The 288,358-nt window shown below is 40.4% G+C and overlaps 3 protein-coding genes and 1 non-coding gene across 5 annotated transcripts; 1 reads left to right on the top strand and 3 right to left on the bottom strand.

The window, feature by feature from the left end:
- Window positions 1–2,747: 2,747 nt before the first annotated feature.
- Window positions 2,748–47,156, bottom strand: CLGN (calmegin). 2 transcript variants are annotated; one of them, XM_065877171.1, is made up of 16 exons: window positions 46,985–47,156; window positions 43,975–44,086; window positions 34,099–34,251; window positions 31,285–31,358; window positions 30,556–30,614; window positions 27,006–27,147; window positions 23,377–23,458; window positions 21,749–21,941; window positions 18,617–18,806; window positions 10,778–10,891; window positions 10,503–10,653; window positions 8,777–8,992; window positions 7,509–7,634; window positions 7,128–7,287; window positions 5,745–5,845; window positions 2,748–3,931 (listed from the first exon to the last, which is right to left on the bottom strand). In XM_065877171.1, exons 3-16 carry the CDS (start codon window positions 34,240–34,242, stop codon window positions 3,851–3,853), a joined length of 1,833 nt encoding a protein of 610 aa, XP_065733243.1. In that variant the 5' UTR covers window positions 34,243–34,251; window positions 43,975–44,086; window positions 46,985–47,156; the 3' UTR covers window positions 2,748–3,850. The 2 variants fall into 2 exon arrangements, with proteins under 2 accessions (XP_065733243.1, XP_065733244.1); XM_065877172.1 differs by lacking the exon at window positions 43,975–44,086 and having other exon boundaries at window positions 3,396–3,931; window positions 47,035–47,144.
- An 18,491-nt stretch (window positions 47,157–65,647) lies between these two features.
- ELMOD2 (ELMO domain containing 2) lies at window positions 65,648–94,630 on the top strand. Its single transcript, XM_065877895.1, has 9 exons — window positions 65,648–65,736; window positions 66,868–67,015; window positions 68,920–68,948; window positions 78,145–78,242; window positions 79,837–79,966; window positions 82,379–82,512; window positions 85,753–85,821; window positions 86,571–86,704; window positions 91,073–94,630. The coding sequence occupies exons 2-9, from the start codon at window positions 66,874–66,876 to the stop codon at window positions 91,216–91,218; spliced, it is 882 nt and encodes a 293-aa protein (XP_065733967.1). The 5' UTR covers window positions 65,648–65,736; window positions 66,868–66,873; the 3' UTR covers window positions 91,219–94,630.
- An 18,463-nt stretch (window positions 94,631–113,093) lies between these two features.
- Window positions 113,094–226,100, bottom strand: TBC1D9 (TBC1 domain family member 9). Its single transcript, XM_065877183.1, has 21 exons — window positions 225,968–226,100; window positions 177,873–177,983; window positions 166,127–166,245; window positions 158,709–158,937; window positions 158,008–158,269; window positions 156,043–156,250; window positions 150,179–150,385; window positions 149,111–149,281; window positions 148,341–148,491; window positions 144,617–144,831; window positions 142,421–142,538; window positions 141,013–141,298; window positions 140,386–140,515; window positions 129,123–129,221; window positions 128,881–128,949; window positions 124,900–125,140; window positions 119,774–119,839; window positions 118,810–118,896; window positions 115,123–115,197; window positions 114,925–115,028; window positions 113,094–113,819 (listed from the first exon to the last, which is right to left on the bottom strand). The coding sequence occupies exons 1-21, from the start codon at window positions 226,098–226,100 to the stop codon at window positions 113,094–113,096; spliced, it is 3,807 nt and encodes a 1,268-aa protein (XP_065733255.1).
- A 22,875-nt stretch (window positions 226,101–248,975) lies between these two features.
- Window positions 248,976–249,106, bottom strand: LOC136123972 (small nucleolar RNA SNORA17). Its single transcript, XR_010655927.1, has one exon. It is a non-coding gene; the product is annotated as a small nucleolar RNA SNORA17 (small nucleolar RNA).
- Between the last annotated feature and the right edge of the window lie 39,252 nt (window positions 249,107–288,358).

Below are 288,358 nucleotides of genomic sequence, written 5' to 3' on the forward strand. Positions count from 1 at the left end.
CATTAATATTTTTGTAGCGAAATATATGAATTTAATACTAAGTTATGTAAGTAAAGACTACAGATAGCCTGTCAGGGAGGTCAGGTTTGGCTGCCAAATGAGTTTTGATGTCAAACATGAAAAACTTCAGATTTACAGAGATTTTTGGAATTGGGAATTGTACGTGTAACAATAAAACAATTTGTGGAGAAATAACCAAAATCATCCAAGCATGCAGTTCCAACCAGTTTATGATGTCACATTTATATTCCTGATCAAGTCCTTTCTCCAAACGAGAAGTGAAAGGCGAATTATATATTCTAGAATTACTTTTATGGTCCGAAACAAAGCAAAACTGATCTTAATTCTTTAGAATGCAGTCTTTCTTTACTTTCCCCAATAATTTTGTTTTTCCCTATCTTGAGTTAACACCCTCTAGTGGTTGTCATCAGATATTTCTTCAATGCTGATATTATCAAAATTGCCAGCAAAGACCAGATATTACTTAGTTGGTGAGACCACTTGTACATCATGAAAGAACAGAGAATGTGACTAACTGAAAGGTTAATAATTGGAAGAATGACTTAATTGCCTCTAGCTACTCCATCCTAAAAACAAGCTACAGTCTATTTCACTTAAATCATAGAGATTAATGGTATTTGAAGATATTTACTATAACACGGACTTTATGTTGGCTTTAGGACCTAATTTACCATATAATGGAAGGGGTATTGAGGAGTGATGACAGAAGCTAAAGTAATACATTGTAATCAATTGTATAATGTATTTGCCTTGTTTTAAATTTTCTATTATTATCTATAGATGGCTTATCAAATGTTTAGTCTAAGTAATTAAAACTTGAAATTACTCCAAAATTTTACAAAAGACGTAAAACTCTATTCATTTAAGAAACACAAAATATGTGGTAAGATACTATGTTAGGTGTTAAAAGATCATTTAAAAAAAATTATCCTGTTGCCCATTTTCTCTAAAATTACCATTGCTTTTCCATGTATTTGGATCTCTACAAACTTCAAATGCATTCAAAAATACATTTTCTCTCCCATCAACCTGCTTCATCTGACCTGTCGGATTAGGGATAATTTTATTTCCTTAACTCCTCACAGCTGTCATACTATGGAAATGAGAGCTATAATTTGGAAAGAGATTATTAGAATTTATGTAGAAAATGCTACTATTATGTTTAAATAAATCCTTTACATGAGATTTAAGTAGTTATCCAATATTAACCATATGATATTTCATCTTTAAATCCTGCTGAAGTTAAAAACAGAACCACAATTGAAAAGAGAACAAAAAAGCTTCATAGGTACCTAGAGTGTAATATATTTATGTTTTAACTATTCTAAATAGTTTTCACTGAAAACTATTAGTTTTCTAAATTAGTACTCTAAATTTCCAAGGTACATTATATTCACTGCTAGTGGTTAATTTTAACACGTAAACAGGTTTATCCTCTGTGTTTTGCAAATGTAGACTGACACTTTAAAAAGGCTCCTAGTTCTAGCAGTATGTATTTTCCTAGAGGAATGACCAATGGAAGCAAGGTTACCTTAAAAAAATGTTCAAGGAAAAGGAAGTTACTTTAGCCTGGTCAAGTTAAAAAGCCTCTAAAAAGGCCAACTGAAACAAAGGGCAAAATACATTTATTTTTCTCCTTTATTAGAGGAAAGGATAAAACTTAAATCGTTTTAAACAATAAAGTCACATTACGGTGGTAAAAGGAAAAAGCCATTTCGTTATTAAAGAAGACTCTATGCTTTGTCTACTGCATGGATCTAATACACAAATTTAAACCTATCAGGCATGGTACATCCACAGGAAGGAGCAGTGAACTGGCAAAAACTGGTTGCTCAGATTTTACCACTACAAGCTCATGGAGTTTAACCAAATGTGAAAGTTAAAATTAATCTGCAACCAAGAAAGTAAAAAAAGCTTTAATAATCTTTAGAAAAAAATGATCATATATAAGACAGTTGTCGGCAAGAAGTTTTCCATAAAGTTAAGAAAGGATTTATCTCATGAAGTAGTAGTTTACTTTCAGAAACAATCTCATCTAGAATCATTCAGTATATCTAGTTCACTTGGACATTCCAAATACAAAGCAAGAAAGGGAGTCCTTGCAAGATGCATTAAGTTTAGTCAGTATTAAATAAATACAAAGTATGGTTAACTACATATTAAGATTGTCCACCACCAATTTATGGAAAGTTCAGAACACAGCAATGGAATAAAGCACTTATTTTCATTTTCAGTTCACTCCCTGAAATAAGGAGTGAATAGTGGCTATACTGGCTGTGTTTGGCTTCCTTTATGTCAGAGGAGAAGCTAGAGGCTCCTTTTCCTTATACATAAGCTTTAAATGTACTACTGGGGAGGGGGATGTACAAGAGGCGGGCTTACCCAAGGACGGGATGTATATGTCCATGAGGGAATCCAAAATATTACCCAACTAGTATAGCGTTCTCTAGATAGTTGGTATTAAAGTAGTTCCATGGTCTCAAAGATTTAGATCACCTTCCAAAGGGTCTGTCACCCAAACATGAAAAATTCTTAAATATGTTAAATGGAATAATACAGCTCTACTATAATGTACTTCTGTGACTTTTGGTACCTACAGTCGTTCCTTGGTATCCATGGGGGATTGGTTCCAGGACGCGTGGCAGATACCAAAATCCACAGATGCTCAAGTCCCATAGTTGACCATCCTTATCTGCAGATTCTGCATCAGAGGATTCAACATACCATGTAGTTCTATAGAATTAATTGAAAACAAAATCTGTGTATAAGTGGACCCACGCAGTTCAAACCTCTGTTGTTAAAGGGTCAATTGTGTTTTAAAAAGAGGAGCAATAGTCTACCATAGAGGCAGCTTTGAAGCTAGATGAGACAATAGATTTGAATTTGTCAGAAGATAGATTCGACTTTGTCGGAAAAAAGATAAAAATACAAAGCATGATGATTGATATCTATTAGCCACTACAATCTCTTAATGATCAGATAAAAGAAAGACTCCCCCATAATAATTTACCTATTAAAGATGGTATCATTTAAAGAAGAAAAAATATTTAAATGTTATTTTCAAGAGCAATGTAGGCATAAGCAATCTTGTAAACAGAGTAAGCCATTCTGGCATAAAACAACGGTAACAGCTTCCAAAAAATCTGTGCACCATTTTGTTTTGATAAACCTCTTATCTCTGTATTCAAATATAAGTATGCTGCAATAGACTATTGACCAGTGATTCTATGAATGACACATAGACATTTCAGTTTTGTTGATTTGTCTGTCAACAAAGCACCTCTTTAAAGGACTCTATAATTTACGTGAACAATGGACCATAACTATAATTTGACACAAAGGAGGTAAATGTGGGTCACATACAACACTTTCAGTTGTTGATAGAAACAAACAACCATGCAGAAACTTTATTGCATTTAGCTCTGTACAACAGAACTCACTCTTATTTATACTATGGAACTACCAGTTATACTGTAGTATAGCCGTTTAAGGGGAAATTCCAATAACTGATTCTTCCAATAGCAGTGAAGTTGCTGCATATTATTTTGCTCTGTAGAAACCAAAACTTTCTCCAAACTATTAAAACTGTGTAACTTCTAATGCTATTAATCTCTTAAAATTTGACATGTAATGTGCCACTTTTCTTTTATTCTAATTTCAAAGACCAGGTTAACTTCAAAGTTTTTTTTTTTTTCTGAAAAATAAGATTAAAATACATGTCTGAAAGAATATCATTGCCAGATAGTAGAAACAGGATGTGCAGATTGAGTCTAGTTCACTTGAGAATGCCAACTCTCTCTCTTAGGAATTAAAAATACTTGAATACAGGTTATTCCTTTCGTACTCTTCTTTTGCGTACTGACTTTACTGGCCCATCTCCAGATCCTGTGCTCTCATCTGCTTCCCTCATCTAGGGAAAAATATATGAAAACGTTTATTTTCATACAGTGGACAACTAGGAGAGAGTAGTAAATAATGTATTTCTTATTCTCTAAAATACATGTTTCTAACAAAACATCTTTATGTTTATATACATACATATCTTTATTTTTATGTTCCTTTACTTAATAACTGATCAAAAACGTGTATATAAATTGATGTTTCAATTTGTTCATCTTTTGCCATGATTACATTTTTAGAATAACTGTTTGTCAAATATGCATCTGACAAGGAATAATGCTAATAACTCAATTCATGATTTTATTTCATGATTTACAACTTAATCTAACGTCACGGTTAATTAAAGGTTACATGATATTTTCATTGTGGGATATTCAGCATTAACTATACATCACAATGTTTCTGTAAGTAATGAATTGCTGAGCTGGTTTTACAGAGACTTTTTCAGAACTTCTGGTACCTAACACTTTGAGAAAAATTAACAGAGAGGAAAGGGAAACATTAAACTTATGGTTTGGGCTTTTTCTCTCCTTTAATTCTATCCTTCCAGAATAATCGTTTATATATAAATTAAACTTGTATAACAATAAAATAATGCAGGTATTATACATAATAGTTATAATTATTTCTAAAGGTTATATTATATAAAAATTGATTTATTTTAGCTCACTGACAAACATATAAGAAGATGAAAAGATGGAATTTAGATACTTTTAAAAGTACACAAAATATTTTACAAAGCAAAATATAACTAGAATACACATTCAGTGAATGATTCCAAATATTACTATTAAAAGAGTGACGGCAGGAAACAAGGACTGCTTAAAACTCTGTTCTGAAAGAAATTATCTTCACCCAGCTCCCTCTAAATAAAGATATTCATACTAGATAATGAGCCCCAAAGCCCATTTAAAAAAAACTCACTAGGCAGTTAAGACCAGTAACCAGGTATATGTACTGAATAAGCTTTAGAAAACAATTAAAATACTAACAACAGAAGTTTATCTGGGAGATTTCTTCAAATAAACAAAACAGCAAGTTTATCTCATCACATGCAACAGTCCAGGCATAACGGACCTTTACCCTACCTAACTCTAAGCTATGAGAGTGCTGGGGACGGTGACCGGCAGGTGGGGTTATGCAGCTCTTAGAGGGCTAGAGAAGCAGAGGAAACAGGCTTGGGGGGTATATAATAGGTGAAAGAAGAAAGCTAGGGTTCTGAATTATACCTGGATGGTTTCTGATTCCATAATAACTGACTATAAAAAAAGGCACTGTGGAAAGTTCTATCATACATCAGGATGGAAAAGGGGGCAGACATATCAAGTTAATGAAAAACTAGTTTATTAAAGATTTGAGAAAAACACCATTACCAGGCACAGTACTCAACTACCCAATGAATGCAATCTTTCAAAATGTTACAGTAAATAACTGTGACAGTGAGAACGTTTTCACAATGGCTAAAAGAAAACTGTCTGGTAATAAACAGACTTACTTTTAAAATATTCAGATGGTCTGCTTATTACACCTTTCAACAAAACACTTTAATGAAGTCATTTTTTAAAGACGTAGTTCTCTCTTTATATTTTGTAAACCAAAGGCTTACTTTATACAGTTTCATTAGGCATTAAGAGGACATAAATTACATTATTTTCATGCTTTCCTTAAGGATACATTTTAAAACAATATGTATGCTCTTAAGAAAGATGGGAGAAATATGGCAAAAAATTCTTCAAAAACCAGATTGTTTTTATTAAATATTTTTTTATGGATTAACAGTCATACATAGAAACTAGTTTATTTTCTGTTAAAGAGTTGCTTACCTCATCCTCTGATCCAGACTTATTTGATTTATTACCTTCTTCTTGTCCGTCTATGATTTCAATTTCTTCTTCACTCTTTTCCTCACGTTCACCTTCCTCTTCTAGAATTTTTTATTAAATAGATTTTATTAAAGGCAAAAACTTGAATTAGAATTTTGCTACTTAAAGTATTAAATAAAAGTGGAGGGATGTATTTAAATTCCAATATTTATAAGCAATTTCTTCCATTAGACATTTTAAAAAATTTAAATAGAAATATTTATTTTATCACATTTTATAAATAAATCATCATATTTGAGGAAAGGGGCAGGTTTAAAGAATTTTAAAGCACTCAGTCTGTATGTAAAATGAAAACCAAAGAATGTGTGTGTGTGTGTGTGTGTACACACATATATGTAAATATACATGTGTGCATGTGTGTTTTGAGGGAGTATGTTTTTTAAGTCAACTGTTGCATCAACTATTAAGTTAAAAACAGTGCTCAAGATATAATTTAGGTTATAAAGGGCTCATTCTGGAGCCTGGCTTGGGATGCCTGACAAATATCAATAGTTTTATTGCTACCTCAATGTGCATAAGGAAGTCACATTGGAGAGGCACCAAAAAGCCTCAGCTGTCTTCAGTTCTAACATCTTCTGGAGTTTAGTAGAGGGTGGCAAGGGGACGTATGATTTAGTAATCCTTTCAAGAGATTAAACTGTTCGTTCCACATGATAAATTATCTGATAAACAACAGCCCTTGGGAGACTTGGTGTGGATTTTGTTGCTGCAATCACCTGCCTTAAACCGATTACTCTTCTACAGAAGCCATGGTCTGTACCTCCCATCTCATCCTTGGAGGGGAGAAAAATCTTTGCAAAAAGCTATGGCAGGGCTTCCCTGGTGGCGCAGTGGTTGAGAGTCCGCCTGCCGATGCAGGGGACACGGGTTCGTGCCCCAGTCCGGGAAGATCCCACATGCCATGGATCGGCTGCGCCCGTGAGCCACGGCCACTGAGCCTGCGCGTCCGGAGCCTGTTGCTCCGCAACGGGAGAGGCCACAACAGTGAGAGGCCCGCGTACCGCAAAAAAAAAACCCAACCAAACAACAACAACAAAAACAAGCTATGGCTTACGGGATTCATAGTTGCTAGGTTCTGAAGCAACTGAACAATTTTTACACCTCTTTCTTCCTAGAAAACAAAAGTCATACATTGGGTGTCTGCTCAGGTACAACCCAGGCAAGGATGTTACTCCTCTTCGCCAGGCACGCCTTCTTGGGGATTCAAATGGTATAAATCTGACAATAAACAAGTGCAACAGCCCGTGTTTACCACTTAATCTACTATTTTAAGTCAGCTTTGCCCAGCTTTGTCCCCATTATAAATCACCGTCATCGTCCTACCTTTTTCAAGAATTTCACCATCACTTTGCTGTTTTTCCTCTTCCAAGTCTACTGGTTTCTCCAGGGCTGCTTTCTCTCCCTTTACTTCTTGCTCTAGTGCTCCCTTTGTTTGTGGTTTACATATGTCCAGTTTTTTGAACTCCGCATCTTCATATCTTTTCTGTCGCAGTTTAACACAAGCTATTTTTACTAAAAGCAAAGCACTATTTACAAAAAGATTTTTTGCAATAAGTGATATCATAGTGAACTATCAGTAGAAACTCACAGGCAATCTAGTTTATTACTTTTAAGAGCCACTTGCTCCAATATAGAACTCCTAAACACTAAGAGATTTTTTTTTTTTTTTTTTTTTTACTGTTGACAAAAATTCATTTTCTTTACCTTTACTTTTCTTGGCCAACAAAATGAAGTAATTAATGCTATTGGAAGCACTGCTGTCACAAGATAAATGAACCAAAGCCATGGGCGCTCTTCAGTAGCTGCCATCAACTGTTTGAATATACTAGGCTAGAGAAGAAATAAGCATAAAAAGGCAATTAAGATTTTATAAACCTTCATTCAGAGATACAGCCTACAAAAACAAAAAACTTATTTCACCTAGGTGGTTTTATATTAAGGAATCGTGAATTTGTAAGATAAAAAATATTTTATTTTCTCATTTTATACTTCATAAAGTTTAAACAATTATTCGCATGCATTGCTGTTTGACACTTTGTAGTAGAAGGTACATTATACTATATAGGTGAATATTGCTAACCTACCAGCAAGAATTAGGACAGTTTTCTTTTTTGGTAAGTTTCAGGATAGAACTACTCTTTATGGATGTATTATCTGGTTCATTTAGAAGTACACTCTCTGATAACTCAACCTGTACATTTAAAAAACTTACTAAAAAAAAAAAAAAAATCAACCTGATAATCATTGTGTTTTCTTTTTCTTGTTTATTAACAAATTTTACACACAACCTTCAGGAAGGAAATTGTTTCTCTTACTAAAATAAAATCTAAAATCATCAAATGTTTTAGTTAAAAGAGTTTCCAAATGAGAATCCCTTTACCTTTACTTACTCTTCTGATGGTTTTTGCTAATATCCAAAGAGACCTAATGTGAGGTACACATTTTTCTTTACAGTAATTCGTTTTAAAGATAGATTCTCCAAGATGCATTGTGTTGAAATACTTAGCTTATTCTTTTCTAAGTAGTGTTAAGATTTGGGGAAAAAAACTGAAACATAATAATTTTAAAAGTTTCTATACTCCTCTAAGTGAAAAGTAGTTAAAATGAATAAAGAATATTTAGATTACTGTTCCCACTTAGGCCTTAAATTGATAGGTGACAAAGATATTAAGTCTCATTTCTAGTAGTAGTAGTGGTCTCATTTCTATAACCATCAAAAGGCACTCAATCCCATTATGCTATCATAATTTAATAAATGAAATGAAGACTTACATATATATAATTCATTATTAGTTTATAATGAAGCTGTATCATATTTGGTAAAGCTAAATACTCTGTCTACATAAATTTATTTAAATATGCTTCTTTAGCATTTAGTAATTATCGCACATTTATTTACCTTTTTTAAAGGCCATTTGTACAACCTATAACCAGGACCACATCCTATTATTACCGTATGGTAAATACTGTACCTCATTATCATTTTCTATCATTATTTTCACTCCCCAACCATCTGCAGCCCAGCGATCTGCTACTTCCTTTTCCGAACAAATAATAAAATTATCAAAGTAGATATCAGAGGTCATGGACCAAAGCTCTAAACCAAGAGCACAGAAGGAAGTCAGAAGAAATGGGTGATTGTCTTCAAAATAATCTGGATTAGGAATTTTTCGAGGACTCCAGATACCCTGTGAGAAAAAATAATTTAAAGACATTTTCAAATAAAATAATTTCATTATAAATGTTACTCAAGAAGTAGTTGGTGTTGAATGAAATTAGCAATACTAAATGGAAAAAAGAAAACTTTAACTTATAATTAATTCATTAGTAATTCACTAGAAATAAAATCTTGTTTCTTCTTATCCGGAACACGATGTTCCCTATGAACAATGACTTTAAACTCTGCAAAAGGGGACTTCCCTGGTTGTCCAGTGCTTAAGACTCTGTGCTCCCAATGCAGGGGCCCTGGGTTCAATCCCTGGCTGGTGAACTAAGATCCCACATACCACAACTAAGCCCACGCAGTGCAACTACTGAGCCCGTGTGCTCTAGAGCCAGCACGCTGCAACTAGAGAAGCCTGAGCGCCACAATGAAGACCCAGTGCAGCCAAAATAAGTAAAATAAATAAGTAAACTGCCAAAAAAAAAAAGAGGCAGAGTGAAAATCCAATACAGAAACTTGAGTAATTAAATTTCACAACTGACACTATATTAGACAAGTTGGGTTTTTTTACATTTAGTAAAGATATTCAAGACAAGATATCATTAAAATTGTTCAAATCAGAGATCACTGTATGGCAAAAACGGAACCGCACCTTTCAACATATACTCGTGATAGGCATCAATAATCAACCACGGTTGAATCTCAGAACAATTATTCAACACAGAAGTTCCATTAGATCTTGAATGATTAAACTCAACCAAATCAAATAAATTGGACAATATGATCACTCACTGACTTATTCCACCATCACATATGTCTATTCTGTGCCAGGCACTATGCCAGATGCTAGGATACAGTGGTAATCAAGGCAGACATGGTCCCTGCATTATGGTGTTTAAAATCTAATGAAGGAGATAGACGTTAAAAAAATTACCAAAACAGACATTTTGTGATAAATACTATGAAGAAAAACTACAGTGAGCAAAAAGAATATATAACTGTATATATAAAATAAATGTTAGAAAATGTCAATGAATAATTAGATAAAACTAGAGGGTTAAATGGATAACATAAGGACTTCTACCTCCAAAACTAGGTATACTCAAAAAATATCTGATTCATATTAGGGAAAAAAATTCAATTTTAATAATACCAGAGAGTAAGGAGCATGTTAATTAAGCACAGACTTTAATTACTAAAATGTGCAACCTGAGTCTTCTTGATCAGAAGTCACTTCTTATATTTAATTCTAAAATAAAATTTTATTCCAAAGTGATCATCAGTATAAGGAAAAATATAGTATAAAGTAACTTATCTTTAGTTCTTAATTTTATTCCCCCAGAAAATTAAATAAGGAATGTTTCACTTTTTAAACATAAATTAGTTGGAGTACTATGTTCTTTGACTTCTTAAGATAGCTAAGGCACACTATTATACAAATCAAATTTCCTGAAGTTAACATAACATTATCAATAACTAGATAAATAGCACAACATTTTAAAGTTTACTATGGGACTGGAACAAGTGGTTATTACCTGGTAGTTAGGGTTATCTATCATTGGAGGTGTCCATACTCCTTTGTATTTTGGGTTACCTATCATGGGAGGGCTCCACTCGCCACACCCAATCTGACATGCCGGATTAGAAATCTGAGGTGCCTCCCATTCTCCATCCATGTCTTCATTCCTTAGGATATTAGAACAAAGCAAATGGAGTAACCTCAAGTCTCTCCTGTCAGTCATATAAACTAGTAACAAAAAAGCAAGTAAGAAACATATGAAATTGACATTTGAAGATGAAGAATGCTTACCAGTCAATGGGTTTTTCAGCATTAGGATCTGGAATAAATTTCGGTTCATTATCAAGCCAGCCATCAGGTTTAACAACACTTGAATCTTCTATTTGGGCAGGTTCACTTTCATCCCTGTAAATACAGTATTTTATGCTAATTATTAACTATTCAAGCAGTTTAAAAATGCACGCTACAAAATTCATAGGGTACCAAAAGGCATTTCCTACCCTGTCTTTGTACCTACTACCTCCCCTCTCTCTCATCCACCTAAATCTTCTACTATACACTTTTTTATATATATTACTTGTTATGTTCTATACATACATGCACATATGTATGTGTGTGTATATGTGTGTGTGTATATATATATATATATATACACACACACACACATACTTTTTTTACACAAATGATAGCACTCTATACAGAGTATGTTAGACCTTGCTTTTGTTCACTTAAAAACTCATTCATCAACAAACATATATGGGATGACTACTACATGTCAAGACTGTTCTAGGAGCTCTGTTTTATATAAATATATATCTGCTTCATTCTTCTTAACAGTTGCATAGTTTTATACTTTGTGAATATATCATAATTTATTTAATCTATTGTTGAGAATAGTGTTTTCAAAAACTTACTATGATGAATAATGCTATAATTAATATCCTGGAATATATTAGAAATTAATAAGAAATCAGTTGTCAGCTATATGAAGTAATTTTTTTTTCCAGTTTCTCGTGCATTTTTTAATGTAGCTCATGGTGAGGTTTTGTTTTTTGGTTTTTTTTTTGCCATGTAAAACATTTATTTTCATGTAGTTGAAATTTATTAACATTTTCCTTTATGATTCTTCAATTTTATGTCATATTTGGAAAGGTCTTCCCTACTCCAATATTATTTTTTTAAAACTCTCCATATTTAATTCTAGTAATTTTTAAATTTTCATTAAAAAATAACACTTAGAAAGTAAATTCTAAAGTATATAAACATAGTCACAGTAAGTAGTGAATAGAATTACTAACATAATTTTCGTCTTTACAGAAAAGTAAAAATTTTAAATAAGAAGCTACATTATGATTTTCCAAACAAAACTTGAATACAAACTGAAATAATCAACAATATATATGTAAAGACTGAGTAACAAACTGAAATAATCAAATCTATTTATGTAAAGACTTGTACTTGCCTGTTATTAATGTTATCTTAGGGTCTCTGAGGGCTCAGAGTAACCAGGGTTTAAAATTTAAGGGTGCATCTCTTTTAGCACTTTATAAAAAAAATTCTCACACATTTCACCAATCAGAATGAGGTTGGTATATACAGTTTCTCTCATTGTACAGTTTCTCTCATGTCCCAACCCTACTCTTTATGGGCAAACAACTGTGAAGCAATGTTAGAAAGCCCACATGGAGGGATGCAGTCCTACCTTTCCTGATAGCATGAATTCATGGAAGTGATACACTAATAAGTGACTTATTAATTTTTTTAAAAAAGTACTATTCTTCCTACCTTGCACAAGTTACTTCCCTATACTATTTCCCTTAAGGCAAAGACATTTTCACTGCTAACCAGTACCCCTATTTATCTAAAAGACAGTCAACAAGTTAATACTTTTGGTTTTCCAGGAGCAACATTCTATCTGAATAGGTGGTAAACCCCAATGTTTACAAACAACAAGAACTTGAAGAAATAGTAATAGACACTTTCCAAAATGAAGTACACAGAGAAAAACTGGTTTTAAAAAATGAATAGATTCTCAGCGACTTGTGTAACAAACGTAAAGCAGTCTAACACACATTTAAGTGGTATCCCAAAAAAGAGATGGGGAGCCATATATAAATATTTAAGGAAATAATGGCCAAATGTTACCCAAATGTGATACAAACTATAAACCCACATTTCAAAAAGCTCAAAGAATCCAAAGCAAGGCAAATACACACACACACACACACACACAAACAAATGACATCAAGGCACAACAAAAAATCAAACTATTGAAAACCAGTAACAGTGAAAATAAATCTTAAAGCCAAATAGAAAAAAATGACATATTAGGTAAAGGAGAACAAGGTTGAGAATAACAACTGACTTCTCATCAGAATCAGTGTGAGCCTCACGATAAGGAATGGCTGTTGCAAAATAACTATCAACCTATAACCCCACAGTGAAAAATCCTTCAAAAATGAAGGCAGAATAAAGAGATTTTCAGACAAATAATTTAGGAGAATGCAATGACAACAGGTATGTACTACAATGTATTAAGACAAGTTTATCATGCAGAAGGAAAACAATAACAGACAGGAATTTCTATCTACACAAAAGAAGGAGAGTACCAGAAATGGTAAATATGTGGGTAAATAAAAGAACTTTTCCCCTCATAACTGTCCGATAAAAAGAGACTGATTGAAGAATAAATATGCATGGCCTTCACAGTATATAAAGAAGAAAATGTACGCTAATAGCATGAAGGATGTACGGGAGAAAATATAAGACTCTCATATGATTAACTTAGACATGAAGTGGCATAACACTATTTGAGAGTAGACTGAAATAGGTTTAAGATGCATATTGCAAACCCTAGAGCAACCGGCAAAACAACCAACTACAGATGAAAAGCCAAAAAGCCAACAGAGAAGAAAAAATAGAAGACTCAAATAAAATATAACTCAATCCGAAAAAAGCCAGGAAAAACATTTTATAAAAAGCCACAGAATATATGGGACAAAGAAAAAACAAGTAGTGAGATGGTAGGTTTACACCCAACCACAGCAATAAGTGCATTAAATGTAGATGGTTTAAAACACTCAAATTAAAAGGCAAGACCCAAATGTAGTTGCCTACAAGAAAATCACCTGAAAAATAAAGGCATATACAGGTTACAGGTAAATAATGGAAAATAATATTCAATGGAAACATGACTTAAAAGAAAATTGGAGTGCTGATTTAATATCAGACCAAGTAGACTTCAAGTCAGAGAGTATTATAAGAGTTTATAAAGAAGGACATTTTATAATAATAAAAAGGTCAGTTCCTCAAGAGGTCATGAAATACTGTGAATTGATCTAGTAACAGATCTTCAAAATACTTGAAGCAAAAACTAAAAGAACTCAAAGGAGATAAAGACAAATCCACAATCATAGTTGAAGATTTTAGTTCTCTTCTCTCAGTAAGAGAACAGACTGAAAACCATTAAGAATATAAAAGCTTTTGAACAATGCTGATGTAATTGATGTTTGTGAATGTTTTCTGACCACAACAGAATTAACTTGGGAGTTAAAATGAAAACCATATCTGGAAAATCCATAAATAATTGACAACAAAGCAACACATTTAAAAATACATGATTCAAAGAAAAAATCACTAGGGAAATTATATAACAGTATGAACTGAATATATATTTGTGGAACTTAGTTAAAACAGTGCTTAGAGAAATTTTACAGCTGCTTCTATCGAAAATTATTTTCGACCTTAATAAGGTAGAAAAGAGAAGCAAATTAAGTCCAAAGTAAGAAGAGGAAGGCAATAATGAAATACAAAGAAGGCCAATGGAAGGGAAAAAACTAAAACAAAAGCTGGTCCTCCAAAAAGCTCAATAAAATTGATAAACCCTCAGCTAGACACATCAAGAAAAAACACTAACTGCCATATCAGAAAAGAAAGAGGGGACATCAGTACAGCTCATTACAGACATTAAATGGATGATAAGAGATGCTGGAACCATTAGACACCCACATTTTTGAAAATTAATCTTGATTTATACCTCATACTACATAGAACAATTAACTCGGAACAGAGTTTTAGTCAAAACTATTTGTCTAGAAAACAAAAGAAATTCTTTGTCACATTTAGGCAAAGACATCTTATCTTAGTAAGATGTAAAAAGCATGAATCATCAAAGACAAATATTGACAAACCGGACTTCATAAAAATTTAAAAATTCTGCTCTCTGTTACGAAAATTAAGACAAGCCCCAGAGTGAAAGGAAATATTGCATACTGCATATCTATATTAATTGACTATTGCTACATAACAAATTACCCCAAAACTTAGGGGCTTAAAGTAACATTTATTACTGCGGTGTCTGTACTGCGAAATCTGGGTGCCACCCAACCGGGTCCTCACCTCAGGGACTCTGGCACTGGCAATCTCAGACTGAGGTAGGCAGCTTCTGAAATTGTTTTCCAATGATCCTGCCTCCTGGTATTCATGTCCATGTGAAGTCCCCTCTCCTTGAGTGTGGGTGGGACCTAATAACGTGCTATTAATGAACAGAAATTAGTAATGGTATGCTACTTCCAAGATTAAGTTATAAAAGACTGTATGTTAGTTTTCCTAGGCTGCTGTGACAAAACACCACAATCTGGGTGGCTTAAAGTGACAGAAATGTATTATCTCACAATTCTGGAGACTAGAAATTTGAAATCAAAGTTTTGGGCAGGACCATGCTCTCTCTGGAGGCTCCAGGACAGGATATTTCCTTGTTTCTTCCTTGCTTCTGGTGGCCACTGATGACCCTTGGCATTCTCTGTCTTGTAGATGCATCACTGCAATTTCTGCCTCAGTTGTCACATCGTGTTCTCCCTGTGTGTCTGTGTCCAAATTTCCCTCTTCTTACAAGGACACCGGTAGTACTAGATTTAGGGCCCACCCTAATCCAGTATTACTTCATCTTAACTTGATTACAGATGCAAAGGTCCTAATTCCAAATAAAGTCACAATTACAGGTTCTGGGTAGACATGGAATTTTGGAGGACAGTGTTAACCCAGTACAGACTGTAACCTCCATCTTCTTCGCACTGTCTTCTCCCCTCCCTTCCCCTCTCCCTTGCTTCCGTTGAAGACAGCTACCATGTTGTGAGATACTCTGTGGTGAGGCCTAGATTGCAAGGAACCAAGGGATGACTCTGGCCAACACCCAGCCAGGAACCGAGCCCCTCAGTCCAACAACAATTCAGTCCCTTGAGAGACCGAATCCTGCCAATGCCCACTTGAGTGAAACTGAAACTGGATTAGCTCCTCCTTGAGCCTTTAGATGACTATAGCGCCAGCTGACATCTTAATTGCAACTGAAAGACCCAGGGCCAAAGGACCCACTAAGCTGCAGTCAGAATCCTGAATCACAAGAAACTGAGAGATAACAAATGTTGTTTTAAGCCACTTAATTTTGGGGTAATTTGTTATACAGAACTAGAACACTGACACAACACCTGTATCCAGAATATAAAGAACTCTCATAACTGAATATAAAAAAATAACACAAATAAAGCAGGGGAAAAAATTGAAAAGATACTTCTCCAAAGAAACTGATATGAATGGCAAGTAAATGAAAATTGGGGAGATTAAGGATTAGTCACTAGGGAAATGTAAATCAAAACTACAATTAGATACCACTACAAACCTTTTAGAATATTCAAAGAAAAACAGAAAAACAAAAACAGATAATACCAAAAGGTCAAAAGGTACAAACTTCCAGTTATAAGATAAATAAGTCCTGGGGATGTAAGGTACGCGTGGTGACTACAATTCACCACATTATATCATACATTTGAAAGTTAAGAAGAGTGAATCTTAAAAGTTCTCAAAACAAGAAGAAAGCTGTTAACTATGTGAAGCGATGGATGTTAACTAAACTTACTGTAGTGATCATTTTGCAATATATACATATATCAAATCATTATGTTGTACACGTAAACTATTACAATATTATATGTCAATTATATCTCAGTTAAAAAAACAGGTAACACCAAATGCTGTTAATGTATAACATCTGGAACTCTTACATAATGGTGGGAATGCAAAATGGTATAGCCCTTTGGAAAAGTTTGGCAGTTTCTTACAAATTTAAACACACACTTATCGTACAATCACACTCCTAGGCATTTACCGAAGAAAAAGGAAAAAATTATGTCTATACAAAGCCCTGACCACAAATGTTTGTAACAGCTCTATTCATAATTGCCCCAAACTGGAAACAACCAAAACTTCCATCAATATGTGAATAGACAAACAAATTATGATACATCCCTACAATGGTACACTACTCAGCAATAAAACAAAACAAATTACTGATACAAGAAAAAATACAGATAAATCTCAGAAAGCATCATTCGGAGTGAAAGAAATCAGAAACAGAAGTTATATACTGTATAATTCCATCTTAGATATTCTGGAAAAGGCAAAGCTATAAGGGACAGAAATCACATCAGTAGTTTCCAGAGGTTAAAGGTGGAAGGAGGGAATTGATTACAAAAGGATATACAGGCCTTTGGGGAATGACGGAAATATTCTACATCACGACTGCGGTAGTGGTTACATCACTGTATATATTTTTCCAAATTCATAGAACTGTATATCTAAAATAAATGGATTTAACTGTATGAAAATTATACTTCAATAAATCTGACAGAAAAAAAACCATGCAATCAGAATCCAGCAAACATCAAAAGGACAATACTTGTTGACCAAGGAGATTGCAAGGTTAGTCAACATTAGAAAATCAATCAATATAATTCACCACACTAAGAAAATAAAGGAGAAAAACCACGTGGTCATCTCAATAGATGCACAAAATGTGTTTTACAAAATACAACACCCAATCATGGAGAAAAAAAACTCTTAGTAAACTAAGAATAAAACTTTTTTTACTCATACTTAGTACATCTACCTTTATGTAGTCCCCTCCCACCTGTACTAGGGTTGGTCTGTGTGACAAACAGAACGCAGCTGAAGTGATGGCATGTCACTTTTGAGACTAGGTCATAAAAGGCACTGCAATTTCTGTGGTTGTGCTCTCTCCCTCTTGGATCACTCCCTCCAGGGGAGCCACCTGCCATGTCATGAGCTGACCTAAGGAGAGGCCTAGGTGGCAGGGAACTGAAACTTCCTGACAAAGGCTACAAGAAGCCAGTGGGAAGTGGATCCTCCAGCTGCCCAAGTCAAGCCTTCAGATGCAGGCAGCTCTTACTGGCAGCTCGACTGCAACCTCAGCAGAGTCTGAGCCAGAACCAGGGAGCTAGCCACTCCCAGATTCCTGCCTCTCAGGAACTGGGTGAGTTCATGTTTGTTGTCTTCAGTTTTTTGGTAATTTGTTACACAGCAATAGATAACCAATAGGGTAGGTTAAATACATAAAGACAGATAATTTACTTAGCAAAACCATAATTAAGAGTTAACTGTCAGCAGGAAAAAAAAAACGTTCTTAGGAATAAAGGTAACAAGATTTTAGGGAGAAATTACAAAACATATTTGAAGGACAAAGAATATCTCAGTTAAATGTGGAGATATAAAACTATCCCTCACCATCTGAATTCAGGCTATAGGTAATCTGGAACTGAATACATTTCTTTTAAGGAAAATATTCATAATCCTGTAGAATGGAAAACACACAAATACTCAGCTAGTGAACATTTTATGGGTAAGCAAACTGGTATGAGTAAATCCTATATAAGATGCTGAGAATATGGCTTTTTAAGCCAACTAATCATTAACTGAAAACACCGCAACTATGTAAAGTATGCACACACATACATGATAAAGATCAAACTGGGAATTGAAATTAAAGTGTTGGGGTTTTAGATTCATGGAATTTTTTCCCCCACAGCATTGAAAACATACAAATACTATATTGAAAAGGGCAACAAAATTAAAATATTAATTAAAATGAAAATTAAGAGGCAGGGGACTGCAAAATCCGTTTTAGAGAAGTATTTCACCCAAAATAGTCAAAATAAGTAGTACTGATGTTTAAAAGAATAAGCTTCATTGGTTGTAAACTTCACTTAAACACACGTTACTTCACATAAACACACGCTACTTTATGCCAAAGAACGCTTTGCTACTGAATTCTTTGCTTACCAGTCTTCTGGTTTGACAGCAGAAGGATCAGGGATTTTTGCTCTTTCATCCCAATCATCAGGTTTTTTATCACTGGGATCTTCAATTTCCTTGGGAGGATTGATGGGAGGAACCACATCCTCTAGTAGGTTTCCTTTGTTTACAACTATCTGATCAATTAATACTTCAAATGTGTCATCTGGATTCAACACTAAAGACCAATTTAAACATATTACACGTATCATATTGACAGACAGGACATGTTAAAGATAATCTTCTACCCTGAACTTCAATGGGTAAAATTTTCTCTCAACCACAATAGAGGAATTACCAACATATTAAATCAAAATACACTGAAATCACTAGACATAATGCTTTCTAAAACCAAAGATAAAATTTTAAGTAATAATTTAATAAAACACTCCATTACTTCTCAAATAAAAAATACCCAATAGCTAACTCAGCTTAGGACTCTCATGACCAGTCAGCTTCACTCTTTCATAGTTACAGAATACAACCCAATCTTCACTATTTTAAAATAATTTTTGAAACGACCTCAAACTTTAAAAGTTGCAAGTATGCTATAAAGAACTTTATTTTTTCTTGAATTACTTGAGAGTAAATTACTGACCTCATCCGTATCATCCCTGAATCTTTTAATGTATATTTCCTATAAACAAGGACATTCTCCTATATAACCCAAATCTAGGCACCAAAATCAGGAATTTAACACTGATACATTCTTATGATTTCCTAGAAATCTATAAAGCTCATTGGCATTTCAAATTTATTGATTCATGCACTATAGTGAAAAATGTCTTAAGGATGATTGAAAATATTCAACCTCACACTTTAGTACGTTTGTTTTGAGGTAAATTCTAGCTCTTTAAAAGTCCCTAAGCCAAAAGTTTCATAAAGGACTCCCTTATCATTGTAATGACAAAATAAAAGCTCTTTCTCCCTTCTGTAAACATGGGGTGGGGAGTCACTGAGTATAATTTATATCTTTGGAAAGAACTGTAGACGAAAGTAGCTGCTTAACATTTGCTTTTAGTAAGTTAAGGAAGTAGGAGCTGTCAATAAATGTCACGATGATCCTGACTTAACTAGGTAAATGGGCTACCACTTTCTGTAAAAGCAATGCTGAAGTAATAATCTCCAAAGGTTTCAGTCACAACAATGCCAAATTATTTATATCAAAATCAAACATTGCAATTTATATACAAACTCAAATAATGTAAATGAACACTCAGTATTTTCTCCCTTCTCTTTTTCTCCACCATTTCGTCTTCTATTACAGCTGAGATTATAAAACTATACTACTACACAAAGGAAAAAAGTCAAGATTGAAGCAGAACTGAGAATAAGATCTTAAATGCAAAAACGTGCTAGACCCTTTCTAATAAAAAAAAAAGACATTTCTCAAGAAAAATCCTGAAAAGACTATTTTCTGAATAAATTTTGCATCTGAAATGTTTTAAAATTATAGTAAATCAGAAAAGCACATGACAATTACACATATGTGAAAAGACATCTTTGCCCAAAATCTTTAGCCAGAAAACCTTTCCATTTAGAAAACTGTATTCAATGTTCTAAATGAGTCTAAAACAAAAGACATTGGATTATAAAGTCTTTTAAGGGACCCTGTAAGGTTCTTAGAACAACTACAAGATAATGTTATAAAAATATAGTAGCATTACAGAAAGTTTTTTTTAAAAAGAAAATAGCCACTCAATAATCCTAGCACAACAAAGTTTTTGTGTACAGTAGTAAGAAAAGCAAATGTTTTAAGAGTCAGACTTGAGTTTTAATTCCAGTCTTAACCAATTACTTTTGTTTCCTAGGGCAAGTTACTTAACCTTAATTAAGGCAAAATAGAGAGAAACTGCTCACCTCACAGGACGGTTGTAAACAAAGTGTCTAGCATAGAGCATGGTACCATCAGGTGATTAATAAAAATTAGTTTTTTCTAGACTTTTTCTTTTTGTTTGCATAATATGTCTAGTGGCCATCAGGATGTGCCTCCAGTTTGAATCTCGTTTTCTTTCCCAATTTTAATATTATAAACGTCTCTTCCTTGTTGCTAAATATTTTCAGTTATCATTTTGTATTGTATAGAAAGAAAACCACTACTGTAACATTTGGGTTGCTTCCAATTTACAGTATATTTTTACGCATAGGTCATTTTCTTTCTTCTGGATTATTTTCTTTGGATAAATTCCTGAAAGTGGAATTGTGGCCTTTGATTACACTACCAAAGTGCTTTTGACCAGGTTTATACAAAGTCTAATTAAAATTCATTTTTTCTAGTTATAATTTCTCATTATCTCTAGATTTCTACAGTTTACTTTATGCTCCCCAAAATGTCTAGTACTATTTTCCAATTTCAGAAAAAGGTCTTTGATATCAATACTGATATTAAAAATAAAATTGTTCCCTGTGTTGGCAGACAAAATGAATGTTTCTGTAACTGCAGTTTTTGGAAAGAAAACTGAAATACCTTAGTCTTGGATGGAGTTGTCCTGTTAGGTTCTGACATGCTGTGATTTTAAGTAATCATGGGCAGAACAAACCTCTATAATTGTATGTTCTTGGGAAGAGGAGAAAGAATCCCATGTAGTGTTCCTCCTAGTCAATATATACGCAAACTCCTAGTTACAAAAGTAAAGCTAAGTATGTTAATAGATGGTCGCTCAATGCTTTCCCTTTTAAAGTTTTCCCACAACTACCACAAGGCAGGACCCAACAATGACAAATGCCTGTAGAATAAAGTCTAATAATAAGGGCTTCCTCCTCTTTAACCTTTTTCTCCAGTTTTCTATTCTTTCAGCACCATAATGTCAGGGTGCCTAAAATATCCCTTTCCTCTCCTATCTTCCACATTATATCTACACTTCAAGACTAAATCAAATATAACCGCCTTCACTAGGTTTTCTCCAAGTTTCCAAACTGAAAGTAATATTGTTTTTGAGCTCTTAATTGTACCTCATACGACACTTTACTTTCTACCTGTGCTATAAGTATGTGTGTCTTATTCTCCTAAAAAGATAAGCCCTTAACAGAAGGACCTGTGTTTCTCCCGAAGCACTTGCCATGAAAACATTGGTAGTCAGCAAATATCTTTGAATTAATGAATGAATTAAAAGGACATACCAAGGGTATAAAGATGAGTCTTCCTGTCTGTAAAGAACTTTTTAAGGTCTACATCTGGAGGTTTGGCATGCTTCTCTTCAAAAACTCCAGTTTGGGGATGTTTATGTCTGAAGATAAAATGAAGTTTATAATCTTCTCCACATTTATCTGGTCCAAACATAATGGTATAGGATGTTTTATCATAAAAGTTTTCCTTCAAAGAGAGATGAGTATTGGGATTAGTCCAGAATTAGAGTATTTAATGGATTTCTCTATTCTACCCCACTGGGTAGAGTTCACAAAAATGTATCAAATGCTAATTCACCAAAGAATTAGTTGACATAATTGACAATAAAGGATGTGGAAAACACAACAAATTTTATTTCAAAATAGTTTTTTAAGTGCACACATTACTTCCATCCTCAAGATGTAGGAGAGAAGCTGGAACCACCCTAGCAATATCATAATGTTTTAGTTACTCTATATAGATCTGTATTATTAATATTTTATTAAGAAAATTAAGCACAGAGAAAAGCATTCTGTGACTTAAGACTACAGTGCCTACTTAGCCATTACTACTATTCAGTAAGACACCAGAAAATGGCACCCCTTAGCACAATGTGAAGAAGAGATTCAGACTCTTGATTTGACAGACTGTGTCTGTCAAAAGCAGACACTGCAACATGCTCCCCATTTCATTATTGGTCATTTCTCTTCATTTGGCATGGACACTGGTTAAGAGCATGGGATCTGGAGTTCAAATCCTACTGTTGCCTTTAAACCAGCTGTGTGTGGCCCTGAGCAAATTTCTTAATCTCCCTGTGGTTCTATTTCATTACCTCTGATGAAGATACAATAGTACGTACCTTATAAGGTTTCTCTGAGGATTAACTGAATTAATTAGATAAAGTGCTTAGACAAATACTTGGTATTTGACTTTATTATTGCCATTGTACCTTCAGGTGATCATCACCTCACAATACCTAAGTGTTTCACCATCTACTACAAATGGCTTCCCCTTTACCCAATCCTAATAACAGTAAATGAATCCTTTAATCTGTTTCATAGTCACGCATTCTGACAAATATCTCATTAATGTCTCATTTATCTTATTTTTGTTATATGCAGAAATCCTGACATAGCCTCCTGTATGAGGATGCTATAAGAAATGTCTCCAAACCTCAAATGGTCCTAACGTAACCTGCTTCACTATGAAAACATTTTTAACTTAGTAAATTTTTGCAGACTGCCAATTCCTGAACTGGCCCACCTTTTTAATTTGGTTCTTTGGCCATTGTGTTTTACTGCTTTGCTCTGTTATCTTACTTCTCCTGTGATTATTATTTTGTAAAGAAAATAACTGTAAGCTGATCTTTTAGTGACATTTATAAGCACCAGGTTATTTTTTATTTATAGACACAGCAAACATTTTTATGTGGCTAATGATTACAAAACTGATGCCATCAAGTAACAAAGCTGTGTATGAAACTTGAAGGCGCACTGTAAAAGCTATATAAACTCGTGGTGGGTAAAAATTTTCAAAGTTATTTTCGATTTCAGTTGAAAATGAAACTTTCAGTTGTGTCAATTGTTCCTTAAAAATACTTATTAACTTTAATAAGGTTTTCTTAAACATTAAAATATCATACCAGATTCAAACCATCAGTGTCTGCTAGGAGTTTAATGTATGCACCTCCACAATCAATACCATCTTGAAAATTTACTTCATATCTAAATGAAGGGAAAAAGAATCATACTGCTGATAAATAAAAATTACTAACTGTTCTTCAAAATCTAACGTATTACTCTCAATTCATTTAGACACAAACATTTTACATTACCAGAAAGCTCATACAAAGTATATCCACAACCTATAGGGAACAAGCAGAAATGACTTTTCTGTGCACATCCTTAAAATATTAAAAATAGAATGATTATAATCAACTATACAAAAGCCAACCAATTTGTTGAAATAATTTGTTTATCAAAACTGTTGAATTAAGAATAAAATACTTTGACTAAAACTTTTAACAGGAAACTTCAAATTAAAATAAGGTACGTACTATATATAGTCTTTATAAACTAAAAACAAAGACTTTGGGGGTCATGGCTACAGCATAAATTTCTAAGAAATTGCTAATGATCCTAGATATCCAGTCTGCTGCTAATTTGTCTTTTAGTTCAGCTACACTGAAACCATGTTAAATAAGTTGTACATTTAATTAAATACCACCAGCAAAGAGATTTCATAATCTCAGTCAATAACCTGGAATATTCCAGATCTTAACAGCCAGGAGATAGGGGAAACACAGTGTAACAACTAAAAGAGTGAACTGACATGGCAGTCTCTTCACAGATTTACAAGACTCTAATTCTCAGCAATAGTTCTGTTGTTGTTTTGTCTTATTTAGGTAATGACAGTCTTACTGAACATTATTTAGAAGAGATTTTTAGTAAATTGATGAATTACATGTAACAAACCGGTTATCAAACTGAAAAACAGTGAAAACCAAAAAAGTTATGATTTGGTTTAATGAATTAAAGCAAAAAGAGATGAAAACTAGAGGAGTAACAGGACACAGTGATAATTTTAATGAAGGACTATAGTTTAAAGTGTTTCTGAAGAAAGTTTAGAGACAAAGTAAAAAAAAAAAAAAGCATACAAAACTTTGACAGTTTGAACCCAATTAGTATATGTATTTTGTATAGAAAAGCAATAGAGAAAATACAGTAAACTTTTAAGTGATCATCTCTGAGTTGCTGGAGATTATGGTGATTTCCCCTCCCTACTTTCTACTCTGCTTTATTTCTCAAGATATCTGCAACAGTGGTTACAAGCAAGTACTTCTGAGTCAGGAAGACCTGAGATTTTTTCTGGATTCTGGTAATACCTTGGCTAAAGGCACATTACTGAAACTCTAGTCTCTATTTGCTCATCTGTAACGTGGGAATATTGCCCATACCTACACCTCAAAGGACTGTTATGATGATTAGAAGTTGTCATGCACAGTAATGGGCCAATAAATGCTCAAAAATGTTAGCTTCTGTTATGATCAGAAGAAAAGTTTTGTTTTGTTCTTTTTCAGTTTTTAAATACTTTGTTTCCTCAAAGCCTTATCAATACTTTTAAGCAGTAGCTGATAAACTTTTTTTTCATGAAACATGTCTTTGAAGAGTACAAAGTAAAAGAAATGGTGCATAATGTGAACTAAAGGTAAATATTTGCTACTCTAAGTAAAATAAAATAAAAAGAGATATAGTTTTAGCATAGGTGATCCAAGGAAAAAGGGTTCTGTGAAAAGAACTAGAGAGAACAATTGTGTAAATTGTCTCTATAAATGTTAAGACAGCTCTGCTGTCTTAGTATGCCTAGACTCGATCACTATGTCTATTTCATATGCTGCAAACTTCCAGATTTTTCAAATCATTAACTTGTGCCTAGTATAAATAGTTCACAATGGATTTGAGGATCAGTGAAATGTATGTCATAGAGCTTCACTGCTGCTAATCTTATTAGATCATAGGAAAAATGAGGACAAATGCAGAATATATGTTAACCCTATTTTCTTTAGAGTAGCATTTTCTAAACTGTCCCATGAAATAGTAATTATTGCTAAGGGGGTAAAAAACTTCTGTGGTCAATTATGTTTGGGAAACACAATATTCAAGTTAAAAACAGGTTTTCGTACAGAGAACTTCTCAAAGTCTTTAATGGGCAAATATGCTTCCTTATCTTTAAGGTTCAGATATTCTTAGTTTCTAAAACTTATATGACCACATAATGCATATTAGTATGTACACAATTTGGAAAAAGCAGCTTTAGAGTAAAGTTATGTCATAAATCTATAGTATTTATAGTAGTTAATATAAAATTTTTTATTTATCTCATTTCATCAAAATTAAGAATAACAAATATTCACTATACTTCTTTGAACTGTTTTCAAGCATATCAAACACTGCTATTCCATTCTTCTTGATTCTCCTTTTCTTTTTTCAGAATAATAATTTCACAACTGCTTTAATAATGTTTTTAGACTTATTATCTTTGCTTCTAATCTTGCAAGCTATCTTTCACTTGCTTGCCTAGCAGTGATTTATACTTCCTGAAAATACCAAATTTGATTCATTTTACTCTGGAGAAGTTAAACTTTATATTATTTTCCGTTACCCTTTCAGTTAAGCCACAAAGGATTAAAATAGAGAATGATATTATATTCACCTAACTTCAACAGAATAAAAAGATTACTTTCAAATTTTCAAGAAAAAAGAAACTCCAAACTCTGAATAATGACACATATATCAAGCTCAAATATTAATCCCAATAAGTACTTATAACAATATTTTTCATTTGTTTAAATGGTTGTATACTCTTTGACATTATTTGATATTTTAAATTTATTGAAATAACAGTGCAACTAAGCCAAAGCATCACAGCTGAAAAATTAGCCCAATTATACCAAATGCCATATTGTTTTAAATTTCTAAAATACAAAATGGCATTTTAGTTACACCACATAGGAATATATTTAACATGTTAACAAAAAACTGAAGTGGTTCTGGAGTGTTATGTTTAGAGTTAATGGTATTTCCTTACACTGTAATTAACTTTGGACAGCCCAATATTCTAAGGTAGAAAGTAACATTTCTACATTTCCTTTTCTTTGTTTTTAATATCATTGGTTTTGTAATTGTATTTGTACACACCTATTTTGGTTTTACACCAGTATAGGTGAAACAGCTTGAGGAATTTACACTGGATTTTACGACAGTTACACATGCAAACAACATGACAATAAAACTAGTTTATGTCATATTGCAGGGGAGGGAAGGGGTGACTGTCTGTGAGATCATGTGCCCTTTAAAAGGGCACTTCCTCTTTAAAATGAATTTGCTGCCTTTGGATCTTATCACTGGTTTACCAGCAATATTTATGGTTCTATTCTGAATATACTGAGGTTAATATATCTTAATAGCAAGTCATTTTAAGTAAAGAGTTAAAATAAAAATGGTGATTTTAGTATGCACTATATAGTTTATGGTGGTGGAATGTTGCATATTACAGCATATAGTATATAATTTTTCAACTAACCTGCTTTTCTCTCGAAACCTCAGGGTGTCTGTGTGTATACATGCATTGTGTATTTAAGCAAATGAAATGGAAAAGGAAAATCTGGTTTTTTATGCCCATTTTATACCCATTATACCTATATTCAGAAGCCAAATTATATAAAACTAATATAAATGTCAGAAAAAGTATTAAAAACATAATAAAACTTACTGTACTATCAGAGGTTTATCAGCAAAGATGAAAGGTTTTGCTAATACAGCAGATATTGCATGATGCTTTGCTCTAGATTTCAACACCAGTCCTCGGTCACCAGGTACTCGATATTCTTTCAATTCTTCTATTTCCCATCTTCCTAAAATACAAAACAAAGCAAGTTAAACTAAAACCAAAAACACTGACTTAAGAATTATTTATCAGAAGTGGTGACCAATAAGATTCTTCCATGAAGGCTACTTCGGAAAAAATAAAATCACATTTTAAATCAGAAAATAATATCTGTACCTGTATGTATGTATGTTCTCTTTTTCTCTTAAAACTGTGGAAACTAATAAATAACAGACCCTACAGTATTTAATTAAAGCACCTCTAAAGCTGGCTTAGTTTGGATTTCTCTGAAAGACTGTAATCAATGAAATCACAAAATGTGGTTTGTCTCATACGGTCTATCAACATTGTACTTTTAAAATGAGGTATTTTTAAATTACACAGGAGACAAAGTACATCCTTAACACAAAATGAGTTTGCCTCAGTCAATTTTTTTGAAATTTATGGTATCATCAGCTACTTTTCTTACTTTGCAGAAGTTATTGTAGAGATTTAAATTTTAATTTAAAAATTGTTACGCCCAAAGAACACAAACTAAAGTTAACACTTCCTAAGCTAAGCCAATCAGTTCTCAGAACTTTTGGCCAAGGAAGTCATACATACTAGATAAGCACTAGGCTGTAGCACAGCAAAGCTGAGTTAGGTCCTCTCTGGGCTGGAATTTCCCATGTTTAAGATCAGGAAGCTCCTGCAATTAGATCACAGGCAGCATATAATGCAAAGCTAGACGGGTTAGCTGCAGCCCCAAAGTTGTGGATTGGACTTTCCTCCTTTACTCTTTTTAAAACAGAAAATAACTAATTTATATTAATTTGTATAAAATGTTCTAGCTTTGAAAATTAGAGATATCACCTATTCCAAGAAAACTCAATTTAGCGAAAACTGGCTATTTTCCGGTATTGTGCCAACTTGAAATATTAATGGGCACTTTTGAATTACTAATGTACTTTATACACGTTTTTTTCTTTCTAAAAAAACAACAGTGCAAGAACCTGACAGTCTCATGAACCAGAGAAGGGTATATTTTGGTCTATCATTGTGCACACAGTATTGGGTTTTTTTTTTTTTTTTTTTTGCGGTACACAGGCCTCTCACCGCTGTGGCTTCGCCCGTTGCGGAGCACAGGCTCCGGACGCACAGGCTCAGCGGCCATGGCTCACGGGCCCAGCCACTCCGAGGCACGTGGGATCTTCCCGTACCGGGGCACGAACCCGTGTCCCCTGCATCGGCAGGCGGACTCTCAACCACTGCGCCACCAGGGAAGCCCCAGTATTGGGTTTTTAAGAATTCATTTTTTAAAGTTTTCAAGTTTCTTTTCCTTTTTGTCCCCTAATTTGGCTATAGTGTACTTTTCTAAAAAAAGTGAATTCATTTGGTTTTTCCTCTCTCACACTGATGAGCAACTGTATTATCACTGCCAACCTGTGGCTTGACCAAATCACAAAGGTCTTCTTTTAAGAAGTAACAACTTTATCTTTAGGGGTTTTAGGATCCTGATAGTAAAGGCTTTTTAAAACTATGTTCCTTCTTTTGTAATTACACGCATACATTTATCCACTATGAAAAGGTACTATCTAAAAGTACTACTTTAATTTTAGAAAACCTGTGACAAGGTGATTATTCTTCAAGGACAAGAGGTTTTTCCCAACTTCAAATCAATAATAACTTTTCATTAACCAATCATTTACTCAAATTCTATACAGTGCCAGGTAATATGAACTCTGATGTAACTATAATTTCATAAAGAATTCACAAAATTTTATAAGATATCCTGAAAGTTGGTCACTTAAAGAATTGGTGATTTTTAAAACAGCTATACTTTTATTAATAACTTAATTTGAAAAATTTAAATAAGTCTCCTCCAAATGCAAACCCTGTTACCCAGCACATAATGTTTCACACAGATTTGCTTACTCCTGAAAATACAGGAATTAGTTTTACTCAAGTGGCACTTGACAGAAGCTGTGATTAACGACTAGAAATACTAAATATTCCTGCAAAGAAACTGATATTGGTCTCAACTAACCACTATATAAACATTGCTAATATTTATATACAAAATGCCATTTTCAGGACCTGGAACTTTAAGAGATTCTGTATTTTTCAAAGTTGCTTTCAAGAAATTGAAAAAAGTCAACCAAACATACCAAATCTAATATGCTAAAAAATTATTTTCGTGGATAATTTTGTTTAATAAGACTACAGACCAAACTTAGGTGTTAAGAAGCTTGTTTTCTGCTTGCTTGAGCTCTAATTTTAAGCTGGGGGGGAAAAAACTCATTTAAACACTAAGTCATTTTTGTCCAGCAAGAAAGAGAGACAAACTTACTCCTAAAATATACCATATCCTAATTTTAGGAAAACTCCATCAACAGATACTTACACAAACATAAAGCAAATATCTACCCAATGCTGTTCTAAAAAAACTGTAAAGTAAGCTAAACATAGATGTTTTAAGTCAAGCATTCTGTTCAATGGCAGGTATTTCTGTGGGTATTATTTTAGGTAGTGTTCTATCTCTGCAGACTTGCTGCTTCTTTGAGGGAAATTATTCTTTTCTCTAAATGGATTTAGACTGAATGCAGTATTGCTTGCTCTGGGCATATGGTAGAGTTCTTTTTGGAGTACATAAGCATATACACTGGGATCGAGAACACTACAAAGGAAGACATGCAGGCATGATCTTTATCTCACACTAAAACAGACACTATGAAACGGAAGTAGACAGCTGCCAGCCTATATATGCTGTTAGTTGTTCTGTTGTTATTCTCATGTAACGCCTGTTGGAGTCTCAGTGTGAGGTCACATCCTTATGGGTCTGAGGTCCTCTGAGAGAGAGGAAATTCCCACTATCTGTCACCTTGACTGAGGCTGATCCTGCTTTAGGAGGTAACAACTGAGGAGGCTGGTTTTAGACTAAGAGGAGGAAGAAAGTCTTCCATCACACTCCAGGAGAGTCCTGTTGGGGAAGAAAAGATGACCCTTGCATATAGGACTTTTCCTTCACAGTGAAGCGTGAAGATAACCTATCAGAGATGCAGTGATAATGGCTGTGGGCTAGGAGCCACATGTCCCACAGCTCTCACAAATGTCCTCTAGGAGGACCCTGCCGAAAGTTATAACTTGATCTAGGCGGCCCATGCTCGAGAGAAAACAGTAGAGAACAGCAGTAGCCTGGGAAATCCTGCAAGAGACTAATTGCAGTGGAGTGAAAATTTAACTGTTCAGAGTTAGAAAACTGGATGGTGGCTTAAGTATGGATTACCTGGACTTCCAGAAATATTGGAAAGGAGACAAAAGACTCTATTTGTCTTTTGACAAGATTCTGTTGTGAAGCAGGATGGGGCCTCAGGTATATTTAATAAAAATATAATCTCAAAAGCTAGTGAACTCTGGATCATACTGGTTATGTTGAATATTTAAATAAATATTTTACCATCATATATAGAAATCTCCGCATCTGTATCATCTTTTTTTGCTTTTGATAAGACCCACCTATAAATAAAGTTGAAAGAAATGTATATCATTAAAAATAAAACTAACAATTTATAGATACAATGCATATCAGAAATACAACAGAAGATTACCCAATAGTCGCTTTTCCTTCTAAGATAAATGAATACTTAGAGGCTAAACAAGGATGTCTACACATAATCCTGTAAAGCTAGAGTTAAATTAAATTTAGAATCTGCAATTTACTAGCTGTGTGAGCATAGCTAAGGTACACTAAGCCTCAGTTTCCTCACTGGTAAAAGGCAGATAAAGATAGTTCTTACCCACCTACTTAGGACAGTGTTTGGCATATCATGATCAATAAATAATAACTTTTATTGTTTTTTTACCATTATTTAGGATAAAACATTAACTTGAATTTGTCATCTGAAATTACGTTATTAATATCTGTCCTAAGGAATGAAGAAATGTAAGTTTTCACTTTACATTCATGATTCATTTGTATATTTTCTTTGTATAAATGATAACAATTCAAATTAAACACTTCTATCAATAATACAAATGTGTTAAGGTATTGGTTTACACCGTGAAATAAAGTATGTTAACCCTTTTTTAAGGTACTGTGGTAGAGGCAATTTTCATAGGCTAGCAACCAATAACTTCAAAAAAGCTAATCAAATCAAGGAAAAAATTCTCCTGAATGAATACTCACCCAGCCAACCTTCCACTATCAAAAGTTTCCGTAAAATATACTTCTCCTATAGGTTGAGGTGTCTTATATTTAATCTAGAAAATAGATTTTAAAAAGCTAAAGTTATTCACCTTCACAAATATTTTAATTAAATAATCTCACTAAATAAGAACCTAGTATGGAATGCACATACAGGTAATATAGATAGATGGTAGGTGACATGGTCTCTGGCCTCAAAACTTTGTATTCTACTGGTAAGAAAATACAGAAGAATATAAGAGACACACGATGGAAAAAAACTCTATGTGCAAACAGAATACACTGACTCCTTCTAACACAGGAGGGATGGGAGGAAGTAATTAGCCAAGGCCTCATGATGCAGTGGATGTGGCTTTGAAAGGATTCTAACAGGTGACAATGTTTGAGGATAAAAAATCATTAGAAGCAAAAGATGTAAGATGAAAAACATATAAGATGAAAAACTTAGTAAGCACATGTGTTAGTTTAAAATTAACTCTTAAATTTCACTGTTATGTAACTAGAGGATGATGACAACATTCTGAGAAATTAGAAACCCAGAGGAAAAATAAGATTCAAAAGAGAAAGGACTGCAAAGCAATTATCTCAAAGCATTGTTTCAAGTGCCATGTAAGTGTTAGCTGCTATGATGATAATGATGATGGGGGGGTGTGATTTGATGGCTCTTTTAATCCTCATGATATTTCTATGCAGGAAGTACTTTATTGTTCCCATTTTACATATGATGAAACTGTGGGAGACAGGCAAAATAATTTGCCCACTGTCATACAGTTAGACACTCGCAGGACTTAAAAGATATGAGCCTAGGTTCTAAAGGTTATACACTTAACCATTACACTATACCGAATGCACCAATAAAATAATTTAAATTAAATTTATTGACAAATTGTCAAAAGATTTTTTTTTTTTTTTTTTTTTTGCGGTATGCGGGCCTCTCAGTGTTGTGGCGTCTCCGGTTGCGGAGCACAGGCTCCGACGCGCAGGCTCAGTGGCCATGGCTCACGGGCCCAGCCGCTCCACAGCATGTGGGATCTTCCCAGACCGGGGCACGAACCTGCATCCCCTGCATCGGCAGGTGGACTCTCAACCACTGCGCCACCAGGGAAGCCCTCAAAAGATCATTTGAACTGATGATGAATAAATAAAATTTTGCTTACAGTAATACATAAATCTTGGTCCTTTCTTAATCAGCCTTTATGATTTTACCTATATGATTAATTATGAAATTTCTTCTCTCAGCCTTAAGAGAAAAGGATGCAGAAGTACTTCTACTATTTTCACTGTCCCTATCCTTCCCTAATAGTACATTTCCTGTCTAAGGCAGGAAAATCAGTAATTAAACAAAATCCCACACACTTACTAACAGGTCAATATTCTGCTACCCAAATTGCCAATCGCCCATGAAGTTTTCTGAATTAGAACTTACAACTTTACTGTTCTCTATATTTTTATGGATTGGCAAAAATGGGCAATGGTGTTACAAGAGGCTTCCTTCTGTTAGACGACCCTTTAAATCACCAGCAATTTATTTTGCGCTTTATTTATACTTCACTTGTACTTTACCATATCTAGATTACTCAAGCTATAAAATTAGAAGCATCAAAAATTGTTCCTCCCATTTCTTATCATCTTCTCAAATTATCATCAAATATAGTTAAGAGTCGTAGGTATCTGAAATTTCTTTGAAGTATTAACCTCCAAAACCCTCGCAGTAGCTGTATCTAAGTCAGCCATAAGCACTTTGATTACTACTTAGTTTCTGTGGATCACAGAACCAGGTTTTAAAAGAAATGTCCTTGTGGAGCTTAAAACTTAAAAGGAGAAAGAATATTCACCTTAAGCAGCTAAACAACACTTGCATTTGTAAATTAAAAACTCTAAAAAGAAGTCTGTGACTACTATATATTATTCTCCTTGGCCCTTTAACAGCGGCTAGCACAATATAATTGATATTTCCTCACCAAATATATTTCTGAAAAAATTTTCTGATTGTCTCAATATTAGATATGAATATTCTCAATGTGAAAGCTCTTATGGATTGTCAAAGTGTACAAAAACCTCCAGACTCCTGTTTTCCAGACTCCTATCAGTCACCACCTCAAGACACACAACTTAATGCTGAGACAGAAACACTGTGAGCCTTACTAAATGCCTACCTCATCATCACTCCCCTTTCTAATCATCCTATTTAGCATTTTCTTCCCTCAGAGAAATAAACACTACTTTCTCTACTTCTAGGAAAAAATTATACTACCTTTTCTTTTATCTGAAAAGGGCTTGCAGTGTCAAAAATAAGACTAAAAACCTTTCCCTTAGCTAAAGTATTTAGTCCTCTTTAGCCAGTGATGAACTCCTAGTTTGATAGTAAAGATCTTCCCCATATTTATTTGGTAATAAAACTGTGCTAGGTGCCATGCACAAATTAAAAACACAGCAACAAATAGTTGGAAAAAGGCAATGTTTTTCCTATTTATATTGAAACTAAAGACTATTTGAATAGAAATGAATCTTAAGAAATTAGTCACCCCTATGTTCATGTAAAAGAATATTTTATTACTTTTTTTAAAGATTTTTTTGATGTGGACATAATTTTTAAGTTTTTATTGAATTTGTTACAATATTGCTGCTGTTTTATGTTTTGGTTTTTTGGCCGCGAGGCATGTGGGATCTTAGTAGCTCCTCGCCAACCAGGGATGGAACCCGCACCCCCTGCATTGGAAGGCAAAGTCTTAACCACTGGACCACCAGGGAAGTCCCTAAAAGAATAAATTATAGCTTGTTTCTCAATAACCTTACCTCTGAGGAGAATTCATTTTCATTAGCATCAATCTCTTCTGAATTTTCATCAAAGTCTTCCATCTCAACATTATCATCCATAAATTCTGCATTAATTGAGATGAAAAGAAGACCCAAACATAGCCGAAAGCCTTGGAAACGCATATTAATTATCTGTGAAATTGACAGTAATCAGTAAAAACAAAACAAAGTTGTGAAAAATATGTGTAAGTATATTTACAAAGAAATAATTTCTCCTTAATACCTCTTTTTTTCTCGGATGGCTTTTAAAACAAATCATTACCAAACTTACTTAAATTATGCTTTGAACAAGTGATAACACAAACTTCAAAATCTCACAGGAGTCTACAGCTGAAGCCCTGCCTCTAAAAGCAAAGAGCCAAAGGCACGAACCTAAAGATACAGATAACAGTGACCAATGAACTCATAATATGTGGACTCCTCTAAAAAAAAGAAAAAAGGATCGTGATTCCTAAATGTTCACTCAAGTTACTTTTTTATTATAATGTTGTTTAAGTGTATATAACCATACAATTGGAAATTTTACAATCATAAAAACAAAATAAATTTATATGTAAACACCAAAAAAAGAAAAATAATTTTATCACAATTGAATGTGATAGTATTTTACTGAAATCAAATCACAGCTGGAAATTCAAACAAATATAGGATTTATTGCAACCAGGTTGAGTGCTATGCATAAAGTTCTTTTGCATTTATCATCCCCACAATACTGTGATGAGTCAATTGTATAACCATTTCTCTATTCAAATACTGCAAAACCTCTGTTCCTTATAGCATTAATTGAGATGAGTAGAAGCCAAATATTATTTGGCTGCCTCTTGGCAGAAATACATAATTTATATAATTACAGCCCCCTCTATTCCCATTAGCATGTTAAAAATGAAAGTTTTATTTCTTGGTGCCAGTGGACTTTTAAACAAGTAAATATGAATACTGAAATAGTGTGGCAGTCTTGGTTATTAGGTGGTCAGTCATTCAGATGCTCCAGAGTATAGTTATATTACCATCAACATGAAAATTTTTTTAAAAAAAGTATATTCTTAGAACTCTTAGATTCTGCAGAACATATCTACAGACCTATATGGGTCTGCCTAAGAAACACTGAATTTATGAGATAGCACTCTACACCCACCAGAATGGCTATAATCAAAGAGAGATAATAATAACAAGTTTTGGGAGGCTGTGGAGAAACTGGAATCCTCATACATTGCTGGCAAGAATACAAAATGAGCTTTGGAAAACAGTGTGGCAGTTTTTCAAAACGTCAAAAATAGAATTACCTTATGATTCAGCAATTCCACTCCTAAGTATCTACCCAAGAGAAATGAAAACAGATGTCCAAACAAAAACTTGGAATGTGAATGTTTAAAAAAAATTGTTAATAATAGCCAAAAAAGTGTGAACAACCCAAATGTTCATCAACTGATGAATGGATAAACAAAATGTGGAATATTCATACACTGGAATATTATTTAGCAATAAACTAGAATGGAGTACTAATGTGTTACAAGACAGATGAATCTCAAAAACATTTTGCTGAGTGAAAGAAGTCAGTCATAAAAAGCCCACATATTGTATGACCCCATTTAAATAGGCAAATCCATAGAATCGGAAAATAGATAAGTGATTGCCTAAGGAAAGGAAAGAAATGGGAAGAAAGGGTTAATGTGCACAGGGTTTCTTTTGAGGGTAATGAAAATATTCTAAAATGGGAATATGGTAATGGTTGCATAACTCTGTAAATATGTTAAATATGTTAAAACCCACTGAACTACCCTCATTAAACAGGTCAACTTGTAGGCATGCAAATAATATATCAATTAAGCTGTTTTCAAAAAAGAAGCATCAGACTATAAAAAGCATTTTTCCATTTGGTTAGCTCAACTAACCCTTTTAAATGAGATCAAAACTCTACATGAATGTATGGGCCAGTTAGCTTTAATTTCTTCTAAAGGCCACTGGGTACAACTTTAAAGTTTACTTTGAAAATGCAGGTTTAAAAAAATCAACACCATTCTACCATAATATGAACATTCTATATTAAAAGGTGTGTTAATACCACCATTTTTACAGACAAAGGCAACACAAAAAATGATGCATACTAATCATAATTAGAAGAGTTTAATCTCTCTTGAGTCATAAAAAAGAGGTTAACTGGGATAGAAAGTAAATATAAAGGGATCACTTTGACTTAATAACAGTAAGGTAGGGGTTTTTAAAATTTTCACTTATTGGCACAGATATGAATATATTTACACATTGCTTATTAACTGTTAACAACCCTAAAAGCTTCATTGTTCTAAAAGTTTAAGAGCCTTCCATGACTTATATAACAAAGCAAAAGGTGTTTTTCTTGACTTGCTATCAATAACATTTCAGTAAAATAGAAATGCATAAAATAATAGCAGTAATAATGAACATTAATATCACTTTAGCCCCACATCTTCTCCTTCAAAATGAATGCACAGTTTAATTTCTTAATAATTAAATTTGTTGAAAAAACATGTTCTAAGTGCTTTGTTTGAGCTCTGGTGGATTGGGCTGCCAGAGAAGAATTAAGGGGAAACCAAGCAGGCAGTGTCCTCTCCGGAACCCTACTCTTACTTCAGCCAATTTTATTCGTTTTCTTTCTTTCTTTTTTTTTTTTTGCTTTATATAATTTTTTATTTTTAAAATTTTATTTTATATTGGAGTACGGTTTATTAACAATGTTGTATTCGTTTCAGGTGTACAGCAAAGTTATTCAGTTATACATATACATGTATCTATTCTTTTTAAAATTCTTTTCCCATTTAGGTTATTACAGAGTATTGAGCAGAGTTTCCTGTGTTATACAGTAGGTTCTTGTTGGTTATCTATTTCAAATACAGCAGTGTATATTATTTGTTTTCTACATTAGGTTCTTCCTAACTTTCTTTCAGAAACAGTTGCCAAAGCTTCAGAAAAAAGTTTAGAAAACCCTTTATCTGGAAAGTTTGTTTCTTCTCTAAAGTTCTATGACTATAATCATTCATTTGCATAAAGGAACTAGCTACTTTAATCTTTGCAACCTAGGACATCACGAGGATAGCCATCATTACTCCCAATCTACAAACTGAAAGCAGAAGGATTCAAAAACCTGATCAAATTCTCATGACTGGAAATGTGAGACAAGATGAGAATTCAAAACTTTACATCAATATACCATTCTACTTCTTATTTTAATATTACCCCACTGATTATATGTTTATAACATAACACATTTCAAACCTCCTGGAAATTTCCAAAATTTAGATGATTATTAGTATTAAGCTATGAAGATATTCACCCAGAAATGATCATATGAACATTACTATACAAGTGGAATATTTAAAAATAAACTAAGTGGTCATTAACCATTCTGCAGACAATGCAGTTCTACAGGATAATAGTCTCCATTAAGAAAATGATATAGTCCAAGGTTGTTTTTGCTATTTATTCCTTTCTTTAAAAATCAGAAATACAGACCTAACAGTTTCTGCTTAATTCTGCAGTATTCTATCATTATTCAGTGATGCACCAACTGACAATTGAGAATTACATCATGAAGTTTGCAGTATTACTTGGACGTCTACCATGCTATGGTGCCAACATGTCATCAAGCTCCAAACGAAACTGTGAGGTTTGTCACACATCATTTCTTAAGAAGAGAGGTAAGATACTGCTAGGCCTGCACTGGAGCTTTGAGAGGCCTGACAATGGGGTAATTTACAAAACACTGAAGTAACTACCTTGTGCAGTTAAAAATTTTTTAATTGTGGTAGAATACACATAAAGGTTATCATTTAAACCAATTTTAACTGTTCAGTTCAGTAGTGTTAAGAACATTCACACTGCTGTACATCTTATCTCCACACCTGTTTTTCCATCTTACAACACTAGAATCCTATACCCCTGAAACAACAACTCCTCCATATCTCCTTCTCCCAAGCCCCAGGCAACCACCATTCTTTTGTTAGTTCTAACAATTTTTTTGGTGGAATTTTTAGGTTTTCTATATATAAGATAATGTTGTCTGTGAACAGAGATAATTTTACTTCTTCCTTTTCATTTTGGATGTCTTCTTCTTGCCTAACTGCTCTGCCTAGGGCTTCCAGTACTATGTTGAATAGAAGTGACAAAAGCAGGCATCCTTGTCTTGTTCCAGATCTTAGAGGAAAAGCTTTCAGTCTTTCACCATTGAGTATGGTGTTAGCTGTTGATTTTTCAAATATGGCCTTTATTACATTGATGAAGTTTCTTTCTATTCATATTTTGTTGAGTGTTTATCATAAAAGGGTGTTGGAACTCGTCGGATGCTGTTTATGCATCAGTTGAGATGATCATATGGTTTCTTTCCCCTCCGTTGACAATGTCATGCATTACACCAATTGTTTTTCATACGTTGAACCATCTTTACATTCCAGGAATAAATCCCACTTGGTCATGGTGTATAAATCTTTTCTTCTTATTTTTTTTAATTTTTTTTATTTTTTGGCCACACCACATGGCATGTGGGATCTTACTTCCCCGACCAGGGATCAAACTCACACCCCCTGCAGTTGGAGCGGAGTCTTAACCACTGGACTGTCAGGGAAGTCCCAATCTTTGAATGTGCTTTTGATTTTTGTTTGCTAATATTTTGGTAAGGATTTTTGCAACATTATTCATCAGGGATATTGGTTTGCAGTTTTCTTGTTGTTTCTTTGTCTGGTTTTGGTATCAGGGTAATACTGCCCTCATAGAATGAGTTTGGAAGGGTTCCCTTCTCTTCAGTGCTTTGGATGAGCTGGAGGAAAGCTGGTATTTTTCTTTCAGTGTTTGGTAGAACTCACCAGTTAAGCCATCTACTCCTGGGCTTTCATTTGTTGAGAGGTTTTTGATTACTGATTCAATTCCCTTACTAGTTACAGGTCTGTTCAGATTTCCTACAACATCATGATTTAGTCTGAATAGGTTGTATGTTTCTAAGAATTTGTCCATTTCATCTAGGTTATCCATTTTGTTGGCATATGATTGTTTATAGCATTCCCTTATAATATTTTTATAACTATAGAATCAGTTGTAATGTCCCCTCATTCATTTCTGATTTTAATTATTTGAGTCATCTTTTTTTAATTCAATCTAGTTAAAGGTTTATCAATTTTGTCGATCTTTTCAAAGAACCAACGCTTGGTTTCACTGACATTTTCTGTTGTTTATCTATTCTCTATTTCATCTCTTATCTAATCTTTATTATTTCCTTCCTTCTTCTAGCTTTGGGTTTTTCTATTTCCTTAAGTTGTAAAGTTAGGTTGTTAATTTAAGATCTTTCTTTTTTACTGTAAGTGTTTACAGCCATAAATTTCCCTCTTAGCACTGCTTTCACTCTATACCATAAGTTTTGGTCTCTTGTGGGATTCTTTTTTTCATTTATCTCAAGATATTTTCTAATTTCCTTGTGATTTCTTTTTTGACCCATTTGGTTGTTTTTTAATTTCCACATATTTGTGGATTTTCCTGCTTTCCTTCCGCTACTGTTTTCTAGTGTCATTACACTGTAACTGGAAAAGATACTTAGAATGATTTCAACTTTTAAAAATTTGTTAAGACTTGTTTTGTAGCCTAACATATGGTCTATCCTAGAGAATATTCCATGTGCACTTAAGAAAAATATGTATTTTCATCAATATTCAACAGGGACATTGGTCTGTAGTTTTCTTACAGTGTCTTTGTCTGACTTTGGTATCAGGGTAATGCTGCCCTCATAGACTGAGTGTGTAAGTATTCCCTCCTCTTCAACTTGTTGGAAGAGTTTGAGGAAGACTGGCATTAATTTTTCTTTCCACTATTGTTAGGTGAAGTGTTCTGTGTATGTGTATTAAGTCCAATTGCTTTATAGTGTTGTTCAAGTCTTCTAATTCCTTATTGAGCTATATGGTTGTCCTAAGTTATACAGTTTTAGTGCAGCAAGAATTTGTTTATATGGTATAATACAGAACTCTTAGTGCTGACACCACCTCCTTGCCGCCTTACAAATGTATAAAAGATAGCAAGCCCATGGTTCTAAGCGTCCTGTGTATTCCTCACTCCATACAGGTTGCTGAAATCACAAAATATCTGTGCCTTCATGAAGAAGAAAGGAGGCACTGGAGAAGCCCATCCATTTGCATATATCTTTGATCTCCTGTATGTTCTCTGCACTGCCTCTGGGCTGGTTCAATAACAAATTGAAATATAAGTAACTTTGGCCAAGTATGAGATACTTGGGAGAGATTGCTGGCTGATCACCAAGCTATCTTCTCTTTTTTCAGGAGACATGACTATACTATATTTTTCTTGGAGTTAAGCATGACTCAGGTGAATGGAGTTAAATGAGACCCAGGAAAGCCAATGATGTAGTGCTAGTCTGAGTTTAAAGGCCTGGAAGCCAGGAGACCCAATGCTATAAGCTCTAGTCTGAAAGCCAGCAGGCTCAAGACCCAAGAAGAGCCAATGTTTCAGTTCGAATCCAAGGGCAGGAAAAAAACTGAAGTCCCAGCTCAGCCAGTCAGGTAGGAAGAGTTCCCTCTTCCTCACTGGAGTATCAGCTTTATTGTTCTATTCAGGCCTCCAACTGTTTGGATGAAGGCCACCCACCTAGGGGAGGGCAATCTGCTTTACTCAGCCTACCATTCAAATGTTAATCTCATCCAAAAACACCCTCACAGACACACCCAAGATAATGTTTGACCAAATATCTGGGCACCCTGTGGTTCCATCAGGTAGACAGATACAATTAACCATCACAGTCATCTACTCCTCAGGACACCAGCAACCAGAAATTATGTTAGGCATCTGGGATTTTAAAATTTTCTATATGAGCATTATCTTATCTAATATATACTGTTAACTAAAACTGAGTATTTTTTTTCTAAATCAGAAGGACTTAGAAACAATGAAAATATCTCAAGAAATACAGTAAAAAGTGGGGAAAGAAGCATAACAGCAGAAATAATAGTTGAAAATACAACTTTCTGGTTATTTAGGCAAAGACCTACAAAGTGTTGCAAAGATTCTGGATCTGATCCTATAAAATTCAGAAACTACTGAAGGTCTGAGATTAGTGAATTGATCGGAGCTGAAATCCAGGATATGGGGATAGTATTTGGTCACAGTACTTATAGAAAGAATGAACTAACTCTGCACTGGATTTTAAAAACATAGCTACACACTGAAGTTAAAATGGACTAAATAGCATCATTTTCAAAATAATGGTTATATAAACATTATAATGATACATTTATTTATTTAGGATTTATACTACTTCTACGTAGTTCCAAAAGAACTGCTTGAGGAAACTTGCAGCAGAAAACAGACAAAAATATAAGCCCACCGAGAGCCAGAATTCTTACTTCTGTATTCACAGTGCTAGCCAAAGAGTGCTCATACATGATAAACAGAGAAAGATATATATTCACAGAATGAATGAATGCATAAATGACAAGAAAAAAAGGTTATGGGTGGAGAGAAATAGATGTTACTAAGCAACAAACTAGAATGACTATTGTTGTAGCAGCACTGCAACGATAAATTTGGCAAAAGGGTTTCCAGGCAATCAGGGGAAGGCCAGAAATAAAATGAAGGAGTTTTCACTGTCTATAAAACTCTACAAGATCCTTGGAGGAAAAAATCCTTTTTTAGAATTTAACTCCTAGAAAAATTTATGGACTGAATCCTTATATAATAGATGTCTTTAACTATGGTTTTATGACAGAGAAATGGGTATGTCAATGCTTCCAACAATGGCCCTCTAAAGTTTTTTAGAACATTGTTAAAACTTAACATAGTTAAAGCTTTCCTATAGATAAGGAGATAATAATCTAGAAAGTTTGTAGTTTTATGCTCTAATTTAATATGGGGGAATTACACATATTTTTCATTTTTACTCTACATCTATGAAGAAACATCTCATTGTGAGTTATTTCAGAATCTTGCTGTAGACATGCTGCATTTTAACAACTCAATTCATAATTTACTAGAAAAGACAGTAAACAAAAAAATTGGATGAAAAAATTGTGTTACCACATCAGAAAAATAAAATTAAAGGGTATTCTTGGAATTATCTGGCTATGTAGGCTATGTAGCACATAGAAAGTTCACTTTGAAGGATCACAAATACGGTGGAGAGGTAGGTAATAGTGGCGTCTTAAAGAGGCAGCCTTCTTCCAAAGACTCCATTCGAAATGCAGGTACTTTCTCACAGAAGAAATGAGCATCCTTCAGAATAAGCTACACCAGGGATTTATTAACTTTGTGGTGGCTGATGTTTCCAGAAATTCAAGAGAGGTTAGCCAGTAGATAATAAAATTCATCATTCACAAATTCATTTGACAAATGCCTATGGTTGTCAATTATGTGCCAGGCATGATGTTAGACACTGAATTTACAGTAATTAGTAAAACACACATGGCCCCTGATTGCAAAGAGCTTATAGTCTGGGATGGAAATCAGACATTAAACAAATAACCCAGGTATATCACGTAAACTGTAACAAGTGACAGACTAGTAAAGAAGTTGTAAGAGTTGGTAATTGGGGAACTGAATTTATAGGGTGGGGGAAGGGGCAGAGAAAGCCTCCTTGAGAAAGTTACATTCAAAGTGAGGTGCAAAGGATGCAAAGGACTGATTCCCCTAGGCCAAGGGCAAAAGAAGCTGCACTTGAGAAAGGAACTGAAAAGGGAGGAATGGAACAAGGAGAACAGGAAGTGCTGTTTCAAGTATTTACTGTGTTTCAAACATGTTAATTCCAATCCTTACAGCTACTCTGCGGCGAAGGTATTAGTACCCCGTTATACATAAGAAAAGCAAGGCTCAGGGAGGTAAGTAACTTACTCAAGAATACAGAATGCTAATAAACAACAAAGGCAAGACTCAAAGTTAGGTCTATTCAAACTCTACATTCCTTTCATTAAGGCTGTAAGGTTAGAAGGTTTAACAATTTAACTCACTAAAATGGCAGTGAGGTTCTAGGCCTATAAAATACAAGGTTAAATATTTTGTTAGTATGTTCCATCCTTTAGACATCCATTCCAGTTTCTGTGGGCTTTATATTTTAAAAGCCATATTTTGATGTGTATCCAAATTATATTTTATGCACATATATCTAGTTAGCTGGTTAAATGGCATTTAAAATCTTTCCAGCAAAGATTTTAAAGCAGCTTAAGGCTACATAAAAATATAAAAACTAACAACTTCATTGTATTACCTTATACTCCTATGAGACTTTAAAATTTTATAGTGTTCACAGAAATTTCAGAGTATTTAAGAAGATACTTGCATTTCTTAGTTACAAAACTCAAGGATAAACAGTAAGGCTTACTATTGACTATAATTATCACATGCTACATAATGTAAATGTTTCTAGGTATCACCTTTTCTTAACAAAAGCATCTAGAAAGAATGTATCCATGAACTGTTAGTACTTTTAACTTCCTATGGTAGCCACAACAATGACCCCCCAAAGATGTCAACACCCTATTCACTGGGTCCTGTGAGCGTGACCTCACATAGCAAAGGGGGCTTTTTAGATGGAATTAAGGTTGTTAATTAGCTGACCCTAAAATAGGGACAGTATTCCGTATTATGCAAGTGGGCCCAACATAATCACATGGGCCCTTAAAAGTGGAAGAGGAAGTCAGTGAAAGAGGGCAGAAGAGATTTGAAGAGTGAGGGGGACTCCGCCCACCATAGAGATCTTGAAGATAGAGGAAGCGGGGGCGTGAGCCAAGGAATGTAGGTGGTCTCTAGAAACTGAAAACAACTCTCAGCTGACAGTCAACAAGGAAACAGGAACCTCAGTCCTACAACCAAAAGGAAGTAAATTCTGCAACCAACCTGAATGAGCAAGGAAGCAGAATCTCTCCAGAGCTTCTAGTAAGGAATGATGTCTTGCCAACACCTTGATGTTAGCTCAGTGAGACCTGTGTCAGACTTCTGACCTATAGAACTGTGAGAAAATAAGTTTGTGCTGCATTTAGCTGCTAAGTTTGGTATGGCAGCAATGAAAAACTAATACTTTTATCATTCTTGTACTTGATTCTAGCTTTGAAACAGTTCTACCAACCACGTCTCAGCTGGTAAACGCAATAGCATTTTTCAGTCCCATTGCCTACTGCTCCCTCTTGACCTTGCTACTGCCTCCTTGAAGCCCTCTCCTCCCGTGGCTTTTATGATGCTATTCCTGATTCTTGATTCTCTTCATTTGCTCTGCCACCTTCACGGGCTCTTTCTCTAATCTCCTGTAAATGTTGCTGTTCGTTAGGGTTCTGTCCCCAGACTTTCTCCTTACATTTCATATACTCTTGACTTCTACCTATAAAAGCTACCTACAAACTCCCAAATGTTATCTCCACAGCACAGAGGCCACTCTTTAGTTTCAAATCACTATCCATCTTCAAGGATGTACCAAAGCCTCCATTAATTTGAGGCTGGTCTTTCCTCCCAAACCTGTTCTCTATCTCCTCAATTCCCTTCTCCCATTACCTTCACCTCCAGTCAACCAAATTAGCCAAGTTGCTTTGCCACTATCTTAAGACTATTCTTTCTCAGTGATATCCTGTATCATTGGTAACTAAGTGCATTTGGATATTTCTTGAATGTATCTTTCTACATCCATGCCACAGCCTTAATTTGGGAATCCATGGTTTCCGAAAAGGATCAGCAAACTTTGACTTTGCTTCTTCACTTCCAGCCTTCCCAATCAATCAATCTATCTGCCACCTTCTCTCCAGCATGAATTTTCTAAAAAAGAACAAGTCTTACTTTATTACCTATTTATAAAAATGTTCAATAGTTGTCTGTAGTTCTCAGTATAAATTCTGCCCTTTTAAGACTCATTTCTTACTCTTAACACTCACCTATTAACACATTCATGCTTTCTATATACTATTTCTTATAACTGAAATGCCTTTCTGCTATTCGGTTTTAATGGCTGACTGAGGACTCACCAACACCACTATGGCTCAAAAGTAGTGTTTGAAAAATCACTATTTAAAGTTTTAGTTGTCATGCAGCTTCAGGAGCTCAACTACAAAATAATATAATAGAAAGTACACTGAGCTTGGCACCATAGCACCAAGTTTACTGTTCTGTTATTAAAAAGGGAAGGGCTTCAAACTGTTCTAAACCTTTTTTTTCATTTGTCAAGTTTAAGGATGTTCTAAACTTTTTTTTCATTTGTCAAGGTTAAGGATGTTCTAAACCTTTTTTTTCATTTGTCAAGTTTAAGGATTCATCCAAGTTTAACCTGGATGATCTAAAGTTCCATTGTAGCTTTGTAGTTAAGAGCACTAAAACTTATTAGGTACTGAAAACAAGCAATCAGGTCAATTTATAGCACTGTTCAGCTTCTACGGATCCATTAACATGCATCATTCACACTCAATAATTAACTTTATTAACTAGATAAAGACTATCTTCAGAAGGATTTAGAGATAAGGTCTAAACATGACTGGAAGATCAAACCAATTAGATATAAAGACAAAACTGTAAACTGAAAAGAAGTCAAACAACTACCAAAAGGAGGGCTACCGAGAGTGATTAAAAGACCTAGAGTGACGTAAAAATTTTAAAGCAAGCAAATTCAGAAGGCTAGATCAGGGTTTTGATGGCTTTTATGCATCAAAAACTTCAGTATAAAATAACTCTCTTCTAATTAGAGAGGTCTTCCCATGGCCACTCGATTTACTTTCTCCCTTCTGAGCTTTGTTGCCATTTGCTTTTTTTTTTAATTCTACAGTGATTTTTTTTTAACATTTTTATTGGAGTACAATTGCTTTACAATGGTGTTAATTTCTGCTTTATAACAAAGTGAATCAGTTATACATATACATATATCCTCATATCTCTTCCCTCTTGCGTCTCCCTCCCAATCCCACCCCTCTAGGTGGTCACAAAGCACTGAGCTGATCTCCCTGTGCTATGCGGCTGCTTCCCACGAGCTATCTGTTTTACGTTTGGTAGTGTATATATGTCCATGCCACTTCGTCCCAGTTTACCCTTCCCTCTCCCCGTGTCCTCAGGTCCATTCTCTAGTAGGTCTGCATCTTTACTCCCGTCTTGCCCCTAGGTTCTTCATGACCTTTTTTTTTTTTTAGATTCCATCCTATTTGTTTCTCAGGCAGATGCTATAAATAAAATCAGCTCAAGTATCTGATCATCGTAAACAGGCTTTCGGGGATAATGAGTCTCGAGTCCTCAGGGCTTCGTGGGATTCAACACAACCCTCTAGGGCCCTCCCTATCCGCGCGCACCTGGCTCCAGGCATCGCCTCGAGGGAGCGGCCGCGAGTCACAGCACACACCTCTGTGAGGGTTAGGTCCCTTCGCCTTTACAGAGGCAGGGCGGGGGGCGTAAGCTGAGCCTATTTTGGTTTGGTTCGCGTTTTTGTGAGAAGTAGCCGGCGGAGTGAGCGGCGCCGAGAGGCTACCGCGCCCCTTCTCCATCCCTCGGGAGCGCGCAGCGGGGATCGAGCGTGGAACGGGGCTGAAATGGCAACCTCTGGAATAACGGACTCGGCTCCCTGGGGCCTCTTAACCGACGGGGACAGGCCAGGCTGAGGGGGACACTTGGCCTTCCCCGCGCCAGCCCCCGCTGCGGACACAGCAGTTCCGGAGGACCCAACGGACGCGGAGGTGGCCTCAACGCCCGCCGCCCGGGCCGGCTTTCCCACTCCCGAGGCCGGGAGAGCCCGCCCAAAAACCTCGCTGGCTGCATCCCCACCCCCGAACTCAACACCCACCCCCTCACTGGCCCCTACCGGTTCCTTCTGGCGGCTCGCCAAAGAAAGGGGTGCGGCCCAGGAACCCCCGGCCCGAGGGAAGAAGCCAGGACTCGGATTCCTCACCCCAGCCCGTGGGCAAAGGGACGCGGGAAAGTGGCTTACTGCCCACGCACCTGCCTTGCGGGCCCGTTTTCGGCAGTGGCAGCTCAGATGTCCGAGTCGCTGCCACTTGGTCCCCGCGTCTCCCTAGAGCAATCCCGCCGGCGGCCGCCCAGCAGCGACTGGTAACTGCGCATGCGCGTGCGGCCGTGGGCGGGGAAAAGCCGGCGGCCCGAGGCGAGTGCCGCGCGCACCTGCACCGAGGGGCTTAACGGCCGCAGAGGGGCGCCGCTGGGCGAGGCAGGCGCAGTCGGGCGCACCCTCTCGACCACTCGCCGCGTCGCCGCAGCCGGCCAATCGTTCCGTGGATCCGGCTCCGGAGCTGGCCTGGAATTCCTCCTTATCCTTATCCATCCGAAGACTTTTCCCTCCCGCACAGCGCCTGCCCTCTGCAAACTGTGAGGTTCTGCTTCCTAATGCACATAATTAGGTCCTGAATTTTGAGTAAATCACATTTGAGCATTGTCCAGTTAGTACCCCAGGCCTTTCATAGAGTTGTAGATGTTCTGATGAGACGTCATTGTGATGGGCAGGGAGGCTTACTATTTCGTGACAGTGTATGATATAGATATGTTAAATGTTAACGTAATAAATGTACTATATGGTTTCTTTTAAATGCAGTCTCACCAAAACAACAAAATTTTGCTTAATGGAGAAATATTTTGCACTGTTTCCGTTTTTAAATTTAAATTACTTAAAATAAAATATTCAGTTCCTCAGTTGCACTAACTACATTTCAAGTGCTTGACAGCCACCTGGCTAAAGGCTACCATATTGGACAGCATGGGTCTACAGCACCAGCTATGAGCTTATTAGAAACGCAGGGTCCCAGGACTCACCCGAGACCTACTGAGTCAGAATCTGTACTTTAATAAGATTCACAGGTGATTGGTGTGCATGTTAAAATTTGAGAAGCACCATCATAGACCCTTTTAATTGTTTTATCTTTCTCAGCACTGACTTTACTGTAGTTCAAGTCTTTATTGCCTCTAGATGCACTGTTATAATTGTCTCTTAAATAGTCCCTCACCTCCAATCTATGTTTAATCTTCTGGAAACACTGCTCAGAGACTTCAAATGATTCCCAGGATGCTCACCGAATAAAATCTAAACGCTTGCCTTAATATAGGAGATCCGATACAATATGGCCGCGACCTGACTTTTCCACCTTATTTCATTCACTAAACACCTCTGGCAATGATAAGCAAGCTGAGATAGTCATACTTTCTTACATTTAATACTTAGCATGTGTCACTCACTGTGCTGTGTGATAGGTAAACAAACACAGATAAAGCCAGATTCCTGCTCTAAATAACTGACAATCAGGATGCAAGGTATAGGGGAAAGGAGCATATATTTAAACAACTAGGGGTTTCCCTGGTGGCGCAGTGGTTAAGAATCCGCCTGCCATTGCAGGGGACATGGGTTCCAGCCCTGGTCTGGGGAGATCCCACATGCTGCGGAGCAACTAAGCCCATGCGCCGCAGCTATTGAGCCTGTGCTCTAGAGCCCGCGTGCCACAACTACTGAGCCCACACGCCCAGAGCCCATGCTCCACAACAGGAGAAGCCACCGCAATGATAAGCCTGCGCACCCCAACAAAGAGCAGCCCCCGCTCGCCACAACTAGAGAAAGCCCGCGTACAGCAACAAAGGCCCAACGCAGCCAAAAATAAATAAATTAATGTTAAAAACTCAGTTTAAAAAAACAATTATTAAATAATTGTTAAAATGGAATTATCCTCAAGTGCCACAGGCAAAGGGAGGCAGGAATGATTTTTTTTTTGAATGATTAATTCTTAAGGAAGATTGAAGTGTCGGGGAGGGAAGTGGGAAAGGTTTCAGAGAAGAGGGAATATTTGAAAACTTGAAGAAGGTATAGAATTTTGCATACAGCAGAGAGCAGGGAAGGGTATTCCTGACTAAGAAAACTACAACATAAATGCATAAGTATAAACTAGTATGGCGTAGTGATGGGAAAGCAAGTGATTCACTCGGGGGTAGAAAGAAGGGGAAAAAGCATTGCGTTTAAGTACTGGCCCACTTTAAACTTATTATTCACTTATTTTTATACACAGTGTGGTTCCAAAGAAAGAATATTTGAAGCAGTTGGTAGGAGATGAAGCTAAAAAGGTAAGTACATTTCAGATTACACCCCTCCATGTATGCTTTGCAAGAATCAAATTACACTATGTACCATGCCCTTTAAACTCCCTATGAGTGGTTCCTCTACTCCTTAGTGTTATGGTGAAATATTTCAACATTACAAAGAGTATTGATGACCTAAAACAAATAGACTGTCAGTTATTTCTCCACAAAAAAAATGAGTTTATTTGATATCAGCAGAGAACTGTAATTCGGAGTCCATAACCATGGCAAGTCACTGCAAGTCACTACACATCAAAGGAAGGAGCTCTCTTTTACAGAGGGGAAAAGGAAGTTGGGAGGGCTAAACAAAGAGTCCATGGCTTTTCATTGGCTGAGTCCTTGACATTAAAGAAGAGGAGTCTTTCTTTTTCCTGTTGGGCTCTGCCAGCATCTCAGGGCATGAGAGCTCCCCCTTCTGGTCACTTCTGTTTGATTGAGGTTTCTGTTTATTAATTTTTTTTAAGTATGTAAAAGTTTGAAAGACAATAATAAAAACGAACATCCATGAACCCACTACTACCTTAGCCTTAGATATGCTGTTTCCTTCCAAGATCAAATTCCCCTTCCTCCTGTTTTGAGTTTTGTATTAATTGTTGCTTTTCTTTAAGGTTTTACCACTTTTGCAAGCTGATGCACATTTGGTGTTTAGACATTAATAAATAATATATGTATTTTCCTGTACTTGCTTCTTTTGCTCAATTTATGTTTTTAAATTCATCCATATCAGTAAGTCAAGCTCTAGTTCATTCATTATTATTACTGTAAAATGTCCCACTCTTCTGAATATACAACAACATTTTTATCTCTTCTACTGTTGAAAAGTTATTTTTAAATGCTATCAAGAATATATTCTGGTACATGTTCCCTAGTAAACATGTTCAAAAGTTTCCCTAGGATATAGATGGTGGTAGGGATGTTATTTTAAATATTTAACAAGCTATAAGGCATGGGTATTCATCAGTGAGAAGAGAAGCTGGCCATAAGCCATTGATAAGGCTGCACGCCAGTTTCAGCCCTGACTAGTAGGAGAGTTGCTAGGACGTAGGAAAGGCATAGCTTTCATCATGAAAGTGATTGAATGTGTACTTCACATCCCCCCAGAGGGAAGTGTGTGTTCATTCCTACAGCTCCACATCCTCACCAAATGTCTGATTTCATAAGTTAAAGTATCTGAATGGTATGAAACGGTATCTTGAGTTTTTAACTTGCACTTCCTTGATTGCTCATGAAGTGTTTCTACTCTTGTTCAACACATGCTGTGCTTGGCCTTAGAGTCTACCTGGCTGATATTTATATAGCTGCACCAACTTTCTTTTGGTTTGGGTTGCTGGTATATATTTTTCCATCCTTTTCCTTCTAACATTTCTATGTCTTTAAAAAATTTTAAGTGTGTCTCTTGTAAACGTCATCAAACAGGGTTTTGTTTTTATATCCAGTCAGGAAATAATTTAATTTCTTTTTTGGAGCATTTACTATAATTAGTGATAGCATTATGCATTATTTGACTATTATTTTAGTAGTTAGACTAGAGATTTCAACATGAATCCTTGACTTGTTACAGCTTAATACAAATTCTTACAACCTCACTTCTCAATGGTGCTACAAGTTGAGTACACTTAACTCCATTTATCCCCTCTCCTACCTTATCTTGTAAGTGTTGTCATGCATTTTGTTCTACACATTTTATTTTTTATAAATTTATTTATTTGTTTATTTATTTTTGGCTGTGTTGGGTCTTCGTTTCAGTGCGAGGGCTTTCTCTAGTTGCGGCGAGCAGGGGCCACTCTTCATCGCGGTGCGCAGGGCCTCTCACTATCGCGGCCTCTCTTGTTGCGGAGCACAGGCTCCAGACGCGCAGGCTCAGTAATTGTGGCTCACGGGCCTAGTTGCTCCGCGGCATGTGGGATCCTCCCAGACCAGGGCTCGAACCCGTGTCCCCTGCATTGGCAGGCAGATTCTCAACCACTGCGCCACCAGGGAAGCCCCCTGTTCTACATAGTTTAAATTCCACAAGACATTTCAATTATTGTCTTGAACAGCCCACACTTGGATCCTGGACACTGCTGACTTAGAGGCTCCATGCTCTTTTGCAGGCATACTCCCACGAGACTTTCTATGAATATATGCACACATATACTCTCTCACTCGGTTGGGGATAAGGGTGCATCCTTCCAACAAGATTAGAAAGACAGACCCCAAGAAATCCACTCATAAAATCTGGGTGCTCCACAATGATCCCTCTCTCTACTAAGTCAATGGCTGGGGAGCATCTCTACCTGAAAATTGCTGAAGTGCTGGACCAACAAAATGTCTGTAAAAGATTACACATCTTTTTTTGGAAATAAATTACACATCTTTTTATAAATAGCTTGACAATTTTAAATTTCATATTTGGAAAGGGAATAGTTAAGTTGAAGTTAATGGAAGTATCAAAAGTACCAAATAGGGGCTTCCCTGGTGGCACAGTGGCTGAGAGTCCGTCCACCAATGCAGGGGACACGGGTTCGTGCCCTGGTCCGGGAGGATCCCACTGAGCCTGCGCGTCCGGAGCCTGTGCTCCGCAACGGGAAAGGCCACAACAGTGAGACGCCCGCGTAACGCAAAAAAAAAAAGTACCAAATAATGTTGGCTCAGTCATTTTTATATACTCTCATAGGTTATTATTTTGTAAGATGATGCATTTATTGTAGACTTTTATGAACTTACAATTAAAATAACTTATGCAGCTAAAAAAAAATATCGTGCAAGAGGAAAAGGGGCAGGAGAGAGGGAGAGAAATTGCTAAGCGAAGAGGGAACATCTGTGAAGTAGCCCGAAGGCACACAGCTAGAAGTGGCAAAGACACCTGAGTCTGCTGTGGCTGGAGTGAACACTGAAGGTCACCTGAAGAGGGTCACCTGCAAGGCAAGAGAATCCTAGCAACAAGAGGCTGTGTTGAGGGCAGAGGCGGGGTGGAGGAGAGGCTCAGGTAGCAGGGAATGGGAAGTAGGGAGATCCCAATAGACCCTCAGAAGCAGCCATGAAAGACCCAGCCTTGGATGTCTGCCACATCCAAGCATCTTCCAGAGAAACTGAAACCATCATGCTGCCATCACACAAGGAAACCTCTGCCTCTCCAACTCCTTCTCATCCCAGTACCATAGGGGTATAGACCAAGGACCGAGGAGGGATGCAGCAGATTTTCCAAAGATGACTAACAGCATCTCCCATAGCAAATGCTCTTCTACAACACCACCCTGCTAGTCCCTCGTCAGGAGGGAAAGTCAATTTCTCCACTCCCCGGTGTCTGGGTGAGCCCTGTGACTGCTGTGAGCAGTAGGCTACAGCAGAAGTAATGCAGTAGCAGTTTGGGCTGGAGTCTTAAGTGGCCTGGCAGCTTCCACTTTCTGCCTTTCGAAAGGTAGTTGCCTTGTAAAAAAAGCACACCTTTGCTAAGATCACCATGCTGTGAGAAGCCCAAACCACCTGGAGAGGCCTCAGAGGATGAGCCACCGCGTGGGAGATGAGAGAGATGCCCGGGTAAGGGGGACCTCTTGGGAGCTCCTCCAGCCCCGAGCACCCCCGCTGACACCACGCAGACCACAAACTGCCCAGCAGAGCCCTGTCTGAATTTGATTACTAACCTGAGAGTTAAAGTGATTTTTTAAGCCACTAAGGTTGAGGAAGTTTTACACCAAACAAGGGGAAAAATGTCTGAAAACAGACCATTTTCTTCTCCTGCCTTTGCATTTCCTAGAACCACAGGTCTAGTCTGTCCCTGTCCAGTAGGGAAATGACGAGAAACCTTTTAATTAACTATGAGATTAAATTTTTTTAGAAGAACAGAATAGGTATTTAAAAACTGGAATAAGACTTGGTGAATAACCAAAAGTGACCAAAAGATACTTAGAGTAAGTCTTCAATATTACTATTAACGTCTACAGTTATCAGAAAAGGGTTCCGATAGGACACGTATGGGCAATCATTGGAAAAATAAAAAGTTGTTCATATTTACAGCCCAGCAAGTTGAACTGCTTCAATAAATCAGTTACACATATGTATAAAAAGGTATTCGTCTTTAAAACTTTTTTGAAAAAGGAATTGATCGTTTCTATATTCTCAACTGAATTGAGTACTGTATGCTTCCTACCATTTCAGTTTTCTTACTTTTGTATTCCCACTGTACAAACTCTTTCCATTTTTAAAAATGTTATACATACAAAAGAAAAACATGTAGTACATAGGCAAGCTCTGCAACATAATGTGAAATGCATACAATGGAGAAATGGAGCTGCCACGTCCTGGAAGGGTGATGAGGAGAGGGGCAGGTTAGGGGGTGGGGAATCAATATTTCTGTTAAGAGTAATATTGACATCCCAGTGAAAGTGTTGAATAGGCGGTTGACTATATCATTCTGGGTCAGAACTAGAGAGATAAATTTGAGAGGGGTCAGAATTTAGTATTTAAAGCCAGGTGATTGGATGGGATCACGTTGGGAGTGGGTGTAGACAGTGAAAAGTTCCAAGAAGTGAGCCCTGGGGAATTCCAATATTTCAAACTCAAGAAAAAACTAGGAAACCGAGACAGCTAAGCTAAGAGCATGTTTCAAGAAGGAGAGTGTAACAGTGACAAAAAAGGCAGATAGATAAAGCTCTTCAGCGTAGTAATAAAACCCATCGCACCCATAATCCTTAAAGTCATCATTCACACATTATTGGTGAAAGCAGCAGCCACTTGATCTCCAGGGCCTTGATTCCAGTAGGTACTTCATCCCAGTCAACAACAGGTGATAACTGAGAGAACTTCTGCCAATGTCTATCAGCTGAAGACTTCCAGTATTCCCCCCCCACCCGCCCCCGCAGAAGGTATCCCACTGGCAGTGTGGTAGGTTATCACTGTGTTTAACCCCAAGTAGGGCAAATAAGCAATTCCAGATTCTCTTCCCCGAGAATGTTTCCTGGGTGATGCAGCCACCCCAGGGGCTCCTAGCCATCTGCTAGCTACCTCCCACACCTGCCACCACTGACAATACCGGACCTGCTGCTGCTGCCTGAACACCTGACACTCCAGCGAGGGCTAGTAGTTTGGTGGAAGAACCACCGAAAGCAGCATAACACTACCTTTTTGCACCTCTAATCTGGCACAATTGCCTCCCACTGGCAAAACGTAATGAGAGCACAGCCAGCCAGGGCACCTGGGACAAGTAACAGTCTTCTGGTTTTGATCATGACAAAGAGAATTTAGAAGGGCATATAAAGACTGTCAGCAGCATTCTGGAAAGTCCAGGAACAAGGCAAACTAAGCAGCGTATTATAAGGGACATATATAAATTGATAAAAACTGTATTCTAATAAGCACATAATTCAGGAATTGATGTTTTTATCAATTTATGCAAAGGCATTGAGTAACATTCTAGTTTTTCTTTCCTTCAGATAAGTACTCAGAAGTAGAATTACTGCAACACATGGTAGTTCTGTTTTCAATATTTTGAAGACCCTCCATACCGTTTTCCATAGTGGCTGCACCAACTTACATTCCCAATAGTGCACAAGGGTTGCCTTTTCTCCACACCCTCAACAACACTTGCTTAGATGGCTTCCTATCTTACTCAGAATAAAAGTCATAACTCTTACTATGGTCTCCATGATCTCATCCTCCTACAACTCCCTTCCTGTTTGTGTTGTCCTCCTGGCTTTTTCTCAAACATATCAAGATGATCCCATCACAGGGCCTTTGCACTTGCTTTTCTTGTTGCCTGAAAAACTCTTCCTGCAGCTATCCATATAAAATGCTTCCTCACTTCATTCAGGAATCTACCCGAATATGCCTTTCTCAGAGAATCCTTCTCTGACAACCCTATCTAAAATAACACTTTCTCTCTCCTGCCCCTGCCAACACCTGACATCATACAGCAATTACATCACTCATGTTTGTTGTTTATTTCCCCTAACCAGAATGTAAGCCCCATGAAAGCAAGGGTTTAAAAAAAATTTATTTGCGTAGTTCCTACAACATGAATAGGTACTTTTTAAATTCATTCACTCAACAAATATTTAGCATACGTATTATATGTCAGACATTTTTCAAGATCCTGAGGACACAGTAGTGAATCAAACAGGCAAAAACAGGAAAAAAAATTCCTCACCTCATGAAGCTTACATATTTGTTGAACAAATTATTAATACTACTGAGCTTACAAAAAGAAATTAAAAGATTAAAAATTATTTATCTACACATAAAAATTAATTTTAAAGTAGGGAAAGAATAAAGCACTAGGTGGTGGCTATCTTTCTAATAAACATTCCCAAATTTTCATTGATAAGAATTATAACTAAAGATCAAATTTTTAAAACATTGGGATTATTTTGGTGTTTTATAAAAATCACTACTTCATAAGTCAGAAAGAGAAAAACAAATATCATAGGCTAATACATATATATGGAATCTAAAAAGAAAAATGGTTCTGAAGAACGTAGGGGCAGGACGGGAATAAAGACGCAGACGTAGAGAATGGACCTGAGGACACGGGAAGGGGGAAGGGTAAGCTGGGATGAAGTGAAAGTGGCATGGACATATATACACTACCAAATGAAAAATAGATAGCTAGTGGGAAGCAGCCGCATAGCACAGGGAGATCAGCTCAGTGCTTTGTGACCACCTAGAGGGGTGGGATAGGGAGGGTGGGAGGGAGACGCAAGAGGGAGGAGATATGGGAATATATGTATATGTATAGCTGATTCACTTTGTTATACAGCAGAAACTAACACACCATTGTAAAGCAACTGTACTCCAATAAAGATGTTAAAAAATTTTTTTAAATCACTACTTTAGAAACTAAATGAAATTTGTGTTTTGTTGATGTAAGAACATCTCATTACAGTACTAGAATTGATTTCCTAATTATTTTAGAACTAGTTTCTATAGAAACACATACATAGAAAATGAAAAACCTGTTTTATCTGCTCTTTTAAGAGTAGTGTATTCTAAGGAACAATATCTCATTTTCTGAACTTGAACATACAAATGATGGGAATATAAACACTGGGGAGAACCAAACTTCTTTATCCTGGTCATAACTGAAAAACACATCAAAATGACTGTATGTATCGCAAAGTCTACCGTTTCATTATAAGAATACAAACTATTAAAATGCCTTCTGAGGTTACCAATCTAAATTGCCTTCCAAAATTACTGTAAGAAGAAGTTACCATTTTGCTTTCTAATTACGAGTAACGGTTTATTTTTTGTTATAAGAGTGCACGTTGTTAATTGTTCTAAAATAAATAAAAACACATTTGGATAATATTCTTTATAGAAAATGACGAATAAAAGTGTATAAATGATTGAAGATTAGTCGTATAAATCAGATAAATTAATATACATTTCTGATCTTTCAAACAAATGGGGTAAAATGTTGATATTGTGGGTACATGACAAAATTTAGTAGTAAGGGACTAAAACAATTTTAACATTAATGAGAGGGATGATATAAACATTAGAGGATTAAAGCCACTTCTAAACTTGACAGTCCATGCTACTACCAAGATTACTCTGTGTGCACCCTGAGTTATACATAAATATGTTTAATAAGAAGAATGAAAATTTAACCGAAAGCAACCTAAGAATAATCTTGGAAGGCTGAGTTAATATATTTGCAGGGTTCCTACGTCTTAAATTCAAAATTCAACCATATGAACGCTAAAATATTCACTACGGACTAGAGTTGAAAGAGAAAAATACAGGAAACCTAGTTAACTTTGAATTTCAGATAAACAATAATGTTTTCAGTATAAATATATCCCATGCGGTTTTTATACTTCAAACTTATGCACTGTTCATCTGAAATTCAAATGTAACTGGTCAACCAGTTGTGGCCACTGTTGTGGCCTCTCCCGTTGCGGAGCACAGGCTCCGGACGCGCAGGCTCAGCGGCCACGGCTCACGGGCCCAGCCGCTCCGCGACATGTGGGATCCTCCCGGACCGGGGCACGAACCCGTGTCCCTTGCATCGGCAGGCGGACTCTCAACCACTGCGCCACCAGGGAAACCCTCAACCTCTATTTTTATTTGCTAAATTGGCAACCCTACAGAGAGCAATAAACTAAAAACCTTGGTGCGTTTCAAAGTGGTAACGCACACGGTCCATTTGAGAAAGTTCAGGTGCTAAACCAGCGCTCTAAATTGTTGATCACGTCTCCGTCATCTCATCCCTTTTCAGCTTCGCAAAACAAATACTTTAGGGAGCCTTCCAGTGTGGCTCAAAACTATAACGTAGGACACGAAAAAGGAGAGATTTGCTGGCTGTGTAAGAGGAGTTCTTTAAGTCAGACCTTCACATTTCCCTGAAAACGCTGGGGAAGGAAACGACGAAGTGTGGGGAAAGGTGGGCACAGAAGGGGCCCCTGAACCTCTGAGAGAAAAGGAGCCTGCAGACGCAAGAGAGGACCGGGCAGCCGCGCACACCAACCATTGGTTGGCGCGCGCGCCCGGCGGAGGTCACAGCCACCCGGTGGACCAGGGACACCCGTTACAGTTTAACTGCCGGCGGACAAGGGCGTGGTGTGTGTGGGGGGGAGGGTGCCCTACATCTGAAAGCTCCTAGTACGTCTCTCCCCTTCTCTCCGACCCGGCCTCCCCAGTCATCCCGGAGCCCCGAAGCCCGGGGGGCGAGAAGCAAGCGAGAGAAGCCAGCCGCCGCTTACTGTTGTGAGTCATCCTGGAGATGCAGAAGCAGGAGAAACTGAAGAGCAAGACGGCGACGAGCGCGGCCAGCAAGTTCACATGCCTGGTCCTCATGGAGCTGACTCGACGGGCTGCAACCGACAGCACGACGCGAAGAGCAGAGCTGCAGCGCTCACGCTGCCTGCCGAGGATGGACACGCACGGCGCCTGCGCCCCGCTCTCCGGCGTCGCGGGGTTGCGGACCCCCTCCCTCCCCCCTCCCTCCGGCCACCCTGCACACCAGCCCTCTGGGAGCTCGCTTCACCGAACTGCACCCTTTGCCTCCTACCCTACGGCTCGGCACTTCCGAGTCCTGAACCGCTTGCCAGGGCTGCTGGTTATTAAAAGGGAGAAACTATGGGAAAGCTCCCCACTGCCGGGCTCGAGGTGAGTGCTCAATAACTTTATTGTCCTATAGTAGGAAGTGACATTTGTGCCAGACTCTGGGCTAAACAGTTTGCATATATGATCTCGTTAAGTCCTCACAACATCTCAGTCTTTTTTTAAAGGTGTGAAATGAAGATACCAATAACATCTACCTAATATGCTATGATTATCTTCATTTTATACTTAAAAAAAAAAATGGGGCTTCCCTGGTGGCACAGTGGTTGAGCGTCCGCCTGCTGATGCAGAGGACACGGGTTCGTGTCCCGGCCAGGGAAGATCCCACATGCCGCGGAGCAGCTGGCCCGTGAGCCATGGTAGCTGAGCCTGCACGTCCGGAGCCTGTGCTCCACAACGGGAGAGGCCACAACAGTGAGAGGCCCACGTACTGCAAAATAAAAATAAAAATAATAATAAAGCTTGTGTTTCCATATTAATTTTCTGTTTAGATCATCTGTCCATTGGTGTAAGTGAGGTGTTAAAGTCCCCCACTATTATTGTGTTACTGTTGATTTCCTCTTTTATAGCTGTTAGCAGTTGCCTTATGTATTGAGGTGCTTCTATGTTGGATGCATATGTTTATAATTGTTATATCTTCTTCTTGGATTGATCCCTTGATCATTATGTAGTGTCCTTCTTTGTCTCTTGTAACATTCTTTATTCTAAAGTCTATTTTATCTGATATGAGTATTGCTACTCCAGCTTTCTTTTGATTTCCATTTGCCTGGAATATCTTTTTCCATCCCCTCACTTTCAGTCTGTATGTGTCCCTAGGCCTGAAGTGGGTCTCTACATTGTAGACAGCATATATATGGGTCTTGTTTCTTTGTCTATTCAGCCAGTCTGTGTCTTTTGGTTGGGGCATTTAATCCATTTACATTCAAGGTTATTATTGATACGTATGTTCCTATTACCATTTTCTTAATTGTTTTGGGTTTGTTTTGTGGGTCTTTTTCTTCTCTTCTGTTTCCCGCTTAGAGAAGTTTCTTTAGCATTTGTTGTAAAGCTGGTTTGGTGGTGCTGAATTCCCTTAGCTTTTGCTTGTCTGAAAAGCTTTTGACTTCTCCATCGAATGAGATCCTTGCTGGGAAGAGTAATCTTGGTTGTAGGTTTATCTGTTTCATCACTTTAAGTGTATCCTGCCACTCCCTCTGGCCTGCAGAGTTTCCACTGCAAAATCAGCTGATAACCTTATGGGTATTCCTTTGTATGTTATTTTTTGTTTTTCCCTTCCTGATTTTAATATTTTTTCTTTAAATTTAATTTTTGTTAGTTTGATTAATATGTGTCTTGGTGTGTTTTTCCTAGGGTTTATCCTGTATGGGACTCTGTGCTTCCTAGACTTGGGTGACTATTTCCTTTCCCATTTTAGGCAAGTTTTCAACTATAATCTCTTCAAATATTTTCTCAGACCCTTTCTTTTTCTCTTCTTCTTCTGGGACCCCTATAATTCGAATGTTGGTGCGTTTAGTGTTGTCCCAGTGGTCTCTGAGATTGTCTTCAATTCTTTTCATTTTATTCTGCTCCTCAGTTATTTCCACCATTTTGTTTTCCAGCTCACTTATTTGTTCTTCTGCCTCAGTTATTCTGCTATTGATTCCTTCTAGTGTACTTTTTATTTCATTTATTGTGTTGTTCATCTGTTTATTCTTTTGTTCTTCTAGATCTTTGTTAAACATTTCTTGTATTTTCTCAATCCATGCCTCCACTTTATTTCCGAGATTCTAGATCATCTTTACTATCGTTACTCTGAATTCTTTTTCAGGTAGATTACCTATTTCTTCTTCATTTATTTGGTCTTGTAGGTTTTAACCTTGCTCCTTCATCTGTGACATATTTTTTGCCATCTCATTTTTTTTTTTTTTTTAATGAGTGGGATTGTGTTCCTGTCTTACCAGTTGTTTGGCCTGAGGCTTCCAACACTGGGGTTTGTAGGCTATTGGGTAGAGCTGGCTTTTGGTGCTGAGATGAGGAACTCCGTGAGACCTCACTCCGATGAATATTCCCTGGGGTCTGAGGTTCTCTGTTAATCCAGTGGTTTGGACTCAGAGCTCCCACTGCAGGAGCTTCGGCCTGACCCTGGGCTCGTGAACCAAGATCCCGCAAGCCGCCGGTTCACTTTGGGGTTCCTCCCCTCTTCTTGGGCTTCAGAGTCTCCCACCAGCGGCCATCAGGCGCCCTAGTTGTGGGGAGATGCTAACTCCGTGTCTTTCCACACAGCCATCTTGACTCTGCCTCTCATCAGGAACTTTTTGAGTCCCAAAATCCCAGTGGTCGCCACGAGGTGGCAGTATTATATTTCATTCAAAGCCTCCAATTTGCATGTATTGTGGTGTCAGAAACATTTAAAATTATGTATGAATGTGTGAGAATCGTAGGGTCTCAGCAGAATCCTTGGGCCACTACCCATTACATATTTTTCATAGCTTGCCAAATATTCCTGTAAGGTGTTGTGTCTCCTTTTTATTGACAGAGTCCTGGAGGGGGAGTAATTTATTGTTTACCATTTATAAAACACCTCTGGTGGCCCAGTTATTTTTAGAAATTTCACTGATTTCACTAAGCTCTAAATCTTTTTAATTTAATCTACCGTCTTTATTTTCCAAGCATTGTTTTGCTTACCAATGTGTACGTGTCCTATTTTTTTATTAATTTTTTTGGGGGTATAATTGCTTTACAATGTTGTGTTAGTTTGTGCTGTACAGCAAAGTGAATCAGTTATACGTATACAGATATCCCTTCATATATACACTTCTATGTATAAAATAGGTAACTAATGAGAACCTACTGTATAGCACAGGGAACTCTACTCAGTGCTCTGTGGTGACCTAAATGGGAAGGAAATCTGAAAAATAGGCTTTAAATCTTAACTAGATTGATTCATCTAGTCATACATGCCATGATAGCTCTCAAATCTCCTGAGTTTCTCCTTCCAAGGTGGGGAATGATCATAATGTAATCAGTATAATGAATGAATTTTGATGGTGATCGTATCTAAGTCCACTCTCACCAAATTGTAGCAGTGAGCTGGAGAGGCCAGATGTCCTTGAAGAAGGACCATAAATATATTACACATTCCTTCTCATGCACAAGCAAACCGATCTCATTCTGAGAGTGAGATCAAGAAGATAGCATAGCTGAAAAGGGAACCCTCCCACACTGTTGGTGGAAATGTTAATTGGTGCAGCCACTATGCAAAACAGTCTGGAGGTTCCTTAAAAAACTAAAAATAGAACTACCATAGGATCCAGCAATTCTACTCCTGGGCATATATCCAGAAAAGTCGGAAAAAAAAAGTTACATGCACCCCAATGTTCATAGCAGCACTATTTACAATAGCCAAGACATGGAAGTAACCTAATGTCCAACGACAGACGAATGGATAAAGAAGATGTGGCACATACAGACAATGGAATATGACTCAGCCATAAAAAAGAATGAACTAATGCCATCTGCAGCAACATGGATGGACCTAGAGATGATCACACTAAGTGAAGTAAGTCAGCCAGAGAAAGACAAATATCATATGATATCACTTATATGTGGAATCTAAAAAAAAAAACAAATCAACTTAGTTGCAAAACAGAAACAGACTCACAGACATAGAAGACAAATTTATGTTTACCAAAGAAGAAAGGGGAGGGGGAATAAATTAGGAGTCTGGGATTAATAGATACATACCACTATATATAAAATAGATAAACAACAAGGATTTACTGTATAGCCCATGGAACCATATTGAACAATAACCTATAATGGAAACGACTCTGAAGCTGTACACCTGAAACTAACACCATATTGTAAATCAACTATAGTTAAGTAAATTTAAAATAAAGAAGGTAGCATAGGTGAATCTATCACAAAAGCAGCTTGTTTAGCTTGTTGAACGTTAGCTTGTTCAACGTCTTAGGCAGTTTCTACAGTGCTTGGCAGAACAGACACTAATTTAAGTCATGGTAACTACCTTGTTCAAATCATGATGGCTAACAGTTATTCCCATGGGTCTTTTCTCCTGGGCCACAGAGGATTAATAGAAAGCATTAGTGGAGATTCTGCTCCCATTGTTTCCTAATGAGAGATGAGATTTACTGTGTCCTTCCCCAATCTGACACTGCCTGATATTTACTCCAAAGGAAGGTCTGAGCAATTTTCAGGGCTCCCATTTTGGGCGTCTAATTAAAAATCCATAAAGGGCAGACTTCTCTGTCTCTTAAAAGACATTTGGCTTTAAGCTGGTAGTGACAAGGAACTTCATCACATCTACTGTAATTACAGATTCAGATACAAGGAGGCACTGGGTAGTTCCTACTTTCTTATTTCTCCAGCTTCAGCTTCATCATGATTCTGGTGCTGCCTACCATAACATTTTCATTTGCTCCAAACTTCAATTTTCATACCTTAGTATTGCCCTTCCATTCCCCTGATGATATTATGGTACATTTTGCATCATCGTTCGATAATCCCCCAGAGGTTTTCCACTGTCCTCCGCCGCTCAACATAAACTGTATCATACAATCTTGGACCTCCTAACAGGGGTCAATTGTCCCTGTGCTAAATCCACCTTATTTCCCTATTTCAGCATCCTTAGCCCTAAACTCATCCAGGCTGCGATAATTGGAACAGATCTGATAGATTAACTTAGGTGAGGCCAACACAGGAGCCTGAATAGTTTTCCCTGCTCCCAACTATTGTTAATGTGCCACCAAACCCTCTGTAGGGAATCTGTCAAAATTCTTGCTTCTTTACTCTCCCTCACCCTTTTTCTTTTAAAAAAAAACAATCATACAAATAGTTCTACCTGATTCAATGGTTATTTCCTTTGTTCTGGTTAATATCTTCACCCCAGCCGATTAGCTTAATTTTGCATAGCTTAAATTTTCATTGGTAAACCCCGTTACTAGTAGCTGTGAGAACAAATTTGCCTTGGCATTCTGTGTATTTCCTTGTCCTTCCATTAAAAAAAATTATATGGGGAATCCATACACGAGGGGTTCCCCCTAAGCACAGTGTCTAACTTAGTTTCAGGAAAATGCAACACAAATCATCATAAAACCAGTCAGGGTTGCCACTGTCCATAACATTTTTAATGCTTCTGCATAAGTAATCCATTTCACTGTTAGTGAAAGGAGTATACAGTTTTCCTTCTCAGTATAAAGTCGCTGCGTTCCAGACTTCACACACTCCACAAGAGGGCTTGATATTTTACTTGGGTCCTCCATGGATCAAACCCCAAACACTGTAACAAATTGTTGATTAACAGTCATACAAACAACTCTTTCCATTAAGCAGTTTCTAAAATCAACAGTGCCTTTGTTGTTTAGTCTGAGCATCCAAGAAAAGCAGAGATTCCTCAGTACTACACAAAAATATAACCAAACTCCATTACACCATAGCTTCTTTCTTCCATGTAGGTGTATCTGATAAGGCCTGGTAGAAGCACACAATTTAGTTCAGAGACCTAAGTAGGTCCCACTTTCTCCTTGAAGCCAGAATTCTAATCTTAGGATCTAACCACCATTTAGCCAGCCACAAAGAAGAAAGACAATAAAATGAGAAAGATAGAAGGCCAATAGGCACAGGACTGGTTTATTGTATCTGCTAGTTATATGCAAATGAATTCATGGAAGAGAGAAGAGGAAATCCATACGCACATGGCATTTTAATAGACAGTGATCCTGCTTCCAATAAATGCAGTTCAACCAACTTCTCAGGTTCTGACCAAACAGGTGAGCATTCTCCTCTCTTGGAGAAAAACATGGATAGAAGTGGGCCAACAGGTAGCATGGAGACCAGCAGAAGGGTTCCTCTCTGCACCACCACCCCCAACTCTCAGTGTAGCATATTGAAAAGGTAAAAGGATTTTATAATTGTACTACAGAATTATCTCACTTTCTATTCTATGAAGGTTTTGTGTAATAATAGAGAGACACCTGAAATATAGGTTTGTTTCTAGTTCTTAATTTGACAATTTCGCTGTGTACTTTGCCTTTTTGAATCTTTTTATGTACAATAAAAAATATTCATTGAGATGATCTTTAAGTTCCTTTCAAGATCCGAGTCTGTTTTATTATTATAATATATGTCCAGATTTCATTACCAAGTTAGTTGCTTCTATGGGGCAGGGATGATGGCTTATGCACCCTTCACATGTCTAGCGTTTTACAATTAGCACCTTTTAAAAAAATGTTGGTTGAGGTGTGGAAAAGTGTGCACTGCTGCTTCAGTTTGTGCTAACAAGGGGATGGAGGGGGTGTATATATATATTCGCATAGAATGTCCCTGAAGGTACAAACAAGCAACTAATACTGGTTGCTTTCGAGAAAGGAGGATGAGGGACCAGGAGTTGTGCATGGGTGGGTGGAAGTTATTTTTCAGTGTAAAGTGTCCTTTGTACTTGTATTTTACTCTCCCCTTGTTCTTTCAACTCCAGGCATACTGCCCTTCTTGCTATTCCTCCACCTTATGAAGTATGTCTTTGCACTTGCCTTTCTAGTGTCTGGAATACTCTTCCTCCAGATACTCTCACTCCCTTACTTCATTCTGAACACTGGTCAAATGTCACCTTAACACGGAGACTCCCCTGTCTACACTGTATGTAGAAACTCTCCCTCCCTTCCCTAATACCCCTTTAGTACCACTTGACATACTAAATATTTGCATTTATTTAATGTATGACTCCCTCTTAGAACACTGCCTGATGCATCAACGGCCAATTAACAGATACTTGAATTAATGAATGTACTGTTTGAGGTTGGATTTTTTTAAAAAGTCATGTGTATAAGTTACTTTTTCAAGAAAAAAACAGCTAAGGAATAAATGTTCCATGTACTATTAGATGTTTATCATTACAGGACAAAGTCTAAACTTCTTTACTCAACGTACAGGGCTCTCCGTATCTGCCACGTAGTAGCCATGGGCAAGTCATTCAACGTAAATTCTGTTTCCTCATCCATAAAGTGGGACTGTTACTAATTACTTCACAGAATTAAGATTAAATGCAGGTGAAAGCACTTTTGTTACCTTGGCGGTATGAAAGTTACGCAAAGCACATCGCTTCTCCCGTGCTTGGAATCTAGGAGTAGTACACCGTTTCAGCTTGCGCAAAAGACCCGAAATTTAAGGCGAGAAAAATCTACGGAGCCGCTCTGCCGAAGACCGATCTTTGGCGCGGGGCGTGCCTCAAGGTAGTGGTTGCCAGGGAAACCGTCGGGCGTCCCTAGAATCCGAGCACGCGCGGCGGGGCAGCCCAGCTCGACATGCTTTCAGAGATAGCGATTGGTGGAGCTCGGGCCAATCGGCGAGGGCGGCGGGGCGGGGCCGGGCCGTGTGCCGGGGAAGGCGTTCCCGCCGCTTCGCTCCCCGACTTCCGGGTCGCGGTGCTTGCAGGGAGCGTACCGCGAGTAGCGTCGTTTCCGTTGCCGGCAGTTTGCAGTCGGGGAAACCGAGGCAGCTCCAGCTCCTCCTAGTTCTTCCCGTTCCCGTGAGGTGGCTGCTGTTTCTTTTCCTCTCGCCCGGTGCAGCTTGGGTGCGGCTGCGCTGAAGGCGCGCGAGCCCCACGGTGTCCTACGGAAAGTCCCGCGGGGCTGCCGGGCCGGCGGGGCTTTGTGCGAGCGGTTCCCTCCCACTCGCGGGCAGGGCACGAGCTGGGCTCGGCCAAGCTCCGGGAGGGGGGCTCGGCGGCGCAGCGGCTCCCAGAGGGCTGGGGAGCTCAGGCGCCGTGAGGCAGGCGTTCCCTCCGCTTTGCAGTTCGGCTTCTTTTGTCCTGATGAGCGTGGACCAGATGGATTCATTTTAAAATCACAGTTGAGCAAGTCTCTGTGCACTGATTCTGCACTAACCTGCGGGGATCTCGAATTTGACAGTCCCTCGGGAGATGGTCTGTCTGCGGGAATGTTTAAGGCAGGAAAGAGATGAGCATTTTTGTTTTTAAGTAACTCCTGACTTTCATTTCCCTGACCCCGCTTCATTTAGGAGCCGAAGATTTTTCTTATGGCATAAAGATTCAGTTTTATCGAGGATGTAGTCTATTACCCTTCTTAGTATTTCTGCCGTTCACCTGTTGAATGGAAAATCAACAATTAGCCAGGGTGTGATCTATTCCGTGTTCAGTTTGTGTACTTCATTTGTAAGCCATATGTAGTGTTTTTATTTGCTGCCATCGCCTGACTGTGGGACAGCTGTAACTGGGATTATCCACAGGGGTTAAGAAGACTTATTCTTTACACAAACAATTCTGATATATGGTATATTTGATTTAATTGTTGCTTTAGGTGGGGTCCTTTGGTTGTTGAACTGTTGAGCCCTGTTCTCAAAGAATAAGAAATAAAATAGTGAACTGAGGGCTTGAATCTAAGTAAGTAGTTTGATTTTTACAGTTAATTGTTTAAAATGATAAATTAACCATTTGGCCAGCATCATTTAATTAATCTAAATGGTATTTATTACACCTGGCATTGTTTTCTTAGATGCCCAAACACTACTACAAAATAGACACAATGGAACAACATTATATCTATTAATATAATTTGGGATTTGATGAGTTGGATACACTAATTTTTTCTCTTTTTCTAAATCCAATTTAAGGTCGTTAAACCTGTCATATATTTCCTTCTCCAGGAAAAAATGTTTATTTCTTTGTGGGAGTTCTTCTATGGGCACTTCTTTCGATTTTGGATGAAATGGCTCTTACGACAGATGACTGGAAAATGTGAATTGCAGCGAATTTTTGATACCTATGTAGGTGCACAAAGGACACACAGGATAGGTAATGTTTTTCGAAAAAGGATAATTAAAAACGAATAAAAATTTAACTCTGAATGAATATTTTTCTCAGTACTGATAGTGACAATAGCGCTTGTGTATCACGATCAAGTCACTTAATCTCAGTTTCATGATCTTTGAAATCTCACTTTGAATCCTTCCAGCACTAAAACTGATTCTATAGAAAAAGAAACTATTATTTAATTCTGCATCTGTGCAAAGAATTATCTTCTCTGGCTCCTGAAGTTCATCAGTTTTCCTTAGATTATGGTTGCAACCTACTTTCTAGAGAAAAATCTCTATACTTCTGTAAGCCCTTTGAAATTTTCACTTCAGTGAAGGAGATCCATTTTTATATTCAGCATCCTTCAATCTTTTAATCTCTTATGCAGTTCATGAAAGAATAATAACAGGTATCTAGTGATCCCTAGGAAAGATTAGTAGACTAAAAATCTGCACTGTCCCATACTGTAGCCAATAGCCACATGTGGCTATTGGACACTTGAAATATGATTAGTCTGAATTAAATGTGCAGAACTAGAAAATATACTCTGGATTTCAAAGGCTTTATGTGAATGTAAAGGTATCTCATTCATAATTGTTTACATTCATTGTATGTTGAAATGATAATATTTTGGATCTATTGGGTTAAAATATATTAACATTACTTTTATCTGTTTCTTTTACTCTAATATGGCTACTAGAAAACGTTAAGGTACACATGTGGTTCGCATTTGGGCTTGCATTATATTTCTGTTGAACAGTGCTGCTCTAGTACCTTCTAAAATTGATCAGCTTTCAATACTTACTTGAAAATATGGCTTTAAATTAGAACACAGATGAGTGAGAAATATGATCGAGGTCATTTCTCTTTGGCCAGAGTGAGGCAGACCAGGGATGGGCTGCAGTTCATGTTCACTGTGTCAGATGGAAAATCATGACTTAACCACAGCCTCTTTTGTGTTGAACAAGTGTGCTTCAACTAAGAAATCCACCGCTGTAAGATTTGAGGAGTGCGTGTTAGTAGCCAAGATAACAGGGGAAGAATGGCAGAGTAAGGAGAGAGTGAGCCTCAGGGCTGCTAGATGATTGAAGTTTAATTACCTCCCTAGATTTTTCACAACTTTGTAGCTGACTTAAATTATTGCCTGCTCTTTTGATTTGCCCTTTTGACTGCTCTGAGAAGAGCAAAGTACCTCTTGATAAGAACTCTTCGTAGTATTGATTGGTTTTTTATATTATGGCAGAAGAACATTTTAAGACTTTATTTTGCAGCAAGAACATTTTTCTTGAATTTTTCAAATTGCTGAGAAAAGGAGACTGTTTACTATTTGCCAGAAAAATTTGTAAACAGACCAGTAAAAAACGTTCTTGTGATTCTTGAAGCAGAAAGCAAGAACGAAAAAGCTGTTTTGCTTTTTGTCTGGTTAGAGAATGGTTGTCCAGATAATCTAAAGTCTTCCTTTTTGCCCCTTTGTTGTATGTTTTGTTTGCTAGCTCTTCAAATGTAAACGCTTACTTCGTAAGGCTAACACATGAAAAGGTAGGATAGAGCACTCTCACTGTATTCTTAAGATGAGTTTCTGGAACCCAAGCTATTCTGAGGTAGCCGTGGATGAATTTGCAGCAGTTAGTAGACACTTGGGGGCCCGCACAGAAACAGATGATTCTGGGGAAATTAGGTTGGTCTTACCTGTTTGGCTCTGGTATGTGTGTTGGGTTGAGAATTTTGGAATCATACTGTAAGGATAAATTTTTTTAATGTTTGCTATGTTATTCATGTAGAAATTATATCTTCTGGAACTATTAAAGTAATTTATTACTGGCTTGATGTTTATACTATTTGTTTGCAGAGTAATTCACAAACAGCATTTAAGTAATAATATTCTTTTTTTTTTTTCATTTCAGAAAATTCCTTGACATACTCCAAGAATAAGGTAGGATCATATCAAGGTGATTATTCTAGACAACTTAACTTGGAGATACTTTTTCTTTAAAAGAATGTCTCAATTTTAGAGTGAATTATTTTTAATGTCCTACTAGAAGAGTCTTTGCTGTAAAGAGTATTGAGTGAAATTTTCCCATCTTAGAAGAAATATTCTATTTTTTAAAACCTTTTTTTTCTGTGTGTGTATGTGTTTGTGTGCACTACTCATGCACAAAGAAGGTATTTGAATAATTTTTTCTGTTCTGAGGTTTTGCTTGTTTATTTTACCTCAAAACTTGTTAGATTTTGGGAAAGCAGGGTCTTAGGGGGAAAACTTTCTAATAGACTGTGTCCTTAAGATAGGTTTGGATAGTTATAGAAAATCCTGGGTCATGTACCTTTTGATCCAAAATAAGTCATACCTCATACTGTTTATTAGTCAGTTGCTGCTGTGTAACAAACTTATAAAATCTCAGGGCATAGGTTTATTATATAATTGCATTATAAATAAATGCATTATTTATTTCTTGCTAATGTGTCTGTGGGTCAACTGGGGAAGCGCTTCTTCAAGCTGGTGCCAAGTTCAGGTCTGTTGTAGTTGTCTCATTGTGGGACCTAGGTTGAAAAGGTACCTGGGAAATATTCTTCTCACAGTTAATCGTTGAACGTCCAGCCACAGAGGCATATTTTAAGTTTTCTTGTGTCATGTCCATTAATATCCCTAAAGTAAGTTACATGGCCAAGCCCAAGTCAAGGGGTGGAAAAATACATTATGCCCACCATGAGGCCATGTTAGGCATGTGGGTATATAATTCAATTACACAGGAGTGAAAAACAGGGACCAATAATTCAGTCTACCACATGCTTCCCTATAGTGTTTCGCAATATTTTTTCTCTGTATATAGATTATTTGGTGTGGCAAAGTTAGAGTATGGAACATGTAGACCATTGTTTGAAATCCCATAGTAGATCACAGCCAGCATTAAACAACAACAAAAGGAATGGAATAGAAAATAATTAGAAAACAGCGGTCATAGTAAGGTTAAATATGGTTTCATGAAAATTTAATTTTAGTTATCTGTGTGTGCATCTAATTCTGTTTTAGATATCCGTATATATGTTTGTATTTGGTCATGATGTACAATGTGGATCGAGAATATAGGGTCAAAAATTGTTGATTTGCTACTGTCTAGTGATATTAATATGAGTTACTGATTCATGCTGGAAAGAAAATGGACACTGCTGAATATTGCAAGCATATCTGTTAAGTTTTGGAGAGTGACCTATAAAATAGGTGCTTTACTGATTTAGTTAGTCTTTTATTTATGAGTGGTCAATTTGGGAATAACTCATATACATGAGTCTAGAGTCCTACCCCTTTGTTTAGAATCCTATAAAGTGATTAATATTCTTTTTTTTAAAAGTGAGACTGTAGGGATCTAGAAAGTTAACAAGTTGCTCATTCTAAAAATTTGTTTATACCTATCCACCCGTGTAGTTCCATTAATTGAAACTTCGGATGCAATTTCACACAGTATCATAAATTGTAGATGAAACTCTGGAGGGTTTCTGGAACTGGGAACTCACTTTCACATCTGTCTGTGTAACCATCATTACCAAAATTGATTGTAATGACATTTTTGGTCGTAAAATTTACTTATGGGATTTTATATGTGGTAAAATTACCCCAAACTTAAGTGAGACTGCACACAAGATGATATTTTTAAGAACTCTAGTGCCTTGATCAAATCCTTGAGCGAAGATTTGAATGATTGCCGTATGTTCAACATTCCACCAGGGTCTTTGGTATATAAAAAAAAAAAAAAAGACTGAAATCTAATGTAATTAAAATCAGGCATTTAGAGACGGAAGAGGTAAGTGTGGGCTGAAGTGTTTGGAGGCTTTAAGGTAGTGGTTACAAGTTAAAGAAAATAAAATGTTCATTATCTTTTATCTCATTTACTGGCAATTAAAGTTCACTTGAAAAGTAAACATTAAAATTGTATTCTTGGGCTTCCCTGGTGGCACAGTGGTTGAGAGTCCGCCTGCCGATGCAGGGGAGGCGGGTTCGTGCCCCTGGCTGGGAGGATCTCACATGCCGTGGAGCTGCTGGGCCCGTGAGCCATGGCCGCTGGGCCTGTGCGTCCGGAGCCTGTGCTCCACAACGGGAGAGGCCACGGCAGTGAGAGGCCAGCGTACGGCAAAAAAAAAAAAAAAAAAAATGTATTCTTATGAATTTATTATCTAAAAATATAAATTGCTAATTGTGTTTTGGAGGGCATACTAAAAAGGAATAGTCAACAAATGGGTAGTTAAATACTTACGGAATTAAATCACAGGAGCTTTGCTTTCTTGCTGTTTTAAATCTAAGGTAAACTTGTCAATAAGCTAATGGAGGAAGTCACATCGGTTTAAATATACAATTTATGGTGTGTATTGTGTCTCATTTGTATATTTCATTTACTTTGTAGAGTAAAATTGAATTCTGATTTTGTGATATTTCTATTAACCCGCTCTACTTTTATATTCCTATGAAAAAAATCTGAGTTCAGATTCTGATTGTACCACTTTCTAGTTGTTTGTGCAAGTTACTCATTTTCTCATTGTCAAAGGAGGTATTAATATCCACATGGTTGTTTCAGGATTAGAAATATTATTATAATGAAAGCAGCCTAAGAGAATACCCAGTACCTGATAGGTATCACTAATATTATGTTAGTGATGATGGGATTAAACCAACATACACTACAAAATTTTTAGAAGTTTAAAATATGCATGAAAACTTAGTTATTTAAATACTTAACATTAACCAATGATTGCTGTGAATAAAAGTGATTTTAATCTATTAAGGCCAGTTCCCTGAAGCAGTGATAGTGTGGTCCTATTGGGTTGTGAATTGTTCTGTAGTGGAAATTCTTTCCTTGATTGTTAAAAATTGAGTCTTGTTTGCTTGTATTTTACATTAGGACCAACCACTTATCAATTATATATTAAGGATTACTAAAACTTTGGGATTTATAAATGAAAATGAAAACCTTTTTAGAACTTGAGGAGTCTAGTTCAGTATTCTGCTAAGAGGTCTGGCTGCTATTCAATGTATGGTAATGTTGCAGAGCTCCACTGTACTTATGCATATATGGGTATTTGAAAATTTTGAAATTTAGGGAAAGAACACTTTGTCAGTCTAGTCATGTTTTTGATTGGCTGTTGTTTGGTTAGAGCTGCTGTCTTAGCTCTTAAATAGTAATGATAACATTCTAGCTATTGAATGATAAATTAGTTTTATAGCATCAGTTTACTTGTCTGTGCATTGATGGTATAGTAATGCACATTTGCATATTTTTTGGTCTCTAATTTTCCAAAATTAGACTTTAAGTATATAACCACATAGGCATTGTGGTTCAAAAATGAAACATTCACACTCTGTGGTTACACTAACACAAATGTATATATAATTTCCCCAGATTTACTTGCATGGTGAAACTCATTGTTGATGTTTGTTGGCTATAAATATAATTTGGCTAGTCATATAATTTATAACTTACCATCAAGGTAGGTATAATAAAAAAAGACTAGATTACTTTTATGTTTATTGAATGTTATTTTGTAATAAAATCATATGCATAAGCATATATTATTTTCTTACAAAACATATAAGTGATTTGTATATGTTGCTTTCTTGTTGTTTATTATCACCTACTTTTTCTTTAGCTCTAAAGTAAACATCATGGGGAAAAGGGTCTTTGTATACTTATGTAGTTTTAGGTTAAAAGAGAAAGTTTTAGAATTGCTGACCTAAGAAATTCTTTAAGTCCTGTATATTCCAGTATTGAATATACCTTCATGAGCTCCATGAGAACTTAGACAATGTTGGGATACATGAGAACTTAGAAAATGTAATGGGTTATATTTCTCCTCTATCCAGCTGTTATTTTGTTTTTGATTAGGAACCAAAGATCTACCAAAAGTTTAGAGAATAAGACAGAGATTGACAGATGGATAAAAAAGCAAGACCCAACTAACTGAATGTTATTTCAAGAAGCATACTCGAAACATAAAGTCACAAACAAATAGAAAGTAAAAGCGTATACCGTGCAAACAATAAGCATAAAAAAGCTTTTGTGGCTTTCTTTTAGAAAATATAAACCTGGAATATTATTGGAGACTAAATCTTTTTTTTTTTTTTGGTAATGATAAAATGGCTAATTTATCAAGAAAACATAACAGTATTAAATGTGTATACACTTATTAACAAAGCTGCCAAATACTTGAAGCCAAAATAGACACAGCTAGACGGAGAAATATATGAACCCACAATTGCAGCTGGAAACTTTACTGCATTCTCTCAATAAACGATAGTACAACAAGAAAAAAAAAATCGGAAGGCTCTATACAATTTGAACAATACGATTAACCATCTTGACCTAATTGACATTTATAGAGTGCTACACCCAACAAATGCAAAATACATATTCCCAAGTACACATGGAACAGTCATATAGATATATACTGGGTCTTTTAAGTCTCAGTAAGTTTCAGAGGGCTGAATGCATACAGAGTATGTTTTCTGTCTCCAACAGCATTAAGTTAGAAATAAGAGGACTTCCCTGGTGGTGCAGTGGTTAAGAATCCAACTGCCAAAGCAGGGGACACAGGTTCAGTCTCTGGTCTGGGAAGATCTCACATGCCACGGAGCAGCTAAGCCCGTGTGCCACAATTACTGAGCCTGTGCTCTAGAGCCCGCTAGCCACAACTACTGTGCCCACTTGCCACAACTACTGGAGCCCACGTGCCACAACTACTGGAGCCCACGGGCCTAGAGTCTGTGCTCTGCAACAAGAGAAGCCACTGCAATGAGAAGCCCATGCACCACAACGAAGAGTAGCCCCCACGTGCCACAACTAGAGAAAGCCCGCGCGCAGCAACGAAGACCCAAAGCAGCCAAAAAAATAAATTAATAAAATAAATTAATTTTTTAAAAAAAGAAATAAGAAAAATATAACATCTAGAAAATCCCCAAATATCTGGAAATTAAGAATCTGAGTAACCCATGGATCACAGAAGTACTCACAAGGGAAATTTAGAAAGAGAATTGAAGTGAATGGTAATGAAAACACAACATATCAATTTGTGGAGTACACCCAAAGCAGTTTTTAAAGGCCTGAAATCAGTGAGCTATGCTTATACCTTAAGAAACTAGAAGAGAGAAAATTAAACCCAAAATAAATAAAAGAAAGGATATAATGAAAATAAGAAACAATTAACAAAATAGTAAACAGATAAAAATAGGAAATACCACCAAGCTCAAAAGTTGATTCTTTGAAAAAATTAGTAATGTTAATAGCCCTCTAGGAACACTGATCAAGAAAGAGAGAAAGCCCAAATTGCCCATATCAGGAATGATAGAGGGGGCATCACCACAGCCTGTAGTCACTAAAGTATAAGGAGGTGCTATGGACAACTTGATGCGAATGAAGTCTATAGCTTAGATGAAAGAGACAAAGTGCTTGAAAAACACAGTTTAGCAAAACTAACACAAAGAAATAAAACAATTGAAATAGCCGTATACCTAATAAATGGAATCTGTAATTTAAACATTTTGCACCAAAAAATCTTCCAATATTAGCTTCACTAGTGAACTCTTATCAAACGTTTAAGAAGAAAAAATAATACTGCTATTACATAAGCTCCTAGAAAATCGAGTAGAAAGAAACATTTTATGAGGCCAGTATAATCCTGATATTAAAACCAGACAAGGACACTGTATAAATGAAAATTACAAACCAATATCCTTCCTTAATATAGATAGAAAAATTCTTCATTAGCAAATTGATCCCAGTAATATATAAAAAGAATAATATGTCATGACTACATTTTCAAAATCAATGAATGTAACTTACCACATTAACAAAGTAAATTAGAAAAAGAAGATCATTTGAGTAGATACTGTAAAACTGTTTTGGCAGAGCTCAATACCCATTCATGGTCAGAAACACTCAACTAACTAGGAGTAAAAGGAACTTCCTCCTCCTATTAAAGGCCATCTATGAAAACCCTGCAGCTAGCATGATAGGTATACAACACTGAATTATTGAATGCTCTCCACACTCAGTTGGGAACAAGGCAAGGATGTTTACTCTCCTTTTATTTGGCATTGTGCTAAAGGTCCTAGGCAGTGTAGTAAGGGAAGGAAAAGAAATCTAAGACATAATGATTGAAAAGAAACTGTCTTTATTAACAGATGACATAGTTTGTGAGTATAGAAAATCCTAAGAAATCTATAAAATTAACCAGCATTATTGATAAATGAATTTAGCAATGTCGTAGGACACAGTATGTCCCCATATGTTAAGAGCAAACTTTTAGAAAACAAAAAACTGAAAACAAAAAAACAGTTCCACTTACAGTAGCATCCAGAAACGTAAAATACTCAGGGATAAATATAACGAAAGCTATGCAAGATGTCCGCGTTACGACTCCTTTTCCTGAGAAAACTTAAAATGGAAAGATATACTGTGTTCATCAATTGGAAGAGTCAGTATTCTTAAGATGCTGATCCCCAAACCGACCTATGGATTCAATGCAATTCCAATCAAAATCCCAGCAAGCTTTTTTTTTTTTTTTTTTTTTTTGTGGTATGTGGGCCTCTCACTGTTGTGGCCTCTTCCGTTGCGGAGCACAGGCTCCAGACGGGCAGGCTCAGCGGCCATGGCTCACAGGCCCAGCCGCTCCGCGGCACGTGGGATCTTCCCAGACCGGGCACGAACCCGCGTCCCCTGCATCAGCAGGCGGACTCCCAACCACTGCGCCACCAGGGAAGCCCTCAGCAAGCTTTTTGTGAAGGGAGTGGCAAGCTCATTTAAAGTTTATACAGAATTTTAAGGAAACTAGTATGGCCCAGATAATCTTCTAAAAGAACCAAGTTAGAAGATTTATACTGACTTAAAGACTTTCTAGGCAAATAGATAAATATAACAGATGAGAGAACAGAAATAGACCATACATAATTTTTTAACAAGGATGCTAAAGCAATTCAGTGAGGACAGGAAAGTATTGGAAAACCAATAAATAGTGCTGGAACAACTGGATATCCAAATTGGGGGAGGGGAGGCTCCTATCTCCCTCTACATGTGAAAATTAATTTGATATGGACTTTAGAGCTATGTTTAAACCAAAACGTTAAGGCTTCTCAAAGAAAGCATAGGAGAGGGCTTCCCTGGTGGCGCAGTGGTTGAGAGTCCGCCTGCCGATGCAGGGGGACACGGGTTCATGCTCCGGTCTGGGAAGATCCCACATGCCGCGGAGTGGCTAGGCCGCTGAGCCTGCGCTTCCGGAGCCTGTGCTCCGCACCGGGAGAGGCCACAACAGTGAGAGGCCCGCGTACCGGGATAAAAAAAAAAAAAAGAAAGAAAGCATAGGAGAATATACATCTTCTACCATGGGTTAAGCAAAAATGTCTTTTAGAGAGGACACAGCGTTACCATTTAAATAGAAAAATTAGACTGCATCAAAATAAAAACTACTTATCAGAGACACCTTTAAGAAATGAATTGACAAGACAAAATATTTGCAGCACATATATTTGATTAGGGACTTATATCTCGTAAAGAACTTTTAGAGCTCAGTAATAAAAAGACAACACAATTTTTAAAAGGACAAGAGCCTCTAATAGTCACTTCACAAAGATAAAAAATATTATTCATAGTAGTCTAAAATTGGAAGCAATGCAAATACCCATCACCGGGAGAATGAGTAAACAATTGAGGTGTATTCATACAATGGAATACTGCTCAACAATTGGAAGGAACAAGTTACTGACGGAAGCAAGAACGTGGATGAATTCTAGAGACGTTACTGAGCAAAAGAAGGCAGACAGAAGAGTACATACTTTATGATTCCATTTATGTGCACACCACAAAGTTATGGTGATAGAAAGCAGAACAGTGGGTGCTTGTTGGGGGAGGGATTGATTGGGAAGGGGCATGAGGGCACTTTCTGCAGTGATGGAAATATTCTATATTTTGGTAGGGATGTGGATTATTTGGGTATATGCATTTGTCAAAACTGGTCAAACTGAATATGTAACATCCATTCCTTTCATTGTATTTAAATTAACCTCAATTTAAAGAATAGTAATGGATAGCTGTACATGACTTTTACTGAAACAGTTGCCTTTCTTAAGGTTTTCATCTGTCAAATATCTCCGTTCGATAATTATATGTCTGTTATCTCTTCTATACAGGATATGAAAAAATGAGTTAGATACAGTCTCTGTCCTCAGAGAATTTTCCACTTAATATATAAAAATAACTATACTATAGAAAGTGATAAGAGTCATAGAAAGGTTACAGGTACATTATTATGCGGATTCCAAGAGAGGAGAGGTTACTTCCACTTGAATAGAATCAGGGAAGGCTTCCTGGATCGGTATGTGAGCTAGCTTAGCAATGGGAAGAATTGATATGTCTAGAGATTGGGAAAAAGGATCAATCCAGAAGAAAGGCCCAGGATATGCAGAAGCATAACTCCAAGTATGATTAGATTATTTTGTCTGGAGTATAAGGAGTATCAGATGGAATTTTGATAGTAGGATGCTAAAGCAATTAAAGAGGGATAAGAGTTAAAGAAACCTTCTAAGGATAAAGAAGGCCCGAACTTGCTTATTTCTTGAGAGGAAGGATCCAGTGGACATTTATAAGACATATTATTTAAGAAATCTGTTTTATATGCATAGAAAAAAGACTGGAAGGATATCTGCTCATCTGTTACCAGTGGCTATCTCTGGTGGTAGGATTGACAAGATTATTTGACTTTTCTTCTTTTTGCTCGTCTGCATTTAAAATTTAAACTTTTTTCCTTCTGCATTAAAATTTTTGTACATATATTTTTATTATGTAATTTTAGAATTTTATAAAAAGTATTTGCTTCATAAGCATACTATGGTGGGAGCTTATTTGCTAAGAACTCATTGGCTTAGAATCTCTTGATTCTCAGTTAAGGAAGACGTCATCTAATACATCATGCTGCTTTTCTTCTATTTTATGTATGTATGATTTTAGCCCTACTGAAAATTTGAAACAAATTCGGTTTCATTTGGTTTTGCATCTTAATACACGCATTATGAAGCTGACTAAATACCTCAAAACATACTGTTCTTTTTCAGCCATAGGGGATTTTTCTCATTCAGCTTTGTTTCACACAAATAGGTCTTACAGAAAGCGACACTTGTTGTTCAGAGTGAAGTGGACAGATGTGTAGTAGACATAATGAAGGAAAAGAATATTAACCCCGAGAAGGATGCCAGGTATGTGTTTTTACGGTGTTCTCATTTATCGTATGCTTACATGCTGTGAGGCTGGAGATCTCACACAGTTGTGAAACGTTAGAGCTGAAGGGTTTGTGGAGATCATCTAATTCAACCCTTTCACTTCACTAGATGAGGAAGTGAGGTCCAGAGAGGTGAGTGATGGAAGCAGGACTAAAACCTATATCTCTGGGTTCCCAGTCCAGTACTATTGCCAGTTTATCATCTGCCTTCTCTAAGGTAACTTACCATTACTTTCCCAAATTTAAATAATGACTCCTGTGTCCTTCTTGTCCTTCAAAATTCAGTTCTTCTGTCCTCCTCCAGGAAGGTCCTCTATCATACATTTAACCCATTGTACTGTAGTCATTGGTTTGCTCTTGTTCTTCCCCAAATAAATTCTGAGTTCCATAAGAGGACTTGACTTATACATTTCTGTCTTCCCAGCACAAGTATATTGAGATAGTAAATATTTAGCAAGCTTTTCTTCATTTGGTATTTTCTTTGTAAATATTGAGGAAGGAGTAATTTATTTGGGATGAAGCAGGGGAGGGTACAGGAGAGAACTGTGACGATAAGTCCACAGAAGAGGTAACGTTTGAGCTGGACCTTGTTGAATGGGTAGGGGAGGACATTCCGTGCAGAGGAAGGTGCCAACAAGACACAGAGTCCTTGAGTATCTGGGAATGACAGGCAGTCCTCTGTAGCTGGAGCGTTGAATAGGCGCAGAGCAGAGGTTGGAGAAGTGAGTGGAGTGTAAGATCAGAGATATATTGCAAGGAGGCTCGCATGCCACACTGAGAGATTTAGATATTGTCCTCTGATTTTTTTTTTTTTAAGCAAACAAGCTACATTATCAGATACGTATTTTAGGAAGATGAAGGGTAAACTTGAAGAAGTGGGAGGCTGGTAGAAGGAATAAAGACAGAACAGTCAGGAAACTGAGTCATTCAGGCAAGAGATGATGACGCCATAAATACACCGGGGTAAATGGATATATATGATGAGGGCTTTGAGGGACATTTCAGAGCTAGAAAGGATAAGGGCTCAGGGACCTTTTGATGTATTATTGATGGAGAGGAAGGTCAGAACTTGGAGCGTTCTAGCTTGGGGAACTAGTGCTTAGTGATTCCACTAATGGATTTAGAGTTGAGAAAGAGCATACTTCTTCAGGGAGGATGAGCTGTTGTGTTTGGAAGCACGGGGAGAACCTGTCACGGCCTTGTGTGTTGCTGTACCCTTAGAAAATTAGGTCTGCTGGTAGTGTCTCACAGTAAAGATTGGGGAACACATGAGATTGCCCAGAGAAAACATGGAAAGAAGTGAACGAATCAAGGATTTACAAAGTTTACAGTTTTGGAAGTTTGCCTTTCCTACCTGTCTTGCCCTCTTTGTAGGCCCTGTTCTATCACATCTTGCATGATACTTTGTATAATGTTTTGTGTTTACAGAGGCTCTTGATGCTTCTTGTATTAAATCAAAAGCTAGGGAATGCTTTCTAAATAGACATATGAACCACAAGCTATGGAAGGCATTACTTTATTGTGATAAGAAGGTACGATTTTTTAAAAATAATAACTTTTATCATTTTCAGTTTTAAAATCTGTATGAAGGCATGCTTACTACAGATATCTGGTTATAAACAGCTCTACTTGGATGTAGAAAGTGTGAGAAAAAAACCATATGATTCTGATAACCTGCAACATGAAAAGCTGCTTCTCAAGGTAAGTTTTGGTGTTCTGTATTTGGAGTTACACTGGAAAATAAATCAGGCTTGAGCCAGTAAGGCCTGTGTGGAGAATCTGGAGGCTTACACAGCCATCTGATTTCTTTGCCTCTCAGAGAATTTTATTATATTGGTGAAAGATTTTTAGTTAACTATTTTTATAATTTCCTGATAGGCATCAATGAAATAGATTCAAATTTTATTTTAATGCTTTTAATTCTGAAATAAATTATAAACTTATAAAGGGAGATCTTTTCAACTGAGAAGTATGAGTCCACAAGCTTCAGATTTTTTCCTACTTTTTATATAAATCCTCACATAAATTAGGCATTTTTTCAGCTTACTCTTGAATTATGAACATAGATGTCCCTTTTCAGATTATTATGTCAGATCTTTTGGGATTTATGAAATGTGCCAAATATTGCCACAATAGATTTAAAAATTAAGAGAGTAAAGAAATTTACTTAGGACCTTCCTATTTCTTATTTCTGAAGTAAAAATGCATGAGGCCAATGAGATGCTGAAGTTCCAGAATATCAGGCCTGGAGTAAGCTTTCCAGATCATCTGATCTAGTACCTTTATTGTAGGGATGAGGTTAGTTCTAAGGCCTAGAGGAGGTGAAGTCATTTGCTTTAGAAAGATCAATTCTGAAATAGAGCTGAATCAGCTGCCCATCCACTTCACCTATTCTAATTATATTTTTAAATGGTTATAGTTAGGGAAAATAGCACATGGCACCTGGTGTTAGGAGTTTGTTATAAACTAAAAGTGCAGTGGAAAGAAACAGAGTATTCAAGTAACAGTAAGAGACAAGTTTAAAAACAACAAAACTTGTTTTCAGGAGGAGATAAATATACACTTCACCTAATTTTAAAAATAAAACTTGATTTTGTCAGTGAGGATAATAAAACTACTCAAAAGACTGTTGCTGCGGGTTGAATTTTTATGTTTCAAGTGTTAGCACAGTGCCTGGCACTCACTAAGGGTTGACCTCTTTATAGCTTCCTCGTCGTCATTATTCCCTTAACTTCAGACCCTCTCTACACAATACCTTCCCTTTAGAGAAGGGATAAGACCCAAGTCCTAGCATTTGAGTCAAGGGAATTTTCAACTTGGTGATTCATCATGAAACTCATTCAGAGGTGAAGAGCCAGTTGCTGGCAGTGAATCACCCAGCCTCACACATGCTCAGCAGGGTAAGGGGCTAAGGAGATCTGTGTTTCTTTAAGTACAGTCCAAGAGCCACCTTCACTAAAGTTAACCAGTGTTTAATATTGAGAATCCAAGGTTCCACCTTTGCCTACGAAATCAGAATCTTCAGGGGTGGAACCCCGAAATTTGATATTTATGCATGCTGAATTTTGAGTTTTAGTGGTCTTACCTTGTCTCTCACCACATCACTGAGGCCTCATCCTTGGCATAATCCAACCCTTGCTGAGCTCATGGAGAGAGGCTAAGGTGAGCAGGTGCATGTGTGAGTAATGAGAGAAGGGACCAGATAAAACCCAGTCTAATGATTGGATTCACTTCAGGGCCAGAGTGCTGACCCTGTCTTACAGTAAGGTCACAAAGTCTTCACATTTCATTCTAGGTAACAGGATACTCCTTTCATTAGGAGTCCTTTACTCAGCAGTGCCTGAAATGGTAGTGAAGTGGGAAAAATTTAAAAAAAAGCAAGTATTTCTGTTTTGCAAATTCTCACAAACTTTCTTATCAACTTTTGTAAGTCTCTTTTGTCTGATGACTTGTGGTGTTGAATTTAGAAAATGACTGATTATACATTTTTAAACTTTATTTTGCACTAATTGGTTTGTTGCTATCCAATATTTGATAACTATTCTTAAATCCTCAATCTTAAGGAATATATTTACTTACAACCAAGTCATATTCTTTTTCTTTTAAAACTATGAAAATTTGTAAAATAATGATCATATAGGTTTTAATACTATCAGTGTTATTTCTCCATGATCCCCTCCCTATCTCAGACTTATTTTCCTTCTGATTAAGGATAATCACCCGCCATTAGAATAGAGCCTACTTAAGTATATAGTGTTTGAGGCAAGGACCAAGTGCCTGGCACTGTGTTCTTCTCAAGGAAGCAGTTTACTAATTCTGGTATATATGTATTAGTAAGTAAAGACATCTCATTGTTTTCGATTTCTGTGTATTTGTTACCTTTTCAAAGTCTACTGTTCTTTGTATGTCTTTTAAATTGGAATAAGTATGCTACATTATTTAGGCTAATTGAAAAGTTCTCTAAATATAGTCTTTGTTGAGCCTATGATTTGTCTACAAAAGTTGTTTAATTAAAAGCAATCGACTTACCAGTATATCAGCTATGAGAAGAAAAATGTCTTGGTAAATTAAGAGCATCACTATTATTTGTAATATGGAAGCATGTTTGTACAGCTTTGGAATCTTCTAATGCCCACGAAAAAATTGAAGGCTAGAATCTCCAAGCAGTGGGCTGACATTGGTTTCCAGGGTGATGATCCCAAAACAGACTTCAGAGGCATGGGAATACTTGGATTAATCAATCTTGTGTAAGTGAAAATAAACTCTCTTTAATTCTCTAAATGAAATTACATGTAATCTCTAGTCTTATTAAATTTTAGTGAGAATCAATCTAGTTTTATTCTATCTCTGAATTTTAATAACTGCTGTGCTAAAGGTATTTACTAATACGCTGGCAACAATATGAATACATAAGCCGTATACCGTGTGTGTGTGTGTGTGTGTGTGTGTGTGCGTGTGCGCGCACACGCGTGCATGTGTGTGATTTCTTTACTTCCCAATACTTGCCTCTTTCTTTCTCTTCCTAACCGCCTTTCTGATACCTTTTAGGGAACTGTGTGTACTCTCTTCTTACTCTCTTTATCCTCTTGCCTGTTCTCTCTTGGCTCTCTGACTTCATTTTAGGAGGTTTAACCAGATAAGATAATGATAAAGCCTCTAAACACTTCTTTGCCATCTGTGACAAGTAATTTAAATCCCTGACTTTTCAGAGCCTATATGAACTGTCTCTTGTTTTTCTTCTTTAATATTTATGCTTGGGCACACGTATGAAATCTCAAAATATGTAACTAAAATCAGAATTGATAGCCAAAACTATTTTAGAAAGTAAACTGGAAGATTAATATGAATATGCAAATGAAGATAGTCTAGTGTTTGGGTCTGTCCTTGAATTGTGATTTATAGACTATAAAATGCCTAGAATGGGAATGCTAACCATTAAGAAAGTTTGGATAATTGTTACTGTGAAAAATTAGTCCTGAAACTGAGCTAATTTATGTTAATATTCAGAAAAGATATCTAGGTCAATATGGATAAGGCCGTTTGGGGGGAAAATAGAAGATAACAGTAGGGCTTCAATATCTACAATTTTTTCCAGTTACAAAAGTATTTCATTTTCTGTAGTACCTAAATTGTATGAGCATGAAAGTTTTCCATGCATCTACTTTTCAAAGGTAAAACACCGTTGTCTGAATAATAATAATAATTACAGAAAATGAGATTGCCAATTTTCCACTTTGATAAACAGAAACTTCCATTTGGGGAATTTAATTAGAATAAATGCAGTTTGTTTTCACTTGGAAAAATTATGAAATATTTTAAAATTCATTATTGTTCAGAACACATGGATCTTTTGTTTTTAGCATTTAAAGACCATCTTTTTTCTTGGTACTTATAAACTACACAGATAATTGAAACTTAATTAGACACACACATTCTTCTGATGCTTCCTTTCTTAACTTTTGCTGAGTAACCTTTCTTTTGGTTCATTTCCTCAGAAATCAAGATTTTTCAGCATTTGCCAGAAGATAATTTAATTTAGCTTAAAATTTAAATAATTTAATAGAATTTGATTCAAGACTGTGGTAAGGAGTTCTGATAGACCTTTAAATGATTTGCAGATATTTTTACTCTTATTTAGAGCTAGTATCTACTAATTTGAAAAATGACCAAGATTCAGATATATTAATTATTTGATTGCCATTGATGTACTAGAGATGCTTGAAAACATAAAATTAGCTCTAATTTCTCTCTAATTATGTTTGTTGTCCTGTGTATGGAGCTATAACTGTTCAGGATCAAAATAAAGATACAGTCAGGAAGCAGGCAAGCTGTTCAAATACCTTTATGTAATGAATTTTTAAAATTTCTTGGCCTTTGTCATCAAATCTCTTGAAATATTTTGTTGCTTTGAAGGACAGCTGGTAGTTTGATAGATAACGATGTTTTAGGTAAATGAATGCTCAGGCAGGTATAAAATAAAAAGGATATTTTACAGAACATGAATTGAAGAGAGACTGGAAAAATCTGAATAAATGAGGAAAGAGAAGCAGAAAGGTAAAATATACAAGCTAAGGCCAAAAATATATGTAGGAAGGGAGAGAAGGCAGGAAGGAAGAAAGGAGAAGGAAGGAAGGAAAGAAGGGAAGTAAGTCAGTGCAGATTATTGTAAGGAATAGGTCTCCTTATTACATAGATGCTTATTTTCCTTAGATACTGTTTACATAGGGGTTTCCTAGGTAGGTTCAGCAAGGAAATTAAAAGTTTCTCTGTGTTACAGATTGAATATTTTAAAAGTAGCTTGATTATTGAAATACTAATATAATACTGAATTGTATTAAGTATCATGCAAAAAAAAAGAAATATAGTCTACTAAGGGCATTTTAGAGCCTGCCTCTAGATAAAGTAGAAAATTAGAACATGTAAAGAAAGCATTGCACTAAAACAGGACTTTTTTCTGTTTGGGGATTTACAGATCCCTTTGAGAATCAAATGGAAGTTTTGTATATTCTCTCCCCAGAAAATGTACACACAGAAAATGTATGAATAATTTAAAGTGATTCATGGATCCCCCTTCGTTCATGAATGATCATTCATTCATGAACTTCTAAGTTAACAATCCCTGTTTAAATGGGTTGAAAATTAGAGCCAATGAAGAAAAATGGAAGTCTGTAGTATTAACTTGCAGAAGGAAAAATAGAGGGACATTTGGTTAGAAATTTCTATGCTTTATGAAAATGTCAATGACTGTGCCTTCTAAAATTTAAATAAACCATGGAAATCCATTTTTTCTTCTACTTCTTATCCTTACATAAACATCCAGCCAGTCATCATATGTGTATGAGTATCGGTGCATTATGGGGTGATCCAAAGTTTGAATAGATTTGGTCCCTGTCTTTAAGAACTCGAAGAGGTTGCATTAGTACAAGCCAACAGTATTTATGAACCTTTATATATTTCTCTGTTGTACCTGCTAATACTTCTGTTTTGTGGCCAGTATTTTAGTTACACCACCGATCAAGGAGCGTTTTTTTTTTAGTGCAAAAGGAAGGCTATTGACTTTCTTCTGATTGCATTGACAGTGGCATTAAGCAATATAGACTCAAGTTGCAACAGAAGGAATGAGCTCAGGTGAAAGGAAGTGTCCTAACAGGTACACAGTGACTACTTTATAGAAAATTTAGAACAAACAAATAATCAGAACTCTAGATTTTCTTTTAAAATAGATAAAAGTCTCTTGTTAGATCACTTATTTGTCAAAATACTTCAAAGTCTAGCGAAGGGCCCATGTCCTGTACTAGATAGGCCTGATAGCTCAGAATTAAGTTTTGATTCAGAAGCATCTTGGAGTCACTGAAGTGACTTGAGATGGAGATTGGGATGCTTTTGGCAGTAAGACTGTCACTTTGACAGTAGCTTTTAAAATTGCTTCTGGATATCTTCAATTTGCATGATGTGTTCATTTCATTATTTTTCTTAAACTTTTTCAGGTATTTCAGTGAAAATTATACCAGTGAAGCTCATCAGATTCTTTTGCGTTCAAATCATCCAAAGTTAGGGTAAGCTGGATATGTTAAAGAAACCATAAGCTCTTGAATTGAAAGTATTTCCGGGTATTTTTAAAAATTAGATTATTCTAGTTAATAAGAACTTCATAAAGAATATTGCATGATATATTATTTTATGGCTAAATGAGATCATAAACCAATTTTGTATGTAATTCAATATATTTTTATCACAAGGTATAGTTTATCTATAAAATGGACATAAGGACCTTATAAAAATTTTCTGAGAGATAGATTTGAAAATAAGAATATAGGAAATGGCTTTGAAATGGGAATAAGAAAATGAGAAATAGCTTTGAAACTTGTGAAGTGAAATGCAAGTTGACATCATATTATTAGCTTTATCATTATTTTTATATTCCAATGATACCTATCTTTGAAAAAGCATTATAACACTATTACATCATAAAAATAAATATCCTGATAATGGAGGAGAAAATATCAGATTACTCAGTATATTTTAGAAATCAATGAGGGTGTATGTAGTACTCTTTTAAATTTTTTTTTAAATGATCTTGGTTTTAGATATTCATGTGGCCAGAGCTTTGTTTTCATATCTTAGATAATATCCAGAAAATCAACAGCCTCTAAAGAACAAAAATTAATATGTAGAAATTTTTGTAAAATCAATACAGTGTTGGAAATGGATCAAAGTTACTTTTTCCTAATTCCTTGCATAATTTAAAATTTACTTTATGAGCTATTTTGGCTAGCTGGGATAACTGGTAATGTTTCTGACATAGGTATTCTTATGCAATAGTTGGAATCAATCTTACAGAGATGGCTTATAGCTTGCTGAAGAGTGAAGCTTTGAAGTTTCACCTCTACAACTTTGTTCCTGGTATACCAACAATGGAACATTTTCACCAGTTTTATTGTGAGTATTGAAATGAGTTAAAAGTAGAAATTTCTAAGAGAATTTTTTAATCCTTAGGAAAGTATTACATATAATACCTTTTTCAAATATGTAACTTATACTTGTCATTTTACTATTTAGGATCTTTCAAAAACAGGAAGATAATGGAAGATGGGTATCCAAGAGTATCTTGTACTTCAGTTTATATATTTGCTGATTTAAAAAATTCAGTGAGGCAATTTTTGACATGTATGCAAATGTAGGATTTACACAGTTTTTCTGTAGACATTTGTTTTCCAGTCAACCATAAAGTGAATTTTTCTTCCTGGATACTGGTTAGTGAGTGCCGTTGAGTCAAGGACAGATCATTTGGTTGCTCTTGTAAGGAAATTTAAGGGAACCTTTCACACACACACACACACACACACACACACACACACCTTTTATTTCAAGGCCAGGTTTTCTTGTGTTAGGTTGGGGTATTAAATAACTGCTCCTAAAGCAGTCATATCACCGCTGTTCCATTAACTTTTATTGTGATAGTTGAACGCTGAAGGTTTAATTGAATGAACCCATCTTCTGAAGCTATTGCTCAGAAGCAAAGAATTCAACTCTAGCTTGGCTTCATACTCCATTTTTTCTTGATCTTTTTGTGTCTTTAGATAGGACATAGGAAACTAGCATATAGGAAACTACTTAGATAATAAGTGTCCAAATCATAACTTCTTCAACTCCATTCTTGAAGGAGTCATCAGGTCTCTTTCCCACAACATCGCGTGTTTACTTACTCCCTAATTCCAGGTTTGTCTACTTCTTAAATTTCTCTTGCACTTGTCTACTTTTTCCTATCCCATTGTAACTGCACGACATCAGTCCTTTGTTACTACGTTACTGTAATAGCCTTTTCCCTAGTTTTTCAGTGATGACCCTCCTCCAAATCTCCACATTGAAGGTATAGTTATTTAAAATGAAAATCTAGTCATTTTCTTTCATCTTGTTGCTGAGGAACTGTTTTTTCCCCCCACCAGTCTTATTTGATTTCCTCTCCTAAATCTCTCATTGACTTTGAGCATAGTGCCTAAACTCCTGGGACTTTGCTAACTGCTTCCAGATATTTGTTTTCTGTATGAAATAGATGCTTGTGTAGTGGTGCCGTTGAACATAAAACAAATATAAAAAGAAACAACCAAAAAACTCCTTCCCCCCAATCAAGCGTTTTACCATATTTAAATAAATACAGGAGAGTGACAGGTAGGAAAGCAGTACAAAATGACCTCTGTGCAGTATTGTTTTCCCCTGCAGAGGGGTAGCTGGAGCATCTTTGGATACTGTTGCTTCCAGTGCCCTCAACACCAGCATCTTGTTTGGCTCCTGACCAGGAAGAGCATCAAAGTAATATGTGAGGTGGAAAAGTCGTTATAGGACCTTCTTAGTTGCCTTGTTTCTATCAGTCCTATCCATGGAGCTGTGGATCATCAGGAAAACAATGAAGCTTATGTTTTTCAAATTTCTTGAAACATTTAAAGCAAACACACACACACACGTACGTACATCCATCTTTTATGCAGAAGTTTCCCCCTCAAAATTGATTTTCATACCCTTTACCAATAGTTTCATATCTTAATTAAGGTTCTGCTTTTCTAGGAAGGGGCGTATTCTGACTAGAAAATAATGTGAAACCTTATCTTTTAAACATACCTACCTTTTTTGGTTGGGGGACTGAGCCCAATTCATTCGTACGAATCAGTTCCAAGATAGTAGTTTCTATCTAAAAGAAAGAACTATATAAAGAGATTAGGTTTCACATTTTTTCTTTCCCTGTGATCTGTGTCCATCTCCCCTTTCCCCCTTTTCTCTCCTGCTATTTTGCTGTTGTGGTTCTCCATGGGCAAGGCGGAAGCAGTGAGTGGTAATTTAGCTCCTTAGCTCTGCTGTCACCTTTTGTACATCTAACGTGTAAGCACATAGTCACTGTCATCCCGGGAAGTCACTGACCTTTGGTTTGGTGGTTTCAAAAAAATAACTCCTCAAATTTACAACCAAAAAGTTATGACTAGCTTCATTGAGGTATAATTTATATACCATAAAATTTACCTATTTTAAGTGTACAATGCAATGAGTTTTAGTACATTTACTGAGTTGTACAACCATCACCATAATCCAGTTGTAGAACATTTTTGTCACCCCCGTAAGATCCCTCATACCAGTTTACAGTTAATCCCTGTTCCTGTGGTTCTCCTGTTTTTAATCCCTATGGGAAAACCTCAAGTGTCCCTGCAGCTTTGGTTAGGGGCAGTAGAAGCATACAGGGAATTCTAAGTTTAGAAATTTTTTATGGTGTTTCTCTTGAGTCTGGTGTTCTAAACTCCTAGAGTCAAAAGGGCAATAGGAGTGCTTTATGGAAACAACTCTTTTCCATCACTTCATGGCAAGCTTTAGGAGTCTTATGCCATGTACGGCCCTGCCAGCATCCTAGAATTTCGGTATCTTGCAGTTTCCTCATGTCTCATTAAATCAACTTAGCCACTACAGTCTCAGCTTTTTGAGTCAGTCTTTTTCTGACACCAGTTTACATTATAATGACCTCACTCTGAAGCAAGAAATTTCTAGTATTTTACTCTTGAGCAGTTTGTTCTAGACTATATAGTCATTTGAATAGGTAATGAAAGCAATTTAAAGGAATGGTAAACAGCTAAAACCTGATAGCCAGAAATACTAAAACAAGTTGTATTCTATAAAATTTAGATGGATGTCTGACTTTTCATACTACCTAGAACATTAATCTCCAAAGTTTCTGATTGCACACCCCTGTCAGGATACTGGGGGTAGGGTGCTGGAGAACACAGACTCAGTTTATATATGGATGAGTAATTTCTGTAGATGTACTTTTGTGCTAATGTATACACAAAATAAATTTTGAATGAAAGAAAGACTTAAAATATTAGTTAAAAATAGTTACAAGATTACTATTCTCAGCTTGTCTTTTGGGAACAGGAAGCAGATGGTGTCCGTCTGCTCAAAGAGGCCTTGTTCTTTGATTTATCCCATATCCTGGTTGACAAAAATCTGTTTTATCATATATGAAGGGATTAATCTGAAATCTTTCTTCAGTGGACCTTCTTATGAAGTGCTGTTTCAATGTTGAAATGTCATGGTTCTTACCTGTTAATGTTTGCTTTATGACTAATGTTTTAAAATTGAATTTACGTTTATTTCACACTAGGCAATTATGATAGCCTAGCCACCCTTTTATGTAAAGTCACTGGGTTTATCCGCCCCCATTTATCTGAAATAAGTCACTTCTATCCCTTCTTGAATATAGCTTTTCAGAAGGGGAAATGAGATTCTGGTGGAAACAAAGTCTAATTTACAACATAATAGAGACCACCTGCAAACTATGTGATTTGGGCAAGTCATTTAACTTCTCTGCACTTCTGTTTCCTCTACAGAAAAATGGGAATAACAGTACTGCATCATAGGATTGCCATGAGAGTGAATGAGCACATGGCGAGGACTATAGAAGCATTTGTTAAATAATTAAATAGATACATTTGGTTGAATCTAAATAGGGTTTAGGAGCGGTTTTAAATTTGCATTTTTTTGTTGTTGTAAATATGTCTGTTTACACATTTATCTGAATTTTTTTTTTTTTTTTTTTTTTTGCGGTACGCGGGCCTCTCACTGCCGCGGCCTCTCCCGTTGTGGAGCACAGGCTCCGGACGCGCAGGCTCAGCGGCCATGGCTTACGGGCCCAGTTGCTCCGCGGCACGTGGGATCTTCCCGGACCGGGGCACGAACCCGTGTCCCCTGCATCGGCAGGCGGACTTCCAACCACTGCGCCGCCAGGGAAGCACTATCTGAAATATTTTTAACATTTTGAGTGTGAATTTGGCTACTGTAATAAGGATATTGAAAAACAAAAATATTAAGCCTATTTCGAGTTCATGTATTCTTTTCTAAAAGGGGAGGTGCTGATATGATAGTTCATTGAAAAAAGCAGAAATAACTTAGATTTATAAATCAAGTAGAAAACAGCTTTTCTATACTTTATCCATTTTCTTGTACTTTTATTTTCCTGTTTCAGGGGTCTCTGGGGATAACCTTTTCTTCCTATTCTCAAGGTATCTTTTGACAGTCTCTCTTAAATTTGAGGCATTTTGTTGATTTTTTTTGCAACAAAGAGTATATGTACTCTAAGTATCTTATTGAAATTGATATTTATTTTGAACATACAAATATATTTCTTATAAAGTTCCTCAGGTTTCTAGTAGTTTAAGATGGTTTCTGATCATTGAATCCTAATATGGATTAGGATATACTTTTAAAATGAGATGGTTGGATGTGATTTCACTATTGAGCACTGTATTTATGGTTTCTTTTTAACTGCAGGTTATCTTGTGTATGAATTTGACAAGTTTTGGTTTGAAGAAAAGCCAGAAAGTATTATGTATTTCAACGTGTACAGAGAGAAGTTTCATGAAAAGATTAAAGGACTCTTACTGGATTGTAATGTATCACTTACTTTAAAAATATGAATCATCCGTAGTATCTTCTATTTCTACCACATTTTGCACACACAACAGAATTTATATGTTGTAATAGAAATTATCTGATCATTTACACTCCTTATATATAATTTCCTACAAAATGTTTCAGAAATTCTATTTAAGAAAGCTAGTAGACAATCAGTGTATGTTTACACTTGTTTATACACTGTCCTCCAAAGGTACCTTATCCTTCCAAAGATCCCCTCTGTAGAGTCATGTGAACTACAGTTTGGAACTTGGGACTTAACCCATTTAGTGTAAAAGTACAAATCAGGTATTTTTATTAACTTGATTGATTAAAATGTGTAAAAGCCAGTTTTCATGTTTATGTATTGTAGCTATCAAGTTGGTATCGTTTCAGAGCTCCTAAGATTTTTTGTTTTTTAGTCTGGAAATGATTGTTTTTTAATTTTCTTTGCCTTATTTTATTTGTAGGTTAATTAATAGAGAGATTCGTTCTTCATGGTTTTCTTTGTTTGCATTTCAATCACACGTCATACCGTTGCCTCATAGGAGCAAAAGGAGCATATAGATAAGTCAGAGAAGACGAAGAATTATGGCCTTTTCGGTTTCTCTGATTATGTCATGTAATAGGTAATGAGGGAATGACAGTATTAGTGATTAGCTTTTTTGTTTTTAAATACCACACTGAAATATCACAGTGGAATTTTAAAGCTTAAAGACATTTTCTCATCTTCAGTATTTGCTTTTTATCAGTTAGAGAGAAGAACTTGTAGTTAGTGCTTGGTATGAGGGCCTTTCATGAAGCTTCTCTATGGATGTATGTTTATGAAAAGAGATGCATTTGCTAAGAAAATCTTGATTATACTCAAAGAACAGGTGCTATTTCAATAAAGCTGTCTTTGAGTTTTAACAAGAGAAAAACAAAGCTTTTAAACATCTCAGTTAAACATCGTTGGTTTATTTTACTTACTGTTAAGTCTTGCTTCTCTTTGCTTTGACTCCACAGTGTTTCTAGATAATGATGTATGGACTTCGTGGGTATTCATTGAGTTAGCAGTCTGTGGGATTCTAAAGTAGCCTAAGATGATGACTGTGCTTTTTGTATAGCTTTATTCTCCGAAAATCTCAGGAGAGCAGCAAGTGCTGTCAAGGATTATATAGTGATGAGATTCTAATAGGAACGATTTCTTCTCTGTGTGTTTTAGACATTTGTACTCATCGCAAAACTAAAAGTTTAACGATAGGTTCATCTGATTACCAGATTCTCCCTAAATCCTACAGAAAGCAGCCTATTAAACACATGATTTAATCTAAAACATGAGGATAGTTAGCACAGCTTTAAAATGGTATATATCAAGTGTTTAAGGACTGGCTTTTATGTGATATATAGCAAGACCTGAAACTTTCAAGTATTTGTTTATGTCTATTGACAAACCTCTCTCTTTAAACTTGCCAAAGAGAAGAGTGGTTAAAAAAAATAAACAATTGGAAAATAACAGATGCAGTGTTGTCTAGCACATACATTAAAAGTGCATGCATTAAAATTCTTTTCTCAACAAGATAAAACTTAAAGATTGGGCTCATTTTATTATAATAGGGGCATAACGCTTTTCAGTATTATAGGAATCTTAAAACTGGTTTCTTATAGGAGACTTCTCAACCTTGGGAGTACCTTAACTTCTTTAAATGTTTTCTATGCTTTATCATCCAGCCAGAGCTCTGTGAGATAAGGATCAGGTATTAACCATTAAAGTTCATTTTATCAAGGTGTTTACCATTACATGGAAAGCAATTGTTAGTCTTTTAGTTTTAGAAAATGTTTACCTTTATATTTTCATCTTTTAACAGATGAGGTCTTGAACTGATTTAAACCTTTGTCTGTATGCTTAATAAAAGAATGATTCAAGTATGGAAGAGGAAACTTTTCAAGTAATTAAGTTTTTCCCCTTCTAGGGAGTAAAACAAACTTTTTAATAATGTTTTTAAAATGTTATTAGAAATTTTGTTCAATAATATATTATTTAAGTCCACCTCTGTTTGTATAATGAATAGTTCTGTTTTTGCTTAAAATAATCTGTAACCATTTCAGATAATTCTGTAGCAAATTGGTCTAAAAGCCACCAACAGATTCTGAGGTTTGCTAGTTTGAAAGCCAAGCTAAGTGTCATCAGTTGTAAATTAGAATGTAACATGAGCCTTCTGACTTTCATGTGATAATGACATACATGAAAAGAAAAATATGATAATTGTGTCTGCCTTCCTACTTTTCCTTGCTTTCAACATTTGTATGTTAGAATTTTAGGTAGTCTGAAAATCCGTATTTAGAATCTTACCTGTTTCTATAATAATAAAATACCAAAGTAGTGATAGAATTGAAGTAGCAGGAAAATTGTTTGTTTTAGCATCAAAAAAGTGAATCAGTGCTGAAATGAATTTTTGTATATGCCAGATTGAAGAGTGAACCAGTGATAAGAATAGTCTAAAAATATAATTAAAATGGTTGCAGTTTAAATATGTTCTGAAAGACAATCTCTAAAGAATTGAGAGAAATCAAGGGATATCAGCGAACCTAGACCAACCCCTTTCTATATATAAATATGGTGATATAGTTAGATATAAAAATTAGTGTCTTACTGGCACCATTTATAATTTAGAAAACAGAATCTTTTTCTTAAAAATGCCCGTCCTGATTTTTTTCTATTTTAAGAGCAACTTGGATTTGTATGTATTTTTCTATGCGAAATACATATACTCTTCATTTTTATTCCAGTGTTTGTAATTGTTTATGTGCTGTTTCTCCCCTTTGCATTCAGTGAAATAGAACTTGGTCAAAGATTTGCTCTAAGGAGAGAAGCATTACATGAGTGTGAAAGTGGAGTGCTCATTGCCAGAGCAAAAGAGATTACATGTTATCTTGGCACAGAAGAGAAGAAATTGGAGGGCAGTAATGTTTATTATCCTTCTTGAATTAATGATTGGGGACCAGCAGCTATTTTCTCAGGATAAATGGTCCACCCAATTTCTGGGGAGGGTTAGTTTCCATTTCATATTTATGAACCTCTCCACAGAGTAATTTTTTTTTTAATGAAGATTAAGGGAATTGGTAAAAATCTGAGAAAAATCGTGAGTGAGTTGTTTTTGGTTTTTTTTTCCTGACTTCAGCTTTCGATAAGAAAAATGTTAAATGTAGTGCAGGTAAGACCCAACTACTGCATTACTGTTATAGGGCGAGTCTATGTTTTTGTTAAACAAAGTATTCAAAAAATATTTAAGCAGTAGCTTTCCCTGGGGGAAAGAGTGCTGGTTGGCAACTTAAAGAAATAGATTTTTGTCTACTTTGGATAAAGCAATTAACTTCTTATGTAAAAGCAATAGTTGAAATGCGATGTCATTTTGTTTGGAATGTTGTGAGCAAATAAAAACATGTTGAAATTGTTATAAGCCTTTCTGTTAATACTTCTCGCTTCCCATCTTCCTCATCCCTTATTTAAGTCATTTATGTTCATGAAATAATACTTTTCTTATTTAATCCTTTAATCATGTTCCTATAGAGTAAATCAGAATATACAGAAATTTTTTTTTATTTTTGTGACTTTAACTCATCCACTAATTACCTATTTAAGATGTTATTGGATAAGAACAATTGATTATGAGGCCAGAAAAGAAGCTACCATCCCCACCTCACCCCCGTTCTTAGAAAGGATAGGAATAATTCATACTTTACTGCAATATGTTTTTCTTAGCTTCACAGTGTATCATAGATCTATTTTTATATTAATACATAGCTTCCATATTTTTTTACAGATGCAGATCATTCCTCTGTGTGTGTGTGTGCATGCTTATTAAAGTTAGTACTAATTATAGCTTTAAATGTATATATTAGAAAAGAAGTGCTTAAAAATTAAAGAGCAAACAATCATCTCAAGGAGTTTGATGAAGAAGTACAAAACGAACCTAAAGAAAATAGAGAAGGAAATCTGAAAGACAAGAGCTTAGATGCATAGAAAAGAAAAGATGCATACAATAGGATCAACAAAAATAAAATGTTTGAAAAGAACAATATTGATAAACCTTGGTGAGGCAAATAAACAGTAAAAAAGAAAGCAAATAATAAATACTGTCAGGAATGAAATATGAAGCATCACTACAGATCCTACAGATATTGAAAAGAAAATATATTGAGTAACCTTGTCAAAATTATGAAAATTAGATGAAATATAACAATTTCTAGAAAAATACAACTTACTACAACAAAACTATCCAAGAACAAATAGGGAAGCAAAAAGTCCTAGAGCTATTAAATAGATTCAGCAGCTAAAAACCTTTCCACTAAAAAACCTGCAGGTTTATATGGCTTTCACCAGTGAGTTAACACATTTAAAAATAAAATAGTGTTAGTTTTCACAAACTCATCCAGATAATTTAGAGTGTACACTCTGCAACTCATCAGACTATCATGTGAAGATCTTAATAGATGCAGAAAAAGCATTTGATAAAAATTCAACATCCATTCATGTTAAAAACTTTTACCAAATGAGAAATAGAAAGGGTTTACCTTAATTTTATAAAATGCATCTTTATCAAATAAAAAAAATGCATCTTTATAAAATAAACTACAGCAAATATACTTAATTGTAAAACATTGGGATCAGAATTAAGAAGGGATGTCCTCTGTCACCACTTGTATCTGTCAGTTATTGCCACAATAACAATGTACAACAACCAACCACAAAAAAAATCTCAGTGGCATACAAAAACAATTTCCTCCTCACACGTGGGTAGGCTAGCCAGGCAGTTTTGCTAATCTCAGCTGGATTCAGCTGGCCTTAAATTGGGGCCATGGTTTCAGTTCCCGTCAGCTCCATGTGACTAATTCATCTGAGGTCAGTGGGCTACCTGAGGCATGCTCTTTTCATGGTGTGGCAGAAACACAAGAATAAACCCATTTGCTCAAACACATTCAAGCCTTTGCTCACATCATGTATACTAGCATTCCCTTAGTTGTGGCAGGTCACATGGTCAAGTCCAACATCAATAGAGCGGGGAAATGTACTCTATTAAGAAGGGATAAGGAGCAAATCATTCAAGTTGTTACAGCAAATAAATTCAAAACTGCTAGAGGTCCCACCTACTGCAGGAAAACAAGTGGATGGAAAGAAAAGTTATTGCTTATAAATGATATGAGCGTGTACATAGAACATCTAAAAGAATTGGAGGTTGGGTATTCAGGGCAGGGATGAGGAGTTTGGTGTCAACAGTGATCACATGTTGAGGGTGAGGGATTCTGGCTAAACCAATTTAGCAGGATTCTGGCTAAAACTGGGCTCTTAAGGACATGCCCAAGGACAGGACCTAGTAGAGAAAACTCAGAGGAGCCTGACTAAAGTTTGGTAGCGACTTGTCACTACTGCCCATTGGCCGACCAGGATCCCAGCAAGTGAAGTTCTATGTTTTCTTCCTTCTTGAAAAAAACATGCTACTCTAAGGTCGTGCTTTGTCTTAGTTTGGGTTCTCCCAGAGTCAGGCCTTGAGACAAAGATTTGTAATTCATTCAGGAAGTGATCCCAGGAAATACGGGTAAGAGAGTGGGGAACAGAGAGAGGGACTTGAAGTCATCCCATAAATGGTTTTAGAGGTAAGCAAAATAGCTCTGTGTGTAACTGGATTTTGATCGCTCAGAGGTATTCCACCTGACGTTGAGGGGCCTGAGATATTCGCCGCCAACTCCCATCAGTTATTGGTCCAGGGCTGCTCTTGGTGGGGGGGGGGGGGGTGTTATTTTCCCTGTTCTTCTAGTGTGCCATGCACAGGTGGGCAGATATGTCTCTGGAGGCCAGAAGAAGACCCTAAAAAGTACAGGTGCTGACAGGCCGATAGGAAGTCAGGCCAGCATCACTAAAGTGGTCAGAGCCCAGTGAGCCGGGCTGGATATTAGGACATCTGCTACAAGACACTTTACGGTTAACAACTAGGGGGAAATAAGCAGGAGGGAAACCTCAGAAGTCAACGGGGGAGAAACACAGCAGTGAATGTAATGTGGAGCTGATTATGATGCCCGACGGCCTGTGGGCTTCTTGGCCCTTTGGCGGCCACACCTTGTTTTTGGCTTAAGACAAGGCTGAGCCTTGTCTTAACACTTAAGTCCTTGTTTATTCTTTCCCTATTTCTTCTGCACTCAGTTCGTAGACATGACAAAAGTTACTACAGATGTGAATGATGAATCTGGCTTTGCTAGAAAGATGCTGTGAAGATTAATTTTCATCTCAGTTTGTTCCTCCTTCTTATCAGAGGTACCTTCTAGCTCTAAAATTCTGTGATTCTAGAATAGATACTACAATTCTAACAACAATGCCCAAATGAATATTGTATCTTAGAAGTTGTTATAGATGCCATAAAATGTGGACTCTAAAAATTAAAAATCTCTACTAATACTATTTAAAGTGAGTTTATTGATTCTCAAGACCTTCCCTTGCTATTTGGGCAATGTTGTAATCTAGGTGAACTTCAACTCTTACATTAGATATAGATCCAAAAAGGCAAACTTTAAAAGGTATTAGCAATTCTTTACTGAATGTATTAACTGACAACTGGGTTAAGAAATAAAAAGGAAACAGTAGTATTTGATAACTTCACTTTTAAGTATTTATTATAAAGTGCATTTCACTCAGTTTTCCTTTTCCATCAGTTTGAATTAATAATTAAAACCTGTTAAAGATCTTCATATACTCAATCATAAACTGCCTCTCCCATTAAATGGTCAATCAAATGTCGTAACTTATCTGGACATTACATTTGCCAGGGTGTATACTGAATGTTTTGCTTTCCCTTCCTTAAAACACTGAGGATAAAAGTCACAAGAAATAGGTATTAGTTTTCCTTTGAAACAAATAGTCCAGAGTTTCTTATCTTTTTAGTGTGAAATAAAGTGAATAGGTTTGTTTGCTTTTTAAAAATTATCCAGTTAGCAAAGATTCCCACTGGTCTGTTCCATCCTTTCCCTGAAGATGATTAGGTAGCAGAGTCCATGGTCTGCCTCAACTTCATCAATTCTCGCTTCAGCTGTTCAAAGTACACACACGATGATGTTCCAGGATCCCAGTCACAAGAAGGAAGGTACAAATCTAGAAAAATGCATGTCACCATTCTATTAGTTTGCTCAAAATTCTTAAAGCTATTAGAGCACAGGCAAGTTTATGCTTCTCCTTGTGCCACTCTCCTCAAATGCAGATGCTTGAAAGTACCTATTCTTCATCTTTCCCTCCTCTGCCTAAAGTTTCATCCAGGTGCCCTATCCTTCTTCAAAACAACAAAACCCAAATGATCACATCTGTACAAATATGATCCCACCAAAGCAAACCAAAGCTTGTCTCCTCCTTAGCATCTTTTCTTTTTTGAAGGGAGAGGAACTTTTGTTTTGCTTCGCTTTCTGAATGGGAAGTAGGAAACTAATAGTTAAAACTAATAGTTTAAAAGAGGAAGTAAGTGGAGAAAGCAAAGTGATGAGTAATTGGACCATTTTCCAGAGTCAAGAAATGAGTGCTGTCTAGATCTTGGCAATTCTTGTCCTAAGAGGAATTGTCAAGGATCTAATTGCATTTTGTTGTTGCTGTTGCTCTTGTTATCTTGAAGAATTCTGCCAAACTGTGCAGACCAAATAACTGATTTTTGAATGCCTATCTGCAGCAATGAAATATTCCCAGAGAAAAAGATGTCATAGTTAAATCTGCCTTGGATAGATATTTTAGAGATCTGGCCTATAAAAGTCACTCTCAAATATTTTGTGGGGTCTCTTAACATATTTCTCCTGATTCCTGGATATGTGTGTGTTGTGGTTTTTTTTTTTTTTTTGCGGTACGTGGGCCTCTCACAGTTGCAGCCTCTCCCGTTGCGGAGCACAGGCTCGGGACGCGCAGGCTCAGCGGCCACGGCTCACGGGAACAGCCGCTCCGCGGCATGTGGGATCCTCCCGGACCGGGGCACGAACCCGTGTCCCCTGCATCAGCAGGCGGACTCCCAACCACTGCGCCACCAGGGAAGCCCTGTTGTGTGTTTTTATTGTGGTAAAATATACATCAATTTATCATTTTAGCCCTATATACGTATATGTTTATATATTTGTTTAAATAGTATAATTCAGTAGCATTAAATATGTTCTCACTGTGAGCAGCCATCACCACCCTCCATCTCCAGGAGCTTTGGTCATCCCAAACTGAATCTCTGTACCTATTAAAAAATAACTCCCCACTCCCCACTCCCCTCAGCCCTTGGTAACCACCATGACACTTTCTGTTTCTATGATTCTGACTACTATAGGTACCTCATATAAGTAGAGTCATACAATATTTGTCCTTCTGTAGCTGGCTCATTTTATTTAGCATAATGTTTTCAGGGTTCATCCTTGTTGTAGCATATATCCCCCCAAAAGGTTTTAAATTTGAAAAAAGTAAAATTGTTAAATATTTACTGGTTGATAACTGATATATCTATGTTAAGTTAATTTTACAATATATTCCATTTGTATTAATATGTCATAAATACAGATTATAGTGAATTAGAACTTTTGTATAACGTGTATGGTGCATTTATGCTTATTTCATAAGGTTTGAGGCATTGCTTTACAACTTTTAAAGGTTGTGGAATCTTGTTATTTTACCACTAGCATAATCCTTATTGAGTATATCCATAAATTAGTTCATACTATATTTTCTTAAGAAGGTAATTTATAATACAATATAATATAATATAAAAGATAGCTTTATGGGAAAATATGATTCACTAGAAACAATACTAGTTTCTAGGTGAGTGTAATCATTAAACTACATCATTTTCTATATCACTTTTCTCAATCAATAAGAATGATTTTTCTCTAGTTTTGCTTTAATACAATCTAAAGAACGGAGTCCACTAAATTAAAATAGTAAAAATCAAATCTTGCTTTCTCATAGCCTCTATTATGCTTTCCCTCTATTTTATAGTTCTCCTGCCCAGAGAAGGCAAAATACTGTCTACATTTCCAATAGACTGAGACCAAGGGAGAGGTTGCTGGTTTTGAATGAGCTTCAGATCAAGCTTGAGAAAATTTTACTATCACAGATTTAAATTTTCTGGCACAGTGGAATTGGTGGATTGGAGAAATTTATGGCAAAGAAAAGTAGACACTAAGCATACTGCACATTCTAAGGCTGGTCAGCTAACTGTCAATTGTTTAGATGAGATAGCGTTCCATAGCACACAGATACCCTGAACACATTACAGGTACAGAAGACCACATCCTACCCTTTGAAAAAAGCCGATGGTCCTTCCTTAGAGAGCATCATCATTGCACGGTTGGACACACTTGTGTACTGTCCCGGTAGACAGTTAACAAATCTGGTTTTCACCACATCCACTGGAGAGGACAGAACCGTTGTGCAAAATCCAGCGATAACAGTGGACACAAAGTGACCGGGCACATCATCTGAAATGGGTCAATGAGACAGGTCAACCCCAGACTTTTAGTTATCTATCAGATCCTTGTAAACCTGTTGATAGCAGGAGGTCAATGTGGATTTCTTATAAATAAATTAAAAAACAGTGGACTTCCCTGGTGGTGCAGTGCTTAAGAATCCACCTGCCAAGGCAGGGGACACGGATTCAAGCACTGGTCCAGGAAGATCCCACATGCCACGGAGCAACTAAGCCCACGAGCCACAACTACTGAGCCCACATGCCCACTACTGAAGCCTGCGCGCCTAGAGCCCGTGCTCTGCAACAAGAGAAGCCACTGCAGTGAGAAGCCCACGCACTGCAATGAAGAATAGCCCCCGATCGCCGCAACTATTGAAATAAAGTTGAATTACAATGTTGTGTCAGTTACTGCTCTACAGCAAAGTGATTCAGTTATACACACACATTCTTTTTCATATTCTTTTCCATTATGGTTTATCACAGGATACTGAATATAGTTCCCTGTGCTATACAGTAGGACCTTTGTGTTTATCCATCCTATGTATAATAGTTCGCATCTGCTAACCCCAAACTCCCACTCCATCCCTCTCCCATCCCCCACTCCCTTGGCAACCACAAGTCTGTTCTCTATGTCTGTGAGTCTGTTTCTGTTTCGTAGATAGGTTCATTTGTGTCCTACTTTAGATTCCACGTATAAGTGAGATCATATGGTATTTGTGTCTCTCTTTCTGACTTGCTTTACATAGTATATATGATCATCTCTAGCTGCATCCATGCTGGAAGCATTCTTTGTGACGTCTGAGGCTGTTGCTTCAAACACAGTTTGCCAGTTTCCAGCATGGCTGTGGCTCGGGAATCAGACACAGGCCAGGAAGCCCCTCAGCTTTGCGCTGCCTGCGAACAGAGCCACTGCAGGCCTGTGTGACGAGCTGTGACGAGTTGCTGATCCCGAGTTATCTGGGAAAGACACTAAGAAAAAGGTGGATTTTATTTCATCCACAGCATGATGAAGAAGGGCAAAATAAAGTACTACCTCTAAGTATTCTCACCTTGTTGTGTAAGTGTGGAACGTAAAGTGCTAAGGGGGCAGGTAATGAGGAACCTCCCCAGGGGAATTCAGTACCTCTTTCCTCTGAAGGTGCTGCGTCCGAAGGGAAAGGACAGGGTACATGCACTGCTTACAATGTGCACATATATATGAGTGCTCAAAATTCCATAAAAGCACTCTCTTTTACATTTAATCTGTGTGGTTAAAATGATTATTTGGAAACACATATGTGACTAATTTTAAGATGCCCCGAATCTCACGGACAAGAGACTAAAGCTTCCTTTCCATTGTTTTCCAGTGGTTTCCAGAATGACATTTTGATGGCTCTCCAGGGGAGCTTTCTTTGCCCTGCTTGATTTCATAATGAAATAGCTCACGTGGAGGTTAGTTTACTCAGAAGCTGTCCTTTACATGCTCTACTCCATGTTTCTGGTTCTTTGCCCTTTTGAGATGTGCCCTCTTTGTTTAAATCCTTTGCTAAACTCTCTTGTTCAGCATTTCTTTTTTTTTTTTAACTGAAGTATAGTTGATTTACAATGTTTCAGGTGTACAGCAAAGTGACTCAGTCATATATATACAAAATCTTTGTCAGATTCCTTTCCATTATAGGTTATTACAAGATATTGAATATAGTTCCCTGCACTATATAGTAGGTCTTTGTTTGATCATTTTATATGTAGTAGCATGTATCTGTTCATCCCAAACTCCTAATTTATCCTACCCTCCCCCCACTACCTTTTGCCTTTGGTAACCATAGGTTTGTTTTCTATGTCTGTGAGTCTATTTCTGTTTTGTAAATAAGTTCATTTTTTAATCACTTTTTTTAGATTCAACATATAAGTGATATCATATGATATTTATCGTTCTCTGTCTGAATTACCTCACCCACTTGCTGCTTGGGAGTCAGAAGAAACCTGGAAGGGAAAGGAGCACGCAGTGTAGAGTTCACTTCTCTTTGCTGATACCCTCTCCAGGATCTGGACTCCTCAAGGCCTTGCTGCCTTGTCATTCCTGCACTCCAATTTTTGTCTCTCCAGCCTGAGAGGTTGCTAAAAGCTCTGCTCAGCGCTTGGCCTCTTGACCACCAGTTTTTGCTCAACTTCTCAGCCTCTTGACCCTGCACTGATAAATAATTGACAGATTCTAAGCAGCTCCATGCATATTGGGATCACCTCCACGCATATTTCTTCTCTCCAGGACCTTAGTCCCTGAAGTCTTAGCTGCCTCGATGGCTTCCTTATGTCAAATAGGTTCTTTGTTTTGTTTTGGGTTTATTTTTGTTTTGGGTATTTTATGCAGCTTTTCTAGTTGTTCTTGTAGTAGAGTCAGTCTGACACAGGTAGTCTATTGTACCTAGAAGCCAAAGTACTCAGCAACATATTTTTTAAGGGGATTAATAAAGGTGAGCAGATGCTTGATCTTTATGGTATTAGAAGTTATTATTTGACTAGAAAAATTAAAATAGACTCATACCTTTAAACATAAATTAGTTTCTCTGGATTATGAAAATTGATTTGTACTAGAAATCCTTAAGAATACCAAATGGTCTGAAACAAGTAAAGCATCTCCTTTACATACATTCTCTGAGTATTCGGTTTGCATATATGAGTCATTCTAAATCAAAGTCTATATGAAACCAATTAGTCTGTACTGTGCTCTGCAGCCATAAGCTTGTATTTCAATGCCATTGGTACAAATTGAGCCATTTTTACTGCCAGTTAAAAACAAGAGGGATTCTTCTTACTGTAAATAGTGAGAAGCAGCAGAGAAGTTTAAATTTCCATTTTAAAAATTTGTCTCTATTTTGAGCAGCTTTAATGAGTGTAAGAGGGTAAAGGTGTATATTGCTATTAATATTTTACAATGTGATCATTGAGAAACTTTAGTGTTTTTGATTATGGTATTGATTTTTCTCCCTTCATCTTTAAGGATTAATTGCTTGCTTTATACAATTTCATTTTTATTTGTATTTTGTTTTTTGATTTTGTTAGTAAGGGCATATTTATTTTACTTCTAAATGTTTAACTTTCTGGGTACTAGCATTGTTTTAAGATATTATATTCAAGTTTACGGTTTCTAATGGTTTCACAGTCTTGTTCTACTTAACATCCACTTTTCCATTAGCTTTTTGCTACTTATTAATTTTATGTTTTAAAATTTTTCATAGCTTTAGTATGATAATCTCTAGATTGGGGGGTGGGGGAGGGATGGATTGGGAGTTTGGGATTAGCTGATGCAACAAAGCCCTACTGTATAGCGCAGGGAACTATATTCAATAGCGTGTAATAAACCATAATGGAAAAGAATATGAAAAAGAATAGGTATATATACATATATAACTGAATCTCTTTGCTGTACACCAGAAGCTAACACAACATTGTAAATCAACTATACTTCAATAAGATAAATTTAAAAAAATAAATTTCCATTTTTAAATGAACTCTGATGTTTCTTGGGAGTGAAGTGGGCTGTGGTCACAGAGAGGATAAGAGGAGGACACTCACCCCCCATCTGTCGAGTGTGTACTAAGGAAAAATACTCAGGACATAAGCAGCTCGGCGGGGAAGGCTGCCTGGGGGACGTAGAGAAAAGCACTGTGAAATACTAGCAATTCTCAAAGGGATAACTTGACTATGAATATTTATGCATAACACGTGTTTTGACATATCACAAAAGGTCCAAAACTCTCAGAGTTTCTTGTCTGGAAATCAGACAAGCTTGAAACTGAAGATGGCCAGGTCCATTTTTATAACATCAAATTGAGTAAAGGGAATTGGGGAGTTTGAACTGGATAATCTTTGCGATCCTTTTAAATATTAAAATATTATTCTGTCCCTATGGATTTTGCTGGACTGTGGGTAGAATAAATTTTTGCCTCTGTTACTACATAAACCATTGAGAGCTTGGCACCCTGGCCATTTTGATCTCACCTCCCACCCTGTTTCCCCTTTGCCAAACTGAGAGAGAACATTACCCAGCTTCGTCTGCTGATGTTGCTGTCTGGGAGCTTTCCTGGTGGAAGGCCCACTCAGCATTGAGCCCTCTGTCAAAGTTAAGGCTTTATTATTTTAAAAGTAGCACCCTTGGGGGCTTCCCTGGTGGCGCAGTGGTTGAGAGTCCGCCTGCCGATGCAGGGGACACGGGTTCGTGCCCCGGTCCGGGAAGATCCCACATGCCTCGAAGTGGCTGAGCCCGTGAGCCATGGCCGCTGAGCCTGCGCGTCCGGAGCCTGTGCTCTGCAACGGGAGAGGCCACAACAGTGAGAGGCCCGCGTACCGCAAAAAAAAAAAAAAAAAAAAAGTAACAGCCTTGAATTTTTAGATGGTTGTCTCATTGAATGTGGATCATTGTGACCTTTGTTTCTTCATTCAGGCCTCTCATGTTTTTAAAGGAGCTTTTGAAAGAGCAACTGACATTGCCTCTTTTGCGGAGAAAATACTAAGTGCAGTAGATTGAAGTGCCTTTGGAGAGGAGGAGGGTCTTTCGGAGGATGAAGGGATCTGACCTAGACCTGTGCTTTTGGACGTGATTTTTGTACATGCTTTTCTTGAGCTTATGACTGTCAGGGGAGGCCACCAGAAGTCATCTGTGATCCAGGCACCTGATGGGGGTGCCAGCTGAGGGCTCTGTGCCTCTGAAGACCGCCTGGCCCTGGCATGGCCTATAAGGGAATGTTGCCAGTTTAAGGCCATGAACCCAAGAGGAAATTACATTGTAAGCAGAAAGAAAATCGTGTGGAAATATTTCCCGTTAGGTAATGTTTGCGTCATGGAGGACATCATCTATCCTCCTTGTAATCTTTTCGTCCTTTGATCCTTTGACTTCCGGTGTTCAAAATAGAATAAAGCGCACCGTCTCTGCTCTGTGTGACCTGAAACAGATGCTTCTGTCAAGTTCTTCCTGATATCCTTTGAGTTACACTTGAATTCACAGCTCTGCCCTCCTTTTCTGCCCTATTTGTTTTGAGCATTAAGGGGCAACGTGTCCTTTTATTTTTTACGAGAGATGTAAAACTGTAACCGGGATATATTGAATGTGGGCCTCAAATTTAGTCACAGAGAATGGGCTTTAGCCCAACATTACCCTCTAGTGGGATACAATAGAATAGATATTAATTAGGTTGTAGGATGCAGCTGAACAGGTATAACTGGAGATTTTGTGTCAGGTCTGCTCTGTGACAAATACAAGTGGCTATTAAGACTAGAGAAAGAAGGACATTTTAAAATACATCTCACGTTTGGAAGTCACTAGCCTTTGGTGAGGGTGGAGCAATTCATCATGCTTAATAACCTCTTCATTTTCTTTCATTTTATTCTCTCTTTGTTGCCACAGCGAATACAAAAACCAGAAGCCAGATTTAAAACGGGTAACAGATTGGCTCTTATGAAAATTTACACAGTACTGTAGAACACGTGACATCCAAAGGTAGAAGACAAATCCAGAAGAAGCCGGAAGGACCAGTAAACATTTCAAAGAATATTCAACGTCCCTACTATGAGAGAAGTTCAAATTGAGATGAAATATCATCTTTCATCTATCAGATTAGCATACATCGAAAGATGGTTAACTTCAAATGTCGGTGAATGCATATGGCTGTTGTTGGGAATGTGAACAAAGTGAATTATTTTGAAAGCCCATTAGGCGGGGTGCGCTACAGTGTTATCGGGTGTATGCGTTGACCCCATAATTTTACTCCTTCAATTCTGTCCCAGAGAAATATTCTTACATATGACCCAAATCTCTTTACAGTGATATTCAGTGCCACAAGGTTTATAATTAGAAGAGTCTACCATAGCGAAAGTCCATCACCTGAGGGGGGATTAGTGTGTTTGTTAAATGAGACATGGAACATTCCCTTTCTACGGCAAACTGTGCTACCATTAAAATAAATGAGGTGGATCTATCTATACTGACATGGAACGATCTCTCTGACCCTTAGGTGAGAAAATGAAATCAGAGAAGACTTTTAGTTTGATCTATTTTTTGAAATGTGTGTATGTAATAAATAATCAACCAAGACCTACCATATAGCACAAGGAACTCTGTTCAATATTCTGCAAAAACTTAAGTGGGAAAAGGGTTTGAAAGAGAAAAAACACCTATGTGTGTATGTACATAGATGTGTATATAAATTTGTGGAACCAATGAGCTTCAATCTCTCAATAATATTACCATGAGGGAAATAGGAGTTTGTTAATAAAGGAAGACTTTCTAGATAATTTTCTAGTGTTCGATATGGGTATTCTTTTTTGATTGTTGCATCTGTGTATTTCTTGTGCATAAAAAGTAGACAAAAATAATTAGATATAATTATGTGGTGTTCTTGTGGATGTACTGATGTTGATTGGAGACTTCACCACTGTAGGGTGTAGAAAGTATAAATTTAGCATAGTATCAAGACTAAGCCCAGGGACGTCTTTCTACCAAGTGTCATTTTTCAAGAAATCCCAGCACATTGGGTAAACATTTTGCTGGAGAAATGAGTGGATCCGTAACCTTCCAGATAGTCCGAATCTTTTCCTGGCTTCATCACTGCCTGAGTCAGCGCTGTTTACTCGGGGCTCTGGAGTGGGCTAGGATGGACGAGATGGCAGCAGAGTTGGGGGAGTGATGAGGGCCACCTTGGGGACTCCAACCATCACGTCTCTTCCCAGCAAACACCCCTGAACCTGGTCAAGCCACCGAGGAGACAATTTGCTCTAAAATTGTCCTTTCCCCTTCCCATTTAGAAAGAAAATGGAATTCCAAAGGAGACTCTGAAAACTCCATGTCAACTTGTGTGTATTATTAAAGCTACTCCATCTTACATTTCATTTTCAAAGGCGTTTCATATGTTGCTGAAGCCTTTTAGGAAGTCAGTATGCCCGGGTTCACTTCACCTCAGCAGGCATTCACAAATCCCCTTATTGAACGCTGCATCTTCTTCTTTATGAGAGCAGCTCTTGAAGAAATAACCGAGGGCCTCACCCCAAAATATTTTGTGCTTTTATTTTTTTCATGGACTCTCTCAAAGGTCTTCTCAGCTTATATGAGCATCTCTTTGATTGATTTCTCCTAGAAGGACCCAGTGAATTCAAATGTTACTCCCTTATTTTTTTCCTTGTTCTGACATACAGTTCTTTCTCACAGTGAGAAGAGATATTGTGTTGCATTACACTGGAAATAGCTGATATTTCAATACAAATTACAGAGGAATATTGTCCAAACCTGTGATGCTAAACCCTCCTTTTTGGCTTTTGATGAAATGTCATATTGATCATATATCATTTCATACCAAGATTTCGTTCACTTCCAAAACTTCGAATGTCAACACTGTCCTCTATTTCTCACTCTTAGGTCTAAATTTGGGACAGGAGTTGTTGGAGGGATTGAAATATTGCACGTGGTTCATATTTTGACAGTATGACAAAGGATGCTGTAAATTATGTACCAAAACCAGCAAGTGGGAAAAATAAACTGTAAAACCTCATACATTTTAGGTTCCTTAGCCCTTAGAATACCAATAAGTGAAGATAAATTTCTATGAGAAACAAGCAGTAACTGATCATAAACATTCTTATATGCTTGTTTATTATCTTGTAGGAAACTGAAGAGGTTTGAAGCAGAGGAAAACATGATCACACTGAAGTTTTAGGAAGATCGTGTGAGCAGCAGCTTAAAAGAGTAACTGGAGGGTGTTATGGGGTTGCCTAGGGGCAGACGAAGCGGCTACAATCTGGCAATCTTTGTTGTAATCAAATCTTTATTCTTTTCAAAACACATGCCACAAACATTTAAACACACATAGGAAAGCGTGGCATCACGCACTGGCAAAATTGACCATTTCTTTCTTGCTTGCCAGTGGATGGAAGAGTAACTATATCCCACTCAGACTAACCGATAGCCAAAGGGCTAATCTGAATGACTGCCTTCCTATTGTTGAAAAACAGACCCAATTAAAGAAAGTTGGGGCTTCCCTGGTGGCGCAGTGGTTGAGAGGTCGCCTGCCGATGCAGGGGACACATGTTCGTGCCCCGGTCCGGGAAGACCCCACATGCCATGAGCCATGGCCGCTGAGCCTGTGCGTCCAGAGCCTGTGCTCCGCAACGGGAGAGGCCACAGCGGTGAGAAGCCCACGTACCACAAAAAAAAAAAAAAAAAAGAAAGTTGCCTTGGAGTTGCCAGAGTCAGGGACTATAAATCTACATATAATCTTCCATCAGAGCATAAACTTATGAGTTTCATTTTGGGTCACACTTTGGGGCATAAGGGTTGGACCATCAGCTATGACGCAGAGGTGTCGAGAAGAGACAAACTGCTGAGAATCTGCTTGATCCACCAAAGGTTGAGGCATGCTTTGTTCTCTTAAGTAAAAGGCAATTGATCTCCTGTTATGTGGCAGGTAGTTGAGATTGCTACTTTCGTTTAAGGATAACCTATTTTTGTTTTTTGAGTACAGTCTGCAGTGAAGAGGCTAGAACAAATATTAATATATGAGTCTAATAAAACCCTCTTGGACATACAGGAAAATAGAAGGCTGAACTAAGTATGATTGGGAATAGACAGAGGAACAGAGATTAAGAGGCACTCAGAAGAAATAATGGATTGGTCTCAGTAACTGGAGGTGGGACAACAGGAGGAATCAAGGGTGACTCACATTTCTGGCTTCAGGTACTGGATGGATATTGGTATTGTTAATCGAGTTAAGAAGTAAAGTGAAACAGGTTATGGGGACAAAATCATTCCGTGTTTGAAGTGCATGACAGTATCTGGAACACCGTAGGTGGTGGACAGTCATGAAATAAGGGAATTCACTAGACAACAGATTATCTCCAACCTAGTCCTCAGGATGTGGCATCCGTCTAGCTGATACTTTCCCCTTGAGGTATTCTAAGAACAGTTACAGGATTTACGTCTGCAGAGTCCTGGCCTCTCTGTGAGGGTGAGGGGAGGTAGTTGTGAATCCAGGAAGCCCAAATAATCCACAGCTTGGCCCTCAGCCGAGCCGATGTGCAGACCCGTCGCCCGGCAGACGGTCCTATTACCAAAGCCCACAGGGAGAGCATCCCAGGCCCTGCCTTTCCTCCTCACTCTGTGTCTGTCTATAAATTCCTTTGTCTGGCTGCCTAAGATTTCTTTTTAAAGGATTAGACTGTCACGAATATGTTATACAAAAGGCACAGGGCCCTACACATTAAGTAAAAGAGTTATTTTAAAACAGAAAACAGCGTGAAATGTTGTACTCACCACATCGGTTGCTGTTCTTTTCGGGTTAGAAGCTGATGCTGTAACAAGATGCTGTAAGATGCTGTCTTACAGGGCGAGTCGTGAAGAACACGCAGAGGAGCCCTTAACTGGATGTACAGGAGAATGAGGGATCGGCCAGGACACCCCATGAGTTCCGCTGTTAGATTCATGAACTAAGTAGCTGAGTTGAGGTTCTCTCTACAAAGCTTCCATCGGAGACCAGGTCAAGGTCACTCTACCAGGACTGGGAAGCTGCTCTATCTCTGGGGACAGGAAAGGGAGGAGAAGCCTAGCCACCGCCACCCCCCTACCCCAACTAATGACTATGACAAGAACATACGGGGACCTGCCCTCTGCCTGGCCGCCAAGGTTCCCAGCCTGCATCCTCGGTGGGGGATGAAGACACTGTTGGCAGTGGACCTTCTCATTGTCCGTGGCTCCCCTGGTGGCACTTGCACAAAGCTTATCCCCCTCCTACCCAGAATCAGACTTGAAGTAATGCAGGATGGACGATGTGGCTAGATCTGTGGTTTCTCTGGAGCACTCACTTCCCCAGCACCCAGGCTGCAAATGGTTTCCCCCTTTTCCCCCAGCAGTAGCTTCCTCTTTTGAGTTTTCATATATGAAAGCTCCACTGAGGCCAGTGCCCAGTGCTCTGGAGCTAGAAGCTCACTGGGATGCCAGATAAGTCTATTAGGATACAGACATTGAGCCCGTCATCTGTGATGGTGTAATGATTACTAGCATCACAGAACTAGATGGGAAGTGGCCATCCAGAGAAGATGGTCAATCACAATACACTGAAATCAAAGAGAATAACCCATGAGGATACAAACCATTAAAAACTAGACAGGAAGTTTAATGCTCTTTGAAATGCCCTGTCTGCCTCTGGAGGAAGGCACTGACAAGATGGTCTCAGAGACTGAGCTGGAAAGTATCATCTCAAAGGCTCAGGGCTCCTCCATAGGTAGCCTTTAGAAGCAAACGGACTAGAACCTGCTGTTATATAGTATATTGACACTGTGACAGAAACACCATGAGGTGCTTGAACAAATAAGGACAGTATTACGACAGAGTGTCAACAGGAACATATACTTTCAGGGTGATACACTGTTCAGTTATAATCCCGTTCTCAGTGATAATGGAGAATTCTGGCTCCTCTTATTTATCTAGGGCTACACATTTAAATACATGTTCATTCCCCTCCCAAACCCGTCTTTAATTCTGGAGGTGAGAGAGAGGATCAGACTCTATAGCGTTCTCTCTCGAGGCATCTTTAAGTGATAGACAGAATAATGGAATAATGTACAATCACCTAAGAGTCGAATCAAATGAACGGCTACTCAATTAAATACATACCAAATGGTGTTACCATGCACGAATCAGGGTTAAACAGAGGTATTTTCACCCTTTTATTACTTATGCAGGATAAGTTAAATGATGAGATGAGTGACAGTGATTCTCTTCCTTATTTTACATTCATATGCACATCACTATGTAGTGTATTTCTGTTATTTCTTTTCTTTTCTTTTCTTTTTGGCTATACTGCAGGCTTTCAGGATCTTAGTTCCCTGACCAGGGATTGAACCTGGGCCCCCGGCAGTGAGAGCGCCGAATCCTAACCACTGGACCGCCCGGGGAATTCCCCATACTGTATTTCTTACCTCAAAATTATTTGCCTACAAAAATTTGTTACCTAAGTCAAAATGGTTGCCTAACATAATTTCCCCCGCTAAATTGTCAAGAGAATAACGTTATCACCTTAGACAGGAACTCAAGCACTGAGATAAAAGCCACATCTGAGTATCGGATGTATTTTATTTGTTCACATTTATCCTACTTGAGGTTAACACTACTTCATTGGACAGTTTAAAAAATCATTCTGTAAACAAAATAAAAAACAGCAGCAGCAGCTAAAATAAAGACCAATGGATACTAAAATAAAGGAATGCATCGGAAGGAGTATTCTGCATAAGCAAAGAAAAGGTGACCATGATTATGAATTCAACAATAAGAGAAAAAAACGCCAGCATGTGTAAAAGACAGAACTATAATAGGAATAAAAAAGAAGCAACAATACAAAGTGCAGGTGCGATAGTTTTCATTTCCCAGTCCATTCAGGAAATAGAGCATACTATTCTTTTATATAAAGTGACAAGTTCCGCTTTAAACATTCAGTTACGTTATCTTGCAGGTTGTGTTTTCAATTTACATTATCTCTACTTTACATGGATTTAACTGGAAAGATGGTCATATGTGATACGTGGTATAATTTCTTGAACCTATGGAGAGTACGGAAATGGTAAAGTTTATCGTTTTACTTTTTGCTTCATTTGCAATGAGTAACAAGAGGCTGAAAATCTAGTATGAGAAGCATCAGTATTTTTACTCCCCCCCGCAAAAAAAAACCCTGAACCCTCTCATCATTTCTGTTGCCACTTTCAGATTCTCTGTAACAAAAGACTGTTCATTTCCCCTGAATTCTGGCCAGCTGACTTAAATCATCAGTTTTGTAAATGCAAAATTGGCCCAGTATTTGTCCAAATTGATCAGATAGAGGTGTTATTCCGGCATCACATAAAAATCACTTACACTTTCATAATTGCTTAGAACCTCAAAAGGGAACATCTGTTAAACATGATTTTTGAATAGAGGACTTTTATGAAATATATTTCAAATCTTAAAAAATAGTTTTAATGCTCCCTAAAAGTGGTGTAGGATTTACCCCAGCTGACAGTGCCTATTCCATTTACGAACATTCTGTGTTTGTGGCATTCTACTTTCCTTAACAGCTCTAATTTTATTTAAAAAGCCCCAATACACGTCTGCTGCCTTATTTAGTGTTAAACAGCACTATGTATACAGCTCAACAGCAAGATTAAGAAGTTATAAATACACACATATCACGGACAGAGTCATCTTTCTTTCGGAATTCACTGAATAAAACTGTATTCTGGTAAATCCCCCTCCCCCCGACAAGAGAGTGTACTGGGCCTACATCGAGGTGTTTAAGTATTCCTCCAACAGCTTCCATTGTATTATATTATGAAAACACTAGGCTTTCAGCCGGGTACTAATAAATATTTAATTTAAAAGGAAGAAAGAAACCCCAACACAGAACATAAAAAAGACCCTCCCCCCGCCCCCGGCCTGCGTGTCCCTACAGAAGGCGCGGGATTCACCCGGACATGGCCGAGATCTCGTAGTCACTGGCCGAGGTGAGGGGCTTGCCCATCATCCGGATGTTTTTTGCACTGGTGATTCGGGCCATCATGCACACGGGCTTGTCAAAGTACTTCACTAGGGCAGGTTCCGTCAGGAGGGAGGCCAGGAACTGCTCGAAGGTGATGGCCCAGTCCCGGTCCAGGCTGGTGCTCCGGGGCAGCGCCGCTGTGCCCTGGCCGCTGCGCACCAGCACCGTGTCCTCGCCGATGTCCTCGCAGTGCAGCTTGTCCTCCTCGTGGGAGCCGGCACTCAGCACCGAGTACGAGGACATGGAGCTGTCGTCCTTGGTGTCGTCGTCAGAGATGAGCATGGAGGAACAGGCCCCGTGGTCCCGGGGCGAGGAGTCCTCTAGCTTGATGTCCTCCATCTGTCCCCCCAGGGAGTGTTCCTCGCCGTCCCCCGCCAAGCTGGCCGGGAGGGGCTCCACGGGGTCCGGTGCGTAAGGCTGGCCCGGCCCTTTGTTGGGGAAGAGCATGCCGCCAGGGAGGCCCTGGTTGCCGGGTGGCCCGCCACCTCCGCTCCCGCCCTCCTTGGCGGGCTGGGTAGTGAAGAGCTTGCCCACTTCCCCGATCTCCAGCAGGAGGCTGGTCACCGCCGCCGTGGCGTGGTACAGCTCCTGCTCGTTGGGGTCCTCGCTGAACATGTTATACATCGTCTTACACAGCTCGATAAACTGCCCCTGCAAAGTGATGGAGGGAAAACACAAGTATGTGGCCACCTCATGAGGAGCACGGAGGCAGGACCCAAGTGGATGGCAAAGCCATTTAATATCAGGACTCCTACAAGATCCCGGAAGAGTCCTACCGTGGGGTGGATGGATGTGTAGTTTAAAGTCTCTTTCAATGCTTCCTTTTTTTAAACGGGGAAAACTTCTAACATCCATGAAAGTAGAAAGAATGAAATAATATGCCTTTATAATAGTACCTATCATTCTAGAGTCAAGAAGGACCACGGGGACCTCCCTGGTGGTCCAGTGAGTAAGACTCTGCGCTCCCAATGCAGGGGGCCTGGGTCCCATCCCTGGTCGGGGAACTAGATCCCACATGCATGGCAACTAAGAGCCTGCGTGCCGCAATGAAGATCCCACGTGCCGCAACTAAGACCCGGTGCGGCCAAAATAAATAAGTAAATATTAGAAAAAAAAAAAAAGAAGAAGAAGGACCATGTTATACAAATGTTTCACTAACTGTTTTATCCTTTCTTGCAGTATCTTAAGTAAATCGCAGACCTCACCTCATCTCAATTCTACACACTACAGCAGGCAGCCCAATGTTTCCAAGGTCAGGTCAGCTCCAATTCCCTCTCCCATGATACATCTGCTGGTGTCCACGGACGGACGTCATGCCTCCCACCCCCACCAGGATGATTTATCTGTTCTTCTGTTAGAAAACAGCATTTGCATCCTGTATTTTAATTATTTATATTGTTTTATCGCCCTCATTACATTTCAGCTGTTTAAGGAAAAAAATATGTCAGACACCTTTATAGCTGAGCACAGTGGTTTGAAAACAGCATGAGCTTGTCTTCCGAGTATCTGAGGGTATTTTTAAAGACTGGGATGAGAATGCATGTATTCTCAAATTTGAATATTTCGTGGTTCACATATTCTCTGAGGAGGTCATTTTCTCACAACAGAGCATACTTTGAATGCACAGAAGCATGCAGAAAATAGATCCAAACAGGTACTACTTAAGCGCCTTGAGGAGTACTTATTCTACATTTATCTATGACTAGAAAACAGCTTCAAGGTTTGAAATGCATGAACTACACTGTTCGGTACTCACCTGATTCAATTTGGGTAAATCCTTTGCATTCTTTGATTTGGATTTATTTTCTGGAGTCCAGAGTCTCAGATAATTACGATTTTCTTGAGAATTTGCCCTCTTCCCTAAAACCCAAATGCCGAGAAATAAGTGTTCAAAGGTCAAGAAGCAACTGTTGAACCAGCAGTAAGGGAAACACAGAGAAGACAAAGTCTGTACCTCTGTCGGGCTTTAGACTCACTGTAACAAAGCCATCGTCTGCACTGTGTTTGCTTCTGCTGTCCAATCCAACCACTACCAGGAAAGATTCAGAAGAAAAAAAGGGGAATGTTACATGATAAACCCATAGGTTTAGCAGGTGTAGTAGAAAACAGAAAAACCTCTAGGTAGAGTTGCCTAACACAGCAAAACAAAACAAAACCCCAGCACATAAATAATTAGGTAAACAACAAATAATTTTTTAAAGTGTGAGTTCCCACATATCACATGGGACATACTCACGTTAAGCAAATTATTTTTTGTCCACCTCAAATTCAAATTTTACTGGGTGTCTCATATTTGATCTGACAACTGAGTGTTGCCTGCCAGGTCAGTAAACAAAGGATGTTGCAGCCATCAAGCCAGCAGCACTGCAGCTGCCCCCCAACCGTGCCATCTCCACCCTGCGGGGATTCAGGATGGAGAAAAATAGGATACTGGCCCTAGACAGCTAAAGTGCCTATCAAAGGCATGATTTCAGTAAGCCCAGACTCTCGCATCTTCCCATACACAGAAAAGCACTCAATTCATTAACTTGAGATATCTGGTTTCTTTAATTAACACTAATCTTTTGATATTCCCACTACCCGTTTTTTTTTTTTTTGCGAAAAAAATCTTATATATCCTGGCTCTCCTCCCTTATTTCTTCAGAGCAGTCCCTCTGAGCTATGCGAGAGGCTGCCTCCTGGGCTTAAGTCCTCAGTATGTCTGCCGAATAAAACATAATTCTCAACTTTTAGGTAGTGCTTTTTTTTTTTTTTTTTTTTTTTTTTACAATCGAAAAACTCTATCTCTAGGTGAAAGATTCCCCAAGAATCCTTTTTCACAAGCAGGGCTCGGTGTATAAATAGGAATTAAAGGAATGATGTCATGTGGTGTTCAGTACTTAAAAAACGGTGGTGCTGGCCCCAGTGAATGCTGATTTCCCTCCTCTGTTACATTATCATCTTAACTTTGTATACATGAGATTGACCTTCTGTCAGGCTCTGCAGAAGATCAAGAACTCACTTTTTAAAAAGAAACTGACATCTATGTTGATAAAAGAAAACAAATGTCACGTGCTACTAAATGCCTTCAGATTCATAATCTGGCATTTTTTGACTTTCAAGAAAACAACTTATAATTGTTTTCTTCTTTCTTCTTAAAACAGGACATCCCAGGGCTTCAAAAGGGAGAGGTGTACTATTCCCCCAGTTTCCCATCCAGTTTGTCAGCTGTAAGAATGCATCCCAAGCACTTCCTCAGCCATACAAAAGGAGGCTGGTTTGCCGCATATGTAACTTTTACATATTTAGTGCCAAATTAAAATCTCAGCAGTTTTTAAGACAGACTGAGGACAATGAACTATATATGCCGTGGAGAAAGTCCTCTCCTCTTAATGTTGAACTAGCTTTGGGGAACAAGTAGATAGTCCAAGATGTTATGGTAAGCCCCATGCAATGGATATTATACAGCCAATTAAAAACCATGTTTTCAGAGAATGTAAGTGACATCGTAATAGTCTCACTGGATTTTAAGTGAAAAAAGGATACAAAACTGTACAGGCAGAAGACGTGGAGATGGCATGTGCCAGAACACACTTGTTCTATGTTTAAATTGTTCATAAAACGATCCTTCAGCCAAAACAAACAAACGAACAAAACTGTATCGGCAGTTTGATCCCAGTTTTATATATACATTATGGATGTTATTTTAATTATATGGATAAAAAAGGAAAAGAAATACTTCAAGATATTAATTATTATTGATAGTTATCTTTATATCATGCAGTTTTAAGGTATCATTAGCTTATTTTATATATTTTGACCCATATTTTAAAAATTTTCATACAAAGCAATAGTACTTATGGAGTTAGAAAAAACATTTTTTTTTTTTTTTTTTTTTGCGGTATGCGGGCCTCTCACTGTTGCGACCTCTCCCGTTGCGGAGCACAGGCTCCGGACACGCAGGCTCAGCGGCCATGGCTCACGGGCCCAGCCATTCCGCGGCATGTGGGATCTTCCCGGACCGGGGCACGAACCAGTGTCCCCTGCATCGGCAGATGGACTCTCAACCACTGCGCCACCAGGGAAGCCCAGAAAAAACATTTTTTAAAAAGCATCTTTTGAGGCTATTAAGTGCTACTGGCCTGTAACCATTCCTGAAGCATTTCTGAAACAAGTGACTCCTTTTCTGAGATGAGTGCCCACTAAGAAAGATGCGGCTAACATTTTGCAGCCAAAATATGATTGCTAAGGATTTGAAGAATACTGTCAGATATGCTAAGGCACTAAGCTAAGAGGCTTACTACACTAAGTCCTTACTATACCCAATGTGACAGCTCTCATCTCCACTTTCCACACAAGGACGCTGGTGCTCCCAGATGCCCGAGACTGCCTGAGGTCATCTAGACAAACAGAGCTAGCTAGCATCCTGTCCAAAACTCCTGCCCTTAACGTGTATCACCAATAAGAAGACTGTCTGGCTCTCGTTCCTCTCCACTCAATCACTTAGGGGCTCACAGTTTAAAAGCAGGTCTAAGCTGTGCTTATTTGGGGACCGTAAGATTTAAGAGGCAAAAGGACCCAGGAGGAACCCATGCTGACTTTCAACCTTGGGTGAAGTCAGGAGGCCGCCTGCCCTACGGATGAAGTATCAATAGGATGGAGACAATGCTCAGCAGCAGCAAGCCCAGACGCTGCTCAGATCCACACATGGCACAACAGAACAGGTTCATATGTAAATCTGGAGATAGTTCCGATGAGCCGGATCACGTCTGTGTAGATCTAACAACCACACAGAGCAGGGGTCAGCAAACTTTCTCTGTAAAGGGCCAGATGGCAAATATCTGAGGCAATTCTACCACTGTAGTGTGAGAGCAGCCATAGGCAATATATAACTGAATGAGCTTGGCTGTGTTCCTGGTTGTGTTCCAATAAAACTTTACTTATAGGCAGTAATGTTTAAATTTTATATTATTTTAATTCTTTGATATAAATTTTATATTATCGGGCTTCCCTGGTGGCGCAGTGGTTGAGAGTCCGCCTGCCGATGCAGGGGACACGGGTTCGTGCCCCGGTCCGGGAAGATCCCACATGCCGCGGAGCGGCTGGGCCCGTGAGCCATGGCCGCTGAGCCTGCGCGTCCGGAGCCTGTGCTCCGCAACGGGAGAGGCCACAACAGTGAGAGGCCCGCGTACCGCAAAAAATAAAAAATAAAAAATAAAAAATAAATAAAAATAAATTTTTTATTATCACAGGCCGTACAAATAGGTGGTGGGCTGGATTTGGTCCAAAGTTTGCTGACGTCTGTTACAGAGCAGCGTATCTGATGTCAATGCTAGTCCAGATTCTGGACAGCAGCATAACAACAGAATGACACTCTTAGTGAGCGCTTCTCCCTATCAAGGAGAGGGGAGCAAAGAATATGCTCTCCAGGTAACGCTTTTTCTAAGCTAGCAGGACACAATGTACATGGTCCTTTCGGTGGCCTGAAGTTCCCACTCCCCAGTAGTTAGTCAAGTTCAAAAATTTAAAAAGAAAGTAGCATATCAGGCACTTGTATTCATTATACTTCTTTCATTGCCTAGCTTTGGAGGCAACTTTTCCCAATAACAGAGGGCTCTGTAGAAAAAGAAACAGAGAGGCCCTGACGAGGAAAGTCACTTACCATGCGTGCATTCTGGGGTGATATCTTCAAAGAAGTATTGAGTTGCTTCAAAAGCGGAATCTGGCTCTTCTTGATCAGAGGATGGCTCTGGAGAGGGAGGAGAGATGATTCTCATATTGGCAGGGCCAGGACTCAATGAAAGTGTGCTTTAATTGCTGAAGAAATGACACGGGGCTCATGAGAAGCTGAAGTTACGAAGGTGGGCTGGGGGGTCCCATCACTGGTGCGGGCCTCGAATGCCCACCTCCTCAAAACCCTTATGGGGGAGGGGCTCCCTCCGGTACTAACTCCACCTTCCTTTATAACAACCCCACACTGAAGTGTCCCTTCACATTTGCCTTTTTTGGAGACTTTTCCTAAATCCTATGGAATGATGGTTTGAGGAACCAAATTTTGGGAAATTGTACACTATCATGATAATTCCCAAATCTGTAGTTTTACCCTATCTCTATCCTTGGAACTAATCCCCCTTCCTCCCTCCCTTTTTCCCTCCCTCCCTTCCTTCCTTCCTGCCTTCCTTCCTTCCTTTCTCTCTCCCTCTCTTTCTCTTTCCCTCCACCTCTCCCTCCATTTCTTTTTTAGTATTTGCTAGATATTTCCAGCTGGAGGCCATCCTTGTTTAAAACTGAACTCACAACTTCACCATCTTTCCCACTGTTTCTGTCGGTGGTAACACTGCTCCCCCTCGACTCAGAATCCCGTGAGTTACCAAGTGTTATTCGTTCTCTTGCAGAATCCTGCTCTTTTCTATTACTACAACTCACAATTCACACAGGTGAATGATCATTGAATTAAGCACCTGCTGATTCAGGAACTCATGTAAAAAGTATAGTTCAGTTTGTTCTCAGTGACCAATGAGTGATTTTGTACATCAAAAAAAAAAAGGCAAACAGGTCTCGCCAAAAAAGACTTCAAGCCAGGCCAGAGTCACAGGTACGTGTGCTACTCTGTGTGTCTCGCTTACCAGGCAAGACGTGCATTTTGTACAGCAGTTTGAGCTTCTCTGTGAGGTCCCCATGGCACGCGGCACCTAGAAGTCACATAAGTAAAAATGTGAAACGCACCATGTGTGCTACAATCCCCCCCCCACCCCAGGCTCAGCATGCCCCTGAAGCACCTACTTTTACAAATTGAAACCCAGGTATTGTGTGGCAGAAAGTTTGGCCAGGACGTATTTGGGTTGAGAGCCCTGGAGCCAGGATACCCGGTTTCAAATGCTTTGTACTTACTATGTACCCTTGGGAGAGTGAACCTCTCTGTACCTCAGTTTCCCCTCTATGAGGCAGGATGACAAATTAGAAGATACTACCAGTGGTCTTGATATCAGGGCCCATGAAATGTGAGAACTAAAGGTGTTAACACTTAGAATAGTGGCTGGCACAAATATAACTAGTGTTATTGATAAGAAAAGTCAGGTGACTGGGCCTCAACACCCTAAATACTTGCTAGAGTTCAGAAATAATCCCAATACACGTTTAAGAGTGCTTCAAATTACTCATTTTAGAAATCTTTTTTAGTTGCTTTTGGGGTCTCTTAAATATTTCTTCAGTTCAATTGAGCCTAACCTAGCCGCCATTATATCACCACTGCTTCAACCCAAAGAATCCTGTTACTTTTTCCCTTACAGTCCATACGTATTTCAGGAATCAGAAAATCCTTTGTAAATGCGTGTTCTCAGAGCACCTAGTTGAAGGTTAATCAGATTTGGGAAAAGGGGAATCACAGGATCTGGTTTGGTTGGCAGGGGCACCAGGGGTTATCTCGTCCCACCTCCCACTTAACGCAGGGGCCTCCTCCCACACCCACATCCACGTAAGAGAGACGTCTGAACATCCTCAGGGACGGGAAGCTCATCACAACCAGAGGCATCTCATCTCACTGGGGAATTCTAGAAACACTGAAAGGGCTCCTGTCATTTTAACTTTAGTCAGGACCCTTAACCTACAGGTTCAAGTGCATAAATTCCATGAACCACAAACAATGTAAAATGTGGCCACGTGCCGATGTCACTTTTTGGGAAGATTTCCACAGTCCTTATCAGATCTCAAAGAGATCACAACTCAAAAAAAGGTTTAGAACTATTCCTTTTCCTTCCTCTTTAGAGTAAAAAAAAAAAAAAAAATTAGGTCTATTACGTCTTCATTACAACGATCCTTCAGGTTTTAAGGACAGCTGTCCTGTTCCTCTCCAGCTTATCTTTTCAAGGCAAATTTACATCCCCCAGGCTATACCCTCTCTACATTTTTTCAACTTTCTTATACGACATCGTTTGTACACTCTTCCCTATTCTTACCCACATCCACCTTATCTGTTAATGTGTCCATCAATAACCCTCTGGACAGAGAGTTCCAGAAGCTTCTAGTCCACTGCAGAGAATAGTGGAACTGTTCTTGACTCTTAGCCTAAGTCTGCATTCAACTCTTGACACTCTTCACTCTGGAGTTTCTTATTGACCACATAGTTAACTAAACCCCCAAATGCTTATACACTGACTAATACTAACCATGAAAATAATGACAGACGTTTTTGAACCATTCACTTTGTGTTAAATCCTATGTTAACTACTTTCCATATGCATTTCACTTTCTTCTCACAATAATTCTACGAGACGGTCACAATTATTATCCCAACTTTACAGGTGAGAAAAGTCGGGCTTATTGATATTAAGTAATGTTCAAGGTCATAAGCTAGCAAGTGGCAGGCCCAGGATTTGAACTCAGATTTGTCTGACCCTAGATCGCATGGCTGAAACCACTATACTATATATGCAAACATACAGTTCTTTTACAATCATTTCTTAAAATTTAAGATTTCTGATTTATCTCTATCAGTTTGTTTTTGCCAACCATTTCCTCCTCTGATTTCTTTAAATCTTGTTTTTGTCCTCCAACACAATGGCTGTCTCTCTTCACTTTTGTAATGGTAGCTTCTCTACCTTTATAGTTTAAATCCCTGACTAAGTCAGGTAGAGGGGGATGGATAAGCAGTAATTGTAGTGACAACAATAACTAACACTTTTTGAGCCAGGCACTGTTGTAGGAACTTTACTTGAATTATTTCTTTTAGTCCTGACAATAACTATTTTGCAAATGAGGGAACAATCACAGAGGTTAAACACCAAGCCCAGCATACTAGAGAGCTCTCCATTGACCGTCATGCTTTGGGTGCAGGGTTCAGACAGTCATTGAATCACCAACATCCATATCCCTCCAACTTTCCATTTATAATGAGTTATCTGTCCAGTGACCAGCTGCCTCATGACATCTATGGCGTGTTTGGAAAGGCTGCCTTCCAGCAATAGGAGGAGGTCCAGCTAATTTGTGGCTTGCGATTGTAATCCCTCATCTCTAATTCCATAGAGATGTTCTGTTCACTAATTTCTAGAGGGATCTTTCTGGAGATGAACATTGAAATTATTGATCCATCTCTTCCAGAATTCATTCTTTAGTTCCTTAAGACTTGAACAGAATTTCTCTTTTCTAGTCTACTTGTCTGTCTCCATAGCTGTAATCAACCCGCATGACTGACTACAGCTCTTGAGACTCCGCCTGGCAAACGGGGTGGAGTTGACTTTACTCAGAGAACTCAACTGCATTTTTAAGAAGCCCAAGTACTCTTCTCCAATGTTTTCACTATCTTGGACTGCAAACCTCGCTTTCCTTTTCGGAAGATTTTGAAGAGTATTTACCTTGTTGGGGTTTGACTAGGCTTAAGTAAGTTAAATATTTATATTTATTCCTATCACTTTCTACACGTGTATGGTATTTTTGTTGTGAACATCTTTGCTAGAAGCAGATTTGCATAAGGCCATTTTGCCACAAAAGATAAAAATAACTGGTTGATGGTTACATTACACTAGAAAATAAGATAGCAATTTTTGCAAATCCTTCAGCGAGCTAATCTAAGCCAGACTGTGTTAAAATTTGCACCATTTTCAAGAAACTTATACCCATCAGGAATCACATTACGATTTCCTTTTGGGGGGATAGGAGGAGCTTGATTCTTCGTTTGCCTCCAGCGTCTAATACTGCACGATAAATTTGGTAAAGACGGCCTGAGAGGACAATCTGTTGTATCCAAATTAGCTAAAGAATCAATCATTGATGTTCTCGAAGGCTGTTGTGAATTAGTAGCCGCTTCTTTTATATTTGCCATAGCTTGGTGAACTTTTGGTTTCGACGAGTGGGAGGCATGACTGTGCTCGTCAAAGGATTTATAAAAACTGATTTGTTATCTTTTTCTAGTGTCGTAACTGTCAACCAATTATTTTGATCTCTTATGGCAAAATGGCCTTATGGCCAATTAGCTTTGCAACAAAACTGGCCGCAGCAAAGATGTTTACGGCAAAAATTCCTAGAACCCTTTCTACGTGCAGAACCTGTCTCTTTCTTCTCCTCCTTTTTCTTGTCCAAAGCTAATTTTAAAAAAATCTCCCTTTTGATAGACGCCAAGGTGATAATAATAGTTACTTTGGGGAAGAAAAGATTAGGAGAGGGTCAAAAGGGTCCTTAGCCTTGTCTGGACTGTCTTACTTTATTTTATTTTGTTCGCTTTTTTGAAAAGCAGAATGTATTTATGTTACTTTTGTAATTAAAAATTAATGCCTCCTTCTTCCCTAAAAGAAAAAAAAAAATCCTATTTGCTGTCCTTAGCACAGAGTAATGAGAACAACCCTCATCTGAGTCCTGGACCCAGTACGTACTAACCGTGCTTTTCAGTTCAGTAACAGACATATACTGACTTGCTAAAAATGAATATTCCAGCAAGTTGCTTAACTTTTCTAAGCCTCCATCTCTTTAACTGACAATGGGGGTATTAACAGTAAGCAGACAAGTAATAAAACATAATATTGATAGTAACTGCACAAACGCTGCTTCCAGGGTGCCTGAGTTCAAACTCCAACTTTGTAGTTGTGTGCTTTAGGTAAATTAAATGCACATAAAGCACGAGGGCAGTGCCTGGCTGAGCAAATGCTATATAAATGTTAGTTATCAATACTATTATTACCCTCAAAGGTCTGTTGTCTGGATTAAGTGATAAAGTACAAGTTCTAAAGCATCACAACAGAGCCTGCACTTAAAAAAGGCTAGTTTCCTCCATGTACCCCCTTTGAATGATATATCTGAGCGCTTTATACAAATAGTTTTTACTTATCTAAGAGGACCTTATCTACACCCCTTTGCTTTTTTAATAACCATCAGCTTTCTCTGGCCTTTAAGCCTTCCAGTCATTATTCTTAATGATTTAGGGTACTTTTTGGAATCATCGTTGGCTCTATGTCTGACGCCTTCATCTTTCGTGGGCACAGGTCATTTTCAAGTGCACGGACCAAGGTCACAGAGTGGCACAATTAGAATTTTAAAAAGTCTTCCTTCTTATCTCATTCAGGCAGCCTGACATAATGCCTGCTACATCCACAACCTCGTAATGGGCGGGCCAAGCTTGACCACCACGTAGCTTTTCTGCTCAAACATTAATGGGACAAGAGTCCAGTGGAATACAGGACAGGAAACAGGTCAGACAGTGAGGCTGACAGGCAGAAGCTCGTGCTGCTTGGGAGGGGAGGGTGTGCGTTCTCAGGATGGACACCCTTCCTCCCCGCAAAATGGAGAGAAAAGACTTCCATTTAGACAGCAGGGCTGTTGCATTTTTTTTTCAGCTCTTTATTAAAAACATTATGAAATGTTTTGTAAAATTTTATGAAACATATGTACTGTAAATGTATTTTTTGACAAAGAAAAGCAATCCATCCAAACATTTCTTCCCTTGTAAAGTTATCGTGATTTGTGGTTTCAGTGTTTCAGTTGGCATTCTTGCAAACTCTCTGATAATGTATTTTAACTAGGGCTGAGGACTATCGAATGTAGAAGGTAACGATTTAATCATATAATATATCCATTAACTAAAAACGAATTTTACAGTCAGCTTGCAAACCTTAAAATATGCTTCTCTGTCCCGTAAACCTTGTCTCCTGAAGCGAGCGGGGCTGTGGTCCTGAGGGCGGCACAGAGAACCACGAGGACCACGGTGCTTACTGACCTATTCCCCCCTCCCCCTGCCCCAACTCATGCAATAACATCACATCCTTACTCAGTCCAGAGACAAACTCTCGGAAGTTGATCAGAGAATCTCCATTTTCATCTAATAGCTGGAATAAGCGCGAGGCAAGCACGTCAGAGTGAGTTCCACAGGCCCAGGGAAAGAGCAGAGCAAACATGCCCTTGAACAGCTCAAAGTCGATGCGGTACTGCTCGAGATAGGGCAGGCTGGGGTCGTGCCGGTCCAGGGCGTTGCTGCTCCCACCCCAGTAGCAGCTGGTTAGGTGTTCCGCCTGGAAAATCAAAGAACAGGAGGACTACTGGGGACTGCATCTCACAGCAAATACCAAGAAGAAAGGCTCTCCCTCAAATTTGGAAAAAGGCTTTAGGTCACCCATGTGCATCTCCTGGGGTGGGGTGGGGGGCAGTGGTCTGGTCGCAGGGCCCCTCGGCTTCTCTTCTACATATATCTCCACTTGACCCCGCTCCCCCCAAACTCCATGGCAACCATCTCTGCGTTTACACCTGGCGTGAAAAACCCGGTTCAATTACTGGCGTAGGTGAACAAAGAAAGAAAACCCTCCCCCTCCCCATTTTCTTCTCCCCCCGCCCATCCCCACACTCAAAAGCATTTTAAGAAGTAACTCCCATAAAAACAAACTTTTTTTTTTTTAATTTAAAAGAAATATATAGAATGTTAACCTGAAAAAAGGATCTGTAATTCAGGCAATCTGATCACCTTGTGTCCTCAGTGAGGATGGTACAGCCCCGAGGGTAAGTAGCTTCCACAGGGTCATCTAACCAGTTAGTCAAAGCAGAATCATCATGCGATTTGGGGTCTCCAAACTCCTAGTTTAGTGTCCTGTAAACCCCCTGCTTCCCGGTCACCAAAATCCCATTAATATTATCCTAGTCATCCAGTAGTCAGGCTACAAGTGTGCGGTCCTCCTGTTTCACGCATCTGAAAATAGCTCCAGGGAACTTATGAGCAGGAACCACTAGGGTGAGGAGGACAGAGATCCAACAAAAGGCTTCTTGTTTCTGTCCTTGGAAAAAAGGCTGCCTCTTTATTCATGAGGTCATATTGATTCTGGTAGAAATATACGCCCATTCTAGGAAGACCGCAAAGGAAAAACATCTAATAGAAAGGCCAGCACGAACACCCCAGCTCTCCTGTATGTAGACATTTACAGTCAGCACTGAATGGTAGCCTGGGGAGATGGGAGGGGCATCCAGAGCGAGACTTTATTTTTTACTTTATTCTCTGTTGTACTATTTCATTATAAGCATGTATAAATACTGCAATAGCAAAAGGCACTTACAAAACAGATCTCCCCCTCCCCCTGCCTAGGGGTTCTGAGAAGGGAGAGTCAGTAGTGGGTGTTGTTCTCACTTAGAACGGAGCAAAGAGGACCAATGTCTTTGTCCTGTTTGCTGGGAATTGTAGCTAATAACCCCCAAAACAGCGGGGCGAGAGTAGGCAAGAGAGAAGGAAGGAGAGGTTTCTGCCGGGCAGCCTCGGGAGAATAAAGCAAGTGTGTCAGGTCCACCAGGCCACCAGGCTTCGGGGCTGCACTGGCGCTGTGGGTGGAGATGGGGGCGGGGCTTGGGAGGAGTGGTGATGGTGGTGACGTCACGGAGAGGAGGGTCCGAGGGACTGCACGGGTGAGCTGTGCTCTGAAGTGCTGCCCAGCAGCCCTCTGGGTGGGACGGTGTTGGTGATACATCCCCAGGAAGGGTCCTCTTTACCGGAGCTTCGTCGGTGGATGAAGGTTACCCAAAGCACTTCCTCCTAACTAAAGCGCTCACGTTCCTCTGGAACCAGGCCTGAATGTGGTGCAGACACTTCCACCGTGCTCACAACCTTCAGGAAACAAGCCATGCAGACCATGACCCTCTTCTTTGATGAGCCCCCCCTACTCCATCATTTGGGCACTAGGGACCCGAGATTGAAAAAGGACTAATTTAGAAAGAGTTCAAGAGAAACTAAGGCATAGGGGCCCTGAACCACATTTTCCATCAAATCTGCCTCAGGGTGGCGGCCTTTCACCTTTTTCCTACCAAGTCTTAGCCCAAAGCCCAAGGCAGAATGCTCCGTGGGAGACAAATGTCTCTTTCCTTTGTATCCGAAGGAAAACCCCCAGAAATTGGCTTTTTAAAGGACTAAGAGTCTGGCAGCGTGTCTGACACAGTAATGCCTCAATAAACGTTCGTTCAGATGAATTAAAGCCAATGAAAGTCTTCGAACGACTCAAGGAAGAGTCGGTAACTTAAGTCTTTGTCTTGGGTTCCAAAGTACCCGAGAGTCCTTCCCATCCCTGACACCAGCCAAGGGTCTCGGGTTCTCTCTTGGGGCGCTCAGCAGACTTGGGGAACTCGTGTTTGTCAACACACCCTTAGGGCAGGGTTCTGGAGTGTAAAGAAAGCTTTCTTCAGGCAATATCCTCGGTGTATAAATGTCACACCTGGTACCTGGAGGTGCATAGACCAGAGAGTGCAGGGGTGCCCGGGTAAGAAGACAAGGGCACCCCTGTCTCTGTGTCTTCAGTGATCTCCGGATCTTGGACTTCTGCACAACCAGCCCTGGTCTTCCTTTTCCCGGTGTGCCCCAGAGTCAGCCTCCTCTTTCTAATGTTATAGCGCTTCCCATTATCTGTGCAGGATCTTGCCGCCTCCAGCTGCTACTCCGGCTTCCGTTTAGTTACCCCAAATCCTGGTCCTACCGGCACCACCCTGTGAAGCAGATTTCTTCCAGTCCTCAGTATCCTTCGAAAATCTGATCTCAACTGGATCATTGTATCTTCCTGTTTTGATCCAAGTTGGATCACTGTAGTTTTGCTTAACGAAACGAAGAGGGACTCCCTCCTTACGGAAAACCAACGTACCCGGAGCAATTAGCTACCACGCTTTACGTGCCTGAATAAAACACGAATGAGGTGGCACAGGCTAGACACTTCGCGGTCAAGTGCTGAACACACAGTTGTCCACCTGTTGGTCATGCTGCTGGGCTGCAGAAAGCCATCAACCTCTCTCTGCCGGCCCCAGAAGCACGCAGAGATAACACTAGATGGAAAACTGATCACTAATTCACCTATGTATTCAGCACACATGTTTGGAACACCTAGTGGGGAGGGACACTAAACTAGGCACCAGTGAGACAAGAGGAAATAAAACGGTGGTGCCTCCAGTAGCTAACAGGCAAGCGGGAACATCTGCAAAAGTATTCCCAGCTCTCACTTTGTCTGATCCTAAGATCTATTAGTGTCCAACTCAGATCTTTATGTTTGTCCCTTTATGTTTGTTCCTATAATATCTTTGCAGTCCTCAACCGTCTTCCTTAGTTCTAGGAGTAAAAGCCTCTGTACACAAGAAGCTAGCCAATTAAAGACTGTGATAAAATCGGTACCCACATCAAAGGCATCTTTTAAAACTTTTTCTTGGCAATTGCTACAATTTTACAATGTTGGTAATGACAGTTATGAAAGAAGTATTTTTCTGGAAGAAAAACCATTCTATACTGCTTTATTTACTGACATAATATTTTTCTTATTGAGGATCAAGATTGGTATGGGCTGACTCAGAAAGGAAAATTGCAGAAATTTAACAACTAAGCTTTTCCTTAGACATTTGAGCAGCTTTATTCTTATTCTAGCTACATATCTCTTTTTAAGAGTGCTTTAATATAGATTAATATAGGAAACTGCGATTTACAGGAGTCTCAGGAAGAATTTAAACTTGATTGCCATCGTTCCAGTGAGAATTATAAAGTAATGCCCTCTTTTCTTAAGACCAAGGAAACAGCTAAAATATTATATGGAGTGGAAGAAAGCTAAAACATCAATTTAAATGAGTTATATCTTTATTTTTCATATTAAGTACTCTATTTTTACACTCTCAGCTCTATCTTCCTATTTATGCATGTTGACACTCATGCTATCCCTTCATAATTTAAGAGAAAAATCTAGAACTAACTGAATTATTAAAGTGAACTCCTTTTTCCCCTGAATGTACATGAATTTTCTTTGAAACTCACTTTGAAAAGAGCATAAAGTTCTTCTAGCTCATCAATGGTAAAGGAAGTTTCTGTCACAATGGTTCGTACCTATAAGAAGAATAAACACAATGAATTTCACGAACTCAAAAATGTCATAATGGCAAACTTCCTGATTTTCTTGTTTTAAATCATCTTCAGTCTGTCAAGCAGGAATTTGAGTTGGTAGGAGGGTAAGGAAGGGTGGAGAAAGAAGGTCACATGCCATTTCTCAAGAGACTCACCACGTTCCGTTTTGTAGTATCCTCCAGTGTCTGGATCACCTTCAGTCTCTGTTTGAATCTCATCTGCTCAATCAAATCCGCCCGGATAGTTCCAAATTTCTGGAAAAAAACAACATTGGTATTTCGAGAAATCTGCTAAAGCACTCGATATCATGTCTGCAGGACTGATGGAGATAAATCCTGATACCAGTGGGCAATTTCCTGCCAAATGACAGGCCTCCTAGACTATACCTTTATTTACTATATGGCCTTTGTTTATTTTGAGGCCATTAAACAACCATAAATAAATAACAAAAAATTCTCATGCTTCTTAACAGTTGAACCAAATTTCAAAGCCACATGAGTCTTCCTCAAATCAACAGTTCATGGGAGAAGGAGAGGGTTAAATAAGCCTACAAGGGCCCTTTGTGGATGAAATAATGCTTTAAAGGAAGAACTTTCTTGGCAGGAAGAAAGGAAGTATATAAGGCTAACTATTAAACTGGGAGGTTGTAGGAAATGTTGGAGTGAGGCTTCCTGTCCTGATCTCTAGCTCAATAGCATTTGTCTCTCATTGGCAGACACTGAGGGTTAGCAACCTTTTCTTTTTCCTCCGGTACGCGGGCCTCTCACTGTTGTGGCCTCTCCCGCTGCGGAGCACAGGCTCCGGACGTGCAGGCCCAGCAGCCATGGCTCACAGGCCCAGCCGCTCCGCGGCACGTGGGTCCTCCTGGACCAGGGCACGAACCCGCATCCCCTGCATCGGCAGGCAGACTCTCAACCACTGCGCCACCAGGGAAGCCCCTAGCAACCTTTTTAAACTCAAGATGCCTAGCATTGCCTGAACGTTTGTTGAACTAAATTTCAAAAGCAAAACAAGTCTTCCAATCTGAAGGCATAGAAAGAATATATAAAGTTTTATCTCTCTTAGTGGTGCAAAAGAAAAACAAAGAAATTCTGCATAAAGCATGAAGCTTAACTCATAGAAGCAATGCTGCAATGGTTAAAGACATTTAAAGGAAAAAGGAAAAGCTGACAGACAATATCAAGTGTTGGCAAGTGCCCGGTGCAACCAAAACTCTCACATGCTGTTGCTCAGAGTATCAACTGGTACAACCATTTTGGAAATCTATCTGGCAGCATCTACTAAATCTGAACAGGTACATACCTATGACCCAGAAATTCCTCCCTAAGTATATACCCAAAAGAAAGGTGTGTATATTTTTAACAAAGGACATAGAGTAGAATATTCATAGTGCCACTATTAGCCAAAAGCAAGAACCACTCAAATGCCCATTACAGTAGCATTGTGGTATTATCACACCATGGGTTACAATGCAGCAATGCAAAGGAACAATTTGGACAAATCTCACAATCACAACGCTGAGCAAGATAAACCAGAACCAAAAGAGCACATGCTGTATAATTCCACTTATGTGAAGGTCAAAAACAAAATCTACGGTGCTAACAGTCAGGAGAATTATTAACCTTGGTTAGATGGATAGTGACAGGAAGGGGACACAAAGAGCACTTTTGGGGTGTGGCATTGATCTGGCAAATGGTCACATGGGTATGTTAAACAGAAGGTTTAAAGAGTGCCTTTGTACGTCTCATACCATGGAATACTACACAGAAATGAAAAAAAGGAAAACAACTACTGATGTCGACAATAACTTGGATGAACCTCAAAGAAATTACGCCAAATGAAAAAAGACAAATCTCTGAAGTCAGGGGGCCTGATTCCTCCAGCTCTGTTTTTCTTTCTCAAGATTGTTTTGGCTATTTGGGGTCTTTTGTATTTCCATACAAATTGTAACATGTTTTGTCCTAATTCTGTGAAAAATGCCATTGGTAATTTGATAGGGATTGCATTGAATCTGTAGGTTGCTATACTACAAAGCTACAGTAATCAAGACAGTATGGTACTGGCACAAAAACAGACATACAGATCAATGGAGCAGGACAGAAAGCCCAGAGATAAACCCACACACCTATGGTCACCTAATCTATGACAAAGGAAGCAAGAGTATACAATGGAGAAAAGACAGTCTCTTCAATAAGTGGTGCTGGGAAAACTGGACAGCTACATGTAAAAGAATGAAATTAGAACACTCCCTAATACCAAACACAAAAATAAACTCAAAATGGATTAAAGACCTAAATGTAAGGCCAGACACTATAAAACCCTCAGAGAAAAACATAGGAAAAACACTCTTTGGCATAAACCACAGCAAGATCTTTTTTGACCCACCACCTAGAGTAATGAAAATAAAAACAAAAATAAGCCAATGGGACCTAATTGAACTTAAAAGCTTTTGCACAGCAAAGGAAACCATAAACAAGACAATCCTCAGAATGGGAGAAAATATTTGCAAATGGAGCAACTAACAAAGGATTAATCTCCAAAATACACAAACAGCTCATGCAGCTCAATGTTAAAAAATACAAACAACCCAATCAAAAAATGGGCGGAAGACCTAAATAGACATTTCTCCATCATTTAATCCCTTTCTCCTGGTTCTTTTTATGCCTCACCGGCTACTCCTTTTCTGTCTCCTTTGCGCATCCTCTCCATCTCGAAACCCTGGGGAACCCCAGGGCTCAGTCTTCAGACCTCTACACACCTACTCCCTAGAGATTCCCAGTCACTGTTCACCACCTTTACTGTTACCACCTTGATCTAAGCCACTACTGTCTTACAATAGCCTCTAAACTGATCTTTGAGGCACTGCCCCGCTTTATTTTTCCCCTAGAAGCAAGAGTGGTCCTTCTAAGTCCTGAGACATGATACTACTCCTTTGCTCACAACTCCAGCGGTTTCACAGCTCACTCGGGGTCAAATTCCAAGTCTTACCAAGGCCTCCAAGCCCTACACCCTCTCCCTCCCTCCCCCAGCTACTTCTCTGATCACCTGCCACCACCCTTTTCTCACCCCCTCAGTCACCTTGCTGCTCCTCAAGCACGTCACGGTGGCTCCATCGCCCGCGGGGGCTTCTGCACCGGCCCCTCCTCTGCCTGGAAATTGCTTCTCTCAGACACAATGCGCTGTGTTGTGTCACATGGCTCCCCCGTGTCATTTGTGTCTCTGCTAAATGTCCCTTCACCAGACACACAAACCTCAGAGAAACAGCACATCCCCACCTTTTTTACCTGGCTGTGTTCTTTCTTACTTGAATTCACCATGGCCTGCCTCTCACCCCTTACTGTGAGGGCAGAGACTGTGTCCTCCAGAGCGGAGGACGGGCGCTGATTCACAGCAAGCGCTCAACACGTATTTGCCGGACACACTGAATCCTCAGGATAATTCCAGGAAGTCAGTGCTCTTCTTATCTCCATTTCAGAGATGAGGGAATGGAAGTTTAACAAAAATCATTACCTGGGCATTAACTTGCCCAGGTGCCCGGATCCGTAGTGGTGAAGCCCAGTTTGAATACAGGCTGTCTGATTCTAGGACTCGCACTCAGAGCCCCACCCCTGGGAGACTCCCCAGGGGTCACCTCCCTGACTTGCTACAGAGCACAGCTGGTACTCAATAAAGGCCTTGGTTTGCCAGATTCAGAAAATAAAATACAGGAGATACAGGATGCCCAGTTAAATTGTTGATTCAGATAAACAAGAGTAATTGTTTACTGTAAGTACGTCCCTGGCAATGTCAGTCCTGTATCTTATCTGACAACCCCAGAAACGGCATCTCTCTATAGGTTATTCCACATGGTGGACTCTGAACTATATAATTTATAATTTCCCCAAATTGGGGTTAACAGCGAAAACCCCCACCTTTCTAGTGCTTTCTATTTCTATCTATTCAATACTTTCCCTCTGTTTTGAAAGAGAACTGAGTTTTGACTCAGGCATTCTTTTCCGATAATTAAGACAAGAGCATACACTGACATTCTGGAGCCTGGCCAGTGGAACTTTCATCACTTATGTGGTGGGAGGGTCTTCACCTAACAAATGCAAGGTTTATGAAAGAATTTCCTCATCTCCAGAGAAGCATCTTCTAAAGACCAGAATCCTCTCCATTATATAGAAAGACACAGTATTTACTGCCGCTTAGAAGCAAGAATTCAAAAGCTGTTAGTAGGAGTTGCCACTAGTGATGAAAAATACCATATTTAATTCACTCTGGGTTAAATCCTTGGATGGGATTTAAACTCCCAGGAAAGGTAACTCTTTTGATCCTAACAGAAGAGTGGAAAGCATCCACTGCAAAGTGCATGCTGAAGATGGAAGGCTGGATTTACTTCAAACCAGGCTAGAGTATGCCTTTGATCAACAAAAAAACATTAGCTGTGAGACAGAAGGAAACTAAACTTTCTTGCACTACAACTGGCAGGGACATTAACAGGCCATGTAATTGGCTCCTTACAATAACCTTATGAGTTGCTACTGTTACTTCCATTTAACAGATGGGAAAACCGAGGTTCAGAGAGGTTCTATAAGCTACCCAGCATCCCACAGGGGCTGCGCTGCAATTTGAGGCCCAGTCATTGGCTTTATAACTCCACCACCTACTGTTCTGGAGGCGAATAGGTTTTTCCTTGTCTCTGGGTAGAAAAGAACATAAATTTTGGAGCAAGACAAAATTTGATTCAAATTCTTGTTCCCTCACTAGTGAGCGGTGTAACTCTGGGCAATTCAGTCAAGTCTTCGGACTCCCAGTTTCTTCCTCTGTAAAATGAGACCCCAAAACCGTCCTTGTAGAATTGCCATTAGAGATAAGGATATATTAATATAAAGTACCGGTAATAGCAACTCATAGTAAACATTGGCTTGGTGATCTTCACAGATTGCTAAAGAAAGAGTTATTTCCTCCAAGCCTGACCTTCAAAGAGCCCGGTATATTTTATATTTAATTAACGTCTGTTCCTTGACTAGAAATGGACCCTGCAGTTTGCTAGGCAGGACCAGGGACTGGCCACAGTAGAACACAGGACACAATGGAATACATACAATGGCCCTTCCATCTGGAGCAAATGGTCCCAACCTGAAAGGAAACCCTAAACTCCAAGTTCCAGCCTAGTTATTTCCGGAGGATTTCTAAAGGAAAATGGGTAATGAGTAGGAGTGGGTTGTGGTCTCCTCTCCTCCACCACCCACCTTTTTGGAGGGGCTCTGACAGAATGAAATGCTAAAAATAGGGCAAACAAACGTTGGCTCAGTAGATCCTGGAGGCTGCATTTCCATCACCCAAAACAAGGGAAATTCCGCAGGAATTTCAGTTCTAGCAAAAGAATGAATTCACTAATTTAACGATACTTTTTCTAACAGATAGAATTTGGTGATGGGAGTGAGGGAGCCTAAGATTATTTTAATTTTCTAAAATCCCCCCTTCCTTAAACAGTAAAATTATCCATCCTCATTTCCAACTCTTCTCCAGCTCCATTTTTCTCTGAATGTTCCTGTGGCCTGTGTCTCATTTTCCAATCTGATTCCTAACGTTTTTATGAGCTGAGAGACCATTTTCAGTGCAGGCGGTACGTCCTTTTTGTGCTGCTTTGTCCCCCTGCTTGCTGATACCAAGTAACAGATAGGTTTGTAGCCCTTCATTTTGTACCATCTCACCTGCCCTGCGTGCAATGTTCCCTTTCTCCCCCGACAGACTCAGGACGAGGAAAAAGCCAGATAAAAGAATGAGGTGGAGACAAGTCTATCCCAATTTCCCAGTTTATGTTCTGTGGGCTCTCCCACCCCCAGCATCATTCCTGGGTGGGACAAGAGTTCTCCTCTCCATGCTGGGCAGCATCTCTGTGATTTCCTTTATCCTCCAAAGCTTTCCCTTGCGTTGTTGGGAAGACGGGGATGATGGAAGACAGATACAGACACATTTTAAAGAGACCACAAGGGTTCCACCAACTGCAATAGGCTCCTCCTTTCTAAATCCTCAAGAGGACTTAGAAATATTTAAATGCTGAAGCTTTAAAAAAAAAAAAATCTTAGTTTAGGCCATAGGTTCATGGAATGACCTGAACAAATCTGCCCATCACAGCAAGACTTATTGAAACAAAAAGCAAGTGTCATTTCTAATATCGAAACTCTATGGTTCATTTCTGTTTTTAAATGAGACTAGGTCACGGAAATTATGCCAAAGGTGCCTTTAATATGTGTCTTAGTTTGTGGAGCCCTTATTTTCCCAGTATATAGTACGGGGTTCACTGTTGTTAGCCAGAGGACTGAGCTATCTCATGAATATGGGTATGAAAGGAAACTCACATTTGAGAGTCTTTTTCTGTATCAGAAAATCTCCAAATGCCCAAGGCAGAGAGTGAGGCTCTGCCTTGGAAGACTGAGGGGACAGAATGGAGAAACGGGTGGAATGTGGGTCTTTGGATTTACAGAAAACAGCATAAAGTTATAGGAGGCTGAGACCAAGATGGCAGAGAGATTCTCCAATACAGCTGAAGGAGCAATTCCCCCAGACTCTGCCCTGCCTTCTGTGCTGATGGCACTTGTCTGTACATGTGTCCTTGTGTGCTGGGGTGGGGTGGGGGGGACAGATGGCTGGGAGGAGGAAGAGGAAGGAGAAGACAGAAGGGGACCAGGATATGAAGTCAGTGTGAGGACCTTGCTTGTTGGAGCCCCATGTTCGCTGAATGGGCTGCCCTCTAAGGCCCTCCGATCTTAAAGAAGTCTCAACTCACCGCAATATTCATACCCATGGGACACCTTCATAACTCTGTCAGAAAGCAGGCCCATATTGTGTAACTAAATTTATGTGTCTCAGGGGGACTATGTCATTTGAGGTCTTTGCCAAGCAGAAAAGGCTAGAAAAGCCATTGTCCAATAAGGTAACTATGGCAAACTGTAGCATCCCCCTTGCTAGTCTATTCCTTCAGCTCTCCCCACTCCAATTTATTACACAGGGAGCTTGAGAAATAATGTACTTGAAGAAAACCCCCCTCAGTTTCCAGTGGCTCTTGGGTGCCTTGCAAATCAGTTGGTGGTTTTCAGACTCTCCACTAACCAGCCTCTCCTGGACCAATTGACCTCCTGTCCATATGTACATCTACAAGCCCATCTCCGTTCTATCCAGACAAACCCCCTTGGCTCTGGCTTTAATGCTGGGGAGCTCTTATTTGACTCCCGACTCTGCCACTTCCTCACTGTGTGCCTTGGGAAAACTAGCTCTACCTCTCTCAAGTTAAATTTTCACCTTAAAATGTGTTAACATGTACCTGGTGGGGCTGTGAAGCACCCAGCACCTGTCCCACACGAGGTGGGTTCTCCTTGAGTGAGAGCTGTTTTCATCACCCTTAAGGAGCTGACACTTTATTCTGAACTTTTAAAACTGTCTGTCCTTCTGCACAAACTCCTCCTTGTGTTTTATCAGCTATCTCCTTTCCCCGCTTCACATGTCACAGATGCCCTGGGCAAGTCGTCTTGAACATGAAGAAACTGTGGTGGTCGTGTGTTTACTGAAAGGTCTCTTTTTTTTTTTTTTTTTTTTTTTTTTTTTGCGGTACGCGGGGCTCTCACTGTTGTGGCCTCTCCCGTTGCAGAGCACAGGCTCCGGACTCGCAGGCTCAGCGGCCATGGCTCACGGGCCCAGCCGCTCCGAGGCATGTGGGATCCTCCCGGACCAGGGCACGAACCCGCGTCCCCTGCATCGGCAGGCGGACTCTCAACCACTGCGCCACCAGGGAAGCCCGCTGAAAGGTCTTTTATTAAAGTGCCCTGTGCCTTCCAGAAAGCTCATCTCAGTCTATGGGTGAACCTGAAGGCCGGGACTTTGTCTTCTACGTCTGTGTATCTAACAAAACTGCACTCGGGGCGCACACAGAAGAAAACCGTCTCTGAGACTGTCCGTACCATTTCTTCCAGGAGGGGCTCGGTAGAACTTCACAATGAGCAAGGCATTTATGAATCAAGTTACCGTCTCTGCTCGACAGGAGAAAGCTGATCGACTGGCGTCAACCTAGGGATCTCAAGGCTGAATGTGCTTTCGGTATTTTCCCTGCTTTCCTATTTTCCTGACTAATTATCCTGAAGCACAGAAAGCAACGAGTCGCCTGCTTCAGAACACCAGTGTTGTGCCGTATAACCAGGTTATAATGGGCCTCTGTGTCTAGTGGCCCCATTCTGCATCTAGGGCAGTGATTCTCAGCCCTCACCGGGCTCTTGAATCACCTGGGAACTTTAAAAAAATATTTATTCTTGGGCCTCATACCAGAGATACAAAGTCTAGAATGCAGCCTAGGAATGTATATTTTTAAAAGCTTGGCTTAAAAAATTTTTTAAGTGCTTTTAATGCACAGGCAGAATTGAGGACCATCAATCTAATAGGTGGAAAAAAAAAAAAAGAAAGGCAAGTGTTTGTGGTGTTTTCTTTAGGATGGTCTAGAAGGCATTGGGAAGGCAATGGAAACTTATGAGCAGGGCAGTGACACCAAGCAGAGGAGAAAACAAAAAACCAGTCATCATGTATTGAAAGGCCAGGTAATGTAGGCATTGCTATAAATAAACGGGGTTGTCTTCCCAGGCAGAGGAAGGAAACTGCTGCTGTGTCCTGTGATAGGATATTTGGCAGCCTAAGAGTCACCATTAGGGACCAGGCAGACAGGATGGAAATGGAGACCAGCCCTGGTCTTGTCTCCATTCTCCTCTCTTTCCCATTAAAAATGGGTAAAAATGGGCCAAGTGCTGACCTCAACAAGACCTTAGCTTATCTGCTGTCAAGAACAAAGCTGAGTTTCCACATACCAAGCTTTATTACTTTGGTCTAGAATTCTCTTTAGAATAAAGGTTTCAGGGGATGCCTTTAGGAAAACAACCCACAGCTATAATAATAAGTATTGCGTTCAGTCACATGGGCTCTTTTTCTGGAAAAATAACCATCCAAAATTTCTGACGGAGGACTACCCAAAAGTCCCAGGGCAATGATTTTTTTTAAAATGCATTATGGGGCTTCCCTGGTGGCGCAGTGGTTGGGCGTCCGCCTGCCGGTGCAGGAGACACGGGTTCGTGCCCTGGTCCGGGAAGATCCCACATGCCGCGGAGCGACTGGGCCCGTGAGCCATGGCCGCTGAGCCTGCGTGTCTGGAGCCTGTGCTCCGCAACGGGAGAGGCCACGACAGGGAGAGGCCCGCGTACCGCAGAAAAGAAAAAAAAAAAAAGCCACAAAAAAATGCATTATGATAATAACCAGTTTTGGAAAGAGTGAAGTGACAGCCATCCTTAGTCTCTACTAGTGGAAATATAAATTGGGACAATTTTTAAAGAAATTGGACAGTGTGTGCCAGGAGCTTGGAAATAATTCATACTTTTTGATCTACTACTGTAAATCTATTCCTAAGAATGGACTCTAAGAAAAAATTCAGACATGTATTATTTATGCACTAGCTTATCATATAATATATAATATCATACATATTATATAATATGTAAATATATAATAATACCATACAAATTTGCCATATGGTACTGAAAATTTGGAAGCAAAAAAACTAAGTGTCTAACGAAAAGGGATCAGCTAAATAACTTGTAGCACCTCATTTAAAGCAGACTACTAAGAATCTGCGAGCTTCCCTGGTGGCGCAGTGGTTGAGAGTCCGCCTGCCGATGCAGGGGACACGGGTTCGTGCCCCGGTCCGGGAAGATCCCACATGCCTTGGAGCGGCTGGGCCCGTAAGCCATGGCCGCTGAGCCTGCACGTCCGGAGCCTGTGCTCCGCAACGGGAGAGGCCACGGCAGTGAGAGGCCCGCGTACTGCTAAAAAGAATCTGCGAAAACCTGCAAACAATATATTAAATATCAGGGAATGCTCGTGATCTATTTTAAGTAAAAAATGGAATGGTACAAAACACTTTTTGGTATAAACTTATTTTTTAAGTGTAAGTTGCAAAAAATAAAAACATATTAGAAGACTTCCCTGGTGCCACAGTGGTTAAGAATCTGCCTGCCAATGCAGAGGACATGGGTTCGAGCCCTGGTCCGGGAAGATCCCACATGCCACGGAGCAACTAAGCCCGTGCACCACAACTACTGAGCCTGTGTGCCGCAACTACTGAAGCCCGCGCGCCTAGAGCCCATGCTGCGCAACAAGAGAAGCCACTGCGATGAGAAGCCTGCACACCACAATGAAGAGTAGCCCCCGCTTGCCACAACTAGAGAAAGGCTGCGTGCAGCAACGAAGACCCAACACAGCCAAAAATAAATAATTAATTAAAATAAATTTTTTTAAAAACCGAAAAAAAAAAAAACCATACTTGAGGGAAATATGGTGAGATGCTCACAGGATATGGTTCTTTCTTTCATATTTTTCTACAGTTTCTACATTTTTTTACAATAAACCTGCATTACTTTTATGATTCTAAAACATACCAAAAATGTTTTGTTTTCAATATATATGGACTGTCAATGAAAATTTTCTGAAATAATAAATTACCAGTCTTTCTCCCATTTTGAGTTAAGGACACACATTTCTGAAAAGATGTCATGGATCCATGCTGATTTTTTTAAAAGCACCAAATTTTTGGTTCTCTTTAGGAGAGATTTTCCTCACCATTTCTCCCATATCCAGGCTGTTGCTAATTGAAATGCTGACAGTCGCCAGTCATACGATCCCAAAACATCAGGAGAGGGTCTAGTGTGCTGAGCAGAATATTCACGCTCTTTCTTAATGATCAAGAAACGAACAAACCACGAGATGTTACGGGCACTGAGTCCCGGGGGGCGCCACAAACCCCAAGTTCTATGGGGTACACAGGACCGTGGTTCCTTCACCTCTAGACGCTCGTTAGTTCTTTTATGGGATTCAGGACCACATCTGGGGTCATCATGGACCAGGGGGCACCCTCCCACGCCCAGGCCAAGCAATTTTAGAGGAATCCTAGGACCCTGGTATAGAGTATTCTATGTGTCTTGGATGTAAGAGGATTGGCTTGTATACTTCCCAGAAGACCTAAGGACTTGGCATGAGCATGGGAAGTGAGCTGATTTGTGCAGGTCAACCTCCCCACGCTTGCTTTCAACAGTCCCTCCTCAACCCACCCAGAGCTGAATAGGAGCTGCTACTTGATCAGGCTTCAGGGTGGGCAAAGCCAAGAACCGGAGGGCCTGAGCTGGTCATGCCAATTGCTCTGTGGTAGTAGATCCATTCAGTGTCCATCTCTGGAGCTCGAAGCTGTCAGCTGGCAGGGAGCTGCTTGCTTCGACAACTAGTTCTCAGAAGGCGGAGGGAAGCAGGGACGCCCCTGGGTTGGCAATGGAAGCTGTGGTACACGTCCAGCCGAGCCCCTCGGAGCACTCAGAGTGCTGTTATGCTCAGGAAGGGAACGTGACCTACCTCATAGGAAGTTCTGATGAGTCTGAAGATGTCGACCTCAGGATAGGGCTCCACATCATCACTGAGCAGGGAGTGGAGATGAGGGATGGGGGGCAGCGTGCTGTCCTTATTGGTCACACTGTCCAAATACCTGGAAGAAGAAATGAATCTGGAGTCACTGGGAGGTCCAGAGTCAATGAATCTGGAATCCCTTTACACCTGTCCACCCATCATCTGCAAACTCTGCATATCAAAACAAAAGACTAAAATTTCCTTAAGAGCAGAATAAAATTTCCTTCACTTCTTTTTTTTTAAAATTGTATTATTTTTTTAATTGAAGTAGAGCTGATTGCCTTCACTTCTAAAGATAAAGCATATGAAAAGAAATGCTCAGCCACAGAGAAAAGTGGGCATTATGATCACCATCAGGCCAATTAAGACTCGTGAAACCAAGGAAAAAGATACACGGTAAAGTACAGGGAAGAGGACTTCCCTGGCGGTCCAGTGGTTAAGACCCCGTGCTTCCAATGCAGGGGGCCTGGGTTCGATCCCTGGTGGGGGAACTAAGATCCCGCATGCTGCGTGGCGCGGCAAAAAAAAAATGTACAGGGAAGAAAACCCAAAGGTAGTTTTCAAAGTGAGAAATACCTTCCCAAAACGGTCATGGCCTCCCCATCGTCCTTGCAGTTCAAAAGTTTGTCCACATTTGCGTCCAGCACAGCCAGGGCCAACTGGAATATCACTTTGATTCCTTCATAGAAGAAACAGTCGACAACCACAACTGCACTCTCAAAGGGCATCACGCTGAGAAACAGTGTGAGGAACCAGGACAGGGAGATGGTAGAAATCACACCCAGGTCCTGCATGCAGTCATACAGCTGTGGGACATAGTCCCGGGCAAGTTCCTCGAAGACACCCTGGTCCACCAGGGCACCTGCAGTGGAGGTGGACGCAAAAGGCCATGGGTCAACCAACCGCACCTTCTCACTAATGAACCCAACCCAATGGCTTGACGAAAATAATCCAGTTCACAACTGCTGCTGAGACAGAACTCTAATTACTATGTTACTGGACCAAGGTGTCAGCACAGTCAAGTCACCAGATGAGTTCTGGCTACATCGTCTCTTTCTGGGGTCTTCCTCTCCTGATTCTTTACCACAAAAGAGCAATAACATAAGAACTCTGAAGCCTGTTGAAAAGGTCAATTTACAAAATTCTCCTGGCACACAATTACTTTTTTTGTTGGCAACATGACGTCTGGTTGGGCATGAAATGTATATCTAAGTAGCCTCACTTCTTGGCAAACTCTTTAAAAAAAAAAAAAAATTGCTCGTCTGGATGCATGGTCCCCACATAGGAATCATTTCTCTAAACAATTGCTTCTTCAATTTAAAAGCATTCCAGCTGTGGACATTTCTGGAGAGTATTTCCAATGAGTCAAATTAATGTGCAGAAGTTTAGAAATGAAAACAGAACACAAGAGGGGAGCATAAAGCATACCTCTTGCTACACTAGCAATGAAAGGCTTATCCTGCTAAAATGAATGTCTAACACTGGAGGGAATTATAAGGAGAAATACCAATAATTTGTTTAAATGCTCACCACCGTTGTTTGCTTTGCAATGAAACCGGTTCTGAAAAATACCTCAGAAACTGAGCTCTGGATACATTTTTATATGCTATTCTGCCCACTCCATTTTTGAATACTTCTGCTTTCCATAGATTCCATGCTCTTCATGAAAGAATTGTTAAACCTTTTTGGGTTGATGATCTGTGTGCTTGGTGTAGCTCTCACATGGCACAGACTGACAGCACATTGAGTGTTTTCTAAATCAGTGAGACACGTGTATTCTCTCCATGGGGAGAAGCTCCATGGGGCTCCTTTGTGTATTATCTATATTGATTCAAGCCCTCTCATTCACATCTTAGAAAGCTGCAGTAGTCTGAAACTCTTTTGACCAATAGTGACTGGAAATGGGGTTCCAGCTGGTATCCCGGCTCTAGAAACATTTTCCTGATGAGATAAGGGTTAAAATGTTAACTGCATCCTCACATACCAACCACCCTGGTGTTGTAGTAATCAGGAAGCATGCGTTCACACAAAGCCACCAGCAGCCAGAAAGCTTCCTCCTCTTTGGCATAAAGCAGCAGCACTGATGTGACAATGTTCATGGCCTAAAGGGATGAAAGAAGATGTCATCAAACACATTTTACATTTTAACATACAAGCAATTTTGTTAACCTGAAAAATGACTGAGTTATTTTTCAGGTTAACAAAATTAACCTGAAATTAATTAGGGGCCAGCATACTTTTTCCTTAAAAAAAAACAGATAATAAATGTTTAAAGGCTTTGCAAGTATACACACATATCCTTCCAAGTTTTGTCTTCTTTCCAACTCTTTAAAAATGTGAAAGCCCTTAGTCCTTGAGCCTGTTAACTGTTAACAGCCTCCATGAACACCAATATTCACCCCCCATGCACGCAAACCCTTATTCAAAAAAACTTTGTCCAAAGGCTATTTAACAAAGCTTTTAACCTGTTAAAAAATCTCGGTGTTTTTAATCCTTAATTCAGAGAGGTAACTATTTCCTTTTTAATCTTCCATAATTGTGTCTAAACCAAGTAAACATGGCTTGAGGCTCTCCTCGGGGAACAATGAAACCTTTCAAAGTTGGAGTCCTCGCCCATTATTTCCATCTGGATAAGGATGGTAGTGATAAGTAACAGGGATTTTATTCTAAAGTAACCTACTTTATTAAAAGATATTATCAGATAGCTCACAACCACTCAAGGCTCAACTACTTTAATATCCTCTTAATTAAAAAGAGGAAGATCAAAAGATAAATATGAACCCTATTATATTAGAAGGGAACTCACTCCTGTACTTCTTTTGATCTTCTAGAAACCAGTAAGTGTTCATCAGGCTTCAACAATATAAATGTCAAAAAAGGAATTTTGGGGACTTCCCTCCCTGGTGGCGCAGTGGTTAAGAATCCACCTGCCAATGCAGGGGACACGGGTTTGAGCCCTGGTCCGGGAAGATCCCACATGCCGTGGGGCAACTAAGCCTGTGCACCACAACTACTGAGCCCGTGCACAGCAATGAAGACCCAACTCAGCCCAAAATTAATTAATTAATTTTTTTAAAAAAAAGGAATTTTGGTCTAATAGGCTCTTTCTTGTAAGCCTTACTCAATAGCTTCCCAAGTGAAATTAGTAAAATTCTACTTGAGAATTAACCTGCCTAGCCCACGATCATGGTCATGGTTAGTGCCTTAGTCATTCAGTCAAGGTAAGTTCTTTTGAAGGTCTACTTGGTAACAGGCTCTGGACTAAATATTGGGGAAGGGGGGACACAGTGGTGACAAGTCTCACAGGGCATAAATGCTGAGGTCAGAGAGATAGAATAAAGACGTAAAGGTTGATTAATCAATTTGGATGTATATTTAAATTAAGTGCTATCAAAAAGATAAAATGTTGTACAGGGAGACCTGTGCTCTCTCTGTGTGTGTATGTTTGTGTAGAGGTGTAAAGGAATTAAGCCTGCTTTATCTTTTAGCTAGATGGTCAGGGAAGGTCTCTCTGAGTATGTATGTGGCCTTTAAATCTAAGGATGTTATCTAGGAGCTTCCCAAATTGTGGTATCTGTACCTAGTATAAGAGATAATTGTAGTGGGTATATAGGCAACGTTTTTTTATACTGAATTAAGCATTTATTTTAAAGTGCCTTAAAATATAACCATAGCATATAAAAGTTACATTCTCAAGGACGTTAGTTGCTTAGGAGATGCAGAGCAAGAGTCCTGTGGAACCTAGAATCCAGGCCTGGTGCCCAGGCATGCTGAGGAACAGTTAGCGACCAGCTAGGTCACCAGACGGTGGTGGATACAGAAAGGGCACTCTTGTCCCCTGGCTGAGAACCTCAGTGCAGTGGTTCTCAGCTCAGGGAGATTTCGCTCTCTGAGAGACATTTATCAACGTCTACAGACATTTTAGTTGTCACAGTTGGGGAGCTCTACTGGTGTTTAGTGGGTAGATGCTATTAAATGTGTTATTCAACAGGATTGTTATTAAACATCCTACAAAGCACAGGACCGTCCCACACAAAAAATTATTCAGTCCACAATGTCAACAGTACCAAGGTCGAGAGACCCTGGTGCAGTAATAGTTCTCTTAACCATAACGCCTTGCTCATTACTTACTGGCTAATAAAACACTTTTTTTAAAGTCTCACCCCTCTGTGACATTCACCTGGCAATACCCTATGTTAGGATTTCGAAAAGCATAAGCCGTTAAGACTCTCCTCAGAGCAGCGATGCCCATTTCGTTCTGGAAAGCTGGGTGCTCTGGGAGGGAGCGGTGCAGGTCCCTCTCAATCTCCTCCGTGGCGAGGTTGTACTTCCCCATGGACTTCTCCACGAGGTCTTCATAGTACCCGGGATGCGTGGCCTTCTCGTTGATAGCACCTGGGAAATACCCAACAGACGCAACATCAGAAAGTGGAAGCCCCGCCCTTGGTCTGTAACCACAGCTGACTGACCCAGACTCTTCACCTTCCTTCCCCTCAAAGGACACTTGCGAGATAATTATGAAATCCCATGATGACGTGTCTGTTGCAATCATGGCCAGATTGTAAATTCACTTCTGTCCTCCTTCCCTCTTCTCACTCCATAGTCAGCGGCTGTTTAAAAACCTCCCTACAGGGGCTTCCCTGGTAGCGCAGTGGTTGAGAATCCGCCTGCCAATGCAGGGGACACGGGTTCGAGCCCTGGTCCAGGAAGATCCCACATGCTGCGGAGCAACTAAGCCCGTGCGCCACAACGTGCGCCACAACTACTGAGCCCATGAGCCACAACTACTGAAGCCTGCCTGCCTAGAGCCCATGCTCCACAACAAGAGAAGCCACCACAATAAGAAGCCCACGCACTGCAACAAAAAGTAGCCCCCGCTCGCTGCAACTAGAGAAAAGCCCGCATGCAGCAACGAAGACCCAACACAGTCAAAAATAAATAAATAAAAAAACCAAACACCTCCCTATACTATATTATACCACTTATATGTGGAATCTAAAAAATAATACAAATGAATGTATATGCAACACAGAAACAGACTCACAGACATAGAAAACAAACTTATGGTTACCAAAGGGGAGAGGGAATGGGGGAGGGGCAAATTAAGAGGATGGGATTAACAGATACAAACTACTATACATAAAATAAATAAGCAACAAGGATTTACTGTTTAGTACAGGGAACTATATTCAATACCTTGTAATAACCTTAATGAAAAAAAATCAGAAAAAAGATAACTGAATCTCTATGCTGTATACCTGAAACTAACACAATCAACTATACTTCAATAAAAAAGTAATAAGGATGAATTAACAAAAAAAAACCTCCCTAAGATAGAGGTTTCCAACCTAAAAACTGTGTTCCAAGGAACTTCCACAGACAATCCTGAGGGGCTTCTCAGAGAATAAAAGGGAAGTGGGCAGAGAAAGCCGAACTGAGGCCTCCCCGGCCTCTGCCCTCCCTCAACCAAGCAGCTTTGCTTGTATTTTATTGGGGTTTTCCTTAGGATTTCACTTGAAAAAGGAGGGTCTGCTTCTCAAAATAAGTTTGGAAACTGTTTGTTAAAGCATAAGCTTTGAAGGGGTCACAAACAGCCATACTGAAGGGTAGGAGGAAGTATTAGGACACATGGAGGATTTTTAGAATTGCAGCGGGCAGGAGAGGTATTCTCGGCAGTGATGAGCCACTGCTATGGAGGGGAGTTCCTCAGTGCTGGGGATGACGATGGAGAGGTGGGTGAGAATCACTGCTTTGAGATATTTGCATTTTATGATTCTTAAAGGCAGAAAAACTCTGGATGCAAACATTTGAATCTAAATCTATTTAAATATAATTTACCTAAGTATAAATTATATATACATACACACACATAAATATATACAGATAAAAATACACATACATATATGTACATATTATATAATGAATAGATATATATATATGTTAAATATATATATATATATATATATATATATATATATATATATATACACACTATACACACACACACATATTTAATGACAGGGTAAACTGACTTGTGTTTCACTGATTAGAAATTAGAACCCTGGGCTGACCCAGTCCTTGCCACAGGGGGTCACCCGGAGAGCCAGCCTCATCACTCACACTTGCCCTGGAAAAGCAGTCTGGTTGACGGCAACTTAACATTGGCTTTGGCTCTCTTCTCAAGGGAGATTTGCAAGGATTTCTGGCCATCTGGCCTGCACCTCACTTCAGTGGGTACAGAGAGCCAGGCCCTGGTACAGTGGTCCTAAGAGTTATGGGAAGCAGGGCAGGACTCAGGCGGGGCTCCCCTGCTGGGGGCTGGGCTCTCCCCGTGGGTGGGCTGGCCTCCATATGAACCCCACGCCCTGTGCACTGGGTGGAAATATGGGCTCAGTTCTCTACCCAACAGAGATGGTGTGTAGACCACATCACCCTTTGGCCTCACATAGCCCATCACAGTTAAAGAAAACGCTGGGTCTAACTCTGAATGTGTCTTTATAACAAGGCTGTGGACTGTCGTATGCTGTTTCCCCGGCGGCTAACGTGTTTCATTTTCATCTAAAATGTGGCTGTAAATAACTTCCAATTTGAATAAAATGAAAATGGAATTTTTTGTTTACTCTGTCAGCCATCTGAATCAGGTTGTCAAGGTGATCTGTTCGCCACACACAAGATAGACAGCAGACTGGATGGTAAGGATCTTCTTGGGCTGGACTGGTAACCAGAAATGATTTGACTCACATTTGGGTTTCTAAATGAGGAGCTATGGCTGCTCTATGTAAAGCAAATGAAAAACAAGACGTGTAAATGAGGATAGAACAAACTAGTTTTACATGAAACAGATAAAACCAATTATTTTTCAGGATTCTATCCCCCTACTTCTGAGACATATCTCATTATAGGCAACTGCCATTTATATCCACTTCTAGAAAGAGCTACAGGTGTTTTTTATCTCAAAGGTTTTCTTGTAAGTCTGGTAACTATGCTTTTAATTTTAATGTCATTTTTAAAATAAAAGGTTTTGATAATAGTACTTGTGTCAGATCACCTCACATTCAAATAAAATTTTTCACATGGGCCTATTTAAGGCGATTACATTTCAAGCTTCTAACCAGATAAAGTAACTGATTTATATATTAAAGACTGGTGACACCCAAAGGAATGCTCTGTTGTTTGTGACAGAATAGATCCCTGGCATACACCAGATGCTTAGTCTGGGAGGAAGGATGGGCTTAGCCAGAAGGACCTCTGGCTTCTGTAGCAGGGCTCTAAGGTTTAACCTGACAGTGTTGTATTTGGGCATGAGCCTGGCAGCGGGCCAGTGAGGATGGACACAGCTTTCCCATGGGTCCAGGACACGTCCCCTTCTGTCCTTCCTGGCATCTCCAGCTTGGAGTTTATGATCCAGGAAGGCTTTCGTTCCCAGGGCTGATTCTGGCCTCTCTTCCTGGTCTCCAGTGATAACCAGCAAATTCAAGAGGTGGCAAAAATCAAGGAGAAGCGTCTTCTATTCCTTCATTTCTACCCTCTCCCCCATCCCAACGAAGACTCTGACAGAGTGCCACACTTAAACATCCTCAATGAAGCTGACACAGCTGGGAAAGGAGAAAAGGGACTCCAAAAATCACAAAGAATTACACTCTTTTTCTTCAGTCTCCGTTTTATCCTAACTAGAGTTAGTGAAGGAATAGAAGAGGTTATGAGGACTCGAGGGATGGTGTCTTCAACATCTGGTCTGTTGAATATGTGTGCTGTATTTTTACTGAGGGAATTCAACACTCTGGCAAGGAACTGTGATCTAGCACTGAATCAGGGGGTTACATATTTGAAAGAGCCCTGATGCACGATGGAAGGCGGAAGGGCAGCCCCGGGGTCCCCAGCTCCCACCCCGAGCCCGGCCATACCTGAGAGCAGCAGCCAGAGCTCCCCGCGCATGCTCTCGGGTACGCCCTTCAGCACCAGGTCCCGTGTCTTTTCCGTGCGGTACATGCAAATCCCTTGCCCGTACTCAGCAAAGTGAATCTTCCAGGCTTGCTCTTTCAAAAACTCTTTGGCCTGAAAGGGATAATGAAGCATCACTACATCCCAACGTACTTCGACAATGGTTAGGACAAGTTCAATGGAAGGTCAGAACACTTTCCCTGGTGAATGGAGCAGTTAAGTTCTGGACAGAATTCATGAGAACAAAGAACTCAGATTTTCTCGAGTCCTTGCCAGATATGACACATGTATGCCCGTGGATCTGCCACGAAATTTTCTGTCCTAGAGTCAGAATTGTACTTACCTGAGATGAGTCAGCAGAATGCAAATGATATTTATGGCTTTATGTCTATACCTCCAGGTGAAACAGTGGATGTCTTTTAAACGTGGTTTGAGACACTACATACTTATTTGTTGGCTGACTTATACAACAGTTAAAAACAAGACCAAAAAAGGTCAGCTGTACCCTCTATAACATCTCCTTCCACGATGAAGCCACTCTGAAACCCAATGACATATAACCATGTCATTATATGTTATATTTATATGTCATTTTTGTTTCTTCAACAAAATATCCTTTACTTGTAGGAAAATATCTATTGACATGTTGATGAGTTTACTTTTATTTAAAAAGATTTTTTAAACGTTATTGTTCTAATATAGAAAGTTCCGGGCAAGAGGAGAAGGCACCCACCAATTTCGGGTTGAACTCCTCGGGAGACCGCCGCCGATACATGGTCATCAGGGTCTGTGTGGCCGTGGGGACGCTGTTGCCATTGAGGTTAAACTGGCGCTCACCGTCAGCATCGGAGCTCGTGCTTCTCTGGGGACTGGAGGAAACGAGGCTGCTGGGCCGAGAATACACCTGCCGATGCAGAGAGCAACAAGATGCTGGAACCATTTTGGCTACAGAATCTACTTCTTCGGCGTCCTCTGGACAGACACCAATAGCTACGTCATGGTTCCTAAGAGGTTTCTTGTGACGTGACAAAATAGGAGAAAGGCAGCAAGCCAGCACTTTGATGGGGATTAGATGGGGTCACGGGCCACAGAGCTTCAATGCCCAAAATAGGTTTCCTCTGTATTTTAGATGCATTTTTACAACAAACTGGTTGGCCACGTGTCTCTCTGATTAGTATGCATGCAAAGCATGATGTGGTTGAATCAACTGCTAGTGGGATCACCTCCCTCACCTCCTCTCTAGCTTCCGGTGCCTCAGAAATGCCTACAGAAGCTTGGAGCAGGAAGACGGGGGCAGGCATGTTACTCATGAGCTCACCATTTCTGCCATGTATTTTAGCTGCTAGTAAGCTGCTCTCTCACTTGAGCTAATTACATATCTGTCAGGGCTCCAGTTCTTTGGATGTCTAGGGCTTAATTCAATAGGGATACAATTCGTATTTTATCAAATCATCATAATGATGTTGTATTTCAGTTTTGAGTGACCTCTGTACCGTTCCCAACAAGGTCACTTATATAGACCAGAGTCACTTGCTATGTGACCAGGACAAATTACTTAATAATGCTTTCAACAGTGAAAGAAGAGGGATAGACCAGATGATCTCTAAGATTCTGTCTGGCCCTATGATCCCAAACATAAACTCCACGAGATTTAAATGAGATATTGCTCTGGACATCAGAGTAGGTGGTTCATCTTAGCACAGCTGCAAAGCTTCAAGATCAAACTAACAGACAGGGAGGTGAACACCCCCGGGAAGAGTAAGAAGATGAACCAAAACACCTGCAGGTGCCTTCCACAGACCTCATCATCTGAACTGTTGTAGCTTCCTGCAAACTCTTTGTCCGAGTATATTTTGGAGGTCGTCTGTTGCAGGAAATCAGAGATCCTCTGCACTAGAAAGTCTCGATCTCTCAAATTGGCAAACAGGAAGGTCATCCTGTTCTTGGTGCTGATGGATAAAGGACTGGGGAGCACGCTGGAGCTGTCTGCCTTTTCTACAATCGTCACCTGAAAAGAAACAGGACACCGAGAGTATTATTTTCCAGGGATTATCCGACAGCAACCTCTGAGTAGCACTGAAAAGAACACAACACTCTTAAATCTCTGTAGAAACCTCCTCTATTTTATTGAGGCAAGTTGAGATCCTTTAGCCCTGTTCCAGTAAAATAAAACAGCTCATAACAAATCAAACTGGAGCTGGAATCATCTTACTGGTCTTTCTAAATTAGTAGCTATAAATTGAGAGGGATTTTTGCCCCCCAGGAGACATTTGGCAAGATCTAGAGGCACTTCTAGTAGTCACAAGTGGAGGGTATCACTGGCATCTCATAGGTAGAGGAAGGGATGCTGCTAAACATCCTACAGTGCACAAGACCCAGGACAGCCCGCCCCCAACAAAGTCCGGCCCAAGACGCCAACAGTGCCAAGGTTGAGAAACCTTGTTGTAAAGGAATTCTTTGATTTTCATTAAAATTTATTGGAACCATAAGAGGGAGGACTCCTAGCTGTTGCTTCATCTGTAAGAGACAGAAACAACCGATGACACTGGGCCCTTTTACCAGCTTAATGTGGGGATGGCTTTCAAAACACCACCAATCCTTCAAGCGTCTCATTTAGACTCCAGGGCTTTGCATCCCTCACCTCTTGCCACTTCAAAGTTTTAAAGGCTCGATTCTGAACAGACATGACGTAAACAGCTTAACTGCATTGGCTGACTGTGTGTGTGTGTGTGTGTGTGTGTGTGTGTGTGTGTGTGTGTGTGTGTTTTAGCTTTGAAATGACGACATACATTTGGTGGCTTATAATAGGATTTTCATCAACTGGAAACTAGGATAAATGCATTACAACTTTTTTCTTAGCACATTAGGAAGAAGATCTCAAGGCCAGCCCTAGATAAATGGTTTATTTGCAGCAGCTCTGACTCTGTAGAGTTAAGTTTCTTTCCCTTCTTCATTTCCACATGTAAGCAGTCTAGACAGGTTCAACTTCAACCTCTTCATCAGCATTTTCATGTGAAATACATTTCCTCCCAAGCAGAACTTTAAAAACTTTTCTCCCCTTCAAGGCTAAGGAACTTCTTGGAATTGCCTAAAAAGTTGCATGGTCCCAAGTGCAAACAGATATTACTGGGGTCCATGAAGGGAAAAAATTGCAGGACCTGTCTTCTGTTCTCAGACTTCATAAATATGTACAAGTTAGATATATACTTACACTTTTTTAAAGGAATCTCCGAGATACCTGGAGTTGCACATAAAAGTGTTTTTTTTTCCCTCAATGCAAAAGAAGCTAGAGAAATTGGGGGAAAAAAACCCAACTTCTTTATCATGAAAAGGATTTTCCCATGACACTTCAGACATGTGTTAAACACTGCTTATTTTAAAAGACTGATAAAAACTTCCTTTTCTCTCAGTAGATTTTTTGATTCTTTTAGTCACCAGGCATCTGAGATTAAATGACAGATGTCAAGGAAATTAAAGATTCAAGTTCTCTGCCTAAAACACAGACATCATGTGCATCGTGATGGAGTCAAAGTGGAAAGTCCTGCATCTAGCGGGATCATGAATACAGAGACAGCAAGAAAGCTCCCTCAGAAAACCTAGGAAGGTTCCCACGGGTTACAACCTATTTTTCACTGGCAAACGAGTTCTAGTAGAATTCTACCTCATAAGCTTTGTGCCACCAGGAACGGGCAACAGCTATATCCGAATATTCTACAGAATAATGAGACACATTTTCGTTACCAACTTGGGTTATAAAATAGATCAAATTTAATCAAATCTTGGTGTGTCATATGGAACACTTACAAGGTAATTTATAATTGAAAGAAAAGAGGAACTTTATCTGGAATCTCTAATGAGGACCCCGATCACTTCACTTTATCCTCCTGCTTTGCTGCCTCAGTAATTTCTATAAAATCTACAGCAATATGATTCTTTGTAAACATTTAACACGTATCGACTTGGTCTCCCTTAAGTCTGTATGTAGAATATATACTAACAATCTCCAGTCAATATTTCTACTTATTTATAAAAAGTTAAATAAAACAACAATTCCTAGTCTACACAATCCTAAAAGTAGCCGTTCTGAGGAGGATGCAGTGTTCCCACGGAGGGTCCTGCTCATCAATCAGCTTAACTCAGTTCACAGACACACCACCTCTACTCAAACAGACCTGGATGGAGGGTGGGAGCCTCGTCCTTGTGTTTTTCTGTCATTATCATACCTAGAGGTAATAAAAATTACATTAAGTCCTTTGCTTCTTCCATTAGTCGAGGTTCGGGATTTACCATGAATATACCTCAGCGATTCATCAGGTTAAAGGACAGGGCACTGCTGTCTCATTGAGCATTTCTTTAAAGCTGTATCCTCCAACCACAACACGCTTTATTATTTTTTTTTTTTTTGCGATACGCGGGCCTCTCACTGTTGTGGTCTCTCCTGTTGCGGAGCACAGGCTCCGGACGCGCAGGCTCAGCGGCCATGGCTCACGGGCCCAGCCGCTCCGCGGCATGTGGAATCTTCCCGGACCGGGGCATGAACCCGTGTCCCCTGCATCGGCAGGCGGACTCTCAACCACTGTGCCACCAGGGAAGCCCAACACGCTTTATTTTTAAATGCTACCTCTACCATTGTCCCTCTTCTGATTTACCCTGAAATATGACTGAATGATCTTTGCGCTACCGCCTGCTGGGGAAAACTAGCAAGCAGAAGATGGGCTGAGGACATGAACCACTATTCTCTTAATTCCCCCAAACTCTCACCATCCTATTATAAATCACACTAAAATGTACACAGAGCACCTGGACCAAACCGGGAGGTGGGGAACAGGAGAGAAGATGTCTGGACAGCAGCTCCCAGCCCCTCTCTGCTCCTGAGTTCTCTCTAGATAAACAAAGTGATGATTCACTTCATAAATGACACATTCACAGTACATTCTTAATCCCAGGATGGGTTTCCCTAGCCAGTCCAGGTCACTCTGCTTTACTATGTTCAGGTAGTACTTGATGAAGAAAATTTTTAGTAGCAGCCTTGGTGATAGATGTTAACTGGACTTATCGTGGTGATCATTCTATAATATATACAAATATCAAATCACTACTTTGTTCACCTGAAACTAATACGTTATGTCAATTACACCACACATACACACACACAGACACACAGACACACACACACAGAGTTTAGTAACTCCCTAAGACAAAGTTTGCTGGAAAAAGTCATGAAATGCCTTTCAGAGCCAATTATAAGTCCTGATGAATTATCCATCTCAGAATTCACTCCCAACAATTCCTGGCCTCCAAATGTGTTATAATACCAGTTAGTTCACCCTATAAGAAGGAGAACTAGATTTTTCAATTGTTTAACATTTTGCATTCTTTTTGATCCACCAATTAAACTTCTAGGAATTTATCAATTAAGGAAAATTATACATATGACTGGGAGAAAACTAAAAACAATGCAAAGGTCCAAGCACAGGTAACCTGAAAAGAAGAAATAAATTATACATATATTAATGGAATAATATGCAGTCACTAGAAGTTACATGGTAAAAGAATATTTTATGATACGGGGAAAAGTTTAGTGTACACCCACTGTTAAGGGAATTAAGAAAAAAAGAAAAATTCTTTATGTTTTATATCTAAATAATATAAATGACATATACACAGCAATGTATAGAAAGCCTGAAAAGCTGTACAGCGGAATGTCAACATGGTCGTCTTTGAAGGGTGGGATTAGGACTGAATTTTGTTTTCTTTTTATTTGTACTTTTACTAATTTTCTGTGATAATGATACAATATTTTTGAAACAAGAAAAAACAAACAAAATTTGCTTACATAAATGATTTTGTTAAAAAAAAAAAGAAAAGAAGGCAGAAGGAAACTTGAATCCTTTACTATAGAGAATCTTAATAAAGGGTCAATCTTGATTAAATAGCCAAAGCTTCTAACCGTCTTAATTTCTAGAAAAGGACCAGAGTAAGTTGCAAGTTACCAGGTCAGAAACTGTGGGTCTGCCAGCCCTTGACATCCTAACTTTGAGTTGCTTCTCAACCCCAAACAGCAAGGTTTCCATACAAGTGCCAGAATAATCTGTCACTGTGAGGACACGACAGAACCCACCTCCACCCCAGATACAATCAGAATGTTTCTTAGTCTTCACTGTCTATGGGCATCAGCCTGGCACTCTATTAAAATACAGACTCCCAAACTTGCAGCGATCCAGAAGATCTGGGCTGGGCTCAGGAATCTGCCACCGTGGCCAGCGGTCCCAGTGGTTCTAATGCAAGGAATCGACAAACCAGACAGATCTGAACACTTGGCTTTCTGATTCACAACCTAGACTGTCTCCTCTGAAGACCAAGCTGCTCAGGCTGTGAGTCAGGTGTAGTAACTACATTTTCTAGCTTCTGTATTTGATGTTTTCACATCTTGGGGCCTTTTTGACCCAGAGTTAGCCAACTCCTGGAGATAGTAAAGGACTCACCTGTGAGCAGGGCTTTTATAGGCAAACCAACCAATCCAAGCCCATACCCCAGTGACGACCTATATCTGCTCTCACACTCAGGGCCACATTCACCTGCCCTCATCACCCCAGGGCCAGGTACCAGATAACTAGGGATAGGCCCTCTGCCCTGGAGCCTGCCAAAGTTATTCAGCTCGCCAATCCTAAGCCTGCTTACCCTGCCCTGCCTCGCCTGTTTCTTCCCATGGAAACCACAATAAAGGCTCTTGCCCATGTTTTCCCCAGCTTCTTTGCCTGCTGGCTCACCCTGGTGCTTCCCTGCGTGGTCCCCACGGCATGGCGTGCTCCCCCTAGTGGAATCTGTGAGTATAGCAAGAAATCTTTTCAATGACAGTCATCTCCTGCTCTGTTGGCCTCACCTTACCTGAACAAGAATGAAATCTACATTTTAAAATACCAGGCTGTCTCTGGAAGAAAATATCTCGCAGGTCCCATGGTCACTCAGAGCAATGACAACAAATAAAAGAGTGGCATGGGACTTCCCTGGTGGTGCAGTGATTAAGAATCCGCCTGCCAATGCAGGGGACACGGGTTCAATCTCTGGTCTGGGAAGGTCCCACACGCCGCGGAGCAACTAAGCCCGTGCGCCACAGCTACTGAGCCTGTGCTCAAGAGCCCACGAGCCGCCAACTACTGAAGCCCGTGTGCCTAGAGCCCAGGCTCTGCAACAAGAGAAGCCACTGAGATGAGAAGCCCGCGCACCGCAACGAAGACCCAACACAGCCAAAAATAAATAAAATTTAAAAATATATTAAAAAAAAAAAAAAAAGAGTGGCATGGGACTTCCCTGGTGGTGCAGTGATTAAGAATCCGCCTGCCGATGCAGGGGACACGGGTTCGTGCCCTGGTCCGGGAGGATCCCACATACTGTGGCGTGGCTGGGCCCGTGAGCCATGGCCGCTGAGCCTGCGCGTCCGGAGCCTGTGCTCCGCAACGGGAGAGGCCACAACAATGAGAGGCCCGCGTACCGCAAAAAAAAAAAAAAAAAAAAAAAGAGTGGCAGTGGCAGATTCGACCAAAGAATTATGAACACTCACCTATGGTTAAAAGCCAACTCACGGCTCGTAAAAGATACACAGAAAAGTATTACCAGTAAAACTCTTAAAATACCCTAAAAGTTCCATTTTCACCTGCCACTTACCTCTCGGAGTGGGATAATGAGGCTGCACAGGTTTTCCTCCTTGCTGGTAAAGCAGATGTAGTTTGTGGACACAAACATCTGCCCCAAAATGTGCATTTTGTTGAATGGAGTCCAGAGGGTGCAGTCTGTGTGGCCATCTAATTTTTCATCTTTGGGCAGCCGGAAAAGTGCACGGTATCTCTCACTCTTTGCCCTGGCATCCAGATCGCTGGAAAGCAACAAAAATAACTCACCCCACACAAAATAAAATTTTCAGTACCTCTAAATGATGCGGCAATGGAGGTTCCCCAGCCCATCTTTCCCCTCCTCCATCTAGTGAGACTTATTCCTACCTTCTTGGCTTCCTGCTGGCATTAACTCCAAACTATGACCCAAAAGCATAATGAAATTATTTTAATGTATTTAGGTCCCTTGTGTAGCCATTTTGCAATCAGTATCTGTGAATGTCAAAGGATCTTAGGAAAACAAGGCCTGGCCAGGAAATCATTCTCTTTCTAAAAGAATACAGTAATTTCGTAAGAGATGATTACATTTATCCATGACTCATCCAGAGCTACTCTTGGGGCCTTATCTTTTAAGAACGACCTAATGCAAATACACGCAAGCCACATGAATCTGCTGACTGACACTGTCCACATTGAGTAGACAATAAGACTGCCCAAAACACAGGAACGACCCACCTCCAGGACAACCAGAGTATCTAACCTCATCTGGGTCCTCAGGTAACTACGATCTTTTCCCTAATGAGTTCCTTTATCCTGTTCATCATGGCAGTTATTTAAACCTCTTTGCTCAAGCTTTCATGCTACTTCGGCCCCCTGTCGATCCAGTTTCTGGCTTCACAGGGCAAAGACAGGCCCTCCCATTCCCTCCCTCCTGTCTCCAAAACCAACTCCATCCTCATCTCATCCTACTTCCTTTCCCTGTTTCAAAGGGAGATGTATCAGCACACATAAGCATCCTTTTCCATGTCCTATGAGATGTCACTTTTAAAATTATTCATTTTCTTCTAGCTTTCTCTCCATGCTCCCTTCTGTCCCTGCACTTAATCCCTCACCAAGAAACTCTTCCCATCTGCCTACTTCATACCATCCTCTGGTCAAATCTTTTTCATTCTACAATGCGCAAGCCCCCTCCTTTCCCACCGAATTTCTTGAAAAAGCAGTCCGTACTGTCCTAATGCCCTTGTCTTGCCTTTCACGTGCTATTCAACCCACTGTAGTAACCCATCTTCTTCTTACTCTATCAAAACATGTCTCAAATCACCAAAAGCGTTTTAATTGCAGTGACTTCTTGTCCGGTACCAGCTGGATGGCAATGATTGCCAATTCCACTTTGATGTCTTGCAGGCAACTCAACACGATAAAACTGAGCCCTCATATCCCTTGGACAAGCTCTTCCTTCCCTCATCCCCACCTCAGTTAGGGGTAATTCCATGCATACCATCACACTTTAGAGCATCAGCTTTTCCCTCGCCTTCTCTCTAGCCCAGATCCAGACTTCCAGGCCTCTCTGCAGCCTCGCTTCATCTCATGCTCAGCCACCTTTCACACGTGTGATGGACTAACTTCCCTCCGTGCTTTTCCCTTTTGCTTCTCCCATCATGTTATTCCCGCTGCCTGAAATATCCATCCTACTGACTCTGAATGAGTAATGTCTACTATGTCTTGAGAGCCCAGCTCCAAGCAGCTCCGCTGAGAGGTCTTTCCTACACACTCTGCCCATCTCCCCATGTGTGTGCTCATAGGAACAGAAGAGGTCCCATCCCATTGTACTGGAGCTGGTCATGTCTGCCTCGCTTAATGAACTGGGAGTGCCTTACGTAGTCTTTTTCAGTTTTGTATCTATACCTGGAAAACTGTTCTGAACCCTTGAAGTTGTTCAGAAAAGGTTAACTTTCATAAAGGAACAGATGTGTTTCTTGTTTCCGAAGTCTGTAAAAGACGCTAAGTCTCTGAAACCTACCGCTTTAGAGCAGACACTTTTTTAGGAGATTTCTTTTTCAGTTTAGGCAGGGATCGATCTTGTTCAAACCCCTCATTGTCTAAGAGTTGCCTCATGGCGATGTTGGCGAGCTGCTCCATTAACTTGAAGGTCTCATTGATGTTGAGGAATACGGAGAAGAAATGTTCGCTGGACCTTGTGCTCACTTTGATCATGTCAGGCAGAAGCAGCGTGGCGTTCTTCTCGAGCTGAGTGATGTCCACCCACCGGATAACCAGCTTGGCTGAGCACAGGGAACAAGGTTGGGTCAACACACAGCTGCTCAAAATCCTTTCGAGATACTGGAAACTAACAACCCTGCCCCCCAATTTCACTGACCTCCTTTGAGTTTATGTGCCCATGTTTATCATTGTTCTGTTTGTTAGTTTTAACAGACAAACCTGGGCCACAAAAATTCTGAGTTACAATTATTACGGATTTAAGTCCATGTCTACTAAATGAATTGTACCTTTGGTGAGTCTTTACTACTTCATAACTAATTTCGTTACAACCGTTGAGCCAAAAATGATTGAATTCAATTGTTAAGTCATCACAAAATAGTGCCGGCTCAGTTACAACTACAGATTTATTATTGTTGATGTTTGGATGTGGTTTATGCGTTCAGGGCAGGCAAACCTCAGTAGACTTTCAAAAGCTTCCCTCTGAAATTCTAGAGAACTCACCTTCCCTTCCCATCAGAAAAGAATAAAAGCAAAGGTGGTTAATACTGAGGTACATCCAACCCTGTCGGGGAACCTTCCCCTTCCAGTAGCTGCAAGAGTAATAGTTGACGAGTTTCTCTTCCTCAGGCATTCCAAACAGCCGATGGAACTTCACGATGGCTTCCTTGAACTTCTCTGTGTCATCATCTTCCTTCACATCATTGATTTTGTTATACTCTGCAATGATGCCCTAAGAAGCGATAAAGCACAAAACACACAACTGGTATCACTATGACTAGAGCTGCTTTTGCCCGTATCTTGTACATAACTGGAAAGGAACAAAAAATTTCTAAGGCCAGAGTTCAAAAAAATTGAATTATTTTCAAAGCCAACTCCCCAATTCTAAGCCAATTAACAAGCAGCATTTATGTCCTAAAAGATTTTCAAAGAGCAATATAGATTTTAATATCTGTTTATTGGTACTAATCATGTTTTTAAGTTCACTTAGAATGAAGCCCATAGTTTTCTTTTACACATGAGGAGATGAAAAGATTTTGCTAGTTCTACTACTTTTCCTAGCTTATCATGATAGACTTATCCCAAAGGTCAACCAACGTCTGCCTTTCTCAAAAACTCAATGAGGGGCTTCCCCGGTGGTCCAGGGGTTAAGAATCCGCCTTCAGGGCTTCCCTGCTGGCACAGTGGTTAAGATTCCTCCTGCCAATGCAGGGGACATGGGTTTGAGCCCTGGTCCGGGAAGATTCCACATGTTGCAGAGCAACTAAGCCTGTGTGCTACAACTACTGAGCCTGTGCTCTAGAGCCTGTGAGCCACAACTGCTGAAGCCCGCGCACCTAGAGCCTGTGCTCCACAACGAGAAGCCACTGCAATGAGAAGCCCTTGCACTGAAACGAAGAGTAGCCCCCGCTTGCTGCAACTAGAGAAAGCCCGCACACAACAACGAAGACCCGACGTAGCCAAAAATAAAATAAATTAAAAAAAAAAAAGGATCCGCCTTCCAATGCAGGGGACTCAGGTTCGATCCCTGGTCAGGGAACTAAGATTCCCACGTGCTGCAGGGCAACTAAGCCCGCACACTGCAACTACTGAGCCCATGTGTTCTGGAGCCCTCACGCCGCAACAAAAGATCCTGTGTGCTACAACTAAGCAACTAAGACCCGATACAGGCAAAAAATAAATAAATATTTTTAAAATAAATAAAAGAATGACATTGGGACTTCCCTGGTGCCCCAGTGGTTAAGACTTCATGCTCCCAATGCAGGGGGCCCGAGTTTGATCCCTGGTCAGGGAACTAGATCCTGCGTGCAGCAACTAAGACCCAGCGCAGGCAAATAAATAAAAAAACAAAAACTCAATGAAATTTCATCATGAATGGAAAGAGAGGAAGAAAGACCAAAACACATGCCACTAACTGACACTGGCCACAGACCCACTGTCTCAGGGCCATGAATGACATCAGGCAACATAGATAAAAGGAACAAGTCACCATTTGAGCAGAAATGGGGTGAATATCGGAGCAAAAATTAGAGTAGACACACAACCTTTAGTCAGTTGTGCAGGAAATAAAATATATACACGGCACGTGACTGGCTTAATCTACTATTTAATCATTATAGTAGCTTGAGAGGCTGTTTCATTGTTACCCAGTTCCTTCATAATTCCCTGAAAAGTGGCTCCTACCTATATCCCTTGACAGAAAACGCTCCTTGGAATTCCACCTTGACTTTGTAATCACCAAATACCTCTCACCTCATCTCCATTTTCTCTGATCACAAGGTAGCTAGAAAAGCATGAGCTTTTGAGCATGGAAGTCTTGGGTTTCGATCCCAAAGGTGTCACTGCATGTCTGTGTGAATCTGGGCAACTTCTCGGGGTCTCCTTGACATGACTGAGCCCTCTGTATTGCAAGGATAGAAAACTGAAATTGCCCTCATACCTAGAATTCCTGCCTCTGGGCTCTTACGCTCCCAGTATATGCTGGATACTCCCTATAAATTTATCTTCCTAAAACTTATTAAAAAACTACAAAATTCTTATTATCAAAATTGTTTCCCTATAATCACCATATAAAATCTAAAATTCTATACCATGCACGTTGTTGATCCAACCAACACTGCAACCTTTGCTCTCACTGTACTACATCTTACAAGATTCCCAACTGTTTTCCTCTGCCTTAGTCAACCTAAGGCACACTCAGGGCCTGAATGTGTCATTTTTGTGCTTTTCTACCTTCTTGCCTGTGGTCCTGCCATTCTGAGTGCCTAAAATCTAGAATCAGACTGTTTTCTGTTTCACTAATCCTACCTAGTCTCAAAGTCTGGTCTAATTCCCACCTCCTTATGAATCCTTCTCCCAGCTATGACTGTCTTTCCCCACATTAAGTACTTTTGATTCTCTCTGCCTGATGTATTGAAATTTATTTTTCAATACATATAATGTCCTGAATTTTATTTTCACTGCCAGACCTTCCACCCTAGTTGCCAGCAGTTGTGGTACTAAGGAGTGATGGTGGGAGGGAGGGGAAGGAGGGCTTTAGTCTTCCATTATCTCCATCACCATTCAATTCTAGTAAAAGAACAGACTATGTAAACAACTATAACAGCAAACACAACCCAAGACAAGTCTCCAGCCTATTCTTCTGATAAGAAGCCAACTTTAGCCCCTTTACATACTCCAGGAATTATCACAATGGCTTCGCTACTGGCATGCCATCAGGCATCTTTCCACACTGTGATATATTTTGTATGGCTACACGCATTCCCACCTTTAAAATGTCCACAGGTTATCAGTGTAAGAGGGAAAAAGTCCAATCTGCATCTCATGCCATAAAACCCCTTTCTTGATCTGCCCAAATCAACCTATCCAGGCTTAGTGTAAATATCCTCTGTGAAACTAACCCAATCCCAAATGAGGACTTGCATTCTCATCTGTGTGTTCTCTTTATATGTTGGCTGAAAGTATTTTGTTTATATGTCCCTCGACCACTAAATATACATTTCAGAAACAAATATAATGCCTCGAACAGTTTTTACCACCAGTATCTAGCAACTAAAAGACATTTAATAAAAGATTATTAAAAGGGTAGGGCTTCCCTGGTGGTGCAGTGGTTAAGAATCTGCCTGCCAGTGCAGGGGACACAGGTGTCAGCCCTGGTCCGGGAAGATCCCACATGCCACAGGGCAGCTAAGCCCGTGCGCCACAACTATTGAGCCTGCGCTCTAAAGCCGGCGAGCCACAACTACTGAAGCCTGTGCGCCGAGAGCCTGTGCCCTGCAACAAGAGAAGCCACGGCAATGAGAAGCCCGTGCACCGCAACAAAGAGTAGCCCCCGCTCATTGCAAGTAGAAGGTCCGCACGCGGCAACGAAGAGCCAATGCAGCCAAGAATAAACAAAATAAATAAAAATTTTTTAAAAGTTTAAAAGGGTGTATGTTGTTTTTCCAAATTAGCATGTATCTTAAGGGGCCATATCTTAGTCTTTATTGTGTCCTGCAGAGTCACAGATTTCTAAGTCTAAAATTGTTTGAGTTAGCAAAATTAACTTGGAAAGCTAAGTACCAAGTTGCTGACACCTGTTCTTTTGTCATATGGGAGGACTGAATGGCTGGCATCGGTAGTAGCAATGTACTTCCCTGAGAGTATCTAAGGTAAGGTTGTTTCCTCTAATTACTTTTGGTGCTACTCCACTGAGAGAATAGAGGTGTTGGCTTTGATGGAGGCCAGGGGAGACCCATTTTGGACCTCGGCTGCTTTGAGGGTGAGCAGGCTTTGGTAGTGTGCTATCCTACGGAACTGTAGACAGCCAGGAGGCAGCATGAGGGCACTGGACCTCTGGGTGGGGAGGAGAAGAAGCCACTTCAGAGAGAAGAGGGATGGAAACACCTTAGCCAGTTGGCACACACATCTACAGCCTATGTGACATTTCAAAGTTATCAGTGCCTTCAGACGGGGAGCCAAAAATATATAAGAATGAAAAGAAGAAATAAATAAATGAATAGATGAAAGGGACTGAATGAGAACCACTAATAAGAAGTAGCAGTTGGGGGGCTTCCCTGGTGGCACAGTGGTCGAGAGTCTGCCTGCCGATGCAGGGGACGCGGGTTCGTGCCCCGGTCCGGGAGGATCCCGTGTGCCGCGGAGCGGCTGGGCCCGTGGGCCATGGCCGCTGAGCCTGCGGGTCCGGAGCCTGTGCTCCGCAACGGAAGAGGCCACAACTGTGAGAGGCCCGTGTACCGCAAAAAAAAAAAAGAAAAAAAAAATTTAGTACAGTAGAAGAAATAAAATAAAAATTGATCAGTCTGTAGAATTTTAATGAGAAACACTGTTGGATCACTTCCTAGAATTCCTCCTTAACCTAGATTTAAAGAAAGGCTTCTATGACTGAACATCCAGATGCTATAATAGAAAAAACTGATGATTTTGACCAAATAAAAATGTAAACTTTGCCAGGCGAAAATTATCATGAGCCAAGTCAAATGACAAACATACATCATTGATACAGGGTTAACAGGCTTTGTATAAAAAGAACTTTTATGGGCTTTCCTGGTGGCGCAGTGGTTGAGAGTCTGCCTGCTGATGCAGGGGACACAGGTTTGTGCCCCGGTCTGGGAAGATCCCACATGCCGCGGAGCGGCTGGGCCCGTGAGCCATGGCCGCTGAGCCTGCGCGTCCGGAGCCTGTGCTCCGCAACGGGAGAGGGCACAACAGTGAGAGGCCCGCGTACCGCAAAAAAAAAAAAAAAAAAAAAAAACTTAAAAAAATATGTATATATTTATTTGGCCGCACCGGGTCTTAGCTGCGGCACGTGGGATCCTCATTGCCGAGTGCGGGATCTTCAGCTGTGGCATGCAGGTTCCTAGTTGTGGTATGCGGGATCCAGTTCCCCGACCTGGGATCAAACCTGGGCCCCCTGCACTGGGAGCGCAGAGTCTTAGCCACTGGACCACCAGGGAAGTCCCAAGAGCTTTTAAAAATTAAAGAAAAATAAGACCAAAGTCTCAGAGAAAAATAGGTAAAAGACATGAACAGTCTACAAACAGGGTTATAAAAACAGCCCTTAAACATAAGAAAAGATGTTTAACTTCACTCATAAATGAGATAAATACAAATTAAAACAATACTAAAACAAGCGTGCCACGGAGCAGCTAGAGCCCATGCACCACAACTACTGAGCCTGCATTCTACAGCCCGCGAGCCGCAACTACTGAGCCCACACGCCACAACTACTGAAGTCCGAGCACCTAGAGCCTGTGCTCCCCAACGAGAGAAGCCACCACAATGAGAAGCCCATGCACCACAATGAACAGTAGCCCCCACTCGCCACAACTAGAGAAAGCCCGTGCACAGCAACGAAGGCCCAACACAGTCGAAAATAAATAAGTAAATAAGTTAAAGAAAAAAAAAAGGCAAATGCAGAGGAGCATATATACAGGGAGCCTTATGTATAAGAATTAAAGAGAAATAAGAAAAATACATATATTTGGCCTATTTTTACAAAAAGAAACACAGGAAGGATAAGCCAGAATAGCAATGAGACTGGTTAACTATGAGGGGTTGCGGGGAGAAGGGTAGCAAGGATGCAGGAGGAGGTAACACTTTTTGAGGAATTTTGACTTTTGGAAGCATGTTAATATCTTCTGTATTCAAAAAAAAATAAAATTAAACTCTCAATGTCAGGAAGAAGAAAGAGCCTAAACTGGAAGGCAAACTGAAACAAATGGCCGATTCCAGGCCTGGGTCAGGGAAGGTACCAGATGAGTCTGGAACACCCCGTTAGACCAGGGTAGGAAGCGCTCAAAAGCGTAGTGGGAGCAAGTCATAAGGACAAAGGAGGCAATTTTTTTTTTTTTTCTTTTTTAGTGTGGTAAAAAAAGATCCAGATATCTTTAGCCTTTCTGTATCATATAAAATTCAGAAGCCAAAAGTATATAAACTTAAACTTATACTTAATAATGAATGTTTCAGGTCTTCCCTGGTGGCACAGCGGTTAAGAATCCGCCTGCCAATGCAGGGGACACGGGTTCGAGTCCTGGTCTGGGAAGATCCCACATGCCACCGAGCAACTAAGCCTGAGAGCCACAACTACTGAGCCTGTGCTCTGGAGCCCACGAGCCACAACTGCTGAGCCCACGAGCCACAACTACTGAAGCCCACATGCCTAGAGCCCATGCTCCGCAACGAGAAGCCACCGCAATGAGAAGCCCGTGTACCCGCAAGAAAGAGTAGCCCCTCCTCGCCGCAACTAGAGAAAGCCTGCGCACAGCAACGACGACCCAATGCAGCCAAAAATAATATATAAATAAATAAATTAATTAAAAATATATAATGAATGTTTCAGTATTTTATCTTAGTTAGAAAAGGAGGCAACTGATAGGGGCTCTAGCCAAATCTGGGAGAGGGTGAGTACCAAAATAAGCCCAGCAATGAAACAGAAGCTACTGAAAAACACAGGAAGCCACAGGTCCATATCAATAATAAACAGATAAAAAGGTAAATAGAGGGAGGGCTCTTGCTTAGAGTGGAAGTGCCAACTACTAAATGTGAGGGAACACTGGAGTTCTTGGAAAATCGTCATTTTGTAAACCATCACAACAAAGATTGGTTCAACAGAAAAAATCACTGATGGATGCTAAAGCAAGGAAGAAATGTTGATAAAGAGCAGGATATTTCTGGAACCTTAAAGTGTCTTCCTACAGAAAATTGCAAGGGTAAAATTAGTAACTCTCCAGGGGAGAAATTGGCTAGCACTTTGCTGGGTTTATATCACCAATGGGTGGTGGACGGGTGTCACGTGCCTCCAGAAAAGACACTCTGGAAAGGACACAGGATCACTTACAAAGTGTCCCATCCAGAAATGCATAATCTGAAGCAAATCATGCAGGGACATCTGACAAAACCCCAAATGAAAAATGTCCTAGGAAAAAAACAACCATACACTTAGAAACAGTAATGTCATAAAAGACAAAGAAAGGCAATTGAATGATCCAGACTGAAGGAGACAAAAAACTAATCCAGTAGCTTCCTAGACTGGATCTTGCACTGGAATGGAAAAAAATGTTATACATGACATTATTGGGTCATTTAACAAAATTGGAATATGTGCCAACTATTATAGTATTCATATTAAATTTACTGCAGGTGATAACTGTTGTTAACACTGTGTTGTTATTTAATAGAAGAGCTCTGTTCTTAGAAATATACACTGAAGCATCTGGAGGAAATTCCTCTAAAATAGAGTAATGGAGCCTACAAATAATAAAGTAAACGGGATAAATTGTTAACAACAGGGGAATATGGGTAAAGGGTCTACAGGTGTGTTTTATACAATTTTTATTTTTGCAACTTTTCTGTGTTTAAAATTCTTTCCAGTGAAAAGATTTTTTTTTTAAAAAAAAGATTCCATGTTAATAAACCACTACCTGTATTTTTCCTCTCACAAATGTGGTGATATCGTTCTCATTTTCAAAGATGGAAAGTGTCTGCAGCAGATTCTGCTCAAGCCATTCCCAGTGTTCGGTTATTTCTTTTCTGGAACCACCTGTACGAATGTAAAATGATAATAATAAATGTCAGCAAGTAAAAGATACTTTAAAAACCAGGCTCACTTCATCCATGTGCAGTGCCATGAAAGGAGAATACTGTTCCCACCAGCTCTGCCTCCAAATGCTTTCTCTCCTTCAGAAGGGACACACAGAAGATGCTGAAGGATGTAGAAGCCCAACGAGTAAGTACTGTGTTATGGTCACGTCTGATCAGGTGAGTCCAGAAACTTTTTGGACAGTCTTTCAGAGTAGAAGGCAGCAACATTTCTCCTGTTCACTTTCTGGATTTAGCCCTATCCCCTTTTCTCCCCCGAGGACCTGCACTTTTCAGGGTAACGCAGATCTTGTAGGATACTAGGTTACAGCTGTTAAGTTGCAACAATGTGAGGGCTCTGGTATGTCACTGGAGAGCTGATGTAACCACCTCCTATAATGGGCAAAAAATGATCCTCACTCCTTTCAATTATGAATGAGATGTGAAAATGGACTATCGCTAGGGAATAGCAGCCCGGCTCTCACCAGCACAGTTGCCCTGAATTCTAACGGGATGAGGTCATCCTCATAGCCTCCATCCAAATCAGAAAGCAGAAGCATAAGTCACCTCGCCTGGCAGCTTCCAAACTGAAACAACCTCAGCCTCGTAGCATAGATAACCTGGCACCCTGCTCTCTACTCACAAATGTAGGGCATAACAGGGATGCCAACACAACGTGTTTGTCAAGACTGTAATAAACTGCCTTCCTTTTTAAAATCTTTTTTTCTTGCTCTGGGGTCATTAATGATCCTGCAGAAGAACAGTGTGTTAGAAATCATCCATATCATATACATAAATTCAGAATTAAAGAATGATTCACCCCTTCAGATGTCTCCTTAGATTTCCAACTTATCTTTTAATTGATTTCTTAAAAATGGCTTCTCTCTGTTCTTTGTCACCAGCAATTCAAAATATCTCAGAATCTCACTCTCGTTCCTGACTGGGAAAGGTCGAAGATACAAATGTGTCCACAATGATACTCAGACCTGTGAGGAACAGAACTAAAATCTCTTGGAGAATAAGAGGCAGGTTTGAGGGGTTTCAGATCCGCTGATCGAGGAAAGGCAAAACCAAACCCAACCAAACCAAACCAAACCCACGTTCATTTTCTTTTACTTTAAGCTTAAGCACCAAAAATTGCCTACATGGAATGCTTCTGTAGAGGATGAAGAGCAAATTTCTGAGGGGAGAGGCAGCCCTACAGAAACACGAAAGAAGAGATTGTCTAGAGCTCTTCACAGGCACTTTCCATGGCTCACTCTTTCGGGGCCATAGTCGACCACATGGAAAAGCAATCAATGACTCAGTACTACGTTGTCATGACAAGAGGTAGAACTCAGGATACCTGGGTTCCCCTCCCTCTCTGCCACCAGCCAGTTGGGTGCCTTTAGACAGTTTGCTTCATCTCTCTCTGTCTCAAACTCTTTACATGTGACATGGAGACAGATAAAAATACCCAACCCCTTACTCATATCAGAGCAATGCTGTAAAAAAAAAACACACGGAATAATGTCTATAGATACACTTTGGCAAGTAGAAAACACTGTTCAGATGCAAAGTACAATGCCCATTTGGAATACTTAGGGAATGAGGCAGCCAGAGAGCTTTAAATATTTTAGACTTTAAAGTTTTCAATAGGGATTGGAAAATTTTCTAAAGCATATCGCACCCTTCCTTGTCTGTAAACAGGTCACTCCCATCACCAGCTGTGACTGGCTGTGATACAGAGCCCAGTCCAGAGTGAATGCCAGCCACGTGCCCTCCAACCGCTGTCCCATCTGTACCTACTGGCAACAGTCAGATGTTCACACCTCAGGACAGAGGCACTTCCGGCCACCCAAGGGACCGCAGGATTTCTGCAGACCCACTGGGCACAATTCCCAGCCTCTGATTTTGCTTCTCCTCCGCCCCTGCCTATGTTGGTCGCAGATGTGCCTTCCAGAGGCCGGTTTGCACACATCCCTTGGCTCAGCTGGGGCAGTCTGGCTGTTGACTGGTATCCCACCATGTGCTACCCTTTACCAGGTGATCACACCAGGTACTTGACCTTGGAGTCCCTGTTATACTGGTGGTGGAATCTAACCACAAGTCAACCTCACTGTTCCTTGGTTATCCTGGACAGAAAAGCCCATCGGCTACAAGACCCAGGGCAGACCAGGTGTGCCCTCACCTTTGCACACACTGCCTTCGGTTTTTTTGGTGCTTATTCATACAGGTCCACCCCCCCCATCACCCCCCAACACACACACACACACAGAACCATGGTGGAGATGGTGTATGCGTACATGCACTCATTCAACAAACATTCACTCGTACCTCCGATTTTCATGGTTATTACATGAAGGTCTATAGAGCTGATCCCCGTCTTCAAGTAGCCATCTCAGCATACTTGCATCGAAGTTCAGGTTTACTACTCACATTGTCCCCCCCTCCCCAACTGCCTTCTCTGTTGCCCCAAGACCTCGTCCTCTTCACCTGCCCCACTGTCCGTCATTTCCACAATCTCCACCTGCCACCACCTAACACGACTACCAGCTCTTTTCTCTACTTCTCATTGCCTGGGATGTAGATCCCCACATTTCTGTCTGTAAATCCCCTCTCCCCACTGCTGCTGTTGTGTTGCTTCTCTGCTATCCTCCATCTCCTGTTGCTTCTCCCACACTTGTCACTGTCACATGAAAAGGCTGGCCTTTTGGAGTCATCACCAGCCGCTCACAGCTCCCATGTATAGGAGAGGCGCTGGGATGTCAAAGCTCAGTATCTTTAGGTTTTCAACTGTTTCAGTTTGCTGGGTGCTTTGGGACCACTCCTATGCTACCAAAGAGGTTTCAGAGGTTTCTTCTGGTTATATCCAGATCTAAGATTCCAAAGTTACAGAAGACTGGGGTGTAGATAAGGAAGAACTTTGCATACCATTATAAGAAACCATTAGCACCATAACTGAGGAAAGAAAAAGACACAATGCCATCAGCCAATGGTAGTTTCAAGAATTAACTATGGATTCCGATCTATACCCAGCAGATACTTTCCAGGGAGAGAAATGTAAATGTACGTTTTACATTTATATTTACTGTGCAAATGTACCATATTCTCTGAACACTTTCCTAAATGCACAAAAAATGAGGACAGGTGTTCAAAGCTCCAGACTCTGGAGACGGGAAGCATGAGGACACCTAAAAGGCAGGGCTGGATTCCCTCCTCCAGCAGACAAGACACATTCTGAAGATGCCAATCTAGTAAAAATTATCTCTGAAAGCAGGTGTCCACTTCTCATCCCAGAACAAACAGAAAGTCCACGGTACCTCTCAGAGATCACAGAGCAAACATCCTGCTAACAGTTCAAGAGCAACTGACACTTTGGCCGGACCACCCTTTAGGAACCAGCAAAACTCCAAAAGAAACATGTTGGGATCCTCAATGTTCCTTATAAATGGCTCTTTCATTTCTCAAGAAAATAAGTACAAGTGCTGTCATATTTAAGCGCCTGGAATTTTCCTTTTGTTACTGTGTGAAGTGAGATAACACAAAGCTCTTTTGCCACGACTCTGAAAAGGGGGCTGGTCTATTTACCCAACAGTTTGAGCAAAATGTGGTAGGCCTCAGAAGAGAAAGGAAGGACTTGGCAGTCAACTTTCTGGAAAGGCTGCATTTACAGAGATACAGCAGGAAAAACAAGCCGACCCGACTGTGCAATCAGCTGAAACAACAAAGAAAGCTGTGTTGGGTATGAGACGCCTTCAGGAAATCCAAGGTAAAGCTTTCTGCTGTGGGAAAAACCAGATCAACACTTGAGGGGGCTTAAGGGTATTTAGAAATTAATTTTGGAAAAATGAGAATCTTTATCATTTGCGGTGTTGCGTTTTGTTTTGTTTTCAGAATACCAGCCACAGGCCCTGTGTGTATACCTGGGCAAAACTTAAAGACTATCTAAGATGATGGAAAATACTAAGTCAGCCTAGTCTAATTTCTCATCTGGGTTGCGATGTACCTTAAAGTGCATGAAGTCCACAAAGAAGCATTAAAAGCGGACCCACAAAATTGATTCTACTGTATCTGGCCTCTGAGGATTAAGAACAAAGGCTTACAGACCCACTGATAGCTATTCAGTGGATATTTTTTTTGTGATGCATGATTAATAATAATCCAATTTGGCCCTGGGACTGCAGCACTGACTTAAAAACCTGAATTCCAGAATATCTAAGATGGTAAATTCCTACCGACCAAGAGTGTGTGTATGCACACAGGTAGGTATATATTTGTGTGTACAAGCAAAAATAATAACCTCTTGTGACACAGCAGGAAACAAAACAAAGCAAAACAAACCCACTAAACCTCCCAGAGATTAAAATGCAACCAATCCAGTATTTTCACATACTGGAATAGGCTGCTTGGATCCCAGAGCTATCCAGTCCTCAAATGAATAGTACTTGAAGCTACTTAAATAAAGGGAACCATCTATTTTATGGCCTTAGCCACATACAACCTTAGCCCCAAAGATGATAACTTTGAAATGTAAATACTAAATAAAGTCAAGGGCAGTACCCAATACACTGGAGTGACACCTGCTGTCCCTGTAGGATTTACAAAGCCACCACTGTACTCTCTACACCCAGAAAAAGGACAAACTTGTACTTGGAGAGGGCAAGAGATACAACGCCCCCAAATGTGGTGATTTGAACAGTTTTAGAAACAAAAGGGAGATTCGTGTTTTAAAAATCCACATCCAACTGAAGCTACAATTTTAAACAGGTTAAACAGTGATTATGAAGTGTTTTCTATTACTTATTCGTGCTGGTTTAACCAAGGCCCAGCGCCATGCTTTCACTATAGGCACGCAAGCTCACAGCGATCCTACAAGTAGGTCCAATTACACTCCTTTTATAGATGAGGAAACTGAGGTGTCCACGTTTCTATGAAATCAAATGCAGAGTTTTCCGCCTCCGTAACCTACACTCTTAATCGCTGCACAGTTAGCCCCTCCTGACACATTTTAGACGTGTGGTAAGTATGCATAGAGGTTAGATCCTCTGCAGTAATAAGGGGCCTGATTATCAGGGAGACAATATGACCTAATGGCTCAGACCACAGACTTTGATGTCAAAAGAGTACACCTGGGTTCCAATCCTACCATGCCACGTACTATCTTTGTGAGCACAGAGAAGTTACTTAACCTCTCTGCACTCCAGATTCCTCATCTGTAACACGCAGGTAACAACACTTACCACAGCAGCTTGTGCTAGAGATTAAGGAAGATAATACACGTAAAGTCCTCAGCACAGGTCTGGAACGTACAAAGCACTAAATAAACAGTTACTTTGCTATTATCATCATAAGCGACAGGACGCAAAGATCTCGTGTTGAAATGTGACGCAGAAGACACTTCTAACTTCTGAGGTCAGAGCACTAAGAAACCAGTTGCTGAACTGTTGCCAGACCGTATGTTCAGCACAAATCTCTCCGGCCCCTGACACTATTACGTTTTGATTGAAAAGCGAATGTATGATTGAAGTAAAGCAGGCCTTTACTTGAACAATCCTTGTGTAACTATTATAAGCTTCTTACATAACTCTGCTTATAATCTCTTACAGGTCATAACAGTATGCTCATAGCTTTATAATCACTTTGAGAAAAGAGAGGCCCAGGTAACTCATCCGACCTTGGCAGTAAGAATTAGTGGTTGATGTCGTTATTTTGTACACTTTACTTAAATGCCAAGGTCCTCTCCTACCCTGATGGATAGAATGCAAACGGCTATCTTTCTGGAGGGCAGTCAGGCTAATGACGTTAAAAGGCTCACGCACATGCATATTCTTTGACTCAGCGTATCTGCTTCTATAAATTTATCCTAAGGTGATAATTAAAGTAATGGGGAAATATTTTGTTCAGAGGATAGTCACTAAGGTTTTTCAAAATGCAGTTAACATTAGGGGAAAAAAACCTTAGATTTCCAAAAATATAGCACATAAGTTAGATAAATTACATTATAAACAGTAAAATATTATCTACCTATTAAAATTGACATTATAGACATGTATTTCTTGACATAGAAAATCTATACATATATGTGTATATACAGACACATATATATATGTGTATAGACATGTATCTGTATAGACACACACACATATATATAAAGTCTGGAAGGTGAAGATTTATAATGTGGTATTATTGTTTTTTTAATATTTTATTTTCTTTGCTTATCTACATTTTCTAATTTCCTGCAATAAACATGATTGCTTAAAGAAAAAAAGCACGTTCTTTTTTTTTTTTATGCTGCTGTGTTCCCAAGGATACAAGAATAGCTCTTGAGGTACACAGACCAAGAAAGGATGAAAAAACACTGACCAACCTCTACATTAGGTATATCTCATGTGGAAGGCAACTCAATCACCCACCATTTCGCTATCTAGTGTAGAGAAAGAGCAGAAGCAGAACAAACTAGCAACCTTTCATTAAACTCATGGTCTTACCAGCTGCCAACTAAAAGAATGTTTAATCATAAAAGCCAGCATGGTGCCGCTTAAAAAGGACAGGGCTGGGAGTGGGGAGGCCTGAGAACTTCATCTCAGCCCTGCACTGACTGGCTATAACTAGTAATGGGAACTTGGGCACTTCACTTTGCCCCTGTACCCTGTCACAGTCTGAGTGTTGGACAAGGCGGTGGCTAATCTATCTTTCGGTTCTGAAAATGAATGCCTATCTAGGCCCAGATGAGATTCTAAGATGGTGAAGAAAAGGGAAATTAATCAATGGGCAGGGGAATCGAGGTACCATTCAGGGCTGTGTTATCAGTGAGGTGTCCATCAAGCACACACCCTCCACCCCGTTTCCTTTATCGGTCCTGTTGGAAGGTCAGATGTATCCAGAGGGAACTGTCAACATTTCCTTCTATCTTTCCGACCGTAACTCTTTTGTCCCAGAGCCCTTTAAGTAATGTCCTTGGAACTACCTGCATTTCTATGTGCCCATATTCTCATGAGGCTCTATAACCCTTCTTATTGTTTGAACCTTCCAGTTCTTCTAATGGGGAGAGCCAAATAGGTTGCTGTCTACTTAAGTACCTTGAAGCTCGAGGGGTGCAAAGGACTGGGCTCTCTCCTGCCTCTGGGGTACCAATGCCAAAACACCAGCTGTTGGGGGAATGCCTGCAGCTGTCTAGTGCCCTCGTCAGAGCACAGCTGTGAAATACTCAATTACTGGTGGGAGAGAGGCAGAATTGTCAGAGTATAAGCAGCTCAACAAAGCAGACTGGACCAATTCCTATGGTACTACTTCCTTTATGTTCTTAGAAATGGCAGGGAATTCCCTGGCAGTCCAATGGTTAGGACTCAGTGCTTTCATTGCCGTGGGTTCGATCCCTGGTCGGGGAACTAAGATCCCGCAGGCTGTGTGGTGCGGCCAAAAATAAATAAATTAAATTAAATTAAAAATTAAAAAAAAATAGAAGAAAGAAATGGCAAAACTGATACTTTACCGCACAAACCACTGAAGAAAATGCAAGTCCGTAGGCTGGAATTGATGGCACAGTGCAATATCCACCAAAGAGACCGATGGCTTCATTTTGGGTAGCAGTGCGAAGGAAGAGTCATTACTTAGGCAGGGATTTGGCTCCCCTTCCCAATTAAAGGTCTCAGTGCCAAAGAAACATAAAAATCAATTTCTTCAAACCAATCTGGATCCAGATGATAGAAGATAATAAAAAGAAGCATCTGAAAATAATGTTTCACCAAAGAACTCTTGGTTTTTGTTCCCCTCTTCTTTCTGTATGTTTCATACTGTTAAGGGCTGGGTGATTACTATATTGGGGGTAAGTTAGACTAGGTGCAAAACTAGGTCCTGCCTGGCTTCGTGTGGCTCAAGTCTAAGGCAATCGTACGACTAGGATTTACCACTAAGTCTACTGTTCTCGTACAGAAAGTGGCCTAGGTGAAGACATTGATGCTAGATGTGCCCTTAGTTCAATTTACACAAAGCAAAGATTCACAAGGCCCATGGCATAAAACAAAGGTTTTGCAAAGCTATGGATTCTACAGGGCAGTGAGTTGGACATCCAATTTTCTGCTGAAGCTTCTCTTACAGCAACGATTCATGAAACTAGAGCAAATTACAAAGCCCTTGCCATACTGTCCCACCAAATACCAACTATGTAGTTTACAAAAAAACATTTAAAATTACAAACCGAAAGGTCAGCCTATCAAAGAATCCTTTTTAAGGTAGCAGCTTCCGCTCTTAAAATCTTCTCATGAAAGGGAGCCAGGCACTTGGGTTTCAGAGAGAAATTGATAAGAAGGAACAATTAGTGGGTGAATGGGACTTTCACAATGGTTGTCACTTCCGTGGTGTCTTCTACAAGGAAAGTCTGGAGCTGTCTCTGCGTGTAATCAATATATATACAAAAGCTAAAAGCACTCTGGGTTTATTATAATGAGATCATACACTTGTGATAGGCATCACTTACTGGGAAAACAAAAGTACATCTCTTTGAGGTATAAATTATGACATCAGCAATTACTACCCAGTGTTCCTCAGCCTTGGCTTGGCAAATAACTCAGGAATAACTCGGCTTTGTAACTCTGGGCTCTTCCCCACAGGAGCTTTCATAGGAGCCTCTGCTTGGCTCTTGTAGAGCCTCTACAAATTGGCACTCGCCACTGGCACTTGCCAACTACCTCTACGAGTATTAAATCCTGTGCTACTGCAGCTGCTGACTTTCAACACCCCCTGAAAGGAGTTCAGGGTGGAGATCAGAAAGCAGGCACTCTGTGCTCTGGGAAAAACTGGCGGAACAGGTCTTCAGATAGATATTCTCAGGAGCCTATTTTATGAGCCCAATTCTTGCATCTCCTCATATCTAGAAAAGCACTAAAATCCTTCATGGTGATGTCTGCTCCTTGTGACTGGCAATAACCTTCACAAGACTGGCAGAAACCTTCTTCAAAAAAATATGTGTTGATTGCATGTACTCCCCCTTCACAAAAATCACATCTTTACTGACCTTCCCCCCTGCCTCTTTGGAGCAGTTTCTCAGACCTACCTGAAATGCTGTCTCCCGGGCTATAGTCCTCATTTTGCCCCCAATAAAACTTAACTCGCAACACTCACGTTGCGTACTTTTTTAAAGTCGACAGTAGAATGGCAAAGCCCCGGAAACAAAGTGAGGAGTAGTGATGTCAGGTAACAGGGGAGAAAAAAAGGATGGGCTGAGGGGGTGGGAAAAAAAGAGTCACAGATAGAAACCAGCTTGTCATAGCCCCATACACGTGCATTGATCTGGGAAGGCCCAGGAGACCCAAGGGCTCTGAGGACCTCCAGGCTGCACAGGTTCTCAAAAGCCTCCAGGCAAAAGTGATGAAAGTGCTGGAAGGTGAGTGAGACTGTCAAATCCTCATTAAGTCCAGGGGCGTTGGCGGTTCTGCCTGATTTCTAATCCCCTTTCTCTTTCTTCACTTGCTGGCTCCCCTGTCTATTTTAACACCATTCTACATTGTTTGCCAACCAAAGGTGACATTTTCCCAACCAACTTCCACAGGGCACCTCCCCTTCTACAGTAGCCATTGGGTGTTTCCCTTTGTTGTGAATGAACCGCACAGAAGGCTGGAACTCTGTCTTACGTTGGGTTACACTGATAAGTGTGTCTTCCTCAGGGTCCCAGCCTCTCTCTTCCTTTCTCCTTTATCCCCTTCACTCCTGGGTGGTTTTCTCCCTGCCCACTCCAGATGCCATTCCTTCATTCAGTGGAATGCATAAATGCTGATTCATTTCATTGTTTCTCATGGAGCTATTTGCATCTGACCCAGAATAACTTTAAAGGGATACAACTACAATATTAGAATTTCGGTGTTACTAAATCCTTGAGGGTGCATTGCTAGGGCACCAGAGCCTTCCAGCAGCCTAAACTCACACCCACATAACTCCCCCTACCCTTGTAGAAGGCCGGCCAAGATTCCTGTCTTTAGTTGGAAGCCCCACCATCCAATGGCACTGTATGGTACTTGCTCACACTGGGCTAGAACTGAGTATTTCCTTGTATTCTCGAAAGCAGGGGCCGGATCTAATTATCTTTATATCTTTAGATCCCAGCATGACACTTCTTACCAAGCAGAGATCAATTTAAAAACTGAATAAAGTCAACTGAAAGAGCCCCCAATGGCCAAAGCTGGAATAATTTGAGCAACAAAATAAAGTTGTATTGGATTGTAGCCCAAAGTATAAAGTAAATACTCATGAGTCCACGGTGATAAAAATAATTGAATAAAACTCCCCACTCTGTAAATGTGGGCTGTGCATGGTGACTTCCTTCCAAGGAGGACAGTATGGGAAGGGGAAAGAAAGAGTAACTTGACAGTGGAGAAACCTGAAAAGCACTACTCCAGCCAGGTGATCAAAAACATCATCAGTCATCAATCATCTGGACAGTAGGTGCCCTTGCTTGACATAACCTGATGAAAACAGCACTTTATCTCTGTGATCGTCCTCATAAAAATACACCATCGCAGCCTAATCATGAGAAAAACATCAGACAAATTCCAGCAGAGGGACATTCTACAATATACCTGACCATGATCCTTCAGAAGTCGCAGAGTCATCGAAAACAAGGAAAGTCTGAGTAACTCCTACAGCCAAGAGGAGATTAAAGAGATACATCAACTAAATATAAAATGGTACACTGACTGGGATCCTGGAACAGAAAAAGGACATCAGGTAAAAACTAAGGAAATCTAAATAAATGAAGGACTCCAGTAACCATGTATTCATATCGGTTCATCCATTGGAACAAATGTTCCGTCCTAAGGTTTTAATCATAGGGGAAACTATGTATGTGGAGGGTATTTGACTGCTTTCCAAACTCTCTGTTCAACTTTCCTGTAAATCTAAAACTGTTCTAAAGAATAAAATCTATTAATTAAAAAAAAATCAAGTGGAGGCGAAAAAATGAAAAGAAAAAAGGTAAGTGTTCAGTGCCCTTGCTCTTCCTATGGTTATTTGAAAAGCCACATGCAAACAAATAACTAAAAAAATCTTAGCCACTTTGGACTGGCGGTTCTTGTGAGAGATCCGATAACAGCATGACTGTTTACCACCATCCCAGCACATTATTACAGGTTATCATCAGGAGAAATAAACAATCCCTACTCAGTAGGAAGGACTGCACTGGGATAAGTAAGTATTACTTAGTCCACCCAGGACTCCATCATTTCCCAGCTTCCCTGAAGACAGGCTGGGGCCATGTGACTAGTTCTAGCCAATGGGGTGTGAGTGGAAGTGGTGGCACTTCTGGGTCAAGCAAGTGAAACACAGGTGTGCCTCCACCTCCCACACTTTCCTTGTAAGTTGACCTTGGAGCCTTTGTGCTCTAGAGGGTGTTACTGCAGATGGAGATGGCCACAGGATCCAAACAAGACTTCACCAGAGTTAGAAAGAAACCTTTATTGTGTTAAGCACTGAGGTTTAGGGTTCATCTGTCGAAATGGCTAGGGTTACTTACCCTAAAATACGAAGTGATTGCATCTCACAATTAAATGTTCCTTCCCTTCTGACAGAAAGTTGTTAATCATAACTTTTTTCCATATTTCCAAACACTGCACTTACCACAGGCGATGGTCCAATACACCAAAGAATCTGGAGTCTGGTACAGGATGCGGTAAGGAGAAACCCGGGCACTGGAGTCCAACACGACATCAAGGGTGCCCACCAGGAGGCCTGAGGGCAGAAAAGGGGGAGAAATGAGTAAGGGTTTCCTCTAAATCCCCAGAGGCAGCAGTGTGGACACTCCCCTTCCGGGGCACCTGCCAACAAGCCCTCTCCCACCGCATCCCACCTGGACAAAACTTTCCTCTCAGACGTGATGATGGTGACTCTACATTACTCGTTCCACCCACCTCCAAGAGACACTGCACAAGCTAAAAAAGAGTGCTGGTTTCAGAAACAAAACCAGCAAAGCTCCTAGCTCAGTCCCTGGCACATGGTAGTATTAATAAATGCCTGTTCCAAACAAAAGAAATAAGGTATTAAGCACTGATATCCTGGGGTCTCTGCTTTACCTATATTACACCCAATGTGTATTATTTTCTCCCCTCTAGCATCCTAGAAACAAATCCTTAATTTGAGGAACTTGACAAAGCCACAGGTATCAGTGACGTACACCTGAGTCTGTGTACCAGGCTGCCCCATGTACTATTTTCGTGTGCCTCATTTTTCTTTTGTATTGAGAAGGTACAGTTCAGCTCAGCAATAAGTGCGTACTATGTTCAAGGCAAACCCTGTGGGCACGAAGTTGAATAAGACAGAGTCCCTAAGGCATTTATAATCCAGTAGGGGCGAGGGCCAAGCAGTATTTTAGGGCTGCATTTAGAAGTGAACAGGGCTGTGAAACAAGCATTTCTCCATCTCAACGGCACAGTCCTTTGCCATTTGTCACATCAATTGTTATAAGCAGAGATGCTTGAAGCCTGGTCTACACTCAGCTCTGCAAAGATGTAGTAATTAGGCTGAGGGTCAGGAAAGGTACTGTGGTAGCACGAAGTTGAGTTCTTCCAATTGACAACCTCAGTGATCTTGCCAGGTCCTGGGGGAAACTTACTCACATCATCCAAGTCGAGGCAAGCTGGAACATCAACAAACGAACTTAGCAATTTATGTGTGAGAAACACAAACGTCCAGTGTACTGACGCTCACTTAAGAAGAGGCAGTGCCTTCTCTTGCCAGGAGTGCAAATTCTCTTATAACCACCTTTCAGCCAACATCCCCCCTCCAGGAAGGTGTGCCTCCTTTATCTGCACCAAGCTGGGATTAGACACCGAACATTTTCTATATTATTCTAAAATTACACACACACACACACACACACACACACACACACACACACACACACACACATTCTACAAAGTCAAATAAACAGGATTCCTTGCTTGGCAGGATGAATCTAAAAGATTTCCATAAAGTAAATGCCCATAATTACTCTAAAGTCAGATGCAACCTAGCATAGAGCAGGGTTTGGACTCAGAAGGACCAGTTAGGAACTGTGGCTAGTTGAATAATCTTAGGACATTTTTTTCCAATGTCTTGGTGTTCACAAAATGGAAAATCATATGATGTAAAATGGAAATGATATGATGATTACAAGATTTTTTGTTGTTGCTGTTTTGTTTTGTTTTGTTTTGTTTTGGCCATGCCGTGCGCCACGTGGGATCTTAGTTCCCTGACCAGGGATCCAACCCATGCCCGCCCCTGAAGTGGAAGCACGGAGGCAACTACTGGACCACTAGGGAAGTCCCACAAGATTGTTCTTAAAGACTGAATACAATAAGGTTTGGGGGCAAGAGGCTGGTTGGAAGGAGGGGCTAGGCAACCTCTCTAGAACATGCCAAGACCTTCCTTTCTTTAATTTTACTTTTACTTAGATTGCATGGTTATTAAGGATGGCTTTGGTATGGAACTGATGGTAGCTGAGGCCGGGAGTGGGGGGAGGTAAAGGCCGCCAGCCTCCCTTGCTCTGCCACAGCTCTGTCCTGGCTCTGACTCTGTTATGACCAGGTCTGGGGCACACGGACAGGCCATTTAACTTCTCGTGGCTTTCATTTCCTCATTTGTAAAGTGGTTGTAATAGCACTTGCCTTCCCGAACCTGGGGTCAAGCCAGAAGCCTAGGGCAGGTTAACATGGGGCAGCCCTACAGTTGTCCTTTTGGTCTTTGTCTAAGGCCAGGAATCCACTTGGGTTCACGGCAGACCACAGCGACCATTAAGCTGACCTGCATACTCCAGGAAAAACAAACTTTCGCTAAAGGGTAAATGAATTCATTTGTTTGCTCTGGCCTGTATGAAATACATCAAAAATCAAATATTTAGAGTCTGCAGAGTTTTCCAAGGAGTCGTCTTCCATATACTACCACACACGTGTGCATTTTTGTTTTCTCTACAGTGACTCGGATTTACCGCAAAGACCTCTAATTACTCTTCAATTATCTGAAGATGGTAGAGTGTATTAATAGGGAAAGCAGAAGAGTGCTAGCTAAACTGGACTGCCCTCTGTGTTAACTAGAAATACAAAGACATGTGAAATACAAATTCATCCCTCATAACAACCGAATGTTGGTAATACTTCCCTCTTCTTGAATCAAAATACTGGAAGTATCACATTCGTTGTTTCTAGGGCATACAAACTTCATCCCGGGATTAAGGAGTCACAGTCAAGGATTAGCCTCTGTGGTTTAATGAGCCTCTAAAGGAGTGTCAGGGTAGATACAGATTCTTCCAAGGGCGAGCGCAGTTCACTGGGTAGGGCAACCGACAAGAGGCAGTCTGGGTTCTGGAGTTCTTTAGTCCTGGCTCTGCCAACTCCCAGACCCAACCTCTGCGAGCCTCAGTTTCCCAATCTTTCACGTCTCACTAGACTTCTGTACTCTGTAACACCAAGGAGCAAAGACCTCTGAAACGGTCCAACCCTATCTGCACATCTTGACCACCACAAATGTCCCCAACTATAATCCATCTCCACCATCCATTAACCTAATTAACAAAACGTCCGGTAAAGAAGTACCTTCTTTACTCAGAGGTAAAGAAAACTGAGTGGCTTTGAGGAGAGTCCCCTGGAGTGAGGACTTCTGATTACATGCTAGCTCAGCAACCCTGAGCACGCATCCACGAAGATTTAGATGAACGCTAACAGGCTCATCCATATTTACCACAGGCTCCATGCTGAAATATTTGAAAGTAAATTATAGACAGTATAATACTGGGATACTCACATTAGGCGCATGTACAATTAAAAACATTTTGTAAAAGTCCTTTGAAAACTTAGGGCTCTGGATATCCCAACAGAAAGTAATGTCGTGAATTGAGACTCATAGCTGGTCAAATCAATAAATACATTCTTCCATCCACTTTGTAGCACTGACCAGGATTTTCCCTCCACCTGGAATGTTGTGCTTGCCCGTCAATGACCACTTCTCACCAGCTCAAACGACAAACTCCTAATTATCTCACACCACCTCTTTCTAACCCTGATCTCCCTCTGAGTTCTGCTTCTGTAATACCCACTGCATTTATCTAAAATTACACATACATTTTGCCTTGTTCCGTTTCTTCTCCTCTTTCCAGACTGGGAGCTCCATGATGGCAAGGTCTGACTGATTGCTTTGGACCCCTAGACCCCGCACTTTGCTTGGAGCACAGTGAGCCCTGAACACACGTCTGATGAAAGGACAAGTTAGGTATGTTTAGAAAACCTAAAAATAAGTTATTACTGTGCTGCTGGCTAATCTCTATTGAGACAAGGAGTCGAGACTCTGGAAAAGAGAAAATACTCCTCCTATACCCTCTGCCTACACTGAATACTAGAAGATGGGAAATCTGAAATCTAGCCTAGAGAATCCCCGCCACCACCACCCCCAAAAAAAGCAGCAATCAGGATTTTCTTAGAAGTCTTATTACTTACTCATCCCTCTGAAGTGGCTATCAAAATACTGAACTTTTCATCATTTCCCACACAAAGCACTGTTTTAGCAGCTGTTCTAGTCAGCTATTTCTGGTGTTAAACAATCTTTGATAGCCTGAGATAACTAAGTCAAATTACGGTCCTCAAAATGACTCTTCTCTGCACCTACCTATTACATTAGCTCAGGGGCATCTTGTAACATTAAACTGCTGTTTTCAAGGAGATTCAGAAAACACCCTGCAGAATTGGTACATTTAGGCCTCCCACCAGCTGTGGGCGCTAAAGGGTATGTGATGCAGACAGAGTCATTTCCACTCCTGGGCGGCCCCTCACCCCTCTGGGGGCAGGGATGTATCAGAAGAGTGGGACACATAGGGATGTGCCCATGGCAATGATCAATCCATCTACTGATGATCTTGGGATAATTTAATGTTAAAGTGGACAAGATCCTAAAGCTTACTTGGTCTCCCTCTACTCCCTCAGCTTTGTAGCCAGTCAGAGATAGAGCCCTACAAAGACCATGCTGGAGTGGTCTGGGGAGTGGGCTGTCTCCTGATATGGAAGCTACAGCAGTGCCCGCTAGGGAATTCCCTGGCGGTCCAGTGGTTAGGACTTGGTGCTTTCACTGTGGTGGCCTGGGTTCAATGCCTGGTCAGGGAACTAAGATCCCACAAGCCACGCGGCACAGCTAATGTGTACTGAGTACCACTGTTAAATGAAATATTTCAAAACCACAGAAAAGTATTGAAAATTACAAAACGCATATCCCACCACTCTGACTTTAACACTTGGCCTTATCTGCTTCAGATCTGTTTTGTTTTTTTAGAAGAAAATATAACATACACGGTAAAGGTCCCCCCTGTGCTCCCCTCAATTCTATTTCCCTCTCCATTCACCACCCTCCAGTTTTTTATTCTTCCCATCCAAGTCCCTTATACTTTGACCCCCCTATGTATGTACATGAATATAGATTTAACACTGATGTATATTTTTAAATTTACATTAATGATAAAGAGTAGATATTGTTCTGCAATCTTTTTTACCCAATGTTTGTAAAATCTGCCCAGGTTATACTTGCAAATCTGATTCATTCATTTTTAAATATTGTGTAATAGTCCGCTGTTTAAATATACTGTAACTTATCCATTTTCCTAAGGAAGGGTGTTTGGGTCTATCTTCTTCTTTTCTTTTTTTTTTTGCTATAACAGGCACTGCAATCATTCTCTGTACATGATCCTTAAGCATGTGAGCACTTTCTTTAGAATGGAATTGTTGGGTCACAGGGTGTGTGTTGAGACTTTATTATAGTCATTACAAAACTGCTTTCCAAAGTGATTGTGCCAATTTACACCCGTACCAGGAAAGTGAGAGAATATCCGTTTCTCCATAATATCCCCAACACTTAGTATTATCAGTTGTGTTTTTTTTTCACCAATCTCAAGGATGAGAAGCAATATCTATTTGTTGTTGAAATTCGCATTTTTCTGACGATTAATGAGTTTGGGTATCTCTTCCTGTTTATTGGCCATTCCAGTTCTGTATTCTGAATTATTTGCCTTTCCTACTATGCTGACATTTGCTGAAACTTCCAGATCAGAAATTCAGTTTACTATTTAGAGGCTTTCACTCAGATATACACTGGATTTCGATTCACTTCAGCAAATACACACTGATATTTCTAAAGCCAGAGGGGCAGTACACTTGGATTTACTTCTTTATGTATGTTCTATATAAAGGCAAGACCTTGGGATCAGCATTTGCAAGCCCCTCTGCCTCTCTCCCATGTAAGGTTTCTGTAGGTCACAGGCTCCCACCTTGTCCTTCTACCTGCTGCTGCCTCTTTGTCATTGGTACCCTGCCTGTATGTCTTAGGACTTATGTGAGCTACATGATAATAGGCAGAAAGCACTGAAACAATAACATCCAGAAGCAGTTGCTAATGGGTATATATACAAAATCCATCCACATCGTAATTTTTACACTTCTCTGAATAAATCTTTCTTGTTTGCTTGTCTGTTTTTAAAGCCTTCAAGCCTTCACCCAAGTTATTTTACTTGATCTGGAATGTCCTCTTTCTTTTTCTTTCTGGAAAACGTCCATTTCCCTCAATATCCAGGTCAAGGGTCACAAGGCATTTTTTTTGTTTGTTTTTTTAAAAAGCCTGTGCTTTTTAAAAATTTTTATTTTATTTATTTATTAATTTATTTATTATTTTTGGCTGCGTTGGGTCTTTGTTGCTGGGTGAGGGCTTTCTCTAGTTGAGGCGAGCGGGGGCTACTCTTCCTGGCGGTGCACGGGCTTCTCATTGCGGTGGCTTCTCTTGTTGCAGAGCATGGGCTCTAGGCGCGCGGGCTTCAGTAGTTGTGGCACGTGGGCTCAGTAGTTGTGGCTCGCGGTCTCTAGAGCACAGGCTCAGTAGTTGTGGTGCATGGGCTCTAGCTGCTCCGTGGCATGTGGGATCTTCCCGGACCAGGGCTCGAACCTGTGTCCCCTGCATTGGCAGGCGGATTCTTAACCACTGTGCCACCAGGGAAGCCGCAGGCATTTGTTTTGCTTTCTTCCCACACTCTCCCCATCCTCTCAACCCCCCACCCCCAAATCTCCTGGCAATTAACTGTCCCCTTGTCTGTGATCTGCCAACCATCTTGCACTTCATATTACTAAGATGATTATCACATTGTTTCCTACTGGAAAAAAAACTAGTTTCTTCCCACCAGGCTGTGAGCTCCTTGAGGCAGGCACAGCCTTATCGACCTTGGAATTCCCAAAGCCTGGAATAATGTCCCGCACATCATGCTGAATATTTATAAAGTGGGCCCCAAAGTTTTCAACCTGATGGACGTTGGGAGAAACCAAGAATTATTTTCAGAGCTTATTCATCTCTGCCCCACAGAACCCAATATAACAAGTTCTAGCAAACTGGCCATAAATAATTAAACTGGCCTAAGAATCGGACAATGAAAGGAGACCAAGATTTGAGAAAAAGGCTAGAAAATCCCATCTCAGAGAGTGGGAGGTAATGCAGATCAAACTCATATCTGAAACTGAAATTTACCATGGGAAATTAACTTCTCTAATTTCTTTTTAATGAATATTGAGATTGATATGGAATGAAATTGGATCCAAAACTAGAGCTATTTAGGGGAAGGGTAAGTCTTTCTATTCTCCTACTTTTGGAAACTAGTCCAGAGATGAGCAGTTGTTGCCAAAAAAACACAAAGAAGTAATCAATTTAAACTCTCGCATCCTGCCCCCACAGATCAGTAAACACTGTTTGCGCATCATACTGGCCAGGGGACCTGGGGAAAGATCAGGGAACTGCATGTGTGCACAGCTGCGAAGGGGAAGGCTGGCATTGCCGGGTGAGGGTCAGCTCCGTACCTAAACCTGCACCTGAGCTTGTAATGTCACCAATGTGAAGGCCCACCTGGGCTACTGCAGGCCAGTCACAGTTGTGTGCAGAGAAATCTGGGCGATGGCTGGTCGCCACCTAAAGAGGTAAAGGACAGAGGAGGTTTGAGGGGCGAGGTAGCTGCAGCTCAAGATGGGAGCAATGTGTTTTCTCAGTGTCATAACCTCAAAGAGTCTAACAGCCTTTCTCAAGCATGGGTATTACTGGCTAAAAGGGAGAGACCAATCCCAACACTGGAATTCTACTTTCAGCTTAGAACAGTCTGGGAGTGTTTTTGTTTTCACAAGTATTGCTTCTTTTCCAACCCCTCTCGCATATTTAGGTAAAAATGGTTTCTCAACACAGTTCAAACCATGATTATTGGTTGAAAAAGGCCACATACAACTCTTCCCTCTCACCTTCACAGCTGCCTCTTAGGACCCTAGTCCAGCCAGATGTATCTCACATCACGGTTGCCGTGAAATAGGACAAGTTACTAGAGGGCAGGGGGCGCGTACACACACACACACACACACACACACACACACACACACACACACACCTTGTTTCTGTTTGTGGAAAGATGGATTAATGAGAATTCTGCTCGTGTAGGAAATACATTGCTGATTCTGTCAATTAGGATAGTTCTTAAACTTTCTGTGGTTAAGGATCAGTTTGTTTTTAGTTTCCAGTGTGTTGCCCACTGAGACGTCTGTAAAATACAGTGCCTAGGAAACACTAAAATAGAGCTAGAGAATATGAAAAGAGGCAAAGAAAATACAAGCCTCCAATTTTTCATCATTTAATTCAACAGACAAATGGCTCTAGTTTTCTAAATGCTTAATCTCAATTTCTATTCTTTAGCTCAAGACAGTTGAAACAAACAGGCTGCAAACCAGCACTTGAAATAGCACCTAATTAGGGAAGGGGTGGCTGGAGGGCAGCAATATTCATGGGACTGTGTTTACTAGAATCACGTATAGTTTTAAAGAGTACGTTCAATTCTGTAACTTTTTATTTGGGAAATGAAAAAAATTATTGCTCTGCCACTGCAAACTAAAATAAAATCCCACAAAGTCATTTCTCAGTTGAAAGCAAGAATACATGAATAGGGAAAGGCATGAGGTTTTCGCTGTATATTTATTTCGAGGGGCCTAGGTTTAAAAGTGTGGTGACGAATCAGCCTGAAACTAATATGATATTGTACATCAGTTATGTTTCAATTTTTAAAAATAATAAAAATAAATAAAAGTGTGGAGAATCTGAACGAGCCTATTAGGTGATCCCTGAAGAGACCCTTGACTCATTTCTTACCGATAGGGAAGCAGGCTCGAGGGGGTAGAATGACAAGGTCTGAGTGGCGAGGCACCCCCCTCTGTAGTATTTCAAACTAATTCTGGATCACAGGGTCTTTGAATTTCATGCTTATACAAGTACCCAGAAAGTTAGGGCTCAAAATATACGTTCATATTTTCCATCACAAAAGATAAAGCACAGGCTGGTTTATAACTAAACAGACTGGGCAGAAAACTGAAATCGGAAGAGCATTTCTCCTGCAGAGCCTTTGTCAAGCAGCCAATTAGTTCTGTGCTGCTCAAATCTTCCAAGCACCCTTGAAGGCCAAGTCTTCCAGGAGCTGCTCCATTTCACCCTGCAGGCCAGTCTCTTAAAGTCACATGCACCTTCTTCTCCCGCAGAAAGGGAGGGCAGGTGGAATTGATTTTTCCTTCTCTTCTGTGTCTGAGAAGGAACCATTAAAATATCTCTTTAGGGCTTCCCTGGTGGTGCAGTGGTTGAGAGTCCACCTGCCGATGCAGGGGACACGGGTTCATGCCCCGGTGCGGGAAGATCCCACATGTCACGGAGGGGCTGGGCCCATGAGCCATGGCCGCTAAGCCTGCGCATCCGGAGCCTGTGCTCCGCAACGGGAGAGGCCACAACAGTGAGAGGCCCGCGTATCTCCAAAAAAAAAAAAAAAAAAATATATATATATATATATATATATATATATATCTTTAATACCTTACTTTACACCCCAGTTAAGACCGGCTACATAATTTTTGGGGCCCTGTGCAAAATGAAAATGCATGTTCCCTTGCTTAAAAATTCTTAGGAATTCCTAGGCAGCCACAGCAGAACATTAACCCAAGCCTGGGGCCCTTCTAAATGCAGGTCCCTGTGCACCAGCATGGGCCACATGCCCAGGGACCAGCCCTGACCCCGGCAGTGCCCCGGTGATTTCATCTCCACAGGCAAGCTGTTGTTCTCAGACTTTTTTCAGGGATTCAAGTCTGCTCTGATACAGACCAATGAGGACAATGGACCGAATTTATTCAAAAGCACGCCAGGCACCTCTGTGATCCAAGTCCTCAAACAAGCCCTCAACCCAGGAAGAGGAAGGTAGATGCATATTCATTATGTTTACAGCTGCTTCCATGTATACGATGGGATGGTATATTGATTCTCATCTTGTCTGTGGAGGCAAGTCTGAACACCTGAAACTGATGGCTCAAGGCCGGCCAAGGTCAGCCATGAGAGCGAGGACAAGGACGCAGGAGTTCTTTTGGTGCTGGTGGGAGCAATTCATTGGTGAGAAGCCCACTATTTCTAACAGATAAGCGACACCCACCACCTCAAGGAAACCTGAGCGAGATGTTCCTCGACTCCTTTTGTCAGGTGGGCAGAATTTTTAGGAGCCACTTACTGTCCCAAGACGACTGCCCACCCTTCTCCTAATTCACCTAACCCCTTCTCCATAATGAAATAATATCACGAAATAGAAACAGTTATGAATTTAAAATTACATCTAGGTAGGACCTCCCTGGTGGCTCAGTGGTTGAGAATCCGCCTGCCAATGCAGGGGACACAGGTTCCATCCCTGGTCTGGGAAGATCCCATATGCCGTGGAGCAACTAAGCCGTGCACACAACTACTGAGCCTGTGTGCCGCAACTACGGAAGCCCGCGCGCCTAGAGCCCGTGCTTCGCAACAAGAGAAGCCACCGCAGTGAGAAGCCCGGCAATCAAACAAAGAGTAGCCCCCATTCGCCACAACTAGAGAAAGCCCGCGCGCAGCAACGAAGACCCAACACAGCCAAAAATAAATAAAATTTTTTTTAAAAATTAAAAAAAATAAAATTACATCTAGGAAATGACCTAGAACATCTATATATATTATAGTACATCTATCAATGATATTTAGACATTTAAACTCATGTCCTCGAATAATTATTTAATGAGATGGCAAAACATATCTAGTATGCTATGTGGAAAAAAACCCCACAAAACTCTAATTTTTGTTCTGTATGATCCCACTCTGTCAAATTACAAGTATAATATTGTCTATGCTATGAATTATAACATTATTATTAAAGATTACAAACATGAACATATTTGGTGGATAAAACAATTTTACTTTCTTTTGTGTTGTTCTGTTTCCAAAAGTTTCTCAAGCATACATTCAATATTTTTATGATGTAAAAAAAAATGTTGTTTTCTCAATTACTTCCAACCTTCTACTTTGGGCTTTCTTTACTCAAAGAGAGATCAAGTAAGCCATCAAGTAAATAGATGGTTACTATGTTTACATTAAAGCTGCTCTTCCCAACCACAGGTTAGTAATCTTGTTGCTAGGATGCAACATGCCAGTTAGGGGTCAATGTTTAAATGAATGGCATCCTTAAAACACTCTCCGATGGAGAGGGGTCTGGCCTTTGTCTTTCGGAAATTTTTTTTTAAGTTCATTTTTTTCGCTTTAGTATATAAAGCACAGCAATACAACAAATTGATACATATTAATACACACAGGGCTTAACTCAGTTGTAGTGATTGGGTGTTTTTAATAACTAGCTTATCTTTAAGTCAGGAAGTTTACAGTCCCAAAATAAAAACCATAAAAGTTAAATGAATGAAATCAGTTTCTCAACTTACATCACTGAGTATTCATTATACTTTAAAACTGCATATTCATTATATTTTAAGTACCCACAGTGTTGCCTTTAGCTACACATAAGTAAGGCAAATAAAGAGGCAATAGGTATTTATACCTACATTGGAAATGTCTGGAAGGATGTACACCAAACTGTTAATAGTGGTTCCCTTTGGAGAATGACATCCGTATGGGGAGAGGCCCCATAGGGAAGAAATTAGGAACTCTTTTAACTGTTAGAACTATATTTTCAAAAGTAATTGTTATGCTGTTAGAACTATACTTTATAAAACTTTGTATTCATAATTATTTACAAGATGCATATATTATAATAAAGCAATAACAAAAGAACTACTAAAGGAATACAAAATATCATAATGAAGATCCTGCCAGTAAGGTTTCATAACAGATGAGACTCTGTAACCAGTCAGCTCCTGCTATTTTCTGTCATGGGCACCAGCCACCCTAAGAACTGGTCACCCTTAGCATGCACGCATGGGGTCACACTGTATAAAATGAGGCTGCCTTTCACCCGGGACTATGATACACAGGGGCCTAAGTGGAAGATGAGGCTGGCCCACCACACCCTCCCAAGGGAATCTGAGCTGAGACAAAGGAAGAGGAAAGCCAAGTAGCTACAGAAGCGGAAGCTGAAAGGATTCCATGAGAAGGGAAGGCAGCAAGCAAGCCAGATGACACAGAGGCAGAAACACTGAGCTAAAGAACAGATATACAGCAGAGGCTGAGGAAGCCTGGCGTCTTCAGGAGAAGAGAGCAGAAACGCAGAGCGCAAAGCAGTGGGCCGTGATAGGGTGCCAAGGGAAAGGCGGGGAGCCACTTCTTACAGCTGTCACAGGCTCTCCAGGCCCGGTTCCAGGTCGCATGTATCCTCGCAAGGAAACCTAGGTACCAGAGGTAACTTGAGTCTCTGGTCCTTGTAACCCAAAGTGTCCAACTAAAACCCTAACTACCCACCTGGCTCCATCTAAGATGGACTCTGAATAAATGTTCTCTTCTGTACGATGGCAAGGCAAGTGTTACATAACAAAGTGCCAAGGCATTAACAGCAATTTAATAATACGCTTTCCAGACTTGCATCCAAATATTCCAGAACAGATAAAAACAGCGGCTACAGAACTGTAATTAAAACAATCAGGCTATTTACAGGGGAGAGGTACAGTAGCAGCCTGGCTTGATCACTGGGTGTTTTGTCTTGACTCTACCACTTTGAGGGCAGCCAACTCCACTGGCATGCACTCTTCAGAAGAATCCTGGTTCTAGCTTAGCCTCAAGTCACCTGGACAAGACTAAGGGCTATTTCACAGAGACATTTCAGTTTGTGATGAATCAAGTGAAAGCAATCTTCACCTAAGGTCCAGATAAAGCTTTAAAGAGAAAACTAAGCTGGGAGGATCTGAAAATAAAAAGAACACCATGGCACCAACAAGTGGGAGGAACCAAACCAGGAAATCTGCCAAAGATGGTTTGACTTTGCAAAGCCAGGTGTGCGGTAGCAAGTAATGCCCTTATTTCGTCAAGTTGTGTATTATGACCTGATGTGTTTTTCAATATACGTTAATGACCTGCAAATGTAGGTGAGTCCCTTATGGAATATATTAAACCCAATTAAGATTTCTTAAGAAATAGTTCAGGGATGGCCTGGAAAGTCCTTGTAAACTACTCTGAAAAATATCAATAGTGGATGGCAGAGAATAAAAAGGATCACTGGCGATAATAAAAGCAATATACTGGGGGTGGGGCATTTTTTTGCAAAGTCACTTCTAAGTCATTACCAAGAAATTGTTCTTTTTTCATGCTATAAACCAGACACAATAGACATAGAGAGCAGTATGGCAACCAACTATACAATACCAGCAATGTCACTGACTCATATATCTTCAAGCAGACACTGATTAAGAAAGATGAAAGGTAGGGGGAATTATCTTTTTTTTTTTTTTCGCGGTACGCGGGCCTCACAGTTGTGGCCTCTCCCGTTGCGGAGCACAGGCTCCGGACGCGCAGGCCCAGCGGCCATGGCTCACGGGCCCAGCCGCTCCGCGGCACGTGGGATCTTTCCGGACCGGGGCACGAACCCGCACCCCCCGCATCGGCAGGCGGACTCCCAACCACTGAGCCACCAGGGAAGCCCGGGAACTATCTTTTATATTATTGTTTTATCAATGAATGGGGAAACTGAAAGCAGTGAAGGTCATGCTTTGTTTCTTTCACCCTGAATTACATCTTCTATACCTAGCTTCTTAATCTCTAAGCAAAACTGACACATGCACACATAAATGTACATGCATACATACCTATACAGACATATAGTATGCACACACATATATTTGCATACACACATATTATACTATGCTCATTTACAGCATGCTCATTTAAAATGAGTTTGGAGTAGGGGAGGCTCTTAAAAAGAAAAAACCCTCAAATTTTGATTTCTATCTTTGGATTTAATGAACACAATATGCAACAAAAGAGGGCTTCCCTGGTGGCACAGTGGTTGAGAGTCTGCCTGCCGATGCAGGGGACACGGGTTCGTGCCCTGGTCTGGGAGGATCCCACATGCCGCGGAGCGGCTGAGCCCGTGAGTCATGGCCGCTGGGCCTGCACCTACGGAGCCTGTGCTCCGCGGCGGGAGGGGCCACAGCAGTGAGAGGCCCACGTACCGCAAAAAAAAAAAAAAAAAAAAAAAAAAAAAAAAAAAATGCAACAAAAGAATAGGATTACATCAAAATCAGTATTTTAAAACTTTTTAAAAAGATAATCACAGGCAAGGACTCCTTTTATGCCAATGTTTCTCAACCAACACAGTTTTTGAAAACACAGAACAGTTCCACACTATCTATCTCCCTCAGATTCTTTTATGCGACCCTAAACATCCTGACTCTGTAGAGTCACCATATGTTCCCTGAATCCAGAAGATCCAGACAGAAGATTTTTGCCCCAACTTTTCTTCCTGTCACCTGTATTGGTTGGGGCGGGGGGTGGGGGAAGGGAGAGAGAAGAGGGAGAAATAGAGGGAGAAATAGCCTAAGTTTTAAATATTTTCCAGTTGTAAACGAATGATATTTAAGATGCTTCTTCAAAATGCACAGGCTTTCTGTTTGACAGCTATTACACAGACGATTCTAGAATGTCAGTGATTCTTCCTTGATGGCTAATTCACCAGCCCTTATCCTTTTAGACATGACTCCCCTTTTCCTGTTGTGACAACATCTCATTTACAGCTCTCAAACGAATTTCCCAGCAGCATGTCAGCTACAACCAGGGACTCAGGGACGTCAAGGAAGATACTGGATACAAGGTGCTGAGTGAGGCAAAGGCCCAGCTGAGAACTGGGCAGTGTTAGGCATCCCAGCACAGCACTTCCAGCTTCAGAACTTCTTTGCTGGCTGAGAGCCAGGGCTTCTGAAATCTAGAACACAGATCAGGAAAACAGATTCTTTCCATGGCTCTGTCAAAGCGTGAAGATTGTAAGATTGGGAGAGGCGTGTGCTTCAAGCACTCAGGGTTTCCACCAGTGCAACTAGTGCATTCTCTGAGACAGAGACAGCAAAGCAGGGCTCTGGGTTCCCCACTGCCCAGCCCTTAATTCTCTGTCTATCAGGACAGGGCTTCCCAGTGGTGACCCAGGAGATGGTGACACACATGGGGCAGCACACAGACTCCTCAGCCCTTTAGGGCAGCTGGGTGGGCACTTACCCCATGTGCCCTGTAAATACTACCAATTCCTAAGTGTGTTATGATGTGAAAATAGGTGGAAAGCTCTGGATAGACTAAACAAAGCACAAAAACCTTTCAGCACATTACAAAATTTCTGTATGTTTAATTTTGTTACATACTGACAGCATTCAAGTTGATAATATGTAGTTTTCCAAGAGTTTGTCTCTAAAGTTATGCTAAACATGCTTTACTTTATTTAAGTGCAATGTGCACATTTTTCTTTTTTTTTTAATGGGAAAAGAATACATCTAGCCATGTACATCGGGAGGTGACTCGTGACATTTTGCCTGCTCTTTGATTCTCTTTGGGTTCATTCTTGGAAAATTTTAATTAGGACGGAAAAATCCCCTCCTTGTAAAAGTTGTAGGATCTCTGATCCTTAGCCCTCAGTCCTCTGAATGGACTCCGAGGAGAAGTGAGTCAGGACCCCCACGTAACCAATGCCCAGGCTCTCAGGCCTCCTGGCCCTCCACAGAAGGCCCAACGAATAAACAACCACAATGACTGAACACTTTAACAATTAGCAAGCCAAATGATTAGGAAATTACCAACATGCCTATTTCAAATAATTTCCAAAAAGATCATCAGGGAAACCCCTAAAAAAACTAAGTTCGTTTAAATTTGGGACAGTGCCAGCAATACAAGGGAAACATTTAGATGGCAGTGGTCTATCTCCTTGATGGGAATGGGCAGGTTTCTAACTTGGCAGGGCCCACCCAGGGTTGTGTAACGTAACCAGAGGTGGCGAATTCAAGTTCTGGCTTCCCTAACTCACGAGCTGTGTGACTTCAGACAGGTCACTTGGCCTCTCTGAGCCACAGTTTCCTGCCACTAAGTCAAGAATCATTTATCTTCTCTGCCCATCTCCCAGGTTTGTTGGGTAGATCAGATGACATACTGTTCAAGGAAGTGCTACATAAACCGTGGAGTATCTTGTCCACGTAATGTATGCAGGATTTTTTAAAGTAATGCTTAATTTGACAGCATGTAAAGAGCTTTAGGTCATAACACTTCTATCTTGCATTACGAAGGAGACTGAGTGGTAGGTGAAAAAGCGCTTGTCACGGTTACGTTTTGAATCTTAGTTAAGTGGTCACCATGGTTATTAGCCTCTAGAAGAGGTGAAGGAATCAATACGGTCTCATTCCTGAAGGCCGGGTTTTCATCTTCGTCATTACGAAATGTACACTGAGCTCCCGTGGCTCTCTTTGCTGGGCACCGGAAACACAATCTATCTCTGCTGTCTTTGGGGAGACAGGGATCCAATTGGGAAGACGGAAGCAGCACATACAAACAGCAACCATTAAAATGCTCATTTGGGACCTCCCTGGTGGCGCAGTGGTTAAGAATCCACCTGCCAATGCAGGGGACACAGGTTCGAGCCCTGGTCCGGGAAGATCCCACATGCCATGGAGCAACTAAACCCGTGCACCACAACTACTGAGCCTGCGCTCTAGAGCCTGTGAGCCACAACTACTGAAGCCCAAGTGCCTAAAGCCCATGCTCCGCAACAAGAGAAGCCACTGCAATGAGAAGCCTGTGCACTGCAACGGAACACTAGCCCCCTCTCGCTGCAACTAGAGAAAGCCCTCGCGCAGCAACGAAGACCCAACGCAGCCACAAATAAATAAATAAATTTATTAAAAAACACAAAACTCACAGAAATAAAATGCTCATTTGCTTGGTTAGTTCAAGGGTATGTAGAATAGATGCTCCAGGGCGATTAACCAGGGCTGGGATGCTCACGCAAGAGAGTGTTTCGAACAGCGTCCTGGTGTCGGGCTTGGTAGAAGATAGCACTTAAAAGCACCAAGAACCTGGATGGAATCCCAGTTTGACTGCATCCTAGGGTCATGACCTTGCAGCAGGTGTATAATTTGAAAAAAAAAAATCATAATTTCTTCACCCATGCAATGAAGATGATAGTATCTTCCTGACAGGGCTGTGGTGGGGATTCAAGCAGGTAAGGCATATGGAACATTTACAGTGCCTGACTGCAGCTGCCCAAGTGTGGCAAGGTGACCCAGCACAGTGGGAAGGCACATGGCATGTCTGGGGCATGACTGAGGGTTTGGAATAGAGATCAGATTGTATGTAGTTGGGCAGCCCGATGCAGCACTGTTTGGACTTTATCCTACCGGTGAAGGTTTTGGGGCTGGGGAGTCACACGTGTTGCGTAGAAATCCCTCTGATGGCAGCATGCAGTCAGTCGTTAGGGAAGGGGGAACAGAAGCAGGAAAACCAGTTAGGAAACTTAATGAGGAGGAGGAGATTAATTGAGCCCCTTCTTTTATACTAGGAACTGTCCTTACACAGAATCATCTCTTTCATCTTTGCAAAAAAACCCAGATGAGATCCCCATTTCACAGATGAGGAAATGGAGGCCCAGAGACATTAAGTGAGTGAAGTCAGGGTCCATTCAACTGGCCAAGAGAGTCGACTAAGCTGCTTCCCACACACAGGGTGACAAGGGCCTTGGACTGGCAGGTGCAGCAAGGGAAACCGAGGACCACTGTGCTCCTTGGGTGGTAACACTGTCCACCCCAGGGAAGGCGGCAAAATCTCTGCTGTTTTTATTTCTATTAGGGAGAAGCCTTCTTCATCCACCTTCTCCTGGAGGGGACTAATCTTTGAAGAACTGGTTTCCAAGGTGGTCCCCAAGCTTCTACCAATACTGGCAAGTTCAGGCCTCAGAGTTTGGTATTTTCTGTTTATTCTCCAGAATGGAATGATGGACCCTCGTGACTGAGACCAGAGACCAGCTCCTGTGTGGACACCCAGAGGGGAGCCACTGTGGCCCAGACAACACACACAGCTCCTTTCCTAGTTCCTAGAAGGTGATTTCTCTCTGAGATAAATGCCCTCGCTAGGGCTCAGCCAGCCTTCGAAGGAAGTTTCCAGAATCACCCTGCAACAGATAACTAGGCCCAAAGGGTGGAGAAGACCCTAGAGATCCTAAGGGTCTGGGGAACAGAATTTATGTTTCCACTAGAAGCCTTGTTTATACTCTGGTTGAAGAAATGGAATGAAATGTACTATATATGCCAGGCATATGTGTATTTTTCCAATTGACCTTAAAACCACCACCAAACAAAACCAATAATGGTGTTGACCATATGTCAGCTGCTATCCTAATCACTTTACATAGAGCACTTTCTAATTAATCCTCACAACATCCTATGACATTTATGCAACGCTTATCCCTGTTTGATGGATGAGAACACGGGCACACAGCCACTTGGGTGGCAGCCCCAGTCAGTGGGTCTAGGGCGGTAGGACTGCAAAGCCTGTGCTCATTTTACTGCATCAGCTTCTAGAATAAAATAAAAAGAGTAATAATAAGGACTTCCAGCTTCCAGAAACTTCAACTTTATTTCAATGTCCTTATGTACTTTAAATCCCACAGCATCCTTTCTGTTTTTTTTAACTGACAATCTATAAATATTACAGTATTCTCCTTAACCCCCACTTGTGTATTTGAGCAATTTTCATAAATAAAGATGTTTCACAGTTAGGATGAAACACTGACAACAGGCATCACCTTGGAAACTGTGAGACAGCTGGGGTGCTAATTAGCCTGGTTTTGACCCTGACTTGGCCCCCAAGCCTGTGAGCCTGCAGTGGTCCAAATGAACTCCTTCATCTCCTCTCTTTCTCCAGTTACCTAAAGCCCGGAGAAGAGGAACATAAAACGCTGGCACTTGGCTGTAGGCTCTGTTTGGGGGCAAAGAGTATTTGAGGAACCGCCATCTTCCTGCTGGTCCTATTAATAACAAGATCATTCTGACCCAGTGTCTAGAATTATTCCCCTGTGGCTGAATCCCAGTCTTGGTATCCTGCCGCCAATATTCCAATTCCCTGAGCACACAATCTCCCTACTTGCTAACATCTGCTCATCTCTGCCCTGATCTTAGCCGGCTGCCTTTTACTGAGACTTTCTCAGACAACGCACCTAGCCTCAGTGGGTCTAAATTCCTACTCCAGTCTCCCAGGGCTGGACTGTCCCATCTCCAACCCAGGATTTATTCCTCCCCTGTCCTGGATCCCCAAGAGACCTACAGCCTATTTTTTCAAACAATGGAAGTAATAACTGATGCCCAATTCATAGAAGCAGGGGACCTTTGGGGGATGAGAAAAGATTTACTCAGGCCAACCTTCAACAATCAGAATAGCTCCCAGTGACATTCCCTGGTGGCGCAGTGGTTAAGAATCCGCCTGCCAATGCAGGGGAGATGGGTTTGAGCCCTGGTCCGGGAAGATCCCACGTGCCGCGGAGCAACTAAGCCCGTGCACCACAACTACTGAAGCCTGTGCACCTAGAGCACGTGCTCCACAACAAGAGAAACCACTTCAATGAGAGAAGCCACCTTAATGAGAAGCCCATGCACCGTAACAAGGAATAGCTCCCACTCACGGTAACTAGAGGAAGCCCTCACGCAGCAAAGAAGACACAATGCAGCCAAAAATAAATAAATTAATTAAAAAAAAAAAAAGAATAGCTCCCAATGACATAAAAATCAAAGACGAGAACATAATATCACATGGGTGTATGAATCAATTGTTGTTTGTCAAAGCGACCACCACAGATGCCAGGACTAAAAAAGGTATTTGAGACGTTCCATTGATCACTGATCATTTTACAACTCCACTCATTCATTTCCCATAAATGGAAAAAGAAAACAACTCCCCGCCCCCAAACCTCAGAGACAGAGAAGGAGTGGGGGCAATGTAAACGGCACCCAAGTGTGGTCCTTGAAATCCTTTCCATTAACCTTTCCATCTGGTTCTACAAACAGGTAAATCACGGCCACAATAAAGCCAAGACCATAAATATCTTTATTCAGTCTGAACTGAGGTCAGAGACCTAAATATGTCCCAAACAGACGATTCATTTACCATTCAATCACTCATTTATCCAGAAACATTTACATAGTGACTTAACACATGACTGGTATTGGGCTGGGTCGTGGCAATGCTATGTTGATCTTAATAAACCTTTGGTTTAGTGGAGAATAACCAGTCTGGCAACTAATATATGATAGATAACGCTATGATTCCGGCCTAATTATAATTCCTTAGAGTGGTACCATTCTATACTTTCTTTTCACTTTTCGACTGTTATTAAAACAATTAAACCCTTATTTTCTGCTACATCCTGGAATTGTTTGTTTTCATTTTACTTTGAAAAGGCTCCTGGTCACTGAATTATGGCTAATGACTCTTTGGGGTTCTCTCTCATCATCTCTCATTTCCCCTCTTTCCCCTTCGACCCCCCACCTTGCCTCCCTCTTCTTTATTTCTTTCGACCTCCTTTGGGAGGGGGGTGAGTTTTTATTTTTCTTAGACTATCAAATTACATTGTATGAGGGAAATCATGGTACCTATGCATTAGAGTTCTTTCAAATGACAAAGGCCTTACTGTGTCTCAGTGGTTATGGCGTCCTGAATTACAAACTCTAATAACTCCTAGTAATTACCCCTTCTAGGCCATGCACTTGCAGCTTCCCTTCTCGAGACCCTGGGTGGCTGGCATAAAGAAAAAGATGTCCATATACTACAACTTGATCATTACAACCGTCTTTAAAGGGCTTACTATAAGAAGGCATCACCAACAGAGCCAGGCTCAAACTAACTGATTCACATCGTTACTTCCCAGTCTCTGACAGCTTCCTTCCAATCTAGACAGGCTCTTAGAATGACTGAAATCAGAAAATATTAATGTATGGGCTCCATAAAAATGTCAAGTTTAAAGATCAAAGTGCTACTTTTTTAACTATACAAGTAGCATTACTTTCTGGAAAAAAAAGTTAATTAAAAAAAAAATCACAAAAGTAACAAGTGACGGAATATTTGTGAAATGGCCTGATTGATGCAAACAGCCATGACTAAGGTCATTGCACAGTTTCCAGGGTCAGCTGGTCATTTCTGCTCTCTCTTTCCCTCTTACTACCCTCTCAAAAAATGCCCAAGAAAAAGAAACAGGATATAAGCTGACAGAGTCGGTCTGCTACTAGTTCGATAGGCAACTGAAAATACCCTTGTCCAGCTTTAGGTCCCCCAAAACTATGCCACAGACAAGGATGACAGGATGAGCCATAGTGAGCATCGAGGTCAAGGGGCTATGATGTAGCCCAGGGCAGCAACCTAATCGGCACCAGTGAGTCCACATCTTTGAAAGGTTCTTTCAAAATTCCTTTTGAATCAGGGAGTGGGAAGCCTTTCTAACTATGCCTCACAATTCAGAAACCACGTAAAACCCCCAAACCTCTACATGGCAAAAGCCCTATACATTAAGTCAAAAGACAAACTAGGGGGAAAAAAAGATGCAACTCAGGTCACGGACAAAGGACTCACGTCCCTAAAAGTAGTTCCTAAATGTTGGTAAGAAAAAGAGCAGCCACTCAATAAAAAATGGGCAAAGAACAATAAAAGACAGTTTACAGAAGAGAAAATAGAAATAGCTTGTAAATAGATGAAAAACTGTTCAACATCACTTACAAGAGACATGCAAATTAAAAATACACTGAGACACCATTTTCACTTATCAGAATGGCAAGAATCCAAAGTTTGATAACACATTCTCTTGAACAAGACGGGGAAAACAGGCATTCCTCACACATTGCTTGGGAGAATGAAACTTGGTAAAACCTCAAGGGAGGGTGATTTGGCAAGATTTATCAAAATGCCAAATGCATGGACCCAATGGCCCTGTAATTTCAATTTTTGGTGCTTGTCCTACAGATGTTTCATTTGGCTAAATGACACGGACAAGATTATTTATTGCAGCATTAGTTTTATAGTAAATGTTTGAAAACAGTATAAATGTATATTAATAGGGAAGCGGTTAAATAAATGATGACATTGATGGAATAATAGGCAGCCGTACAAAAGGAAAAAAAAGAGTGGTGACATTCTCTGTCCTGCTACACGAAGATACATGTTCGGTGGTGCAGGAAACCTTTCTGTACAAAGGGTTGGGGGAAGGGTGGGATAAAGCTAGATTTGGTATTTGCTTGAATGTGCAAAAAGGATCTGGGGAAGATACACAAAAAATGAACACAGTGGTTACCAAGAGTAATGGGACCGAGACAGTTTCCACTGTAGACCTTTTAATTTTTTTCATTTTCTAAAAATTGAAGTATAGTAGATTTATAATAATATCTTCGGGGAGTTCCCTGGTGGTCTAATGGCTAAGGCTCCGTGCTCTCAATGCAGGGGGCCCAGGTTCGATCCCTGGTCAGGGAACTAGATCCTACATGCCGCAACTAAGAGTTGCTATTAAAAAAAGTTCCCGCATGCCACAACTAAAAGGTCCTGCATGCCGCAACTAAAGATCTCGTATGCCGCAATGAAGATCTTGTGTGCCGCAACTAAGAGCCAGCACAGCTAAATAAATACATAAATATTAAATAAAAAATCTCTGGAGTTTTGAACCATATGAGTATATTATTGCTCAAAATTTATTTAAAGTTTAGAGAGTGTCTTTGTGACTGTGTCAAAGGCAGTTTTTGCTCAGCCCATTGATAAATCGATAACCTCAAGAATTAGGGGAGGCATGAGGGAGAGCTGGTAAGGGTCAGCAATTACAGGCTCTTCTCAAAAGTTTCCCAAATGTTAATTATGGACCTTAAAGGTAGAAACATTCTCACAAACCCCTCAGTACTACCTCTCCTTAAAATGGTGTGACTTAAACACCGACACACATAAAACCAAGCATAAACTTCTCATGCTCGAAACTCATTCACAATTATAAAACCAAAATATGTTTACAAATCAAATACAGCAAAATTATGAAACCAATAGAAGTATGAAATAACCACACTGACTTATTGTGAAAGACTGGGTTGTTCTGTTGACACTAACTTGTCGCTTGGAGCAGCAATATTGCACAGGCTGAGTGGAAGTCAGCATACTTAGTTACCTTTTGTCACGCAATGCAGTGACTCTACAGCCATTTTCCTCTATTCAGATTCAGGACACCTTTGTGTAGAGTGCTGTGAAATCTTCTGACCTTATTTCGGCCCAGTGCATCTTGTGCTGTTCAAGCTGCCTTGGCCACTTTCTCAATGGCTCAAAAACAAATGATATGGAGTCATCACAGTCGTAAATCCAAGTGCTAACTTGATCACTAACACGTGTCAGTCAAAAGGTGGTCCTTCTGATAACCCAGAATAACTTGTATTGACTTTTATTCACACTATTAATTATTAACATAATAAAAATGAAAACATCAAATTTTAAAATTCCGGAGAGAACTCAGACTGAGAGTGTACACAGACCTCCAGCAGTTCACAGCTGCAAAATTAGCTACAAAACTAGCTGCAAAACCCCGCTGTAATTAGTTAATACATTTGAGGGGTGGTGCCTCTAGTCTCGGCCCCAGTTGAAGACGCTTTGCCTTGGACTTGCTGTTCAAGCCTCTGACGAGTCAGCTTCTTTGGCCCCTGAGTCTGCCTTCACCAACGATTCCTTCTTTGTGTTGCTGCCCACAGCTGTGAAGCAGCCCGGCCCCATTCCTGTGCCCACTTGCAGACTCTCAAACCTGAGCCTGGGGCAGTCTCAAACCACCCATATACTGGGATGAGAGCGTAGACCATCCATGATGGTATAGTCTCCATTTAGCACAAATAACAATTCCCCATGGAGGGCACACACACATATCAATCTGCATTTCAAAGCTCCTCTCATTAGGTCTTAACAAAACCCAAGAAACGAATTCCAGTATTAAACGTCTGTGCAGATTCTTGCTGAATCCAGTTTCCCAGGCAAAGGGATGATGTCACACATTTTTGCATCTTCAGTGCCTAACTCATGGTAAGTGCCTAATACCTGTTCAACAGATAAATGAAGGAGGGAGTGAATGGATGGATAAATGAATAAAGTGAGTGATGAATTAGCCAGAAAGTAAAAACAGGGAAAAGGAAAAAAGCTCGTCCAACTGCTGCGTGCTCCTGAAACATCAGCTGGCCTCTTTTTTACATCTCTAACGCCCTTCTTTGATTACACAGAAGCAGTGGTACCCTTTTCTAAGTAAAATCTTTCTCCATATACGATGTTCTTTAAAAACCAGAGTCCACCGGAAAAATGTAGTAGAGTTGTCTTGACCGTTTATTTTTAAAGCATTTGCGAATTCAGCGTAGAAAGTCATTCTAACAGTTGGCCTGTCGCCAAGGCTAAAGCTAAAACAAGTAGACTCTATATGACTGAAGTTAATATAGACTGTAATACGGTAAACACTTTCCACTCAATGTGTATAGTGATTATAAAGGTCACTGGCTACATACCTCAGGCACATTCTTTTGACGCCACGTTCAAAGTCAGCCAGGAACCTTGGCTACAACCCAATATAAGGGGGAAAGGAAACAATTCTCTCAAGTTCAAGCAGTTTCTGAGTTCCGTGAAGAATTTTTTTATTTGTTTTTACTTTAAATGGTAAGAATTAACAATGCCCCTAAAGCTTTCAATGAATTTAAGTCAGCTGTGGTAGAAAAGATGGAAATCTACTTGCTTTGATGAGAATGTAGGCATATGTAAAGCAGATAAACAGCAGCATTTAGTGCCATTCTGGGGTCCTGGCATCACTGCTCTGTTCCCTTCTGTATCCTTAATTCTTTTTCTTTTTTTTTGGCTGTACCACATGGCATGTGGGATCTTTGCTCCCCGACCACGACCAGGGAATCGAACCCGTGCCCCCTGCAAGCGGAAGCACTCGGAGCCTTAACCACTGGACCACCAGGGAAGTCCCTCTGTATCCTTAATTCTTACTCTTCCTCCTCTTTGGGTGGTCCCTATGTCACTCACAGTCCTTATTCACCATAGCTATGGAATTGCCATTAACTGGTTACCCTCTCTCTCAGTTGAAATTTCAGTTTTCACGTGACTACACAGCAACGCCACCTCACTGGACTTCAGAATGTGAAGCTCTCATAAGAGTAAGGATGGTAACGATGGATATTAACTAATGTGTTTTTCCTAATATGTTAGAGATATGCATGGTCTGAACAAATCCCTACAGTTTTAATGAGAGGATTCTGATGGTGTGAAGATAAGATTGCATTCAGATTCACCCCCAAAGTTCAGCTTGTCCATCACAACAGCCAAGAGCCCAATATGGCACCAGGGAGATGATAATTTCAGTTCCATTTAACAGGCTGTTCTCTCCTTCCTCTTGGTCTTCAAAATAGAAATAATGATGCAACAAGGTTTTCTCCCTTGCTACACTCCTTGGTGAAAATCCCCTTTGAGCAATTATTTCATGTGGATCTGAGCAGGCACTCTGTTTTGGAGGGATATCAAGACCCACTCATCCAGACATTTTGTCGTGGCCTCTCTGGGGCTAAAAATTTGGGTAATAGTGAGTGGCAGGGATTATGTCTTCCCCCACATGGACTCCTAGTTAGGTAGCAAAAACCTCCACCCACTTGGTCTCTTCCCATAACTTCACAGAGCTTTACGCTTGAGGTTCACCTTCAGTCCAGGATGTGACTAGTAAGCCTGCAAGGGTCATCAACAGACCACTCCAGTGATTAACGTCTCAACTACCGTCTGGTGTGTGCAAGCTGGCCACTCTGAGACCAAGATCACCTGGTCAGGAAAAAGCCCTTCCCTCTAACTGCTGGAACCAGAGGAAATCAGATGTCAGATACCCTGACAAAGAATGGATCTGATGGCACTGAGATAGCAACAAGAAACAGGACACGCATCTGCTTGCACCCCAAGGCCCCCGAAACAATGCTAAGCAGATGAGCGCCACAAGGGGCACATGTGAACGGTCGGTGCTCCCCACTCCAACATGGAGAACACTGCAGACAGCCCCTCCTACTGCTGGCACAACCGCTGTCCACCCTGCGTATGTTCTGAGCTGCTATTCTAAGCAATCAGTCAGGCATTACTTGTCTGTCCTCAATGAACTCAAGTTAAATGATACCAACACCTGCCCTTTATCCAAAGAGGGTCAGCCACATTCTTACGCAGACCATGGGGCCACTTAAACTAGCTTTTGAGGGGGAAATGCAAGGGGGAAAGGGAAGTTGGCTGCAGAGTGCTGAAGCAGGTGGACTCAAGGCAGGCTACCCTGGGCTCACACACCACCAGCTCAAAGCACTTACTGGCTGCGTGTGTGACCTTCGGCTCAGAACCCTCCTCCACAAGATGAAGATAATGTTAAGTGCTATTTATTGGGGTCACTGTGATGGTCAAATGAGAGGGCCAGGCTCTCAGTAAGCGCTCCACTGGTGTTACGTATTGTTATTATCAAGGAAGGTCACTATTATGAGGAATCTCACTGCCAAAATCCAGAAATTTTCTTCTTTGAAACCACTGAAACGACTGATTCACAAAAGAGTAAATGGTTTGCAAGCTGGTGCCTGTCTTGCGGAAGGAACACCTGGTCTAAAACCCTATGCGATCCGGTAGTAAAACTAAACTAAACATCTGTAAGAGCGCTTCAGTGCTCTCAACATTACTCGCTGATCTTGGCGAAAATCCAAGGTAGGTATTATTTTTCTCACCTTATACCTACATGTAAACATGAACTTAGTAGAGTTGGGACTCGAAGCCAGGCCAACTTATTCCAAATCCTCTTCTCTTCCCACTATACTGTGAAGTGAAACTGTTCCTTAACTGGTGCATCGGACCTCAAGGCTGAATCCAGTAAGAAGCAAGAGTACTTTGAGTTTCCACCTCTTCCAGCTAATAGACACCATCACCCAATACAAATGGAGCCAAATGCCATAGGCTGAAACTCCCCACTCTCACTCCTTATATCGAGCACCGTGACATACTGAGCTCTTACTAGGTTTCCATCTATAAATATAGGCAATTCCAATATATAGGCACTACTTTCATCCTCACCTTACAGATGAGAAGTGTGAGGTAGGGAAACACCATTTGCCCCAAACCACACCAGCTTGGAAGTGATAGGTAGGTTTCGGGGCTATTCTAGATCTCTGAGCTGTTCGCGCTTTGCATAAAGGTACCTGGAGAAGAGAGATGGGTGGGGCTGAAATGTAGCCCCAGCTCTGCCCTGGGGGCTGTCTTCACAGTGGCACAGCTCAGAAGGGATGCATTTTTTTCTAAGTGTACAATGCCCTGTGTAGGACCTGCTCAGGTAGTGGCTCCAAAGCCACGCTCTTAACCACAAGTCTACACTCTTAAAAACACTTGACTGCTGTCCCGAGAGGCAGTACCAGCTGCAAATATAAACTCGAGAGAATTGATAAATGTATGAATAATATATACTACATAACGGGTTAAAGGGGAGGGGGATTTAGAGGGATGGGGTAAATTATACCTTAATCTTCTCTGGCTGACTTCCCTGTCAGACACCTGTCATAGGTCTTGTTTGTAAAGAAAACCAAACATTAACAGTACCTTTGTTCAGTTGCAAATACGTTGAAATGTGCAATCACATTCTGCCTTAATAGCTAGACATTAATGTAAGATGTCTCAAACACAAGAAGACTTTGAGGAAACCAGAGCACCTTTCCCAATTAGGACATCGCTATCATTTATTCACCCATGTTCTCCTAGTCCAAAACAAACACTGCTCATTTCTCATCTCACTGAGTGCTTATTTAATTAGCTGAAATGGAATCTGGTCTTGGTCATGTAAAATCAGCCACACACACCATTACCGGTTAAAACTGGTTTCAACACAGAACTCAAGGCTTTCCAGAATTGTTTATACCACAGGACACAACACTCCACCAAGCCCCAGAATCCCATTCCTGTTACCAGAAAACCACATCTCTGTGGAAAGTGTGATTATTAAAATCCGTAGCACTTTGGAGCTAATTTCAAACATGCTGAACGAGTATCAGGGAATGAACATCCCTACTGATACAATTCAACTGACAGTATATATTTATAAATTATAACAATATGCATCATGGTGACACCGTACAGTACAATTGCAATGTAAATATTAGCCTGTGACTAGGTATTTCGATAGGGCATGGACTCCCCAGTTTGCCCTGGTCCTCACCACTCCCTATTGTCCCCCTGAGATTGGGGCCAAGTGCCAGTTTCCATTTATCACATGGTACTTTAAAAAAACTACAATCATTGTTCATAGGAATGAAATGTATCTCTATAAACATAAACTACATCTGCATCAAAGCTGGAAAGAAAAAAAGATGGACTGAAAGGGCTAGGAGTTTCATAATATTTGGGAAAAGATAGTTCTTTGTGCACTGAAGAATATTCCTAAATGTTTAATGTTTTAAAAACTTGCCCTTTACAATATAGACAGTAGCCCTCTTCCCTCCTTCCTCAATCCCTTCAAAAATAATTATTTGAGTTTTAAATGCCAGGAGTTATTAAACATCCAGGTACTAATCCCTCCTTTATTTAGCTGGTGTCAGGACCAGACTTGCCTAGGAAAATAAGAAAAAGTTTCCAAAGAAATGTCTTTCAGAGAGAGGTTTTCTAGATCCTTCAGGGGGTGTTAGGGACTGTAGATCTGATCTGATACTTCTTAACGCCTGGATCTTTGTTTTCCCTCTTAATTTCAGCACAAAACCCTACTACCTTAAACTAAGCAACATCAAATTCTTTTTACCTCAATTTGCACTCATTTCCATAAAGCCAGATTCCTCTGACTGTACCTGGGCAAAAGGCCCCCCAAGAACAGTTAGGCAGGCTTTCTCTGTTTCCTACTTGGATTATCCTGTAATGAAATCGTAACAAGGTACATGGAATCCAAAGGTACATGAAATCTCAAAGTACTTGGAACTACCTACACTTATTTTTAACTCTGTGATTGATGTAAAATAAGGTATTAAACTACTTCCAAAGAAATAATCAGTTTCACCTAGACTTAAAAAACTAAGGACCTGACAATTTACCATCCCAGACAGTTACTGTAACAAAACATTTTTCTTTTCCTTTCTCTTCTCTTCTTTTTCCTTTTCTCTTTCTTCCTCCATCTCTCCCTCCCTCTCTCTTTCCTTTTCTTCTTCTCATTCTTTCCTTCCTTCTTTCAGTGAACATCTGCTCCTTGTGGGCGAGGCCGTTTTATTTACACACCATTTTTACTTGGTACATGCTACCACTAAGCCGATAGCTGCCCAGTAGACTTTTGATACTGTCATTGGGTTGTTCCCAGTTTTGCTGGGTAGACGGATGATACTCTGACAAGAGAGGACTTCATTTGGAAACACGGAATCCTAATACCATATTAAACCTGACACTTCTGGCTTTCAAAGGACTTTCAGCATCTCATTTGGCCCTTAGGATAAACGTGTGAGGTGGATAGGGGGAATCATGTCCATTTTCAGTTGAAAACCAGTCTCAAAGAAGTTAAAAACCATGGCATTGCTGGGTCTCCTTCCATTCCAGAAAGTCCTTTAAGATAACAACCACCAGAAATGTTTAAACTCCTTCACCCCAAATATAATTTATAATAAAAGACAATATAGAATTTCTTTTTATCAAACTCTATCTGCCATACATGATCTTCAAAAGGAACAGATACCCTCTTTGACACTAACGTTCTATTTGAAGGACATTTCCAAGGCCCTTTCACAGATGATTGTCCCCATTTACAAAGCTTTTTGAAAATACTCTCTCCCATTCTGTGTAGGAATTATGGATCCTGTAAGACAAAGATCTAGTTGGAGAGTAAGCGCAAGGAAAAAATGAATTCATTTAAGGACTTTATAAAATCCCTGTGTTCATCTAAACTTTAAAAACATGGGTTACAAGCACACAGAAATAGAAATCTGCAAGTGGCCGTTAAAAGCACACATGCTAAAGTTAAGTACAGCTGTAACTCCAATTGCATTCAGTCCCTGTGACAAACTGAAACGTCCACAAAAAATATAAAAGAAAGAGGTGCCCTCTGCTAGCCAGAGTTTTTATTGGCACTAAGAAAGGAGAGACAGGCCATAATTAATCACAGATATTTCTATCAAGGGTACAACACAAGCTATTGAAGTTATGAAAAAGTCATGGGGTACTCCCTGAAATTGGAATCATATGGACAAGAACAGCAGGGCTCTGAAAAGAACAGCCCATAAATGTATGACTCTTTTCAAAAGCAAAACCACGTGGTACCTTTATGACGACTCCATGGAATTTGCCATGAGGACGGGAGTTGTCAGAAGAGAGGAACACTGACTTTTATCAAGGAAACAATGACGGGGGAGGGGACAGTGGGCGCATAAACAGGTGAGAGCAGATTAATGGGTGAAAGTCAGAGGGCATATGGCACCCTCTTCCTAAAGCTCACAGGTTACACCCAAGCAGGGCCCTATTTGAGAGAGCAGAGATGGTTCTTTTGCAAAATAGAGAATAGGAAGGAAGAGGAGTTTGCAGTTCCTAGCCTGAGGGTCAATATCCTGACGATCGTTTAATAAGTGCAGGGGACTGTACGATCTGTAATGACTAGCCATAGCATCCTCTCAGAACTGCTGAAATTGATTTGATTTATTTATTTTTATTGAGGTGTAGCTGATGTACAGTATTATATAAGTTTTAGGTGTACAACATAATGATTCACGAATTTTAAAGGTTATATTTCATTTACAGTTATTATAAAATATTGGCTATATTCCCTGTGTTGTACAATATATCCTTGTATCTTATTTCCTTTATACATAGTCGTTTGTACCTCTTAATTCCCTACCCCTATCTCGTCCTTTCCTCTCCCCACTGCTAACCGTTAGGTTGTTCTCTTTATCTGTATGTTTCTTTTTTGCTATATTCACTAGTTTGTTTTATTTTTTAGATTCTACATTTAAGTGATATCATACAGTGTTTGTCTTTCTCTGTCCGACTTATTGCACTTAGCATAATACCTTCTAAATCTATCCATGTTGTTACAAGTGGCAAAATTTCATTCTTTTTTATGGCTGAGTAGTATTCCATTGTATATATAAATCACATCTTCTTTATCCATTCATCAGTTTGCAAACACTTAGGTTGTGTCCACATCTTGTAAATTATCTGATAGCTGAATTTTATAGCGCAAAAGGGAAATGCCTACTCACTGTTCTGTATTTGGACCCAATTATTCTCTCCATTCACCTGTAGGGAAGGAGAACTAACAAGGGAGAACCAGGGGATTTAGCTGTCAGAGTTGTGTGCTCTACATTACAGAGCATCCCAGGGAGGGCTCCCTGATGGAATCATATGCAAAGAAGGGAGCAGCTGGGGCAACATCAGTCCTTACACTAAGGCAAGACCCTCCCCTGGCTTATCTAGACCCTGCTCCTTCTCTTCTTCCCCCCCTACACACACACACACACGCGCACACACACACACACACACACACACACACACTTCTAGGGTCTTCCCCACAACGAGAAACTGAGAACTATAGTTGAAGGGCCACATATATGGGTATCAGGATAAGAGTAAGAAAGAACCACTAACACAGCATTGTAAATCAACTATACTCCAATAAAAATTTTTAAAAAAAAGAAAGAAGGAAACACTAACATTTTTATCATTGTATTCAGGCAGTGATACATTTCTATCACTTAAACACTATATAGCAAACTGAACATCTTTAACTGGTCAGAAGGCTAACATCTTTAACTGGTCAGAAGGTTAACAAAATTACCTGACTTTTACAAGTTATAATAATCCTGCTGCAAGCAATAGCAATGAATTCCTGAAAAATCACTTTGGTAGAAAATTCAGAATTGAGAAAGGTAAGACTTTAGAGTATTGGCTCTAAAGTCAAGATTTTTTTGATTCATAATCCACTTTAAGGAGCCAATGAAAGTGGTGGAGCCTCAGCTCCAGAAAAATACACCTTCCTAATGAATTCCCATAAATCTTGTATATAATTTCAGGTCGTTCAAAGACCTGAAATCCCCTTTTCTTCTACCGTATCTTTAAAAGAAAAAAAATAGTTTGGGGAGCCAAACTATTACAACAATCCTATAAAAAAACTCAATATTTTTATATCCACAAAGAAAAAAGAAGCAGACACTAAATTCAAAAAAACCTTTTGACATTTGACTCAGATTACATTAATAAAAATCAATAGTGTATGTCAAATATACATTTCTCCTCCTTTGGTAGCCATAATCTTTTTGAGATTGACCTCCCACACAGTAAACATGGATATTGGTCTTCTTTGTGCAATATCCACACAAACAGGCCTTTTCCTTCCCTGGTCCTCCATCCAAAGGTTCAATGCTCTCTCAGTTGTATACCTTGGAATGGCTCTATATCATGGTCCCAAAGACAACTTAACTAGAAGGCTGGATATGGGGAAAGTTTGAAGACCTTTTTTAGGAAAATCCAGAGAGAGTTTTCAGGCTTCCTCCCTGGCATACAGTCAGCTGGCTGTAACCATGACAGCCACCAGCCAGAGACACCACACCTGGCTCTGCCTCTTCCCTTCACTTCCACGCTCAAGGTTGCATTTCTAAGACTGGGACTGACTTTGCCTCGGTTTCCTTTGGCTTTCCAAAGGGTGCACTCCAATTTCATCTTCCTCTCTCCTTTTTCTTTCTTTCTTTTTTTTTGTTTTGCGGTACGCGGGCCTCTCACTGTTGTGGCCTCTCCCGTTGCAGAGCACAGGCTCCGGACGCGCAGGCTCAGCGGCCATGGCTCACGGCCCAGCCGCTCCGCGGCATGTGGGATCTTCCCGGACCGGGGCACGAACCCGTGTCTCCTGCATCGGCAGGCGGACTCTCAACCACTGTGCCACCAGGGAAGCCCTCTCCTTTTTCTTTATCTCCCTTTTTATCCTTTTTTCTTTCCAAATGCAGGCAAACCTAAGTATAAATCCAAGCTCTGTGTGTCACTCGCAGGGTCTCCTCAAGTAAGAAACTAAACTTTGCCAGCAGGCAGTTTCCTCATCTGTAACAGAGGAAAGAATAACTAACCTACAGGGTTGTTATGAAAATCAAATTAGTGATGTGTGAAAAGTTCTCAGCGGAATGCCTGAACCACAGAAGAATCTCAGCAAATGTTAGCTCCTCTGCCTTTATACTCTATGTTAATTGTAAAAATAATAGAAAATATATACAATCAAGCATTAATAAAATAATATGACCACAACAACAACTTTGAAAATTAGCCTTTAGACCACACAGATTTGAAAATTATTACAAAGATGCTTTTAGAAATAATGTACTTTACATTATTCATTATAGTAATAGATATGCAAATATTATAAAATGCCAATGGAGTAAACAAAAGATTAATGACTTCTTCTTTAAAAGCTTTAATTAAAAAGTCCAAATGTAAACCTGTTAAGGCCTGCTTACTTTTATTAGAGATTGCTTTGGTTCCTAGGTTAACACAAAGATTTAAAAAATTCATTTGTACTACTGAAATGTAAAGAGTTTCCTTAGTAAGAAATATTAAAGGCAAGGAATCTAGAAAAAAAGAAATGAGAAAAACAAGAGTTCACCTTTTCTGTTTAGAGGGTAAACACAGATCAAATCCTTAATGTTCTACTTGACCTTCCCTCTAGCAAATACTTGCCCAGCAAGCCTAGAATAATGGAGCTGGAAGGTGGGCATGCATTTCACAGACCTCACCTCAGGGGCTGGATAGTTATTCACCTCGCCTCGTGCTCCTTGGGCTCAAACAGAAAGTAGAAGACTTGATTCATCCCAATGAAAGTTTCCAATCCAGATCTCCCCTGGAGAGTTAGGAGGACCTTAATGGATCTCTTGATTGGATCCCACAGCCAAGGAACCCTGGCTCCCTGAAAGCAAGTGTAAATAACCAACAGCACCCTGTGAAATGCCATTTGGAGCAAACCAGAAGCCAGAGGAATTGCAGGATGACTTGAAAAATGACTGGCTGTCCTCTGAACACGTCCCCTGACAGGAAAGGAAAACAAAGCAAAGGGGAGAGTGGGTCAATGATTTCTTTGTAAGTTCTCTGGTTTACCTAACTACTAAGTGATGACATTTCTAAATTACAAATTCCTGAATGACTAACCATGCATCTTTACTTACAAAAATATATAGAAATATAAGGAAAAGGTGGCCCCTCCCATTCCTCCCACCCCGGTCCTCTCCCTGGTGGCCCCAGTTTGCCAGAGTCACTGACGCCAGGAGAGAGGAAGGGAGGAGAGAGCAGGAGAGAGAGGTCTGTGTTTCCTGGCAGAGCTTTCAAAATGTGCATCCCCAGGAAGTAAGGGAAGGAGGGAGGAAGGTATGCAGGTAGAATGATTTAAAGTTGCTGATCAATCTCCAAAATATACAAGCAGTTCACACAGCTCAATATCAAAAAAACAACCCAATCCAAAAGTAGACAGAAGACCTAAATAGACATTTCTCCAAAGAAGATATACAGATTGCCAACAAACACATGAAAGGATGCTCAACATCACTAATCATTAGAGAAATGCAAATCAAAACTACAATGAGATATCATCTCACACCCATCAGAAAGGTCGTCGTCAAAAAATCTACAAACAGGGTTTCCCTGGTGGCGCAGTGGCTGAGAGTCCGCCTGCCGATGCAGGGGACATGGGTTCGTGCCCCGGTCCGGGAAGATCCCACATGCCGCGGAGCAATGTAAACTGTAAGACTTGAGTTGCTCACACACCGGTGTTTATTACTCAGAGCCAATGGCCTCCTTACACCTAATAGAGACCATCAGCGATTGGAGAACAATGATGGGCCATCATCTATGAAGGGCTCCTTGTGTTTCCTGTATTTTACGTAACTTATCTCACAGAATCCTCACTCCTGGTGCTGAAAGGTGATTAAGCCATATTATATAAGGAAATCAAGCTCAGAAAAGGAAGAGACACTTCCTAAATCACATCTCTTGGTAACAGATGGGGCTGGGATTTGAATCAGGTTCTGACTCCAGTTGTATGTTTACTAAGGGAAGGGCTGAAAAAGACTAGAGCCCTGTGAGGGGGTAGAGAACACAAAAGAAGTAGTGAGAAGAGCAACCTTAGTGGCTTCCCAATTTGCCTGTAGCATTTGGTGCACTCAGGGCGCCAGGAAGCATGCCTGGGCTTAGCCTGAGACCCAGACCCAGACGGGAGGTGGTACCCAGAGGTGGTACAATCTGCTCAGTTCCAAGTGACAAATTCCTGATTTGGACACAGCTACAAAACAGGTTTTTGTGTGCAGGCCTGGGAACCATCCCACAATTTAAAACCCGATCTCTTCGTAAAGTGGTTCCCCTCACCTAGAGATTGTCATACTGAGTGAAGCAAGTCAGACAGGGAAGGACAAATATATGATATCACTTACATGTGAAATCTTAAAAAAATGTTACAAGTGACCTTATTTACAAAACAGAAATAGACTTACAGATGTAGAAAACAATCTTACGGTTACCAGAGTAGAAAGGGAGGGAGGGATAAATTGGGAGATTGGGACTGACATATACACGCTACTATATATAAAATAGATAACTAATAAGGACCTACTGTATAGCACAGGGGACTCTACCTCAATATTCTGTAATGGCCTATATGGGAAAAGAATCTAAAAAAGAGTGGAAATATGTATACGTATAACTGATTCACTGTGCTGTATAGCAGAAAGTAATACAACATTGTAAATCAACTAGACTCGAATAAAAAAATAAATAAATAATAAAGTGTGTCCCCTCTGCGTGTGATGATGGTAAGGCAGAAAACATACGCCGTGTCCCTAGAACAGGAAGTCATCCTCAACTCCTCAACTTTCTGAAAAGGAGGCTTGGAGTAAATTTTCTCTTTCCTACTTCTGGAGATCAGTTTACAAACACGCGGAAGATGTCAAAAGCCATCTCAAAAAAAAAAAAAAAAAAAAGCCATCTCAAATCCTACACAAATTACATGTATTCATTCTTACAGCTTTTTGTGTAGAATAACGTAAAGTCTCAAGGCAAATTGGAATGGGTGACTAAATCATTCTGTGGACAAAATCCTCTTGAGGGTGATAATAACAAGCAGAGGGGGAGGAATTCATGGAACAAGCAAGCAACATCTGCTTTTGTCTAACCATGCTTCTCGCCAGCAGCACTTGCTTATTAAGTAAGTATATGAGCCAACCCCATACAGAACTACAGATCACTGCTCACGACAACACACAGTTATAACATTAGGTTCCACTAGGAACTAACACACATTGTACTGGCTTTTATACATAATTAATCTACAAAGAAAACTGTTAACTGCTAAGTGCAGCTAAGAGCAATTTCATTAATACTTGGAAATTGGGGGCTTCCCTGATGGTGCAGTGGTTAAGAATCCGCCTGCCAAGGCAGGGAACACGGGTTCGAGCCCTGGTCTGGGAAGATCCCACATACCGCGAAGCAACTAAGCCCGTGCACCACAACTACTGAGCCTGAGCTCTAGAGCCCACAAGCCACAACTACTGGAGCCCATGAGCCACAGCTGCCGAAGCCTACGCGCCTAGAGCCTGTGCTCCGCAACGAGAAACGACTGCAATGAGAAGCCCGCACACCACAATGAGTAGACCCCACTCGCCACAACTAGAGAAAGCCCGCGCACAGCAATGAAGACACAACACAGCCAAAACTAAAAATAAATAAAATAAATTTAAAAGAAAAACTTGCAAATTGGCAAGATGAATGCATTTACCCTAAAAACAGGAGGCCTTCTAGAACATCGCTTTGTTGTCTCTCTCACTCCTGGGAGTTCTTTGGTGTAGGGAGGAAGTTTTCGTCCACCCTCTTTGACTCCCCGGCTGGGTTTGAAAATTAAACTGACAAAAACAGACTAACAGGAGAAAAGCATACAAATCGTAGTGAATCTGTACATGCACGCAGGAGCCTTCACAAGAGAATGAAGCCCAAAGAAGAGGCCAAAGGAGGAAACTCTTAGACCTTTTAGACAAAGAAACAACTATATTTGTGAAGAATTGTCAAAACAAAGGGGTTTGGGCTAGGGGTATAATCCAACTAGGGTTAGGTAGTCCTCATCTTACTTAACTAGGAAGATAAGGTATAGTTTAAAAAGGTTTGTTTGCAGAGTCCTCTGGTGCTGCCTCTGGGCTGATAAGAGTCTGTCTCTAGCAAAAGGAAAATTTATTTCCTGCCTTTAGGCAGGAAAGGGGAGCTTTCCCTATGTTTACTGCTTCTTAACTGCCTTCCTTTATCAAATGTCATGTTTCCCTAGTTGTGATGGTCTCCACGCGGTGCAAAAAGTCCATTTCCTGGACAGTCCACTGCTAAATCTCAGATCAAAATATTCTGATACAGTCTTAGTCTGTACTTGTATCATCCCCATGCCTATGTTTTTAGCTCTCCCAAATTTATTCATCCAGGTTTTTTTTTTAATATTTATTTAATTTATTTATTTGGCTGCTCTGGGTCTCAGTTGCAGCATGTGGGATCTAGTTCCCTGACCAGGGATTGAACTCAGGCCCCCTGCATTGGGAGCATGGAGTCTTAGCCACTGGACCACCAGGGAAGTCCCTAGTCATCCAGGTTTGATCGCTGGTTAGTAATAGTTCAGCAAGAGAAACTTGCCTTTTCTTTCTTTTATATCTTTATGAAGTGCAGCCTTCCAAACACAGTTGGTACTCAAACATTTCTAACAGAACAGCTTTTGACTTTGGGTAATGAGAAACTGAGGATATCACACTTTTGGTTTTGGGTAAAGAGAAATTGTCTCAATCTCTTGGTGATGTCCTCTAACTTAAAGCACCCATATTCTAATTCGCCAGGATCCATGAAGCTCCTAAAGTTGCATGTAAAATTTTTCAGTGTTTTCATTCTTAGGGAGGTAGAGTCAATTGCTTTTATTAGATTCTCAAGGGGGATAGTAAGGAAAATGAAGTTAACCTATGTCACTATAATTAGTCTTGTAAAGAAAAATAAATACAAAGTCAAATAGGCCCCCACTTGTTAGCTGTGTGATCTGTGGCAAATCACTCCATCTCTTTAATGCCTTACTTTCCTTTCCTATGAAATGGAGATAATAGTAGCACCACTTTATAATGGCATAGAAGATAATTTGCACGACTATCTGCTACTGAGGACAACTATACAAATGGGACAAGAATGTACTTTAAAATATCAAAGAATTAAAAAGAGATAAATTACTTCACCTGGGAAAGTGGCTCAGAGACAAGAGCCCTACTTGGGAGGAAACTATTATTTGGGGAGGCATTTGCTTCTTCCCAAAGGGGCCTCTGAGTGGCTGAGAGTCTGGATGTGCTTTTAACAGAATCAGAAACTGGAAAGACAAGGGTAGCAATCAGTGTCAGCAAAGAGGCAGGAAAGTAATGATGCTCCTCTCTCTTTGGGTTGAGACCTTAGAGATCTACAACCTAATCATAAGTGTGAATCTTAAGTAGGCAAAACCACCCAGGTTAGAGCTCAGTTTTGAAATATATCAATACCTAAAAACAAAGTGATTTTGGTTTGCAACTGGCAGAAAAAAATTCTCTGCTACACTGTCTTCTATTTCAGAATACTTTTGCAAAGTAGAAGTACAATGTCCCTACGTAATGAAAAGTAACCAGGCATACAGGATGATATAATAGCATTAATGAAAACTAGGAGAAATGACAGTCAATAGAATAGACCCACATGGGCTGAAGATATTACAGTTCAAAGGGACTTTAAAATAACTATGCTTGCCATGCTCAAGAATGATTTTAAAAATGGAGAGTTCTGATAGATAACTGGAAATTATAAAAATGAACCAAATGGAAATCTTAGAATTGAAAAGTAATTCAGAATGGGTAGGCTTATACAGACTAAATACAGTTAAATAGATAGTGAATTGGAACACAGATCAGAAGAAAATAACCAAAATGAAGCAAGTACAAATCAGAAGGTAACAGACATAGAAGATACAATGATGTCTAACATACATGTAATTGGAGTTCCAGAAAGGAAGACTAAAAGAATGGGGTAAGAGCAATATTTGAAGAGCCATTGGGTGAACTTTACAAAGCCAATGAACAATAGATCAAAAAAGTCCTACCACCCCATGCAGGGTTTTTTAAAATCCACAAATAGCTGGATCATAGTAAAACCGCAGGAAACCAAGGTCAAAGAGAAAACCTTAAAAGCAGCTGGAGAAAAAGACATATTATTACACAGAAGCAATAATTCGGAGTGACAGTTTACTGCTCCAGAAAAGAGAGAGAGAGAGAGAGAGAGAGAGAGAGAGAGAGAAAAAATGCAAATCAGAAGACAATGGAACAATATCTTAACCATGCTTTAAAAAATTAACTGCCAATCATTCAAAACAAAAATGTACTTCAAGAATGAAAGCATAGGGCTTCCCTGGTGGCACTGTGGTTGAGAGTCCGCCTGCCGATGCAGGGGACACGGGTTCGTGCCCCGGTCCAGGAGGATCCCACATGCCGCGAAGCGGCTGGGCCCGTGAGCCATGGCCGCTGAGCCTGCGCGTCTGGAGCCTGTGCTCCGCAGCAGGAGAGGCCACAACAGTGAGAGGCCGTGTACCGCAAAAAAAAAAAAAAAAAAAAAAAAGAATGAAAGCATAATGAAGACATTTTCAGACATAAAAAAGCTGAGAAAATCTGTCACCAGTAGGCTCTCACTAAGGGAAAGAGTAAAGGATGTTTTACAGGCAGTAGAAAAATGATTCTAGAAAAAAGAGCAGAGAAGAGGAAAGAACAATAAAAATGGTAAACATGTGGAAGTCTAACTGAATAAAGACTTTAAAAAATAGTAGTAATTATATATATGCTCTTGTGTGGAAAATATATAAAAAATTAAAATACATTACAACAATGGCATATGAATTGAGGGCGTGCGGTGGGGGTGAGGGGTAAATGGAGTTAAAGTAGCCAAGGTCCTTGCATTATCTGGGAAGAGATTAAAAGTATCAATTAAAAAAATGTTTAATAAAATGAAAATACCAATTAACAATATATTTTAAGTCAAGAAGGCATTATGATCTCCATAGTGACCACTAAAAGAATAGAGAAATGAATATAAAACTTCTAGCTGGACTTCCCTGGTGGCGCAGTGGTTAAGAATCTGCCTGCCAATGCAGGGGACACGGGTTCGAGCCCTGGTCTGGGAAGATCCCACATGCCACGGAGCAACTAAGCCCGTGTGCCACAACTACTGAGCCTGCGCTCTAGAGCTCACGAGCCACAACTACTGAGCCCGTGTGCCACAACTACTGAAGCCTGTGAGCCTAGAGCCCATGCTCTGCAATAAGAGAAGCCACCGCAATGAGAAGCCCGCGCACCGCAACAAACAGTAGCCCACGCTCACCACAACCAGACAAAGCTCGTGCTCAGCAACAAAGACCCAACGCAGCCAAAAATAAATTAATTAATTAACAAAAAACTTCTAGCTAATGGAGGCTTAAAAATGTAAGCATTAAAATAAAACAAAAAACAAACCCCCCAAAACCCATATGCTACCAAAAGGCAAGGAAGGAAGGCAAATAAAAAGAACATAGAGCCAACAGAAAACCATAGAAAACACTTAATAAGATAGTAAATTTAAACCCAAGTCATATGTACATTGACTAAATAATCCAATTAGAAGGTGAAGATTTTCAAACTGGATTAAGAAAAAAAAAAATCAACCATCTACTACTTATAAAAGACATCTAATATAAGGATACAGGGACTTCCCTGGTGGTCCAGTGGTTAATACTCCGTGCTTCCAATGCAGGGGGCCTGGGTTCAATCCCTGGTCAGGGAACTAAGATCCCACATGCCCTGCGGCACAGCCAAAAATGAATTTTAAAAATACATATGTATGTGTGTATATATACACACACACACACATATATAGATAGATAGATAGATGGATACAGAAAGGTTGAGAGTAAAAGTATGAAAAAGATAACCATACAAACATTAGCCAAATAAATCTGCTACAACTATAATGATGAAGCAAAGAGCAATTCTGGAGATACAAACATTTCATGATAAAATGTTCAATTCACCAGAAATATATTACAATTATAAATGTATATATTCCTAATGATACAGCCTTAAAACATATAAAACAAAAATTGGAAGTACTACAAGGACAAATAGTCAAAACCACAATTATGGTGGAAGAATTGAACACAAGCAGCAAAGTTAACCACTGAACATAAATAAAGCATTTATCCAGCAACTGCAAGGCACGTTATTCTTCTCAAGCACAACGTGTAACATTTTCAAAAATTGACCATCAACAGGGAATAAAACAAATCTTACTAAATTTCAAAGCACTGAAATCATATAAATATGGTTATGGTTTCTAACTGCAGTAAAATAAATACCAAAATGTTTGAAACTTAAGAACTATATATCTAAATAACTCAAGATAACATGCAAAAAAGGATCAGAATGTAAAAAAACTATTTTGAGTGAAATAACCACCAAAACGCTATATATCAAAACTTAGCTGTGAAGTGCAGGTAAAGCCATGCTTAGAGGGAAAAATTATCTAGAATAAATATACTAGAAAATAAGGCTGAATATCAATGAACTAATATCATTTTCAAAAGCTAGAAAAATAACAATGTATACTCAAAGAAAACAGAAAGAAGGAAATAATAAATGGTAGATATTAATGAAGTAGAAAATAAATGTAAACAGAAAAGGTCAACAGGTCTAGAAGCTGATTCTTTACAAAACTCATAAATTCCTAGAAAGACCGATTAAGAAAGGGAAGGCACAAATAACCAATGTCAGGAATAAAAACGGGGGCTATCACTGTACATCCTACAGACATTAAAAATATGAGAATATCATTAACAAATTTATGCCAATATATTTGAAGATCTAGGATGAAAAAGATAAATCCTAGAAATAAGCAACTTATAAAACTGACAGTAAAAGAAAAATTTTAAACATTTGAATAGCTGTCATACCATTCAACAAACCCACAAAGAACACTTCAAGGCCAGATAACTTCACCTGTGAGTTTAGCCAATGTGTCAAGGTGAAACAATACTGCTATCACACAAAGTCTTCCAGAAAACAGAACAAAGAGTTAGCACTCCACAACTTATTTTTAAGGCCAGTATAATCTTGATGCCAAAATTTGACAAGGATATTGTGAAAAACAAAAATTATAGGAAAATTCTACTAATTTATCAGGGTGCAAAAATCCTAAATAAAAGATTAGCAAGTGATATTAAATAAACACATTAAAAAAAAACCCAGTAACATGTCACAGCCAAGTTGGATTATTTTATATATACAAGTTTGATTTAACACCTGAAAATCAGTTAATATGTCACCATACTAACAGAATAAAAGAGAAAAAATCATACGATTACTTTAATAGATATAGAAAAGCATGTGAAACAATTCAGGAGCCATATATAATCAAAAACTTTTAGCAAACTAGGGATAAGAATTCCCTTTAAATGAAAAAAAAAATTATCTACATGGTGCAGCCATTGTGGAGAATAGTATGGAGATTCCTTAAAAAACTAAAAATAGAGTTACCATATGATCCAGTAGACCATATGGTCCACTCCTGGGCATATATCTGGAGAAAACTATAATTTGAAAAGATACATGCACCTCAATGTTCATAGCAGCACTATTTACAATAGCCAAGACATGGGAGCAACCTAAATGTTCATCAACAGATGAATTGATGAAGAAGATGTGGTGCATATATACAATGGAGTATTACTCAGCTACAAAAAGAATGAAATAATACCATTCACAGCAACATGGATGGACCTAGAGATTATCATAGCAAGTTAAATAAGTCAGACAGAGACAGACAAATATCATATGATATCACTTACATGTGGAATCCAAAAAAATGACACAAATGAACTTATTTACAAAACTGAAATAGACTCACAGAAATAGACTCACAATAGAAAACAAACTTATGGCTACCAAAGGGGAAAGGAGGGCAGGGATAACTTAAGAGTTTGGAATTAACATATAAACACTACTAAAGGTAAAATAGATAGCTAACAAGGACCTACTGTATAGTACAGGGAACTATACTCAATATCCTGTAATAATCTATAAGGGAAAAGAATCTGAAAAAGAATAGATAGATAGATAGATAGATATAACTGAATCACTTTGCTGTACACCTGAAACCAACACAACATTGTAAACCAACTATACTTCAATTAAAAAAAAACTAAAAAAATCACCATAGTTGATGAACAAATGATAAATGTTGAAAGTCATTCAAGACCTCAAAAGGGAAAAGGATATGTACTATCAGCACTTCTATTCAACACTGTACAATCTGCCTGTGCAAAATGCCAAAGAAAAAAAATTTTAAGCATAAAGATTAGAAAAAAACAAATTTCTCAGATGATATGATTGTGTATATAAAAAATACATAAGAATCTACAGATAAATTACTAGAATTCATTTCATAAGTTAGCTAGGCTCTGGATACAGAGTCAATTTTTAAAGTTATATTTCTATAGGTTAGCAAAGAAAGAATTCGAAAATAAAATTTTAAAACGGAAACAATATACAGCAGAGTAAAAAAAATACCTAGGAATAAATCCAATACAAGATGTGAAAGACGTTTACAGACAAAACTATGAAACATCACTGAAAGAAATTTTGAAAGCTCTAAACAAATAGAGGCATATACCATGTTCATGGACCAGAAGATTCAATATTATAAAGATATTAATTTTGCCCAAATTTATTAATAAACGCAATGTGATCTCAATCAAAATCCCAACAGTTTAAGTCTTTGTTGTTGCTGTTGTTTTGTTTTGGTGGAACTTAATAAGCTGATTCTAAAATGTTGCATAAATGTAAAAGACAGAGACTAGACAAGAAACTCTTACAGAACAAAATAAGAGGACTTGATCTAATGAATATAAACTCCTATTAGAAAACTACAGTGTGGTATTGGTGCAAAAATATTCTCATAGACAAAAGGAATAGACTAGAGAGCCCAAACACATATTGGGACACTTGAATTATGAACAAGGTAGCCCCATAGGGCAGTGGGAACAGAATGGACTTGCCAGTAAATTATGCTGGGATAACTGAAGGTCCATAAATTATTTTAATTTAAAACTTTAACCCCATCTCACACAATATGCAAAAATTAATTCCCAGTGAATTGTAAATATAAATTTGGGGGTTAAAACTGAGAAGTTTCTAGAAAAAAATATACAAGACCTCAGAGTAGGAAAAGACTTATTGAACAGAACACAATGAAACACTAACCATAAAGGAAAACGGAATCTGTAAAGGACTCGGTTATTAAAATTAAGACCCTCTTTTCATCCTTAAGAGAGTGAATAGGCAAGCAACAGAATGAAGATTGTGCCACACATACGACCAACAGTGAGTTCATATCCAGAATATATTTTAAAATACCTACAAATCAGTAAGAAAAAGACAAACAACCCAATGACAAAGGGGACAAGAGACTTGAACAACCATGTCACAAAATATTGCAAGTGGCCAATAAACATGAACAAGTGCTCAACCTCATCAATAAGGAAAAAGCAAATTAACTTCACAATGTGATATTGCTGCAAAACCACCAGAATGGCTAAAATTACAAAGACTGACAATGTTGGCAAGGATAAGTAGCAAGGGAAATTCCCATATGTTGTGGGTGGGAGTATGTTGGTACAACTACTTTGGAAACCAGTTTGGTATTATCTACTAAAGTTGATGATACACATAACCTATGAGCTAGCAATTCCTCTCCTGGGTACAGACCAAACAGAAATGCATGTCCACAGGCACCAAGAAACACAAATAAGAATGACGACAGCCACCTATCCACAGACCCCAAAAGGACCATCCAAGGTCCTCCAACAAAACAGTGGATAAATGCGGATAAATGATTGTGCTATACTCATATAATAGTTTTCCGCACAGCATAGGGAAATGAAAAAACTACAGCCACAAGCAACAACATTCATAAATATCACAGAGCAAAGAATCCAGACACATGTGAATACATACTCCATTATTCCATTCATTCCTTGCTCAAAAAGACAGGTGAAACCGAAATACAGTGTTTAGAGATAGGCGCTTTGTTGGAAAAACTGTAAAGAAAAGTGAGGAAATGTTTACCAAAAAACATCAGAACAGGTTTTCTGTTTTTTACCTTTGGGAAAGGGTGAGTAGTGATTGGGAGAGGGTCACAAGAGAGGATTCTAGGGTACTGGCAGTGTTCCAATTTTTATCCTCATGTTGGTTACAAGGTGTTGGTTGCAAGGTGTTACTTGTGATAAGTCACTGCACTCTACATCTCTATTTTGTACACTTTTTTGTATGTGTATGAAATCTCAGTTAAAACGGGTTAATAAATAATGAAATGCATCTACAATTAAACAAAAAAACTTCATTGTGTCAATACCCATGTATATTGCCTGCAATCAAAAAGAGAATAGCTTGAAAAGCGGCAGGGGGTGGGGGGGGGGCAAGTATCCTCATTGAGGCCCATTATTTTTTTACAGCTTTTGTGCTAACATCTTATTTACAAAACTTGTTTACAAAACTGAAATAGACTCACAGAAATAGACTCACAATAGAAAACAAACTTATGGCTACCAAAGGGGAAAGGAGGGCAGGGATAACTTAGGAGTTTGGAATTAACATATAAACACTACTAAATATAAAACAGATAACTAAGAAGGACCTACTGTGTAGTACAGGGAACTATACTCAACATGCTGTAATAATCTATAAGGGTTCACAAGCACTGTGAACCATTGAGCACTCCTGACCAGTTCACAATGAGTGGGTTTCCCACTCATCCGTAATCCATTCGATGAGTGGACGATGGTGCACTGGTCCAGATAATGCACATTATATAAAGGTCCTGAGATCTTCCAGAAGATCTCCAATAAAGGATACCCAACACCTGCTCTTCCCTCCTCTCCTCACAGGCCAATCTTTTTCTTTCTTCAGTTCTCAGCTCCAGGTCTCTTCTACAGGGAATCCTTCCTTGCACCTACCCCTACCCGGAATGGGGTAACGTCTCCTTTTGACATTAGTGCTGGTCATTCTCAGTTTGTCCCCACCTCCCAGTTCCACCCCTGGGAGGCTGATCCCTAGGCACTAGATCACCAGGACAGTCCATCCAGCCAGCTTCTACTGGGTTCCACAGAGGAGAGGCAACGGCAGAAGCTGGGAGGTGAGGAGAAGAGAGAAGTCGGACATGTCCTCCCCACCCTCTTTTGCTGTGGTCTGTGTTCCTAGGGGTGGCTGCTTCTCTGGAGACCCAAACTCTTCCAGTAGCATCATTCCTGCCACCTATAACAGCTCTCCACTGCTGTGCCTTTCACTGGTCCTGGGAACCCTGCCTTCATCTAAGTTGTCTTTTCACTAAATTCTCTTCACTTGAACTAGGTTGGATTCCGTTTTCTGCCGGGACCCTGCGGAATGGAGATTTTATATTAATTTATAGGATAATTTTATCCGCATCTGTCTTCTCCTGCTAGGCTGTGAGCTTCATGACACTGGCACTTTAGAAGTTACCAACCAATATTTTAAATGATATAGTGAGTTAATGAACGCATGAATGAGCCCACATTAGAATTAGAATATACTGTACATTGTACGAGGATTTCTAAAATGCCCCTCATACATTTGATGTGGCACCAACCAATCTGAGCAAACATTTTTCCTACGTTGGTTGAAAATAGCCTTTGTTGGCAGGAATATTTTTACTCATTTCAATGATTTCAATTATTCTAGCGATAAGTGCAATAGCTATGATTTCTCAATTCAGAAGCTAAGTTTATCTGAAATAAGTCATCGATGATGAGATTCCAAATGGACTGCAGTTAATTACAGCTCTAAGAGTCAGTAGGAATGCAATAAAAAAGTTAACTAGAAAAAGAAGGCTCTGCATCTCTTATTTTTTGTAACCTATTGCAAATGACTCTAGAAAACAAATACTTAGTAGTTGAGGGTGTGGGAAGGGTTATCTCCAGGCAGGAAATGTTCTTTGTTAATACAATAAACTATCTACTCTACATTGTTGCTTTAGACTTAAAGGACAATCTGGGCTGATACCAATATTAGATATGCAAGTTTCATATTAATGTACATAGTTAGACAACTTCTACAAAATGAACTGGAAAATGCTGATTCTAGGCCACTAATCAGAATTTCTGGAACACAATCTGGAGGTCTGCAGACTCCCTTCTTTTATGGTAGAAAAAGTGCAGAAAAATCAGATTATCTAGAGGCGCCCTGATGTGCAAGCAAACTAGTAGATGCTGTACAGTGTGACACTTGAATTTTACTCGAGAAAACTAGTTCATAAGTTAGAATCACAACTACATACACACTATATCAAGAATTTTGAGTTCATAGCAGGGCATTTTGAAAGCTCCAATTTACCTAGCATGCAAGCTCCTGGTGAGGGATATATTCTGAACTCTGCAGAGGTCAAGGTTCATCTCTTTTCTACAATATCTTTCCTGGTTAAACCTCTCCTGTTCCTTCTGCTAACTTTTTCGTTCTAAAAAGCATCCCAGTTCTGTTCATTCTAACCACGAGGGAGAGGGGAAGGTCCAATTTCTCTAGTATGGTATGAGTTCAACATCATCTGTCATCTCCCACCATGCAAACTAGTTACTTAATAAAAGAAGACCTTTCTAATATGGCACTACTTGGGATAGGCATCTGATTTTACCATGTGGAATGATATGGCATGGTTTTAGTAATAGTTACAATATTAACAATACCTGTGAGGGGGTGTGGGGAAGAGACTGAGTTAAAAATGATTAAAATGCAGCTATACTTCTGATTCATTTTATAACCAGACAACTTGCTTTGTTATGCCTAATTAGATGCAACAACAACAACAAAATTCCTTTTCCTTCCTTTTTCCTTTTCTCTTCAGGCGTAACTAACATAGGAAATGACCACACCAGCTCCTTACTGATTGCTTCCCTGGAAACAAAAGAGCATTTTATACCTGATCCTGCCATTACCAAAAGAGAATCAAGTAAAAATTAACCGCCCTTCCCCTCTCTTGCCCATATAGAAAGCAGTATTTTTTAAAAGGGGGAGAGGGGAAGTACCGCATTCAATTCCTAAGGACTGATGCTCCCCCCTCCCCAGACTCACTCATCTCCATTATCATAAACATCACCCACTTATGGGGCGCCCGGTACATGAAGGGCCCCATCGCCTGACAGGGTGAGAAAAGAAGCATCTCTTTCAGTCTGAAAATTACGACTCCTGATGCTTTCCACGCAGCAAAGCGGGCGGGTCACCCAGCCCCAAGGGACAGGGCGGCGTCTCTCGGGTGCCCGCAGCCCAGGGCGGCGGGCGGCGCCGCAGCTCCCGGCCCCCCTCCCGCAGAGACCGGCCGCGGATCCTTACCCGCCAGTCCGCCGCCGCCGCCGCCTCCATCGCCCGCATGCCCCTTCCTCCGCTGCAGGATGAAGTAGGGGTTGGCCCTCTCCGTGATCCACAGCGCGTTGGCCAGCAGCACCTCTTCGGGGTTCACCCACATGTTCCCGGGCGCCGAGGGCGCACGCACAATGGGGCGGCAGGTCGGGTCCCGCGCGCACCGGCGCGCACTCCCGGGCACACGCGCGCCCGCCCGTCCGCTCGCCAGCCCGCCAGCTAGGTGCGGCGGCCGAGAGCGACTTCACCAGGGGGCGGCCCGCGGCGCCCGGGTCACAACAAAGCCCCCGCGGGCGGCCGGGGAGGATGGCGAGGACGCGGGCACCGCGAGCAGCATCCTCTCCCCGGCGCCGCCGCCTTCCGCGAGCCCGCGGCCGCAGACGCCCAGGCTCTTCGCTCCGCAGCCCGGCCGGGGCCCAGGGCGGCGGGAGGAGAAAAAGGAAGGGGAGCGGGAGAAGGAGGAAGTGGTGTGGCTCAGTCCCGGGATCCGGCTCAGCGCCGAGCAGGGCTGCGGGCGCCGCCAGCTGATTCGGCCCCGCGGGTCGGGCAGAGCTGGGCTGGGACGCGGCTGCTCCCACAGCGCCCACCCAGGGTCCGGGCCGCCTCCGTCTCTAGAAGCTCAGAGCCCTAGCGCGTTAACACTTCGCGTTGGGGCCGCTCGCACCCTCGGTGAAGCCCAGCTCCCAGCTGGAAGGACGATCCGGACACTGCGAATGAATGACGACAGCGCGGCTCACTAGGAGAGAGCCCGAGTGACACCAGCTTCCGCGGACGCGAATCCTACCCGGGCCCTGCGCGCCGAGCCGGGCCGCAGCGGCTGGCTTTGGGGGAACCTTCTGGGGACCGGGTGGCGAGCACTCGGCCCCACGCCCATCCCAGCAGGGAGGACCTCGGTGGGTGTGTGTGTGCGTGTGTGTGTGTGTGTGCGCGCGCGCGCGCGCGCGCGCGCTCTCTATGTGTGTTTATGGTTGACGCTTGGTAGGCTAGCGCCACCCCTCTTCCCAAGAAATGTGTTTCAAGGTTCCAGACTTGGAGCTGGAGACCCGGGTCGGAAGTGGACGCAGCCAATGGTTGTCGATGTTTTTGTTTCCTGCGTCCCTAGGGCAAGTCTTGCGCCAAACGTGTCACCGCCTGTAACCCCGCCCCCTCTGCATTCCATGGTAATTAAAATGGCCCAGCTAAGTGCATTACATCACTTCTTTCCTTGACCTGTAGGGCATGAGCAATAGCGAAGTTGGAAGCAGCCCAAAGGCTTAGAGCAACTAATTCATACCACAGCTGTCCCTATATGAGGCGTTTGGCTCTTCGAGGACAGGACATGGCAGAATTCAAGGACTTATCCACACTTAATAGATGGATTTAAATTTTTTTAAAGAATTATTGAAATTAGAGACACACAACCCAGGCCATCCTTATCCCTAGACAGTTTTGCTTTCCCCCGGTATTTCGAGTCTCTTTGTGGTGATCACAGCCCATCCACCTACGTATCTGATGACCTTTTCCTCACTTCTTTTTTACACCCAGGAGATCTTCAGATAGCTGAGCAAAAAGAGTCTCCTCTTCCCAGATGATGGGAATTTACTAAGCTCTGCTTTGTCGTGGAAGCTCTACAATCCTAGGGACTTCTCCCTTTCCCAATGAGCAAAGCATTCAAATTAGACTTTCTTGTGGGGACTTCAAATTTTTTACTTATGTGTCTCGCACTTGGATTGCTGAATTCCTTCAAATGGGCGAGGGAGCGCATCCCAGCCATTTTAAAGAGGCTGCCTCTGTACCTGTTGGTGTCCTACCCGGTGGGCTCTGGAGAAATGGAAGTCTCCCTTCACATTATCACACTGACTGATCTTCTGCCTCTTTAGGAAACATTTTACATCTCTAGGCATTTGTGGAGATGTCATATTTTTAACACAGACTCAAAAATGTCATTTGGCACCTTTGGTCAAGGTACAGTGCCTTCAGTCATGAAAATCTATTGCAAATTTTAAACAATAAGATTGCAAATCATACATATGTAAAATTATTAATTTTATATTTATATAATATTAATATTTTGAAGTGCTTCCATAGACATCCTTTTATTTTATATGATTAGCATTTTTTAAAACTCCACTAAGTACCTTCATACTGTCTTTTGGAGTGTCCTTATCATACTGCTCGAAGCTGTGGCTAGACATCTCTACCTTAGCCCTAGAGTGTGATCTTAACTTAGCACTTTTTATCTGTTGGTGCTAAAATGGTACTTACTTATATAATTCATGCGTTCATTCACTCATTCATTCAAAGTGTAATTATTGAATGTCTACTCAACTCTAGGCCCTGAGCATAACAAGTGAACACAACATACCAAAATCTCTGCCTTCATGAAGATTAAAATGTAAAATTGATAATAAAAAAAAACTTACAAAAATTTGCTTTGAGAACAAGATTGGACACCAAGAGGAAAGAAGAAAACAATTTAAGTCCTTAGCTATTTTCTTGGAGGGGGGTGTTTGGGGTTTTTTTTGGATGATTTAGAGCACATTCTGTCCAGGAAATCAGGGCTTCCATTACGATCATGAATTGTGATAACCTATGGTAAAAGAACACTGCAAAGAACCAAAGAAATTACAAGCAGTTTACGGCAGTTTGCCGGTCCCATACTGTTAACAGCTCACTTATTAAAATGTGGCTTTGTTTGAAAAAAAAGAAAAGACAATCAAATATGCCCGAACTAGAAATAACAGATAAAGAACCTAATTAATCCAACCAGTTCCTCAGTAAAATAGGTGAGTGTTTTTAGCTTTCAATTCATTCCCATTGTTTTTAAGCCCAAGGATTGTCTCAAACCACTTAAAGAGGCATTCGACAGATGCCTAGATAAGATAGCAGTAAGTGACTTCACAGTCTTTATGTCAGCTGAGATCTCCTACTGCCCTCCACCCCCATGGAAAAACTCTACTCCAATAGGGTTCTGATGGGCCACTTTGGAGCAATCAGTGGGTTTACTACTGAGTGGGCAGATGTGATTGAAGCAAAATTGCGAGGGTAGTAAATTTGTCTTTGGCAACTCTCATCCCCGTTCCTACATGTTTCCATCTTTCCTGCTCTATCACCTTCACAGTGGTGTATTTTCCTCCGTATCCTCACCCCTTTCCCAGTAAGTCCTCTACTTTGTCTTCTAGGGACTTGCCTACCCTTGGAAATACCATGGAGTCTTAGGGATTTTATTTCTGCCCGCACCCACCTCCCAACTGCAGTGCCCACAGCATCATGGCCCAGTTCTCCCAGAAGTAAGGGCGTGAAGGCTGCAGCACACTAGTCCTACTAACCCTCCCCTTGCCCAGCAGCATCAGGAGTGGTCAGGCCAGTAGAAAATTCAGTTCTCGTTTCAGCAGAGAGAATTCACCCAGCAGATTAATAAAATGCTGAAGAAGCCAACTCCTTCCCTTGCCTTCTAGATGCTGAAGGTAACATGTCAACGAGGACTTTTTTTTTTAATGCCCAGACCTTCCCTGTCCAACCTGGAAGGGCAATATTTCTAGGAGGGTATTTGGGATTTCTAGTATCCAGTGAGGTAGAAGGAGAAGGGTAACCAGTTGAGATAGGGAAGACTAACATTAACATTGTTTCAAAGATGCAAGCCTTTGCAGTAGCTCTGATATCTGGTATAGAGACCTTCACAATGGATCTGAGTTGCGACTCCAACTGGAAAAACTAGATCAACCAGTCACCACAACCATCTAGTCTGCAAGTAATGGAGTTAATTGATGGTACAGAAGCCACAGTCTTGTTCTATCAGCTGTAAGTGGCTGAACAGATCTGCAGCCAGGACCATCCTTAACTAGAGCAGGATTTGAGGGAAAAGATTCTGCAGACTAGCTTTGATATGTAATAGTTCTACCTTGCCTCCATTCAGTGGATCACTCCACCTTTGAATTCTGAGATGCCCCGGAAATCAAAACTGAGTAAAACATTATTTCTCTTCATGTTAGAGAAACTGTGGCCAGATGACCTCTGTCAAATGCATCTCTGTTCCTGGAATCAAAGAAGAAACGAAGATAACAACTTCTCCGGGGGAGAAAAATGAAGCAAGCTATTAGCAGAGGTTTGTTTTCTGATTAACAGTCACTGAAAATGGCACCTTGTAATGACTGGGAAAGAGTGACAGGTAAAGAACTTAGACCACACGGAAGGGTGAGTAGACACTTTGCCTACTTCACGCTCATCCACTGCAAGTTCCCTGAGGCCAAGACTGTGAGATCATTCTTATATCCCCAGGCCTAGCACTGGGGTCTCTGTAAATGCCCAAAAAGGAATCACTTACAAGACTCCTGAGTTTCTAAACTTCAGAAAAGTTTAGAGATTTAGAAAGGAGAGGACTTTTAAGAGACACTGAGTACAATTAGGCTGAGCTCCTCATTTTGTATACAAGGAAACTGAAGCTCAGAAAAGGGAAGGGACTTGACTTGGAAGTTGGTCTTATTGTTTAGGAAACTATTATGACCCCAAACTTAACTGCAATTTTTCCTTCTTTCTGCACACATTATTTGTCACATTTTTTTCTCAAGAATTAAAATAATTTCTATTTACATAATGTTTTCATGGCCATTATCTATCACTGTGGTCTGGGTGTTGGGATCCACTGATTGGCTAGAACTGAGTCACATGCTTACCCTGGGAAGGTGGTGGCAGAGGGGAGGGGTCAGAAGGTGTGGAATAGTCCCTAAAAGAATATCAGAGAACTGTTACCAGAATAAGGTGACTGGGCTGTAGGCAAGCCTGCACAAGGGATCTAATGGAAAACCTACTTTTTTTTTTTTTTTTTTTTTTTTTTGCGGTATGCGGGCCTCTCACTGCTGTGGCCTCTCCCGTTGTGGAGCACAGGAAAACCTACTTTTGACAATCTCTTTCTCTTCCTTTTTCCTTTTCTTTCTTTTTTTTTTTTTTTTTTTTTTTACAATTTGTTTTTTAATGACTATATCTTCTTGGTTGTAATTTTATATTACATAGATATAACATATTTTGTTTTGTTTAATGCTAAGAAACCTAGTGGTTTGACACTTTTGATAATTAAGGTCAGAGGTCATTTAATTTACCTTAAAAAAAAAAAAGAGAGAGGTTATTGTAAGTTAAATAGACTAAATTAGGACCAGAGCCCTTCAGGAAATTCTGGGACCAGTTTGTGTCTCTGCCTCTGTCTCTCTCACTCTCTCTGAATCTCTGCTTCTCTCTCTATATTTGTTCTAGCATCTTTTCTCCACCAACCAACCTCTTCTCCGTACCCATAGTTTCTGTTCCCTCATAACTCATGACTCATGAGATCCTCTCTGGATTTATCCTTCTGTTATTGCTTTCAAGCTATAGCTCCCACCATTAACTAAATAGTTTATCTAGGTATTTCATAGCCATAACTCATGAGAGAGAAATTGATGGGCTCACCGTACCTTTTCATCCAATGACCAGGCTGTTGCCCAGCTTATGACTGGCTGCCATTTGGTCAGATGACCAAAACATGGCAGCTATGTATGTACGCATATTTTGTGCAACTGATACTTCAAAAATTCTCACTTAAAGATCATTTGTATTATAAAATGAGCCCGTCTGAGAGTTGACTTGGCCTTCAAATACTCTACTAGCTGGGAAATGTCTGAAGTCTCCCCTCTTTTACATAAGCCAAGCAGCCATATCAATGAAGGCAAACACTCTTTAATGTGGTATATAGTTGTGGACCCTGATGATTGTAAAGTAGCCTCAAGTAGCCTCCTCATTCCTTTTAGGGATGAAGTTATTTTTTCCCCCACATAGTCATGCTGTTCTTTTGCCAGTGACTCATTTGTCCATTTTATCTCTCATGAAACACACACACACACACACAAAACCCACTATGAATAGTATTTCTTAAATCACCACAGGTACTAGTACCAAACATGTAAATATAGGTAAAAAGGAGATTGGGACATTGATATCAAGGTAACAGTAGTGTTTTGTTTTGTTTTTTTAACTGTACACATGTCTATAAACCTAATAAATAGGTTTTTTCTATTTTTAAAACAGAAGAATACAAACTTTTTTCCTTCTAGGGTAAGAATTAATATTTTTATTGACCTTTTTGAAATAAAATTTTATTTGCATCCATATGTTTTTATGAAAGAAAATTTTATTCAGATTTTCTATTTCAAGACTTCCTAAAATGTCGGGGAGTAAAAATGTTGAGCTTTAGAATGGGATCAAAATTAAGTTGTTATCAACTTAAAATAGACTTTTATAGATATAAGTTGTTATATGTAAGCCTCATGGTAACCACAAAGCAAAACCTGTAGTAAATACACAAAAGAGAAAGAGAAAGGAATATACGCATACCACTAAAGAAAGTCATCAAATTACAAAGGAAGAGAGAAAGAGAAGAAAGGAACAGTGAGGAACGAAACAAAAGCAGCTAGAAAGCAATTCCCAAAATAGCAATAAGCACATGACCTATCAATAATTACTTTAAATGTAAATGGACTAAATGCTCTAATGTAAGACATGGAGTGGCTGAATGGATAAAAAAACCCAAAAAAACCAAAACCCACATAGATGCTGCCTAAAAGAGACACACTTTAGATAAAGGATTGAAAGAGAAGGTATGGAAAAAGATATTCCATTTAAATGGAAATCAAAAGAAAGCTGGAGTAGCTATACTAATACCAGACAAAACAGACTTTAAAACAAAGACTATAATAAGAGAAAAAGAAATGTGCTACATATTGATAAAGGGGTCAATCCAACAAGAAGATAAAACATTTGTAAATAGTTAGGCACTAAATTTAGGGGTACCAAAATATATGGAGCAGGGACTTCCCCAGTGGGCTAGTGGGTAAGATTCCAAGCTCCCAATGCAGGGGGCCCACATTGGATCCCTGGTCAGGGAACTAGATTCCACGTGCATGCTGCAACTAAGAGTTCGTATGCCACAACTAAGACACCTGCATGCTGCAACTGAGTCCACATGCTGCAACTAAAGATCCTGCCTGCTGCAATGGAGATCCTGCATGCTGCAACTAAGACCAGTGCAAGGAAAATAAATAAATTAAAAAAGAAAAAGAAAAACAAAACAAAATATATACAGCAAATATTTACAGACCTAAAAGAAGAAATACATAGCAATACAATAGTTCAGGACTCTTAATACCCCACTTCCATCAATGGATAGATCATCCAGACAGAAAATCAATAAGGAAAATTTGGATACAAACTATATGTTATACCATATTTATGGGACATTCTATCTCACAGCAGCAGAATATACATCCTTTTCAAGTGTACAAGGAACATTCTCCAGGATAGATTATATATTCGGCTACAAAACAAGTCTTACTTAAATTTAAGGAGATTGAAATCATATCAAGCATCTTTTCCAACCGCAGTGGTATGAAACTAGAAAACTGGAAAATTTGCAAATATGTGGAGATTCAATAATATGCTACTGAGCAACCAATGGGTCAAAGAAGAAATCAAAGAGAGAAATTTTTTAAATACCTTAAGACAAAAGAAAATGGTAATGTAACATATCAAAATGTATGGGATACAGCAAAAGCAGTTCCAAGAGGGAAGTTAATGGTAATAAATGCCCACCTCAAGAAATAAGAAAAGTCTCAAATAAACAACCTAATTTTACATCTCAAGGGTATTAGGCTAAGTGAAATAAGTGAGACAGAGAAATACCATATGATCTCTCTTATATGTGGAATTTAGAAAACAAACAAAACCCAAGCTCATAGATACAGAGAACAGATTGATGGCAGCAAGAGGTGAGGGTTACCAGGTGGGAGAAATGGGAGAAATGGGAGAAATGGGTGAACTGTGAGGGTATTTTTTCAGTTTAAATCAATTAAATTTAAAAAATTTAAAAAACAACCTCAGGGGAAAATTGCAGTTTCCTTTTCAGAATAATACAACTCAGCTCTCTTTCTATTATACTGACAACATTCTCATTGGAGAAATACTATAGTCTATCTTGAATCTCAAATCTTCAAACATTTTTATATGTGTATGACTAAATGATTTATAAGAAAGAATATCTAGGCACCAGTACTAACACAAAAGAACAACTTACTACCAAAGCCCTCTAACTGATCAATTATATTTTAATTTCCAGGCTCTCAGAGCTTTCAAACAAGATTACGGCTCATAAAATTTATATGATCTGAATAGTCAAAAGTCTTTGAAAAACTTAAGGTATAAAACACGAAATGAGAAAATGAACTTATTCACTGCACTAAAGGAGAAATAACAGAGTACCGATCACTTAATTCCCAAAGGATAAGCATGAGAATTGGCTGTCGAGCTACCTTTATCAGAATTGAGGAAAAGGCGAAAAATAACTCGCTATTTACTTGTCCCAAGGTTCTCAGCACTCTCCTTAAGCATTTATCACTGAGGTTTCTTTTACAGGATGTACTGTCCTTCTATGATGTCTTTTATTTCTTCTGTAAAATACAGACCTAAATAGGCATTTTCATCATAAAACTGTACTGGTGAGAATTTTGCTTTTTTTTTTTTTTTTTTTTTTGTCACTTGCAATCCTCTTATAGGCTGTGAAATGCAATCTTCCATAAAAAGAAATGTGTTAAATCACACTGATTTCTATTCCAATGAAAATTACACTTTGCTTTTAATGGGAATGACTCAGTCAATCAAATTGAAAGCTGAGACATTCTGTCCCTGAACGGAAGTTTTAAAAACATAATTTCTTCTTTCTTCCCTTACACAGAGCCACCCCTCACTCACCTAAAGAACACTGAGGTGGAAGGCACATACTGAAAAAAAAAAAGAATACCTAACAAATGCATCTTTCTCTACAAACTGTGGCCTTGGGTTTTAGCACAAAATCTAAATTTAAAATCTATCTCAGATGTGCCAATAGAAAATCACAGAATTCTAAATAAAGTTAGCTGGTTGGTGGTTAGACGAAACAGTGCTGCATTAGAGATTAGATCTGATCAAATCATCTCTATGTGACTATCTTTACGGCTACATTGGGACCCCCTGAAGCTGTAGGTTTTTCTCCTTCATCACTTTAAATATGTCCTGCTACTCCCTTCTGGCTTGCAGAGTTTCTGCTGAAAGATCAGCTGTTAAGGTTACGGGGATTCCCTTGTGTGTTATTTGTTGTTTTTCCCTTGCTGCTTTTAATATTTTTTCTTTGTATTTAATTTTTGATAGTTTGATTAATATGTGTCTTGGAGTGTTTCTCCTTGGATTTATCCTGTATGGGACTCTCTGTGCTTCCTGGACTTGATTAACTATTTCATTTCCCATATTAGGGAAGTTGCCAACTATACTCTCTTCAAATATTTTCTCAGTCCCTTTCTTTTTCTCTCCTTCTTCTGGCATCCCTATAATTCGAATGTTGGTGCCTGAGACTGTCCTCAATTCTTTTTTTTTTTTTTTTAAAGAAGATGTTGGGGGTAGGAGTTTATTTATTTATTTATTTATTTTTGCTGTGTTGGGTCTTCGTTTCTTTGCGAGGGCTTTCTCTAGTGTGGCAAGTGGGGGCCGCTCTTCATCACGGTGCACGGGCCTCTCGCTATCGCAGCCTCTTTTGTTGTGGAGCACAGGCTCCAGATGCGCAGGCTCAGTAGTTGTGGCTCAAGGGCCTAGTTGCTCCGCGGCATGTGGGATCCTCCCAGACCAGGGCTCGAAACCGTGTCCCCTGCATTAGCAGGCAGATTCTCAACCACTGCGCCACAAGGGAAGCCCTGTCCTCAATTCTTTCCATTCTTTTTTCTTTATTCTGTTCTGCAGTAGTTATTTCCACTATTTTATCTTCCAGGTCACTTATCCGTTCTTCTGCCTCAGTTATTCTTCTACTGATCCCTTCTAGAGAATTTTTAATTTCATTTATTGTGTTGTTCATTGCTGTTTGTTTGCTCTTTAGTTCTTCTAGGTCATTGTTAAAACGTTCTTGTATTTTCTCCATTCTATTTCCAAGATTTTGGATCATCTTTACTATCATTATTCTGAATTCTTTTTCAGGTAGACTGCCTATTTCCTCTTCATTTTTTAGGTCTGTGGGTTTTTTCCTTGCTCCTTCGTCTGTTGTGTGTTTCCCTGTCTTCTCATTTGTTTAAGTTACTGTGTTTGGGGTCTCCTTTTTGCAGGCTGCAGGTTCATAGTTCCCGTTGTTTTTGGTGTCTGTTCCCAGTGGCTAAGGTTGGTTCAGTGGGTTGTGTAGGTTTCCTGGTGGAGGGGACTAGTGCCTGTGTTCTGGTGGATGAGGCTGGATCTTGTCTTTCTGGTGGGCAGGTCCACATCTGGTGGTGTGTTTTGGGGTGTCTGTGGCCTTATTATGATTTTAGACAGCCTCTCTGCTAATGGGTGGGGCTGTGTTCCTGTCTTGCTAGTTGTTTGGCATAGGATGTCCAGCACTGTAGCTTGCTGGTCGTTGAGTGAAGCTGGGTGCTGGTGTTGAGATGGAGATCTCTGGGAGATTTTCGCTGTTTGATATTATGTGGAGCTGGGAGGTCTCTTGTGGACTAGTGTCCTGAACTTCGCTCTCCCACCTCAGAGGCACAGCCCTGATGCCTGGCTGAAGCACCAAGAACCTGTCCTCCACACGGCTCAGAATAAAAGGGAGAAAAAATGAAAGAAAGTTTGAAAGAAAGAAGGAAGGAAGGAAGGAAAGAAAGAAAGATAAAATAAAATAAAGTAAAATAAAATATAGTTATTAAAATAAAACATAATTATTAAGAAAAAATTTTTAAAAAGTAAAAGAAAAAAAACAAAACGGACAGACAGAACCCAAGGTCAAATGGTAAAAGTGAAGCTATACAGACAAAATCACACAGAGAAGCATACACATACACACTCACAAAAAGAGAAAAAGGGAAAAAAAAATATATATCATTGCTCCCAAAGTCCACCTCCTCAATTTGGGATGATTCGTTGTCTACTCAGGTATTCCACAGATGCAGGGTACATCAAGTTGATTGTGGGTATTTAATCCGCTGCTCCTGAGGCTGCTGGGAGAGATTTCCCTTTCTCTTCTTTGTTCTCACAGCTCTCAGGGTTCAGCTTTGGATTTGGCCCCGCCTCTGCGTGTAAGTCGCGGGAGGGCGTCTGTTCTTCGCTCAGACAGGACGGGATTAAAGGAGCCGCTAATTTGGCGGCTCTGGCTCACTCAGGCCGGAGGGGAGGGAGGGGCACGGCGTGCGGGGCGGGCCTGCGGCGGCAGAGGCCTACGTGACGTTGCACCGGCCTGAGGCGCGCCGTGCGTTCTCCCGGGGAAGTTGTCCCGGAATCCCGGGACCCTGGCAGTGGCGGGCTGCACAGGCTTCCCGGAAGCAGGGTGTGGATAGTGACCTGTGCTCGCACACAGGCTTCTTGGTGGCGGCAGCAGCGGCCTTAGCGTCTTAGGCCCGTCTCTGGGGTCCGCGCTTTTAGCCGCGGCTCGCGCCCGTCTCTGGAGCTCCTTTAAGCAGCGCTCTTAATCCCCTCTCCTCGCGCACCAGGAAACAAAGAGGGAAGAAAAAGTCTCCTGCCTCTTCGGCAGGTCCAGGCTTTTCCCCGGACTCCCTCCCGGCTAGCCATGGTGCACTAACCCCCTGCAGGCTGTGCTCACGCCGCCAACCCCAGTCCTCTCCCGGCGCTCCGACCGAAGCCCGAGCCTCAGCTCCCAGCCCCGCCCGCCCCGGCGGGTGAGCAAACAAGCCTCTCGGCCTGGTGAGTACTGGTCGGCACCGATCCTCTGTGCGGGAGTCTCTCCGCTTTGCCCTCCGCACCCCTGTTGCTGTGCTCTCCTCCGCGGCTCGGAAGCTTACCCCCTCCGCCACCCGCAGTCTCCGCCCGCGAAGGGGCTGCCTAGTGTGTGGAAACGTTTCCTCCTTCATGGCTCCCTCCCACTGGTTCAGGTCCCGTCCCTGTTCTTTTGTCTCTGTTTTTTCTTTTTTTCTTTTGCCCTACCCAGGTACGTGGGGGGTTTCTTACCTTTTGGGAGGTTTGAGGTCTTCTGCCAGCGTTCAGTAGGTGTTCTGTAGGAGTTGTTCCACATGTAGATGTATTTCTGGTGTATTTGTGGAGAGGAAGGTGATCTCTGCGTCTTAACGCTTCCGCCATCTTGAAGCTCCTCCCCCTAGGATGCATCATTTTTTAGATGGAAAATTATATTTTATTTTTTATTGAAGTATAGTTGATTTACAATATTGCGTTCAAGTATACAGCAAAATGATCCAGTTACATATATATATATTTCACATTATTTTCCATTATAGTTTATTATAAGATATTGAATATTGTCTGTGTTAAACAGTAAATCCTTGTTGCTTATCTATTTTATACATAGTAGTGTGTATCTGTTAATCCCATACAGTACTCCTAATTTATCCCTCTCCCCCTCTCTTTTTCCCTTTGGTAACCCTAAGTTTGTTTTCTATGTCTGGGAGTCTGTTTCTGTTTTGTAAATAGATTCATTTGTATTATTTGTTAGATTCCACATATAAGTGATATATAGTATTTCTCTTTCTTTGTCTGACTTATTTCACTTTGTACGATATTCTCTAAGTCCACCCAGGTTGCTGCCAAAGACAATATTTCATTCTTTTTTATGGCTGAGTAGTATTCCATTTTATATATATACTACATCTTCTTTATCCATTCATCTGTTGATGGACATTTAGGTTGTTTTCAGGTCTTGGCTATTGTAAGTAGTGCTGTTATGAGCATTGGGAATGTACCTTTTTAGTGTTCTTAACACACATTGGCAAATTACTCTCCAGAAAGATTGTATCTAATCCTTTCCCCAGCAGCATGGGACAGCATCCATTTCTCTACAACATTATCTAATATCCTGTATGAAAGTATCTCTCACTGTTATTTTGGGTGGAATAGTAATGTGACTTTGCATTTTTATTACATTTTAGGGGTTTCAGCAGACACAATAGTACTTCTTTTTCCCCAAGAATAAAATAGTTTAATTTTTCAGATTATTAAAATAACAAATGTTTATTATAAAAAATGAACATGATAGAAAAGTATAAGTGAGAAAGAAAGTTTCCCAAAATATCACCACTTAGAGATAACAATTGGTCTTTTGGTAAACATCTTTCCAAATATTAATCTCTGCCTATTAATATATATGGACAGAGAGACATCCTTTATTCCCATGGCTAAGTGCTATTTTGAGGTAACGTGGCTTTGCATCTGTACTCCAAAGATTTATTTGATGCTTCTTTAGTATGCAGAATTAACTGAAGGTCAGGACCGCAGTTAAGGGCTCTTTCTCTCCAAGTGTGCAAGGGCAAGTCTGGGTGGAGGAAGATCTGTTTATGTTCCACGTTCTTATCTGTGTGTAGAATTGACCCTGAAAAGAGTTGTGAGAATGTATGAAAAGGTCAGGGGTTACCCTAGCACTTGCTCAGACTTGAAAGGGAAACAGGGGACAATGCAAATGACTCTGAATTCCGCCCTTTAAAAGAGATGCAGGGCTCCTATGTAAAACTTGTGGTAATCTACCCTCTGCAGCTGCCAGTGCAGACACAGTGTTTCCTAAACAGTGGAGGCCCAGGTTCAGGCAGCACGAGGGCCATCTATTAGCCCAGCTGCCTCACAGTGTTTTGATGAATCTAACATGTTTTGAAAACTGAAGCCTTCTAGAACTTCCTTTTACAGTTAAAAATATAAACATTTAATGCCATTTCATTTTAAATGTTTCTTCCCTAATCTATTTGTTATGATAGATTTTTCTTGGCAAGTGTGGCTTTGTCAACGTGGCACTTTCAAAGGAATTCATCTCCCTCCGTGACGAGGGTTCCTATGGCTGATACTCAGGGTGAACATTTGTCTCTTTGACTGCTCATCATCCGAACACTCTTCCTCTTGTCAGCGAAGCCCCTTCAATGGCAATCAGACACTCTCAGCCAGGACTGGCTTAGCTCCCACCTGCCTCCTTGGCACTGGTGTATCACTGAGCTGTGTAGCTGGATCCACACCCAGCCCTGGAGTCAGCCACACCACATCCTTCTGGTGCCACTTCCCCTTCTCCCAGTCACAACAACCCTTCCAGGCCTGCCAGCAACTTTTCTTCCTTCCTGGTTTTGGGGTGGAGTGGACACAGGGAAGACAGACATTTGGGGATCCTTCTCTGTCCCTCCTCAGGTTAGCCTGTCCACACCGACATAGCACAACTCCACTTCCAGTTACAGCTGGTTCAACATGATGGGGGTGTGTGTTGATGAGGGAATTGGGGGAAAGCAGGATAGGGACGTCTTCTCACTGAGGCACATGGGTTCACTTACATGAGAGGCCCATGTTCTCCTTCTGTTGTATCTGCTGTCACAACACCACCTGGGATTCAGCCCAAGGAGGCTCTGGGGACAAGACTTTTGGGTTTGTGTGTGTGTGTGTGTGTGTGTGTGTGTGTGTGTGTAGGTATATATGCAGACATTCTGCATGTTATATGGTTCATATTTCTTGGGCGTGTGCCAATATGCTCCAATATTTATTGAACTGTGTGCTGAGGCCATACATTTTAGTTCACTAAATCCTCACAGTGATCCCGTGAGGTGGGAACTCAATGTACTATTAATGAACTCTGTGTTATGGATGAGGAAACCAAGTCACAAAAAGGTAAAGTAACTTGACTGGAGTCCCACAGCTAGGAAGTGGTAGAGTCAGAATTCAAAACCAGGCAGCCTAAATCTAGCCTGCACTCTTCATTATAACGTACTTTTTTCCTATAAATATTGTCTATTATCACCACTATTCTATATTATAGTTGTCTCAATACTATCTCAATAAATTTGTTTAAGTGATGGAATTATTCTCAGATCATCTTTGGTGTATGAGGGGCTTATAAATGCTTTGCATGCAGATGTGCAAGGCTCCAAATGAGATTGTACAAAAAAAAATGACATGACGGTGGAGACGGAAACATGGTGGGGCTACCCTCTTCAAGGCGTTTTCGGCAGGGAAAAAAAATTTTTTTTCACATCTTCTTACCTTTTATTGAAAAAAATTTTAGAAAATGTCAGTTAATATTGGGCACAAACAAATCAACAGTGGAAAACACAGACAAGAGAAAACTAAAAATGCTTTTGGCGTCTTAAATTGGTTAAAAGCACAAAACGCGGGCTTCCCTGGTGGTGGCACAGTGGTTGAGAGTCCGGCTGCCGATGCAGGGGACGTGGGCTCGTGCCCCGGTCCGGGAAGATCCCACATGCCGCGGAGCGGCTGGGCCCGTGAGCCATGGCCGCTGAGCCTGCGCGTCTGGAGCCTGTGCTCCGCAACGGGAAAGGCCACGACAGTGAGAGGTCCGCGTACCGCAAAAAAAAAAAAAAAGCACAAAACACAACAGGCAGAAAGTCTCTTTTAAACAAATTTAAAAGCTGTGGGTTTTTTTCCCCAAGTCAGGTATATACATACCCCCAAAAATGGTGTGTGAAGGAAAACTGTCATATACGAGAAGTTGTATTCTGAATTAAGGGAGACAGCTGTTGAAATGGGAATTAACACAGTCATGTTAGCAACAGGTTAACAGTTTAAAAAATTGAGCCTTCAGATGCCAGCAGGGAACTGTTGAATAGCTAAAAACCTTGTGCAGGTTCTGGTCTCCAGTTCTTCCCTTCATTTTTCATTCAAATTTCCATCAAGAAACTGAGACTTTTTACTGGTCTTTTTCCCTCTATCATTTTAAAGTGATAAGATTTATGTATCTCAGTGGTTCTCAAATTTTAGTGTGTCCAAACCACCTGGAGGGCTTGTTAAAAGACACTGGTCCCAGAATTTCTGATTGAGGGCTGAGAATTTGCATTTCCAACCAGTCCCCAGGAGACACTGATGCTGTTGCTCTAGGGACCACACTTCCAGGAACCACTGGTATAGATCTAAGAAGGGCACTGCAGCTGGAGGCTATCTCTATTATGGATTTATTTAAAGGTACCTGCGGGATCTAGGTATCGTGCCTTCAGCCCTGGATTAATTTATCCCTTTTCATCAGACTCTGATTTATGAAAAGATCTAAACTCAGTTGTACACTGGGCCCCAAATTACCTCTGTGATCCTGTATTCGTGTGTTAGACTCTGCTTATAACCTACACATTAATCCACTAATTGTTGGTGAACACTTATTAGATGCCTGGTGCTGTGGAAGATGCTGGAATTGCATATTGAAGAAAACCAAACACCACTGGTACCACAAGAAGCTTACAACAGGTAGGAATCAAATATTATTCAAAAGATAAACATAAAATTCAACCGTATAAGTGCTAAGAAGGAAAAGGCCATGGGCTCTGTGATATTAAAGTTGGAGGTCTGACTTAGATACAACTATTTTGATTCTCTTTCTCTTCTATTACTGGGTGGAAACTAAGAAGAATCTGAAAAGTTGAGTCAACACAATTTCCCCAGAGGCAAGGTGGAAGAGGAAAAGAGTCCCATGGCCATGTGTAATAACAGAGAGAAGACCAACTTGCTCAGCAGATCAGTTGACTTCTGGTGACCCAGCCTTCTAGGATTATTCCCTATCTCAAGTTCCGGAATCAGTTAGTCATATGGCATCTAGACACATGGAGGTTGTTTAGGAAAGACCTTTGATAATGACATAATGGTGAGATGTAGCCAACTAAATGCCCCCTGCTCCCTCTAAAAGTTGGAGGAATGGCTACACTTGGCAATTTCTTCTTATTTTCAATTTTCAATTTTTAAAATTTGTTTCAAAGCTAAACCCAAGACACATTGACTTCATAGGAAGTCCACTGAGAAATGTTTTTCTAGGCTGAACACCTGTTTCCCCTCAGTCTCCCTCAACAGAGCATGTGCATGTTAATTACTTTCATTTTCCAATCACTGCTGTCCTACCACTCTACCAAGATCACCTAAACTGTGTGTGTTGTATTCTGAATGTTCTTAGTTTTACCCTAATTTCACTAACTGCAAAAGATTTTCTGGGATAAACTCCCACTTGAATTCTTTTGCTACTATATTTATAAAATAAACATAAAGTATCTAAAATTGCAAATGTCTTTTGAATCAGAATCTTATTTACAAGAATTTACCTCACACATATACTTGTATATGTGACAAAGATGAATGTACATTTTATTGTAGTGTCATTTCTATTGACGCACAAAGACTGAAAAAGCCTAAATGACCTTTCAGTGGAAGACAGTTTATATAATTTGTACTAGATCCTTATAAATCATGGAAATCAAAGTTTTAAAAATATGAGGTCCCTCTACATACACATCTACTGTGAAATGAGTTTTAAGTTAATAAGTAAAAAAAAAAAAAGCAAGATTCAGAACAGTATATGTGGGGACTTCCCTGAGAAATCTGCCTGCCAATGCAGGGGACACGGGTTCGAGCCCTGATCCAGGAAGATCTCACATGCCATGGAGCAACTAAGCCCTCGTGCCACAACTACTGAGCCTGCGAGCCACAACTACTGAGCCCACGTGCCACAACTACTGAAGCCCATGCGCCTAGAGCCTGTGCTCTGCAATAAGAGAAGCCACCGCCATGAGAAACCCGTTCACTGCAATGAAGAGTAGCCCCCGCTCACCACAACTAGAGAAAGCCCACGCGCAGCAACGAAGACCCAACACAGCCAAAAATAAATAAATAAATATTTTAAAATACTTAAAAAAAAATAAAGTTTACTGTTTTGACAGAAAGCACATGAAAAGCAGTGATTCATCTTTCTGCCCATGCCCAAGTATCAGAGAAAACTAACTCTTAGCTAGTGAGTAACCAACAACGCAACATCTCAGCCTGTATTGGCTTTAATCTTCTTTATTATTCTTCTCTCAAAATTGAGATTGCAATCGCTCTTTTTTCATGTTGTCTTAATTTTTTTAATTTAAATTTTTATTGAAGTATAGTTGGTTTACAATGTTGTTAGTTTCAGGGGTACAGCAAAGTGATTCAGATGTATATATATATTCCTTTTCAGATTCTTTTCCATTATAGGTTATTACAAGATATTGAGTATACTTCCCTGTGCTATACAGTAAGTCTTTGTTAGTTGCAATAGCTCTTAATATGTCCCTGAGGTTAGTAAATTACAATTTTCACTATACTGCATATTGTAAGGAAAATATGTTCTGTCAAAATTTTTGAGAATTTAGACATTTGCAAAGGAGATTTGGAACATCTTTCTGTAATTACTGTGCACATATTTAATATCTTAGGCTATTCCTAGGGAAGGGGGAGACAGGTAGCAAAGGTTTTGTGAGGAAAATAACAAATAAAGCAAAGATCCCATTTTCAGCACGAAAAGCATTTCCTCTGTTCTGTCCAAAAAGATCAGACTCCTTACAAGACTAAGTAATGCAAAGATTGGCTCCTAAAGAGGAGAATTTTCCCCCAGAGTGTGATTTAGGGTTAGCTCTATAATCTAGGGCACACCTTCTTTCAAGGGACGCGTTCTTGACTGCAGAGAATAAAAAATGTAACCGAACCCGACTTTTCTAGCAGGCTCTGGACCCTGGAAAAGCTCCATGGTGCAGCTGGAGAAAAAAAAAAAAAAAATAGGCCAGTTGGCAGCCAGGACTAAGGTTGGTGAGATTAGGGGAAAGGAACCTGGACCAAGTCTCTAAATGGTTTTTCATGCCAAGGGCTGACCAGTGGTCTTCAGTGGCATGCCGTACTTTAGTCAAAGCATCTATGAGAATATTATATTTAAATAAAGCACAGATAGGAAGAGCATTGCTCTGCACCCTACAAAAAATGCCGCCTGACCTACTATACCACAGGAGCATAATGAAAATACTTTGTTTTGAATGGTTTCAGCTAGGCAATCTGTGAGTGCATAGCAAGTTGCATGTTGAACTTGAGTTGTGCAAATTTGGAAAATCTTTTGTAAGTTTGTGGAAGTTAGATTTCTTTCTCTTGACAAATGTAATTTTGTGTATGACCGTATGTGTAACATTTTTAGTGTTTAAGAACTGGCATACCTGTATACTTTGTTAAAGAGTAAGAAGAGGAAGTACCAACTTTGGTTAGTTCTACTCTTTTTTTTTTTTTTCTGCTTTTTTGTTTTATTCACTAGTTTGTTGTATATTTTTAGATTCCATATATAAGTGACATCACACAGTATTTGTCTTTCTCTGTCTGACTTATTTTAATTCTACTCTTAATAATTAAATCAGTCATTGCTATTTTCCCTTTAGAACATCCTGTGACCTTGAACAGTACTGAGTTCAGTCTAATATGGTCTCCTGGCTAAAAAATTATCTGTCAGTTATCATTGCTTTCAACAGAATCAAAGGTTAGACTGATCAAATGAAATGTAGTCTGGATAATCAGGTTCCATGAATAACTCAAGTGGTAAATTTGGTTTTCTTTCGAAAATTAATACTTTATAAAATAAAATTTTATTCCTAAAACTGAGCAGAGTCAACTTCATGCCTTTTAATGATGCTTAAAATGTACATTGTAGCAAAACCCATATTTATCCTGAAAATATGTCAACAACTTATGAAGGGATATTTGCAGTGAATGAAATTATCTTCTTCAAACAATTTTTGAGTTTACATGTGGATCAGCTATTTTGACTGATAAACTCATTCTTTTTTTTCATTTATTTTAATTTTTGGCTGTGCTGGGTCTTCGTTGCTACATGCGGGCTTTTCTCTAGTTGCGGTGAGCAGGGGCTACTCTTTGTTGCGGTGCACAGGCTTCTCGTTGCGGTGGCTTCTCTTGTTGCAGAGCACGGGCTCTAGGCACGTGGGCTTCAGTAGCTGTGGCACGTGGGCTCAGTAGTTGTGGCTTGCGGGCCCTAGAGCGTAGGCTCAGTAGTTGTGGCGCATGGGCTTAGTTGCTCCGCGGCATGTGGGATCTTCCTGGACCAGGGCTCGAACCCATGTCCCCTGCGTTGGCAGGCAGATTCTTAACCACTGCACCACCAGGGAAGCCTGATAAACTCATTCTTGTTAATCTAACAACAAATAGATTCAAATAAATATCTGGCTTAATTGATGTTTTTGATTGAGTTGACTTATTGCTTAAAGCATTTGGCCAAACTGACTTCTTTTGCCATTTAGTAGTCACACTACTATATATATTTAAATATATATATATATTTATATATATATATATTTATTTATATATTTATAAATAAATATATATTTAAGTTTTGATTTGCAGTCTAGATAAGCCAAGAAGCCCAGAGTGATCACCTCGTGATTTTAAAGGTGACTCCATCACAGGGAAAAAATCAGAGGACAAAGTTGGAAGATTGTCTTCTATAATATCTAGAGCACAAGATTTCTTAAGGAGAAAAATCTAGAAGTGCGCTATTATATTGCTAAAGACGTATTGGGTGGTTGCTAACTTCCTTCAGAGCTGAAACTTGAATGTTCATGCTTACAGCATGAATGAATGTTGTTTGCACAGTGAAGTGTGCCGTGTGCCTCACATAGGCGGACTGTGAGCATGTGATTAATCTCAGCATCCTCTTTGACACGAGGCGGATGATACGTCATGACTGACGAGGGATCCGTTCCTTCTGGTAGTTTTAATGCAATGGGGCAAGATGATAATAGGGAAGTAAAAGAGGAAGCCAAATACACAATATATTTTTTAAAAATTGTGCCTTCTGTTTTACAGACTGTACTTTTGGTCTCGTTTGTAAGCATGAGAAAGGAAGTATGAGGTGGAATTTGAATCAGCTTCTCTTTTCAACGTTGGTCATTACCTGAAACAAGAGTGTTTCTGTGCCTTGGTTCATCCCTCAGCAAGAAGGAGGGAGATGTGAGACAGGAGTGTGACTCGCATTTCCTGAGTGTTTGTTCTGTGCCAGCCCTGGTTCTGGGCACTTTACCTATGACGTCACTGACTCAGAGTGGCATGACCCGTAGTGTTAAGGGTGGACCCTGGGAGCAGGGTCCCTGATTGGAGTCCTAGTTCAGCCATTCACTCCTGTGACTTTGGGCAAGTTATCCGCTATTCCTACCAACTCACACTCATTGAGCTTTTCCCCTGTACTAGACACTGTATCAAGTGTTTTTCTTATTTGTTTATTTGGATCCTCACAACATCCTTATCATAAGGTTGTACTGTCTTTATTGAAGACATTCAAGGTAAAGAGAAGTTAAGGGAGGGAGACTGGTGTAAAGATTAAAGTCATCTGGTTCTAGAGCAACACAGCTCATGTTCACATCACAGCTAGACCACTTATTAGTTGTGTCAGTTTAGGCAAATTATTTAACCTCTCTGGAGACACATAGAGCATACTTTGAACAGTGCTGGGCACACAGGAAAAGCTTAGTGAATGTCAGCTATTATTGTAGTTTGGTGAAATGGCAGGTATCCCTGTTTGCAAAATATATTTACTGCTCGGTTTTGAGTATCCAAGAGATGGAACAGACATCTTGTCTTTAGGACTGTGATTTGAGGCCAGTCACTGTACAGCACACACGGGTATGTGTATGAGGGTATTCAGGACTGTGCATCCTCTCTCTGGTCTGTCTCTTTTCTACCAAGAACTCTTTTGGTTCCTCTTTTGGGTTGGCGTGGGGATGAGTGCGAAGGGGAGGGTACCATGCCTTTGTGATGTCTCTGAAGAGCAAACCAGGGCTGCAGTAAGGAGTGTCATTGAGTGTGTGGTTGGTCGTCCCCAAGTCCAGGGCCACCAGCATTGTGACAACAGGAGTGTCTGCAACGTGTAACACACCCAGTGGAAAGAAACCTCATTAACTCAGAATTTTGTTTAGGGTACTCTTTATTTGTGATCAAAACTTTGAAGCCCAATGGTAGGGACCATAAAATAAATGAAGACATCTCTGTCTTATAATACTTAGAGGATCCTTTAACTCAAGATTTGTGAACATGGCAAAAAGATTAGTTTAAAAAGATGGAAACTGTCACTCTTGTAATGACAAATTCATGAAGTACTTATTGATCACAATAAAGTGATGAATAGGGTTTGTGTTTAAGCTCATTTTCAATACTAGTTCTTAAATTTTAAAAAGTTACCTTTAATTATCAAACTAATGAAGACTCATAAGAAAAGACAGTCAATATAAGGGCAGTTGTCTTTCTTTTTTTTTTTTTAATAGAATATAAAGAAATTCATTCATGCTTCTCCTTATGAATTGCTACTCTTCCCAAGACTCTTTAATTTTGAAGGAGCTGTCAGCTAGGATGGCTGTGGATGAAGAGACTTCTTCCAGGACCAGCCCAGGTCCCCTGCCACTTTGACAAATCTGAAGAGTGAGGTCCTTGGCTTGGCAACCCCTAAAGCCAATGAGCCGCTAGAGACCCACGATCAGGAATGCACTTCCCCATTTCTGTTTGACGTTGCTACTTTTTTCTTTTCCTCAGCCCACCTCTTCTCTGGGTCTGACCCTCAGCCTATTATGACTTAGGTTTGGCCCGAGAACATAGAAGAATCTTCAGATGGAGACAATAATCTTGGAAACAAAATGGCAACATCATTTGAGTGGTTTCCATGGATTTTCTTTGGAGATAGTTGATTGAGCATCTCCTAAGCCACCTGAATGGTTCAAAACGCAGAGTTCAGTATTTCCTATCTGACTAGGGTTAGGTCTTTATCGAGATCACCATGGCAATCTGTTCTAAGTATGAAAAGGGCCTGTTTAAGGCCAGCTGTTAAAGAGAAGGCACGTACCCAGGTTTGGCACATAGACTGGTATCTGCTCCTTTCTAAAGACAGCACTTTCTGTTTCCAAAGTGAAAATAGATAAACAAATTTTATTTATTTATTTATTTTATAAATTTATTTATTTATTTTATTTTTGGCTGCATTGGGTCTTTGTTGCTGCGCACGGGCTTTCTCAAGTTGTGGCGAGCAGGGGTTACTCTTCGTTGTGGTGCAGCCTTTTCAATGTGGTGGCTTCTCTTGTGGAGCACGGGATCTAGGGCGCGCAGGCTTCAGTAGTTGTGGCGCACGGGCTTAGTTGCTCTGTGGCATATGGCATCTTCCCGGACCAGGGCTCGAACCCGTGTCTCCTGTATTGGCAGGCGGATTCTTAACCACTGCACCACCAGGGAAGTCCTTTTCTGTCAAGTCAGACTATCAATCATCCAGACGTCCACAGGCCAGAACGCCGAGTGTAGACAAGTCTCTCTTCTCTCTGCCACCTAATGACACAAATGTGACACGGCAGCCACATCTGCAACGTCTCTAGGGGCAGAACAAATTTTAAATGACCCGATAAGGATAATCAAATAGTGTATTGAGAAGTTAAAGAATGACTATTCCCCAGGGAGTTAAATTATAATACTTAAGTTTACCTTCACTGTATTTTCTAATGTTCAAGATTACTTTAAAGGATCCTATAAATATGAAAATAGTAAAATAAAATTATTTAAAATAGGGTGAGATTATTCCCTAAAGGTCAGAAAAAATATAAATAAAGGATTAAACTAAATGGCTTCTGGACACTGTTGGCAATGACTAGTTCGTTTCTAGTATATGGGTGCCCCGGAAGGGATGGAGCATAAAGGAGGGTCTAGAACTGGCTCTTCCCCATCTCATCTCAGTGTTCCTGCTTCCCACCCTGTCTCCCCTACTCCTCCTGCAACAGACAGGATATCCTGGGTTTGCGGAGCATCACCTTAGCTGGAGACCCAGGGTGAGACGGGAGAGGGACCCTCCTGTTCTGTGTGAACAGCAGCTGCAGAGGAGACATCCCTGCTGCCCCTTCTCCTCCCACCAGGCTGGTGGAGACTCGAGAGATGATAGGTGGGGAGTGGCCTTTCCCTCCCTGGGATGAGGCTGTGGTCTGTGTGCAGCTGGGGATGAAGGAGTAGAGAGAGCGGGGAGGCGGACCGCGGTCCCTTCCCCACCCTTCTCTGTGCATTGCAGGGGCCTCAACCGGCAGGTTGGTAGGACCTGGAAAAAGCTTACCTCTGTTGCTGCCTCAGGCATTCGTAGAAGCTCCATTGATAGCTCTGGTACCTTTGGCCATGCACTCTCAGAAAAGACCATGAGATTATGTGTGTCAAAGTGCAAAAAGAAATCTAAGCGCATTTACGACATTCCTCTCACCTCCCTTCTATCCTCCTGAAGATTCTTTGCTTGTTCCTTGGCTACCAGGCTTTGGGAATACCAAGTGGAGGTGCCACACTGAAGGAACCAAGGTAGAGGATAGAGCCCTCTCCCTAGGAGAGAGCACAAGAAGGAAAATTTAGGAAGGAGGAGGGGGGTGGGAGGAAATAAGTCAAACATGAGAGGATATTTGTCTTTCTCTGTCTGATTTACAGATTATATTCCATGAAAAGTTATTACAAAATAATGGCTGTATTTCCCTGTGCTGTGCAATGTATCCTTGTTGCTTACCTATTTTATATATAGTAGTTTGTGTCTCTTAATCCCATGTCCCTATGTTGTCCCTCCCCTCTTCCCTCTCCTCACTGGTAACCACTATTTATTTTCTATATCTGTGATTCTATTTCTGTTCTGCATATACATTTGTTTGTATTTTTTTGGATTCCACATATGTTTTACAGTCTTTCTCTAAGGAGGCTATTTCTCCACACTGCAGTGAATTAGGACATTGCCTTAAATGAAAGGAGGAAATAAATTACAGGATGAGTCCATGGGATCATGGGTGCCTATGGATGACCGCTTTCTTCAGCTGTGATGCTTGGAATAGTAATTCTATGCACTTAGCAGTTAGTTCTTAGTATACTTCAGATGGAGTTTGGGAAAGACAATGCCCATCTTCTATCCAGAGATTTGCAACGCACATGAACTTTTTTCTTTTCTTTTAATACTTATTTATTTTGGCTATGAAGGGTCTTAGTTGCGGCACGTTGGATCTTTGCTGTGGCATGCGGGATCTTTAGTTGGGGCACGCTGGCTCTTAGTTGTGGCCTGTGGACACTTAGTTGCGGCATGCATGCGGGATCTAGTTCCCTGACCAGGGATCGAACCCGGGCCCCCTGCATTGGGAGCACAGAGTCTTACCCACTGGACCACGAGGGAAGTCTCACACACAAACCTTTTATAATTCTGCAGTAACCACAGGTATTCAACTCAACTAGAAATCCCATTGAACTCACTTTGGGAAACAGTCTGATCCAGGAGGGACTAGACTGGTTTGTGTTGACATTGAATACATTTGAGTGAATTGAAAACCAGAATCTGTAACCAGAGTCAGGAAAAAAAAAAAAAAATCTCTGCAGGACTAAATTGCGTTACTTAGATTTGCTGGATGATACTCTGCTTTTCCTTCTAATAGCTCTTTGAGTTTTTATCTGAGTTTTATTGTGATTACTTTAAGAGTGTGCTAGGTACCTTGAAAGGCTTTTTTCCCAGCCTCTGTGCTCTCCTGCTGGTTAGATGCCTCTTCCTCCAACTCAGCAGCCCCAGGGGGATTTTCCCATTTTTCAAGTTGCCTGTTCCTTCTTTCTTGCTTTCTTTACCCAGAGTTTGTTTTGAACGGGTTCTCGCTCCTTCTTTCTTACGTGTTACTGAAACCATGCAACCCAGATTGGGACTTGAACCCATGTAATTTTTGTTAAATTTTTTTTTTAACTTTATATTTTAGGACTTTTAAAAAATTATTTATTTATTTATTTATTTTTGGCTGTGTTGGGTCTTCGTTTCTGTGCGAGGGCTTTCTCTAGTTGCGGCAAGTGGGGGCCACTCTTCATCGCAGTGCGCGGGCCTCTCACTGTCGTGGCCTCTCTTGTTGCGGAGCATGGGCTCTAGAGCGCAGGCTCAGTAGTTGTGGCTCACGGGCCCAGTTGTTCCACAGCATGTGGGATCTTCCCAGACCAGGGCTCGAACCCGTGTCCCCTGCATCGGCAGGCAGATTCTCAACCACTGCGCCACCAGGGAAGCCCTGTTGTTGAAGTTTTGAATTTTATTTTATTTTTTTTTATACAGCAAGTTCTTATTAGTTATCCATTTTACACATATTAGTGTATACATGTCTATCCCAATCTCCCAATTCATCCCACCACCACCCCCACCCCTGCCGCTTTCCCCCCTTGGTGTCCATAAGTTTGTTCTCTACATCTGTGTCTCTATTGAACCCACTGTCTTTTAATTGTGATCACACACCTGGTCTCAGGACTTAATGAACCTCAGGTTCTTTATGTCTTGTCGCAGAAAGAATTCAATGAGAGACAAAGTAAGAAGTGGATTTATTTAGAGAGAAATACACTCCACAGACAGAGTGTGGGCCATCTCAGAAGGTGAGAGGCCCCAAAACATAGGGTGGTTAGTTTTTACAGGCGGGGTAATTTCATAAGCTAACGAGTGGGAAGATCATTCCAACTCTATTGGGGAAGGCGTGGGGATTTCCAGGAATTGGGCCACTGCCCACGTTTTTTTGGCCTTTTATGGTCAGCCTCAGAACTGTCATGGCACTGGTAGGTGTGTCATTTCGCATATGCTAATTTATTACAATAAGTGTATAATGAGGCTCAAGGTCTACTGGAAGTCGAATCTTCTGCCATCTTGGACCTAGTTGGTTCTAACCAATATTTGTCATAGGCTATGTCTTTCTTTTAAAGGTTGTGCCCTGCCCCCTTCCCTCCTGTTTCATTATCTCGGCCTCAGGCCAATTCCAATCCACTGTGGCACTCTGCTCTGGCTTCTGGTGCCCAGCTTGGGCAGTGCCACCGTCTTCTTTAAGTTTATGGAGGGAATTTGAGATTCACTGAGGTCTCTGAGCTGTGGAATGAAGGAAGCGGTAACAGAAGGAACTAAAGCTATCTCGGAGAAACACTGCTGAACATCCAGATAGGTCCACTGGGTCTGTGGATCACAGTTTGGGTCAACTTGAGGGCACTGGAGCCACCCTATCTTCTGAAATACACTCTGTACCCTTGTAGAATGAAAGACTGAAAGCTGCCAGGGAGTCTCAGAGCTGGAAGGGCTGCAGGGAGCAGGCAGATTCCTGACTTAGAACCCAATTCACATTCACCACGGGGCAAGACATGTATTCAGAGGTGTTTTTCACAGTTCCTCTTATTCTCTCTGTTTTTAAAAATTAATCCCTTCCTTCCGCTTAATATCTATTTATGTTTTCCTCACAAGACCACTGAATAAAATTATAGGCTTAAAGAGAGGAAATCAAAGCTTTGGAAACTCTGTGGCTGGGTCGCAACAAAGACTCTCCTTGATCAAACTCTAGTCAGTCTCCTCTGAGACAGCTTCTAGACTAAACCCCAAACTTGGTCTATAAAAATGCAGACTCCCCCCCAAACCCACACCCCACCCTGCCCCCTGGCCCACAACCCACTATGAGACTTGAACAGACACTGGCTTAGTTTCCAACACCTCAAGGCCACATCCCGAGGGTAACTCCAGCTGCCCCTTAAAATTGCTGCTTGAAAAAGCTCAGTGTTGCCAGGAGAATTTACTGTCTGTTCCAGCCCAAACTGGGAATAGGGAGGTAGGCTGCTGAGCCCTCCCACTGAGCAGTTACTTTAGAAAGCTTGCAATTATAAATGCCTTCTCTGCCCCTTTGAGACGCGAATCTTCTACCACCCAGAATTGACTTTTCAGGGACCTGAGGGCTGTCTCTTTGAGATGCAAGCATTCAAGGAGGTAAGGTCACAGTCTGCTCCCCGGCTCCTGGCTATCTTTCCTAACTGATATCATGGCCTCCTGGAGAAGTTTGTTCCGCCTCTGTGTAAGCACCAGTAGACAGCCCCAGATGGCCTAGTCATGTGGACCAACCCCCTTCCCAGCCCCCAGTACATTTCCTGAGCACACGTCAGTCTGGAAAGGTCTCCAGCCTTTTGTTTCAGCCAAGTTGAAGTCAGTTCACACTGGACTCTTTTCCCTATTGCAGTAGTTACTATTGAATAAAATCTACCCTTACTGCTCTAACTAGATTCCAGCTTCGTTTATCCTTGACGGTCAGGGTGTTGTTGGCATTCAGCTTCTCCTGACCTCCATGTGCCCTTGACTTGTTATCATTCCTCCCAGGTTTTCATCTTTCTTTTTCACTGAATATTGGAAGAGCAACGGTCAGATTCTCCTGGCAGAGGATAAATCTGAAGCATAATAGAGGGCGTGTGATGGACCTTGGCTAGATTATAATCATTAGCATATTATCTGATTTCTTTCTGAATGATTGACTCAGATGTTGGGTAAGACAATAAAAATTCATTTTCTCTTTGCTGTTTCTTTTCTCCTTTCCTCAACCTTTTCTGTTCTTCCTGCTTATCCTTTTTGTAACAGGGTGTAACCAAAATATTACACTGGAGGTCTTAAATTATATTTGATGTATGACATGAAATGCATTTTTCCGACATAGCTCTGTTATCTAAAAAACTGCATTTATGTTTTGGTGACACAACCAAGCCAAAGATCAGGAGAAGGTAGGCTTTACTAATTGCAACAGGTAAGAAGAACCCCGGGGATATTTTCCAAATCAGTGTCTCTCCGAATAGCAAAATTCGGGAAGTTTTAAGCTAAGGGGGTACATGTATATTAATGAAAGGGCTTGTCAGTTGACAGAGTCCAGGCATTCGTTGACTGAAGTTATGAGGGTCAGAAAAGGTCAATGTCGGGCTTCCCTGGTGGTGCAGTGGTTAAGAATCTGACTGCTAATGCAGGGAATGAGGGTTCGAGCCCTGCTCTGGGAAGATCCTACATGCCGTGGAGCAACTAAGCCTGTGCACCACAACTACTGAGCCTGTGCTCTAGAGCCCACTAGCCACAACTACTGAGCCACGTGCTACATCTACTGAAGCCTACGTGCTCTAGAGCCTGTGCTCGGCAACAAAGAGAAGCCACCGCAGTGAGAAGCTTGCGCACCTCAACTAGAGAAAGCCCGCGCACAGCAAGGAAGACGCAAAACAGCCAAAAATAATAAAATAAATAAATTAAAAAAAAAAAGGAAATGCCAATGTCATCATCCCTTAGGTTCCAGCTGTCCTGGTGGTTGAGCGCTTCAGGCTAATCTTGACCATTGCAACAGAACTGGGAGTCTTTACAACTGATACATTATCTTTACTATTGTTACTTGTCTTGCCTGATAACAGTCCTTTGTTTCTGCATTCTTTTGTTCCCTTAAGATCGTTACTAACTGAGACCTTTTCAAGGGCAAGCCTTGTGCCCAGGCTGAGATCACAAAATGACTTAGGCCAAAAATGCCTTCTCTTCTGTCAAGAAAGCCATGCCTGGTTCTCTTTCTCCAGGGACCCCCTACCCTATCTGCTTACATCTCTACTTAGCTAGAGTAAACCTTCTGAGCTCTAACCGTCCCCTTTCCATGCCAGTTCAGGAGAATTGAAGGAAGGCCCAGGGTAGGATATTCCAAGGTCACTGCTCCACTGGAGTGTCAGTGTGACAGCTGATATTGTCAGTTGAGGCCAGAAGTGACTTAGTGAGAACCAGAATGTGGGTGGGATGACTTGACTGGACGTCTTGCCTGCCCTAGTGTGGCCCCTTGCAGAAGGGAAAGCCCAGAGTTATCTCGAGAAGCTGGAGGGGTTGGGTGAGTATCCTGTCACCCATCTGCAATTCAGTTTAGTGATTGTGGATCTCCCAGATTTCCCTGTCTATACCAACATGCCCATTCACCGCTGTGGTTGTCAAGGATAAGCTACCAGGGACTTCCCTGGTGGTGCAGTGGTTAAGAATTCGCCTGCCAATGCAGGGGACACGGGTTCAAGCCCTGGTCCATGAAGATCCCACATGCCGTGGAGCAACTAAGCCAGTGAGCCACAACTACTGAGCCCACACGCCACAACTACTGAAGCCCGCGCGCCTAGAGCCTGTGCTCCACAACAAGAGAAGCCATTGCAATGAGAAGCCCGTGCACTGCAAGGAAGAGTAGTCCCCGCTAGCCGCAACTAGAGAAAGCCCACGTGCATCAGTGAAGACCCAATGCAGCCCCAAAACAAATAAGTAAATTTAAAAAGAAAAAGTGACTATAAAAATAAAAAAGGGATAAGCTACAAGATGGGCATCTCTACCAACCAGACCAGCAAAACAGAGACTGAGGAATGTAACACCAATGACAAAATCCAAACTTCCATGTGGGACAACATTCTTCAACCACAAACCCTAAGTACCTCCAGGAAATATTGTAGGACATTTAAAGAAGTGTATAGTAAACACTTGGTAAGTGTTAACTATGTTACAGGCACTGTGTTAAACACTTTATAAACATTATCTCATTTAATCCTCTCAAGATCCTGTGTGGGTAGGTTCTGTTACTACCGTTATTTATAAAGAAGACGGACCTGGGAGAAGGTAAGTAATTTACCCAAGTGACAGAGCAAGGACTTGAACTCATGGTGTGATCCCTTCCCACCTCTCTGATTTTATACCCTTACCAGGTGGGCCCTCTCTCGCTCTCTTTTTCAGAGCCCAGGTGGTCTCTTGGTCACCGCACTGAACTTCTGGCTCTTGCTCCTAAAGCCAAGTACACTCTCTTGTAGCCAAGTACACTCTCTTCTAAGACCTGAGCACATGCTGGTCCCTCGGCCTAGACTTATCTTCCCTCAGATAAAACGTGGATTTCTCCCTCCCTTCACCCAGATCTCAGTTCAAATATCAGCTTTTCGATAAGGTCTTCTTTAATTCTCCTATTTATAATGGCATCCCCAACACTTGCCAATTTTCTTTTTTTTTTTTTTTTTGCGGTACGCAGTCCTCTCACTGTTGTGGCCTCTCCCGTTGCGGAGCACAGGCTCCGGACGTGCAGGCTCAGTGGCCATGGCTCCCGGGCCCAGCCGCTCCGCGGCATGTGGGATCCTCCCGGATTGGGGCACGAACCTGTGTCCCCTGCATCGGCAGGCGGACTCTCAACCACTGCGCCACCAGGGAAGCCCTTAGAGATAATTTTTTCAGCCAGGACTTCTGCCCCCAACTCCACCCTGTGACTGACAACTTAATATCTCCACTTGGCTGTCAGTCAGCTTCCTCAAACTCCCTGAGGTTCTACCCCAAAGGGAGCTCAGATCCCTCAGATCCTGCCTTACCCCAATGTGCTGTTCCTGCAATCTTCCTCATTTCAGTTAATGGCAACCCTATTCTTCTGATCCCTTGAAGAAAAACCTTAGAGTCACTTTTCACGTCTTTCCTTTTCTCACACTTCCTACCCAAACTGTCAGCAAATCGTACTCTCTATCTGCAGCAGATATCCTGGCTTCAACCACTTCTCACAGCCTCTACCCCTGCCTCCTGTCCTACTCACCTTTGCTTCTCACCTGGATTATTGCAAGAATCTCCTAACTGATCTCCCTGCTTCTGGCCCAAGTCTCTTTGTTCCCCCACAGAGCAGCCAAAGTGATCCTCTTAAAATATTAGTCAGATTACATCACTCATCTGCTCAAAACCCACCAGTAGGCTTCTATCTCATTCGTAAGAGCCAGAGCCCTCCCAGTGGGCCAGTATCTCTGCACTGTCTGTGCTTCCTTACCTTTCTGACCTCCTAGATAACTGGAATAAATAACTGCAATATCTGTTGGAAGAATGGATGAATTCACAGCAAGATCTGCTCATTCATCTGTTTGTTATCTGTCTTTCTCCACCTGAATGTAAACACCATGAATGTAGAGACTTGCACGTAGTGGGTACCCAATAAATACTGATAAGATGAATGAACGTCTGACTATCTGAACTCAGGCTATCTGACTACGAAGACATCCGCTTACCCCGCTGTACACCACATCGTAGAGCAGCTGGACTTCGGGGCTCTCTGGTTTTATGATACACTCCGAACCTTCCCCGCATCATCATTTTTCGCTTCTCCCCAGCCATTTGACACTATATTACCCTGCTTTCCTCTCTTGAGAGAGATTTCACGGTGTTAAGTTTTCCTTCTATGCTAATGGTTACCAAACTCAGAATTTCAGGTTCCAGACCTGAGTTTTCAAACAGCTGCTGTGATGAAACCTGGTCCTTGAGAACAAAGTAAAAAAACTCTTGCCACGTGCCAGCACACAGTGTGCAGCCAATCAGGGTTAGTTCCCGTTCCTTTCTTAGGACACAGAAAAGGTGCACATCGGTTCCACTTTACGCTGGGGTGCAGATGCGGGAGGCGGGGGACCAGGAGTGGGCTGGCTCTTCGGCCGGCAGAACATCTCCATTTTATTTTATGCCTGCCCTGTAGGCTTCACCTCACTTGCATCAACGTGCAGAATGTGGAAGTGAAAAATCTGTCTCTGGCCACCCTGCCCCCGCTTAGGCACTCCTACTTCCTTCCTCTTCGCTGTAAGATTAGGTGCTCTTCCTCCCTGGACAGGAGGCACACACACGTCTTTTGGGCATGTTCTTGAGTGTTTCAGCAGAAGCAGACTTCCAGCCACCTCCCGCGAGCTCCGTGATGCAAGTCACATCACTTTTTTCCTTTTGGTAAAAATCAGTTCCTCATTTGTAGAATGGGTACACTATTCACTCTGTCTATGTTATGAGGTTCAAATTATGTAGTAGGATGCAGTAGTACTTTAAAGATATTAGGCATATACACTTTTTATTTATGTCGAAATAAAAGTATTCTATGAGAAAACAGAAAAGTGGTTGCCAGGGGTTGGGAGGGGGGAAATAGGGAGAAGTTGGTAAAAGGGTACAAACCTTCAGCTATCAGGTGAATAAGGTCTCAGACTGTCATATAAAGCATGGTGACTATAGTTGATAAAACTGTATTGTATAATTGAAATTTGCTAAGGAGGCAGAACTTAAATGCTCTCACCAAAGGGGAAAAAGAAAAGAAAAGAAAAAAGACAAATATGTGAGGTGATGGATATGTTAGTTAACTAGATGGAGGTATTCTTTCATAATGTATATATATATATATCAAATCACCACAGTGTACACTTGGACTAACAATTTTATATGTCAGTTATACTTCAATAAAGCTGAAATTTAAAACGTAATAAAATAAGAAAGTGTAGCCCTTATAGTCTATGAAATTCTTCTATAGTATGTAAACTAGTCTTACCTCAGAAACACAAGTACAGGGCACAGTTGTTAAGAATCCGCCTGCCAATGCAGGGGACACAGGTTCGAACCCTGGTCCGGGAAGATCCCACATGCTGCAGAGCAACTAAACCCGTGAGCCACAACTACTGAGCCCCCATGCCACAACTACTGAAGCCTGCATGCCTAGAGCCCGTGCTCTGCAAGAAAGAGAAGCCACCGCAATGAGAAGCCCCTGCACCACAATGAAGAGTAGCCCCCGCTCGCTGCAACTAGAGAAAGCCCACGTGCAACAAAGACACAATGCAGCCAAAAATAAATAAATAAAATTTTTTAAAAAAGAAAGAAACTATGAGATTAAAAAAAAGAAACACAAGTATATGCCTCTTGGAGTAAAAAGTTGCATTGCTTCCTCCACCTTGAGCCCTCCAAAGAGCATTTACTGTAATTTGAGACTTTTCTCCCCAATATTTCTAGGACCTTTATAGAGAAAGAGGAAAGAGTAGAATTTTTTCCAATTTGAGGCCTGTTCTGAATTTTCTTCTCACAGCTCAATCTTGCTTCCATTAATTTTTAAAAGTTTTGTGGTTGTTACCAGTAAGACATAATAAAATATTTTTAAAAGATTTAATTTAAAGAAAAAAAATACCATGCATTAGTTTCCTATGGCTGCTGTAACAAATCATCACAAACTTGGTGCCTTAACATGTCACACGTTTAGTGTGGTAGTTCTGATAGTTATGGAGGCCGGAAGTTCAGTATCAGTTTCTCTGGGCTAAAGTGAAGGTACCACAGGGCTGTGCTCCCTCTGGAGTCTCTAGGGGAGAGAATGTTTCCTTGCCTTTTGCAGTTTTTGGTGGCTGCTGGCATTTCTTGGTCCATGGCCTCTTCCTCGTTCTTCAAAGCCAGCAATTTAACATCTTCAAATCTTGCTTTTGTCATCATCACATCTCCTACTTTCTCTTCTCTGTCAAATCTTTCTCTGCCTCCCTCTCAGAAGGACACTTGTGATTGCATTTATAGCCCACCTGAATGTTCCAGGATAATCTCTCCATCACAAGATATTAAATTTAATCACATCTACAAAACCCCCTTCCTCTATAAGATAATATTCACAGGATACAGGGATTATGACCTGGATTATCTTTGGGGTCATTATTCAGCCTACCACAGAAAGGATGCCTTTTTTTTTTTTTTTTAAGTCCAGAACTTTTAAATCAACTAGGAAACTTTTGTAAATCAACTTATACTTCAATTTTTTTAAAAAAGTTCAAAAAATTTTGTGCTAAATAATAATAGTAATACTTATATAGTGCATTCTATGGCCTGGACATGTTTTATGTGTGTGTGTGTGTGTGTGTGTGTGTGTGTGTGTGTGTAACCATTTGTTTCTCACCTTAAAGATTGACTCTTTTTTTTTTTGGCTGCGTTGGGTCTTTGTTGCTGCATGCAGGCTTTTCTCTAGTTGCAGCGATCAGGGGTTACTAACAAAGCCCGTGCGCCACAACTACTGAGCCTGTGCTCTAGAGCCCAAGAGCCACGACTACTGAAGCCCGCGTACCTAGGCCCACGCTCTGCAACAAGAGAAGCCACGGCAATAAGAAGCCCACGCACTGCAACAGAGTAGCCCCAGCTCTTCGCAGTGCAAGAGACCCTTTGGCCCACCTACATCACCCACTTCACTTTTCTACTAGTAAAAGAATTTAGTTATTCCAGTAATAGCAGTGAGATATTATTTAGAGCAACTGAGAGGGAAAGGAGAGGTGGAAGGATTGTCTGTCCATTTGTGTTTACAATAGAAGTAGAATCATTTAAATTTGAAACGCCCTGTCTACGTATCTTAAAGTATATTTACAGGGAAGTTATAAGCCAAAAAGAAAGTTGATGCAACTGTTTAACAAACCTCAGTTAATTAGATAACCAACAATAAACTATGTGGATAGCAATGAAGCTAAACTAATGGGACTTGGTAGCTACATGAATGGAAAAGTGTCATAATAGAAAATACAGCCATCTCAGAATAACACTGATGATAAGACGTGCTTCCTGAAAGCATCAGGAATTCCAGCCCACACTTATGGGGATGCATGGGCAAGAGGAAATTTGATACGTTAACAAGTATTACGTAGCAAGCAGTCTACTGAATTACAGTCCTTAGTACACTGTAGACGATGCTAATTTTCACTACAAACACTGATTTTATGAATACCTCGAGGCTTACTGTAACTAGGAAGTCTTGATAATAATGATGATGAAAACACATTTTTGAGCCCTTACTATATGGCAAGACTGTGCTAAATACCACAGTGCATTGATAGGAATTATGAATCTGAAGCACAGCGAAGTTAAGTAACTTACATCAAGTTACACAGCTGAAGAATCGTGGAACTTGGTAAAGGAACGCAGGCAGCCCTTATGGATAAAAATGAAAGGCTATGGAACAATTTGGAACAATCTTTGAGAATCGTTGTTTTGGACATTTAGACCACTGCTTCTTCGAGAGTTGATATTAATACCATAAGCACTTTTTCTGACCTCTACTCAAGCGACTTTAGAATTGGATTATAATTACTCATTTACTCAGATTTCCTCCATTAAGTTGTCAGATCCTGGAGATCAGAGAACTCATCTTGTTCTTTTTGTTTTCTAAGGCCCTTGCAAAAGGTCTCGCACAGAGGAATGGCTCAATACATGTCACACTCTTCCTTTAATTGTTTCACGTAGTAGAGCTGACCGCTATGTTTTACTTCTCTGCTGATCACAACATTTTATTTTAGTAAATATGTATTCAACCCTCTAGCCACGTGTCACCCTCAGGCATGGTGATAGAGTGCTGGTAAACTTACACATGATGCCTGCCCTCAACGAGTTTGCATCTAGTGGGGGAGACAGACGCTGAAGGAGCCATTAATATGATACAGTGATAAGAAAAGTAGGAATGCCATCTAAGCATACGGTAAAGGGGCAGATTCTAAAGAAAGGTCAAGAGAGACTTGTGGGGAAGTGTTTATGGTTGAACGCTGAAAGCTGAGTGGTGGTGAAGTCAGATGGAAGAGGGATGGAGTGGTGGAGAGGTTAGAGAGAGTGTCCTAGGTGGGAGACAGTGTGTTGAAGGTGCACACAAAAGAAGCACAAAACTAATACAACTTCATCAGGTTCTTCAGCTTCAGCACAAGAGGGAGAAAGGCCATGGAGAGGCTGGGGGATTAGGGAAGGGCCAGCTTTGAGAGGGACATGTGTTTTAAGAGTAGGACTTTATCCCAAGGCACTAGGAAAGCACTGGGGGGTATTAAACGAGGTTAACGTCTTGATAGGATTTACATCCGAAATGATTTCACTTGCTGCCGTGCAGAGAATGGCTTGTAAGAAGCAAAATGGAAGGCAGGGAGACCAGTTAGAAGTTATCGCAGAGGTCCAGGTGGTCCAGGTGATGGGGCATGGTGATGGCAAGGATGGAGAGGAGCTTCAGAAGCAAATGCCTAGGCAACCGAGAAGGTCAACCAAGCTCCTAATTAAAGTATTAGAGCAAGACTTTCTCCAACTGCCTCATTATTCTTACTTTCTGTGATCTTTGAGAGAAAAGAGTATTGGCTTAGTATTCTTCGGATTCTAAACTTCATCCTTAAGGCCAAGGGAGCAGCTTCATATCTACAGTGAAGATGAACTGTCAGCTGTGGGTTGGGGGGTGACTGAGGGCTGAACATGGTAGTTTTCAACCAGAGCTGTGCATCCAAATCACCTGTAGAGCCCAGGGTGCCATCCCAGGTCTACTGACTCACACACTCTAGGGTTTTTTGTTTTTTTTTTTAATGAAGTATAGTTGACTCACAATATTGTATTCGTTTCAGAGGTGCTTTAGATACCCTTTGATTGAGAATTTTGTGTCTAGGGTGGGAAGTACTGAGGGTCTGAACAGGGCTTTTCAGAGTACCGATGTGGGAATTAACAAGAAAGTATAATTTCCAGGACTCGGCAAGCAATTGCATGCGACACACAAAAATGGGAGGCTCCATCAATAAAGATATTTGCGATTGTCCTGTAGGCCCATTACAACCTGGGCAGTGCTTTTATGAGGACTGGATAAAGCCACCCCTCTGGGCACCAGGCTGGCTTGCAGCCCCCATAGGACAGGTTCTCCTGTCCAGTCAACAGTCGTATGTGGCAGTCCTGATTTCCCACCTGGAGACTGGAGACCTCGGTGGCATAGGAGGCGGGCTGGTGAGCAAAGAGGCTGGGAGGTTCAGTTTGGGTCATGGTGTGCCTGAGTGGTAGTAGAATATCCACCTACCTGCAGGTATAGCTGGGAAGTGAAAATGGGGGCTACTGCTTATTTAAGACCAAAGATGATGCTGAGAGCTATTAGCATAGTGCAAAGGCCAAAGGCCAGACATTGATATTGTAAGGTCGGATCTTAACAAACGGCACCGCGAAACAGAGGAAAGCTTCAAGTGAGCTTTATTAGGGAGCGCTCCCGGGCGAGGTTCACTGGTCCGAGAGAAAGGGGCCAGAGAAGTCGCACCCGGGCAAGTTGGGCAAGATTTTATAGGGGAAGAAGGGAAAGGGGTGTGGTGAATCTGGGAGGGCGCAGGGTATTCCTTATTTGGTGGTCTTTTCGGGTATCCTGGGGGGCCGTTGGTCCTGCCCCTTGAAAGGCGGGAAGGCTGGGCTGGGTTCAAAGTCCCCAGGTCAGTTCCTGGAACTGGGTGGTCCGGAATGTCTCCAGGGCAGTTTCTGGAACTGGGTGGTCCGGAGAATTTCGGTCTGATGCAACCTGTGAATCTGATTGTGTTCCCCTGCCTCGGGCCAGTTGGCCTTACAGATATTGGCAAAGGGAAGATTGTAGGTAGAAACGGGGTTCCCTATTACTTAAGTGTAACTGGTGGCAGCTAAATGCACCGGGAATAAACAATCACTTAGGTAGTAACCAATAATAGAACAGAATTTCCTCCCCCAAACTTAAAAGTTAATTTCCTGAAACTTAGCCTAAAAATGATATAGAAAGAAATTCTATGATTGGGTAACTTAAAGGCCTTAGGGGGAAAATAGGACAGAGGAACTGACCTTGTAGGAACTTACAAATGTCACTTTTTTCTAAACTCCAACAATGGAGGGCACACTTACTAAACAGTCCACTGCTGACATTAAAGGTGGCCTAAATTAAAGGGCACAGGACAATTAATTGCCTGTAGACCCTCCTGCTTGCTAGACATTTTTAAGGATTTCTCCCCCACTTCATGGAGATGCTCACAAATTCATTTTGCATGATTGCAGATACTGTTTATTGGCATTTTAAGATATATTTGCTTTTTCCCTTTGTTTAGTTTCCTGCTCAGGTGTCCAGCCCTTGCTGATTGGGAGTTGTTTTCCCCTGCTTCCTGGAATAACTGGGATGTTTGTGAAGGAACACTTGCATAACCGAGGAGGTTATTTCTCAAACTCCTCTACCTAGTCACAGGGTGGTAAACAATTCATCAGAAGAGCATTGCCACGGGTTCTGTTCAGTTCCTCTTAGAGGTTTCAGTTCTTTTCCTCTGCAGATAACAGCGAATAACAATCAACACTTGTTGACCAGTTCCCTGTGCCCGGTGGCGGGCTTGGTGTTTTATATACATTGTGCTATGTACCCTTAGCAATAACACTGTGAGGTGGCTAGTATTACTTTTTAATCTGTTGAAGTGTAGTAGAGTTGATTTGCAACGTTGTGTGAATTTCTGCTTCACAGGAAAAGTGGCTCTTCTCCTCACATGCGAACCCAACCCATTGTTCAGGGCACAGCTCGGTGCCCACTCTTCTAAGAAAGCGGCCTCTGCGGCCCCGAGCCAGGGGCTTCTCCCCTCCTTTCTCTACACTCCTGTGGGACTTGGCGTCTCTCCCACATCACACACCCTCGTAACTTGTCTTAGATCCATCACTTCAGGTGGTGAGCCTCGTCCTTGAGAAGACTTGAGTGAACAGGTTCCTTGCACTGTGTTCTCCATGGGCAGGTCCAGGCCAGTGCTGGGCCCAAAACTGGTTCTTGGAAATGACTTGGTGACTTAGGAGGGTGCCTTTCCTCTCCCGTCACACCAACGTGCCTCGGTTATGAGGAGCCATTCGGAGGTAGGACACCGGGCTAGCTCAGCAGACCTTGTTTAAGCTTTCGATTAGGGCCATGGCGATTTTCTTTTGTTTTGTTTTTTTGATGGTGTTTTTGGTTTGTTTTCTTTTTCTTATTTTACCCTCTGTTATGTTTCTTTTTAAATTTTTTATTTTTTCTTCTATTTTTCTTATGAGATTTAATGCTATATTAAATTAAAAAACAGATTATCACAATTGTTGGATTTTGTGAAGAATTTCACCTTTATCTTACAAAGCATCCTACATTTTTTCCCCCTATTTTAATGGGGCTTTTTTTGCCCTAAACTGAACATGAATGATGTTTTTCTAAACCTCATAACCAGAAGGGGAACGTTTGGAACAGGGCAAGATGGGTGATTAGTCAACGTTTTACAGAGAAACAGAACTAACAGGATATGTTTTTATATATCTGTATCTATATATGAGAGAGGGAGAGAGAGAGAGATTGATCTTGAGGAATTGGCTCCCACAGTTCTGGAGGCTTGGAAAGACCAAACTCTGCAGAGGAGGCTGGCAGGTTGGAATCTCAGGGAAGAGTTGCAGTCCAAGTTCAAAGGCAGTCTGCTAGCAGAATTCCTTCTTGCTCTGGGGAGATCAGTCTTTGTTCTATTAAGGCCTTCAAATGATTGGATGAGGCCCACTGACACAGATAATCTGCTTTGTTCAGACTCCATGGGTTTAAATGTTAATCTCACCAAACAAACAAAAAAACAACCTCACAGGAATATCCAAATAACGTTTGACCAAATATCTGGGCACCATGGCCCAACCAAATTGACACATAAAATGAACCATCACAATGGGAGAAAGAGAGGAGAGCTATGACGTTTCCTTTCAAACAGGGAGCTTCACCCACCCCCTGCTGGACTGAGTAACAAATAGAAGCTTTAGTGAACAGGCTTCTTAGAAATATTTTCTTATGAGACTAGAAAACAAATAAACTGAGCTCTCTAAATGGGAGAAGGTCAAAAGGAAGAGATGCCATTCAGATCCAGGCTGCTGATTTTTACAGGAAGATGAACAGATGGTAAGACTTCCTGGTGAGAACATAAGGCACCTCTCTTTGGGGAGCTGGAGACAGCTTTTGGAGGAGCCTCAGAGCCTCAGCCTGACTGGAGGCTCTTTCCAGACGCCAGTGACCCCAGACCCAGCTAGTGGCCTCTTCTGCAGCCTGCATCTGCCCCCTAGCAGTCCCCTTAGAGAAGCAGGCTTTGGGCCGAGAGTGCCTCACGCCCTGCAGAGCCCCAGCTGTCTCACCCCTGCCACTGAGAGGCAGTCCTGGTCTCCCCTCCTCCGCCCAAGCAGATCCTCCTCTGACGCATCGCTGCTAGTGATTTTAATAAATACTTGGACTTGGTTGTGTGCCTCAAACAGTATAGCTCTAACATAGCTGTAGTTCAAAATCAGGTATCCCTTAATTGTTGAAAATGATGTCTCCTAGCGGGGAAAGTGGTGGGGAGGTGGGGTGGGGGGGGATGAATTGGGAGAGTGGGATTGACATATATACACTAATATGTATAAAATAGATAACTAATAAGAACCTGCTGTATAAAAAAATAAAATTCAAAAAAAATCTTCTAACTATGCTGCCTATAAAGTAAATAACATTTTTTTCTGGTTTACTTCCATCACAAACACTTAGAGGTGTTCCTGAGAGAATAAACCAATCTGATTAGTAAAGAAAAACTAAGGCCTGTGAAATTCTTTGGAAAGGAATGCAATGTGACAACTATAAATTCCTTGGTTGAGAACAGGTAAGAATTTAAAAACTGATATTTTATATAAAACTATGTAAAAATAGTTCAACAATAAATTTTTTTTTTTTTTTTTGCGGTACGCGGGCCTCTCACTGTTGTGGCCTCTCCTGTTGTGGAGCACAGGCTCCGGACGCGCAGGCTCAGCGGCCATGGCTCACGGGCCCAGCCGCTCCGCGGCATGTGGGATCCTCCCGGACCGGGGCACGAACCTGTGTCCCCTGCATCAGCAGGCGGACTCTCAACCACTCCGCCACCAGAGAAGACCCAACAATAAAATTTAACAAGCATTCCCCTCTGCTCCTTTCACAGTGCTGGTATTTTCCTTTGGTTTATGAGCCTCTTGTGTCCATCTATGTCTCTGACTGCAATTTGTCAGTTCCTTTAACTCATTTTTTTTCCCCATATAACCATCAATAATTTTATTTATTTTTTTGGAGGGGGGTTGCACCACTTGAGGGTTCTTAGTTCCCAGACCAGGGATCAAACATGTGTCCCTGCAGTGGAAGTGCAGAGGCCTAACCACTGGACAGCCAGGGAATTCCCACAGTTCCTTTAACTCTTATTTTTCTATATTCTTCCACCAAAATTTTTCCGTAGTCCCCCCAATTTTACCATTCATTCTTTCCTTTTCTTACTCTACCCTTTTCAGGCGACCTTATTCATTCTCATACATTTTCTGCACCCAGACTCACGTTTTGAATAGAATTCCAGCTTAAAATTTCCAAGTGCCTGTCAGACATCTGCATCTGAACGTCCCACAGCTGGCCCTGACTCAACATGCCTAAACTTGAGCTTGTTATCTGACCTGTCAATCTGCTCCTTCTACTGTATTATTGACTTCAGTTAAGAATATTACCATCCAGGGGCTTCCCTGGTGGCCCAGTGGTTGAGAATATGCCTGCTAATGCAGGGGACATGGGTTCGAGCCCTGGTCTGGGAGGATTCCACATGTCGCGGAGCGGCTGGGCCCGTGAGCCACAACTACTGAGCTGGCACGTCTGGAGCCTGTGCTCTGCAATGGGAGAGGCCGTGATAGTGAGAGGCCCGCGCACCGCGATGAAGAGTGGCCCCCGCTCACCACAACTAGAGAAAGCCTCGCATAGAAACGAAGACCCAACAGAGCCAAAAATAAATAAATAAATAAACTCCTACCCCCAACATCTTCTTAAAAAAAAAAAAAAAAAAGAATATTCCCATCCATGCTAGACTTCAAGCTGGAAAGTCTGGACTTATGTTTACTCATCCCTACCCTTTGCTCTCTTCCTAACCCCCTCCCTAGAGCCTGTTACGAAAGTCTACCATTTCTAACTTTGCCGTGTCTTTTGAATTCCTTCCTTTTTGTTTTCTTTTATTCCTTTTCTGTCTTTTCTATCAGTTTTTCCCTATTTAAAAAAATCATCTCAGACAGTATCATGTTATTAGTTCTAGTCTTTAACCAACTGCTTTTTTTTTTCTTTCATTGCTGCATGGGCTTTCTCTAGTTGCGGCGAGTGGGGGCTGTTCTTCATTGCGGTGCGCAGGCTTCTCACTGCGATGGCTTCTCTTGTTGCGGAGCATGAGCTCTAGGCACGCGGGCTTCAGTAGTTGTGGCACGTGGGCTTAGTAGTTGTGGCGCGAGGGCTTAGTTGCTCCGCAGCATGTGGGATCTTCCCGGACCAGGGCTCGAACCCGTGTCCCCTGCATTGGCAGGTGGATTCTTAACCACTGCACCACCTAGGAAGTCCAAACCAACTGCTTTCTAAAATACACAGCTGAACTTGCTACTTCCTTTCACGTTTTTTTTTTTTTAATGGCTTTCCATGGCCATGAGGGGACTGTGTAGATTGGCAAGAGATTCCATAGTCATTGCACTCTGGCTAGTCCTTTGCAGTTTTATCTCCTATATTACCTATTATGCAACCCACAGTCTGACCGTTTGCCTATTTGGCATTTTCCCAAAGTTCTTTATATAGTCTTATCTCTATGTCTTTGTTCATGCTGCTCCCTCTACCTGTAATATACAGAAAACCTGTAAGTGCCGTAAGGAATAAGGCAACAGGAGTGATCACCATTGTCTGGTATCATCAGCAGAACATTTCCTTGAAGAGATGGATCTGCATTGGGGGATAATGTGGCATTTAGTGTTGGATGTTCATGGTGGGGAGAGATACAGAAGATACTACATATCAGGGGGAGTTTGAAAATCTATTCTTTACCATTCTGTTTTGGATCTTTTAACTTTGGGCCAACTCCTTTATCTCACAGAACCTCAGTTTCACCTGCTAAAATGGGGGAACAGAGAGCACCATTTCAGCTAAGAATAATAATACCCCTCTAGGATAGATACTGTGTTAGGCTCTCTGAAGGCTGATGCTAAATGGAAAACAACAGAGCACAAAATCGAATAAGACCCTTGTCCCTACCACTGAGGAGATTTGTTATCCAAAACAACAGCTAAAACAACAGCACTCCTGAAGCTGTGAAACCTACCAGCCATCACTCTTAAAACACCACAAGGCAGAGTGGGCATGGCCCAACCCTACCCTTAGGTCACCCCGAAAAGTCTGCCTTTTCTGATTTCTTTTCCCCTTCAACACCATTTTGGTGTTCACTTGAACTTGATGGTCCTCCTTTGAAAATACTAGAGGCAGCCCCATGATTTCATTTGCCCCATTCAGACACTTAACAACTACCTTTTCTCTTGTTGGACGACAGATTTTGCATATTCCTCCAGGAATCTATTGTCTTAAAAAAACCCAGTTGACTTCCATGTCATCTTAAGGTGAAAAGCTCATAGGATTGGTGTGGGTAAACGATCTTGAAACCATGGCGCCTGGTTACCGATGATCTGTGGACATCGGCAAGCTAACTCCTCCCTTTGCTATTTTTGGAGCAAAGACTCACTGTCAGTTCAGTAACACAGGAGAACTGCTTAAGGGCCAACCACAGGCACAGGGCAGAGCAGAATTTCCTACCAGTTGGGTGGTTACCAAGAATAATTCAGGACACTTGCTAAACAAGGCCAGGCGTCATCTTCCTACACACTTCATTTCAGTATCAGCTGTTTCAGTTTCTAACACACAAAAGCAGGGGCAGTGTATGGAAAGTGCACACTTGTTTGCCAGTTAGAGCACTTTTTGTTTTTCTGACCGTGGTTGGCTCAGTTCCCCTAATTTGATTCCGTTTGTGCAGACCATGCTTCGCAGTGAGCAGGGGGCCCTGACCTTGCAGGGCCCCCCACATGGCTCTGGCTGCATGGTGGGACCTGGCCTCGTCTTCACCCCGAAGCTGCCATCCACTTGTTAAAAGGTGCGACCCCCTCACAGGAAGCTAGTGCTATGGAGAGCCACATTTAGATGTAGGAAGCAGGGGTCCCAGGACCCTTTTAACACTTGCCTTATATTAATAATGTCTTTACATTTGTATCTGAAATATATGTTAAAAAGCACTTTTGAGTTGTGAAACCTGTTTGATCTCCATAAGAATCATGTTAACAGCAAGGATTATTATTTCCAGAGTCCAGAAATGGAGAAACATGGTTGGCTGAATCTGCACATGTGGAAGCAGCAGACACAGAGGGCAGACTGTACTTATAATTTACTTATTCTCTTCACTCTTCACTGTCTATCTCCCCTCTGTTTAAATCTAAATTCCACAGGGTGGGAATCTTCATTTTCTTCTCTGCTGTGTCCCCAAAGCCTAGACTAATGCCTGGCACAGAGTTGGTGCTCAATAAATATTTGTTGAATGAATGAACTGAGCCCCTTCAGTTCCAGGCTTCATTTTTAGGCTCCACTTTGTAGTTTGGGAAAATTTTCATGAAGGAACAGAGATGCAGAGAAAAGCAGTGATGCTCTTAGCTGTGACTATTGGTTCTCCCAAAGGGAATTAGGTTTACTTTGTTCCTAGGGCTAAGAAATGAGATGTGATTAGTAAATGGAAGATTGGTCAATCATGGACGTGTGGCCATCATTTTCTCCTCCTCATTCTTTCTTCCATGTAGTCAGTCCCACAGCTGCCTGGTTTTCACTCTGTCTTCTCGAGTCTTTGCAGACTGAGCAGGCCGGGTAATGAGAGCCTGGGGTTGCCTGGTGATTTGGATTGAGTTGTGTCTAATTAGAACAGAATCAGCAGCCCTTACCCTTTATCCCCCAAAGAATGAGGAGATGCTGGGAAGCAACAATTGCATTCCCCAAGCAGTTCCGAAAGTTTAAGGCTGCTTTTTTTTTTCCAGGCCTTGCAGATAATAGGAAGTGGTTATGGGAAGTGAAGTTACTCTGGCTGACCTCACCTTTTTGGTTTAAATTTGTTCTCACTTGTCTTATTCACTTAATGCTCAATGGCTTTGAATTAAGCATAATTCTTTAGCTAAGCCCTTACCATTTTAATGGGTGGGGAGCCTGTTACAAAAGCTTTACTTCATGATTGAACTAAGTTCACACACAAACACATCTAGAGGCTGATGGAAAAACAAAAAACAAACCAAAAAGCAGATCTCTGCTTCTCTCCTGTGGCAGCTTTAGTCTACACAGAGTCCACTTCAGAAGGAAGTAAAGAATCATTCACTTTTGTTTCCCTATCTTCTCTCCTCTCTGTCTACCCTCAAAGTCTCACTTCTGCTTCTTCCTCTCTGGCCTGGGTGACCATTCATTTTTTTTTTTTTTTCCAATTCATCTGGTTTTCCCTTGGAAGTAGTGTCCGGTTGTTATCAAACCAAATTGGTTTGCCCAACGTGCAACAAACCAAAATGCTGAGACGCTGAGATTTGCAGCAGAGAAAGGGTTTATTCACAAGGCTGCCAAGAGAGGAGATGGTGGAACAAATCTCAGATCCACCTCCTCGAAGGCGAGGGGCTTGAGATATTTATGGAATAAAGAAGCAGGGTGGTCTTAAGCATGGGGAAACGTAGGGGGAAATTGAGGCAATTGGTGTGCTATGCAGGTGTATCTGAATTATGTGCTTCTTTGTGGGATGGATGTTCATAAATGGGGGTGCTTAGCATGATCTGAGGGTGGAGTTTTTGACCCTCCGACATCAAAAGGTCATTCGTTGGACACTTGAGCAGGTCCAGTTTTATGGTCAGTGGTCCCAACCAGTGTTAACCAACTCCAGCTCACTAGATACAGCTGACTCCAAGGTCCTGGAAAACAACCTGGGCAAACATCTTATTGTTTAGGCTATGAGAAGCTTGGAGGGTATGCAATTTGCAACAAAATAATGAAAGCGGGCTTGGTCGGTGAAGGCAGACTACAAGCAGAGGGTTTTTTTTTTTTTAATATAAATTTATTTATTTATTTATATGAGTTGGGTCCTTGTTCCTGTGTGCGGGCTTCTCATTGGGTTGGCTTCTCTTGTTGTGGAGCATGGGCTCTAGGCACGTGAGCTTCAGTTAGCTGTGGCTCATGGGCGCTAGAGCGCAGGCTCAGTAGTTGTGGCACTCGGGCTTAGGTGCTCCTTGGCATGTGAGATCTTCCCGGACCAGGGCTCGAACCCGTGTCCACTGCACCACCAGGGAAGCCTGCAGAGGGGTTTTTAACAAGCTGTAAGACAAGCTCAAGAATTTGTGTTAGTAATGAGTTTCTGTTCACCCTATGGGGCATGGTTTCAAAGTCAGAAGCAGATAATAAAGGAATGAAGAGAAAGGATCTTTGAGGTCCAGATTTGCTCCTGGTAAGACTCACCACATGGTAGCAGAACACTATGTGTATCTATTTTCTTTGCCTTATTAAGAATTCCCTTCTTTTATATATATGTGTGTATATATATATTTTAGAATGAGACAGGACCCAGAAATGAGGCAGACATATATCCTCTCACAAGAAGAGGGTGAAAGGGGAGAAAATCCCTCCTGCCATATAAATCTGAATGAAATTAATTCTTTAATTCTAGTGGGTAAGAGCTTTCTTTAGGTAGCTAGAAGTGCTTGGAAAAGACAAAGTCATGTTTTGGAAGATAAATTGCCAAGTGGGGGAAAAAAAAACAGGCTAAAAATAAAATGCGATGACGAAAATTAAAAATTGATCATGAATAGAAAAAATCTTTGTCATTCTGATGGGCAAAAAAGTGAAATTTTATTATTGTTTTAAACCGCATTTCTTGGAGGCTGAGCATTTTTCCACGTTTGCTAATCTGTTGCGTTTCTTCCCTTGTGGCATGTCTGATAAGTTTCAAAGGAGGCATTTGAAACCACCTAAGGACATCTTAAGAAGAATGTTTAAATAAATCTTAGTATATAATTAACAGTTGCATTTTATGTGGCCATTACTGATTTTTTGTTTGTTTTGTTGTCCTTCTAGGACTGTAGGTGTACAGAATTTAGAGGTCTATATGCCTCAGTTAACAGCAATCTATACTCATTCGTCCATGTAAGGCATTTTCTTTATTTTATTTAATCTTATTATTTCCCCCTTCATCTCTGTATTAGTTTCCTGTGGCTACTATAACAAATTAGCACACATTTAATGGCCTAAAACAGTAGAGATTTATTCTCACAGTTCTGGAGGCCAGAAGTCCAAAATCACTATCATTAGGTTGAAATTAAGGCATCATCAGAGCCATATTCTCTCCAGAAGCTTTAAGAGAGCCTCTTCCAGTTTCTGGTGGCTATCGGCCTTCCTTAGCTTATGGCCACATCACTCTGTTCTTCAAGGGCAGCATCTTCGAATCTCTCTCTGCTCTATCTTTGTATTACCTCCTCTTTTGTGTGTGTCAAATCTCCCTCTGCCATAGAAAAACTTTGTTTCTTTTTTCTTTTTAATTTCTTTTTAATTTATATTTATTTTTGGCTGTGTTGGGTCTTCGTTGCTGCGCACGGGCTTCTCTAGTTGTGGCGAGTGGGGGCTACTCTTTGTTGCGGTGCGCGGGCTTCTCATTGTGGTGGCTTCTCTTGTTGTGGAGCACAGGCTCTAGGTGTGCGGGTTTCAGTAGTTGTGGCACATGGGCTCAGTAGTTGTGGCTCGTGGGCTTAGTTGCTCCACAGCATATGGGATCCTCCCGGACCAGGGCTCGAACCCGTGTCCCATGCGTTGGCAGGCGGATTTTTAACCACTGCACCAGCAGGGAAGTCCCTCTGTTTCTTATTTTCCCTGCTCTGAGGAATCTGCAAGAAGCAGCACATTTTTTCATTTTAATGGCTAAAGCAGGTTTTTGCTTTTTCTTTAATTGTAGTATAGTTAATTTACAATGTTGTGTTAGTTTCAAGTGTACAGCCAAGTGATTCAGTTAAACACACACACATACATATATTCTTTTTCAGATTCTTTTCCATTATAGGTTATTACAAGATATTGAGTATAGTTCCCTGTGCTAAACAGTAGGTCCTGTTGTTTATCTATTTTATATATAATAGTGTGTAGATGTTAACCCCAAACTCCTAATTTATCTCCCCACCCCCTCCTGATATCCCCTTTGGTAACCATAAGTTTGTTTTCTACGTCTGTGAGTCTATTTCTGTTTTGTAAATAAGTTCGTTTTTATCATTTTTTAAGATTCCACATACAAGTGATATCATATGGTATTTGTCTTTCTCTGTCTGACTTATTTCACTTAGTATGATAGTCTGTAGGTTTATCCATGTTGCTGCACATGGCATTATTTCATTCTTTTTCATGGCTGAGTAATACTCCAATGTGTGTGTGTGTATCACACCTTCTTTATCCATTCCTCTGTCCATGTATATTTAGGTGGCTGCAGCACATTTTTTGCACCCTGTAAAACTGGCTGGGAGTAAGAAATAAATGAGCAGTATGGCAACAATTTAGTTTCAAGAAGAACTTAGGTCCTCCTCCTGCCAGAAAAATGTGGAGTCGATACAGAGTTCTCTCTGTGTGTAGCACTGCCTTCTAAAATTGGGGAAAATCACTGAAGAGACATCAGTGTGTAACGAATGAGAAGCTGACCAAAAGAGGTCATCTGCATTAAAAGAAGAGCTTGTGCCTTTTGAAATCTTGAAACCTGGCCTGGTTGAGCAGTAGCTGCCCTCTCCTAATCCAGTTGACTTCTCCCATTTCATTTGGGGTAGCTGGCGTTCCCTGATGTCTTGGGAATATGGCCAGTCTTGGTCTGGTTCCATCCTACTGAAGATTCTCTGCAAGCAAGTTCTGGAAAACTTCAATTTCCTTATTCTAGTAAACAGTTTACTATCTGTGCTTTGATGTGTATGTGAGACAATCCCTGTGTCAGTTGAACAGAGTTTGTGGGAAGGACAAGAGCTTGAAAAGCTTGACATGGACCTGTGTTCAGAAAATAACAAATCTAGGAAGAAGAGATTGCTTTGCACTTTGATGAAAGTCATCACATCTGCCTCTAAGCATCTCTACCTCAGCTTAGAAAACTGTCACAGTCTCTAAAAGTATATTTATACTGACCTAAGACCTGAGACCTGGCGCAAGTTAAGAGGTATATAGAGTCCAATCATAGATGTTAACTCGCAGTAAGAATTGCCTAGAATAGCTGATTCTTATCAATATGAATAGCCTAGACAGACAAGAAGAGTATGAACATAATTCAGAATAAAATCAGGTGGAGAACGGAGTGAGTAGAAGAATCCAGGCAAGAGGTCAAGAGGCAGAAAAATCCAAGAGAGGTGGGAACTTCCATCTACTTGAGCAGGAGGCAGTGATAAGTGTGGTAGGACTTGAATCCAAGTTCGTGGACTGCAGAGGATGAGTCCCTGTTGCGACATGGACTATGAAAGGAGCTTGGCTCCCCATCAGAGGCATTGACAGGTTTGCCTGCATGTCTCCAGCCCTAGATCTGGTGTCCTGCCCAAACTTTCTGGCCAATGAGCAATCCCAGCCTGCAGACGTTGTCCTCTGCTCTCTTGCCATGGGAGCTCCAGCAGGGTCTGCATTGAGGTTTACCAAGCTTAAGTCACCTATCATATCTGTCAGTTTTTAACCTGTCATAATTAATTTATTCCCACCCCAAACACCTGCTCTGGATTCCACCCCATACTCCTGTTCTCCACCTACTCTGCTTCCCAAACGTATTCCTTTAAGTAAGTACAAGGTTGTATTAGTTATCAACTCCGGCATAACAAATCATCCCCAAACATAGTGGCTAAAATGAATAACATTGTTTTGCTTACAAATCTGTGATCTTGCAAGGTTTGGCAGAACAAGTCATCTTTGCTAGGCTGCTTGAAGACCGTGAGCTGGATTTGTCTGAAATCTTTGCTCACAGATGTCTGGTGCCTGGGCTGGGACGATAAGAACAGCTGGGGCTAGGTCATCTGGGGCTCCCCACGCATCGCCCTCTCTATCTCTATTCAGTCTTTCTACACGATGGCTTCAAGATAGCCCACCTTCATACATATCAGCTCAAGGCTTCCAAGTTGCATGTCCCCTAAGGGAAATCCCAGCAGAGGCCGTATTGCCTTTTACGACTTAAGATTGGAAGTCACATAACATCCCTTCTTATGCATCCAACCGGTTGAAGCAATTCCAGAGGTCCCAAAGTGTTGAAGGTCACATTGTAAGTAAAACTATGGGATTGGATATACATTGTTGTGGCCGTCTTTGGAAAATATACTCTGCTATAAAAATCAAGATAGGGGGCTTCCCTGGTGGCGCAGTGGTTGAGAGTCCGCCTGCCGATGCAGGGCACACGGGTTCGTGCCCCGGTCCGGGAAGATCCCACATGCCGCGGAGAGGCTGGGCCCATGAGACATGGCCGCTGAGCCTGCGCGTCCGGAGCCTGTGCTCCGCAACGGGAGAGGCCACAGCAGTGAGAGGCCCACGTACAGCAAAAAAAAAAAAAAAAAAAAAAAAAAATCAAGATAGGTTCATGGAAAGGCCAGCATTTTAATGTTTCTTTCTTTCTTTTCTTTTTTTTTTTAATTTTAACGCATCCCTGTGAATTCCCTGGTGGTCCAGTGGTTAGGACTCTGTGCTTTCACTCCTGAAGGCCCGGGTTCAATCCCTGGTCGGGGAACTAAGATCCCGCAAGCCGTGTGGCCTGGGAAACAAACAAACACAAAAGGATCCCTATGTATATCAAAGAGTGGAACAGGTTAGAAGCAGTTACTTCTACTAAAAAAACACGCAGTAGTACTTCTACTACTAAATTTTGAAATGTAGCTTTCATAACTTGCCACCGGAGAGCAGATGGACAGGGTAGTCAGTCATTAAAGGAGGTTTTAAATGGAGGGCTCAGATGCAGCATTATGGAGGCTTGTTTCTTCAGCCCTGAATGTTCAAGAAAGGCATTGCTGTGCATTACATACCATCAAATCAGCTAGTTGGGGGCTCGTAATCAGTTTATGAGACCCCAGGTAATTTCTCCCTCCTTCTCTTCCTTTTCCACTCGTCTGGGTGGTCAACACTATCATTTGAAAGCAGAGGAAGCTAGGAAGCCACTTGTTCCTGGACTTCAAGGGCAAAGAAAGGACACTGCTACGTGTGGAGCCTGCTTCACCTGGGGCATGTTACTTCATCTGAGTCTTTCCTTTGCGAGAATACTGTTTATAATATTTCTTTTTTTTCATTTTTAAAAATTGAAGTATTTCAACTGATGTACAATATTACATAAGTTACAGGTGTACAACATAGTGATTCACAACTTTTAAAAGTTATATTCCATTTATAGTTACTAAAAAATACTGGCTATATTCCCTTTGTTGTGCAATATATCCTTGTAGCTTATTTATCTTATACATAATAGTTTGTATCTCTTAATCCCCTATCCCTATCTTGCCCCTCTTGAGAGCTGTTTCTGACCATCCTTAACATTGAAAACAGTTGTACTTCTGAGCAATTGATTAGGATTTATGTATGGACAATGTGAATTGCATAACTGACCGGGTTTCCCTTTCTTTATGGGTTAAAACTTCCTTTGTGATCTCCGCTAGCCCGTATATGCATGTGTTTGGAACACTTTTTTTTTTTTTTTAGATTTTTTTTTTTTTTTTTGCGGTACGCGGGCCCCTCACTGCTGTGGCCTCCCCCGTTGCGGAGCACAGGCTCCGGACGTGCAGGCTCAGCGGCCATGGCTCACGGGCGCAGCCGCTCCGCGGCATGTGGGATCTCCCCGGACCGGGGCACGAACCCGTGTCCCCTGCATTGGCAGGCGGACTCTCAACCACTGCGCCACCAGGGAAGCCCGGAACACTTTTTTTAAAAAATGGGAGTATAGTTGATTTATAATATTTCAGGTATACAGCAAAATGATTCAGTTATATATATATATATTTTTTCTTCATTCAGTTATATACATATATACACACACATATATATATATATATATATATATACACATTCTTCTCAGGATTCTTTTCTATTATAGGTTATTACAAGGTATTGAATATAATTCCCTGTGCTTTACAGTAGGTCCTTGTTGTTTATCTATTTTTATATAGTAGTGTGTATCTGTTAATCCCAAATTCCTAATTTATGCCCTCCTCCCACAGTGTTCAGTATACTTTGAATTTGTTTCATCCCTAACTCCATTTTTTTTTAATCCTTGGAAAAACTATGAAGGAGTATTTTTTTCTCCATCCCTATTTTTCTTCTTTTTCATTTATATCGTCATTTCATTAAATATAACTTGTTCTTTCATTATAAAATAAGTCATTTACTTATTGAAAATTGACACATGAAAAGGCATAAAGAAAAAATGAAAAACACCCATAATTTCATTAATCATAACATTAAGATTTGGATGTGCCGGTATAAACTGTGTCATGGTGTTTGTGCCTCTTATTTAGCAATATCCCATCTCTTTTCCACTTACTTTCTGATATCTTGCTGTAGTTTATGAACCTCTTTAAGTGCTCCTAAGTCCTTTCTGAAACAACACATACTATACATAAGTAAATGAACAAACTAAAAAGCATGACTCTCCAACCTGTTATGAGGATCAGGTGAGATAATGAAAACAGAAGTTTTATGTAAGCTGGGGGACAGGGCACTCATAAGAGATAATCTATTCTGGTATCAGCTTGCTACAGTATTTGGTAAAATTATGTATTCTTTATAATTAAAAATATTAGTGGTTTTAATTATATGCGAGCTTTCTGCTCCCATTCCAGCAAAAAGTAAACATTTTGGGAAACCGCCCCTTCACTGGCGATTCATTCCTTCACAACCATCCACCTAAATTAAGATGGTCACAGGGTAATGATTCTTATTGACCGTGGTTGCCAAGGTTACAACTGCTTATAACAGTTAAGTAAACCTACGTCTTAATCCTGCTGCTTGTTACTTCTGTGCCAATCCCCTCCTCTTGCTTTTTTGTGTTCCCTCCATCTCCTGCTGGTTGACTTTGGCAAAAAGTACAAAATGTGCTCTTCCCTCTTTCTTTGCCCTGCCCTGTCTGTTGCACAACCCTCCCCCCTCTCCCTAGTCCCCTCTCTGCCACCTACACCTCTCCATCCTGTGACCTAGTCCCACTGGGTCTTAACTTTCAGAAGGTAGGGATCTGATAACCACGTCTCCCCCTTCCCTTCTCCCACCCTAGGTGATCCAAATGGATTTTAATAGGAAACTACTGGAAATCTAGGGTTTCAAGACTCAAAGAGCTAATCTCTAGTGAAGGAACTTCGGACACAACATTGTTTTTAGCTTGGTCACTGAGAAAAGTGTGCTGAAATCTTCACTGTTAGTGGAGTTTCATTTTTTTCTTTGTAATCCTTTTCAATTTTTTTTTCTTGTAGACCCTGTCGTTAGGAGTTGTGGCACAGCCATTTTCACTAACCAGATATTCTTCTGTCCACATTTTCCTGGCCCCCTTGCAATTCGGTAAGTTCTTGTTACAAGTTCTAACCAATGGGCTATGAGTCAGGTGATGTGTGTCACTTCTGGGATGAAGCATTTTCGAGTTGGTTGGTACGTGACCCCTCCCTACCAGCAATTCTTTGCTTGAGATTGAAGGTGTGTTATAGAAAGAGGAGCTACAAGGAGCCTCCATCAGCTGGAGTGATTGATGGAGCAGAGGTCCTCACAGACTCACATTGGACATGTAATATGAATGAGAGGTAAACTTCTGTTGTGTTGAGCCATTGAAATTTTAGTGTTGTTTGTCAACGTATACTAGCCTATCCTGACTGAAATGAGGGTATACAAGTTCATATCTTATAATTTCTGTTGCTTATTTCTCATATGAATTGTTCCACTTTTTTTAAATAGTCTTCATACAAATTTCTATCTTTTATGGTAGTAGTCAGTATATCATTTTCTTTCAGTAATCTTTGCCTGATAAATCTTTTTCTTCTCTTGGTTATCAACCTTTCTGTATTAAATTTGTATATCTCTTGTAAATAGCATAGCACTGGATTTGAGGATCTTCACCTTTTATTTGTGTTTATTGTGACTATTGATATATGGATTTATTTTTGCTATCCTATTTACCATGTTCTCTCTTTGTTTCTAATTTTTCTGTTTTCTGCCTTCCATTGAGCCAAGTTTTCTTGTTGAATTGTTTTTTCTGTATCAGTGTTAAAGTTATGCAATTTTCATTCGATTCTTCTAGGCGTTATCCTTGAATTATTAATGCATATATCAACTTTCTTTTCCCCTAATAATTCTACATTTAAACAATAAGAACCCTCTCTCAAAGGGTTCTTTGAAAAAGAAAAAAAAAAAAGAGTATCCTGTTTTGATTTTAATTTGTGTTTCCTTAATGATTAATGATGTTGAACATCTTTTCATGTGCTTATTTGCCATCTATGTACTTTCTTCAGCAAAATGTCTCTTCATGCCTTTTGCCCATGTTTAATCGGAATGTTTGTTTCTTTATTGTTGAGTTTTGAGAGTTGTTGATCTATACTAATCCTTTGTTGGATACATGGTTTGCAACTATTTTCTCCCACTCTGCAGCTTGTCTTTTCATCCTTCTATAGGGTCTTCTATAAAACAAAAGTTTTTAATTTTGATGAAGTCCAATTTATCAGTTTTTTTCTCTTATGGATCATGATTTTGGTATAAAGTCTATAATTCTTTCCCTTGTTACCCTTTAGACTCTGATTAAACACATGCAACATTCTTTATGTCTCTTACTTTACTTCTTTATCAGCAATCTTTTTGTCACACCATCCTTTGTTGTGGATAGTTATTTAAATTTTTCCAGTTTATATATCTGTCTAACCTGGTGTTAAAAGCATTTGTTGAATTTCAAATTTTAGTTGTGTTATTTCTTTTCTTTCTTTTATTTTTTTTTTTGCGGTACATGGGCATCTCACTGTTGTGGCCTCTCCCGTTGCAGAGCACAGGCTCTGGACGCACAGGCTCAGCGGCCATGCCTCACGGGCCCAGCCGCTCTGCGGCACGTGGGATCCTCCCGGACCAGGGCACGAACCCGTGTCCCCTGCATCGGCAGGCGGACTCTCAACCACTGCGCCACCAGGGAAGCCCTATTTCTTTTGTTTTTAAATAAATAAATAAATAAATAAATAAGTTAATTTGGCCGTGTTGGGTCTTAGTTGAGGTGCACGGACTCTCTAGTTGTGGCACGTGGGCTCAAGAGCTCCTTAGTTGCGGTGTGTGGGCTTAGTTGTCCTGTGGCATGTGGGATCTCAGTTTCCCAACCAGGGATCGAACCCATGTCCCCTGCATTGGATGGCAGATTCTTAACCACTGGACCACCAGGGAAACCCTAATTTTGGTTATTTTATTTATTTCTAAAAGTTACGTTTGATTCTTTTGAAAATCTGTCTTATACTTTAACTATAAAACCATAAATCTGTTTACAGTTTCTCTTTCTCTTCAGAGGCTAATTTTTAAACAAAAATTTAAACATAGTTACTTAATATATAATTACATTATATACTAGATTATATAATTCCAAGATTTGAAGCCTTTGCAGTTCTGTTCCTGTAGTCTATAGTTTCCACTGGATATCACTTATGGCATTTATATTCATTATGCATCTGGTTATCTTTTTTTCCTCATAAATTTTTTTTTTTTGTAGATGTTGGGGGTGGGAGTTTATTAATTAATTAATTTATTTTTGCAGTGTTGGGTCTTCGTTTCTGTGCGAGGGCTTTCTCTAGTTGTGGCAAGCGGGGACCACTCTTCATCGCGGTGCGCGGGCCTCTCACTATCGTGGCCTCTCCTGTTGTGGAGCACAGGCTCCAGACGCGCAGGCTCAGTAGCTGTGGCTCACGGGCCCAGTTGCTCCACGGCATGTGGGCTCCTCCCAGACCAGGGCTCGAACCCGTGTCCCCTGCACTAGCAGGCAGACTCTCAACCACTGCACCACCAGGGAAGCCCCATTTGGTTATCTTTGACTTAATCTTGGATTTGAAAAATTTATTGGATAAATTATCAGAGGCCTAACAGGAAATTGGCTTTTCTCAGAAAGGATTTACATTTGATTCTGCCAGACACTTGAAGGTACTACCAGTTTAAGACAACTCCAAACCAAATTCAAGACTTGAAATTTACGGGAAGATAAAGCAGACACAGCAGAGTTTAACCGGGAGGCAGGCAACTCTGTGTCAGGACTGGTCTATGTGGGGTATAGCCCTTTGCAGCCTAGATGATTACAGGGTGAATCTCCTATTAGACTTCCTATTTTATGTGGTCTTTGGGGGCTTTGACTTCTCTCTTCCACTCTCTAGGAAGTCACCAAAATGAAAATCCAATACTTTTATGGTGAATAACTACTCCCAGATCGAAAGAAGCTTCTGTCTTTATTTGTACCTCTGGGATCCTGATTTCCCTTCATTGCAGGCCCGGTAATTCCTTACTATCTCGTCAGTCCTTTGATTCTTTTAAGATGTATGATATACATATAATCTATATTTATTTATATTTTATCCCGTTTTATTTATTTATGTATATGGCTGTGCTGTACTGCTCTCGGGATCTTAGTTCCCCGACCAGGGATTGAACCTGGGCCCTCAGCAGTGAAAGCACGGAGTCCTAAACACTGGACCACCAGCGAATTCCCTACTTTATCCCATTTTAAAAATAAGTTTTTACCAGGAGGATTGGTCTGAATAACTTAACTCAGCATTTCAGAAAATGGGATGGGTTTTATTAAGAGTGTATATGTCATAGAACCTACACATTGTGGGCAAAGATACTCTCTTTTATTATTTGTCTCTCTGGCTTCACTTCCTCTGAGGCCAGCAGGAATGGGTTTTTATCTCATCAGTAGTAAATTCTGAAATCCAAGTGCTGTTTTTCTGAGACTGTGTGTGTGGTATAGGATAAATGAATAATTAATAGATATTGTCATTCTGTCATTACTTGTGTCCTTGAGATTCAGAACTCTCACTATAGAATAAAAAATATGCATACAGATGTAATAGAGAAGTCGTTAAAAGTTTTGTAGTACAAAACTTGGAATGGAAGTGTCGATATAAACTCAGGAGGTATTTTTTTTGTTGTTTTTTTTTTTGCGGTACGCGGGCCTCTCACTGTTGTGGCCTCTCCCATTGCGGAGCACAGGCTCCGGACGCGCAGGCTCAATGGCCATGGCTCATGGGCCCAGCCGCTCTGCGGCATGTGGGATCTTCCGGACCGGGGCACGAACCCGTGTCCCCTGCATCGGCAGGCAGACTCTCAACCACTGCGCCACCAGGGAAGCCCAGGAGGTATTTTTTTTTCTTTTAAAAATTGTGTATAACTCTGAAGAGGCATAGAAACAATAAACAAGAAACAATAAACAATAAACAATCCTCATTGGTGTAGAGGATACTTTGCAGCTTAGCAGAGTCCTACACAGGGCATGGCTTTCCCTGGCATCCCTTATACAATAGATTTCTCTCTCTTTGGGACCTTGCTTTGCTAGGGGGACGCTGAGTTGAGTCTGGAGCTGAGTTTTCCAAGTCCCTGGTTTAATAGTAATACCCTGCCTCACCTGAATTAATACTTCATGTCCTCTTCATCAACACTGGCATCCTGGGAGATATTTCTCTAGAAAATATGCCCCTCTGATGACCTGTCTCAAATATGACAAAATTTTTGCTTTATGTCATCTAATCTCTTATTCTTTTCTATTATTTTCTCCCATATTTTGCAGCTAACATTGAAATGCTTTGCTTACATTACATTCACCCAATCTCCCAAATAGCCTGATATATAATACTCAAATATTACTAATTCTAATTCCTGGGTAAAATTTTTTTCTTTTTTCTTTTTGGATGAAAAGAGTAAAACAGGTAGTTGGGAGCTGGACAGCTGGCAGGTACCTTGTCGATCCTTCAGACATTTATTGCACAAATACATATAGAAGACCTGTTCTGAGCCAGGTCCTGTGCTGGGCACTGAGATACACCGAGAATAAAAACATGAACCTTAATCTTAAGGAAAGTGCAATCTAGAGAGGAAAATCAATACCAATCTAACAATCACATAAGTGAATTATTAATGCTGAACACTGTTCAGTGCTATGTTTAGCACACTCGGTTGACCTGTCATTAGAGCTATGAAGGCAAAGTACAAGGTGCGATGTAAGCCTTTAACGGGGCTACCTGACCTAGGAGTGAGAGAAGCTTCCTCCAGGGGAAAGCGGCTGAGCTGAGATCCAGAGGATGAATGGACGTGAACTAGAAGAAGGGGGGTGGGTGGGGCTGGAGCCCCTGGCGTGAGTGGAGAGAGGTATGAGATAATTCTGGAGGTGTCAGGGCCAGATCATGCAGGATTTAGGAGGTCATGCTAAGGATTATGTACTGTACTTGGACTTAATAGAAATGGGAGGGCATTAAAGGATTGTGTGTGTGTGTGTGTGTGTGTGTGTAGGGGCTGCTCTTGCAACTATGTTGAAGGTAAAGAATTAAATGCATGAGGTATCTTGTGAAATGCTATATGGAATAAGATGATTTGTGGCCAATCACTGAAAAGATGCTACTCTTAAGAACATTCCTTCCACATGACTTTTCAGGAACAGAGGTCTGGCTGGGGAGAAGGCATTTCTGTTTTTTTTTTTTAAGGGTATACTTTTAAAAATTAATTAATTTTTGGCTGCGTTGGGTCTTCGTTGCCGCGTGCGGGCTTTCTCTAGTTGTGGCAAGCAGGGGCTACTCTTCGTTGCGGTGCACGGGCTTCTCATTGCGGTGGCTTCTCTTGTTGCAGAGCACAGGCTCTAGGCACGCCGGCTTCAGTAGTTGTGGTTCACGGGCTCTAGAGCACAGGCTCAGTAGTTGTGGCGCACGGGCTTTGTTGCTCCGTGGCATGTGGGATATTCCTAGACCAGGGCTCGAGCCCGTGTCTCCTGCATTGGCAGGAGGATTCTTAACCACTGTGCCACCAGGGAAGTCCAAGACATTTCTAGTTTTGTCATTTCTAACCTGCTTTTCAATGGCGGATATATGGTTTCAGTAATACATAGGCCTAAGGGTTCTGTTTTCTAGTTTAGTCCAATACACTTCCTTCCTTCTCTGAAACACTCACTACCTCGACCATGTTGGTTGGTGGTATCTAGTTCCCCATTCCGACTGTACAAGTGTTACTGGAGAAGATTTCTGAATAGTTATTCTTTCTCAAAGTTACCCTGCAAACTCTGTTACAAGCAGAATCCACACACCTCTATTCTCCATCCCCAGGTCTCCTTTTCCATTCGATGGTCAACAGAGCCCCCTACTGGGAGAAACAGCTCAACGACACAAATGCCAACACAAAGGGCAAGTGTCTCTAACGTTTGTTGCATTTGTGTGTGTGGTTTACTATTCAGTGTTAAATGTAATTACTGTGACCAGCTAAGAAAACCACTCATTACACTTGTAATCACTCTAAAATATAATTACAAATGATTAGCTTCTCATTCCGTGCATTTTTCAATGACTCTGGATTGAAGAGTCATTGTAACAATTAATACAAATCACAGATTTATAGTCTGGAAGAATCTGGAATTGATGTTGAGAAACAATTTGGTCCAGTCTCCTGCTTCAAGAACATCTAACCTTTTCAGGATACTGAGTTCTCTCTTCTATTCCAAAAATTTCTGGAGAAGGACACACCACAATAGCATCAAAAACCAATTTCTGTGTTTCTAGCAATCCACTGGGTTCATATATTTGATAAAAAGATCTCTTTTAAAATAAACTTATTTTAGAATAGTTTTAGACTTACAGAAAAGTTATACAGATAGTTCCTGTTTTCCCTCACCTAGTTTTCCCTGTTAAGATCTGACATCACCCTGGTACATTTGTCACAATTAAGAGTCAAAACCAGTATATTACTATGGACTAAACTCCAGCCTGTTTTCGGATTTCACTAGTTTTTCCCTGATGCCCTTTTTTGTCCCAGGATCCCATCCCGGATACTACATTACATTTCATTGTCTTGTCTTCTTAGGCGTCTCTGATCTCTGAGAGCTTTTGTGATTTACTTTTTGATGATCTTGACAGTTTTGATAGTATCGGTCATTGATTCGGAAGAAAGGTTTTGGGAGGAAGATCACAATGGTAAAGTAACACTTTTATTACATCATACACAGGGACTCACTAGCAACATGACATCACTGTTGAGGGTAGTTTTGATCTCCTGGCTGAGGTAGTGTCAGATTTCTCCACTGAAAAACAAAGACACTTTGCTGTTGTCATTTTAAATTTAAAACTCTTCCCTCTTATTTTACAGAGCTTTCCCTTCAGAAGAGAACAGCTTTTAGGAGCCAGAAAGACTTGGGTATATGAGCAGTCTGCCACTTACTACCTGTATGATCTTGGACACGTTACTTCCTAAGCTTCACTATTAGAATTTGTAAAATGGGCATAACGACAGCACTTTCCTCACTTTGCTGGGTGATGGTGAGGACCAAATGACATGATGCAATAAAATCACTCATTGAAGACTTGGCGCACAAACACGCAACTCACTCTGAAACTCAAGTCCTCGCCGTGATTACTGATGTTAATATGATAGCAGCGATCATATTAACATTATGTATTTCTTTAAAGTCACTGTGGAGTTTGTTTTTCATTGTCAGCAGCAGCAAATTCTCAGCAGGCAATGCTTTGCATTAGCAATGCCGGCCTGGACTTGGGGCCTTTGGGCTCATAGGCTGTGCTCTGTGGGAACAGCGCCCCCTGGTGGTGAGACGCGTGGTATTCCTCCTTTGGGCCTTTCCCTATGGTGACGCCCTTACAGACCAGTCACCAGCTGTCTGTTCCCTGAGCGCCCCCTGGGCCCTGAGGATACATTGCTGAGCCAACAACAGAGTGGCTGTGGCCTTGCTAGTCAGGTGAAGATTGTTCTGATACAGAGAAAGAGGAGATGCAGGCAAGGGTTAGACCATACTGGGCCCTGCAGGTAAAGTATGTGGATAGCCTTGATTACTCCTCCCCTCTGCAAGCCACGTAGTCCCAAGTGATAAAACATTTTCTGGATGAAATTCAGTCTCCTCCAAATCCATCATCCTAAGATCAAAGCAGCCCAACTGAGTAATGAGTTCACCTGTCCTCCTCTTCCCACTTTATTTTTGGATGCTCTGCTGTTGGGCCCTGAAACAACTAGGATGGTGGTTTTCAAACTTTAGGGCCCATTAGAATCACCCAGAGGGCCCTTTATACACACATTTTGTATGCTTTTCCTGATACTTCCTATCTTGTCAACCTTTCTGAGTCTGACTTTGGACTCTGCCTCACTGTGGCTTGAGTCCTCATGGGTTTTGAGATTTTTGATTATGAGTTCATATTCCTTTGGAACTTGGTTTGTAAGGATTTATTTGCAGCCTGGGTTTAAGAGTATTCCTCCAGGGAGGATATGAGTTTGATTCTACCAAACATTTAGGGCAACTATCAGTCTGGGCCCAATTTATTTTATTTTAATTTTATTATCATTATTATTTTAAAATTGAAGTATAGTTGATTTACAATATTGTGTTAGTTTCAGGTGTACACGTAGTGATTCCATATTTTTGCAGACTATATTCCACTATGGGTTATTACAAGATAATGGGTATAATTCCCTGTGCTATACAATACACACCCTTGTTGCTTATCTATTTTACATATAGTAGTTTGTATCTATTTTATGTATAACAGTTTATAGTAGTAGTTTGCTTGTTAATCCCATACTCCTAATTTGTCCCTCCTTGCCTTCCCTCCCCCCTTTGGTAACCAAGAGTTTGTTTTCTACATTTGTGAGTCTGTTTTTGTTTGGTATATACATTTATTTATATATATATATCCAGAAAAAATGAAAACACTAATTTGAAAAAATACATGTATTGCAATGTTCATAGCAGCACTATTTACAATAGCCAAGACATGGAAACAACCCAAGTGTCTATCAACAGATAAATGGATAAAGAAAATGTGAGATATATATATATATAATGGAATATTACTCAGCCATAAAAAAGAATGAAATATTGCCATTTGCAGCAATGTGGACAGACCTAGAGAATATTATGCTTAGTGAAAGAAGTCAGACAGAAGACAAATATCACTTATATTTGTAATCTAAAAAATAATATAAATGAATTATATACAAAACAGAAACAGTCTGGGCCCACTGTAAATCTGTGCCTTAGGTACTCAGATCACACGGGTGGCTGGATTCCGGTCCAGAGTGCATGAGAAGGGTTGTCCGTGGTTAGGGCATCTGGGATGAGAAGTGGGGTGGGGGGAAGGGTACTTTAGCGTTTCCCTCTTTATCTAGAAGCAAGGCCACCACTGATAAACATCTGTCCCTACTCCTTCCAGCAGACGTGTGTTTTCTAGTTTACCCACTGAGGTTTTCCTAGTTTATTTGCAACTGTGGGTGCTGCTTTGGGGCTGGGGTCTCTGATTCTGACCCTGGACTTTGTCCC

Source organism: Phocoena phocoena, chromosome 5, assembly GCF_963924675.1.
Source record: "Phocoena phocoena chromosome 5, mPhoPho1.1, whole genome shotgun sequence".
Classification (NCBI taxonomy): Eukaryota; Metazoa; Chordata; class Mammalia; order Artiodactyla; family Phocoenidae; genus Phocoena; species Phocoena phocoena.

Bases quoted from the DNA above. Each gene is read 5' to 3' on its own strand.
- CLGN (XM_065877171.1), bottom strand. From the start codon at position 34,242: ATGCGTTTCCAAGGCTTTCGGCTATGTTTGGGTCTTCTTTTCATCTCA. The intron at 23,459-27,005 runs GTAAGTTTTATT...CCCTTCATTTAG, and splicing joins GATAAACCTCTGATAGTACA to ATATGAAGTAAATTTTCAAG. The intron at 10,892-18,616 runs GTAAGCAAAGAA...CTGTATTTACAG, and splicing joins GCTGTCAAACCAGAAGACTG to GGATGAAAGTGAACCTGCCC.
- TBC1D9 (XM_065877183.1), bottom strand. From the start codon at position 226,100: ATGTGGGTGAACCCCGAAGAGGTGCTGCTGGCCAACGCGCTGTGGATC. The intron at 144,832-148,340 runs GTATGGCCGGGC...GGTATTTCCCAG, and splicing joins GCTCTGGCTGCTGCTCTCAG to GTGCTATCAACGAGAAGGCC. The intron at 118,897-119,773 runs GTAAGCGAGACA...CTCCCTCTCCAG, and splicing joins CAAAATGCACGTCTTGCCTG to AGCCATCCTCTGATCAAGAA.
- ELMOD2 (XM_065877895.1), top strand. From the start codon at position 66,874: ATGTTTATTTCTTTGTGGGAGTTCTTCTATGGGCACTTCTTTCGATTT. The intron at 68,949-78,144 runs GTAGGATCATAT...TCACACAAATAG, and splicing joins TGACATACTCCAAGAATAAG to GTCTTACAGAAAGCGACACT. The intron at 82,513-85,752 runs GTAAGTGAAAAT...AAACTTTTTCAG, and splicing joins CTTGGATTAATCAATCTTGT to GTATTTCAGTGAAAATTATA.